This window comes from Microtus pennsylvanicus, chromosome 4 (genome assembly GCF_037038515.1).
Source record: "Microtus pennsylvanicus isolate mMicPen1 chromosome 4, mMicPen1.hap1, whole genome shotgun sequence".
In the NCBI taxonomy this organism is placed as follows: domain Eukaryota; kingdom Metazoa; phylum Chordata; class Mammalia; order Rodentia; family Cricetidae; genus Microtus; species Microtus pennsylvanicus.
In genome coordinates, this window is record NC_134582.1 from 122,308,877 (window position 1) to 122,589,716 (window position 280,840).

Here is a 280,840-nt window from a genome sequence, read left to right on the forward strand (position 1 = left end):
TGTGTTCACGCTGCTGGGATGGCATGCTCAGGTGTGTTCACACTGCTTGGATGGCATGCTCAGGTGTGTTCACACTCTGCTGGGATGACATGCTCAGGTGTGTTCACACTGTGCTGGGATGACATGCTCAGGTGTGTTCACACTGCTTGGATGGCATGCTCAGGTGTGTTCACACTCTGCTGGGATGACATGCTCAGGTGTGTTCACACTGTGCTGGGATGACATGCTCAGGTGTGTTCACACTGTGCTGGGATGACATGCTCAGGTGTGTTCACGCTGTGCTGGGATGGCATGCTCAGGTGTGTTCACACTGCTGGAATGACATGCTCAGGTGTGTTCACACTGTGCTGGGATGGCATGCTCAGGTGTGTTCACACTGTGCTGGGATGACATGCTCAGGTGTGTTCACACTGTGCTGGGATGGCATGCTCAGGTGTGTTCACACTGTGCTGGGATGACATGCTCAGGTGTGTTCACACTGTGCTGGGATGGCATGCTCAGGTGTGTTCACACTGCTTGGATGGCATGCTCAGGTGTGTTCACACTCTGCTGGGATGACATGCTCAGGTGTGTTCACACTGTGCTGGGATGACATGCTCAGGTGTGTTCACACTGGGCTGGGATGGCATGCTCAGGTGTGTTCACACTGTGCTGGGATGGAATGCTCAGGTGTGTTCACACTGCTGGCATGGCATGCTCAGGTGTGTTCACACTGCTGGGATGGCATGCTCAGGTGTGTTCACACTGTGCTGGGATGACATGCTCAGGTGTGTTCACGCTGTGCTGGGATGGCATGCTCAGGTGTGTTCACACTGCTGGGATGACATGCTCAGGTGTGTTCACACTGTGCTGGGATGGCATGCTCAGGTGTGTTCACACTGTGCTGGGATGACATGCTCAGGTGTGTTCACACTGTGCTGGGATGGCATGCTCAGGTGTGTTCACACTGCTGGGATGACATGCTCAGGTGTGTTCACACTGTGCTGGGATGACATGCTCAGGTGTGTTCACGCTGTGCTGGGATGACATGCTCAGGTGTGTTCACACTGTGCTGGGATGACATGCTCAGGTGTGTTCACGCTGTGCTGGGATGACATGCTCAGGTGTGTTCACACTGTGCTGGGATGGCATGCTCAGGTGTGTTCACACTGCTGGGATGACATGCTCAGGTGTGTTCACGCTGTGCTGGGATGGCATGCTCAGGTGTGTTCACTTTGTGCTGGGATGACATGCTCAGGTGTGTTCACACTGTGCTGGGATGGCATGCTCAGGTGTGTTCACTTTGTGCTGGGATGGCATGCTCAGGTGTGTTCACACTGCTGGGATGGCATGCTCAGGTGTGTTCACACTGCTGGGATGTCATGCTCAGGTGTGTTCACGCTGTGCTGGGATGGCATGCTCAGGTGTGTTCACACTGCTGGGATGACATGCTCAGGTGTGTTCACGCTGTGCTGGGATGGCATGCTCAGGTGTGTTCACACTCTGCTGGGATGGCATGCTCAGGTGTGTTCACACTGTGCTGGGATGACATGCTCAGGTGTGTTCACACTGTGCTGGGATGGCATGCTCAGGTGTGTTCACACTGTGCTGGGATGGCATGCTCAGGTGTGTTCACACTGCTGGGATGACATGCTCAGGTGTGTTCGCACTGCTGGGATGACATGCTCAGGTGTGTTCACACTGTGCTGGGATGGCATGCTCAGGTGTGTTCACACTGCTGGGATGACATGCTCATGTGTGTTCACACTGTGCTGGGATGACATGCTCAGGTGTGTTCACACTGCTGGGATGGCATGCTCAGGTGTGTTCACACTGTGCTGGGATGGCATGCTCAGGTGTGTTCACACTGCTGGGATGACATGCTCAGGTGTGTTCACGCTGTGCTGGGATGGCATGCTCAGGTGTGTTCACACTGTGCTGGGATGACATGCTCAGGTGTGTTCACGCTGTGCTGGGATGGCATGCTCAGGTGTGTTCACACTGCTGGGATGACATGCTCAGGTGTGTTCACACTGTGCTGGGATGGCATGCTCAGGTGTGTTCACACTGCTGGGATGGCATGCTCAGGTGTGTTCACACTGTGCTGGGATGGCATGCTCAGGTGTGTTCACACTGTGCTGGGATGGCATGCTCAGGTGTGTTCACACTGCTGGGATGACATGCTCAGGTGTGTTCACACTGTGCTGGGATGGCATGCTCAGGTGTGTTCAAACTGCTGGGATGGCATGCTCAGGTGTGTTCACACTGCTTGGAAGGCATGCTCAGGTGTGTTCACACTCTGCTGGGATGACATGCTCAGGTGTGTTCACACTGTGCTGGGATGACATGCTCAGGTGTGTTCACACTGTGCTGGGATGGCATGCTCAGGTGTGTTCACACTGTGCTGGGATGGCATGCTCAGGTGTGTTCACACTGCTGGGATGGCATGCTCAGGTGTGTTCACACTGCTGGGATGGCATGCTCAGGTGTGTTCACACTGTGCTGGGATGACATGCTCAGGTGTGTTCACACTGGGCTGGGATGGCATGCTCAGGTGTGTTCACACTCTGGGATGACATGCTCAGGTGTGTTCACGCTGTGCTGGGATGGCATGCTCAGGTGTGTTCACACTGCTGGGATGACATGCTCAGTTGTGTTCACACTGTGCTGGGATGGCATGCTCAGGTGTGTTCACACTGTGCTGGGATGGCATGCTCAGGTGTGTTCACAATGTGCTGGGATGGCATGCTCAGGTGTGTTCACACTGTGCTGGGATGACATGCTCAGGTGTGTTCACACTGTGCTGGGATGGCATGCTCAGGTGTGTTCACACTGCTTGGATGGCATGCTCAGGTGTGTTCACACTCTGCTGGGATGACATGCTCAGGTGTGTTCACACTGTGCTGGGATGACATGCTCAGGTGTGTTCACACTGTGCTGGGATGGCATGCTCAGGTGTGTTCACACTGTGCTGGGATGGCATGCACAGGTGTGTTCACACTGCTGGGATGGCATGCTCAGGTGTGTTCACACTGCTGGGATGGCATGCTCAGGTGTGTTCACACTGTGCTGGGATGACATGCTCAGGTGTGTTCACGCTGTGCTGGGATGGCATGCTCAGGTGTGTTCACACTGCTGGGATGACATGCTCAGGTGTGTTCACACTGTGCTGGGATGGCATGCTCAGGTGTGTTCACACTGTGCTGGGATGACATACTCAGGTGTGTTCACACTGTGCTGGGATGGCATGCTCAGGTGTGTTCACACTGCTGGGATGACATGCTCAGGTGTGTTCACACTGTGCTGGGATGACATGCTCAGGTGTGTTCACGCTGTGCTGGGATGACATGCTCAGGTGTGTTCACACTGTGCTGGGATGACATGCTCAGGTGTGTTCACGCTGTGCTGGGATGACATGCTCAGGTGTGTTCACACTGTGCTGGGATGGCATGCTCAGGTGTGTTCACACTGCTGGGAATACATGCTCAGGTGTGTTCACGCTGTGCTGGGATGGCATGCTCAGGTGTGTTCACTTTGTGCTGGGATGGCATGCTCAGGTGTGTTCACACTGCTGGGATGGCATGCTCAGGTGTGTTCACACTGCTGGGATGTCATGCTCAGGTGTGTTCACGCTGTGCTGGGATGGCATGCTCAGGTGTGTTCACACTGCTGGGATGACATGCTCAGGTGTGTTCACGCTGTGCTGGGATGGCATGCTCAGGTGTGTTCACACTCTGCCTGGATGGCATGCTCAGGTGTGTTCACACAGTGCTGGGATGACATGCTCAGGTGTGTTCACACTGTGCTGGGATGGCATGCTCAGGTGTGTTCACACTGTGCTGGGATGGCATGCTCAGGTGTGTTCACACTGCTGGGATGACATGCTCAGGTGTGTTCACACTGCTGGGATGACATGCTCAGGTGTGTTCAGACTGTGCTGGGATGGCATGCTCAGGTGTGTTCACACTGCTGGGATGACATGCTCATGTGTGTTCACACTGTGCTGGGATGACATGCTCAGGTGTGTTCACACTGCTGGGATGGCATGCTCAGGTGTGTTCACACTGTGCTGGGATGGCATGCTCAGGTGTGTTCACACTGCTGGGATGACATGCTCAGGTGTGTTCACGCTGTGCTGGGATGGCATGCTCAGGTGTGTTCACACTCTGCTGGGATGGCATGCTCAGGTGTGTTCACACTGCTGGGATGACATGCTCAGGTGTGTTCACACTGTGCTGGGATGGCATGCTCAGGTGTGTTCACACTGCTGGGATGGCATGCTCAGGTGTGTTCACACTGTGCTGGGATGACATGCTCAGGTGTGTTCACACTGTGCTGGGATGGCATGCTCAGGTGTGTTCACACTGTGCTGGGATGACATGCTCAGGTGTGTTCACACTGTGCTGGGATGGCATGCTCAGGTGTTTTCACACTGCTGGAATGACATGCTCAGGTGTGTTCACACTGTGCTGGGATGACATGCTCAGATGTGTTCACGCTGTGCTGGGATGACATGCTCAGGTGTGTTCACACTGTGCTGGGATGACATGCTCAGGTGTGTTCACCCTGTGCTGGGATGACATGCTCAGGTGTGTTCACACTGTGCTGGGATGGCATGCTCAGGTGTGTTCACACTGCTGGGATGACATGCTCAGGTGTGTTCACGCTGTGCAGGGATGGCATGCTCTGGTGTGTTCACTTTGTGCTGGGATGGCATGCTCAGGTGTGTTCACACTGCTGGGATGGCATGCTCAGGTGTGTTCACACTGCTGGGATGGCATGCTCAGGTGTGTTCACGCTGTGCTGGGATGGCATGCTCAGGTGTGTTCACACTGCTGGGATGGCATGCTCAGGTGTGTTCACACTGCTGGGATGGCATGCTCAGGTGTGTTCACGCTGTGCTGGGATGGCATGCTCAGGTGTGTTCACACTCTGCTGGGATGGCATGCTCAGGTGTGTTCACACTGTGCTGGGATGACATGCTCAGGTGTGTTCACACTGTGCTGGGATGGCATGCTCAGGTGTGTTCACACTGTGCTGGGATGGCATGCTCAGGTGTGTTCACACTGCTGGGATGACATGCTCAGGTGTGTTCACACTGCTGGAATAACATGCTCAGGTGTGTTCACACTGTGCTGGGATGGCATGCTCAGGTGTGTTCACACTCTGCTGGGATGGCATGCTCAGGCGTGTTCACACTGTGCTGGGATGACATGCTCAGGTGTGTTCACGCTGTGCTGGGATGGCATGCTCAGGTGTGTTCACACTGCTGGGATGGCATGCTCAGGTGTGTTCACGCTGTGCTGGGATGGCATGCTCAGGTGTGTTCACACTCTGCTGGGATGGCATGCTCAGGTGTGTTCACACTGTGCTGGGATGACATGCTCAGGTGTGTTCACGCTGTGCTGGGATGGCATGCTCAGGTGTGTTCACACTGTGCTGGGATGGCATGCTCAGGTGTGTTCACACTGCTGGGATGACATGCTCAGGTGTGTTCACACTGTGCTGGGATGACATGCTCAGGTGTGTTCACGCTGTGCTGGGATGGCATGATCAGGTGTGTTCACACTGCTGGGATGACATGCTCAGGTGTGTTCACGCTGTGCTGGGATGGCATGCTCAGGTGTGTTCACACTGCTGGGATGACATGCTCAGGTGTGTTCACGCTGTGCTGGGATGGCATGCTCAGGTGTGTTCACACTCTGCTGGGATGGCATGCTCAGGTGTGTTCACACTGTGCTGGGATGACATGCTCAGGTGTGTTCACGCTGTCCTGGGATGGCATGCTCAGGTGTGTTCACACTGTGCTGGGATGGCATGCTCAGGTGTGTTCACACTGCTGGGATGACATGCTCAGGTGTGTTCACACTGTGCTGGGATGGCATGCTCAGGTGTGTTCACACTGTGCTGGGATGACATGCTCAGGTGTGTTCACACTGTGCTGGGATGGCATGCTCAGGTGTGTTCACACTGCTGGGATGGCATGCTCAGGTGTGTTCACACTGCTGGGATGGCATGCTCAGGTGTGTTCACACTGTGCTGGGATGGCATGCTCAGGTGTGTTCACACTGCTGGGATGGCACGGTCAGGTGTGTTCACACTGCTGGGATGACATGCTCAGGTGTGTTCACACTGCTGGGATGGCATGCTCAGGTGTGTTCACACTGGGCTGGGATGGCATGCTCAGGTGTGTTCACACTGTGCTTGGATGGCATGCTCAGGTGTGTTCACACAGTGTTGGGATGGCATGCTCAGGTGTGTTCACACTGCTGGGATGGCATGCTCAGGTGTGTTCACACTGTGCTGGGATGGCATGCTCAGGTGTGTTCACACTGCTGGGATGACATGCTCAGGTGTGTTCACACTGTGCTGGGATGGCATGCTCAGGTGTGTTCACACTGCTGGGATGGCATGCTCAGGTGTGTTCACACTGCTTGGATGGCATGCTCAGGTGTGTTCACACTGTGCTGGGATGACATGCTCAGGTGTGTTCACACTGTGCTGGGATGACATGCTCAGGTGTGTTCACACTGTGCTGGGATGGCATGCTCAGGTGTGTTCACACTGTGCTGGGATGGTATGCTCAGGTGTGTTCACACTGCTGGGATGGCATGCTCAGGTGTGTTCACACTGCTGGGATGGCATGCTCAGGTGTGTTCACACTGTGCTGGGATGACATGCTCAGGTGTGTTCACGCTGTGCTGGGATGGCATGCTCAGGTGTGTTCACACTGCTGGGATGACATGCTCAGGTGTGTTCACACTGTGCTGGGATGGCATGCTCAGGTGTGTTCACACTGTGCTGGGATGACATGCTCAGGTGTGTTCACACTGTGCTGGGATGGCATGCTCAGGTGTGTTCACACTGTGCTGGGATGACATGCTCAGGTGTGTTCACACTGTGCTGGGATGGCATGCTCAGGTGTGTTCACACTGCTTGGATGGCATGCTCAGGTGTGTTCACACTCTGCTGGGATGACATGCTCAGGTGTGTTCACACTGTGCTGGGATGACATGCTCAGGTGTGTTCACACTGTGCTGGGATGGCATGCTCAGGTGTGTTCACACTGTGCTGGGATGGCATGCTCAGGTGTGTTCTTACTGCTGGGATGGCATGCTCAGGTGTGTTCACACTGCTGGGATGGCATGCTCAGGTGTGTTCACACTGTGCTGGGATGACATGCTCAGGTGTGTTCACGCTGTGCTGGGATGGCATGCTCAGGTGTGTTCACACTGCTGGGATGACATGCTCAGGAGTGTTCACACTGTGCTGGGATGGCATGCTCAGGTGTGTTCACACTGTGCTGGGATGACATGCTCAGGTGTGTTCACACTGTGCTGGGATGGCATGCTCAGGTGTGTTCACACTGTGCTGGGATGACATGCTCAGGTGTGTTCACACTGTGCTGGGATGGCATGCTCAGGTGTGTTCACACTGCTGGGATGACATGCTCAGGTGTGTTCACACTGTGCTGGGATGACATGCTCAGGTGTGTTCACGCTGTGCTGGGATGACATGCTCAGGTGTGTTCACACTGTGCTGGGATGACATGCTCAGGTGTGTTCACGCTGTGCTGGGATGACATGCTCAGGTGTGTTCACACTGTGCTGGGATGGCATGCTCAGGTGTGTTCACACTGCTGGGATGACATGCACAGGTGTGTTCACGCTGTGCTGGGATGGCATGCTCAGGTGTGTTCACTTTGTGCTGGGATGGCATGCTCAGGTGTGTTCACACTGCTGGGATGGCATGCTCAGGTGTGTTCACACTGTGCTGGGATGGCATGCTCAGGTGTGTTCACACTGTGCTGGGATGACATGCTCAGGTGTGTTCACACTGTGCTGGGATGGCATGCTCAGGTGTGTTCACACTGCTGGGATGACATGCTCAGGTATGTTCACACTGTGCTGGGATGACATGCTCAGGTGTGTTCACACTGTGCTGGGATGGCATGCTCAGGTGTGTTCACACTGTGCTGGGATGGCATGCTCAGGTGTGTTCACACTGCTGGGATGACATGCTCAGGTGTGTTCACACTACTGGGATGGCATGCTCAGGTGTGTTCACACTGCTGGGATGGCATGCTCAGGTGTGTTCACACTGTGCTGGGATGGCATGCTCAGGTGTGTTCACACTGCTGGGATGGCACGGTCAGGTGTGTTCACACTGCTGGGATGGCATGCTCAGGTGTGTTCACACTGCTGGGATGACATGCTCAGGTGTGTTCACACTGCTGGGATGGCATGCTCAGGTGTGTTCACGCTGTGCTGGGATGGCATGCTCAGGTGTGTTCACACTGTGCTTGGATGGCATGCTCAGGTGTGTTCACACTGTGTTGGGATGGCATGCTCAGGTGTGTTCACACTGTGCTGGGATGGCATGCTCAGGTGTGTTCACACTGTGCTGGGATGGCATGCTCTGGTGTGTTCACACTGCTGGGATGACATGCTCAGGTGTGTTCACACTGTGCTGGGATGGCATGCTCAGGTGTGTTCACACTGCTGGGATGGCATGCTCAGGTGTGTTCACACTGCTGGGATGGCATGCACAGGTGTGTTCACACTGTGCTGGGATGGCATGCTCAGGTGTGTTCACACTGCTGGGATGACATGCTCAGGTGTGTTCACACTGTGCTGGGATGGCATGCTCAGGTGTGTTCACACTGCTGGGATGGCATGCTCAGGTGTGTTCACACTGCTTGGATGGCATGCTCAGGTGTGTTCACACTCTGCTGGGATGACATGCTCAGGTGTGTTCACACTGTGCTGGGATGACATACTCAGGTCTGTTCACACTGTGCTGGGATGGCATGCTCAGGTGTGTTCACACTGTGCTGGGATGGCATGCTCAGGTGTGTTCACATGCTGGGATGGCATGCTCAGGTGTGTTCACACTGCTGGGATGGCATGCTCAGGTGTGTTCACACTGTGCTGGGATGACATGCTCAGGTGTGTTCACGCTGTGCTGGGATGGCATGCTCAGGTGTGTTCACACTGCTGGGATGACATGCTCAGGTGTGTTCACACTGTGCTGGGATGGCATGCTCAGGTGTGTTCACACTGTGCTGGGATGACATGCTCAGGTGTGTTCACACTGTGCTGGGATGGCATGCTCAGGTGTGTTCACACTGTGCTGGGATGACATGCTCAGGTGTGTTCACACTGTGCTGGGATGGCATGCTCAGGTGTGTTCACACTGCTTGGATGGCATGCTCAGGTGTGTTCACACTCTGCTGGGATGACATGCTCAGGTGTGTTCACACTGTGCTGGGATGACATGCTCAGGTGTGTTCACACTGTGCTGGGATGGCATGCTCAGGTGTGTTCACACTGTGCTGGGATGGCATGCTCAGGTGTGTTCACACTGCTGGGATGGCATGCTCAGGTGTGTTCACACTGCTGGGATGGCATGCTCAGGTGTGTTCACACTGTGCTGGGATGACATGCTCAGGTGTGTTCACGCTGTGCTGGGATGGCATGCTCAGGTGTGTTCACACTGCTGGGATGACATGCTCAGGTGTGTTCACACTGCTGGGATGGCATGCTCAGGTGTGTTCACACTGTGCTGGGACGACATGCTCAGGTGTGTTCACGCTGTGCTGGGATGGCATGCTCAGGTGTGTTCACACTGCTGGGATGACATGCTCAGGTGTGTTCACACTGTGCTGGGATGGCATGCTCAGGTGTGTTCACACTGTGCTGGGATGACATGCTCAGGTGTGTTCACGCTGTGCTGGGATGACATGCTCAGGTGTGTTCACACTGTGCTGGGATGACATGCTCAGGTGTGTTCACACTGTGCTGGGATGGCATGCTCAGGTGTGTTCACACTGCTTGGATGGCATGCTCAGGTGTGTTCACACTCTGCTGGGATGACATGCTCAGGTGTGTTCACACTGTGCTGGGATGACATGCTCAGGTGTGTTCACACTGTGCTGGGATGGCATGCTCAGGTGTGTTCACACTGTGCTGGGATGGCATGCTCAGGTGTGTTCACACTGCTGGGATGGCATGCTCAGGTGTGTTCACACTGCTGGGATGGCATGCTCAGGTGTGTTCACACTGTGCTGGGATGACATGCTCAGGTGTGTTCACGCTGTGCTGGGATGGCATGCTCAGGTGTGTTCACACTGCTGGGATGACATGCTCAGGTGTGTTCACACTGTGCTGGGATGACATGCTCAGGTGTGTTCACACTGTGCTGGGATGGCATGCTCAGGTGTGTTCACACTGCTGGGATGACATGCTCAGGTGTGTTCACGCTGTGCTGGGATGGCATGCTCAGGTGTGTTCACACTGTGCTGGGATGGCATGCTCAGGTGTGTTCACACTGTGCTGGGATGACATGCTCAGGTGTGTTCACACTGTGCTGGGATGGCATGCTCAGGTGTGTTCACAATGCTGGGATGACATGCTCAGGCGTGTTCACACTCTGCTGGGATGACATGCTCAGGTGTGTTCACGCTGTGCTGGGATGACATGATCAGGTGTGTTCACACTGTGCTGGGATGGCATGCTCAGGTGTGTTCACACTGTGCTGGGATGACATGCTCAGGTGTGTTCACACTGTGCTGGGATGGCATGCTCAGGTGTGTTCACACTGTGCTGGGATGACATGCTCAGGTGTGTTCACGCTGTGCTGGGATGACATGATCAGGTGTGTTCACACTGTGCTGGGATGACATGCTCAGGTCTGTTCACGCTGTGCTGGGATGACATGCTCAGGTGTGTTCACGCTGTGCTGGGATGGCATGCTCAGGTGTGTTCACTTTGTGCTGGGATGGCATGCTCAGGTGTGTTCACACTGCTGGGATGGCATGCTCAGGTGTGTTCACACTGCTGGGATGTCATGCTCAGGTGTGTTCACGCTGTGCTGGGATGGCATGCTCAGGTGTGTTCACACTGCTGGGATGACATGCTCAGGTGTGTTCACGCTGTGCTGGGATGGCATGCTCAGGTGTGTTCACACTCTGCTGGGATGGCACGGTCAGGTGTGTTCACACTGCTGGGATGACATGCTCAGGTGTGTTCACACTGCTGGGATGGCATGCTCAGGTGTGTTCACGCTGTGCTGGGATGGCATGCTCAGGTGTGTTCACACTGTGCTTGGATGGCGTGCTCAGGTGTGTTCACACTGTGTTGGGATGGCATGCTCAGGTGTGTTCACACTGTGCTGGGATGGCATGCTCAGGTGTGTTCACACTGCTGGGATGACATGGTCAGGTGTGTTCACGCTGTGCTGGGATGGCATTCTCAGGTGTGTTCACACTGTGCTGGGATGGCATGCTCAGGTGTGTTCACACTCTGCTGGGATGACATGCTCAGGTGTGTTCACACTGCTGGGATGGCATGCTCAGGTGTGTTCACACTGTGCTGGGATGGCATGCACAGGTGTGTTCACACTGCTGGGATGGCACGGTCAGGTGTGTTCACACTGCTGGGATGGCATGCTCAGGTGTGTTCACACTGCTGGGATGGCATGCTCAGGTGTGTTCACACTGTGCTGGGATGGCATGCTCAGGTGTGTTCACACTGCTGGGATGGCATGCTCAGGTGTGTTCACACTGCTGGGATGGCATGCACAGGTGTGTTCACACTGTGCTGGGATGGCATGCTCAGGTGTATTCACACTGCTGGGATGGCATGCTCAGGCGTGTTCACACTGCTGGGATGACATGCTCAGGTGTGTTCACACTGCTGGGATGGCATGATCAGGTGTGTTCACACTGTGCTGGGATGGCATGCTCACCTGTGTTCACACTGTGCTGGGATGGTATGCTCAGGTGTGTTCACACACTGCTGGGATGGCATGCTCAGGTGTGTTCACACTGCTGGGATGGCATGCACAGGTGTGTTCACACTCTGCTGGGATGACATGCTCAGGTGTGTTCACACTCTGCTGGGATGACATGCTCAGGTGTGTTCACACTGTGCTGGGATGACATGCTCAGGTGTGTTCACACTGCTGGGATGACATGCTCAGGTGTGTTCACACTGCTGGGATGGCATGCTCACCTGTGTTCACACTGCTAGGATGACATGCTCAGGTGTGTTCACACTGTGCTGGGATGGCATGCTCAGGTGTGTTCACACTGTGCTGGGATGACATGCTCAGGTGTGTTCACACTGCTGGGATGGCATGCTCAGGTGTGTTCACACTGCTGGGATGGCATGCTCAGGTGTGTTCACACTGTGCTGGGATGGCATGCTCAGGTGTGTTCACACTGTGCTGGGATGGCATGCTCAGGTGTGTTCACACTGTGCTGGGATGGCATGCTCAGGTGTGTTCACACTGCTGGGATGGCATGCTCAGGTGTGTTCACACTGCTGGGATGGCATGCTCAGGTGTGTTCACACTGTGCTGGGATGACATGCTCAGGTGTGTTCACGCTGTGCTTGGATGGCATGCTCAGGTGTGTTCACACTGCTGGGATGACATGCTCAGGTGTGTTCACGCTGTGCTGGGATGACATGCTCAGGTGTGTTCACACTGTGCTGGGATGGCATGCTCAGGTGTGTTCACACTGTGCTGGGATGGCATGCTCAGGTGTGTTCACACTGCTGGGATGGCATGCTCAGGTGTGTTCACACTGCTGGGATGGCATGCTCAGGTGTGTTCACACTGTGCTGGGATGACATGCTCAGGTGTGTTCACGCTGTGCTGGGATGGCATGCTCAGGTGTGTTCACACTGCTGGGATGACATGCTCAGGTATGTTCACACGGTGCTGGGATGGCATGCTCAGGTGTGTTCACACTGTGCTGGGATGGCATGCTCAGGTGTGTTCACACTGCTGGGATGACATGCTCAGGTGTGTTCACGCTGTGCTGGGATGGCATGCTCAGGTGTGTTCACACTGTGCTGGGATGGCATCTCAGGTGTGTTCACACTGTGCTGGGATGACATGCTCAGGTGTGTTCACACTGTGCTGGGATGACATGCTCAGGTGTGTTCACGCTGTGCTGGGATGACATGCTCAGGTGTGTTCACACTGTGCTGGGATGGCATGCTCAGGTGTGTTCACACTCTGCTGGGATGACATGCTCAGGTGTGTTCACACTGTGCTGGGATGACATGCTCAGGTGTGTTCACACTGTGCTGGGATGGCATGCTCAGGTGTGTTCACACTGTGCTGGGATGGCATGCTCAGGTGTGTTCACACTGCTGGGATGGCATGCTCAGGTGTGTTCACACTGCTGGGATGGCATGCTCAGGTGTGTTCACACTGTGCTGGGATGACATGCTCAGGTGTGTTCACGCTGTGCTGGCATGGCATGCTCAGGTGTGTTCACACTGCTGGGATGACATGCTCAGGTGTGTTCACACTGTGCTGGGATGGCATGCTCAGGTGTGTTCACACTGTGCTGGGATGGCATGCTCAGGTGTGTTCACACTGCTGGGATGACATGCTCAGGTGTGTTCACGCTGTGCTGGGATGGCATGCTCAGGTGTGTTCACACTGTGCTGGGATGGCATGCTCAGGTGTGTTCACACTGTGCTGGGATGACATGCTCAGGTGTGTTCACACTGTGCTGGGATGGCATGCTCAGGTGTGTTCACAATGCTGGGATGACATGCTCAGGCGTGTTCACACTCTGCTGGGATGACATGCTCAGGTGTGTTCACGCTGTGCTGGGATGACATGATCAGGTGTGTTCACACTGTGCTGGGATGTCATGCTCAGGTGTGTTCACACTGTGCTGGGATGACATGCTCAGGTGTGTTCACACTGTGCTGGGATGGCATGCTCAGGTGTGTTCACACTGTGCTGGGATGACATGCTCAGGTGTGTTCACGCTGTGCTGGGATGACATGATCAGGTGTGTTCACACTGTGCTGGGATGACATGCTCAGGTGTGTTCACGCTGTGCTGGGATGACATGCTCAGGTGTGTTCACGCTGTGCTGGGATGGCATGCTCAGGTGTGTTCACTTTGTGCTGGGATGGCATGCTCAGGTGTGTTCACACTGCTGGGATGGCATGCTCAGGTGTGTTCACACTGCTGGGATGTCATGCTCAGGTGTGTTCACGCTGTGCTGGGATGGCATGCTCAGGTGTGTTCACACTGCTGGGATGACATGCTCAGGTGTGTTCACGCTGTGCTGGGATGGCATGCTCAGGTGTGTTCACACTCTGCTGGGATGGCACGGTCAGGTGTGTTCACACTGCTGGGATGACATGCTCAGGTGTGTTCACACTGCTGGGATGGCATGCTCAGGTGTGTTCACGCTGTGCTGGGATGGCATGCTCAGGTGTGTTCACACTGTGCTTGGATGGCGTGCTCAGGTGTGTTCACACTGTGTTGGGATGGCATGCTCAGGTGTGTTCACACTGTGCTGGGATGGCATGCTCAGGTGTGTTCACACTGCTGGGATGACATGGTCAGGTGTGTTCACGCTGTGCTGGGATGGCATTCTCAGGTGTGTTCACACTGTGCTGGGATGGCATGCTCAGGTGTGTTCACACTCTGCTGGGATGACATGCTCAGGTGTGTTCACACTGCTGGGATGGCATGCTCAGGTGTGTTCACACTGTGCTGGGATGGCATGCACAGGTGTGTTCACACTGCTGGGATGGCACGGTCAGGTGTGTTCACACTGCTGGGATGGCATGCTCAGGTGTGTTCACACTGCTGGGATGGCATGCTCAGGTGTGTTCACACTGTGCTGGGATGGCATGCTCAGGTGTGTTCACACTGCTGGGATGGCATGCTCAGGTGTGTTCACACTGCTGGGATGGCATGCACAGGTGTGTTCACACTGTGCTGGGATGGCATGCTCAGGTGTGTTCACACTGCTGGGATGGCATGCTCAGGCGTGTTCACACTGCTGGGATGACATGCTCAGGTGTGTTCACACTGCTGGGATGGCATGATCAGGTGTGTTCACACTGTGCTGGGATGACATGCTCAGGTGTGTTCACACTCTGCTGGGATGGTATGCTCAGGTGTGTTCACACACTGCTGGGATGGCATGCTCAGGTGTGTTCACACTGCTGGGATGGCATGCACAGGTGTGTTCACACCTTGCTGGGATGACATGCTCAGGTGTGTTCACACTCTGCTGGGATGACATGCTCAGGTGTGTTCACACTGTGCTGGGTTGACATGCTCAGGTGTGTTCACACTGCTGGGATGACATGCTCAGGTGTGTTCACACTGCTGGGATGGCATGCTCACCTGTGTTCACACGGCTAGGATGACATGCTCAGGTGTGTTCACACTGTGCTGGGATGGCATGCTCAGGTGTGTTCACACTGTGCTGGGATGACATGCTCAGGTGTGTTCACACTGCTGGGATGGCATGCTCAGGTGTGTTCACACTGTGCTGGGATGGCATGCTCAGGTGTGTTCACACTGTGCTGGGATGGCATGCTCAGGTGTGTTCACACTGTGCTGGGATGGCATGCTCAGGTGTGTTCACACTGTGCTGGGATGGCATGCTCAGGTGTGTTCACACTGCTGGGATGGCATGCTCAGGTGTGTTCACACTGCTGGGATGGCATGCTCAGGTGTGTTCACACTGTGCTGGGATGACATGCTCAGGTGTGTTCACGCTGTGCTTGGATGGCATGCTCAGGTGTGTTCACACTGCTGGGATGACATGCTCAGGTGTGTTCACGCTGTGCTGGGATGACATGCTCAGGTGTGTTCACACTGCTGGGATGGCATGCTCAGGTGTGTTCACACTGTGCTGGGATGACATGCTCAGGTGTGTTCACGCTGTGCTGGGATGGCATGCTCAGGTGTGTTCACACTGCTGGGATGACATGCTCAGGTGTGTTCACGCTGTGCTGGGATGACATGTTCAGGTGTGTTCACACTGTGCTGGGATGGCATGCTCAGGTGTGTTCACACTGTGCTGGGATGACATGCTCAGGTGTGTTCACACTGTGCTGGGATGGCATGCTCAGGTGTGTTCACACTGCTGGGATGACATGCTCAGGTATGTTCACACTGTGCTGGGATGACATGCTCAGTTGTGTTCACGCTGTGCTGGGATGACATGCTCAGGTGTGTTCACACTGTGCTGGGATGACATGCTGAGGTGTGTTCACGCTGTGCTGGGATGACATGCTCAGGTGTGTTCACACTGTGCTGGGATGACATGCTCTGGTGTGTTCACACTGCTGGGATGACATGCTCAGGTGTGTTCACACTGCTGGGATGACATGCTCAGGTGTGTTCACTTTGTGCTGGGATGGCATGCTCAGGTGTGTTCACACTGTGCTGGGATGGCATGCTCAGGTGTGTTCACACTGCTGGGATGACATGCTCAGGTGTGTTCACGCTGTGCTGGGATGGCATGCTCAGGTGTGTTCACACTGCTGGGATGACATGCTCAGGTGTGTTCACGCTGTGCTGGGATGGCATGCTCAGGTGTGTTCACACTCTCCTGGGATGGCATGCTCAGGTGTGTTCACACTGTGCTGGGATGACATGCTGAGGTGTGTTCACGCTGTGCTGGGATGACATGCTCAGGTGTGTTCACACTGTGCTGGGATGGCATGCTCTGGTGTGTTCACACTGCTGGGATGACATGCTCAGGTGTGTTCACACTGCTGGGATGACATGCTCAGGTGTGTTCACTTTGTGCTGGGATGGCATGCTCAGGTGTGTTCACACTGCTGGGATGACATGCTCAGGTGTGTTCACGCTGTGCTGGGATGGCATGCTCAGGTGTGTTCACACTCTGCTGGGATGGCATGCTCAGGTGTGTTCACACTGTGCTGGGATGACATGCTCAGGTGTGTTCACACTGTGCTGGGATGGCATGCTCAGGTGTGTTCACACTGTGCTGGGATGGCATGCTCAGGTGTGTTCACACTGCTGGGATGACATGCTCAGGTGTGTTCACACTGCTGGGATGACATGCTCAGGTTTGTTCACACACTGCTGGGATGGCATGCTCAGGTGTGTTCACTTTGTGCTGGGATGGCATGCTTAGGTGTGTTCACACTGTTCTGGGATGGCATGCTCAGGTGTGTTCACACTGCTGGGATGACATGCTCAGGTGTGTTCACGCTGTGCTGGGATGGCATGCTCAGGTGTGTTCACACTGCCGGGATGACATGCTCAGGTGTGTTCACGCTGTGCTGGGATGGCATGCTCAGGTGTGTTCACACTCTGCTGGGATGGCATGCTCAGGTGTGTTCACACTGTACTGGGATGACATGCTCAGGTGTGTTCACACTGTGCTGGGATGGCATGCTCAAGTGTGTTCACACTGTGCTGGGATGGCATGCTCAGGTGTGTTCACACTGCTGGGATGACATGCTCAAGTGTGTTCACACTGTGCTGGGATGGCATGCTCAGGTGTGTTCACACTGTGCTGGGATGACATGCTCAGGTGTGTTCACACTGTGCTGGGATGGCATGCTCAGGTGTGTTCACACTGTGCTGGGATGGCATGCTCAGGTGTGTTCACACTGCTGGGATGGCATGCTCAGGTGTGTTCACACTGTGCTGGGATGGCATGCTCAGGTGTGTTCACACTGCTGGGATGACATGCTCACCTGTGTTCACACTGTGTTGGGATGGCATGCTCAGGTGTGTTCACACTGTGCTGGGATGACATTCTCAGGTGTGTTCACACTGTGCTGGGATGACATGCTCACCTGTGTTCACACTGTGCTGGGATGGCATGCTCAGGTGTGTTCACACTGCTGGGATGACATGCTCACCTGTGTTCACACTGTGCTGGGATGGCATGCTCAGGTGTGTTCACACTGCTGGGATGGCATGCTCAGGTGTGTTCACACTGTGTTGGGATGGCATGCTCAGGTGTGTTCACACTGCTGGGATGACATGCTCAGGTGTGTTCACACTGTGCTGGGATGGCATGCTCAGGTGTGTTCACACTGTGCTGGGATGGCATGCTCACCTGTGTTCACACTGTGCTGGGATGGCATGCTCAGGTGTGTTCACACTGCTGGGATGGCACGGTCAGGTGTGTTCACACTGCTGGGATGGCACGGTCAGGTGTGTTCACACTGCTGGGATAACATGCTCAGGTGTGTTCACACTGTGCTTTGATGGCATGCTCAGGTGTGTTCACACTGTGCTGGGATGGCATGCTCAGGTGTGTTCACACTGTGCTGGGATGGCATGCTCAGGTGTGTTCACAATGCTGGGATGGCATGCTCACCTGTGTTCACACTGTGCTGGGATGACATGCTCAGGTGTGTTCACACTGCTGGGATGACATGCTCAGGCGTGTTCACACTTTGCTGGGATGGCATGCTCAGGTGTGTTCACACTGTGCTGGGATGGCATGCTCAGGTGTGTTCACACTCTGCTGGGATGGCATGCTCAGGTGTGTTCACACTGTGCTGGGATGGCATGCTCAGGTTTGTTCACACTGCTGGGATGGCATGCTCAGGTGTGTTCACACTGCTTGGATGACATGCTCAGGTGTGTTCACACTGTGCTGGGATGGCATGCTCAGGTGTGTTACACTGTGCTGGGATGGCATGCTCAGGTGTGTTCACGCTGTGCTGGGATGGCATGCTCAGGTGTGTTCACACTGTGCTGGGATGGCATGCTCAGGTGTGTTCACACTGCTGGGATGGCATGCTCAGGTGTGTTCACGCTGTGCTGGGATGGCATGCTCAGGTGTGTACACACTGTGCTGGGATGGCATGCTCAGGTGTGTTCACACTGCTGGGATGGCATGCTCAGGTGTGTTCACACTGTGCTGGGATGACATGCTCAGGTGTGTTCACGCTGTGCTGGGATGGCATGCTCAGGTGTGTTCACACTGCTGGGATGACATGCTCAGGTGTGTTCACGCTGTGCTGGGATGACATGCTCAGGTGTGTTCACACTGTGCTGGGATGGCATGCTCAGGTGTGTTCACACTGTGCTGGGATGACATGCTCAGGTGTGTTCACACTGTGCTGGGATGGCATGCTCAGGTGTGTTCACACTGCTGGGATGACATGCTAAGGTGTGTTCACACTGTGCTGGGATGACATGCTCAGGTGTGTTCACGCTGTGCTGGGATGACATGCTCAGGTGTGTTCACACTGTGCTGGGATGACATGCTCAGGTGTGTTCACACTGTGCTGGGATGGCATGCTCTGGTGTGTTCACACTGCTGGGATGACATGCTCAGGTGTGTTCACACTGTGCTGGGATGGCATGCTCAGGTGTGTTCACTTTGTGCTGGGATGGCATGCTCAGGTGTGTTCACACTGTGCTGGGATGGCATGCTCAGGTGTGTTCACACTGCAGGGATGAGATGGTCAGGTGTGTTCACGCTGTGCTGGGATGGCATGCTCAGGTGTGTTCACACTGCTGGGATGACATGCTCAGGTGTGTTCACTTTGTGCTGGGATGGCATGCTCAGGTGTGTTCACACTCTGCTGGGATGGCATGCTCAGGTGTGTTCACACTGTGCTGGGATGACATGCTCAGGTGTGTTCACACTGTGCTGGGATGACATGCTCAGGTGTGTTCACACTGTGCTGGGATGGCATGCTCAGGTGTGTTCACACTGTGCTGGGATGACATGCTCAGGTGTGTTCACACTGTGCTGGGATGGCATGCTCAGGTGTGTTCACACTGTGCTGGGATGGCATGCTCAGGTGTGTTCACACTGCTGGGATGACATGCTCAGGTGTGTTCACACTGCTGGGATGACATGCTCAGGTGTGTTCACACACTGCTGGGATGGCATGCTCAGGTGTGTTCACTTTGTGCTGGGATGGCATGCTCAGGTGTGTTCACACTGTGCTGGGATGGCATGCTCAGGTGTGTTCACACTGCTGGGATGACATGCTCAGGTGTATTCACGCTGTGCTGGGATGGCATGCTCAGGTGTGTTCACACTGCTGGGATGACATGCTCAGGTGTGTTCACGCTGTGCTGGGATGGCATGCTCAGGTGTGTTCACACTCTGCTGGGATGGCATGCTCAGGTGTGTTCACACTGTGCTGGGATGACATGCTCAGGTGTGTTCACACTGTGCTGGGATGGCATGCTCAGGTGTGTTCACACTGCTGGGATGGCATGCTCAGGTGTGTTCACACTGTGCTGGGATGGCATGCTCAGGTGTGTTCACACTGCTGGGATGACATGCTCACCTGTGTTCACACTGTGTTGGGATGGCATGCTCAGGTGTGTTCACACTGTGCTGGGATGACATGCTCAGGTGTGTTCACACTGCTGGGATGACATGCTCACCTGTCTTCACACTGTGCTGGGATGGCATGCTCAGGTGTGTTCACACTGCTGGGATGACATGCTCACCTGTGTTCACACTGTGCTGGGATGGCATGCTCAGGTGTGTTCACACTGCTGGGATGGCATGCTCACCTGTGTTCACACTGTGTTGGGATGGCATGCTCAGGTGTGTTCACACTGCTGGGATGACATGCTCAGGTGTGTTCACACTGTGCTGGGATGGCATGCTCAGGTGTGTTCACACTGTGCTGGGATGGCATGCTCACCTGTGTTCACACTGTGCTGGGATGGCATGCTCAGGTGTGTTCACACTGCTGGGATGGCACGGTCAGGTGTGTTCACACTGCTGGGATGGCACGGTCAGGTGTGTTCACACTGCTGGGATAACATGCTCAGGTGTGTTCACAATGTGCTTTGATGGCATGCTCAGGTGTGTTCACACTGTGCTGGGATGGCATGCTCAGGTGTGTTCACACTGTGCTGGGATGGCATGCTCAGGTGTGTTCACAATGCTGGGATGGCATGCTCACCTGTGTTCACACTGTGCTGGGATGGCATGCTCAGGTGTGTTCACACTGCTGGGATGACATGCTCAGGCGTGTTCACACTTTGCTGGGATGGCATGCTCAGGTGTGTTCACACTGTGCTGGGATGGCATGCTCAGGTGTGTTCACACTGTGCTGGGATGGCATGCTCAGGTGTGTTCACACTGTGCTGGGATGGCATGCTCAGGTGTGTTCACACTGTGCTGGGATGGCATGCTCAGGTGTGTTCACGCTGTGCTGGGATGGCATGCTCAGGTGTGTTCACACTGTGCTGGGATGGCATGCTCAGGTGTGTTCACACTGCTGGGATGGCATGTTCAGGTGTGTTCACACTGGGTTGTGATGGCTTGCGCAGGCAAAGTGAATATATGTGGTGTACTGGTATAAAGGCTGCAGAAAGCTTTGCAGTGCAATGCTGGTTGTGCCCTGTCTGGAGGTGTGCCACCATGGCCTTGAACTGCCAGGACATTCCAATTTTGTGTCTTGAAATCCGAGGCATGGATGGGTTTAAAGTTAGGCCTCATGTTTTCCTTCCTCATGGAGGGTTCTGCCCATTCTCTGAGCTGGGCTGTGGCTTCACAGATGCCCCATTCCCACATTGTCTTCTTACTTGACCCAGTGATGATCCTCTCAGCTTATGCCTGACCACTAACATGCGTCTCCTGTGGCTTCTCAGAGCCTGATGTCATTTCATCCACTGTGGGTCAGTGATGAAGAACCTAAAAAAAATTGTGTGTGAGGCTTCTGGAAATTTGTATAATTGGAAAGAATATTATTCCCAGCAGACAGTTTATCCTTAAGCCTGGGATGTTGGGCCATTCATTGCATGAGCTCTTTCCTCACAGAATGGGAATTTGTTCCTTAAATACACAGCCCAGACTGGGAAAGTCTGGGAACGAAGTAAGACTTTTCAAAATTGCCTGGTGCTTGCTTTTCACCCTGTTTCTTTGGCCCACAGTCTGGCTTTTTGTTTTTTGAGACCACACTTTTTTTCTGTTTTGATGTATTTATTTTGCATGCATGTATGTGTGTGCGTATGTCTTGACATGTGCGTGGGAATAGGGGGGCAACAGTTAGGAGTCAGGTCTCTCGTTCTACCGTATGGGCTCCCCATATGGGACTCAGATTACCAAGCCTGACACAGGCTTTGCCTGCTAAACCATCTTGCCAGCCCCAAGACTCATTTTCTCATATTCTAAAATAGTACCTAGAATAATGTTAGACACTTAGTAAATACCAAGTGTTTTAAATGTTTAATGTTTGATACTAAGCTTTTCATTTTACTAAATGAAAAACATTCTTGGCAGGAAGATCTTTTATTAGATATCTAGATATTTTTAATCCCCACAAGAGTCGATTTTGATTGATTACTAGCTTGGTAAGATTCAGAATCACCATGGAAACACACATCTAGGCATGACCACGAGAGAAGGTCTGTTGGGTTCATTGTGGTGAGAAGATGCATTCCCTATGTGGATGGTACCATTCCATGGGCTAGTGTCCTGGGCTTATTGAAAAGGAGAAAGCACATCGAGCACCAACATCCATCTCTCTCTGCATGCTGTCTGTGGTGTAGTTTGACCAGTCAGCTTCTCACTCTTGCCCTTGTGCCGTTCCTGCCTCCACGGGCTGTCTCCTCTTGAACTCTAAGCCAGAATAAACCCTTTCTTCCTGAAATTGTCTCTCATCGGCCATTTTGTTATAGCAACAAGAAAAATAACTATCACCTGCCCCATAGATATTCTAGATGCTGAGGAATCAAGTCCATAATGAACAAAGTGAAAGACAGCTCAATGCTCTGGAGATGCTGGATAAACAACATCTCTTGTATTCTTGCTTTCTCTCTGGCACATTCTATACAGTTTCTGTTTGTATCAGTTAGGCTGGTTTTCTTATCTTCAAGAAATAAGGACATTCCTATTCAGGCCAGTAAACATGGTAAGAGTCCATAGTCTATAAAACCCATTACTTTGTGTGCCAACTTAAAAATATTTTTAAATAAGTCTGTCTTTCAGAGACGTGTTGGGTTAATGGTGAATGAGACAGAACTTTAGTTTCTGGGACATTTATAGCTTGTAGAATGTGGTAGGAGTTGGGTCAGCAAGAGGCAGGCAGGAAAAATAGTCTAAGTACCTTTTCTGATGAGGGAAGGTAAATTCTCAGGAACAGAGGTGGTTTTAAGAAGGTGTGTTTGCTGGTTCTTCTCTAGAATTTCTGGTCTATCACCTCCCACAGCAGCTGCCACCTTATTAGTTACCAAATTGCTGTCTCTCCAATCCATGACATTTTCTATAGTCCAGTTATTACTAACGCTAGCTCCTTTTCTCATCATTTTTTTTTCTCTCCCAATATAATACCCTTTGCCTCCAGTGTGGCCCAACCTCAGCCTATCACTGTTGGTGGTATAATGTTTCTAAAGTAGGTCTTCCCTGGACACTTCTCGGCTCAAAACGCTTCAGTGGCTCACCACTTCCTTCATAATGAAACTCAGTTTCTCAGTACAGCAGAAAGATCCTGCATGATGGGACCTTACCCTTCCTTCAAGTGCTTTAATCTATTATTTAATTGCTTGATATCTAAGAAAGGAACTCACGGCCGGGCGGTGGTGGCGCACGCCTTTAATCCCAGCACTTGGGAGGCAGAGGCAGGCGGATCTCTGTGAGTTCGAGACCAGCCTGGTCTACAAGAGCTAGTTCCAGGACAGGCTCCAAAGCCACAGAGAAACCCTGTCTCGAAAAACCAAAAAAAAAAAAAAACCAAAAAAAAAAAAAAAAGAAAGGAACTCACTAAGCTTTAGCCTCAAGCCTGGGGTTGATGGTTTGCAACCCTCTGAGGTTGTGTCAACATTATTCTTACTTCATGTCCCCTTGAGTAAAGAGAAGCTGGTTCCTGAGTCACCCATGATGTCTCAACACAACTAGACACCATCAGAATTAATCCCATCCTGCCTCAAATTCAAGTGTCCTTAAAACTCAGAGGTTAGTCTGACATTCAGAGTACAGACACACTGGACCAAGGATGTATCTCAATGGGTGGAGTACTTTCTCAGCATCCTTGAAGCTCTTGGTTTCCATCTCAGCATTGTACGAACTGGTTGTGGGTGGCGCACACTTGTAATTCTATCACTCAGGAGGCAGAGCAGGGGGGTCAAGAATTCAAGGTCATCCTTGCCTTTGTAGAAAGTTTGAGGGAGAGCCTGGACTATATTAGACCTACTTAAAAAGAGAAATAAAGAGAAACACAAAAGCAGCTTTATCTGTCTTGTTCACCCTGCTATGTATTGAAGTATGGCCAACTCTTGCTATAGTTATGGAATGGCTGCTTGTAGCTACGGGAGCCACAGATCTCACCTTTTTTTTCATGTAGGAGAGAGAGACTGGATTTCTGTAGTCTTTAGAGTCAGGAAACAGATTGCCAGAGGGCTCCAGAAAAATCTCTGTGCCTATCTGAATGGCCTGCGTTGGGTCCATGTCTGAGCAATCACTATTTATGGGGATGAGATACTGTTAAACAAATCCGATCACTGCTGTTGATTCCAGTTCCCCAAGTCAAGAGACAAGAGTCAAGGAGACAGAAGGAAATCATTCTGTAACTCCAGATCTAAATCGGACTTGTTCACCTTTCTAAATGAACCCATTATCAGTGTGATTATTTGCTTGTTAGTTGTTAGTTGATGGTCCTTACAACTGGGTTCTAAACACCTTAGGTACAGACCAGGTCAGTCATGTGTATTGCTAGCTTCCCTGGACCTAAGAGTCTAACAGATAGTAGATACTCACTAGACACCTATCAAGAAAAACACACGAGCGAACATAAATACTCTGCCTGGAGCTCACATGGAGATCTCTTAGTTCTTTGAAGCCTGGTACGAACTTTTCTTTGGCCTTTCTGTTCCTTCTTCATGCTCATGGATTAATCAGGATTCTCCAGAGAGACATAACCAGCCCCCCAATACATACAAATAAACAATCAATGTACACACACATCAGTGGTTACTGCTAGTATGTAGATATGAGGGCTGACGAGATGGCTCAGTAGATAGAGGCAACATGAACTTCTAAGGAGAGAACCAACTCATGAATGTTGTCCTCTGACCCCTCATCTTGAGCTGTGGAAGGTGTGTACCTCCCCAAAGACATAAAAATGTAAAATATGACCAAATTTGCATAGTTCCTTCCCTGAGCCTTAGTTATTCACCACAGACACAATGACCATGTCTTTGTCCTGAAGTCCAGTGGTGGCTAAATGATACCACACCCAACATGCTGGTTTTCTATTCATTATGACATGGTGAACTAATTTACTGGTTTGGCTTTTCATGGGATACTGTTATCTCCAGACCGCCGAGAAGGCTTACATATGGTATAATAAAGACTGGACATTGTCTACATCAAACATAGACACTAAACAGTAGACATGGGACTATGGCTGTAATCTACGGCAGTCTTCTAGATAGGGAGATGCTTAAAAAGAGAACCTCCTTCTCCCTTTTTCTTCTCATGCCTGCATCACCCCAAGGAAGTCTGGCTGAGAGGCAGGACGGCAAATGTCAGCAATGAAAGGGTATCTATGAAGGGGTTGCTTTACCGTGTGTGTGCTTCCGTCCAGAGTTCAATCTCAGGTGTCTTCTTCACTCATTTTCATTTTTGAGGTAGGAACTCTTACTCTTACCTGACACTTGCCCATCCAGCCAGCCTGGCCAACCAGCAAGTCCCAGGACCTGCCTGTCTCTGCCTTCCTAGCAGACTGTAAGAGTTCACCATTATAACTGGATTGCTTGCTTGCTTGCTTCCTTCCTTCCTTCCATCTTTCTTTTTTCTTCCTTCCTTCCTCCCTTTCTTTTTTAATGCATTTTGATGATAAAACTCAGGTCATTGTTTTTGCAAGACAAGCATTTTATCAGCTGAATCATCTCCCCAGCCCTGCTTTTACCATGCTTGGATATTTGAGAATTATCCATTCTTTACACAGATACTAGGATTAGCTAAAATGCCAATATGGAACAATGACCAGGGACTTTGCATTTTGTCTAGCTACCTATGGGAATAAAGCCTTTCTCCCTGAATCCTAATATCTTAAGATTTCAAGTTTACAATCCCATTATCTATAAATAATCATTTGAATGCATTAACATCATCATCATCATCAACAACAACAACAAATAAAAACTCAAATAAGGATGCATTATTTTGCATTCTCTGCTCTTTCTACTACATGTCCTTTGAGAGAGGTCCCAGAATGTAGCCCAGATTGTTCTCAAACTTACATTCCTCCTGTCCTAGCTCCTCAAGTGCTGGGATCATATGTGCTCTGATTATTTATTTATTTATTTATTTATTTATTTATTAAAGATTTCTGTCTCCTCCCTGCCACCGCCTCCCATTTCCCTCCTCCCCCAATCAAGTCTCCCTCCCTTGTCAGCCCGAAGAGCAATCAGGGTTCTCTGCCCTGTGGGAAGTCCAAGGACCACCCACCTCCATCCAGGTCTAGTAAGGTGAGCATCCAAACTGCCTAGGCTCCCACGAAGCCAGTACGTGCAGTAGGATCAAAACCCAGTGCCATTGTTCCTGAGTTCTCAGTATTCCTCATTGTCTGCTATGTTCAGCGAGTTCGGTTTTATTCCACGCTTTTTCAGACCCAGGCCAGCTGGCCTTGGTGAGTTCCTGAGAGAACATCCCCATTGTCTCAGTGTGTGGGTGCACCCCTCGTGGTCCTGAGTTCCTTGCTCGTGCTCTCTCTCCTTCTGCTCCTGATTTGGACCTTGAGATTTCAGTCCAGTGCTCCAATGTGGGTCTCTGTCTCTGTCTCTTTTCATCGCCTGATGAAGGTTAATATCCAGGAGGATGCCTATATGTTTTTCTTTGGGTTCACCTTCTTATTTAGCTTCTCTAGGATCATGAATTATAGGCTCAATGTCCTTGGTTTATGGCTAAAAACCAAATATGAGTGAGTACATCCCATGTTCCTCTTTTTGGGTCTGGCTTACCTCACTCAGGATAGTGTTTTCTATTTCCATCCATTTGCATGCCAAGTTCAAGAAGTCCTTGTTTTTTACTGCTGAGTAGTACTCTAATATGTATATATTCCATACTTTCTTCATCCATTCTTCCATTGAAGGGCATCTAGGTTGTTTCCAGGTCCTGGCTATTACAAACAATGCTGCTATGAACATAGTTGAGCATATACTTTTGTTGTATGATAGGGCATCTCTTGGGTATATTCCCAAGAGTGGTATTGCTGGGTCCAGGGGTAGGTTGATCCCGATTTCCTGAGAAACCGCCACACTGCTTTCCAAAGTGGTTGCACAAGTTTGTGCTCTGATTTTTAACTTACATTATGCACATGTAATTACCTGGAAGGGCCAGATTTCTCAGCCAGGAACTGTATACCCAATGCTCAGTTACTATACACCCAGAAGCATTGCCTTTTTAGCATCTAGATGGGCTTGGTTCTATAAACTAAGATCTTGTCTACCCATTCTATGCAGAGAAAAGTGGGGAAAGGAGCAGACCTATGAGCTATGGATTAATCTTGGCTCACTATGATCATATTGACACAAAATCTTGACCTCCAAGTGGAGCACAAATGCACCATATCCTGTAGCACAGTTTCTAGCTGGTCTTAATAATAAAAACCCAGAGTCAGATATTAGGGGTGAAAGCTGGGAGATCAGAGAAGCACAGCAGCCAGCCACTAGTTCTTACCTCTACAAAATTCTCAGACCGAATGGGATATCCTGTCTCTACAAATCCTCCGACTGAATGCCTTGAGATCCTGTCTTCTCCCGCCTTATATTCCTTTCTCCACCCAGTCATATTTCTTCCTGTCTCCACCTCCACTAGTGTTGAGATTAAAGGCATGTGACTCACAAGTACTGGAATTAAAGGTGTGAGATGGGATCAATCTAGTGTAGCCCAGGGTGGCTTTGAACTCACAGATACACAGAGATCCGACTGCCTCTGCCTCCTGAATGCTGGGATTAAAGTGTGCCTCCACTGTCTGGCCTCTATGGCTAACAAGTGGCTCTCTATACACTCTGATCCTCAGGTGAGCTTTATTTGTTACAGTACAAAGAAAATATCACCACAATGTCCTGCCTAAAGGGACAGCAAGGCTTCTCCATCTTCAAAGGGCAAGATTTCATCTAAATTTGAACAAAAAGATACTTAAAAAGTATGTTGTCTTACTGCATCTGTTTTTCCTTTCCTTTCCTTTCCTTTCCTTTCCTTTCCTTTCCTTTCCTTTCCTTTCCTTTCCTTTCCTTTCCTTTCTCTCTCTCTCCCTTCCTTCCTCTCTCTGTCCTTCCTTCCTCCTTCCCCTTCTTCTTTTAAACAAGGTCTCACTATGTGACCTTTGCTGGCTCAGAACTTGCTGTGTGGAGTAGGCTGGCCTCAAACTCACAGAGATCTGCCTTTCTCTGCTTCCAGAGTTCTGGGATAAAAGGAGTGTGCCACAAGACTTGGCACTACACGATTTTAACATAGATCAGACATTTCCAAATAGCAAGAAAGAGTAAGTATCCCAAATATTAAGAAATAAAAAATGTACTGGCTACCTTCTACTCTATCTGTATTAGTGAAGAATACAATATACACACAGAACAATGATTGTTAAATAAGATGTCTTCTAACTATGACCAAGCCAGTGTTAAAACACAGCTCTCTGAAAATGGCCAAAATTCAGCTTCGGTGTTAGTTGGGGTGCTGGCTGATCCCAAGAGCTTATTCAGGGGCCTGGTGGAGTTTCAGGAATTCCAGGTCAAGAGCATCTGTGCTCATGTTTTTGGTGTGTCTTTTCTAGGTCTTACAGTTGCTTCCCTAAGGAGAAAGAGGCTTTCCTTTGAAATTGAATATTTTTCTTGGTGTGCCCCCAGTGGAGAAAAGCATTTCCGGTCATTGCGCTGTCGTTTTGCCCTGGGTCTCTCCCAGGGGAGAAAAGTGTATGACTCGCAAGGTTCCTGGCAGCATTGAAAGCTCTCCTCTGGCAAGTCACCGGACCCTTTCTTTCCTCCCTTCCTTTCCCATGGAATCCAGTCCTTCCATTTGTCTTTCAAACTTGCCCTTAGACACAGCAATTCAAGCTTGATTTTCTCCTTGAATGCACTCTCTCTGTGAAAGGGGCTTTTCACCAAGAATGTGCTGCCTGCACTCCCTCATGCCAGCGAGCCACACAAAGACCTCCGTGCTGGGCAGAAGTTTTACAGACATTCCCACATGCCTGTTCTCGGTTACATTTGGCTAAAACCAACCACAGATGCATGAAAAAAGGAAAAGGGTGCCGGGGAGGGGGAGCATTCCTAGGAAAAATACTAAAATACTTCCAAATCAATAGAGAGGTAACTGTGGAAAAATTGGATAATTTTTTTGCATCTATTTTTGTGAGTGCATTAATTCAGATTCAAGCAAAGCAGGCTTTGCAACTACATAGTATGGAAAATGTAAGTTAATGCATGCGTGCATGTTGTTAAACACTATTAAATTAAAAAGTTAAAAAAGTTTAGCTAATAATTTGTATGTGCTTAGACCCCCTGCGGATATAATATAATAATTAGTTTTTCTTGTTCTGGAGTGAAATATAAGAAACTAGGAAAATTCTGCTTCACTTCCAACTTTTCTGTAAAGGCATTATGGCAGATAAATGTCTTTTTTTGGGTTTCCCAAATGTTATAAAAAGTCACCAGGAAAAGAAGCTCTCACAAGACAAGCATTTAAATATGCAGGTGCCAGCTCACCTGTAATTATTCAGCCACAGATAAGGCTGCGCTTTGGGTTCTGAAGGTGAGCACGTGCAGATGGGCCCTCGGGCATGGAGATGCTTGAATGTTAAAGGGCCCCTGTGTGACCCACGCACGCGCATGTGTGGTTACATCCACGTATGACTCAGCTAAACCCTTGCGCGCATGTGTGAACCTGTCATCTGCCTATGATGTAGTCACGCCAACCCCCTGTGCGCCTGCGCCAGGCAGCTTTTAAAAGCTGGATGTGCCATCTTTTTCTCTCTTTCTCTTCTGCACACCGATCCCCAGGCCTGTATGCACCCCCTCTAATAAACTTTTAAGTGGGTTTGTTGCGTGTTCCTTGTTTCCTTCTCACTGGCGCACAGGTAATTTCATCACCTGGATATTCCCCAAGGCTAGCTCTTTGCAGGGCAGGGCTTCTTAAGCTTCAGGTAGACCTTATGCCCTTGTGCTGGCTCCACGTGCTAGTCACTGGCTCACAGCAAGCATAAAAGCCAGGGGACGAAACCTCCTGTTTTCTTCTACGTTTGTTTCCTCTATTTCTGCCCCCTTTCTTGCTCTCTGATCTCTAGAGTTCAATGCAGCTGTGCACCCAGGTAGAGAAACTGACAATTTGCGAGGCTTCAAAGATCTGAAAAGTTACCACCAAGCCCACGTTTCCTTTTGCTCGTATGATGGACGTCTCTCAGAGGTTGTTTTCAGCGAGACTTACAAATGGAGTTGTTAACACTCATTAAAAGGCACTGAAACCTGGGCTAGAGCTATAGCTCAGTTGGTAGAATGCTTGCCTAGTGGGCAAGACAGCCTGAGTTCAATGCCCCAGTACTGCCCAAGTTAGGTGTGGTGGTGCACATCTATAGGCCCAGCTTTTAGGAGAAGAGGCAAAAGGATTAGGAGTTCAAGGCCAACCTGGGATACATGAAAGTGAGACCCTGCCTCAAAATAACAATAAAACTCTTGTGAATAGGTGATTTTGCAATATATTTATGTGTATGCACTTACATGAGTCTATACACTTCATGTGTGCACACGTACCCAAGGAGGCCAGAGGGCAGTAGATTCTTGGAAGTTGAAATTGTGAGTTTCCTGAAGGGCATTTAACCATTGAGCCATCTCTCCAAACTGATTTTGATCTTGAATCCTATTCTGAGGCAATATTTGCAGTAATGGCATGAGGATGAAAAAGGATACTGAGGGCCAGGCACAGTAACTTATTCATTCAAGATGGTAGACCACAGTGCCAGGCATGTTGGTCCCTACTTAGCCACAAGATAGCTGCACAGGTATAGAGAGCAGAAACGACCACAAAGTATACAGCTCACCTTTGCTTACATTCAGTACCCTTCACACAGCAGGAAGTTATGTCAATGTTCAGACAAAGGCACAGAACAGAAACTTTTCCTTGACCTCATTTTATTCTTCGGTCTTATATCAGGTTACAAGGTTACAGAGTGGAAAGTTTGGTCCCATGTACCAAGTAGAAAGTAAAGGTCCCTTTATTTAGATCTGTTTTTCATTTCTCTTTTAATTATGGTCAAGAGTATTTTAGCCGGAGTCGACAGAGTTGATCCTCTGACCTTGTCCTTAAATATCCTTCCCAGGAACCTGACTATCTGAGAGTGCAGTGGTTCATGAGATTTGCAGCCTGTTGAAAAGCTGAACTGCTTCTCCCGGGATCTAGTGTAAGACAGATGTGTGCTGGATCACTACAGCCAGGTAAATTAGCAGCCATGGGAGAAAAAGCACAATGTGTCCAGGCTGCCTCATATGCAACAGAACAACAGTCACTGCCCATCACTTAGCAGAGTTCTGTAGCCTCTCTACCATGTGCGGGGGAGAGTGAGAGGGTCTCTCCAGAAGGGTTCCAGTCCTAGGAACATAGAGCTACTTCAAGACATCTAAGTTAGAAGGGGGTAGAGTTAGGTCAAGCTTTCTGGGATGTGATATTTTAGCCAGACATGTAAGAGAGTAGAAAGTAGTAGAAAGGGAATTCTCAGCTATAGGCAATGCCTATAATGTGTGACGGTGTTGAAGCAAGAAGGAATGATGAGTCTTGTTGCTAGGAAGGAGATTGATAAGGCTGGAAGGAGCTGAGAAAGTAAGGGGGATGCAGAAAAGTGGGGAAGATCAGTCAGAACCTACCACCCTCTTATCTGCTGACCAAGGGGCTTGGAAGACAAGTTAGTTATGGTCTCTCAAAATCTTATATGATCTCAAAAACTGCTATATGATCCAGGGTATACACACTAAGAATATACCTCAAAGGATGAAAAGTAGGGGCTCAAACTGATATTTCTGTATTGACAGTTCATAGCAGCAACAGACAAAATGTCTATTCCTAGGAGTTCATCAGCAGATTAACAAACTAAGGACATCGTGCTAAGTCAAACTAGCCCAACAGGAAAGGACAGGCATTCTGTAACTTTACTGTATGAGGTAGTTTCTGGGAAGAGGGGAGGAGAATGAGGAGCTACTGTTTAACAGGTATAGAAATTCAGATTTGTAAGATGAGAAAGTTCTGAAGATGTTGGGTGATGGTGATGGCTACACAACATGACTGTCTTCAGGACCACTCAGCTACGTACTTAAAAATGGTGACTGTAAAAGCCTTGTGTGTTGGCCCATGCTTGGAATCCCCAGGCTAGGCAATGCAGATGGCAGATCCCTGAGGCTCATACTTGGTGAGTCTAGACCAGAGAGAAAGCCTGAAGATGTACTGAGCTGGTTTAAAAAAAAACCAAGGTGTTATGAACACCTCACTTTTGACAAAGAAGCAAAAAATATATATCAAATGGAAAAAGGAAAGCATGTTTAACAAATGGTGCTGGCATAACTGGATATCAACATGTAGAAGAATGAAAATAGATCCATATTTATCGTCATGCATAAAACACAAGTCCAAATGGATAAAAGACCTTAACATAAAACCAACCACACTGAACCTCACAGAAGAGAAAGTAGGAAGTACACTTGAACGCATTGGCACAGGAGACCACTTCCTAAATATAACCCTAGTAGCACAGACACTGAGAGAAACAATTAATAAATGGAACATCCTGAAACTGAAAAGGTTCTGTAAAGCAAAGGACATGATCAACAAGAGAAAACAACAGACTACAGAATGGGAAAAGATCTTTCTTCACATCAGACAGAGGTCTAATCTCCAAAATATACAAAGAATTCAAAAAATTGGTTATGAAAAGAACAAATAATCCAATAAAAATGGGTTACAGACCTGAACAGAGAACACTCATCAGATGAATCTAAAATGTCTGGAAGACACTTAAGGAAATGCTCAACATCCTTAGCCATAGAGAAATGAAAATCAAAACAACTCTTGAGATTTTTATCTTACATCTGTCAGAATGACCAAGATCAAAAACACTGATGACAGCTTATGCTGGAGAGGATGTGGGGTAAAGGGAACACTTCTGCATTGCTGATGGGAATGCAAACTTGTACAACTCTTTGGATGTCAGTGTGGCAATTTCTAAGAAAATTAGAAAACAACTTACCTCAAGACCCAGCAATACCACTTTTGGGTATATATCCAAAGGATGTTCCATTGTGCCACAAGGACATGTGCTCAACTGTGTTCATAGCAGCATTGTTTGTCATAGCCAGAACATGGAAACAACCTAAATGCCATTTGACTGAAGAATTGACAAGGAAAATATGATACATTTACATAATGGAGTACTAGTCAGCAGAAAAAATAATGACATCTTGAAATTTGTGGGCAAATGAATGGATCTAGAAAATATCATATTGAGTGAGGTAATCCAGACCCAGAAAGACAAATATCATATGTACTTACTCATAAGTGGTTTTTAGACATAAAGCAAAGAAAAGCCAGCCTACAATTCACAATCCCAAAGAACCTAAGAGAGCCATAGATGGATCTAATCTACATGAGAAGTAGAAAAAGACAAGATCTCTTGAGTAAATTGGGAGCATGGTCACCATGGGAGAGGGTTGAAGGGGAGAAAAAAACAGCCGAGGTGTATTGCACCTGAGGAATGACACCTAAGGTTGATCTTTGACATGCATATGCAGACAAAATTCTCTCTCTCTCTCTCTCTCTCTCTCTCTCTCTCTCTCTCTCTCTCTCTCGTAAGTGAATATTACACAATGTATATTTTGCCACAATAAAACAAACAGTATATTGGGGTAGAGAACGGGGGAGAGTGGAATTGGAAGCTAAGTGAGGGGGAGACCAGCTCTCTGGTTTTCCTCATAGCCCTAGGAATACTCTAGGCTTGCTTAGAGTAGAAAGCACAGAAGTGAGCAGAAGCGAAAATGTCCTCCATTTTTGTTAGGTGGCTTGATGATGGGCCAGAAGAGGGGACAAGAAAGGAAGAGTTGAAGGTTGGGCTCTGTGAGCACAAAGAGAAATGGAGCTATCACTGATCGGACTAGGCTGTAGCCCTGATGGTATAGCACTTACCTAACATGGAGGAGGTCTAGAGTTTGATCCCCAAGTACCATATATACTGGGTGTGCATACCTGTAATCTCAGTGCTAGGGAGGTAGCAGCAGGAGGACCAGGAGTTTAGGGTCACTATGTGTTTGAGTTATGTGTATGTGTGTGTGTGTGTGCGTGTGCATGTATTTATGTGTAAACACACACACACATAAAAATAAAATTGCACTAATTGCAGTGGCAAGTGCTGGGAGTTAGGGGAAGTAAGCATCAGAGTTGAAACACTCAAGCTGAGACACAGCACCTTTGAGATGACTGTGAGAGATTCAAGGAGAGATGTCAAATGGGAGGCTGTAGAAACAAGTCTGGAGTTCAGAAGGACATTCCAGGGAGGGGATGGAGATGACAGAATGGCTTTATTGAAACCACAGGAACACGTGAGATTAGTCAAGTGGAGGGTGTACACCAGACAAGAAAAACAACAACAAAAGTACAGTCCAAGAAATAAGACAAGCCCACACCAGATCTGGCAGGTCAGCCTTCAATTCCAGCAAATTAGCTTGTTTTTCCTCTTTAACCAGAGTTGTGGGCACTTTGAATAATGTTGGTGCCTATCTATAAAAATCTTCTGGCGCCTAAATATAAATGTCTTCTGGAGACCAAGAGCACAGGACAGTCATTGAAGACCAGCGTTCTGGTAGTCACGTGGACTTTTGCCCGTCTCTTCCAGTTGCAGAATGCAGACGGTCAGTGGTTTGGAGCACAGGAAACCTTTACTCTTCAAGGCTTGAGTTCATGTAGGCTCTTACTAAATTCTTACTAAATTAGAGTGCTGAACAGGAGGGAGAAAAAAGACTAATGGTGATGCGCATCGGCCCACAGCACACCTTAAACTGTGAAGGCTTTCTGTATTCCTGTCTGCTTCCGTTTATCTAGGAATCTCCATTTTCCTTCAGCCAGTCTGATGGTAGCAAGTGACAGAGTGAACTAAAATCCCTTGAGGAGAGATGGGCATGGGAGACTTCCATCCTCTGGTGTCTTCAATTTCTTCAGTGTGTTCAAGTCTTCAGTATACCCTTGGTTAGATTTATTTCTGTCTGTCTGTCTGTCTGTCTGTCTTAGGGTTTTCTATTACTGTGATGAAACACCACAACCAAAAAGCAAGTTGGGGAGAAAGGGTTTATTTGGCTTATACTTCAGTATTGCTGTTCATTACTGAAGGAAGTCAGAGCAAGAACTCAAACAGGGCAGGATCCTGGATGCAGGAGCTGATGCAGAGGTCATGGAAGAGAGTTGCTTACTGGTTTGCTTCCCTTGGCTTGCTCAGCCTGATTTATTTTAGAACTCAGGACCACCAGCCCAAGGATGGCATCACTCACATGGGCTGACCCCTCCCCCATTGATCTAGTGAGAAAATGCCTTATAACTGGATCTCAAGGAGGCATTTCCTCAACTGAGGCTCCTTCCTCTGATGACTTTATGGCTTGTGTCAAGTTCTCACACAAAACCACCCAGTGCAAGGCTGGTATGAAGAGAACTGTTTGGTGTTGGTTTATAGGAAGGCTGCTGATTTTTATGTGTTTTAGTTTTGTAGTCTATTCTACTGCTTTGCTGATTGTTTACTTGCTGTAGGGGTTTTCTGATGGAGTCATTAGTGCTTCTTATGTATAAAATCATACCATCTACAAATAAAAATACTCTGACTTCTTCCTTTCCTATTTGTGTCCCCTTTATTACCTTTACCTGTTTTATTGCTTTAGCTAAGGCTTCAGCTTCATATTGAACAGGGTTAGAGGGGAGAGTAGGCATTCTTTTCTTTTTTAAAATTTTTTATTGATTTTATTGAGCTCTACATTTTTTTCTTTGCTCCTCTCTCTGCCTCTCCCCTCCCCCTCAGCCCTCTCCCATGATCCCCATGTTCCCAATTTACTCAGTAGATCTTGTCTTTTGTTACTTCTCATGTAGATTAGATCTATGTATGTCTCTCTTAGGGTCCTCATTGTTGTCTAGCTTCTCTGGAATTGTGATTTAAAGGCCGGTTATTCTTTGCTTTATGTCTATAAGACACTTATGAGTGAGTAATATGATGATTGTCTTTCTGGGTCTGGGTTACCTCACTCAGGCATTCTTTTCTTGTTCATGATTTGAATGGAAATGTTTGAGTTTTTCTCCTTTTAGAATGATATTGGCTGTGGTCTTGATGCAGATCGCCTTTACTATGTTGAGATATGCCCCCTGTATTCCTCGATTTTCCAGAAGTTCTAGAAATGGATAATGAAGTTCATGAATAGATAATGGATTTTGTTAAAGGCACCCTCTGCATCTAGCGAGATGATCAGCTAGCCTCTGCTCAAGAGTCTAAGTAGTGGATTACATTTATTGATGTATATATGTTGAATCAACCCTGCACCTCTAGATAAAGTCACCTTGATCATGGTGGAGAATCTTTTTGATGTGTTCTTGAATTCAGTTTACAAGTATTTTGCTGAAAATCTTTTGTGATCATTAGAGAAATTGTTCTATAATTTGGGAGAGACTAGTCGTAGGGTTGGGGGAGGAATTGGAACAGAGGGAGTGGGAGGTGGCCTTGCTCGAAACACATTGCTGGCATGTACAAAATTATCACATTATTCACTCATAAGTGGTTTTAAAACATAAAGCAAAGAAAACCAGCCCACAAATCACAATCCCAGAGAACTTAGACAACAATGAGGACTCTAAGGGAGACATACATAGATCTAATCTACAAAGGAAGTAGAAAAAGACAAGATCTCCTGAGTAAATTGGAAGCATGAAGACCTTGGGGGAGGATTGGAGGGGAGGGGAAAGGCAGGGAGGGGAGCAGAGAAAAACATGTAGAGCTCAATAAAAATCAATTAAAAAAGAAAATTTTTTCAAGCAATAAAAAGGGAGATGAATTGTCAGCATAATATTCTAGTGGTAAAAACGGGCTAGCTACCATGCATGTATATATACATGCCAAATCGGATTCATTCTCTTCCTTCCTCCCTCTCTCACCTCTTCTTCGCCCTCTTCCTCTCTGTTTTACTCTCCCTGTCCTTATTCATCTCCCCTCTCTCCCTCTTTGTCTTTCTTGCAACACACTTGGAGGCTATAGCGAGCTTTTATTTCCTGGACACGCTCTAGTTGATGCAGACATGGAAAGAGATGAGGAATTAGTTTGAGAATAAACAGTCAAGGTTTTTATGACCAAGTAAGAACTTCCTACATGCTTAGCAAATCCTCCTAGAAATTGGCATTTGGGTGGGGAAGAATTAACCACCCACAGTCTTGGACTAGGATGGGGTTGCTATGATTTCTGTTGACATAAAGCCAAGGATCTGAGGTCTGCTGAGACACATGTGCGCTCTACTGCCTGAGCTATCTCTCCAGCACACAGTCACTTATTTAGTGGGCATGTTCCTCTGGATGCGTGTAGGCACACCTGTGTATGTTGGAGGCCAAGGGACAATATCAGGTGCTGTCCTCAGGAAGGCAATCCCTTTCTTTGAGACAGGGTTTCTCATAGGCTTGGAGCTTACTAACTAGACTAGATTGGCTGGCCAGGAAGCTCCAAGGCTACAGGGAGGGCGTAGGAGAGGACAGGCTTGAACAAGCCAGGCAGCGCTGAAGGTTAACTGATAACAGTCATGTTGTAAAACAGACAACTTGCATTTGAAGGAGCTGATAGCCTTGCCCAAGATGACCTAATTTATCTCTACCACTGTCCCAATGAGTTAGTCAAATATTACTTATCATTATTAAATGAGTTTGGGTCAATCTGGTGACACGGTGAAGCTGGGCAGCAAATGGAGAAATAAAATTTAGTGTGTTCTCCAAATATTTCCTGAAAGAATACTGAATTGTAGGCAGGACAAGCTATGGTGAAGAACAAGAAGACAAAATGATGAATGGGTTTCTTACTTATTAAAATATATATAATCAAGTTGGATCTGGTGGTCCATATGATTTATAGTGAGACTTGGTTATTGTTAAAAGTATTCTTAAAATTGTGTGTCTCTGTGTGTGTGATCTGTGTGAGTGAATGCCCACATGGGAGTGGGTATGCATTGGGCCTAGAAAAGAGCATCAGATCCCTAGGATCTAGAATTATAGGTAGTTGTTAGCTGCCCAGAGTGGAGTGCTGGAAGTGGGACTTGGGTCCTCTGAGAAGCAGCAAGTGCCCTTAACAACTTAGCCATCTCTCTAGCCTTGAGACCTGGTTATTTGATCTTTTAGATAACTAGATAATTTGCTCCATAGAAGAGTTTCTAATAAATAAACCCACATTTTCTCCTAGAATATCTGAGTATCTAAGTTTCTGTGTATTTATTTACATGTATAAACATATCATCTGTCAATCATCCACCTATCTTTCCTATCCTTCTGTCTTATTTATCCATCCATTCACGTGTGCATTCATTCATATTTTTCTTTTTATCTCTTTCTATCTACTTGCAGACAGGAGTTTCATCATGATATTTCAGCCAATGATAGACTGCATAAACAAAATAGTTCTTCCATAATACAGAACTGTAAAATTCCTATTGAGCAGGAGCACTGGAATATTATAGCAGAAGAACATATTCATTCATGGTGATATTTGTGTGACAAACTCGCTGTGCTTCACAACATGTGCAATTATGTATAGCACTAGTGCTTGAAAATAAATGACTATAATATTGATTGTATTATGCAGAATTCTCTAGAGGAGCAAAGCTACTAGATGTTGTGTATGTTTGTGTGTGATATATAATATAAAATATATATATACATATATAAGTATAATAAAGGGGGTTTGTTAGATTGACTTAAAACTGCTCTGAGTTGGAAAGTCAAACAGTGCTCATCTTCATGCCAGAGAGTCGGATTCTACAAAGCTTCATTGTCATGCTGGTGATGAGGACCTGGGAGACTCCTGTAAAATCTCTGGTATCTAAACCACATTGAAAGACTGGAGAAGCAAAATTCTCAGCAAAGGGCTACAGCGTCATCATCAGGATAGATGCACTTAGAGGCAGGAAGAGAAAGCATGCAAGTGGGCAAGACTGCTTAGTCCTCAGACCTCCTTATAGTTCGCCTACTGTGGGAAGGCACAGCCCATTCTTTGGGAGTATCTTTTCCCTTCAGTTAACTCCTTCCTATAAATGCCGTTACAGGCCTACCTAGAGGACTGTAGCTTACTTGATTCTAGAACCAATGAGGTTGAAAATAAAGATCAATCATCATAATTGTTTATATATTTATCTTCTTTTACCTCTCCATCCTCTTCCTCCCCTTCCTCCTCTTCTTCCGCCTATTGCTCCTGTTTCTTTTCTTCCCCCTTTAAAAATATTTATTTATATTTTATGTATGAGTGCTATGCTTATATGCCTGCATGCCAGAAGAGGGATCAGACAGAAGAGGAAATCAGATCCTACTATAGATGGTAGTGAGCCGCCATGTGGTTGTTGAGAATCGAACTCAGGACCTCTGGAAGAGCAACCAGTGCTCTTAATCATGGAGCCATCTCTCCAGCCCCTCTTCCCTTTCCTCTTCTTGCTCCTGCTTAATGTGGGATTCTCCTCTGTATGCTATGGGTATGTTTTATTACCTTTGGTTGATAAAGAAGCTGCTTTAGCCAATGTCTTAGTAGAGTAAAGCCAGGTAGGAAATCAGAGAAAGTAGGCAGAGTCAAAGAGGCACCATGTAGCTGCTGAAGGAGACAGATGCTGGACCCTTACCAGTAAGCCACAGCCTTGCAGCGATACACAGATTAATAGAAATGGGTTAATTTAAGATGTAAGAGTTAGTTAATAAGAAGCGTGAGCTAACAGGACAAGCAGTATTGTAATTAATATAGTTTCTGTGTGATTATTTGGGTCTGGGTGGCTGGGAACAATTGAGCAGTCTCTGGTTACCCCTCCTCCTCTTGTTCTTCCTCCTCCTCTGATGTGGTTTTCCTAAGTCGCTCCAGATCACTGGATTCCAGGCAGGATTCTTGTCTCCACTTTCTAAGAGCTGGAATATACCCAACTTTCTCTGTATTTTAGTCATTATTTTAGAGTGTACTCATTGTACTTACAGAAGTTTCCTGTAAACATCAGCCTCATATACTTCAGGTTTATTATGTATTTATACATACACAATCTAGATTTGTTTAAGTATACTCTATATTTTTTACATAGTGGCAAAATGGTCCAAGATGTGTCCACATTGGTAAGAGATATCTATCTATTTGTCTGTCTATCTTTCCTGCCAATCTTCTTCTATCTCTCCAGCTCCTCCTATTTCCCTTCCTATTATTCTTCAATTAAAAAAGATAAAATATTTATCTTTAAATATGCAAGCAGTTTGGTATAGGATAAAATATTAATGGTATTAGGAAAAAATAATTACATTGTTGGATGGGGATAGTTTATAGGAATCATGAGTCTATGGACATACGACTGTGGGCAGAACTGGGAATCTATACATTTTCCACCTCCCACCTCTATCCGTTTTTAAAGGCACTGTAGTTTAAACAGGCAATCTTCATAACAATTCTCAAATATTGTTTATGTCATTTCATAAATTAAGAAATGATATCAAGGGACTGGAGAGATGGTTAGCATTTGAGGGCACCAGCTGCTCTTTTACAGGAGCTGGTTTCAGCTATCAGCACCTACATGATGACTCAAAACTGTTCATAAATCCAGTTTCATGGGATCGGATGCCCTTTCCTGGCCTCCATGGGCACTAGGCACAAAAGTGGTACGAACAAATATGCAGGCCAAAACACCCATACGTGAAAGAATAAAAAAGAGGAGGAGGAAGGAAGGAAGGAGAGAATGAAAAAAATTAGGAAATTTACCTAAAGTCCCAGAGGTAAGTGAGGAAGATGATTTGGATGTGCCTACATGGCTCCAAAGCGACCTGTATGTCAATCTGCTTCACTGGGATGGCTTTGTGAAGGCTTTTCTGTCTCCTGACAAACAAATTCAGAATTCACCCCAGCAAGTGCATCTCAATTACCTACACACAAGACAGATTTTGTGAAAATGCTCATTTGACGGCCTTCTTTAATGTAAAGGGCTATGGTACAGCCTGTTGGGATTTACTCCTAGCCTCCAAACTCTGTTTTGGAAACCCAGAAAAAGAACATGGAGTAAATCTCCATGGTCACGAGAACCCTTGCTAGAGGCGCATTCTAATTGCTCAAGTACATATTCTTCACCAATCGCATCTTCCCTGCTTTATATAGCTACATAAAGGCCAGGCGAGCAGTGTCTTCTAGACAGCTGAATTATAAACACATTCTTCTACTATATTAGTTGCCTTTTTGCGTGGCAGAGCGAGTCGGGTGGTGGTGGCGCACGCCTTTAGTCTCAGCACTAGGGAGGCAGAGGCAGGCGGATCTCTGTGAGTTTGAGGCCAGCCTGGTCCACAGAGTGAGTTTCAGGACTGGCTTCATAGCTACTGAGAAATCCTGTCTCAAAAAAACAAAACAAAACAAAAACCAAAAAAACAACACCATCAAAATGTTTGGCAGAGCAATTTAAGGACGGGCTGGTTCCCTTAGACTCACCAAGGATGCAGTCCACCCTGGCAGGGGAGGCATGGCGGCAGGAGCAGAAGACAGGTAAATGTTGGTTTTCACCTCACTTCCTTCTTTTTTTTTTTTTTCACCCTAGCCCATGGGTCAGCGATGTTACTCACATTCAGGAGAGGTTTCTTAGCTCAGCTCAACTTCTCTGGAACTGACCTCAGAAACACTCTGAAAGGTCTGTTTCCTAGGTCAGTAGTTCTCAACCTTTGGGCTTTGATCCTTTTGGGGGTCAAATGACCCTTTCACAGGGGTCACATATCAGCTATCCTCCATATCAGATATTTTCATTATGATACATGACTGTAGCAAAATTACAGTTATGAAGTGGCAATAAAAATAATTTTATGGTTGGGGGTCACCACACCATGAGGAACTGTGTTAAAGGGTAGTAGAAAGAGGAAGGTTGGGAACCACTGTCCTATGTTATTCTAAATTTGGTTAAGTTGACTATGAAGATGAACCAACACACACACACACACACACACACACACACACACACACACACACTGAACCATCACAGCTGTCTAACTGAGCAGGTGCTCTTGGTTCTTTAATGGAAGCAGTATCTTGATACTGACCTTCAAATACACCCCTACATTTCATAACGTGTAGCCATTTAATTTTGCACAGGTACAACTTCAAACTACATGCCATGTCCTTCTGTGTTCGCTCTGTCCAAGTGACACATTTCAAATGAGATATTTAGCTCACAGGTAGATGGTGAGGGTTATGGAGCTATAGAGTTTCAGAGATCATGGGTGTTGAAGTGTTTATCCTTTCAAAAACAGGTAAGCAGTTTGGTATGGGAGACAATAGTCATGAAATTAGAAAAATACAATTACATTGCGCAGATATGGATATTCATAAGAAACACGAGTCTATGGTCACATGGCTATGGGAAGACCTGAGAATCTATGAAAGCATTATCCAGTCCTTTAGAGTTCTCTTCACATTTGGGGAGAGACAGTTTCCCAGTGCCCAGGATCCATTGCACCTGGATATGGGGAAGCAAATGAGGCTGGTTGTAAAAGTGATGAATGAGCCTCATAAAAGTGAAGTGGATATGCACATCGGAACGCCACCACATACTTCATTGCTGCTGTAACTGCCCAGTAGATTCTGTTTCTCGGAATAAGGCTGAATGTAAATATTCCTTGTTAGGTACACGTGCTGCCCCTCTTGAAGCGCTTTTTTGGTTTCATCTGGGACAGGTGACATGAATCTTGGCCAGAAGCCACTAGCTGAAACAGTCTCCTTTGCTGCCTCTCTGCTACCAAGAGTAGAGCAAAGTCGCCCATCCCTTCTGTCTGGACATATATGGGATCTCAGATGCCAGGCAGCAAGCTGCAGTCTGCTTAGCTGGCGGGACCAAGGCAGCTGTCAGAGAAAGGGACCTCAAACCTGGCAGCAATAACCGGAGCAATTGGAGTCCCGTCTGAATACCAATGGGGAGGGAACACTAATTCCACAGGAAGAGGTACGCTCTGCTTGGGGTAGGCTCAGACTCACCTAGCACAGGAATGACAACAGGAGGTCAGGCCACTCTAGGTAGAAGGACAAAGAAACAAAGTAACAGGGTTTGGTTTTGTGCCAGGCGACTGCAAGGTTCCTGTGCCCACCCTGCCACCAGTTCGCCTGTGTGGAAAAGTGTTCTGGGAGTACTGCCTGCCTCTGTTAGCCTTAGCAACCATCTTCTCCCAACCTGACCTCTAACTCCTTTCCAATTGGATGATTCTAGAGTCTCTAGATAAGGGGGCAGAAGACAGGGTCTTTGGCTTGTCTTCTATCCCTTTCTAAACTTTCGTGCTCTGTTTGAAAAGTAAACTTAGGTTTTCTCACAAAACGAATGACAAGAAAGGAAGGGAAAGAAGTCGCTCAGGGCAGAGTGGCAGTGACTTCTTGTAGCCAACTTCCTGCTTCTGCCAAGCCAGACAGAGACTGTGTCCTCAGCTCACCCTGGCTCTGCAAGCCGAGGCTGAGCCGTATGCAAACAAGCGGTTTCAGGGCCTTCCCATAAGAGACTCACAAAGCAAACAGGAATGAAACAAAAACAAAAAACAAAACCACCGTCGCCACCAACTACAGAAAACACTCCACCACGACCAATTAATTCCAAGAGATGCCTGCAGAGCAGAGGTGGGGACGGGCTCGGGTGGGGTGTGGGTGTGGTGTCGAGGCTCCACTCCGGCCCTTTAAGCTGTAAGCTCCCAATTTGCTTTGATGAGAAAACAGAACCAGCAATCAAGAGTCTTCGACCAACTTGCTGGACTTATTTCACAAGTAGCCTTGAGGATAACCTTTCTCTTTTATTTATTTTAAAAATTATTTATTAACTTATTTTAGCGAGAGGGTCGAGTCTCACTAGATAGCTCAGAACCGGTTCTGAATTTGGAATCTTTCTGCCTTCACCTCGGAACTGCTGGGACTGTAGGCATGAACTATCACAGGCTGAAGGTTGTGTTGCTGTAGACATTTTGGATACACGTTGCTTAACATCCCCACTATCAAAATGAACCAACTCTTTTAAGAAACAAATCGAGGTAGTCTCACTGAGTTGCCCAGACTGGCCTTGAACTCATTCTGTTGCTCAGGTAGACTTTGAACTACCTCTGCCTTAACCTCTTGAGTATCCGACTGTCTCAAAAAGAAAAAAAAAAAGTAAAAAAAATGTCTGGAGTAGTTTCTAACAGGAGAGAGCAGGGAGGGGTAGGAAGATTGGAGCATCAGCAGGAAGGCTGTGCAGTTATCCAGGGAAGCTACTCTTTGCAAAGACGAGAGCTCAACTAAAGGAGAGGAGTAGGGACTGGGAGGCACTGGGCATTTGGAATGAGCAACATTGTATCTGGTGTAGCCCAGGATCCTATCCCAGGAGACACAAGTTCACCATGGTGGGTGTGCTAGCCTGTGCTACAAGGGCTCCCGTGACTTCTCAGTGAGTTGGCCCTTCTCTCCCACTCATCCCCGAGCTGTTTGGGTGGTGGAAGGTCATCTCCTAGTGTCCCATGCAGTCCAAGTGGCTGTCAACCCTCTGCTCTACTTTGCAGAACTTCCCCTTGCTTTTAGACGGTGGTGCCTCTACTGTCCCTGCCTGGAAAATGCTGACCTTTCTATTGCCTTCTGCCCCATCTGGGAAACTTCTTCCCTTTAATGGTCAGTTTTCCCAAAAAGGAGTCTCAGCTGAATGAGCTCTTAGTCTCCGGCTTCTTTGTCTAGGAATGGAGTTAAGAGTACCAGCAGGCCCAGTCTCAAACTTGAGGAAACTATTGTCTCTGCCAGTTTCTCCGTTGCTCCACTCAGCCAGGCAGAGCTTCTTCACAGGGTCATCCAAATGGTTGTGGTGGGGCAACTATTTCAGAGTTCTCAAGAGTTTCAGAGATGCGGGAAAACCCAGCATCACACCGTCCTGGTGGAAGGATTGTCCAGCCAGATAAAATGCACAGAAGACTTTTTCATGATGGTGTGGCTAGATTCCAGATGTTTCTAACAGTCTGTCTGTCATTTGATGCCAAGTTCTAGCACCCACAGAGGGTAAAGACTGGGTTCTTGGGAGAGATGATGAAGTTTTGTTTAAAACATTGAACTTAGGATGTGTCCGGTGTGTGTAAGATGATGGTACCTAGAATCTGTTAAATGTGCAGTTCTGTTGTACAGGAAGCAAACAGTAGTCAGGAGTTTGTCTTTTTCTTTCCTTTCTATGTGTGTGTTTGTGTGTCTCTGTTTTGCATAGATGTTACACATAGTGCATGTGACATTGGTGGCCTCCTATCATTCTCTGCCTTATTTATTTGAGATAAGATTTGTTAGTGAACCCAGCTTTAGGCCAGTCATTACAAACCTTGATGACCTTGTTTCCCACAATTCTGGGGTTACACATGTGTATACATGGTCACGCTTGTCTTTCTGCAGAGGAGAAAGGAAGGTTTCAGCAACAAGTCTTGAAAATCACCAGTTTCCCTTGCCATCTTCTTTTTCAACAACGTTAATCTGTGTGGGTGCACATACTGAATTACACTTGAATACAAGAGGAATTTAAAATTGCCAAAGCAAGGGAAAATGTTACATGACACATAATTTTAACTGTTTTTCTTTTTCCCCTCTCTGGTAAATTCACACTTCTCGGAAGCTATGAAGAGAAGCTATGGAAGATCTGCAGCTAAATTTTACAGTTGTTGCTGGTGGTCATTAAGGGAGATAGGCACTGTAATTGCCCACAGCCTTGAGTCCTATGTATAAACTGGTCCCCGCCATAGAAAGTGAATGCTCATGAAGCATCGGGACTGGGCTGGTGATCTAGTTTAATTTCTGTTTCTGTGACAACATACCCTGGCCAAAAGCAAGCTGGGGAAGAAAGAGTCTCCTTGGCATACAGTTCCAGAATATAGTTCATCATTGGAGGAATGTCAAAGCAGCTAGCCATACTACAGTCACAGTCAAGAGCAAAGAGAAATAAACACATCCTTGTGGCTTGCTTCTCAGCCAGTTTCTCCCACTGTTACACAGTTCAAGGACCCCTGCCTAGGGAATGGTGCTGCCCACAGTGGGCTGGGTAGTTCCATCAATTAGCAGTCAAGACCAAGCCCACAGACAACTTGAGTTAGATAATTCTCACCGAGATTCTTTCTTCCCAGGCTATATAAAACAATGCACCCCATTCTTTATCAACTACACACACACACACACTCACACACACACTACTTTCAAATCACAAATTTCTATGCCTTGTCTCTAACATCTCTTGCTAATCTTGTAGTGTAAAACATAGCCTAATTTAAAAAAATACCCACAGTCTTTAATTCCATGTCTTTCAGGGGTCAGCTTTGAGAACTAAAATAAATCATGACATTTCTCTGACTGACCAAGTCATCATCTCCAGAAAGTCAGACATGTCAAACTTCATGTGGGGAATAAAAAGTAAAATTCAGAAAATCTCTCCAGAGAGGGTCTTCGTAAAGGCATGGCCAGTCTCGGCTGTGGGCACTTCCAGGTTGTGAGAATAACCAGTGTGAGCCTGAGCAAGTCACTTATTTCTTAAGCCTCCATTTCCACATCAGCCAAACAGCTGGAAAGCCAGGTGTGGTGATGCGTGCCTGAGAAACTGAGGCATGAGAGTCAGGAATCTGTGATTGTCCCCAGCTTTACAGTGAGGTCAAGGCCAGCTTAGGGTATTTGGGACCCCGTTTAGAAGACCCAGTGAAGCAAGCCAACAAAACACGGAGCTAAGAAAGAACTGCTTCGCAGGGCCATTGTGAGCGCTGTAAATGTGTAGTTCGGTCACTTGCTCACCGCTCTCTCTCTCATTAACTCACTCCTCACTCCTCACTCACTCACTCACTCACTCACTCACTCACTCACTCACTCACTCAAGATGATGTCTTGAGTATAGGAAACCCACAGACGCAGGAGACCTCATTTCTACCGTTTAGCTTATATGGAGAAGATCTACAAACAAGCAACACAGTAAAATGTGGTCAGTTGGCTTCTTGTTTTCCTGAAAAAAACAAAAAAACAAAAACAAACCAACACTATGAAGAGCAGGTAAGGTCTAGGTAGGCTGGTCCTTTAAGGGTGTGTGTCAAGTGGATTAGGGGAAGGAAAACCCAGGTGTAAACTTATAGTGTAAAACACAGCCTACCTTTAAAAAATACCCACAGTATTTTATATGCATATGCTTGAGAAAGTTTGCTGCAGATCCCTCTCCTCCCATTCCTCTCACCCAACCCCTCCTCCTCTTCTTTCCCCTCTGTATCATTTTCATCCTTATCCTGGAGGGATGATGGAAACATTGAATAAATTCTCTGTCAGGAGAGTTGCCTGTCAAGCAAGCATGAGGATCTGAGTCTCATCCCCAGCATCCACTTAAGAAAGTCAGGCATGCCTGTCATTCCAGGGCTAGGGAGGCAGAGACACAGGAGCCCTGAGATTCACTGGCCAGGCCGTAGAGTTGATCTTCAGGTTCAATGAGAGACTTTCTCTCAAAAACCAAGGTGAGGAATGATTGAGGGAGACACCTGCTCCTGATGTCTGGCCTCTGCTTGCTCATACTTGTACATGCATATACACACATGAACACATGCACATACATGTTCCTGAATTTACTGGTTGTTAAGACTAAGCCACATAGTTGGGGTTGGGAAGACGAGGGTGGGTGCAGGAAAAGTCCATATTTAAGGGATGGAGAGGGGTTACTATTGTTCTGGTTAGTTTTTTATTGTCAGCTTGACACACTTGCAAGTAGGGAACCTCAGTTAGGAGTTGCCTCCATCAGACTGGCTGGTGGGCATGTCTGGTGTGTGTGTGTGTACTTTCTTTATTTTTAATTGATGTAGGAGGGACCAGCACATTGTAGATGGTTTGCCTACGCCTGAGGAGGATCCTGGGTTATACAGTAAAAGCCAGCTGAGCAGAAGCAGAGATAGCAAGCATTTCAGCATTTCTCCATGCTTTCTGCTTCTCTTCCTGCTTGAAGTCCCCCCCACTTCCCTCAGCGATGGACTGTGACCTAGAAGTCTGTCTTTGTTAGTGTTGCTGTTGCTGTGATAAACACCGTGACTAAAGCAAGTTGGGGGAGGGGGAAGGGTTTATTTTGCTTACAATTTTACATCATCGTTGAAGGAAGTCAGAGCAGGAACTCAGACAGGGGAGGATCCTGGAGGTGGGAGCTGATGCAGAGGCCATGGAGGGGAGCAGCTGACTGACTGGGCCCGCTTGGCTTGTTCAGTCTGCTTTCGTATAGAACCCAGGACCACCAGCCTGGGGCAGCCCTATCTTCGATGGGCTGGGCCTTGTCTTATCAATCACTAATGAAGAAAATGCCTTACAGGTCTGCCTACAGCCTCATCTTAAGGAAGACAGTTTTTCAATTGAGGTTTTCTTGTCTCAGATGACTTTAGCTTATGTCAAGTTGACCTGAAACTAGTCAGTACAAAACATAAGTAAGCCAAATGAACCCTTTCATTCCAAAGTTGCTTTTGGCCAGAGTGATTTTTCTCAGCAAGAAGGAAGTGACTAGGACATTGTCACAGAGCTGTGCTTGCTGGAACTGAGACCTGAGCTGGCAGAGAGATGTACAAAGACGTTTGTATCATGTTGAGCTGAGATATGTCACTTGCAGGTGGTGTGACTTTCACCAAATGACTTCACTTCTCTCAGTCTTACATTCTCTACCTCTAAGATTAGGTCATGACTAACCCCTCATTGGGCTGTAGTAAGGGTTAAGTCAGATACTGCCTGTAAAGATGGTAGTATAAATTATCATTTTCTTAACTGATTGTGTTGGTTAATCTTCATTGTCAATTTTATTGGACCTGGATTCACCATGGAAACAGGCTGTTGGTTGTTTTTGCTCTTTGCTGTTTGGGGGGCCTGCCATCCAGCTCCCAAATAAACACACACTGAGTCTCTTATTCATTACTTATAAATGCCCGATTCTCTCACTTTCTCTCTCTCTCTCTCTCTCTCTCTCTCTCTCTCTCTCTCTCTCTCTCTCTCTCTCTCTCTGTTTTTCAAGACAGGGTATCTCTGTGTTTCTCTGGCTGTCCTGGAACTCATTCTGTAGACAAATCACAGAGATTTGCCTGCCTCTGCCTCCCTAAGTGCTGGGATAAAGACCTAGCCAGCTTTTCTTAATTTAAATTATCCCATCTATGTTTTTTTTTTTGCCTCTGGGCTTTTGACTTTTCTATTTCTGTGTATCTTTCTTTTTAACTCCATGGCTGGCTGGGTAGCTGACCCCTAGCATCCTCCTCTTCTTGTTCTCTTGTTCCTTTTCTCCTTCTCTGTATTCTCTCTGCCTGCCAGTCCCACCCATCCTTTCTCCTGACTTGTGATTGGCTGTTCAGCTCTTTATGAGACCAGTCAGGCATTTTAGATAGGCAGAGTAACACAGCGTCACAGAGTTAAACAAATGCAACCTAAAAGAACACAACACATCTTTGCATCATTAAACAAATATTCCACAACATAAACAAATGTAACACATCTTAAAATAATGTATCACAACAGAAACACCTTTAGGTATGTCTGTGAGAGTGTTTCCAGTAACGTTGAACTGAAGAGAGGACACTCATACTGACCTGCAGGCTGTACCACAGTGGGGCGGGGTCCCAGGCTGAATGAACAGGAGAGAAGGCGATAAGCATGCAGTTTGTCTCTGTTTCCTGATTGAGGGCACTTATGACCAGCTGCCTAGCGTTCCAGCTCCAATGTTGTCTTAACAAGATGATTGCATCCTAAAGCTGTGACGATGATAAATTCTGCTTTCTTTTTTTTAAATTTATTTATTTATTAAGGATTTCTGCCTCCTCCCCACCACGGCCTCCCATTTCCCTCCCCCATCAAGTCCCACTCCCTCATCAGCTCGAAGAGCAATCAGGGTTTCCTGACCTGTGGGAAGTCCAAGGACCGCCCACCTCCATCCAGGTCTAGTAAGTTGAACATCCAAACTGCCTAGGCTCCCCCAAAGCCAGTATGTGCAGTAGGATCAAAAACCCATTGCCATTGTTCTTGAGTTCTCAGTAGTCCTCATTTTCCGCTATGTTCAGCGAGTCCGGTTTTATCCCATGCTTTTTCACACCCAGACCAGCTGGCCTTGGTGAGTTCCCGATAGAACATCCGCATTGTCTCAGTGTGTGGGTGTACCCCTCGTGGTCCTGAGTTCCTTGCTCGTGCTCCCTCTCCTTCTGCTCCTGATTTGGACCTTGAGATTTCAGTCTGGTGCTCCAATGTGGGTCTCTGTCTCTGTTTCCTTTTATCGCCTGATGAAGGTTAATATTCAGGAGGATGCCTATATGTTTGTCGTTGGATTCACCTTCTTATTTAGAAGAGAAAGTGGGAAGTACTTTACAACACATGGGCACAGGAGACCACTTCCTATGTATAACCCCAGCAGCACAGACATTAAGGGCCTCATTGAATAAATGGGACCTCCTGAGACTGAGAAGCTTCTGTAAAGCAAAGGACACTGTCACTAAGACAAAAAGGCAACCCACTTTCTGGGTAAAGATCTTCACCAACCCCGCAACTGACAAAGGTCTGATCTCCAAAATATATAAAGAACTCAAGAAACTAGACCACAAAAGGCTAATCAACCCAATTATAAAATGGGGCACTGAGCTGAACAGAGAATTCTCAACAGAAGAACTTCAAATGGCCAAAAGACACTTAAGGTCATGCTCAACTTCCTTAGCGATCAGAGAAATGCAAATCAAGACAACTTTAAGATACCATCTTACACCTGTCAGAATGGCTAAAATAAATTCTGCTTTCTTAACGTGCTTTTATTAGGTATTTTGCCACAGGAATGAGTAAAGTGAATAATACATTCATTTTAACCACTTTTTTCCCCAATGAGTGTAGATTACAGAATATCAGAGTCAGAAGATCCGAGGGCCTGGTCTCAGGCAAAAGTCTAACCTAGAGCATGGAGTCGAAGTCAATTTTCAGACTTTGTTCTGAGCTGGAACTTAATTGACTGGTCTTGTTTTAGTTCCTGGATCCTTTCATGACTGTGAATGGAGACATTTCTAATGCAAGTTTTCAGGAAGGATCATGACATCATAGTCCAAAGGAAACCAGATCCAATTGCTTCAGGGCAGACAGATCAGCACTCTCCTGTAAGGCTAGTCTGCATGCTTACAAGAGAGTCCTGGTGTTGCTGCCTTTCTGGGTTTTTCCAGAGAACTTTTCCTTCTAACAACTTTCTGGAAGTTAACACCCAGGAGCAGATAGGTCAACTCCGATAAAATCTAAGCTGGGCTTTACTCCACTTGGCTTCATCTTCCTGACTAGGCTTATCCAGATTTAGTTTATATACACATCTGAGATCTCAGGGACAGCCAGTCTCAGGATGGGAGGGATGAACAGAAAAGTCTCAGACAAGGCGCAAAGCCTACTATAGGAGATAAATATTGGGCAGGCCCAGGGAAAAGAATCAGACAAATTAGAAATGGAGAAAAAGGACACAGAACACTGAAGCCTCAGCTGTTAAATTTTAGCCTCTCTTAATGATTGGTTTAACCTCTTTCCACCACATGACTTTTATATTTACTTATGACATTAGCTTTCGTTTTCAACTTGACACAACCTTGAATCACCCCGAAAGAAAGTCTCAGTGAGAGAGTGTCTACATTGTATTGGCCTGTGGGCATGTCTGCCAGGGGTTGTCTTGGTTAATTGATGTAGGGATATGCAGCCCACTGTGGGTGGCGCCATTACCTAGGAAGAGGGTTCTGAACTGCATAAAGATGGAGAAATCAAGCTGAGAACAAGCGAGTATGCCTTCATTTCTCTCTCGTCTTGACTGTGGATGTCACGGTGGATTATTTGAAGTTCCAGCTTTGACTTTTCCACAACCTGGAATTATAAATTGAAATAAACCCCTTTCTTTCCTAAGTTGCTTTTTGTAAGGATAGATGATCACAACAATAGAAACGAAACTAGACCATTTATAACTATTTATGTATCAATTTTCCTCACCAAAGTCTAAGCCCCGCACAGGCGAGACCCACATGATCAGTTTTCAGGGGGTAGTGGGACTTCTCGCAGTCAACTAACAGACTCGAAAGGTGTAGCCTGGAAGTAAACCTGCTTAGATTTGTGTCAGATAAATACTGTTGACTCTTCTGAGTCATAGAAAAGAGCTTAGAGCTTGAATTCTGCTAGAAACATCTCAGAAGATTTTCCTAGAATTGGAAGAATTAAACCTTTCTCAGCACATTTGACCAGCACAGTTTAACTGACTTCAATTTAATAGTCCGGTTATGGGCAAGAACAGCTGGCACAGGTGCAAACTATCAAGTTCGCTAGAAGATGTTTGAGTTCTAGGGTTTTGGTACACGGTCTCTTATATTTGCATGGAAACAAAGACAGCATCTACATCTGGCCACAGAACCAACCCCAAGAGGGTCTGCCACCCCATCCATTGCTCTCCTTTGTGTTTTCAATTTACTTGGAACTTAAATGGTCTAGAATTTTCTTAGTTCAAGCCCTGCACTCACTTTCTGCTCAGAGCAACACTCTGTATGCTTGCTCTGTGTAGCAGTCAGCTAGCCTTCATTTGCCCCTGTTAAAATGATGCATGCCTAGAAGAAGCTACAGAGTTGCCCACTCCTCAAAACACTTCCACAGCTGCCAATTTTACTTGCAAAATGTCTGCTAGGCCTTTTCTCACATTTCCTCTTTTTTTTTTTTTTTGCCACTATGTATCAGAATATTGTCACCTTTCAGCCCAGGATCTTGCTCAAACCACCCTAGCTTGGGCATCCCTTCTTTCAGTCCAGGGGCTGTACTTAACGCCAGTGCTAGGAAGGCCTGTGAGACACAAGGATTTAGTCCAACTCTCTTAGCATGATTTTCAGGGCCCAGAGCAATCAGGGACCAGTGTACCTTTCTGACATTCTCTCCTCAGGCATCTACCAAGCCCGTGTCCCTGTCACAGTTGATATCCTACCAATTCGCTAACTTAGCATGTACATTCACGCTTCCGTGACCCTGTTCCACCGCCTTCTTCTACCCAGGTTGGTACTTCCCTCTTCTTCTGGGTGGAAACTTACTTCCCCATTAAGGCCCATCCAGGTGGAATGGAATCTGTGCAGCCTCCCTTATCTACCCTCACTGACGTCAGTGATTGGCTGAACAATCAAAGAGGCAGTACGAGAAGGAAATATAAGAATGAAGCCAAGGCACTATACCATCCTCCTTTAAGACATCAGGAGCAGCCAGGTTTGAGTCTTCAGCGTCAGGCTTTCAAAGACTTTCAGAGACACATTTAGTTAGTGTCTGCGTGAGCTTGTGGTGCACAGGCCACGGCTCCTGTGTGACGGTCAGAGAGCAGCTGCAGGAGTCAGTGCTCCCCCACCACGTGAGAGCTGGGGACTGAACTCAGGTCAGCTGGCTTGACAGCGCGTGTCTTTCTCTTCTGAGCCATGTTGCTGGCCCGATGAACGGCATTCTGAGGAGAGCTTCACTGATGAAAATTTTTCCATTGACTTTTCTCCACTGATAAAAATTCTTCATGTGATTCTTCATAAAACAGTGATAATGTTTTTATTTTCTGGTTTGGATTTGATATAACAGAAGGAGAATACAAAAGAGCCAAGGGGATGGGGAGATGGCTCCGTAGGTAAAGTACTCGCCTTGTAGACCAGAGGGACACGAGTCTAGATCTCCAAAACCCATAGAAAAAGCCAGATAATTATAATCCCAGAAACGGTGAGATGGAAGCTTGCTAGCTATTTAGTAGTTTAGCCCGGGAGTCTGGAGCACACAGTAGGGCAGAAACAAGAGAGGTGGGCTCCACAAGGAGGAAGGGTCCTGGGTCCTAAAAGTTGTCCTCTGATCTCTGCATGCCACATGCATGTGCCTGTACACGTGTACATATCACACACACATACACACACACACACACACACACACACACACACACACACACACACACACACACCGGGATAGAATAAAGGATTAAAAATCCCAAATTATTTTTTTTTTGGTAAAATAACTAATCTAACTGAAACTTCATAAAACATTCAGCTTAATTTTCACATAAGCACATCTCTTTTGTGCTTGTATTTCTTTACTTCATGCAATATTTTGCTAAAAAAAAAAAGCAGGACCCACCTGAAGAAAGGGCTGTAGTTGATGGGGAAGTATATGCTACCCTGGGTGTGCCGTGAAAAAAAGCATCCTGTCTGATATCCATCCCACCCTCACCCTGCCTCCCACCCCACCTCCCACCTTTGACCTTTCACCCCTCCATAATCTGGGCATGAGCAGGTCCAGTTTATGTTGCTACTCTTTAAGGGAGTGGAGTTGAAGCCTGTCAGGTCCTTCTGCTCTGATGCGTCTGTTGCCCTGAGCGGAGTGCCTGATACACTCATCCGTGGCTTCACTTTGGAGTGTGATACACAACCTCTTGCTAGTTTTCAGACACTGAAATTTGAGGAAATTCTGACTTGGGTATTTAAAACTGTTTTAGGCATTTGCTGTGTTGATGCTAGAGACATACACTTACTATCTCAGGAGCTTGGGGAGACAATCCTCTGTTTCACAGTTGTGATCAGAATGTCAATCATGAGCCTGAACAAAGCCAGATGGGTGCTCTAGAGGTCCTTAGATAAGTCGCCCCTCAAGAGATGGAAAGAAGCATCTCTTTAGATCCGGCGCTGTTCTCCTCGAAACAGTTTTGGATGTTTTCCAAGACTACCCCTCCATCTCTCTGCAATGGACAAATCGGTATCATGGAGCTGTTGCTGCTCTGGGATTGCCCATCCCTTGCTACTCTTCTAGGTTTAAAGTTTGGGGGTCGTGATAAAACTGACAAATTAACAAGAGGAAAGGAAAGTTTTGATTTTGTACACATACAAAAGACTTCTTTTAAAAATGTGACTCAAAATGTGGCCTATAAACCATCTTAGGCTAAACAGAGGGAAGGGTCTGTGGCCTCTTGGGTGGGACAGTCAAGTTCTGACACATCCAGGAGTTGCTGTGTGACAAAGGGCTGCCATGTCTGCAGTGAACAGTTGGAGTTATCTGAGGTTTCAGTTCTCCTCCTCCCACAGAAGCATCTTTAAAAGTGGAAATTTCCACCGTAATTATAGCATTAAAAATGCCTTTACAAGGAGGAAATTCTTACTCTAGTTTCAGGAAGTAAGGGGGTGACATTTCTGGCACTCTCTCAGTCTCTTAGTAAAGATTTTCTGTATGTGATGCCATCACGAAGGCCCTTCTCAGTAAATAAAAAGTTAAATAGAAAGGGAGGAAGAGAGAATGTTTTTGCTCACCTGCCTAAGAATAACACATTGCTTTTCATAGTGTGGCTAAATGCTACTTCCTGGGGGGAGGGGAGTCACTGGTTGGAATTCACACCAAGGTATAAATATGTTTCACACTCATTCTCTTCTGATCAGTAGCTGAATGGAAGAACGAGCTGTAAGAATACTCAAAGACTGAAAGCAGCAACTTGTAAAGTGGAATTTGGTATGAAGGTGCCTCCTTTGGGTATATGCACAAGAGTGGTAATACTGGGTCTAACTGCTTCCAGATTTTCTGAGAAACCACCATAGTGATGTCCAAAGTGTCTGGACAAGTTTGCACTCCCACTAGCAATGGAGGAGTGTCCCCCTTACTCCTCATTCTCTCCAGCAAAAGCTGTCTGTTGAAATAAGAGCGGCAGGCTGTGTCCCTGGCACCCGGCCGCCCGCACGGCTAGCTTTACCCGAAATAATTACACCGAAACTGTATTCTTTTAAACACCGCTTGGCCCATTTTTATCTAGCCTCTTTTAGGCTAGCTCTCGCACCTGGACTAGCCCATTTCTAATAATCTGCTGTAGCCCAAGAGCTGGCTTACCAGGAATGATCTTAACCTGCGTCTGCCTGGAGTGGGAGAATCATGGCGACTCCTTGACTCAGCTTCTTTCTCCCAGCATTCTGTTCTGTTTACTCCACCCACCTATGTTTTAACCTATGAGGGCCAAGCAGTTTCTTTATTGCTTAACCAATGAAATCAACAGATAGAAAGATGACCCTCCTCCATCAGCTGTCATCTGTGCTTTTGATCTTAGCCATTCTGACAGGTTTAGATGGTATCTCAGAGTCATTTTGATTTGCATTTCCCAGATGGCTAAGGATGTTGAACAATTCCTTAAGTGTCTTTCGGTCATTTGAGATTCTTCAGTTGATCTCTGTTTAGATCTGTACCCAGAGGATGGAGTCTGTGCTCCAGTGGTTCCTGGCACTGACTTAGTTCAATAAAGACCAGTTGTATCAACCATGTACTTTTAAAAGATAATCATGACTTCTATTTCTTGCTACCAGCAGATACAGTTGTAACAAGAATAGCTTCCTGACTGCTGTTACAGGGGACCTGAGGTCAGTTTCCAGTACCTGTCTATGACAGGTGGAGCTGGAGTTACAGACGTGGGTGCTGGGAACTAAACCCCAGTCCCCTGCAAGAGCAACAGGTGCTCTTAACCACTGAGCCATATGTTCAGCCCAAGACCATTTTAACTTAGAGGAAATACCTACCCAATAAGCAGACTTTTCAAATCACATCTGCCCTCAGTCATGCTAAGTTTCCCCCTTGCTGACATCCTGCCTTGCACAGCTATGTGTACTGCAATCAATAAACACACATTGATACATTTTCACCTGGAGGCCATGCTTTCCATCAGGATTTATCTTGGTGTTGGACAGTCTATGGGTTTAGACGTTAGCATAATGACACATCTCTACCAATGTAGTATCTTATACAATAGTGTCGCTGCCTTAAAAGTCCTTAGTGCTATGTGTACCCATGCTCCTCCCAAACCCCTGAAAGCCACTGATCTTACTCTCATCAGTGTGTGTGCCTTTCCCAGAATATAAGCTAACTGGAATTGTGCAGTGTGTAAATGCTTTAGATGGACTTATTTCATTTAGCAATATTCATTTGTGCTCTGGACACATCTTCTCATGGTTCGGTAGGTAGCACACTCATTTTTAGTGCCAAATCCTATCCCATTGTCTGCAAATATGTTCTGCAGTTTATTTATGTGCACCGACAGAACGTGTTGGCTGTTTCCACATTTTGATAGTAATGAGTCAAGATGCTGTAAGAATCTGGGTAGAATAGGAAGTTAGAGGGACATATGTTTTCAATGCAATTGAGTAAACACCAAAGAACAAAGGGATAGAACATATGTGGAGAGTATGCTAGCCTCCTAGCGGTAAGACGTTGGAGTGGCTCTGGAGTTTTGTATACCACCCTTAGAAGGGTTGGTCCTTTTGGCTTACTGCTCTGGTTTGTGTTTTGTATCGCCATTACCCTTGGTTTTACCTATCTAAGTAGGTGTGCAGTGGTCATTGTATCAATTTTTTTTAGTGTGTGGTGTATGCACCTGTATGTGTTCATGTGTGTGTGCCAATATATGTGAGGGTCCATGTGCATGTGAAGGCCAAAGGTCAACACTGGTGTCTTCCTTGTTTGCTCTCCACATTATTTTTTTTCAGGCAGGATCTCTCACTGAACCTGGAACTTGCTGTTTCTTCGAGACTAGCTGACCAGCAAGGCTTAGTGGCCCCCTTGTCTTCACCTGCACCACACCAAGCACTGGGCCATTCATGGTTCAGTGTCTCACTCTACAGGCAGAACCTATCATGGAGTCTCTTGGGTTGGAAAAGAGAGGAGAATTTGTCAGGCCTGTTTCCTGGGTCTATGTGAAGCCGGACACCCTGGCACATAACTGTTCATTCAAACGACAATGGATGCTCTGCCCATGCACAGCCCTGCACCCCCCAATCCAGCTGCCAAAAACCCATTTATTTTTATACTTCAGTTAGCCTTCCCTGGGCAGCACAGCAGCTTATACTGGTTTCCTTCTCTGTTCCTTGGCTGGTAATGCTACTCAGCATGCTATGTGCATTCAACATTATCAACTCTTATGTAAAGCCTTACCCTCAGTCCCTAAAAACAAGATATATATATATATATATCTGTTACAGCATGTCGTTGTGATTCTATCCCTGCAAGCAATGGTGCTAGGATACCATTGGGAAGGAAAGAAAGAAGAAAGGAGATGGGAAAGAAAAAAGGAAGGAAGAGAAAGAAAAAGCCAACAAAATTGAAATCACTCCCTGATTTGTGGTGTCTGCCAGTTTTTCTACTGTATATTCCTCAGATCTGGAAAAAGATGCTTAATGTCAGTTCCCAAGAGCAAGTCCAGTTGACACATCACTGGGATTTGTGGTCTGGTCTTATTATGGTGTAGTTTTCTTTTTTTTTTTTTTTTTTTGGTTTTTCGAGACAGGGTTTCTCTGTAGCTTTGGAGCCTGTCCTGGAACTAGCTCTTGTAGACCAGGCTGGCCTCGAACTCCCAGAGATCCGCCTGCCTCTGCCTCCCGAGTGCTGGGATTAAAGGCGTACGCCACCACCGCCCGGCTATGGTGTAGTTTTCATGCAGACTGTGCAAGCATTCAGGAAAGGGAGTTGGGGAGCCTGTCTTGCTCCCCAACTGGTGATTGGTACCTATTCCTGTGTTTGTCATTAGCCAAGATATTTTCCCTAGCATCTTTAGTGTTGGTTTTTGGGAGATTTCTCATCTCTCTCGGGATCAGCTTAATAGGCCTTTTGGAGGTGGATAACTGAAAATGTCCTTTAGTAATCATAAAACACAGAGCCCCTGGCCCCAGGAGAAGCCAGACTACCTGCTTAGATCACAGGGACAGGGACCCAAGGGCTTCCATGTCAACCCCTCTCCACTCTTCTACTCTTTTGCTTCTCAGGGTGTGTGATGGTTTTGTCAACTTGATTGGATCTGGAATCAGCTAAGAGACATCACCTGTGGGTGGGTCTGTGATGGTATTTCCAGGAAGGATTAACTGGGGGAGTCATATTTCCAGTGATATCTCATTAAAAAAAGGTCGGATGGACAAGTGGATGCTTCTGCATGTCTGCCTTCACTCCTTGTTCACGAGTGCATCTAGTCTATTGCTGCTGACATCAGAACCCAATTTTTTCCATCTTCTCATGCACACTAAAACCCAGCAGCTCACTAGAAACCCTCTTAGCCTTCAGTGTCACATAGGACTGCTGAGGAATCTAGCCACATGATGTGAGTAGGCAGCCATTGTTGGGCATAATTCATCTCATGTGAGCCAGTCTAATGAATCCTTTTCATTATATATTAACTCTATCTGTTCTTCATTTATAGAGTCTTGACTAATAAACATGTAAGATTAGTCATCACATAAAGTGCAGCTGTAATGGAGAATGTGTCTCAGGAGGTGTCATTGGAGATAGGTTTTTAGAGGACAGGCCCTGGCCACTTACTGCAATCATCTTGTGCCTAAAACCATCACAGGCCAGAGTTAAATTGTGGCTCTTGGCATATTTTATGACACATGACCGTGGAGAGTAGCTAAAAGTAGTGTGGGTTGGATGTGAGGGCCCTTGGGGATGATACACACATACTGGGTCAGTGCTTGTGGGCAGGGGAAGAAAATAACCCAGACATGGGTCTTCTGGAGGGCAACCAAGCAGCTGATGTTCACACCATCCTGCTCTGCTTTTTGTTGCTTTCAATTCCTGTTTGGCTCCGACACGATGTTTTGGGTCTAGACCATCAAGCTGCATGACTGTCCCCAGCTTTCTAGACTTCAAAGTAAGTTTGCAGGTGGCTTTACCGAAGGCCTTCTAAAGAAGAGATGTTGTCATCAGATAGTCATTTGTTTCTTTCGCTTCTGAGGCACATATGGGAGAGGACTTGGTAAAGTGTGTCGCTCCTGACAATGGGCTGGTTTGGATACATGGTTCCAAAAGGGTGACCCTAGATATTCTAAGAAGTGAGGTAGACGCAAAAGACGTTGGTTCTCACAATTAGTCATCTTGTAACATGGACTTGAAGGTCTGTTAAGTAGCTTTCCCCCTAGTTGAGCCCGGAAGCGTTTCTATGAACAAATTTTTGTCCTCTTGTTCTACCTCGCCTTATTTCCAGAGACCAGTTTGCTCAAGATGGCCTCCTCAAGCTTCCTTCCTATACAAGCTTCTCTGCATATTGCACCGGTCATCATGGCGGTTAATATTTGACCATCAACTCAATGGGGTCTAGAATCACCCTCAAGGTGTGAGCCCAAGCAGCACACCCTTCCTTTCTTAAGTTGCTCTTGTTAGGTATTTTATCACAACAGTGAGAAAAGTAACTAATACAGTCACTTGAGTGTTATTATAAACTAATGGTACTGTCATCTATGACGCTGCACTTAAAGTAACCGAGCAGAGAAACTCTTCCAGAAGCCACAGAATAAAACCCAGTTAGGTTCAGTTTGTTTCATTGATCTCAATACAGACACAGGCTCAAGGAGGAGGCATTTCAAGACAATTGCATGGAACTCTTCCTTTACACAGAATAAGGATATGCTGTTCTCTCACTCCTGTTTGTAGTTCCAATACACCGGCATCCCATCTTCTGAAAATGCGAGAGTGTAGAACTGGAAAGCTAAAATTTCAGCGCAGAAAGAGCCTCTGCAACTTAAACCAAGTTTCTAAAAATGTGCCATGTTATATAATTCAGGGAGGCATGGAAAAGTACCGGTTGGCGTGGAGCTGGAGGCTGTCCTGCTTCTGACTCACGGAGGCAAAAGCCCTTGAATGAAGACGCTTCTCGGAAAAGTCAGATGAAGCCCATTAAGCCTCCAGGATCTCACGCCTGGGAACAGTGGTCAGATTTCCAAGTTTCTTCTTGCTCCTCTTGAGACCAGCGTCGAGGGCTCCTCCAGTCCCTCCAGCCAGCCAGTGCTGTCCTTGTTTCTACACCACCACAGCAGTGGGGGAAAGATGGTCTTCAACAGCCCCACTAGTTTCTGTGCTGTGGCCTCAGAGCCTGTTCTGGATTGCCAAGTATTATTGTAGATGGAAAAGTTACGTAGAACTGTGCTATTTTGTCAGCTAACCAGATAACATGCTGTTATGTGTAGCTCCTGTATGTGCAGCTGCACATGTGTCAGAGTGCATGTGGAAACCAGGGTTCAACCTCAGGTGTCATGCCTCAGGAACCATCTGCTTTATGTTCTGTTTCGAGCCCAAGTCTCTCACTGGCTTGGGGTTCACTGATAGGCGAGGCTGGGGCCAGTGACTCTTGGGGTCCAACAGTCTCTGCCCCCCCCCCCAGTTAGAATTATAAGCACACTCCACTACGACTAACTTTTTATTCTTTTTTGTTTTTAATTATGTGTAGATTTGTGTGTGTGTGTGTGTGTGTGTGTGTGTGTGTGTGTGTGTGTGTGTGCAGGTGAGAGCAGGTGCCTGTAGAGACCAGAAGAGGGCATCAAATCTATTGAAGCTGGAATTACAGGTGGTGGTGAACTGACTGATGGAACTGAATTCAGGTATGTGCTCTTAAACACTAAGCCATTCTGTTTAGTGCCCCCCACCCTTCTTAAAGTGTGAGTTATGGGTCTGTATGTGTGCAAGGCAAGCATCAAACTGACTGATTTATCTCCCCACCCTCCTCCACCCTGCAAACAGGACATCTTTAAAAAGGTAGTACCATAGTACCATAATTTAAAAAACAGTTTATAGCTGTGTACGGAGTGAGAAAATTGTCACATGAGCCCAGGCTAGGAAGGGTGATGCTTTGGAGCAGTGGAGCTTTAAGCTTCAGATTCCTTATGGCTTGAGGTAGCTGTCTGCTTTCCTTAAATAACTATTTTGGAACTCATCAGATACTTCTGCACATATTTTCCCTTTAGTTAAGCCCCCTCACTGCTCCAGGGTCAGAGAAAATCTGCTTGTGAACATGTGTGTCTTCGAAGCAACACATTCCTCATTTTTAAACTTCTATAAAAGGAGGAGCTAAGGCATAGCTGCAGCACCGAGGAGCTCTGGGCTGTTAGAAGCCTTAGGATGGACGGGGTGGCTGGAATTCCTGGAGAGTGGGTGGGGTATGGTGTGTGGATGTTCACGGATGCTGCCCAGGAATGTCCTATCTGGTGGCATGGCAATGCAGGTAAGGGACGTGTGCGTGTGAGTGAATTGCATGTGTGTGTACGTGTGTGTGTACGTGTGTGTGTACATGTGTGTGTACGTGTGTGTACATGTGTGTGCGTGTGCGTGTGTGTACGTGTGTGTGTACATGTGTGTGTACGTGTGTGTACATGTGTGTACATGTGTGTACGTGTGTGTACGTGTGTGTACGTGTGTGTGTACATGTGTGTGTACGTGTGTGTACGTGTGTGTACGTGTGTGTACATGTGTGTACATGTGTGTGTACGTGTGTGTGTACGTGTGTGTGTACATGTGTGTGTACGTGTGTGTACATGTGTGTACGTGTGTGTGTACGTGTGTGTGTACATGTGTGTGTACGTGTGTGTGTACGTGTGTTTGCTGGTGAACTCGGGTTTGTGCTCACACTGGTTTTGTTCCTTACATACAATATATCCACCTGGTTTCTTTGACAGAGTGTCATACTGACTTGGAACTTTCCAAGTAGGGTGGACTGGCCCGTTAGTGAGCCCTACAGATGTGTCTGCTTGCCTCTGCCTCCCCAGCACTCGGATTACAAACTCGAAAGACTGTGCCTGGGGTCCTGCCTCCAGGACTCCCTTCTCCACACAGGAAATGATCAAACAGACACAGCGTCTTTCCCCTGTGTGTTTAAGTTACTCTTCCTGCTCTTGTGTTCAAACACTTGGCCTAAAGGAACTCAAGAGGAGCAGGGCTCATTGAGGGCGACAGCCCATTATAGCTGGGAAGGCCTGGCTGCAGGAGCCCGAGATGATCCCCAAATGTGTGTATTACAGGCGGGAGCGGTTATGCTGCTTAATGGATGTCAGTTTATGTTCAAGAAGGGTACATAGTTTGGGAATGCTTTTTCTCTTTAAATGTTTGACTCAAGGTTTTGCTGCATAACCCAAGCTGGCCTTGAGCTTGCTGTGTTGCTCAGGTTGGCCTTATCTTCTTAGTGGTCTTCCTACGCAGCACCCTGAGTGCTGGGATTAGAACCGAGATTCTAGAATTCCAGAGCTGAAAAGGAACCCAGAATACAGGGTCTGTTGGGAACTGTGAACCCTCAGATCCTGAATTTCTTGTAAACAACTTGTTTTCCCCTGATCTGAGTGCCCACAGCTGCTCTGAACACGAGACCCTCAGGAGTTCCTGATGGCAGGAGAGTGGTTTCTAGTGTGTTTGGCCGGGGTGTGGCTATCCCTATATAAGCTGCCCCTGGACACAATAAAGGGGTCATTCTTGCATCAAGGAGGACCTGTGTCTCCATCTGTGAGTCTTTTTGGGTGTTTCAATCTCTAGCCCCTTGCCTGGTTCACGAACTGTATGGCGGTGCATAGAGTGCAGACGGGCGTGGTGTGCTGCAAGGGTCTCGTGACTTATTTTAAGGGCAAAAAAACAGGCAGAGGGAAGAGGGCAATATAAGACTAGCCAGGACTCCTGACTTCTAAACCAGTGATGCTTTCATTATGTCAAATATCACTCCACATTTCAATTGTCAATCTTCACGGCTTAATCCATTTCATACATGAAGCCATTTTGGTGTCTGGCCAATCCCTGAGTGATCTCTGGCCCCAGTGAAACTGGAAGTTAGTTACTTACTTATCCTTATTGTATTTTCACTGGTAATTAAAAAGCCATGAGTCAGAGACTCAGGAAAAATTTCCCCACCCCAGGGTCTTACCTATGACGAATAAAATAAAAGGAAGTGTTTAGAGTATGCCTACAGTTGAGCAATCACCCAGCTACCTGATGGATCTTTTATTTTTTTCAAAATTAAGTTTTTACTGATTCTTTGTGGATTTCACATCATGCGTCCTGATCCCATTCATCTCTCCGTCCCCTCGCTTCCGCACCCCTGCCCTTGAAACAAAACTTAAAAGTAAAACAAAAACCTCAAAAAACAAAATAACAAATAAACAAAAAAATCTCAGCATGCAAACTATAGTGTGGCCCAGTGAGTCACACAGTATAGCCTTCAGTCCACATAAATCTTTTCTTGTAAGTGTTCATTGCAATGAGTCATCGGTCTGGTTTAAGGCCTCTGGCTTCTGTTACACTCTCAATACTGGGCCCTCACTGGGACTCCTCTTGGTAATTCTATTGTTACCTTGTGTCATGGAGACCCTGTATCTTTGGATCTATAGGTCCCTAGATGAGGTGGGTGTTGCAGTGGGCTACCCTGTAGTCCTGATTCTGGGTCTGGGCGGTAGCTGGGTTGGTCAGCCTGCCAGTTTTCCCTCATCATCACCACCTAGGCGAGCTATTTAGCTCTACTCCGGCCAGCTCACTAATGTAGCAGACAGCAAGGAGCAGGGCCAGCTCTGCTCTCATCCTCTCTGGTCTAGTTCACCCTCAGACCACTAGGGCCAGGGCCAACTTTACTGTTTTGACCAGGTGAGTTGTATGCCTACTTCCTGGATTGGTGCACTTGGTGGGGTGCAGGGCCAGCTCTTCTGTTTTTATGTGCCCAGGGTCAAGGCTGGCTCCCGTGCCTGTTGTAGGTGGCATGGGGTGGGGTGGGAGCATATTTCCCTTACCCTTGCCATGTCTCTTTTAAAAAATAAATGCCTGTGTGTGTATGTGTGTTCATGCATGTTTACATGTCTGTGCATGTTTGCATGTGTATGTGCACATATGTGTATACGGGTATATGTGCATGTGCAGGTATGCTTGGGAGACCTGGAGTTAGTGTTGGGTGTCTTCCTCCACCTCTTTCCACTTTATTTTACTTTTCTGAGACAGAGTTTCTCTCTTGACCTTGGCACTCACCAATTCGCCTAGGCTGGCTGCCCAGCTAATTCCAGGGTGTGCTGGGATTACAGGTGGGTGCCACCGTAACTGGCTTTTCCCATGTGGGTTCTGGGGACCCAGACTGAGGTCCTCATGCTTGTGCAGTGGGTGCTTCACTGTCTCCCCGAACCCCTGAAGAGGCTTTAACAGAACAAACGGGCCGTAGTAAGAAGAGTAAAAGAACACCCAAGTTACTTTCTTCTACTCTTTATTTGGAGGTAATCGTGTGTGCCTGTATGTTCACATGTGCAGGTGAATGTGAGGGGCCCTTGGAGGTACCTGTGTGGGCATGCTTGTGGCGGCCTGAGTCTGGTGTCTGACAGCCAACCCCACATGATCTCTGGCCCCAATGAAACTGGAGTTAGCTTCTGCTTCTGATCGCATTTGTACCAGTAATGAAAAGGCTATGAATGGGGGACTCTGGAAATATCCCGCACCCCAGGACCTCCTGGAGCTGAAGTTAACAGGCTACCGTGAGCCACTGTACATGGGTGCTGATAACCCAAACCCATCTTGGGTCACCTGCAAGAGCAGTACATGCTCAGTATCTCTGATCCCATTGATCGGCAGTTTCTAAAGAGATCCCAGCTCTTGTCATGATACTGTCAGTTTATAACAGGAATTTTCTGATTTTAGTCTGCTATAGAGACATCTGATGAGTGTTCTTTTGTTTTAAATACCTATAGAGAATAGAGAGAAATTCATTCAGAGCTTCCTGTTAGGAAATAGTAAGTGCCATTTAAGGTAGGTGTCTCTTTTATTCAAGTTTGGGTGAGTCATTCATAGCTAATACTATATTTAGTATTTGCCCCAGTATTACACGGAAGCAAATAACACTGTAGTCAGCCCACCTCCCACACTGGATGTCCCAGATGGGTTTCAGGAGGCCTTGATGGGTTTGCACATCTCAGGTTTAGTTTTCTAACCCTCCCCAGCAGCTCCTGCCCCAAGGAGATAGGGTAGTCTTCTTACCCATGTACACGTCACATCCTCCCACACGGTTCTGGAGTCTGCTGGCCCTTTTTGAGATCCAATTTAAAAATGCCCTACAGGCTTGTCTACAGCAGTCTTATGGAAGCATTTTCTCACTTGAGGTTCCCTCCTCTTAGATGACTCTAGCTTGCGTCAAATTGGCATAAAGACTAGCCAGCCTAATAATACTCTAAATATCCGCCGTGTTGTGGCAAATGACAAAATTCATGCATAAAAATAAACCAACCAGAAATAGAACGCCGACATCAGGGAATAAAATCAGCATGTCAAAAGGACGCCTGCCCCTAGTTTATTACAATATGTCCCACTGTGCTTTTCTGTCACTGCGATAGACACCATGACCAAAAGCAACTTGGAGAAAGAAAGGGTGTATCTCATCTTACAGCTTATAGACTACGATGAAGGGAAGCCAAGGCAGAAACCGGGAAGTCAGAACTGAAGCAGAGGCCCCAGAGGAGGCATGGCTTGTCAGTCATGCCTTGCTCAGCCTAATTTTTCATGCAATCCAGGACCACTTGTAATGGACTGAACCCTCCCAGAAATATGCACTAATATTATAGGCTAATCTGATGAACGCATTTTCTCAGTTGGAGCTCCCTCTTTCTAGAAGACTCTAGCTTGTGTCAAAGAAACAAAAAAATTAACCAGCACACAGTACTATTCCCAAGAACCAATATCATCCTATGGAGAAATACATAAAGAAAACACTCTCCATAGGTACAGTGTATGTGCCGTTTGGGGACTAAGTGGTGAAGTCCCCCTGAAGGGTTCCAAGAGGTACCACCCAGCTTGTTTATTGACAGCCTGATTCCTGGAGGGAGGCCACTGGGGCATCACCCAGGTGGTCAGATTTCCAACTACTTATCACATGGCTTCATGAGTCAATGAATTACAAGAAACTGGTAAGCTTGTTATGGTTGTGATGAGTAAGCCATCTGTGGTCTACTCTCCATCAGCAAATGATGTGGGATTCCCCTCTGTATGCTGTGAATATCATTGGTTAATAAAGGAACTGCTAGGCGGGGAAAACTAAACAGAATGCTGGGAGAAAGGAGGAGGAGTCAGAGAGAAGTCATGGAGCCCTGCTGGAAGCCAGACAGAACTTTAGCCGGTAAGCCACAGCCACATGGCGATACACGGATTAATAGAAATGGGTTAAATTAATATATAAGAGTCAGCCAATAAGAAGCTAGAGCTAATGGACCAAGCAGTGATTTAATTAATATGGTTTCTGTGTGATTATTTTGGTTCTGGGGAATGGGGACAAACAAGCAACCCCCTCCTCCAACAAACAAAAAGATATGGCAACATCACACACACACACACACACACACACACACACACACACACACACACACCATTAGTGTGTCTACACTTCCTCGAGATATTAACATTTTCTTATGAGATCTCAAGTCTTGCCATGGCTCCTCTGCACTCCTATGTATACTTAGGGTTCTCAGTTTTGAATCCCAAGAACTCAAAATTTCTGAAAGATGGATTAACAATCTTTGAAAGTTGAGAGCTTTCTTCTGCCTACTCATGGTGAAATAGACTTGCAGTCCGCAGGCATTACAGGGATCCAGCCCTCATTTTATGGGAGTTACTAAGATCTCTTAGAGGTCGGCTACTGCCCTTGATATAACGGATAGCTATTGCCCAAGCAGGCTCCGGAAGCCAGTTTTACCAGATTATCCATCATACACCACTTCACTTAATCCAAATCCTCATGCGTCCTCATATCAGAAAGCACAACGAACTCACGTCCTGATCTATGAACACTAAAATACTGCAAGAAGAAGCATAATGAAGTTTTGTCAACATGCCCATGTTACTCGGCCTTCTGTTGATGTAACGAGTCAGGAGACTGCCAGCTGACAAAGAGAAACGCTTTGCTTTACAGTTCTGAAAGTTTCAGTCCATGGTGGGTTGGCCCTGTTGCTCTCAGTGTGATGGAGAAAGTACCACATCATGGTGTGAGTGTCTGTGGTGGAGGAAAACTTCACCTGCCTCACAGCCAAAGTGAAAGGGGGGTGAGGGAGAGAGAAGGAGAGAAGAAGAAGAAGAAGAAGAAGAAGAAGAAGAGAGAGAGAGAGAGAGAGAGAGAGAGAGAAAATGTTCTGCAATCCCTTCAAGAGTGTTCTGTCAGACCCACATTGGAGCACCAGACTGAAATCTCAAGGTCCAAATCAGGAGCAGAAGGAGAGAGAGCACGAGCAAGGAACTCAGGACCACGAGGGGTGCACCCACACACTGAGACAATGCGGATGTTCTATCGGGAACTCACCAAGGCCAGCTGGCCTGGGTCTGAAAAAGCATGGGATAAAACTGGACTTGCTGAACATAGCCGACAATGAGGACTACTGAGAACTCAAGAACAATGGCAATGGGTTTTTGATCCTACTGCACGTACTGGCTTTGTGGGAGCCTAGGCAGTTTGGATGCTCACCTTACTAGACCTGGATGGAGGTGGGTGGTCCTTGGACTTTTCCCACAGGGCAGGGAACCCTCATTGCTCTTCGGGCTGATGAGGGAGGGGGACTTGATTGGGGGAAGGGGAGGGAAATGGGAGGCGGTGGCGGGGAGGAGGCAGAAATCTTTAATAAATAAATAAATAAATAATTTAAAAAAAAGAGTGCTCTGTCAATGACTTAAAACCTCTCAGCAGGCTCCATATGGTAGAGCAGACTCTACCTCCTATGGTGTCTACTGTAGGAGGAGTCATAAGCCAGAGAGTAAGTCCCTTCCAGATTCCATTTCTAGCATTTCCCTAGCGGAATGTAAGACTTTGGTACAAGCCTAGGAATCACCTGCCTCAGACATGCACTGGGCCTATGAAGATAGGGAGCACAATTTAATGTTATTGAGCACACGACCCGAGAGCCCACTGCCTCTGAATGGAATACACAGCATCTGGATATGGAAATGTGGGCTGAGTGATGCACACATGGCTGATGGGGGATGCTGTAGTGAGACAACAGGAGGGATGTAGCTGCCATGGGAACTGACTCTGGGAGTGACTTTATCTGGCACTGAAAGTCGAGGTGAGACGGGAGTGAGGAGAACTCAGCATGAATCACGAGTTGGCTTTATTTTCCTTTGAGACTGGGAAAAGAGATATTTATTACTACAAGTGCAAGTTTAGTCCTCGCATTGAAACTATGTCTATTTCATTAAGCTTAAAAATCAATCACCTTTACACATACACTTAACTAGAGAGTGGCATATTGACTGTGTGTGATGCCATTCATCTGCAAGCCCAGCACTCTAGGGGCTGAGACAGGAGTATCATGAGTTCCAACAGAGACTTCCTAGCGAGACCCTGTCTAAATAACAACCAACCAACCAACCAACCAACCAACCAACCAACCAACCACCACCACCACCAACAACAACAAAACAGGGCGTATTGGCCACATCAGACCTGTGCTCCCCACCGTTACTTGGTTCCGTCTACTTGGCATCCTCTTTGTGGCTGGGACCCATAGCGACTCTGTTGCCTAATTCCTTTCTCTGCTCAATCACACCTTGAGAGCTTTGGCTGCTCTGCCCACTGCGGTGCTTCCAGGAAAGGCTAATCTCCCCACAATCCCGCTTTAAGCAGTTCCTGGAGCTCCCACCCAACAGCGCAAAGATGGAGAGTCCCAGGAAGCTCGCTGGAGGAGGGCTTTGTACAATTGTGCTGAATTCAAAGGGAGAGAAAGCTTCATATACTGCTAGTAAGTGTGGTTCCCCGTGCTGCAGAGACTCCAGACCCCAGAGCTGTTCCCATAACCAGTTTGTTTCTATTGTTCAGATGGAGCTTTTTTCCAAAGCCTTCCCTTGAAGAAAAGGCTGCAAGATGAGAAAACAGATTCAGAGGGGGGAAAGATGGGACCACGAGTCCCAGATGATAGACATGATAGGAATCTAGGTTCTAGGTGGTTTAAGCAGCCCCACTGCCTACCTTCTCTTGTTTTGCCTCAGCTCCCCTCCTACCAAGTCTTCAAACATGGAACACTCTGTCTACAGGGAAAAGAATGCCAAGGTCAATATAGAGCATGTTTTTAATAAACAGTTTACTGTTGGTGCTGAAGCCTGTGACCTTTCTGATAGGTGTCCAACGGCATAATGGCACAATTACCGGTTCCCTGGATAGGCCGCCATGAGTGAGTCTCAGAGACCAGTCTCGCAAACGTTATCAGAGTTTAAAAGGTTAACTATGTATTTGGAAATCCATTCATTTATCTCTCCACCCACCCATTCATCTGTTACTCATCCATCAATCCATTTATTCACCCATCCAGCCATCTAGCCATCATTCATACATCCACCCATACATCAAAGTAACCATCCATTCGTCCATCCAACTACCTATCTTTCCACCCACCATGTACCACTTTCTATCATCTCACCATCTGGCACACACCTGCTGGGCTTCTTCTGTGTAGTCTGTAGAAAAGGTGATACCCTGAGGTGACAACAGTGAACAGGACAGGGTACTTGAAGTTTGAATGTAATTGGCCCCCACAATCTCATAGAGAATGGTCCTATTAGGAGGTGTGGCTTTGTTGGAGGGAGTGTGGCCTTGTTGGAGGAAGTGTGTCACTGTGGAGGTGGGCGTTGAGGTTTCCTATGCTGAGGATACCACCCAGTGTCTCAGGGGACTTCCTGTCTGTCACCTGCAATTTGTGGACCTTTCAGTTACCTCTCCTGCACCATGTCTACCAACATACCACCATTCTCTTCACCATGATGATAATTGGACTGTCAGAGAGCTCCCTCAATTAAAGGTTTTCATTTAGAAGAGTTACCATGGTCATGGTGTCTTTTCATATAAAACCCCTAACTAGAAGGCTCTTAGATTTGTATCGGCAGAGCCACCAGTTACTGATAAGTATGGAACACTTGATTCATGGGAGGTCCTTCCTGTGGGAAACTTAAAGTATAAAAGAGACACTAGGCTTCACAGGCTTACTATACATATACAATCACGTATAATATTTCATTGATTATTTGTAATATCAACTATGTTTTGAACTCATAATGTTTTGAATGTATTGGGGGTAACATGTCCTTTGTGACTCTCTCAACTTAAATATTTCTTTTTTTTGTCTGGTGTTTGTAACTGTCAAAGAGACTCATCAGTTCCTGGCACCCAAGGGCCCAGAGCAGCAGGAATTTGCTGGTCAGGCTATGGAGAATGTTCCTGTCTGCCTGGCTTTGGTCCACAACGCCACCGCCTGAAGCAGAAGTCACTCTGGGGTCCTGGCCTCCCACCTTCTCCTCACTGCCCTCCTCTCCTCTTCGCCCTCGTCCCCTCACTGCCCTTCTCCCCTCACCGCCCTCCTCCCCTCACACTGGTTTTGTGGCTACCGTGTGCCACTTTCTGCCCATTGAGCTTCCACTAAGCTTGCCTGTGCTGAACTGGATTTCTCTTGGCTCTGGTCCTGGCCTCTTCTCTGAACTTTCTGGCTATCAGCCTGGAGCTGACCGGTGCTAGTCTCAGAGGGTTTGATGCATCCCCCCCAGAATAGCTGAAATGAGCTTCTTGACTAGGCCTACTCCTCCCTGCCTTCTCTTTCACCCTCACCTCCTGTGGCACAGTCAGGGCCTCTGCAATGGAAGGTCTGCCCAACCTTAGGGTCCACTCATTTACTCGGTATCAAATAAGTGGCATCTGTGTGCCTGACATTAACTAGAGGTTGAGACCGCAGTCACAACCATAGAACACCCTACTTTATTAGGGAGAAAAGTGGCAAGGACAGTCCACACCAGACAGCCTCCCCGTATCTGTTGAGACAATTGAAAGGGAGGAAAGACTGATTTTAGCTCATGGTTTTAGAAGTTTCAGTCCTTAGCTGCTTGGCCTGTTGCCTCTGTGGTGGGGTCCAGACATCGTGATATGCTAGATCCACCATCCTTACCTAAACTTTGCTAATAATATTAAGTAATCCATATTTTTCTTCCAACATAAAACACAACATTTCTCATCCACTAAATTCTTACATACACTGGGCGATAGTTTGCAATTCTTTGTCTAGTAGTCTAACTCAATCAAGGTCATGTTTGTTGTATTATAACACCTTTTTCAAAGCCATTTTTATTTATCTTAAAACATCCTTTTTGAGACTTGTAAAATACCTCACCCTTCTCACTTTAAATATTTCTATGTAAATTATTCTTAAAAGTATATTTTTCATAAAACTGTCAAGTGATACTAGAAACTAAAAATCAAATAGCAGCCAATCTAATTAAACAACAACAAAAAAGTCCTAAGGTTCCTTGACTCCCTTGAAATGCTCACTGGAGACAGGGACTTTGTATTAGTAAATGGAGAATTGGTGTGTATTTATGCCAATATCTTTTTATCATTCACTGTGCTTCCAAATACTTAAGACACATTAGTTGATTCAATCAGGTTTTATAGTTTTATTTTCCTGAAACCTTTGCTGTTACATCTTTTGAAAGTTTTTTTTTGTGATTGGGTGGAGTTTTTGGTGTTGTTTGTATTTTGAGACCGGATCCTTGGATAGAAAGATGGTTCAGCTGTTAAAGGCTAGGCTCACAACCACAAGTATAAGAGACAGGATCTTATTATGTAGCCCTGGCTAGCCTGGAACCAGCTAAGCAGACCAGGCTGTCTAACTCAGAGACATGCCTCCCAAAGGCCACCACACCTTGCCTAATTTCTATTCTTTGTCTAGATTTTGACACTGTTTTTCTGTAATGGGCTTTATTGCCAAGATTTTCACCTTTGTGGGCATACACTTTACTGAACTCTGGTGCTGTAGTGCAAATTCAGCCATGGACAAAACCTGCATGAATGAAAGTGGCCGTGTTTCAGCCAAACTTTATTTATAAAAACAACTAGAGGACTGGGTTGGTGTACCTGGGCAGCAATTTGTTGATTCATAGAAAAAGCAATCTATGGGAGAGTGATATGGCTCAGTGGGAAAGGCACCTGCAGAGAAGCCTGTCGACTTGGGTCCAGTTCCTGGGATCCATGTGGTGGAGGAGGATGCTGATTTCTGAAGTTGTCTCTGACCTGCGCAGTCGCACTATGTCAGGTCTGTACACACAGAACACACATGCATACACACACACACACACACACACACACACACACACACACACAATACCTGTACACATACACAGATACACACACATACACATACAGGGACACACATGTTGACACACAGACATACACACAGAAACACATATGCACACACAAAGACACACGGATACAGACTAAATAAATGTAATAATTCTTAAAAAGTAAAACAATCCATTAATATAAAAATGAAGGAGGGAGTGCAGGTCTTCAGTCTGTTGCCACAGGGAAGCATCCCAGAAAGAGCCTAGGAGCTGTCTTCCCTCAGGACTTTATGCAGCACATTCAACTTGCGTCAGGCATCCGATCCCACCCTATCCACTTGTGTTCAAATCTCTCCCTTACATTGTAGAACTTGTGAAGAGCCTATGCTTTGCCTGTCCCTGAAACCTTCTCAGCACACTCGTGTAATGCAGACAATCAGTATACGTCATGTAATGAGTACATGAAGTTGTGGGGAGAGACTTTTTTAAGGACACACACGAGGAGAAACCTGTTCTGGTTCCTCAGCTGTAGCTGCTGAGTTCTGATTAGTGTGTTGATGGCCTAGCCCTTATCTTTGCTGATAAGTGAGGTTTAGCCCGAGTCTCCACTTTTACTCTGGGGTGCTCTGAGCTTTCCTCGTCTGCAGCGTGGTCTGTGCTTGTGAGGTTGGACTGTGTTTCTGTGGTTTGCATGCTGACTTGCTGATTCACGGCTCATGCATTGCACCATGAATGAGTCCTTGACTTGGGTCAGTCATTTTTCTACTCTTCCATTTCTCTCCTAAAATAAAGGAGAAGGTTTAAAATACTTTTTTTAAAAAAAAATGTGGGACAGTCTCCTTACCTTTTAATTATCAGATTTTTCATTGTCAGCTTCAGCCAGCAGCACCTTGCTTCCTTGTGAGTGTGAACACAACATGGGGACTAGCAGTGCTATGGGCCATGGGAATCTGTTTGCCCATATACATACTGTGAATATGGGTACCCACCTGCTGGGCCAGGAATACCCACAGAGCCATCTGCAGAACTGGATAAACACAGGAACACGTGGAAGAGAAGTTACAGTTGCAAAACTAGGGAGCCGCAATTGAAACTGTCTGAGCCACCAGAAAGCAGGGCGGTTTTAAAAGCTATTTGCTCAAAACCAAGTGCTGACTGTGTTGGAATAAGTGTGGTCGAGAGGCACAGAGTTGTGCTCTTTGTTCCAAATGCTCGTCTGCTCTTTCTCCTTCCTTTTTCCAGTGGAATGTTCTTCCCCCAGAAGCCACCAACTGTCAAGAGCTCCTCAGATAGAGGTGGGAGCCCATGAGCGCCTCCCCACTCTATATCAGAATGTTGGTTGGCTGGATCTTGTGGAGACCATCACAGGGGCCGTGAATTCCTGGATGCCACAGCTCTGTCATGTCCAGAAGACACTGTCTAGCTCTGGTCCTCCCCAGTCTGTGGCTCTTATAATCTTTCCACCTCTTCTTCCACGATGGCCCCTGGACTCGGGGGTGATGGTTTATGTGATATGAATGTTTCACTTGTAGCTGAACACTCCCCCACTGTGCTTGTCCTCTATACTTTGACCAGTTGTGATTTTTTTGCCCACTGGCCACTGATTCTAATTCTTTCCAGGAATACTTCCTGAAGATCTCCCACATGTTAAGATAGTGCAGCTCTTGCTAATATTCACCTCATGGAGACCCTTTCTCAATGCATTAGGCTCTCCCTGCTTTCAGAACTATCCCTGTGGCATCCCCTGCTCCCATGCTTTAAGCTGCCACAATTGGTCTAGCAGAACTCCTTAGTGGTTTTCCAATTTTCTTTATCAACAAGATACAGGTCGACACAATGTAACCTTAAATGCTAAGAACGCCTAGCCCAAGGGAAACAATTATCAGATATTAGAACACCTCAGGGATCTTAAATCCAGCCAGAAAGCAATTGATTACTCCCATGACCGCCTTGCCGCTACTGTGCGAGTGTGTACCACATGGTGCTCACAGCCAAGTAAGAGTGTTAGTGACAGCTCTCTCTCAGATGGCTGCTCAGCGCCTTTAGATACATAAAAACCAGTCAATAGGGAGCAAAGCTATCTGCCAGTCTCAGCCTATTTCTCTGAGTCCTAAATGAAATCAAAGCGCAGGGCTCAGCAATGGCGCATTGCTACCCATTCAGCAGCAGCAGCAGCAGCAGCAACAACAGCAGGAACAGCAGCAGCATGCTGCATTGTTCGGAGACCTCAGGAACCTCCTTGGCCAGCAAAGAGCTGATAGGCTTTTATAAACAAGTTTTATTGAGCTATAATCCTCATAAAAACAATCATTTTAAAGTACATAATTTGCTGTTCTCCATGTTTTCAGAGTTGTGTAGCTATCATGATAATCTGATTTCAGAACGTTCTCATCAGCCACCCTCCCCCCCCAAAGTGTCTCTGCTCATTTTCTCATGCCCAGAGCTAGCAAATGCTAATACATGTCTTGTCTCATGTGGTACTGGGGATTCCATGGAAATGGAATTCTAGACTGTGTACTCTTCCGTGCTTTTCTTCTCCTACATAGGTTAGTGTATCTGAGGATTTTAAATATTACATCATGAATTAGCCCTTCATCCCTTTTAGTGATGAACTGTTCTGTTGTACAGGCATACCATATCTGCCTTTCAGTTGATGACCATTGATGTTTCCTTTTTGGCTCTAATGAATAAAGTTGCAATGAAACTTTGTGTATACCTTTTTGTGCAGACATGTTTTCATATAGTTATTTGAGTAAATTACTATAAGAATACTGGTAGCTCACATGCTAAGTGTATTTTTAATATTTAACCGCCAGGCTATTTTTTTTTAAAACACATTGAGTAATTTTACAAAATTATCTGCTGTGTAATGACTTATGATATTGAACATCTTTTTCATTTTGTTACCAGACATCTGCACATATTTTTAGGAAAATATCTATTCAATTACTCTATCTTTAGTTTGGGCTTTTGTTATTTTCTTGCTGAGTCATAAGAGTCATTATGTATTCTACAGTGTCCACACAAGTGAAGGGCTGTGAATACAGTGTCCTGCACATAGTAGTTCCCCAACAAATATCTATTTATTAGATGGTGTGACCGTGAGTAGCTGGAACTTTTGGCTATGTATGTACAGAATCATAATATTAACAATAAACTCAATCTTTTTTCTCAAGATATTCTTTGAATTTAAGTGTTAGTTTGTGCTGACTGCCTCCAGCAGTCTTGGGCTGCATCATCTTGGCTTAGCCCAGCAGCCAGGAGCCTGCCCAGAGTCCTTTCATTATCTTTCTTTTACTTTGGCACAGAGTGCGTCTTGCGACAGGTTGAATAGGCAGCCTTAAGTTTTGCCAGAGTCATGAGATGAGGAAGCACAAGCAAGAGAAAGAGCAGCTGGGGAGGCTGGGCAGTAGAGGAGGTCTAGAGGAAGCTCACCATCATGTGGTTTAGATGCTTCAAAAAGGCTTAAATGCCAGAATTAGTTCAAGCCCTTTAGACTTTCGGGAAGCCTGGCCCTTCCCCCAGTCATTAGTTTAGTACAGTCTGGCAGGCTTGTTTAGTCACTTCCCCAAAACTCAGGAGCAAAGAGTTGTCTAGCTAGAACAGGAATGTGGTCATTAAGGAGACAAGCGATGCTATGGGACCGGCACCTGACGTGAACTTAAACTCTAGCTCCAATCAAATTGTCACTGTGAAGAATGCCTGGCACCGAGGGGACCGTACTGAGTAGAGCTCATGGGAAAAGTGCCAGATTTTTTTTGTGCCACTAGCAGGGAGGAAATAAATTTGAATGCATACCTAGTTAGGTTCACATGGGGACTGAAAGAGAAAGAAAGCAGCGTTGAAGTTACCAGGTCAACAGTAGGAACTAAGGCTAGATTGCTGGGTTAGAGTTGAGGCTGTATTAGGGAACACATGGAGATGCTGACAGTGTCTACCTAAGTTTTCTCATTTGACACTCGAATCCTGCATGCCTTGGCTTTCCTTTATTTACGACACTATTGCCTTTTAGTGTACGGTGCAATTACCTTATTTATTATGTTTACTGTCTATGTTTCTCAGCCCCTGGTCTTAGGGGGAAGACACCATCATTGTGTGTTGGTTGGTTCTAGATGCCCTGAGATACTCAGCAGGTGGCTGCTAAGGAATTGGGGGTGGTGATAAATATTACAGGGTCACCCTCAGGGAATTGTCAGGAACTGGAAACGATGTGGGGTTGTAGACAGCTTGCGTTACAACACAGGAGGGTGACGATAACCTCAGGTGAATGACAATGTCTTAGGTGGACAATGCCCTCCTCACCTGCTCCTGGAAAATGGTGAGAGCGGAGCTCATTTCAGTTGGTGAGTTTATGGGTCTCCCCCCATGAGAGTGTTTCTCTTCTTCATTTAAGAAACTCAGCAAGCGTTATTTCCTGGTTGCCAAACATCTTTGACACCAAAGGCAATGACCTACCATTTGCGGGCTCTTATTGGGGAACTGTAAGAAGAGAAGGAGGCAGACAAGCTTGTGACCCAAATGCACAGTCGCCACAGTACTTGCATTGTCATCTGCAGGGCCATCTGCTTGCCTGGGGGAGGTTTGCACTGGTCAGTTTATGTGACCTGAGTGTTTACCCAATGAACAGAATCAACACAATCCTTTCACTGATGAAGAGACGGGGCTCAGGAGGACAGATACCTCTGCAAAAATGCCTGTCTACTGAGAGTCCTCAATCACGTGACCTGAGATGCTTCCTGACTTGAGCTCAAAGTCCTGCATTACTTTATGACAAGCAGGCTTTTTCATTAGTTCCTACAATACACTCAATGCATTAATATACACTAATTGTACAAAATAACAACAGACTTCATTGTGACATTCTTTTTACTTGCATCATTCCATACTTTGATCATATTCCTCTTCCTCATTATTCTTGCTGATCCCCCTCTTTCTTTCCTTGAAGGATACCCACTGTGAAGGAAGGAAGGAAGGCTGAAGAATTGCATCCCGTTCTAATTTTGTCTGGTGCAGTATCATTTCTTGTCATGTTCCTTTGCTTCCCTCTAGTGGTGATCTAGCCTCAGACCACCTGTGGTGTGTGTGTGTGTGTGTGTGGTGTATATAGTATGTATAGTGTGTGGTGTGTGTGTTGAGTATGGTGTTTGCATAAGTGTGGTATGTACAGCGGGTGTATGGGATGTGTGTGTGTGTGAGCATGTGCGTGTGATTGCTAGTCTTATTGTCAACCTGAGATTATTTAGAATCAGAATGGAAACACATCCCTGGGCTTATCTAGACTATATTAACTGAGGTAGGACACATACTAAATGTAGATGGTACCATAGCCTGGGCTGGCATCCCAGATTGAACAGAGGAGAAAAGGAGCTGAGCAGCAGCATCCATCACATCCTGAATGCAGATGCCGTGGGACCAGCTGCCTCACTTGCTTGTTGCTGTGTTTTGCCACCGTAGTGGAATGTGTCCCTTGGAATTGTGTGCCCCAAACAACCCTTCCTTTTCTAAGATTCTTTTCTCAGGTATCTTCTCGGCAGCGCCACAAGTAACTAATCCAATCTGTATACACATGCATGTAAGTAAATGTTCATAACGTGTCATAAAGCACGTGTGCTGTACTGCTGCTGCTAATTGCGAAAAGAACCCAGAAGCTACAAAGAAGCCGAGCTTTATTGACTCTCTCCCTCCCTCCTTCCTTCCCTCCCTCCCTCCCTCCCTCCCTCCCTCCCTCCCTCCCTCCCTCCTTCCTTCCTTCCTTCCTTCCTTCCTTCCTTCCTTCCTTCCTTCCTTTCCTCCCTTCCTTCCCTCTCTGACACCTAATGTGTGGACAACACTGTATTCAATATCAAGGACGTGTAGATAAGAATTTGAGCTTGTGTTTCCTCATCCAGAATGTTTTGACTTTTTTTCTGAATCAAAAGAAGCAGCAAGGAGGGCTGATGAGAGGCAGCAGCTATTCTTGGGATAGTTGTCTCTTTAGTGCCAGGTTAAATAAACTCTGTGATCCTGAGCCACCAATCCAGGAAATCCACCGCTTTTAACACAACCTTAGTCCCCGCCCCCTCTCTCCTTCTGTTCCTCTATCAATCCTCTTTCACTTTATATTTTATTCCTCTGTTCCCCACTATGCTGGGTAAGGATGCCAAGCACAGACTAGACAGCTCCCCATCTGTCCTGTGGCTTGTCCTTGTCTCCCAGTCTCTCCCATGCCTGGAGAGAGTGTTCCCCTCTGAGCCACAGCATTTAACTTCTAGCACATAGTAAACACTCAGAGGTGGGGTGGAGGGGGAGTCACACTTCTCATGACCCTAAGGGATTTATGAAGAGCATCCTAGTCCAGACAAGGCCAGGCTCAGTGTAGATGGACCACTGTTTGGAATCAGAGCAGAGGGAAGGGAGGGCTCTGCCTGTTCTCATGCCAAGGCCCTCGTGGCTCCTTTTGAACTTCAGATAACTCTGGAGCATAGCTCAGGGTCCAGGGCCTTATCACTGCCATTCTGATCTGGAATCTCCTGCTCACTCCCAGGTTACTGCTGGCCTTGTTGGCTATCACAGGAGATTACTGATAACCACAGAAATGACGCTGAGTACTGTGATAGCAGCCTGGAGGTCCTAGGGTGTCTGACACTGTCTCAGATGGCGCTAATCTAGGCAAACCTTAGTCTTTTACCTGAGTGAAAGTCTCTGCTTCTCCTGCTAGAGTGGAAATAGCTAAGGGCTGCTACTTGATTTTTCTTTTCCCAATATCTGGAACACAATTGGGGACCAATAATTTCTCATTTCATAAACAAAGAAAAGAAGGAATGACTTTGGCATGGTAGTATAGACCTATAATCCCAGCCCTCTGGAGGCTGAGGCAGGAAGACTGAAGGTTTCAAAGTGAGCTCAAGTCAGGGCTATATAGCCAGCCCCTCCACCCCCTGCCCAAAGTAGGCACAAATAATGACCTCAGCAATACTTTCTTCTCTCACACAATTATTTCCTCCTAAGTAGAGTTGCTAGGTCAACAGGTGTGTGCAGTGTGAGTATTTGACGCCACGCCTCTGTAACCTGATAAATCTCCATGACAAGGTTTATAAGAGAACATTTGAAGAAGAGGCAAAAGATACCAGACTGCGAAAACCAAAAAGGGCAGGAGACTGATTGATTAAAAAAAAAAGTGCCCATAGATTCTGATGAATGAGAAACAGTTTTCAGATCTAATTTTACCAATAGGAATAAAAAAATTTTCTAAATTTCACATCAAGCTAGAAGGGAAACACATTGTGGATGTGGGGTGTTGGAAGGAGAGAATTGTGGTAGAAATAAGACACATCATACATATTTATGCAATTTTCAAAGAATATATATATATATTTTAAATACTGACCTCAACCCCTTTGAGATACACACACACACACACACACACACACACACACACACACACACACACTAACCAAACCCTTTTGATTGCCACACTCAATTAAAAGCAGAAGTCTAATGGAATTAAAGAGAGAAATATTCAGGAAAGAAGAGCATATGCACACAGTTTTTGTCAAAAGCAGCTTAAGGGGTTATTTATTTCGATCCCATTTTAAGAAGGGAAGAAGCCCATCACAGTGGGAAGGGAGTGGAAGGCTCTGTATGAGGTGACTTGCTACATCATGTCATGCTAGGAAGCAGGGCAAGGCTGTGGAACCGCAAGGCCCACCTGAGGTGCCCCGCTTTCTTTAGAGAGGCTACGTTCTGAAGGGTCCACAACCTTCTCAGACAGTGCCGCCAGCTGCCGCACTGCCATCTTAGATGGCAGCTCGGTCATCCATACTTAACCTTGCCAGCAACCAACTATGCTTTTATTTCTAGAAGTGGAGAAAAGGAGCAACGTTTTTGAGAGAGAACTTCCTCTGAAACGTCCCGAGGTTTGCTCGTGAACGGCATCCAAACCATCACGTAGGTTGAACATGCACAGTGGGGCTTCGGAGAGATGGCTTAGTGGTTCAGAGACTGGTGGCTCTGGCAGAGGCCCTGGGTTTGACTCCCAGCACCCACATGGAGGTTCACAACTGTCTGTCCCTCCAGGCTCAGTGACTCTGAGTCCTCTTGTTGACCCCAAGGGCACCAGGCATACATACACATGGAGTATAGACATACATACTGGCAAAACACTCATACACATTAACATTTTTTAAAGTAATAAAACCAACATAAAATGTATAGTATTTTAGAAAAATCTTTGGCTTGGAATTAATTTGTCCAAATTAGAAGTAGCTTCCCATGTCTATATCAAACTACCCTAACTAAAATTAATTTTTTAAATTCATAAATACGTTCTAAAGTAGTTTGTTAGCAATAAACCAAACCACTAAAACCAACTTTTTTTTTCTATCTCTGAAAGGATGAATTTACACGCTGTGTGCATGTGTGTTTTACTCTGAGACAATCTCACTCTGCAGCCCTCAGTGGCCCTGACTTCCGACTTCTCTCCTACCTCAGGCTCCCAACTATGGGGACCCATATTTTGACTTGTAGTTACAGAATTTGGCAGTCAAATAATGCTAAGTTGACCCCTGGGAGGGGGGAACCACTCTAAAATTAAACTTGCATATTTATTCCCTGGAAGCAGTTGCCTTGGTTGTAATGAAAACCTGGCAATGACATTTTTAAATGAAATAAGGCAAAGAACAGCAATTGCCACACTAGAGCCCAGGAAGTGGGAAGGTGGTTCGTTAGGCTTCCTGCTCTTTCTGTTTTCTCAGTGTAGAAAGAAACTGGTGGTTACTTTTTATTGCAGACTTGTCACACTCCGCAATCACCTAGAAGGGATCAGCTGGTGCTTAGCTTCCTCTCTCCTAATCATTCACATCAGGTCCTGGCTCTTGAAATGGTTCTGCCTTATTCGGGTATTCAGGGCAGAACTTAACACCTCAGTTAACCCAAGTAAGAAAATCCCTCACAGGAAAGTCCCCAGCCCAGCCTCATCTAGGACACTCCTCATTGCGATTACCTTCCGGGTGTTTCAGTTAGGGCTTCTCTTGCTGTGAAGAGACACTGTGACCACAGCAACTCTTATAAAGGAGAACATTTAATTGGGGTGCCTCGCTTACAGTTTCAGAGGTTCAGTCTATTATCATCTTGAAGGGACCATGGCGGCATGCAGTAAGATGTGGTACTGGAGCTGAGAGTCCTACATCTTACAGGCAACAGGAAGTCCACTGAGACATTGGGTGTATCCTGAGCATAGGAAACCTCAAAGCCCCGCCCCCCCATGACACACTTCCTCCAACAAGGCCATACCCATTCCAACAAAGTCAGACCTCCTAATAGTGGCACTGTCTATGAAATTATGGGGGCCAATTACATTCAAACTACCATACCAAGGGGTTCAATATTGTATCAAATTGTCAGTCCAAATTAACCAGCTTAGTTAGGGCCTGGACATGGATCAACACTTAAGATTGGGTTCTGGGGGCTGGAGAGATGGCTCAGCGGTTAAGAGCATTGCCTGCTCTTCCAAAGGTCCTGAGTTCAATTCCCAGCAACCACATGGTGACTCACAACCATCTGTAATTAGGTCTGGTGCCCTCTTCTGGCCTTCAGACATACACGCAGATAGAATATTGTATACATAATAAAAAAAAAAAACATTGGGTTCTGATCTTGCAGAGAATCCCACTTTCCATCACCCAGGCACAGCTCACGATCACATATAACTCCAGTTTCAGGGATCTGACACCCGCTTCTGGCCTCTGAGGGCAACTCACATACACACTCTTGCCCCCAGCATATATTTAGAAATAAACTTAAAATATAACCATCACACTATGCATAATAAGTTTTCAGTGGTCAGACATTATATTCTGGCTGGTCTGTCCTCCCTTTAGAGCTTATTTAATTATTTATATTCTTTAACACGTTCACATACATATAAATTGTATGTTGGCCACACCTCCATTACCCTCTCACCTCCCTACCCCTTCCGTCTGTTAAATCCCTTCTTATCCTAATGAACCCTCTTCCTGGTTTATTATGTTTCTTCAACCCACTGATTTTAATTAATATAGCTTGCATGAACAGGGGTTGTTTATAGCACGATGGCAAATTTCTTAAAAACGACACCTTTTGTCCTATAGAAAATTTGCATTTTGATAGCTCAGTCCATGAAACATGAGAACCCGAGTTTGATTTCTGGATCTAAGGTAAGAAGAAGCTGGCAATGGTAGTGCTTGTAATCCTAGTGCTTCAGAGGAAGAGAGGGCCAGGTCTCTCTGGTGCTGGCCAGTCAGCCAAATAGTGAGCTCTGGGCCAATGAATAATTCTGTCTCAATAAACAAGGTGAACGCTTCTGCAGAATGACACATGGGATGGACTTCTGGTCCCATAGTACAGGCGCACACTAGCATCCGCATGACATGCACCCTCAACACACACGCACAAACACACACACCAAAAAGGAAATCTGCATTTTATTGCAGTCAGTTGTGTTTTTCAGATTAAGTGTGTGTGCACATGTGTGTGTGTGATATTGCACGAGATATTGTGTGTGTGTGTGTGTGTGTGTGTGTGTGTGTGTTGGGAGGGGGAGAGTATGAGTAGGGTGGGCTGTGGAGTGGCAGAGTGTGTTTGAATGTGGACGTGAACAGGTGAGTGTGTAAAAGTATGAGTGTCCTAACGCCACATACCTACACATGCCAGAATTTAGGCTACCTGAGGTCCACATGACAAGAAAATACTGAATGGAAAATTCCAGAAATAAAATAATCTAGGTTTTACATTGTATCCCATTCAAAGAGGCAAGACGAAACCTTTCTTTTCCTTCCTGGGACTTGGGTTATTTTTACCAGTGTATATGTAGTGTATACGCTACCTTCCCGTTAGTTACTCAGCAGACATCAGCTATCATTTGAGTTACACTCTGCAAGTGCTGATGTTACAGTAACTCTATCTTAACTAATAAAGATCCTCAAGCTCAAACACAATGATGATGGTAACTTAAGCTAACCCTACACCCTAACCTTAACCCTAACCCTGCACACTAACCCTATGCCTTTACCCTAACCCTAGCCCCTATTGTTAACCCTAAACCCCAACCCTAACTCCTAAACCCCTAATTCTAACCAAAGGATATGCCAAAGAATCTGCAAGGTATTCCCTTTAAGCAGAAAGGTTGAAGTTCTCAATGAGGAAAGGAAAGATAGTATGTTGAAGTCACTAAGATCTATAGCTTTTTAATCTCTTACCGTGCCTAATTGTGTGTGCACACTTGTGTGCATGTGCACGCCTGCATGTGTGCAAGGGCGTGGAGGCCAGATCAGGATGTTTTTCTATATCTTCTCTGCCTTACTGCCTCTAGACAGGTCCGTCACTGAATTAGGAGCTCACCATTTAGATTAGTCTGGCTGTCCAGTAAGTTCTTGGGATCCACCCGTCTCCATCTCTGCTATAGGGGTTACAGGTATGCATCACTGAACTTGCCTTCTGGGGGGTGCTGTTTGCTTGGTTTTTACCTTTTTAAAACATGTTTTCTGGGGACTCAAACTTGTGTCCTTACGCTTGCAGAGCAAGCACTTTTACCCATCGAGCCATCTCTTCAGTCCCTATATTGATAATTTTTAAATAAGAAATATATAACGTATTTGTGTGTACAAGAAAAGCAGTCTGCAGAGGTCAGAACAACTGGCTAGTCAGTCACTGGGGGATGGAAATGAACTCCTTGCAGACGAAGTTGATGATTGTAAGGGTTACTGAAGACGGACACTTAAATCCCACACTAGCTCAGAATTGAGTATAATAAAGGGTTATTTATTTAGGGGTAGACTCACAGGTCACAGTCCTCTGCTCGAACAGGGAATAGCAACTGAATCCTGCAGCTGGAGAGAGAGAACACGCACTTTACATGAGCATTTATAGTATAAGAGGCCACACCCGAGTGGGTGGGTAACTTAAAGGCTACTGGCTGTAGGATTTCCTATAGCAGATTACAATCCATAAAATAGTATAAGAATCCAAAAGGCCCATAAAGGGATACATTTATTAGCTGATAAATATCCATATAACTATAACCAAGAAATATTTGTAGTAGAGAAACCTGGCATATTTCCAATTTGACAAGGGGTCAAAGATCATGGTCAAAATATATCATATGCTGACAGTTGTCTTCTACTCAAGTTTGGTAGAACCTGCTTGGAAAGTAAAGGGACTGCCTAAACAAATCACTGGGTGGTGGTGGGGGATTGCAATTGTGTTTAGTCTCTTTTGTGAACACACACACACACACACACACACACACACACACACTGTTTCTTAGTTTAGAGCTGTAAAAATGTCCTTGGCTGTCATTTCTAGTTTCAATTTGTTGCTGTGACAAAACCCTCTGACAGAGTGTCTTAAGCGAAGGAAAGGTTTTATTTTGGCTTACACTCCCAGGTCATGGTCCATCATTAAGGGATATCAAGGTAGGGACTCAAGGCTGGAACTTGAAGGTAGGCCTGCATGCTACTCTACACATTATTGACTTGAATTAAGGAACCCATGTCATAGCTAGAGAAAGACAGCAGGAGCCCTGGAGAATGCTGCTTGCTTGCTGGCTCACGGGTTGGCTTGTACTCAATTTTCTTATATAGTTGTCAGCTGCCTAGAGATGTGCTACCCACAGTGGGATGGGCCCTTCAACATCAATTAACAATCAAGACAATCCCTCACAGACGTGACCCAGGCCAGCTTGGTCTAGGCAATTTCTCAGTGGAGGCCATTCTCTCAGATGACTTTAGGTTCCAAGTTGACAGTTAAATCTAATCAGACAATATCAACAAAGTCAAGTCAAACAGAACCCTTCTCAGAGTTGGAATTCCCAGTCCTTGGACAAGCAGTTGAAGATATATCATCTTATATATTTTTCCCATACACATACAATTCTAAAAAGGTATGCAAACAAATTACAATTTTTCTAAATTCAAATGGATACCTATTGTTTCTGAGGCAGGAAAACATAGGGAATAACTTAGTACCTGGGACTCCACCTGTCTTAGGCTATGTACACATTACTTTCTAACAATGCACCTGACAGCCTGAGATTCTTACCTAAATATACTATCCACACCCCTCTTTCTAAACAACGCCCTGGGCAACTTAGCAGCGTAGAACCACCCAGGCTGTAAGCACAGCCCTCTCTGAATGGTGAAATATGTTTCTGCTTCCCTTAATGGCAATAAAAAAACCAGGTTCTGTTTAATTATACTTTCCTTATGTCTGGTTGTAAGGGTAGGCGGGACAATCTTGTTTCAGCTGGTTTAGGTTACATGTAAATTAAGGCAAACCGTGTCTGCAACATGTATTTTTAAGGAGAAACCCCTATTTGCCTTCTCATGCATGTAGGCATACATATGATTAATCCAATGCATTATAGGACAAGACATCCACAGAGAAATGGTTATATAGCTGGAAAACTATCAACCAAAGTGGAGATGCATCCAAATTATACTCCCAGTAGCAAACTCCTCCTTTTCTTAAACTCCGTAAGAGACTCTCCAAACAATAATCTGAACTTTTGAGTACCCTCACTCACGGGCTGCTGTCAAACTTCTATTTTTAAATTGCATTTATTTATTCATTTGTTTGTTTATTTTCATTGCGTGTCTCTGTGTGTGAAGGTCATGTCCTGACCCCCAGCAGCTGCTTTTCTCCTTCCACCATGTGGGTGGAACATGGATCCAGTGCAGACAACCGATCTCAGAGGCAAGCACCCTTATCTGCCGAGCCCCTGCCTGGGCCCTGCTGCGAACCTTGACAGCACATCTCTTTATTCTTTTCTTTATTCATTTTGAGACAGTTTCACTATACAGCCCTGGCTGTCCTGACACTCGCTATGTAGAGCAGCCTGGCTTTGAACTCACAGAGTTTGTCCTACCTCTGCCTGCTGAGTGCTGGGATTGGGTGGGAGCCCCCAGGCCTGCTAACAGCGCATTTCACATATGCATTATCACTCTGCTTTGAAGAAAGTAGTCATACTACTTTTCAAGCTGAGTTTCACTTCTGTTTAGTTCTTGAACAAGATGCCAAGAACCTAGATACATCCGACCCAGACTCCCAACACCGACAACAATTACAAACAATAATTAATAATAATGACATTTTAGTATAAAATTGAACTTTATTTGCAAAAGATTACATAAACTACAAACTTCTGAAACAAATAAAATAAAACAGAACACATAATATGAGCCAACAGAAAATGGAATAAATGACATTAATGGGAAAATATCATAGAAGACCAAATCCAAAAGGGTAAGAAAAGCAAGAAAATGTCGTAGCTTACAAGCAATTAGGGAAATGCAAACTGTCAAACCAAGGGAGCCCTAAGCATCGTGTGTGTGTGTGTGTGTGTGTGTGTGTGTGTGTGTGTGTGTGTATGTGCGCGCATGCACGCGTATAGGCAGAGGTCAGTGCTGAATGAGTGTCTTCCTCAGTTACTCTACACTTTTCATTTTGAGACAGTATCTCAGTGAACCTGCAGCTCACAGATGTTTGGTGTGGGAAGTCCTTTGTCTGTATGTTGCTTTTATTGGTTAATGAATAATGAAGCTGCCTTGGCCTGTGATAGGGCAGAATAGAGGTAGGCAGGGAAAACGAAACCGGATGCTGTTTATTATGGGACCGGGTGGGACAGAACCTGCCAACTCAGGTTCTCCCCATCAGACTGGCAAAGATGAAAAGCAACAGACTGCTTGCGGGAACACTCTCTTCATCTCCGTTGTTTGTGTCACAGAGTGCTTTCCTGGCAAGCAGCTGGCCGTGCAGCCAGCCCAGACCTTCCTCTCCAGAGTGCCCGACTCGTGCAAATCAAAGCAAATATATGAGGCTTTTTATTACTGCATTGTTAGCAGCGGGCAGGAGTGGGAGAAGAGCTGAATGCCCATTAGTGAGGGAATGGCTGCACAACCGTAATTATTTACTGTAGGCTAGCCAGCCATGAAAATAAACAAATTAAGACATTTACCAGATGACTTGGAGAGATTTCCATGAGGAACTGAGAAATGCATCATGCATGAGCAGAGCAATTTCATGACTGTCAAACAAAGGGAGCCCTAAGCATCGTGTGTGTGTGTGTGTGTGTGTGTGTGTGTGTGTGTGTGCGTGCATGCATGCGTATAGGCAGAGGTCAGTGCTGAATGAGTGTCTTCCTCAGTTACTCTACACTTTTCATTTTGAGACAGAGTATCTCAGTGAACCTGGAGCTCACAGATTCAACTAGACTGTCTGACCTTGAGTCCCAGGAATTATCCTGTCTTTACCTTCTGCCCTCCTCCCCGCTCAGTTCCAGGACTACAGATGTGTGTCTCTCTTTCTCTGTGTTTTTTTTTTAAATGTAGATCCTAGTGATTGAACTGAGGTCATTTTGCTCACGTGCCAATCACTTTACCACTTGAGCAATCTCTGCCTCCTAGAATCCTATTGTCAAACAGTTTCTTTCTATGGAACCTAAGCTGGCCTGATATTTCAAGCATTTTTGAAGCTTTGGTCCATTCACATTTTATTCTCCCATATCCTTGTTCACTCTTTGACAGAGTCCAGTTTGGCTTCCATCTCCATCCTCAGAAAAACTTCTGTGGTCAGTCACCAATAATCTCAGAGTCGCCAGAGAGACTCGCCACTTTTCAGTGTTTAGCCCAAAAGCTCTCTAAGCAGTGAAGAAGTCTCTGTCTCTCACTATGCTGATACCCCATGCACCTCCTGGATTTCCTTGACTCTTCAGTTGTTCACTCTTGTGTGAGTGTCTGCAAACAGGCGTGCGTGAGCACATGAGTGTGTGTGTGCGCGCGCGGGCGTGCTCACGTGTGCATGTGTGTGGAGGCCCAAGGTATTGTTCCTTTGGTACCATCTATCTTTAATTCTTTGAGACCGGGTTTCTCAGTAGTCTAGAACTCACCAAATAGACTATGCTGATTGGCCAGTGAGCCCCAGAGATTGATCTGTCTCTGCCCCTCAGGGCTTGGATTTCATATACACACTATCACACCCAGATGAAATTTTTTTTAAACTTGTGTGGATGTTTTGCCTGCATGTGTCGTGTGTGTTGTGTGCTCTGAGGGGACAAAAGAGGGAACAGGATGCTCTGATGCTGATGTTGTAGACAGCTGCGAGATGCCATGTGGTCCTTTGGAAGAGGAGCGAGGGTTTTGAGATGAACCATTTCTCTCTACCTTGCCCCATCCTTCTAAACATGCTTTCTCTGGAAGCACACACAAGAACCTGGGGGTCAAACACCCATCCTTGTGTATGCACAGGAAAAGGTTTACCAGCTGAGTTATCCACCTAGCCTTTTGTTAATGTCTTGACTTCCAAACTAAATAATCTTGTGCTCAGTCTTGTGTCTCCTTAGGTCTTATTTTTTTCTGTTAAGAAACGTACTTCCTTAATACTTTGAACAGCATGCAATTCTTTCTTGGAGGAAATACAACTTGCGGACACTAGAGGTCGCTACTGTATCATAAAACACATGGCCTGCCATCATCTTCCATGATAACAATGGAAGGTGTCTTATTCTGAGGAGTAGGAAGGGAGTGGGCTATGGAGAAAAACTACAGTTTGAGGAGAAAGGTGAGCCGTTTCTGGTTTCTGAGGGTGGCTGTCACCTGCGGGTGTTTTGAAATATCGACTTGAAATCTAAGTAAATACCCGGGGACTTAGAGTTTCCACTTGGTTTTCAGATTTTTATCTTTGGTTGAGCATCCAAACCTTCTCACAGCCTGAAGCCCTGGAAACACAACAAAACAAAATTCAACAAAGACAGAATATGTGGCGGCTGTTACACAAACTGCTGAGAAATTATTGTCCCTCTGGATTTCATTTTGGTAGTCCAGGATTAAACTTGAGGTAACAGAGTAACTGATCTCATATTTAGAATGTATAGAATTTAAGATGATTCTGGGACTGGGGAGCTGGCTCCATTGATGAAGCAGTAGGACCTGAGTGTGATCTCCAGAACCCATGTTCAAAGCCAGACATGGTGACAGGTACTTGTCATCCCAGTGATGGTGAGGCAGGAGGTGGGCAGATTAGATCTGGGAACTCCTTGCCCAGCTAGCCTAGGCTGTTTAGTGACATTCCAGGCCAGCGAGAGACTCCGTGTCAAACAAAAGCTGGCAAATGCCTGGGAAACAGCACCCCACATGTGCACCCCCTCCCCCACGCCATGATTCTAAGGGCATGAATAGATGCTCAGTCTCTTGATCCACCCATGCTGGTCTGGACCTTCTTCTCTGGTGTTGGTTAAGACCTTGAATTTCCCGGTCACCTCAGCTGGACAATCAAGCAGTCAGATGAGTGGTCAGGTGGGCAATCAGCAGTCTTGGTGGGGGAAGAGTGTGATGATTTCTGTCACCTGAAGTCCTTCCTGTTTTCACCCTACTCCACCCTCCAGCCCCTACCCTTGCTCACATCATGGAACTTGAAGGCCCTTTGTATTATCACTTATGTGCCTGACTTCTTGACGTGGACTGCTTCCTCGCAAGGGTTTCAGGCCTTTCACTGTCTCCCGATAGCTGTTTCTGTGTCTATGAGCCACCACGATTCTCACAAACGGGTTTGTTCTGAAAGTCTGTGAGGCAGCCGCTTTTAGACTGTCATTTTCCAAAGAACAAGGTTCTTTCTTTTTAAATTAATTATGTGCTATTTGCATTTAAAACACGAGAGAAGCTCTGGTTTCAACTAACAATCAAGACGTGCCCACAAGCCAGTCTGAACTGGACAATCCTTCAGTTGATACTGCTTTCTCAGATGACCCAAGGCTGTGCGAAGCTTACAGTTCAAGCTGAATAGGACTCTTAAGACACTGTGGAACCCATTCTCCTCAGTGCCCCAGGACAGCCTGTGGTGTCTCTTGCTCTTCACAGGAGGCGGGAGGCAGAGCCTAGTCTGATTCCTTCTTTGTTTCCATCCTCTCCTTTCTTCTTTCCATCCCTGTCAGCAACTCTCACTGCCAGCCACAGTTTATACAACTCTATCTGCCCTACCCAGCTCCTGGCGTGCAGTTCAGGAAGCCCAGGACTTTCCAGATGTACTCTCAAGGCTTCTTACAGAATCACAGAGGTGAGAGGGACAATTGAGAATGAAATAAGTTAATGAATGTATTTGAAAAACTCTCTAACTGCCTCTGATAAAGGAGTTATATTTTTGTGTTTGTTTAGATCCAAGAAATTTTTAGCTTTCCAAGGAGTTGCTTACGTGTAACTTATCTGTCATCTGTTATATATGTATGAAAAATGCATACATATTTTTATATCTACTGTCTATCATCTATCAATAAATCTATCTATCTGTCTGACTGTCTATCATCTATCTATCTATCTATCTATCTATCTATCTATCTATCTATCTATCTATCTACTATCTATCTATCTATCAATCATCTATCTATCTATCATTACCCATATATCTTTATCAGCTATTCACCATTCTACTCATTGATCTATAAAAGAATCTTTCTATATTCTATTTTATTTTTCACTATTTCTTTTTCTGCCTGCATGTCTTGTCTTTACATAAGTATGTGTATGAATCTATACGTTATATATGTTTGAAGTCATGAATGCACATAATTTAAAAGCTCCCCAACCCGCAAGATGGGGAAGGCAAAGTCAAGAAAGAAGAAATGATTTCCTGGATTTGAACTCTTGTGAACGGATCCTGGCATTTCTGGGTCTGGTAGGTGATTCAAACTGGTGCTTACTCACCATGGGGTCCTGGATAGGTCCATCTGAGAATGAGAGATATTTTAGCGTTCTTCTTGCTGTGCACAGAGCATCTCTCCTGCGACGGCTGACAGTTCGGAGTTCTTCCTCTTGCTAGCTGAAAGATGAGTACACCATGGGCAGTGCTCTCTCAATAGTCCACAAATTGTCCACAGGGAGTATCCGTGCCCCTTTGTCTGGATGTGCAGAAGTAGCACAGGCTCAGTGAGGACAGCCACATGCTTGTTCCTTTTTGGCTGTGTCAAGATGAAACTGAGCATCTCCTTACCAGCCACGGCTGTCAGAAACGCAATGAAGTGAAGGGTGAACCCAAACTTTGCACTTTATCAGAAGCGCACGACCACAGAAGTAGCTGCTGATGCTCTGGATGAAGAACGGAAGAGTTATGTGGTCCGAATCAGTGACGGGAACAACAAACAAATTTCTATGTGAAGTAAACTGTCTTGGCCCACTGCAGAGTGGGCCTGCTGTTGCAAGAGGGCTATTCTTTTATAGACCAAGGGGGACCAGAGAGAGGAAGTGCAAGTTTGTCCAGGATCTATTGTGGGTGTCAATCTGAGTGTTCTAATGTGATTATTTAAAGAAAAAAAAGGGGGGCTGGGCAGTGGGGGCAGAAGCAGGTGGATCTCTGTGAGTTTGAGGCCTGCCTGGCCTACAAGCACTAGTTACAGGACAGGCTCCAAAGCTACACAAAGAAATCATGTCTTGAAAAAGAAACAAAAATCAAATAATCAAAAAAATAAAAAGGAAAAAAGAAAAAAGGATGTTTCTAGACTGACAGGTACTACTCTGTACTCCTTGGGACCCCAAAGAGCTAGAAAAATCTGGAAGCTTTTCAAGTCTCTCTAAAGAAGATGCTGTCTGTCAACATGTTATCAGAAAGTCCTTAAACAAAGAAGATAGAGAGATTTTCAAGACTAAAGCACCCACCTTGTTTCTCTGCCTGTATTGCTACACAAATGCCCACACATTGCTCTGAAGAAACAACACACCAAGAAAAATGAGGAGGCTGCAGAATGTGCTAGGCTTTTGGCCAAGGGAATGAAGGAAGCCAAAGAAAAAAATCTTTATCCCTTCAAAAGAAGTAAGCATATTTCTATTCCAAAGACCCTTGGCTGGGGTCCAAGGAACAGTCCTCATCTCTGTGGTCAAGATGGAGTCTGGGTGTAAGCATAAGATGGACAGGGACTTGGAGGTGTACTAAAAGCTCTTCCAAGTGTGTGTCAGACTACGATCCTGACTCGGTTTCCCTAGATGTGGAACCACCTATGACCTAAAGCTGAAAGAGCCCCTGTAAAACTCTCAGTCAACCATAGTCAGTGGTCACTGATGGAAAGATGCATCCGGAAGCCTGTGTATCATAGTGGACTAGAACCTCACGTCCAGAGGTTTGGGTTCAAGTTTCCAGTGTCAACTTTCTGGTATGATCTGAGATTAGTGGCTGTCATCCGCCAGCACAGTTCTTCTGCTTTTCAAGTAGATATATTAATAAAATGATTCCAGAGGTTTCTGTGAGAATAAGAGGACATATGTAAAAACACTTTACAGGCTAAAATATGAAACAAATATTAACATTGTTAATTGTCCAACAAACCATACAGGAAATATCTGTTACAAAACACGAGGAAATGAGGCACTGTTTTCAGTAAAGTAGAGAGGGAATAAAAGGGGGTAGTTATTATTCCCAAGGGCCAACAGTCTTCATACACTTGTCTTTCTCTTGGGGGGACTGGGGGTTTTCTGTGTGGCAGCAGGAGGCTGGGCAGGGGTTGTGAGGGAGAAGAGAGCTGAAAGGAACTGAGAGTGCTGGGGTTAGCCCCACATCTGGAGAGTGGTCTCAGTGGGCACCCATGTGTGGAAAGAATTGCTCACTGACATTTTAGCTCCGTAGGATTTTGATTCACATGAAAACCAGAAAACCTTCCAGTCAGAAGAAACCTCAGATGTGTCTGCACTGACCCTCTTAGCTATGGTGACAAAATGACTCTCTCGAGATTGCACAGCAAACTCAAGAACAAAGGCCATTCCTCCCCACAGGCTACCCACTCCAGGATATGGATTCTCTTTCTCTCCCGTGTGGGTGGATTTGGTCAACATCCGTGAACATTTTCATCTGGAGCAAGGGAAGCGCAAGCGCTTGTTTTCGATCATAGCCAGAGATTCAGTGTTCTAGTTAACCTTGACTGTCAACTTGACACAGCCGGAAGTCCTTCGAGAGAAGTCTCAACTGAGGAACTGGAGAGATCAAATGGGCCTATGGGCTTGTTTGTAGGGAACTGTCTTGAATGGCAGGGAATAGAGAATAGAGATTTGATTGGCAAAAGTGAATAGAAATACAGTGAGAAGTAGGGAGGGATGTGTACACCTGGAGACAAGCACGGAGTAAGAGTGAAAGCAAAAAATAGGTTCCTTCTTTGTACTCAGCGTGCGTGTGTGTGTCTGTGTATATATGTGTATGTGTGTGTGTGTGTATATACGTGTATGTGTGTGTGTGTATGCACGTGAGTGCATGTGCATGTATGTGTGTGTATGTGGGTCAGTGTGCCAGTGCATGTGCATGTATATGTGTGTATGCAGTGTGAGTGCGTGTGTGTGTGTGTGTCTGTGTATATACATGTATGTGTGTGTGTATGCACGTGAGTGCATGTGCATGTATGTGTGTGTATGTGGGTCAGTGTGCCAGTGCATGTGCATGTATGTGTGTGTATGCAGTGTGAGTGCGTGTGTGTGTGTGTGTGTGGTGTGTGGTGTGTGTGTGCTGTGGAGGTCAGAGGTAGATGTCAGCTGTCCCATTGCTTTCCACCATATTGTTTGAACCATGGTCCCTCATTGAATCTGGAGCTCACTGACTGGAGAGTCCCAGGGAATTTATGTCTCCTCTCCCCACCACAGTGTCCATTTTTACATGGATCCTGAGGGTTCAAACTCAGGTCTTAGCTTACACAGGAAACTCTTTAGTCCCTGAGCTATTTCTCTATTCTTCAACTCTATTCTTTTAATCAGTCATTTAGCAGTATGAATTAAAGAAAATAGTTACATCCAAAACTAGTATTCAAAGATATGTGATGGAGTAATGTGAACCACTCTACTGCAGCCTAAGGATGAATGCTCTAGCAGGTTCTTGGTTCAGTGTTGTCTTAGGCACTGTTCTATTGCTGTGAAGAGACACTGTGATCATGGCAACTCTTATAAAAGAAAGCATTTAACTGGGACTGGCTTACGGTTTCAAGGTTTAGTCCATTATCACCATGGAGAAAGCATGGCAGCACACAGACAGACATGGTGCTGGAGAAGCAGCAGAGAGGTCTACATCTGGATCTGCAGAAAGAGAGAGACGCTGGGCCTGGAGAAGCAGCAGAGAGGTCTACATCTGGATCTGCAGAAAGAGAGAGACGCTGGGCCTGGAGAAGCAGCAGAGAGGTCTACATCTGGATCTGCAGAAAGAGAGAGACGCTGGGCCTGGAGAAGCAGCAGAGAGGTCTACATCTGGATCTGCAGAAAGAGAGAGACGCTGGGCCTGGAGAAGCAGCAGAGAGGTCTACATCTGGATCTCAGAAAGAGAGAGACGCTGGGCCTGGATTGGACTTTTGAAACCTCAAACCCCACTTCCAGTGACAAACTTCTTCCAACAAGACCATAGCTGCTCTGACAAGGCCACACCTATGCCAACAAGGTCAAACTTACTTCAACAAGGCTACACCTCCTAATCCTCCTCAAGTAGTGCCACTTCCTGATGACTAAGCTTTTAAATACATGAGCCTATGGAGGACACTCTTGTTCCAAGCGCTGCAAGTGTACTATCTTTCCGATGTGGGTGTCTTATGTGAGGAGGGTGTCTGGATTGGGGTGGGGGGACTCTTTGAGTTGCATAGGGCACTGGTGTTGGAAGAGATCGACAGAGCAGATGTGAGACACACAGAGTTTCTTCCTTGAAGATCTACTGTTCTATTTTGTTTTTGAATAATGTTCCAGAATGAGTATTGCTGGGAACTCAAGGGCAAGTTGCTCCCTGAGGAGTGTCACAACTGATCATTCTAGATGGAGAAAGGCAGGTAACCTGTCCTTATCTGATTCATCCAAAAGAGGACCAAAGCTCCTACTATGTACCAAGAAACTGTCCTTATACAGTTTGCTGGAATATCGATATTAATGTTAGAAGAAAGGAAACTAAGAACTGTATAATTACTCTACATTATTAACCTGCATTCAGGATTGATATTTATATTCCCAACATACCCTCATAGTCACTAGCCAACAGAATTGTCACCAGTTCATAAACAATGTAGACAGACATACTGTGTGTACCCACTGAATCAGACCCACATGGTGATCTTCCCACTGTCACAGACATGCTTGACCCAAAAACACTCAAGAAAAAGGAGAATGGAGATGGGCTGGGTAGACCCAGGGGTTGTCCAAAGCCATCTGTGGGAATACAAATACCATAGCTGTAAATAAACACAGCTAACCTAGCCTTAGAGGACATGGTAGGAGGAATATTGATGAGTCCTGCCCCTGGAGGGTTTTACTCCTACAGCTCATTACCTCATTGATATTCTTGGTGCCTTAACACAAGACAGAGCCACCCACAGCTTGTTAAATATTTGCAGCAAAATGGTACAGAATATAACAAGGGCATTAGCCAGGTTTCCTGTGAATGTCACAGGAGAACAGTTGGAGTGTGTGTGTGTGAGCTGTGGACAACATGGCTTCCTTGCACTTCCCTTCCTGACATCTGAGAGGGAAGTCAGAAGGTGAACCCCACCTCTGGACACAGACGAAGGCATCCATGGGGCCAGGACCACACCTGCCAATGTCGTTTCCTGTAAGACTCCAGGCCCCCACAGTCCCCTGATATGTCTGGTCACCTGGGACCACTTGTTTAGATTCCAAGTAGCGCAGGGGGAAAAGTCCCCTGGCGACTCTCTTGTCAAACCTGTGGAGTAAATGTCAATAAGTCGGTCCCCCCCACCCCCACCCCGTTAAGTCCCTTTTAACTGAGAACTTTGAAAGGGATTAGCTGACACAGTGAAAGGAGTTGAAACTCGGCAAAAAGTATTAGAGCTATGAAATAAATCAGCCTCTGGACTCAGGTTGGACTTGGGACGAAAGGAAACTGAGTGGTTCAGAAATGGATGCCTTTTTCCTTGTAACCCCAGAGAATAGCTAAGCTCATTTCTCACCGCATGGTTAATGGGACGGTGGTGTGTCTGGATTAATCGCAGCGGTTGGAGGTGTTAGTCACCATCTGCACCCAGGCAGAGACCATGCAAATGAGCATGGACTTGCATGCAAACTCTTTGTTTTAATAGAAAATGTAATCATAATAAATATTTTTTAAAATGTTGACAAAGGAATGTTTCTTTGAAATTTATCTTAAAAACACACATTATAGCCAGGCCTAGTTATCGCTGCATTGCCAGATTACTGTAAATGGAATAAATTTCTTAATTTTTCAAATTGTTCATTTTTAGTATATAGAAATGCTGCTAAGGCTTTGAATGCATTTTGGGGGTGAGAATGGGGTTCATAGATGCCTGTAGTGAGCAGAGGCCAGCCTTGGGTATCATTTCTCCAGGACTACCCAGCCCATGCTTTAGAAAGAGGGTCTCTCCCTAACATGGGGTTTGCTGGACAGGCAGTCTAACTAAATCTCTGAGCTTCAGGCTCAGCACGAGACCCTATCTAAAATAAAATAAAGATGGAGACCAACTCATATCAGCTGCTGGACTCCATATGCATGCTCACATGTGTGCGCACACCCTTGTACACTTGTGTACACACACATGGATATGCACATACAAACACAAAACCCATGTGATGAATCAAATCTTAGAAATTCATATTTTCTTTTTTCCTAGGAAACTGTTCATTTTACCTCAGTTTTAGAATATATTGACACGAAATCATAGGTATTTATTCTTCATAATGCATCACTTCCATTTTGTTCCTGTAATTAAGACAATAAATTTTTGATTATTTTTATGACAAGTAGGTAAGGAGTAGTTTTTCACTGAGAACGTCAAAGCTTGGGTTTATTGGTGAACACTGCTACATGTTTTCTCAGTATTTGTCCTTAAAACTTTCTGTTTCCCAATTTATACGGTTTCTATATAAGACCTTTTGTGATTTCTTACAAGGTTTGTTCATTTAAAAATATTTTTAATGTAGAAATTTTCCTATTTGCAGAAGATGTGAACCAAGGCATAAACTACCCGTCTCAAACATCTCGGATAATGCTTCTGCTAGATGTCTTATTTTTTATTCTCCAAATTTTCCATCCTTTTTTTGAGAAACCGAAACACTGACTCCACAGTGGTTGCACAAGATTGCATTCCCACCAGCAATGGATGAGGGTACCCCTTCCTCCACAGCCTCTCCAGCAAAGGCTATCCTTGTTGTTTTTGACTTTAGCCATTCTGACAGGTGTAAGATGGTATCTCAAAGTTGTTTTGATTTGCATTTCCCTGATTGCTAAGGAAATTGAGCACGACCTTAAGTATCTTTTGGCCATTTGAGGTGCCCAAGCTGAGGTCCCCAGTTAGTTCCTTGGGCAGCTGAGGATAGGGAACCTGAAATGACCCCATCCTAGCGCAATACTGACGAATATCTTGCATATCATCTTAGAACTTTCATCTGGCGAGGGATGGAGATAGAGACAGAGACCCACACTGGAGCACTGGACTGAGCTCCCAAGGTCCCAATGAGGAGCAGAAGGAGGGAGAACATGAGCAAAGAAGTCGGGACCACGAGGGGTGCACCCACCCACTGAGACAGTGGAGCTGATCTACTGGGAGCTCACCAAGGCCAGCTGGACTATTACCAAAAAAAGCATGGGATAAAACTGAACTCTCTGATCATGACGAACAATGAGGGCTGATGAGACGCCAAGGACAATGGCACGCAGTTTTGATCCTACGCAATCTGCTGGCTTGGTGGGAGCCTAGCCAGTTTGGATGTTCACATTCCTAGATATGGACGGAGGGGGGAGGACCTAGGACTTACCACAGGGCAGGGAACCCTGACTGCTCTTTGGACTGGAGAGAGAGGGGGAGAGGAGTGGGGGGAAGGGGAGAGGGGTGGGAGGAGGGGGAGAAGAGTGGGAGGAGGGGGAGAAGAGTGGGAGGAGGGGGAGGGAAAGGGGAGGCTGGGAGGAGGTGGAAATTTGTTTTTTTTTCTTTATTCTTCTTTTATCAATAAAAAAATGTTAAAAAAAAAAAAAGACAAGACTTTTTGTTTTCCAGACAAGTTCTCTCTCTGAAGTCCTGGTTACTTTCTTTTTTATTTATTTATTTATTTATTTATTTATTTATTTATTTATTTATTATGTATACAATATTCTGTCTGTATGCATGTCTGCAGACCAGAAGAGGGCACCATACCTCTTTACAGATGGTTGTGAGCCACCATGTGGTTGCCGGGAATTGAACTCAGGACCTTCCTGATTACTTTCTATGCCTTCCTTCCTTCCTTCCTTCCTTCCTTCCTTCCTTCCTTCCTTCCTTCCTTCCTTCCTTCCTTCCTTCCTTCCTCCTTTCCTCTCTTCTTCTCACCCTCCTTTGTAGTATTATGAGTGGCAGAGCTGCGTCCCCAGCACCCCGGCCGCCTGGCTAGCTTATGCCCTGAAATAACAACACACAAATTGTATTCTTTTAAACACTGCTTGGCCCATTATATCTAGCCTCTTCTCGGCTAACTCTCGCACCTGGACTAGCCCATTTCTAATAATCTGTGTAGCCCACGAGGTAGCTTACCAGGGAGATTCTAGCCTATGTCCATCCTGGGTCGGAGCTTCATCACGTGTGCCCAGGAGAGGGGAGCATGGCATCTGCTCCAGAGAGCAGAGCTGTCGAGTCTGAGCTCACTTCCTCTTCCTCCCAGCATTCTGTTCTGTTTACTCCACCCACCTATGTTTTAACCTATGAGAGCCAAGCAGTTTCTTTATTATAATTAACCAATGACCTTCCTCCATCACTCCTTCTTTCTTTCTGTAAGTGTATGTACACTTACAGGGTGAGAAGAAGGCATTGGGTCCTCTGGAGCTGGAGTTACAAGTGGTTGTTAACTGCCCAGTGTGGGTGCTGGGAGCCCAACTCCAGTCCTTTGAAAGAGCAGCGAACATTCTTAATCACTGAGTCATCTCTCCAGCCTCTACTTCCTCATTTTGACCTTGAAGATTTAGAATCCCTTAGAACACCTTGGGATGTGTCTGTGATTGTTTCCCCGAGAGGATTACCTGGAGCCCAGCCCTTCTAGCTTGTACTAGCGTTAGGATTCTGGTTTTCCAATTCCCATTGTAACAGCCACGAAACTCTGCTTTCTCCAGTCAGAAGGGCCACTCTCTTCATATTCCTCTTCAAAACCAGTTCCAAAGTCACAAGCCACATAGTCAGGCCATCCCAGCAGCCCCCCTTCTCAACACCAGCATTTTTTTGTATTAATTAGTTTTGTTGTTGTTGCTGTGACACGAGCTTTAAAATAGCAATACAAGGAAAGAAAGGTTTATTTGTCTCACTTCTGAAGAGTACCGTAATTACTATCCTATTTCTGTGAAGAGACGCCATGACCAAGGCAAACTATAAAAGAAAACATTTAATTGGGGACTTGCTTACAGTTTCAGAGGTTAAGTCCCTAGTTGCTGTGCACCCAACCCCCTGTGTCTGCGCTCTGTGTGCTGGCACCCAGTTCGCGAGCTTCGGGCAAGGGGGCTGGAGGTTAAAATACACAGACACACACAGACAGAGACAGCGACACGGGTCATCCTTGAATTCCCCAAGAATGTCCCCTTTATTGTGTTCAGGGACAGATTATATAGATAGCCACGCCTCAGCCAAACCCACCAGAAACCATTCCTGCCATCAGGAACTCCTGAAGGTCTTGTGCTCAGAGCAGCTGTAGGCACTCAGATCAGGGGAAAACAAGTTGTTTACAAAAAATTCAGGATCGGGGGGTCTCACTGCTCCCAACACCTAGCCATTATGATGGGGAACGTGGTAAAAGGAAGCAGGCATGGCCTTGGAGCAATAGCTGAGAGCTTACCTCTGATTCATCAGCAGGAGGAAGAGAGAGAGAGAGAGAGAGAGAGAGAGAGAGAGAGAGAGAGGATCAGGAATGGGTTTTTGAAACCTCAAAGCTCCCAGTGACACAGCTCCTCTCATGAGGTTACACCTTCTAATTCTTCTACCTACTCGTGAACCAAATGTTCGCATATACGAGCCTATGGGTAGTGTGAAAGTTCCTTCTCTATGCTGTAATTACCATTAATTAATAAAGAAACTGCCTTGACCTGTTGATAGGTCAGAACTTAGGTAGGTGGGGAAGACAGAACTGAACGCTGGGAGAAAGAAGGGCAGAGCCAGAGAGACACCATGGATTTGTCTGAGACAGACACTGGGAATTTTACCCGGTAAGCCACTGCCATATGGCAATAAACAGATTAATAGATATTGGTTAAATTAATATAAGAGTTAGCCAATAAGGAGCTAGAGCTAACAGGCCAAGCAGTGATTTAATTAATACAATTTCTGTGTGATTATTTCAGTTCTGGATGGCCAGGATGAACAAGCTAGCCTACTCCTACATATGGGGGCCAGTCTCATCCAAGTCACCCCTGAGCTGCTGTGGCTCTAACATGGTAGAGCAGGAATGGAGGTAGGAGTGGCCTTAGTCAGGACTTTCCACTGCTGTGATAATGCACCAGGACCGAAAGTGATGTGGGGAGAAAAGGGTGTATTTCAGTTTACAGTTCCATATCACAGTCCATCATCAAAGGAAGGCAGGGCAGAAACTGAAGCAAGTGGCCTGCTGAGCCTGCTGTTTTATACGATCAGGGACCAGGGCTAGCACCACCCCCAGTAACCATGAAACAAGGAAACAGCCTGCAGACTTGCCCACAGGCAATCTGATGGATCCATTTTCTCAATTGTGGTTCATCTTCCCAGACAACCCTATCTTGTATCAACAGGCCAGGCAGCTGGTCACATGGCATCGGCAGTCAGGAAGCAGACAGAAATGAATGCTGGTGCTTAGCTTGCTTACCCTACCCCTTTTCTTTCATTCAGTTAGGATTGCGACACCCCTATTCAGCCACATTCAGGGTATGTCTTCCTTGCTCAATGAAACTCCCTTCATAGATACAACAATGCCTCCTAGGTGAAGACCAACCATTTCAGCCATCTATGCCATTCTATTGTTAATCATTTATAAATAGTGTGTGAATTATGTTTTATTTGCTCTCTAATGCAGCGAGCTGCATTTACGAGTGAGCTTTCACCTTGCCAGTCCCCCTGTTGTTACTTTTTTCTTGTCAGTAGCTGAAGTCTTTTAACTTATGGCTTGTTGAAGGTGTGTTGGTGGTTTTGTTTAGATTTTGAAAATAACAGTGTTCCCCACACTTTCCTCTCTTTACCATGTACCAGACTTATTTTCCATATTTTAACTCAGTAAGCTTTATTAAATCCTGTGAGATCAGATACTTTCTTACTCAGGGTATATATAGTATATATATATATATATATATATATATATATATATATATATATAGCATTTTCAGACTTGAATTTTCTATTAGTTTATGCTTATTAAACTTTTTAGGTTGCCAATATTCTTTTCTGACTAATGTTTTGATTTTTGAGGAGGTATTATTATTATTTTATTACTTTAAAAAATATCAATCCAAATTCCCACTTCCTCCCCTCCTCCCACTTCCCTCCCACTCCCTCCACACCCTCTTCCCCCACCCCCTCCAATCTTAAGAGAGGGCAAGGCACCCTGCCCTATGGGAAGTCCAAGGCCCTCCCCACTACATCCAGGTCAAGCAAGATATATATATTCAAAGAGAATAGGATCCCAAAAAGTCAGTACAGGCAGTAGAGACAAATCCCAGTGCCACTGTCATTGGTTCCTCAGTCTGCCCCAACTGTCAACCACATTCAGAGGGACTACTCTGATCCCATGCTCGTTCATTCCCAGTCCAGTTGGAGTTGGTGAGCTCCCATTTGCTCAGGCACACTGTCTCAGTGGGTGAACCCTTGAGGAGGTATTTTAATGCCTCTCTCTATGATGATAAATTTACCTGTCTTTAAATCAGTTTAATTTATTATACTTTCAAAAGACTACATTTTTATGTATTCTGGATATTTCTATTCAAATTGCAATGTTTGTTTTTTATTTTAACTACATTCTGCCTGGCATTAATATTACTGAAACTGTTATTTTTCTTTTTATTTCTTCCCTGTGTCTTGATGCAGACTCTCCCCTTGGCCAAACTCTTGTCAGGGGAGTTTGGTCTCAAAATTCTCTTCCCAGCTAGTTTAAAAGATTTGGATTTCCATGTTCATTTTTGCACTGTAACTAATACATCGGGGCGAGTTTAGGCAGAATCTGCCACTGTTGGTATCTGATCAGATCTCTCATTTCTTGCCGTCCCTCAGTGAGTGACTCAAGGTTCGGGTTTGGCTCTCGGCTAACCCGTCATCATCACTCAGTGATTCTCCACTCACTGATCTCACTTTGCTCCTTGGCCACAGATTCCAGCTCAGCCATGTGTGCAGCTGATCCAGACTCACTCTGTGATCTCCGTCCTTGTTTTTGCTGTTTTCCTGGCAGGCTCTGTTTTTTTGTTTGTTTGTTTTAGTTTTTTTTTTTGACAGGCACACTAATTCTTTACCCCTCTCCCCCATTTCCTTGTTTCCTTTATCTTTCTTTTCTTCTACTTTCAGCTACAAAATCTTTCTTAGCCATTTCTTGTCAGAAGTTCTTGTCACCTGATTTGTGTCTGCTGCGGAACAGCACAAAATTAAAAACCTCAACGGGAGACTGTTTTTTTTTTTTTTTATCAGAGATTTAACTCACTGACATCCTGATTTATGACATGATTAAAAGTGTGCCTGCTTGTGATTGCTTTTTACATTTTTTTCCTTTGTTCTATTTGTTCCTCTAATTGTTTGGAAGCAAACTGACCTTTTCCTAATATCTTCATGCTTATGTTTACATTAAAGGAGAATTAGTCTATTGAATTTTCTGGATCTGACTTTCTATAAATGTAGCCAAATGATTGCTGCTTTATAGTTTTCTTATTGCTATCTACTCTCGGGCCACTTCATCTTTATTTCTGTTACAACCAATTTCCCCTGAAGTGATGACTAATGCGCCAATTGCAAAGGCTGCTCTATTGCTTTCATGAAGGCTAATTGCTCCCACGAGTGAACGAGTCTTCGGATTCATGGAGTCTATTGGCATTTCCAGTACGTTACAAATCTCAGAATGGAGATTTTTGACTTGGTTAATATTTTACCATGTTGACTGACATCTTTAATCAAGTCAGTGGGCCTTTGTTCATTCAGAAAAAAATATAGTAGAATGAAAGACAGCTTTCCTGACTCCCGAATCCACGGCTTGCCTTTTCTTCTTCTAGGGGTCTTCTCTATCACAATCTGCAGGGTGGCTCCAGAGACTCAGTCTAGACAGCACTAGCCATATGCTCCAGGAAAAATGGTTGACAGGGAAAAAGATCAAAGCAAATGGTTGAAAGGGAAATTTATTTTTATTATAATTGTTAATTCACACCATTTATCCATAGCAGTAGGCTCACTGTCGCAGTTCTATACATGCAAGTAGTGTTTTAATTGCATCCATTTCCCAGCTACCCTCTGTCATTGTTTCCCCTTGACTCTGGTTTCCTTTTTGGTTGCTAGTTAAACCTGCTCCTACTTTCAAGTCGAAGATACTTGAGCACGTGTGTTGTGCATACTAACTTTGTGTGATATATACCTAGAAGTAGTCTACCTAGTTCATTCTAATTTTAGTTTTTGAGGAATCACTATGACTAATTTTCATCCTTATTAACAATATATAAAGTTCCTTTACCCTCTATCCTTTTAGCATTTTTCTTCTTCCTTTTCTTCTCCTCCCCTTCCTTCCTTCCTCCCTTCCTCCTCCTCCTCCTCCTCTCCTGTCTGGGATGAGAGGACTTTAAGTTTAAAAGGGAATTTTTAATCATATGAGCTTTGTGGAGAAGTGTTTGCTTAGTGTGCTGGCTACTTTCCTCCCATCCTTTCTTCTTTCCTTCCTTCCTTCCTCCCTTCCTTCCTTCCTTCCTTCCTTCCTTCCTTCCTTCCTTCCTTCCTCCTTCCCTTCCTCCCTCTCTTCCTCCGTCCTTCCTTCCTTCTTTCCTCCCTTCCTTTCTTCCTTCCTCCCTTTCTCTCTTTCTCTCTCTCCCTCCCGCTCTCTTTCCTTCCCTCCCTCCTTCTTTTTTCCTTCCTCTTTCTCTTCCTTCCTTTAAAAATTCTTTTAACTTTTATTGATTGAATTTTGCATCATGTATTCCAATCCCACTCATCTCCCAGTCTCCTCAAATTCTCCCTCCTCCCTTGCAAACTCCCCTAAAACAAAACAAGATTTAAAAAAAAAACCAAAGATCAAACAAACAAACAAACCAAAAAGGAAGAAGAATTTTTGTCATGAAAGCTGTCGCATGGCCTGCTGAGTCCCACAGTTTACCCTTTAGTCCATTCATCTTTACTTGCAAGTGTTCATTGCTGTGAGACATTGGGGTCATTGGTCTGGGTCAAGGCTTATAGCACTGATAATGGGCTCTGATTGGGTCTCCTCTTCGATATCCTGCTGTCCTATGTCATGGCAAGCCTGCTGGTTTGGATTTACAGATCTGGCCCCTTCTTGTGCTCCAGTAGTTCATAAATGAGGTGGCTGTTGTGTGGGCTAACTCCTAGCCCTGGTTCTGGGCCTGCCAGCTTTCCCTTATTGCCACTCCCTGGGCAAGCTCAGCAGTGCCTTGGCTAGCTCACCCAATACTGCCCGCAGCAAGGAGCAGGGCTAGTTCTCCTGCGCTCAGGTCCTAATATCCTGCCCAGCCACACTTACACCACCAGGGCCAGCTCCACTGCCTTGCACAGGCAAGGTGCAGGGCTCTCTTTTTTTGATTGCTGTCGGGTACATATGAGGGGGAGGTGGGGTCAGCTCTCCTGCTCTCGTGCTCTTAGGGCTGGCTCCCCTGTGCCCCCAGCAACAGGATCAGCTCTACTCTGTTACCCAGGCAGGGTGTGCTGCAGTTGATAAGGAGCAGGGCCAGCTCTCTCACCTGCCACAGGTAGCGAGGGGCAGAACGGGGAAGGGCATTTTCCCCAACTCATGCTGCATGGCAGACAGACTTGGGGGGTTAGCTCACCTGTGTTCCTGACAACAGGGTCAGTCCTCGTGTGTTGCCCAGGTGAGGTGTATGCCTGTGGCGAGAGATGGGCTATTTTTCCCTAGTGCAGGTGCCAGCTCTTCCCTGAGGGGTGGCTCCAATTCTCTTATCATCCGCAAGAGGCAGAGCCAGAGAAGCATGGGGCTGGCTCAACACAGCATGGTTCTAATGACCCCTGTGTTAACACAGACCATGCCCGTCATCACAGATCCCAGCTGCAGCGGGACCATAGACCCAGACATGGCCCTCGGTGGCAGCTAGGGCCCGACATCACCATGGTGTAGGGCATTTTCTTAATTAGGGATTGATGTGGGAGGACCCAGCCCCTTGTGAGAATTCCAGTGTTTGAAAATTAGGAAGCGAGTGGACAAAGGGTGGAAAATGAAGCCAGAGAGGGAAGGCAGGTCGTGGACGTGGAGGGCGCTGCTTCCTTTGCAACTGGAGCTTTAGTCCTGTAGGAAGTGAGAGGCTACAATATAGCCAAATGAGTTGATAGACAGTAGAGATATTTGAACACCCATGGTTATTGCGGCAGTCACAGTAGGCGAGTATGGAGTAAGCCTGGGTGCCTATCACCTAGGAATGAAGGGTAAGGGGAAATGTGGTGCACATATACACCAGAGCCATAAAACCTGTTTGCTTATTCATCCCTTCACCCGGCAGCTCTTTAAGCACTAATGGAAAAGGAGCTATGGAACATGCACAGATAAATTGGACAGAGATCTTTTCCACTGGGGTTTTACAGCTCACCAGAAAAATGATGAATGTACCAAAGGAAGCAGGAGATGATGGGAGAGCTTAGAGAGCTAAGGCAGAGGATGCGACGTGGTGGGCCAGCCATTTGATCTCCGTCCGAGAGACAAGGGGGATTTGGATAAGCGGGAATGGGGCATAGGAGGCAAATAAAATAGTACCAGGGAGACAGAGCGGTGAGAACTCATTCACATGTCTGCACCGTGCTGAGAAACTCGGATGCTGCAATGGGGCTCAAGGTAAAGAGGAAGTCCAGGAACTTTGTCCATGGGGGCTCAGTCAGGGAGCGTTATATAGATTTTCAACATGTGTGCTTTGCCATCTCATGTTAATTTTCATTTGGGAAAAGAAACCAGATGTTTGTTTCTGATTTCTCTCCTTTTCAGAGAGTCCAAGAGCCCAACCTAGTGAATGCTGTGCGTTCCCACATGATTTCGCCAAATCAAGAAAACCTGAACTGTAGAAACTCTCAGAGGTACGTGGAGGTTTGTTTCCATGGCGATGCTAAACCCATCAAGTTGACAACGCTAACCATCACACTATACAAAGGATTGTGAAGATAGGATTTGGTCTGAAAGTAAAAATCAAGGGAGTTAGAAGGCGAGAAGGGATTGCTAATGATAATTCCAATTCTGGGTCCAGCTAATAGAGGCTATGGTGTGGGGAGCATCCGTAGAAATAGGAAATACAAGGCAGAACTATTTCCTAATCATGGAACGAATGTGTTCTGGGCATGTTGGGTTATTGCAGTCTGCTAGCAGAGGGGCTTTAGCTAGAGATTAGATTTTTTTTTTTTTGATTTTTTGAGACAGGGTTTCTCCGTAGCTCTTTTTGGTTCCTGTCCTGGAACTAGCTCTTGTAGACCAGGCTGCCCTCTGTCTGCGTGGAGTGGTGGCAGGAGGGAAAGGAGATTACAAGGGGGCGATCAAGGCAAGGGTGGGGAGGGGTGTTCCGAGGGATTTAGCGTGGGAGGAAGGACAAGAAGTCAACAGAGGGGCAAGCAAGAGAGAATGCAGGAAAATGTCCTCAGAAAATTCCAGAAGGCAGGCTGGACCGGAGCATTGTTCTTATACAAAATGCCGCACAAAGGAGAACGAGGAAGGAGAGCACTCCACCAGGGATAGAAGAAGGTACCGCAGGGGGAAGTGAGGCCCGGCAGGGTTCTGAAGGCAACCTGTGTGGCTCCCTCCATTAGGGAATCTTTCAGGGAGAGGACAGAGGAGCGTATTGCAATGATGGTTTATTTTCTTGAATGTCTCACCCCTCTGAGCACCTCATTTTCTCAGTTCCTCAGTTTTAAAGCAAACCCGACCCTGGCTGCATTCTGATGGTCACCATGGTGGAAGAATGTCTTTGAGGGACATTGTAGAGAATCAAACCATTAAGAGGCATCTTTTTCTTTCTTCTTCTTTTATTCCATTTTACACAACCACTTCTTTGTTATTGTCACAACATCTCATCAAAATATACAAACAGCACAAATACTTTCAGTGTATAGTTAGTACTCTAATCCAGCAGGACGGACTGCTGCTAATAGCATGCACTGGTCGTTTATCTCGCGGGACACCTAGAGAGGGACTTCTTTGTCATCAGATCACCGGGAACAGCACGATAAGGGATTGGTTTTTTTTTTATCTCAGAAGAATCATGCATTTATTTCTTGTCTGATGGGGAGATGGGAATGAATGACTGTGCTGATAAAGAGATCAGCTGAGAACAGTTTTGGATGGGCGGCAGCCAATGATCCCTTCTTTGTCGCTTGCATTTACGTCTGTGCGGACAAGATGCTCCACACAGGCGACATACCCTTCCCCGAAGCTGGTGACATGAGCTCTGCTCAATGCCACGGACTCTCCTCTGTTTTGTGAATGTCAGGGTTAGCCAGAATGAACAGATTTGTAAATCTCAAGTTCCAAGCTATGTTTATTGGAGAGAATCCCATCACAACCCGCTCAGGGCTTCCCCTTTCCTTCCCCTCTGCCATTTACATTTCTGCAGACGTGCACAGAGCAATGTGGGTAAGTGGCTCCTTCTCTGTGGTCGAGTGGGATCCACTTCTATAAGGGTCGATCTGCTGTTCCAGTCTTGAGAAACGGGTTCCATTTGCACCTTGGTTCATCACCAACCAGCAATTGCTGTTTAGGGCAAGGCAGAATTAGGTTTTGATTCTTTCACATTATCAGGAACCATCTTTCCAGTAAACGGCAAGAGTTAACAGCGATCTAACTTCAAGGGCTGCTGGGAAAGATGCCAGGAGCTATAACAGGTGATGTCACTAGTGAAGTAGACTTGGTTTCTGCTACAGGTAATGATCGACGGTCTCCCCGCCTTTGTTGTTGAGTGTTTCTTTTCTTTTCCAACTTGAAAAAGAGACCCCCAGAAGTGTTATTCAAACCAGTTCCCAGAGAGAAGGCAAATCCCTTCTGGTCTGGGGAGGGGTGAGGTTCAGGAGCAAATGAAAGTCTCCATCCCTGGGTTAATGAAGGAAAAGTTTCTGAACATGTTCTGGTCCATGCTGTTGATGAGAGCTCTGTCGGCAAATGACAGCCGGGGTTTCTCACTTAGGAATTCCTTGTCGAAATTGCTACAGTCGTATGGTGATTTCTTGGTCGCAGTTTAAAGAGGAGAGAACAAAAAAGGGGGGAAGAAAATTAGTCAAGTTCATTATCTTAACTTTGCTTATGTAGGCTGTAGTGTGTGAACCACCCAGTGGGTCTCGAGTCATCCGTTCTTTTATTAGAATAATTAATTTCACACGAAAGAATTACATTGTACAGGTTTCAGTCACCAGGACTATGATCATTAAGAATATAAGGGCTTCATGTAAAGCCCCATCTCCTGACCGTCCCTGTCAGCAACAGATGCTCAACTTGGGAATGTTCTGCAGTTTATTCCTCCCCTAGGTGAATTCCGATGACACGGTTTAAAAATGATAGGCAATGGGCCCCCGCCTCCAACCTCTGATCTAGTCAAATGGTGTGGATTGAAGAAGCATGTCCCATGTCCATCCCGAGGGTAGGGTTGGGGCAGGTGACAGCCTGTGACAAAAGGAGATGGGCGGAAGCCACACCGTCCAGTGGGAGAGTCCTTACCACTTTTGGCCTGAAGGGAGGGTCAATCTTCTTCCTTTCAAGTTCTTCCCAGTTGATATCTCGGAATAAAGGATGCTGGCGGATGTCTCCTCGCACGCCCAGCCTCTTTTCAGGTTCCCTCACGAAAAGCTGCAAGGGAGCAGAGAGGGAGTAGGTTCACTTCTGCGAGGAGGCACTGGGTCAGGGGCGTGTTCACTCACTGGGGTAGGAGCAGCTGGCTTTTTTTTCACTGACCTCCGTGGAGACAGAGTAGGTTCACACTAACTTGACACCCTCTCTGAACCCTCCACGGTCTGGTTTCTGAGCTCCTTACTCTTTGCCCAGGCAGGCTGTACTGTGACTTCTATAGGCCTGGCATGGAATCAACTTTGCTTTGTTACTGACTCTATGTCAGTTTTAATAACCTGGGACGTTTGCTGTGCTGGTCACCTGGGAAGGGAACCCTTAAGTGGAGAACTGCCTCACTCACCCTGGCCTATGCCCGTGTCTGTGAGGGACCGATGACTGATGTGGGTGGTACCATCCTTGGGCAAATAGTCCTGGGCTATGTAAGAAAGGCAGTTAAGCATGAGTCAGGGAGCAAGCCAGTAAGCAGCATCCCTCCACGGCTTCTGCTTCAGTTCTGTGTGGGTCTCTGCCCCAATTTCCCTCAATAGTGGACTGTAACCTTTAAGCTGAAATAAATTTTTTCCTTCCCAAGTTGCTTTTGGTCATACTGTTTATCAGAGCAACAGAAAATAAACTAGAACATATATCAAGTGTCTGTCTCACAGGGATATCCTTAGGGTTAAATTAAACAGAATCTACACATACACACATACACAAGCTTACACATGTATATATACATATACACCTTTACATAGAGAGGCATGTAAACATGCATACAATCACATACACACATGCATGTCTATGGACATGGCTAAGCATATGCGTATGTGTGCATAAGCAAATATACACATACTGCAAAACCCCTCCACACATATTTGTCCTTGGTAAAGTCTGCTCTGTATTCCCAGCAGCTTAAGCCAGACACAATGGTGTGTGTCTGGAAACCCATCACTCAAGAGGCCAGGGAAGGAGGATAATGAGTTTGAGGCCAGTCTGGTCCAGTCTGGATGATGTCAGCCTAGGCTTTACAGTGAGGTGCTGTTTGAAAAAGTCCCAAAGGGGGGAAAAAGAACCCTCAGCAAGACAGAATGAGTGACTAACTTATTTGTCTGACTTAGCTGCCCCTCCAAGTGTGACATTTCTTATGAAGATGCCCTATCTTAGGAGTCCAGTGCTGTGGGGCTTGCGTGTAATGTCAGCTAGTCCTTGGCAGTCGGCTGAGGTCTCTGCAAGGCCTCTGGGTACAGAAAGTCACCATCTCCTCCGCAGACCTCTGGCAAATGCTATTATTCAAACCATGCTCGTTCCTCCAGCCTTTCAGCCTGTGTTGTGACTTTTCCCTTTCCACCGTCCTCTCTCCTGTCACTTCACCTAACAGTCACAGTGGATACTGGAAAGACAGCAGAGCAACCGGAAGCTTTTTAAACTTTAACCTGTCTGGGACCATGGAGCAGGAGAGTCTAGACATTAACTCAGGAAGTAATAGGCTCCCCAGGTGTCTCAAGCAGTTACTTCTTATTTCTGCACCAGTACGACGTTTGCCTATAATGTCACAGCTCGGGTGTTTTAAGGAGATTATGGCCCTTTAAGATGGAAAATGTGGCAAAATGTAGGGATTTTTCCAAGTGTCTCCCACAAGGGTTTCAGCCCCATTTCTTGCTTTCACTGTTTCTAAGAACAGCCAGGATATGGCTTCTAAAAATGTTTTTAAATGATGTTATCTTGTAACTTGAAAACCTACAGAGCCTCAGCTCTCAGCTCTTCCCTAAATCATAAAGGTCTGCTGAAGAAAACTGCAAAAAAATCTTGAGATTTTTTTTATTAATCAATTAATTAGCTAACTAAATAAGAGAGTCTTAAAGTTCCAGGTGCAGTCAGGTATGGTGGCACACACCTGCAATCCCAATACCTGTGAGGTGGAGGCAGGAGGATCTGAAGGAAAGGGCTAGCCTTGGCTATAGAGTAAGTTGGAGGCCAGATTGAGATACTTGAGGTCCTGTCTTAAAAACAAGGGCCACATAAGAGCCACTTATGAAACATTGCACACCCACCGATGAGTCCTCAGCATGGTCCTGAGGCTGCTCTCATCAGCCATGGAGGACTCTTACTGAGATCCTGAGGGTCCAAAGTGCTTTATAGAAGTACTACCCAGGGGAAGTAACCCAAGGTTATCATGTATGAAATTGACCACATTTGCATCATAGAATGGGTGACTAATCTGTTTGTCTGACTTAGAGCTCTTGTAGCCTCGGGTTAACTTTCTGAATCTTTACTTCCTATTTCACCATTTTTCCATTACTGTAACAAAATACCCGAGATAATCGATTTTAAAAATAGGAAAGTTTTATCTTGGCACATGGTTTCAGAAGTTTTGCCCTATGGTCAGTTGGCTTCATGCCTTTTGGGCCTGAGATGAATCTGAACATCCAGGTAGGATGTGGGCAACAAAGAGAGAAGGGGTGGGGGCCAGGATCTAACAGTCTCCCCAAACTAACTTCCTTGCCCTATGATCCACTGCCTCACGGTTCCATTACCTCTTGAGCCTCTATCACGTGGGCCGTTGTGGGGTATTTCAGACCCAAACTATAGCAGTTCTGTCTGTAGAATGGAAGGTAAGTTCAGGTGACCTCCAGGACCCAGAGAGTCCTGATGTCCCTGTACTCCTACTAACATTCAAGACTCTATTCTGGTGCCAGCACTCCTGTCCCTTCTTCCGGGACAAATTTGCTCATTGAACAGACCACTTGTCCCTCTCAGCTTCATAATGATAATTCATCTTCTCGGAGGTGGCTCAACCACTCTCCCAGTCCTGAGTCTTTAAATTCTGCTCCAGTTCTCTCTTCCTTGACTAACCCCCCTATAACAGAGCTCACCCTCCTTTTCGAGGTCACCTGATTGGCTACCCCGTTCATCCTGACCAGTGCTCTCTGAGAGTCACACTCAGTGCTGGCTGTCTCAGACAGGTCCACATGATTTGTTTTGATTATTCCAATGGTATATATTTACGGGGTACAGCAGGATATGTTGATTTATGTGGAATGATAATGAAGGTAATGAGCATCCATCACCTCACTTTTTTAGGAGGAGAATGAGAACATTTAAAATCTGCTCTGCACTTTTCAATCTGCAACCAGCATGCTGGACAGCATGTTGATTGCAGGCCACACGCTGTGCAGTGTGTTGACTTCGGCCCACATGCTGGATGCCAGCATCTTGATTGCAGACCCCATGCTGGACGGCATGTTGACTGTGGCCCACACGCTGGATGGCATGTTTACTGCAGCCTACACGCTGGACGGCATGCTGATTGCAGGCCACACGCTGTACAGTGTGTTGACTTCGGCCCACACGCTGGACAGCGTGTTGACTGTGGCCCATATGCTAGACTGCATCTTGATTGCAGGCCACATAGTGAACGGCATGTTGACTGTGGCCCATATGCTAGACTGCATCTTGATTGCAGGCCACATAGTGAACGGCATGTTGACTGCAGCCTACATGCTGGACAACAGATCTGCAGAACTCAAACCTTGCATTTAAGTTGTGTGATGTAACTTCATCCTAATTTTCAAAATACTTTTAAAAACAAGTACTTGGACTAGTGAGTTGGCTCAGCAGGTAAAAACTTCCCATGAGAGCCTGAAGACTTGAGTTTATCCTGGAAACAACAATAGAAGGAGAGAACTGGTTCCCAAAGTTGTCCGCAGAAATACATGCCTGTGTGTTAGCACACACAAATGCACTCAGGTATATGCATTGTGAACACACACAATAGTCATAAACAAAGTAAAATTTTAAAGAAAAATAGAAACTATCTGTCTTACTTGTTGGTTGAGGAAACTGAGGCTCAGAGTAGCTTTGTCACTTTCTCAAGGTCATGAACCAGCCAGCAGCAGGGTGCCATGGTCAGTGTCTCCCTCCCATTCTCTGCTGGGCCTCACAGAACATTTCCCAGCTGTTTTTGTCTGCTGTCTGTCTTTCAAGTCTGTCTGTCCTGTTCTGTGGACTGTAAGCTCTGGGGACAGGCACCACTTGTATTTCCACTACCCACAGAGTCTAGCACCATTCCCAGTTCTAAGAAGCTGCTAAGCCAATGCCGGATGACTGAAGATGCTGTCTTCCCAGGTTATCTGCAGATCACACACCCTCTGTCCTAGAGAAAAGTCACCAAGTTTGCAGTAAGATGATTTTCTCTGTGGACTCAACAACCAGAGAGTAGACAGATGGAAAAACACATTTATATTTATTTTATTTTTATGTATGTGTGTATGTGTGTGTCTGCCTGCCTGCCTGTCTGCCTGTCTGTGTGTGCGTCTCTGTGTGGATATACATGTGAGTGTAGGTACTTGTGGAGGCCAGTAGAGGGCATCAGACCTTCTCAAGATGGAGTTACTGAAGCTTGTGAGCTGCCCAACATGGGTACTGGGAGCTGAACTCTGGTTTTCTAGAAGCAAGTGCTCTTAAATCCTGGGCCAACTCTCCAGCCCTGATTAAATTATTATTATTATCATCATCATCATCATCATCATCATCATCATCATCATCATCATTATCAATATTATTTTGAAACAGAGGAAATAAGCAGCCTGCCCACTTTTTCTTCCCTCCCCAGATGATCATAATAAACAATTGACCTCTGCCTCTCAAGAATTGATGTGGGAGTGTCATATATCAATCTGTTGATTTCATTGTTTAAGCAATAAAGAAACTGCTAGGCCCATTTGATAGGCCCACCCTTAGGTGGGTGGAGTAAACAGAAGGGAAGGCTGGGAGGAAGAGGAAGTGAGATGAGACTCGACAGCTCTCCTCTCCAGAGCAGACGCCTTCAGAGAGACGCCATGCTACCTGCTCCAGGGAAGACGCACGCCATGCCCCAGCTCCGACCCAGGATGGACTTAGGCTAGAATCTTCCCGGTAAGCGCACCTAGGGGCGCTACACAGATGATAAGAAATGGGCCAGAGCAGTGTTTAAAAGAATACAGTGTCCGTGTAATTATTTGGGGCATAAACTAGCCGGGCAGGGCAGGCGGCTGGGGTTTTGGGGACGCAGCCGCCGCCGCCCCTTATTACTACAGAATGGCGCCCAACGTGGGGCTAACTGAGTCCACAGAAAGCCTGAGAAAGCTTGGAAAAGAATAGAGTAAAGCATGTGTTTTGTGGCAATTTCTCGGGTCTAATCTGCTTGCTAGAGGCAAGCAAGCGCCTCATCTAAAAGAGGCTTCCTGACTCAGCTTTAGCTGCAAAACCCTGCGGCTCATTAAGAGGTCCTGCCACAAAACACTTAAACAGTGTTGATGAAAAGCTGAACACATGCTTTTCGGTTTTCAGCCGTAGCAGGAAAAAAGCTGTGCCATTTAAAAATGCCGGCTTTCTGGGCCATCCTGCCAGGGCAAACTCTGACTGTTTGAGGCAGGAGGGCCGGCTACAGAGAGAGGACTTGAGTGTTGTCTGTTGTAGCTCTCTGGCTGGCAGGGACTTGAAACGCCGGTTGTGGCTATAAACAGGGCTGCAGCCTGTATATCCGTCACGAGGCTGGAAAGCTAAGGAATGGACTGGATCTAGGTGGCAAAGCCACGCCTTTAGTCCTACTGATATTGCTCAGTAATTTAAAGACTCATGTGGTCAGAAAAAGAGAGATATGCAGTTAAAGAGAGATTCAAAGACAGAGAAAATTTCTGAATGGTTTAAAGTGTGTTAAAATATATGCAAGCTGAAAGTTGAAGTTCTTAAAGAAAAAAAAAAAGGAAGAGAGTTGTTGTGTGTACACACCTTTAATCCCAACACTTGGGAGGCAGAGGGAGATAGACCTCTGTGACTTCAAGGTGTGTTAGTACACGCCTTTAATCCCAGTGCCTAAAAGGCAGAGACGAACAGATCTCTGTGAGTTCAAGGTGTAGTAGCAAACACCTTTAATCCCAATGCCTGGAAGGCAGAGACAGGCGGATCTCTGAGAGTTCAAAGACAGCCTGGTCTACAGATGTACGCTCAAAAAGCAAAAAGTTAACGTAGGAATGTCACAGCTTAGATTCTTAAGTGCCTAGTGATTTAAAGGCGCAAATCAAAAGTGCTCCTGGATAGTAAAAAATTGCAGATTCACAATAGGACAGATTCAGACCACTGAATGAGTCACACTGTTGGATGAATGTACGTTGGCTTGGGAGAGAGAAGAAAAAGAATATAGAGAATAAAGTTAATGGTTTAAAAAGAAAAAAATAAAAGTAAAGTCTTTAAAGAGACAGAGTACAGATAGTTATAGATATAAATAAAAATAAGCCGCGTAAAGATGGAAAATTCACAGAGAGTCTGGATTATGTACATTGTGTTTTCTTTAAAATTTTTGACTGTGAAGGAGCTAAGAACAGAGAGACATTTCATTATATGGGCTGCCAATTGGAACCAGAATGGATATCATGAGGGTACGATTTCAGAATTTGGATCTAAGGACATGATGCTTTGGAAAGGAGTTTCTTGTTTTGTTTTCACAGAGGAATGAGACCCTGTTCATTTCTTCAATCCCGATTTGGTATGATGGACCACGTCCTCCTGAAGGGTTGCTGTGAACATCTTCAGAAAATTGCCTTGCTCAACTGCCAACTGAGATAAACCTGGCACACAGGTTACACCCTAAAATCATTAACGACGCCCCCATTCAGCAGGAAGCAGTTTGGAGAGAAATAACTGCGCCCATATTCCCAAAAATTGTTTGTAAATGTTCTTTTACATTTAAAGGGGGATATGATATAAACATGAATAATTTGCATTAGTATAGATTTTTGCTTTATTCATAGAGATTTACGTCAATTTTGTTATATGTATAAATGTTTCTGATGTAACTTTTACTTGATAACTGTTTTGTTATATGTAATTTTGCTATGTTAAGGTTAAAGCCTTCCTTTTTTTTGTTTAAACAGAAAAAGGGGAAGTGATGTGGGAGTGTCATATATCAATCTGTTGATTTCATTGTTTAAGCAATAAAGAAACTGCTAGGCCCATTTGATAGGCCCACCCTTAGGTGGGTGGAGTAAACAGAAGGGAAGGCTGGGAGGAAGAGGAAGTGAGATGAGACTCGACAGCTCTCCTCTCCAGAGCAGACGCCTTCAGAGAGACGCCATGCTACCTGCTCCAGGGAAGACGCACGCCATGCCCCAGCTCCGACCCAGGATGGACTTAGGCTAGAATCTTCCCGGTAAGCGCACCTAGGGGCGCTACACAGATGATAAGAAATGGGCCAGAGCAGTGTTTAAAAGAATACAGTGTCCGTGTAATTATTTGGGGCATAAGCTAGCCGGGCAGGGCAGGCGGCTTGGGGTGTGGGAGATGCAGCCCTGCCGCCCCTAATACTACAAAGAATATTTTTATGAGACAAGATGAGATGGAAATCGTAAGTGTCTTGAGAATGGACCCAAATCTAGCTGATGCTGGTATAATGAAATGTTTTAGAGAATTAAATTAGAAGTCACTGCCTTGGGCCAACTGTGAACCACACTTGGTTTTCCATTAGATTTTCTTAGCAAACCTGTTACATTTGAACCAAGAAAATCCTAACAAAGAGCCCTCTGAGCTTGGCTTAGGCACCTGTGAAATAAAATAATGCTTTTTTAAAAAGCAAAATGGAAAATAAGAAGATAATCTGGTCTCCAGCCCCCAAGTTCAATATTCTTTCCGTCCTTATCTTTTCTCCCAGGAGCAAACAGACTCACTAATGTCCCCAGGGTGAGACAGGTCCTAAGGACACCAAGGTCAAGCGGCAGGAACGACACCCCAAGGGTGCAAGGACACTACTGCCTTTGCCAGTAGAAGCTTCCTATATTTACAGGAAACAGACACTCTTACGTAAAAGGCTGGGATATAGCTGGAGTTTGTTTAAATTTATTTGACAGCCTGGGTAGGAAGCAGTTCATAGCCACCAGCGGCTGTGCTGGGTTGTACCTGGATCCCATCCTCCTTCCTGAGTCCCTCCTCAGGAAAATGATACGGGGGGGAAAAGGGAGATGGATTTCTGTTTAAGATCATTACTTTCCCATCATTTTCAAACAAGCGACCGGACATCCTGGATAAATGAACGGGGGAGAAAGGGTGCTTGCTTTTGACTTTGTCACTGGGCAGCTGCACAGCAACAACACCCCAGCTGTAACTCTTGGTGGAGCACAGCTGTGGCCTCTCCCAAAATCGAATTGTTTGGTGGGCTACATGTGCCCGGGTCCGATGAGAGCTCAAGGGGACAGTCTGGTCCCACCACTCTCAGGGGTGCCACACAGCACTGCCTTATTCAGCCTTCGTGAAGAAGCCCAGACTTCTTGGTTTTATCTCATGGGAAAGTCCCCGCAGAGAATTTCTGAGAAATAGTGTTTTCTTTGGATTTTTGCAGCTGAGGGAGCCCAAGGCTGTGAAGGCGGCTGGATTAGGCTTTAAAGTGATCCAGAAGGGAAGATAAACTTCAAATCAGCCGCATTAGCAGCAAATTGTGTAGTGGAAATTAATTTTTATCAGCCTAATTGCTGCAGCGTGAGCAAGAGGAAGGACAGACATTTTTTTGTTTGTTTGTTAAAATCCATGTCAGGAATTACAAAGACTTCCAAGTGGCTTTAAAGTCTCTTTTGCTTGTAGCCTTTCTCTGTTTTCATCCTTAGTTGTCTTAAGTTTTGGTCTGTTCAATACGTTTTTGCCTATTTTCATGACACACTTTTCTTCTTCTGCTGATAATCTGCAGAAATGTATATCATATGTTTTGGTATTTACATGGCATTTGGTCTTATTTTTTTTTAAAAAATTTATTACCTCTATCTATTTGTGTGTGTGAGTCGATTCTCTCCTCCCACCATGTGACTCCCTGATGATCAGTCTCAGGTCATCAGGCTATGGGGTGTGTGCCTCTGCCTGCTGAGTCACTTTACCCCTGCTTCTGCTTTTAATTTTTCTGAGCGTGGGTGAGCAGGTAGGTGTGCGCACCTCTGTGGAGACCAGTGGCTAGCCTTGGGTGTTCTTCAGGTGTCTCCTCCTGGCTTTATTTCTCTTAGAAAACATTTTTATCATTAATTTTTATTTAGTATATTTGGGGTTTGATCTGCAAGTCTGTCTGTGTGTCACGTGTGTGCTTGGTGCCTGTGGAGGTCAGAAGAGGGGGTCAGGTCGCTAGAACTGGAGCTAAGGACAGTTGTGGGTTGCCATGTGGGTGCTAGAAACTGAACCCCAGGTCCTGTGCAAGAGCAGCAGGTCCTCTTAACCCCTGAGCATCTCTCTAGCCTGTTTACCTTCGTTTTTGAGACTTGACCTGGTGCTCATGGGTCCAGCCAGGCTGGCTGGCCAGGAAACCCCAGGTTACCTGGCTGTTTTTAAGTATTTTATTGTTTGAAATGATGGTGAGTTCTGTCCCGCCTGCTATCTTATATAGCCACAGCCACATGCCCGCCCCATACCTGCTCCTTCCCCTGACTGAACAACATGATTCCATCACTTTAAGGACATTGCATTGATTAACTTTCTGCCTTTGGGATCCACGCAGCTTGCATGAGGTATCAATAGTGTGCTCTTTTCGAGGAGATGTGAGTATGGTTATACAGGCTCTACTTCCTTTCCCAACTAAGTAATGGTTTCCTCTTATCTTGGCAACTAGCTCTCCCCACTTTCCTCTCAAGGTTACTTCTGGTTTTGCTGGCCTGTCCCTACTTCACCTATCCTAGTGGCCTGAAGATGTCCTGATGCTGAGTGGGAACTCGGCATTTGGAAGGTACAATGGGAAGGCTGGCTATGGAGCACACACATGTGTTGGGGGATCGCAACTAATTCTGGGGTCTCATCTGACCGGCAGGCTCTATTTGAAGGTGACTGAATCTCTGATGATGGGAAAAACAAGGCTTTTCCTCATTTTTCTTTTTTCCAGAAAGTTCTGTTGGTCCTGATGCTTCCGTATAGCTGTTATGTTAAAGATTAAGTGACAGACGCCTCAAAACTCATCCAGTGAAGTCCTGACTCCAGTGTGACTGTGGAGAGGAACTTTATGGAAGTGATGAAGGTTAAATGAGGTCACAGGGATGGAGCCCAAATCTCATAGGATTATTGTCCTTAAAAATAAGAGATACAGAGTATTTTTCTGACCCACCTCTTCTCTCAGATACAGCAAGGTGACTATATACCTCCTATGAAAAAAGCCAGCACCAAGACTGACCCCGATGACCCTTGATCTTGGATGTCTAACTTGGTAAGAAATTAATGTCTGCTATGTGAAACGCATCCATATTTCAGTGTGCAATAAGTAGGGCTTGCTGGGGCAGGGGAGGGGTAAGGACTAATCTGTGTGTATTTAAATACTGCCTCTGACACTATGTCAAGCAGTTAAGAAACAATGTGAGGGAAATGTCACCCGATCAGTCTGGGTACATTGTGTTACGGCAGCCGGGGCTGACGTGTTCGATTCACATTGAGCGCTTCATACAGCCACATGTAAAATGAATGTCTTGGTTGTCATGAAAGCTGAACTTGCCTTCCGTAAGTGGGACTTTGCATTGGAATCCCACTAGCTTCTTTTTACTGCTCTCCTTTTTTTTTTTTAAAAAAAAAACTTAGCTAATTTTTAAATTAGCTTTCATTATTCATGTGTTTTGTTTGCTCATTAAAAATGAATTTAATTGGCCATTCAGGGAGTTTTCTAAGCTTGGCGCTTGTTTGGCTCTGAGTCAGAAGGTGCAAGCTGCACGGAACAGGCTCTGGTTTTAAATACCTATTCCATTAACCCCAGGCCGAGTTTCCTATGGGGCTTTGTCAACACCTCTCAGATTCACGATCCCGATTTCCCGAGAGAGCTCTGGAGTCGTCTCAAAATTTCTAATACCTCAGACAAGCTGTCACTTGCCTTAGGGACATGGAAGTATAAAGCCCTTTAGATTTAATCCTAAATAGTTTTTAAGAGAAAAATGCTGACTAGAGAAAGATGAGCCTGGAAATCCCTTATTCTCCGTTTCTCTCTCCCTCCCTGCCTTCTCTATTTTTTCCTTCCTTACTCCATGTTCTCCTTCCTCCCTCTCTTCCTTCCATTCTTCTCTTTCCTCTCTCTCTCTCTCTCTCTCTCTCTCTCTCTCTCTCTCTCTCTCTCTCTCTCTCTTCTTTTTGGTATTGGGAAGGAAACCTAGAACTTCTGTAAGCGTAGAAGCTGTACCCTGTCCATGGAAATGCTTCCAAACTTTTGGTTGAAAACTCATTAATAGGGGTTGGAGAAATGACTTTTGGTTAATAATGCATAATGGACTCATCAGGCTGCACACACACACACACACACACACACACACACACTCCAGAGGTGTATGTATAACCATAATAATTAAAGAGAGGAAGAGTCTTGAATTCAGGCTCAGTTGGAAACCTTGCCACAAAAAAAATAAGATAAATCTCTTATTTAATTATTATAAATCTACCATATCTAAATGATTATAATAGAGAATTAATATTTAAATATCCTATCATAGCATATTATCTCTACCTACCCATATCTATATCATCTGTATCTATATCTATCACTATAGGCCTAAGAAGACTCAAGGGTTGGAAAGGAAGAGAACAAGGATGCAGGCAACCTCAGCATGGCTGCGGTCCCATCTCCAAGGGCCAGAAGCTCACCATGATCTCTGAGCAGAGGTGGGTGGTAGTCTTGCATTAACGTTAAGACTGATGCTGACTGGGGCCTAGGGTTGCCTGCTTTCGTTTCTCAATGGAGATGGTGTCTGGGACTTTAGAGGTTTGCCTTTCAGCAGCGTGAGTGGGGAAGTCTGCATCCTGCTAGGGATGAGTGGAGAAGTCTGCATCCTGCTAGGGATGGGTGGATTGCTGGCCCATAGGGCATTACATACAAGAGACAAAGATTGCTGTAAGTCACATACTGTGACTGCTTAAAGAACCAACTATACCTCCACCCAGATCCTCCAAGGCTTCCTCCACCCAGATCCTCCAAGGCTTCCTCCACCCAGATGCTCCAAGGCTTCCTTCACCCAGATCCACCAAAGTTTTTTTGGGGGAATTTCTTTTATAAATGGTGAAAAGAGGGTTTATTTTACTTCCTCCTTCTTTCTCTTCTTTCCCCTCATCCACCCTCCACCTCTTTTTTGAATCAAGGTCTCATGTAGTCATATAGCCTGGTTGGCCCCCATGAACTCCTGATCCGCCTACCTTGTAAGCCACCATGTTTGCCTATAAATATTATTTTTTTGTTGGTTTGTTTTGCTTTTTGATCATGGCCGTTTCAATTTTCAAAGCTAAATTTTCTTATTATTTTAATTAGTATAGAAAATAATGGAATCATTGTGACATTTTCAGACATATGTAACATCATGCTTAGTTCATATGTGTGCCCCTAATATCCTTCTTTTCTCACTCTTCCGTCTCTGGTTGGTTTCTTTTCTCCCTTCCAATAGTTTTCCTTTTATTTTTAAACACACACACACACACACACACACACATTAACACGCACACACACAATCTAGAATCTGCCTATGAGAAACAACATGAGTCTTTCCCCCCCTCCTTCGTACCCCTGTCTTGATCCGCTGACTTTGATACCAGAGCTCATAGCATCAGTGCTTCAGCTGAAACACAGACAGCAACATCCCATTAAACCCTTCACTGCATGCTGTGGTGTTTGGTCACGTCTGAGTCAGGACCTGGAGCAAATGGGACTACTGAGCAGAATCTAGTACCAATTTTATGAATCCTCTCTTAGCGCCATTTTCTTGTTTCTTTTCCTTTTTTGCTTTTTCAAACTGAGGAGTCAAACTCAGGGTCTTGCCCACTTGAGGCAAGCATCCTCTCAGGGCACTACCCCAGGCTTTGGCTTTAATTTCTTACCTTCACTAAAAGATCCTTGGCCTCCCTTTCCAGCCATCGCGGGTAAAAGGGATTGTCCATACGAATGGAGTGGAAAAGCTCCTCTTCATCCTGGCCGTGGAAAGGCGACTGGCCAATCAGCATCTCGTAAAGGAGGACCCCGAAGGACCACCAGTCAACGGAATGGTTGTATTTCTGACCCAGCAAGATCTGCACGACCAACAGGAAGAAGCGTCATTAATATTTGAGTCTGATGACTGATAACACTTCCGAGTCTAGCGGTGAATGACTGGCTGTGAGAGCCTGTAGTCTGGACTGAGAGTGGTATCTTCTGGCCTGCTGACGACTGGTAAGAGATGGCTACATCGTGCCCAAGCTTCTGGTGGAAGTAGAGACTCACTTACACTCATTTTTATTCTGTATTTTTCTCTTCTGGCTTTGATGTAATGACTGAACCAAGTCTGTAGCTTTCATTTTTCCATCTGTGTTGTGAGGTTCTTGGGGGCCAGGGACTGTATCTTACAGAGCTGGCTTGAGCCTAAATTCTCCATTACCTTTGATGCGGTCAGCTAAATGAAACCTATGTATTTTACTGGCTTCTGTTCTTCCAACTCTGCATAAAACCACCAACGTAATGGAGTACACAAAATCCATTCCATCTGGCGACATCTTTAAAACAGCCAGTCATAACAGTTCATGTCAAGAGTCACGTGACTGGCCCGCTGGGTTGCAGAATCAAGTCATGTGACTATCATGAGAGAGGTCAGCAACACTCTCAAGACTCTTCCAACCCAGAAGTCAGATCAGAGACTCCTCACACCTACAGCTAAGGATAGATTCTGAGAACAGATTTGGTCTGTCTTCCAGGGCGGAGGATGTAAAAGGAGAAATTCTACCTAACTTAAAACACTAAATCTATCCTTTTATCAGTTTATATTTTGTGGCAATAAATGATGTTGTCCCTTGACTTCCAGCAGCTCCTTCTGCTGCCGGAATGCCAAGGATGTGCAAGTCACCGTGTCACCACACAGCATCCTAACGCCGGCAAGCACTGCAAAGACAGTGCACAGTGGGATCCATGACAGCATGAATGACTGAAAAGGATGCGGCGGTGGATGTATTAACAAAATCAATGAAGCCAGTGAGATTAAGAGACACGGGCACTCTGTTTAATATAGCACGGTTTATGGTGACTAAGAGAGAGAGCACCAGCCAAAGATCCCATCCATGAGATGAATGCGCAAAGAAACTGTGATACTTAGACACAGCAGGATGCTATCCAACCATGCAAAGCCCCACATGCTCCATGGGCTGGATCCCTCATTGCACAGCTCGAGGAAGCCCCCTTACTCCTCCAGAACCTCCCTTGTTAGAAAGGGTGTTCATGCTTGGCTACCTACTAAGGCTATAGCAGGGTGATTCCAGGGTCCTATGAACAGTAGGGCCTGGAAATTGCTGTAAGTGCCTTGCTGAACAGCTGCTTGGATAAACTTTATCCCTGTGCATGAAAGCAAAGATCATTTAGCAAACAGAATTTTGCAATCTGCCACCATTTATAAATTGCTACTTGATAGCTGTAATTCAATATGGAAATATAAAAGCTCACATTAAACTTGACAAACAAAAGAGTCAACTACATTTGTCTTAATGACCCAGAGAGAGTGACGAGGAAGAAAAGATGCACCATTAATTTGTACAATCAGTTGGTTCAGCCCTACATAGACACAAAGGGTATTAGGCACCAGGCTTACACGCAATTCCCAAGATGAGCCACAAGGTGGTGACAAAGCAACTAGAACTGTCCCCGAACGACAAACGTCTCCGTAAACAACTTCATCTTGGAGCAACAAATGAAAAGGAATTTGGAGGCCAGGAGACAGCTGTCACAGAAATTAGAGCATTAAGGCTAGGTGGTGTTAGTTAAAGTAAACACAGTCTTACATTAGGAGGGAGGAGCAAACTGCAAATCCACAAAGGGAACAGGCGCTTCGAGAAGGAACGCTAACAGCCACCAGGTGTTTTCTTCTTCTTCTTTTTTTTTTTCTACATTATGTCTTCGTTTCTAAGAATTCCCTGAACCTCTGCTGTTATCCCTCGAGGGTGACGACTGGACTTAGGGGGCTGTGGTCCTTATTTAAGGTCTCATAGTGAGTTGAGAGCTGGTTCTGAAGTCCAGTCTCTGAGTATTTCAGTCACAGTTAATACTGTCTTCTGGTATTTATCACTTCCCGCATGCCTCTTTGCACACTGTTCTGTGATGGACAGGGCAGTGGAGCTGTGCCAGGTTGAGGGTCTGTCCCCTTTCCTAGCTCTGCCTTACTCCAAGAACTGAGACTCAACAATTTCAAAGTGGAGAAACTAGCCAAGTAATAATGATAATAATAACGGCTTTGTCACTGTCTGACACAGTCCCTCTTTGTCCCTTGTAATGGGTGACAGTAACAGCTCCTTGGAGCAAGCGTGTTAAGGAGTGTACACTCCTCAGATGATGATGAATAGCTTCTGATAACACGTAGCCCAATAGTGAACACAAGGATCTATAGCACACAGGCCATTTGGGCTTAAGTAAATGACAAGACTATACATGGGCGGTAGAGACGGTGGTGGCACCGTCCCTTTCAGACAGCTTGTGTGTGAAGCTAAACCAATGGCTTCATTAACTGTGCTTTGGGCCAAAAAGAAGCTTGCTTTTAAAAAAAAATCTTAAAAACAGTGCTTTGGACAATGGACTTGCATCTGCTATCATCAGCAATAGTCCTTGCTAACTCTTGATTATATATTGTTTCGTTTTGTATTTGCTAGGAGTCTTTACCAGTCGCCACAATACTATGAGAACCAAGAATTTGAAGGAAATTGAAGACCTTTCAATGCCCAGAGACCTAGAGTATTAAACCAAGATTTTTTTAAAAAAATTAAAAAAATTACAGTTATTTAGTGTGTGTGTGTGTGGGGGGGGGACATGTGTTTGCCATGGCACACGTGTGCACGTCAGAGAGCAACTTTCTAGGAGTCTGTTCCTTCCATCACGTGGGGCCTAGGGATGGCTCTCAGGTTGTGAGCCTTGGTAACAAATGCCTTGACCTGCTGAGTCATCTCATGGATCCTTAAACCAAGACTGTTTTTTAAAAATTTATCTCCTAAGTATAGTCTTCACCATCAACAAGGAAATTTCTCTTTGTGGCAGATGGAGAGACAATTACAGAAAAACAATCAAACCCGGAGTGTGGAGCCCAGACCCAGCTGAGGCTTCTGTAACTTGACTCCCACACCTAAGGCTCAGGGATCAGGGCCAAGGAGAAGGAGGACCGGAGGAGCCAGAAGAGCGGGGAGTTTGCTGCAACACTGTCTCTCCTCGAAGTGTCAGAAGCTACACCCGTGAAGTTTCGCTAACGTGACTGTCTAAACACAAGCTGGACAACGGCCAAACCAATCGCCATGCTAAAGTGGACAGGGGGAAGCTCATGAGGCCTCAACCTAGGCAACTGAGGAATGCAGAGGGCAGGAGAAAGCGTTTGACCCAGGGAAGAGCCACCAACTGGTTAGCTGATACCAAATGGTTAACCCTGAAAACCTAAACACAAGGGATAGTATAAAGACTGAACAGGTTGTACTTATGTATTTAGGAACACACACACACACACACACACACACACACACACACACACACGCATGCACACCACCAGCAGCAGCAGCATCAAATACAACAATTAATGGAAAAAGAAAGCAAGGAGGAATATAGGGAAGGTTGGAGGAAAAAGGGAAGGGGATTATGTATATTATATTAAATCTCAAAAAGAAAAGAAATAATTTTAATAAGGTATTTGGTCTCCTAATTTTCATGACATATACTTACTTTTTACTATTAAGACAGAGGAATTAAGCTACTCAGCACCCGTTTTTGTCTCATTCTTAGTTCACTTTGCTCTTACACATTTTAGACCTATTTTTAACACTTAGACCATATTAGTTGGTAGCAATGCATGACATTCACATGTAATGTAGACACACACATATCTTCAGAGTGCTTGTTTAACTGCTCAAGAAAGAACAAAACCTTTTTTTTTTCAGACAGGGATGGACAAGAACAGACACAAAGATATTTAGACATCCTAAGATGGAGGTAAAAGAATTGGAGGCGTCTCATGTGGTGAGGGTGGGGGTTGGATGGAGTCAGGGGTGGGCATGGGTGTGGAGGAGGTTGGTGGGGGGCAAGAGGAAGACACAGGAGACCTTTGCTGAGACTAACACGGCATATCTGAGCGGAGTCCACACAGTTTGGGATAATCACCCGAGGGGCTCAGTGCTGAACAGGCTCCGCTTTGAGGTCTCCTACGCTCGTGCCATGATTAGCTTTGGCTTCCCCTCAAGCTAAAGCTGCTTTATTGCACCCCCACACAGACAGTATCTGTGCTCACACGCAGGTTCTATATCAGAAAGGGATCACAGCCGTAAACTGGACAGCTAAAATACCCAAATTTCTCGAAGAACAGCTACCATCTGAACCTTTCAATGAGGTTAAATAAAAATGAAAACCATGGTAGTGCAGCGAAAGCAGCTTGGTTCTTAGCCCCAGCTGCCATGGTTGATTGTGGGACTATGGGATCTGCTGCTGACATTGCTTTACCAGGGAAATCAGAGATCTGTCCGTACTAGACAATCATCCTCCATTTATAAGTTCATTCATTCATTCCTTCATTAATTTATTCCTTCATTAATTTATTCATTCATTCACTTTAAAAGGCTAATTTGGCTCATCTTACTGTGTCAGTCTCCTCACTGAGTAAAAGGGAAGATCACCCAAATCTATCCATGAGGGGAACTGGCGAGATATCTCTCAGAGTCTCAAGCATTTGAATGCTTTGGAGGCACTGTTTGGTGAGGCTTAGGTGTGGCTTTGCTGAGGAAGTGTGTCCCTGAGGGAGGACTTTGAAGTTTCAAAGGTTTTCACCACTCCCTGGGCTTCCTGCTTGTTGTTTAAAATGTGATCTCTCAGTTGCTGCTCCGCTGCTGTACTTCCCCTCTGGGATGGTGATGGACTCTTCTCCCTCTGGAACTGCAAGCCCAAATAAACCCTTCCTTCTACTAGTTGCCTTGGGCATGGTGTTTTATCAGAGCAGTAGAAAAGGAACTAATATAATATATATAGTGGGGGGCTGCTCACACAGGAAGATTCTTGCCCATTGTGCCTTCTCTCCAGATCTTGAACAATTTGAGTTATAACAATGGAGGAAGCTGGGTGGCGGGTGCAGGTGTTTCTGCGCTACTTTTGGAACTTCTTACAAACATATCATTATTTCAGAATTTAAAAAATGTCTTAAAAGCGAGCAACAGTACCAGACTGCAGAGCAAACAAGCAGCTGCGCAGGGAACTGAAAGATAAAAATAAAATACATGCAACGGCGCCAGATATTCCATGCTATGACAAGGACCACACAGTACGGCGGTCTCTAATCTCTCTGGGGTGGCAGCAGGAGGAGAATCCCCCAAAGTGGGAAAGTGAGTTTAACTGAAAGAGCAGATGCCTCCTGAGAAAACGCTGGTCATAAGATCACCAGGAACTCGTACTATTTTATGGGATTAGAACCAGACATAGTTTTTAGAAGCTCCACTATCCTTTAAAGCTTTTTAAAGCAATGAATAATCATATAGAGTAATAGATTTCATTATGAAATTGTCAGACATGTAGATGCTCCCTCCTTTAACAGCTTCAATAACACCATGAGTCAGAGTTATCCTCGCTGTAGAGAAGCACCCACACTCAGTTAGAAACGGGGGTGAGAGGCGCCGACAGCCCTTTCGCGTTTCCCTTCTATCCAGGTGTTCTGACCCCACCTTTAAACTTGATTTAGGTGGAGCGCTGCTTCTTCCTGGCTCTTTGCTAGGTGTCCCTTCAGGTGGGTCTGAAGAGATAATTTTTAAGGCTGGGGTGGTTCAGAATCCTAACGCAAAGGGAGTCTAGATCTCTGGCCCATGGAGGGATGTCATTAGTAAGGGTAGCATTTTCTATAAAACTCAAAAGACCCATATGCATATCTACATCTGGAAAACACTCCGCAGACCAAACCACACTGAATCTTAGGGGAGGAATCCCGTGGCCTCAGCACAGAGGCCGGGAGAGGACCGCTCAGGCAGTGTGTCCCTACCTCTGGCGCAATGTAGTCAGGAGTCCCACAGAAAGTATTTGTCTTCGCATCTCCTAGCATGTTCTCCTTGCACATCCCAAAATCTGCTATTTTGATATGTCCATCTCTGTCTAGCAGGATATTATCTAGCTTCAGGTCCCTGGAAAACAAAAGCGAAGTGCAATCTCACTTGAATAAACACAGTTTTGTTAAAATGAAATTCTAGTGGGGGTATGGTAGCTTGTGCTATCATAGCTCATGGGAGAGCTTGAGGAAAGGCTTTGCTGCCACCAAATTCTCTGGACCAGACATGGATCTTCTAAGTGGCTCATTGCCTGCTGTCAAATGTTCTGCCTCCCCATTATCAGTGGCTCATGTTCAGGGCTTCTCTTGAGGCCCTTGCTGCCCTGTCCATCTGGTTTGGGACAGATACCACAACAGATCACCATATCTTCCACGCCTTCTGAATACTTGTTGCACCTTAGGGGCTCGATCCATATTTCCTGTGTGGATATGTCAGCAGGAGAGTGAGAACATCAATGTCCCATGTGGCTGTCCCAGCTGGAGAGTGGTTATATTAGCGTCCTGAGCCATTGCTCCTGTGGCAGTTCTGACAACACATGACGCACTCACTGGTATTTATGGAATCACTTCACCATCAACCAATGGTTAATAGCTGTGAAGCACACTTGAGTAACTGTTTTAACTGCTAGCTCCACTTCCTGTGAGAGCAAGCGGATGAGAGAAGCAGAGTGGAACCCAGCTATGCTGCTGCAGCTGAGACTTAGCCGATGTCCCCCGAGTTGACATCCATTTGGTCCAGTTTAGTCATCTCTACAACCCACATGATAGCAGTAGTTTCTGTGTGATTGGGAATCCCTAGACATGTCTCAGATTCATGACAGCACCTGCTTCTCTCTGTCCCTGCCACACTTTCACGGTCAGGACAGAAGATGCCTGCTGTGTCTGAGCCTTCTCATTGGACAGTGCTGGTCTTCTGTCTCCTGATGTGTCACTGAAGCTAAATACATGACTTACCAGCTTTATCCGTTCAGTCCAATTACAGGCTGATCTAAATTCACACACGAACAATTCAGGCTTATTAGTTAGTCCGTATGCCATGCCATATTGGTGTCATTTTAAGTTTGTCATTTATAGATACGTTTGTATAGTTCTAAAATTTGGCTGAAGTTGATGCCGTCATCTCCAGAGAGCTAGATCCAGCTGTGATGCTTTAGAAGAGACCGGAACAATGGCCACAGTATCTAATACTTTGCTGGGCTCTTTTGCTTGTACACACACTTATTTCATCATTTGTGTCTCACAGTAGTCCTTTGATATCAAGTTATTATTACTAGTGTTACAGTATGAGTATATGTGAAGTGTGTAGTGTGGAATACAGGTGCCTGTGTGGGTGGATGCTCACACGTGGATGTGTATGTGGAGGAGAGGGAAAGACGGTGGTATCCTGTTCGGTCATTCTCCATCCTTCCCCCCCTCCCCCCGAGACAGTGTTTCTTACTGGACCTGGAGCTAGGCTGGCACCCAGCAATCTCCATAGAGCCTCCTGCCTCCTCTCCCTCCATCACCGGCATGACAAATGCATGTGGTCATACTTGGATTTTTTTGTGGGATTGTGTTGGGATTTGAACTCAGGTCTCTAAGCTTGAACAGTAATCACTCCTTCCTACCCACTGAGACATCTTGTCAACCTCATCAAGTTACTACTGATGTAGTTTCTTTCTTTCTTTTTTTTTTACCCTAGGTAAGATAAAAGTTTCTCATGCATGATGTTATTTATCCAGACCACATAGCTAGTCAGTGGCCTGGGATGCAAACCTAGTCTATCTCTCTTACATTCTTACATTACACCTGGTCTTTCTCATCAAACTGGTCTTATGAAACTATACACGGATGTATTTTAACTGATTCTAAAAATAAATGTTCTCTGTGCCTCTGGCTAGGAAAAATAAGCTTCATGTCCAATTCCCAGTCCATTTTTTAAAGCAGTACAGATGTCTTTGGGATGATGGGAAAGAAGGTCTGAGAGACCTAAGGGATGGAAAGGCCCTAAAAGACTTCTTTTTCTCAAAGCTACACCTGGAAGCAGAAGAGTAGCCAGGTTCTTTGGAGTCAACTAGAAATACTGTAGAAGCCAAAGATCCAGAACATTCCAGGGCAGTCATTTAACTTAATCTTCACTCTAGGACATGCAAGGGAAGCATTTGAGAGTCCAAAGCCACTCTTTGTCACCGTGGCACTTGTGTGTCAATCATAATGAAAAATTCAGTGGAATGCTTTGGCGTGTGGTCAGTTCTAGAGAAGATCTTCTATTCAGAAGCCAAGTTACAGTTGTTTCACGGTGGACCTTGCTGAGCCTCTTGTTACTAAGCAATAAACAAGGCCCATGATGCCTCTTGCTTATCTCCTGTGGCATCTACTGATACAGGCTACGTAAAAGCGTTTGGAAATGGCCTCAGATATGGAAGTGAGGTCTAGTTCCTCATTCAGAAGTACAGCCACTCTTTGTCTCTGACATTCTCAGAATTGAGATTCTGAATTTTCCTGCCACGTCTGTATATTTTCTGAGTCCTTGGTTTTAAATTACATCCAAATTAGGCATCTCTTAAGATGCCGCTGTTTCCATGAGAAGGCTCTACTGGATGGTGTTGAAAGATGAACAATATCCCCATCTCATCTCTTCAGTTCTGTGCTGCCCAACCACAGGCTCTGAACCTGTGAATTTAGTTTTGTTCTACAGGAGGCAGTGAGCAGCTCTAAGAGCTAACTAGCCTGTCCCTTTCTGCCTGACTTCCTCCATGTGTGTGGAGTGTGGGTGAGGAAGGGTGGCTTCTCTTTAGTCATTTTCTCTATCTGAAAATTCTTTTCCCCTTAAATACAAAACAAAACAAAACATTACCAAGATATGAAGTGTTTGCTTTTGGACTGCTAGCCGTCTCACAAGGTCTTCTCTTCTCTCTCTCTTTAAAACTGGAATCCTATTTACTTGAACTTTTTAGTATGCACTGTCTCTATTTTTTTTCATGTAATTCTACCCTCCAAGAAAATCTAGAGAGTGCCTTTATTTTGTTATCTTACAGTTTGGAATTCCACATATTTTCTGTCCATCATGGTCTTTAACCATGGACAATGCGTTAGTGGACATTTATCAATTCATGACACAGAGCAGTGAATGGTGCCTACCTCATGCATATATATTCATACACACACGTAAGCGCGCGCACACACACACACACACACACACACACCCATGCAGCACATGCATGCATGCATGCAGGAACTCTCTTGTAGTTTAAACTGTCCTTGAGTTTTAATCCTCTTGCCTCCAGCCTGTTGACTGCCAGAATCACAGGCATGTACCACCATGCCTGACTTGGCATGTGCATTTTTAAAATAATAAAACAGAATATAATCCACATTGTACTTTCTATAATGCTGTGAATGTAACCCATTTAAGAAAAGGAGTATTTACTGATATAGTTAAGTTAAAGGTGTCAAGATGAACTCATCCTGAATTGCATGTGTGGTGAAGGCAGACTAAATTTATCATGCCTTACTCTCATCTCACACGTAAGAGAGACACACAGGGAGAGAAGGTCCCGGTGGAGACAGAGATTGGAGTGATGTAGCTACAAATGCCTGCAGGCTCTCTGGCTGGGTATGCTGGAGAAGGGTCTTCTCCTAGAACCTTTGATGAAAGGTTCTGCTATACTTTGATTTAAGCCTTCTAGTCTCTAGGACTATGACAGAATGATGTTTTGTTTTTAATGTGCTGCCAGGGTTATGTTAATTTTTTGGGTGGCCTTTCAGAGTTACGAGTTGGAGTTTGTAAACAGACCAGTGCAACCCTGTCCCACAGGAGGGAATGAATAGGCTGACTCTGCCATTTCAGCCACCTACCGGTCAAGTTACACCTGAGCACTCGAAATGTTGTTTAAAACAGGCCAACTTCAGTGTCATCAGCAGCTGAAGTTTGGGGTCCAGCATCCCCAACAACAGCTTGCTGTCTTCACCAAGCAGCGTGGGGACAGGACTGATGGCCTCGTCTTGATTTTAATTATCTTAGGATGCCTCTCAAAGATCTATAATGACCTCACTCAATGAGTCAAATATTCTTCCCTGATTGGTGCATAAGACTTAAAACCATGACTCACACGTGTGGATAAAGCCCTAAGATGAGCGTATGCTCTTTGTCATAGGAAGACATTTATTGGTCATTTTGTCCTGCACGTCCATCAGCATGCCAAGATGGAAGCCTCATGCTGAGTTGGAAGAGAAGCACTGGGGAATATGGATTTCAGTTTATAGGTCTTAGCAACTCTGCAATATCCAATTCTTTCTCTTTCCAAAATTCCTGACTTCACCCCTTTCACATCCATCTAGTCCACTCATCAATCTATTCATTTGTTGATCCGTTCACTCATCCACTTATCAAGATATTCATTCACCCCATTCATCCTCTTATCAATCTGTCCACATATCCACATACAAACTGTGCAATATTAAGTGCAAGTGGGATTTACACATTACAGGCATTATATTAAAACTAAAAAAATGAAAGTTATTATCCTTAACCTACCACCTTTTAGATAGCTAGAAAAAAAAATTCTGAAGAGATAATTCAGTGGCTTATAGTGTTTGCTGCTTATCCAGAGGACCTGCATTCAATTCCTGGCATCCATGCTGAGCATAACGCAACCACTTATAACTCCAGCTCCAAAGAATCTGACACTTTCTTCTGGCCTCCATAGTTACTGCATATATATAGCACACACACATACACACCATACATACACACACATCATACAAACACACACCACACACATACATACACACTGCACACATACCCCACACTACGCACCCACACACCACACAAGAACACACACACCTCCCATATACACACACTGCACACACACACATCACACATACACTACAGAGGCACACACCACACTCACACCACACACATACACATACCAATCCCATCCATACACCACACACATACACACACACACCATATAAACACACCATGCACACAATACACAGGCCATGCACACACATACACATACCACACACACTACACCCCCACACCACACACATACACACCACACACATACACACCACACATATACCACACACATATATATATACAACACACCCATGCACACACCACACACTACACACAAACCACATATGCAAAAATATACCTTATACACACATTGCACACCCCACACAATACACACACCACACATGCACACACATACACCTTATACACACACACCACACCCATGCACACACCACACAATACACACACCATAATGCATTCACACACCTTATACACATACCACACACACACTACACACCCACACATCACATATACACACACACCACACATACACACACACATACATACACACACAAAAGACTTAAAAGAAGTTTAAGCTTATACTCTAGAGTGTGCATCTCAATAACTTGAGTTTTGCGATGCTGTAGAAAGTACCCTCACCAGGACATATCTGGAAATGGAGTGTTCTTATTATATGATTTTTTTCTGATAGCAGAACCATATTCTGCAAATACCAAAGCCTCAGTGTTGACCAAGGCTCTATTCAGCCTGCTGTCTGCAAAAAGCCAAGTGTAGGACAATGGAACTTTTAATGGTGACTCCAGGTCATGGCTATTCCAGACCAGGCCCCTGTGTTGGTTACTAGCAGTTCAGCCAACTCCTTCCAGTTCCTTTTCCTCACACCCTCCCCCCCTTCCTCTACAGTGAGTCTGGAAACTGGACATCTGAAAACTAACATTGAAGATTTTATGTTAAAATGCGTCAACTGTTTTGAGTGTAGTATAGTATTCATCTAAGAGCTCTGGCAGCAGAGAATGAATTAAAACCATGCAAAAGAGAAATTTTGAATTTTATCGTAGAGGGCAGTGGAGGTGGTCTGTGTGCTTCTGTAGGGTGTAGTCATGAGTTTTCATAGATGTTGAAAGAGCTTCCTTCTCCCACACAAAAGGAAACATTGCATAAACATTTCCAGGTGACCTAAAACAGAAGGAAGAGGTACAGAAGACACAAAGGATAGAGAAAGCAGAAATAAAGCGTCAGAGTTGAAGCAATGGCAGGAAGAGAAGAGGGAAAGCCCACGCAAGGGCCAGAAGAAAGAAGGATGAAATAAAACAGAACCTCTGGCTTCTAGGATTAGAATCCCAGAGGCAAGGATTCTGGGTGGAGGCTGTCCTCCCAGGACACTTTTACATCAATCAACTGCAGTGCTGAAATGAACGGGGCTGTGGAATCAACCCAGAGAATGGCTTACCTGTAGACAATTCCTTTGGAATGAAGAAACTGTAGACCAAGGATGATTTCAGCAGCATAAAACCTGTCAGAAAGACAGTCAGGGCACAGCATGAGCATAGGAGGAGCAGGGCAAGAGCTCCAAGCATTGTGATAGTTTATGTATATTCAACTAAATGGCACACATGCGCTTTTGCTGAACTCCAGACAGGAAGATGTCACCCACTCTGCAGGTAACACAAAGGTTCCAGCTCACCTGGGGTCTGCCCAGAAAGCATCATTTAGGAGCTGGTGAATCTGCTGTTTGCTCTTATCTCCTAAACTGCGATGCCCACACTATCTTAAAACCTATGCAAACGTGAACTATAATAAATAGTACAGTGCAGTAGGAAAAATAGTTTCCTCCTTTACATTCTGCCTAGAGCCCACAGAGCCCGGTGCCAGGCCGTCTCCAACATATCTTGCTAGAATATTTTCATATTGATGTTGTTAAGCTTGGGCCAGAGCTATAGACTGAGAGGGAGTAAGAGGATATGAGAAGACAGATGGTGATAAGCTGCTCCTCCTCATCGGTGGTGGCAGGCTTAAAGGAAATGAGGTTATGTCTCTCTAGTGGGAATAAGTCAGACATAAGGGAGAGCTTCTTGGAAGGGAAATTTGCTGGGTCCTAGGAAGAACGCATTTAGGGGACAATAGGGGCAGCAGGTGTTCTAGTTAGCTTCATTCAAGCTCTATAGAACCCTGGGGGACAGAATGACCAGCCCCTCTTTTCATGCAAGTGTGCAATGCCCAGGGACTTCTGCTCAACGCTGCAGAAACCTGATAAAATAATCACAGGTTTTTGGCTGAAGGTGCCTGAAGACTCTGGGAGTGGCCAGTGCTCCCTTCTAGAGTTGATAAAACAGCCACGGTGCTGTTTTTTTTTTTTTTTTTTTGCAGAAGTTGGTGGACCCAGTCCATCTTTCAACCCAATTCTGCCTAAACCACTTTAAGTGGTCATGAAGAGGTATATGATAGATTGCCAAGCATCAAGGGAAAAAAGCCAGTATGTAGTTATTTATTGTGTATCATGGTGCATGTGTGCAGATTAGAAGACAACCTACGCAAGTTTGGGATGGGACCAGGTCGTGAGGTGCCCTTACCTACTGAGCCATCTTGCCAGCCCTAGTTATCATTTGTAAATGATGCTAATTCCACTGCTTATGTTTGCTTGTATGTTGCTGTGGGTTTATCAGGAGGGAAGCAGGACCAAGGCTAAGGGAAAAACAACACCTGCAGGTGAGCTGCGGGACCCAGCTGGTAGGATCCGCCCTCCTACCAGGAAACAGCTGGCTCCACTAGCATCCCCAGCTGTTTGATGCCAGAGAAGGGGAGGGTTATTTTCAAACACAGGAAAGGCTGAATGCTTTGTAACTTCCCACCAAGTTTCCCGATGACAGGCTGCAGCTCAGTGCCACCCCCAGGGTCACCTGAGACATCTGGGTTCCATTTCACTGCTCTTTCCAAAGGATACATATTTGCATCTGTGCTCAATGAGTTAGGAACTTGATGGACTGGAGAGCGTTCCTATGAAATGAATGAACTGTTTGATTCATGTTGATCTATTTCATGAAATAAGACAGGAGTGAATCTCAGTTTTATAAAAATGGGAAATTGTTGGCTTGTTTGACATGATTCCCAAGTATTTACCTTGTTCTGGGATTTAGGCATGCCAACCAATAAAGTAAGAAAAATAATCTATGAGGGGGTTGGAGAGATGGCTCAGTGGTTAACAGTATTTGCTACTCTTTCAGAGGACCCGTGTTCGAATCCCAGCACCCACAGCAGGTGGCTCACAACTGCCTGGAACTCCAGTTCCAGGGCATCAGACACCTTCCTTTGGACTCCAAGGGCACTGCATGCACATGTGCACAGGCACAAATCCAAGCACACACATAATCACAAAAACTAATGTAAAAGACCACATGAGAAAAGCAATCCGTGGGTGGGTGCTGGGTGCACAGAAACACCACAAATACAAGAACGTCCCAAATACCAAGTGAGGCTCTTACGTGGCTCTGGAAAGATCAAATTTGTGGCAACTTTGGATGTGGTACATTAAATCTCCCCCATTGAGGTATTCCATCACGAAAAAGAGGTTTTCCTAGGGGAAAAAACAATCAAACACCAAGTTTTAGCATTGAAAGAAAGAAAAGAAAGTTGACTTTCCAAAGAAATAGGCAATTTTAGAGAAATCAATTCTAGCATGAAATTTCTCTCAGCTGAACTATATTGTTGAACCCCAGGACATGTGTGGAATACCGCTGGGAGAATGGTAACACACTGAGTGACAGTGCGCTGTGACCCATCTGACAGGATGGGATCTGTCTGCTGAACTACGGGCAGCATGGAGCACTTAGTGGATGTGGATCACACACTTGCTACAAGAGACAATGTGGAGGATGGTGTCTGGGTCTCCGATGCCAGGAACAGGGTGGGGACCTCCATGTTATATGGTGCTCAGCCAACACTCAGTGAGCATGCCCTGTGGGTGATATTCCAGGTCTTCCATCAAAGAGTCCTCAGTCTTGCCATCAAGTTAGTGTATTATGCTCACGTCCACGTCACTCGTGGCAGAGGTAGCCACAGTTTTTGAGCATGTAGCTCCTAGCATAGGATGAGGGCCCTGCCTGGCATTAGAAATCCAGTGCTCATAGGCTGTGATCAACAGAAAGCCTGGGAAATCCTCAGGTGACAGCTATCGGAGGTTCCCGATACCAACCAGATCATGTTTCACCAATACCGTGAGACACCATTTCTTCCAGAAAAACAATCACAGCTCTTTGAACACCTGGATGCGTAAGAGTTTTTAAGAGCCACGGCGTCACCAACCCATGAAGTGTGGAGACTGTGTTTGTGCACGAATTTGCACTTAACCTCAACTGAGTGACTTTTTAAAGAAGCCAGAGTTAACATTATGTCGGGAACTGAAACTAATTGGGTGTTAAGGCAGACAGGTAACGGTTCAAAGTGTTCTCGCCTCATGCTAACATTCATTGCCTGTCATCTGTATGGAAGCCACATTTCCCCAGAACGATAATATCATGGCAATTATCTTGATAATTCAAGTAATGTATCCATCCTCTTCTTTCAAAGTTGACTAAGATAAAATTTTTAGATTCCACTACTGGAACTGCAACACACAAATATATACTCACATACACACACACACACACTCTCTCTCTCTCTCTCATTCTCTCTCTCTCTCTCTTTCTCTCTCTCTCTCTCTTTCTCTCTCTCTCTCTCTCTCTCTCTCTCTCTCTCTCTCTCTCTCTCTCTCTCACACACACACACACACACACTTTTTTTTTTGTTCTGCTGCGCACAAGCCAGAATTGCCAATTCAATCACTGTAATTTAGCCCTGACATTTCAAGCAAGTGTGGTCATTTCCCTCATCTGGAGGAACCTGCATTTCCTTGGCATACCTTTTCCCCACTGTGATTAATATTTAAACCACCTCCAGCCTTTACCATTTTCACTCAGAACTTTACTGGCCTTGAACAAGCCATGGCACTGGCATCTTTCTCTCATATGTATGATTAAACTCACATGCCAGGAGCTTGGGGAGACAGCTCAGTGGCTAAAGTCCTTACATTGCATGCAAGCACACAAACCTCAGTTCCAATGCCAGCACCCACGTAAAACAGACAGACTTGGGGGTATGGATTTGTGATACCAGTGCCACAGAAGTGGAGACGTGCGGATTGCTGGGCTTCCCTGGCCAGTCAGTCTAACTCTGGTAAGCCCCAGGACCTAGAGAGAGAGACCCTGTCTCAAAAACCAAGGTGGGCAGATCCCGAGGAGTGACACATCTGGTTTACTTCTAGCCTCCACAGGTTGTGCACACTTATGTCCCCATTCACACCTGCGTACACATTCACCCTTACACACCCACCCACACGTAAAACCAGTTGGTAAGATCATCTGAAAAGGCAAAGGCGGTCGGTCATTACTTTTTAGTGGCAGGATATGAACGGGGCCCTGCAATGTTTGTTTGGATATCACAGTTTCTACCCCGTCAGTTTAGATTTGGAAAAAGTGGATAAAGGAGACTGGTGGGGAAAAATGTAACTCTACCCCTCATATTTCACACATTCTTCCTGTGACAACGGCTTTGTGAAGGTTGGGGTCTTAAGAGAGGACCTGGTCATTGTCCTCTGGGTTCACTCTTCTTAGCTCAGGAAGAATCTTTCCACTTGGCAGGGCTTCTCATAGCAACTCAGAAGGGGTGCAGGTCAGCTAGACCTGACTGGTCCTGAGCAAAGTTCTGTTTTATTTACGCTGCTGTGTCCCTGAGTCCTTTCTTCTTTAGCTTTGCCACGTGGTATAGGACGGCCTTGACAGCCTGCTACAAGCAATCACGAGTTTCCCCAGCACCCCCAGATCTCAGGAATGATCAACCAAACTAGTTTGGTCAAGAACCGGCTTCGGTCTTTCTCCAGTAAGATCCTAAAGCTCCCATCAATTCTCTGATGACAGAACTTTGAATCCCAGTGTGGTGGCACAGACCTGTAATTCCAGCAATCAGGAGGCTGAGGCAGGGGATCACTATAGAAACAACCTGGGTTACAGAGTGAGTTCAAAGCCAGTGAGCTACCTAGTACTATGTAAGATTTGGAGTTTGGGGATTCCGTTTATGAGCATTGATAGCCCCTTTAAAACTTGAAACCATTGTTGAAACATTGGCACAAACAACTTTCATCAGTGGCCAGGGAAGGAGGGCACAGAAAATGACTTTTGTCTGAACCGAACCCCTTCAGAGTTGCTGTCAAAAGCTCTGCCAACTGGAAAAGTCCAGACTCAGCAAGTTAACCAAGTGTTAACCAAGAGTGGGAGATTCAGTGTAACCAATAAACCATGGCTTTTGTCTCTTCTTAGAGCTGATTTCAAGTCACCTTTATTTTCAGGCTAAGTTCATTAACCTCTCCGAGGCTTCCTTTCGTTTTTGAAATCAGGAAGTTAATGTTTGGACTTCATAGGATTGTTCTGAGTATGAGATGAGAGGATCCTTGTAGAAAGTGAACTTGGAGTTAGCGCCTTGCATGCATTGAGTAATTGGTAGCCGCAGTCATAAGATAACAAATGGCCGGGTGGAGGTGGCATATGGCTTTAATCCCATCACTCGGGAGGCAGAGGCAGGCAGAACTGAGTTTGAGGTCAGCCTTGTCTACAGAGTGAGCTCCATAGCCAGGGATACATAGAAAAACCCTGTCTCAAAACAAAACAACCCAAAAAACAAAGAAACAAAACAAAACAAGAAAATGAATGAAATTAGTTAATACTAACAACCAAACATAACCAGATGCTTTTCAGAGAAAGACTGAACAGTCCTATGAGAGAAAGAAGAACACAGAATTGGATGTCCTCTCCTAGGCTGGTCTTGTGCTTCTGCTCCCCAGCTGAGAGACACATAAAGGAGCACGGTGAGAGGGACCTGGGTTGGGCTGGTTTTATGTCTGTGGAGACCCTAACTGGGACATAGGATCTTCCCAGGTGTGCAGTAGCTGAGCGTTAACGGGATGAGGAATGGAACACTACAGCTCTGCCCCGTTTAGAACTCGTGAGCTCCGGGTGCAGCATCCATCAAGTGGAAGTTGTAGCATCTGAGCACAGCCCAGCCTGCTGCCAACCAGCCGAGCGATGGAGCCCTGCCAACCCCGAGCTTCGGTGAGAACCATTTGCCAGAACCTTAACTAACCACCACATATTTCTATATTTTCCCCTTTTCTTGGGGGAAAAGATGAAACTAACAGGTAGTGCCTTTTCAGCACATTGTACTAAGATCTACGCAACACTTCTGGGTAGTAACTATTAGAGGATGCCCAGGAGAGATGGATGCCCAGACATAGTACATATTTGATGTATAATTAAGAAAAAGTGAATAGTTTTCTTTTTTGGACGTCCCTCAAGTGCGATGGGACACACAGCTGGCTTCCTTAAAGACTACCACGTTCTCCCAAGGAAGAAGGAGCAAAGGGCAGGGCTTCCTCTGCTTAGGCCACATTCTTGGGTCTACTTACAGAGCTTGGCTCTTAGAGGAATGCAGGTGACTGTATCTATTACAGATATGTAGGATATCCAGGGCCCTGGATGAATTATTAAGTTATTGAAGTTAGTTCTTCCATGGGCAAAGGATGGAAAGGCAAAAATAGGTCCAAAAGAAATGTGTCTTGTGATGTTTAGAATAAATAACGGAAGTGGTAGGACAAGGCCATTTTGACTGGTCATTTTACATGGTTTTTAAAATGTGCATCTCTTTGAGAAAAACCATATGAGGTGCTCACTCAGAGGACAGGACTGTGATCCATGGAACTCTGGCCTCAATTAAGCATTCAGGATCTCTTAAAGTAACAAAACATAACACTTAGAAAGAGTGACCTCTATATTAGAAAGCTATCTTTGAGTTGATGGATTCAGCCAGTCCAGGTACTTGCTGCCGAGAGTGAAGACCCGAACTGGATCCCAGATCCCGTACTGACTCTGAGCTGTCCAGGGAGCTCCACACATATGCTGTGGCACCCTGATGGCACCCGATACACACACACACACACACACACACACACACACACACACACATACACACACACACACATACACACACACACATACACACACACACATACACACACACACATACATACACACATACACACACACATACACACACACACATACACACACACACATACACACACACACACATACACACACACATACACACACACATACACACACACATACACACACACATACACACATACACACACACATACATACACACACATACACACACACACATACACACACACACACACATACACACACACATACACACACACATACACACACACATACACACACACATACACACACACATACACACACACACACATACACACACACACACACACACACACACACACACACACACACCGAACACACATGTAGAAAAATCTCTTTGCTCAATTTGCTCCCTACAAGAGGAAAGACACTACAGTTCTCAGCATCACTGTTAGTATTAAACACTGGCTTGCAAAGGGAGCACTCCTCCAGGGCTTTCTCCTAACGCCACACTCTTCAGATTGCAACCTCTAAATGCCCTTCCACTGTCCGCTGACTTTATTAACAGAACAGGACAATACCGTGTTGTTCCCAGTTTGTGGTTAGCAAGAGTCAACCCATTTGAGAGTGAAGGTGTCTCAGAAGCAGCAATTCATTGACTAATGCTGAGGGGTCCTGGCTAACATGAGACAAAGAAGTCAAAGTATCATCATTATTCACAGGTGATATGATAATATACATAACTGACTCAAAATATACTATCAGGGAACTTATGCAGCTGATAAACACGTTCAATAATGTGGCTGGATACAAGATGAACTCCAAAATATCAGTAGCCCTCCTATATACAGAGAATCAACACCTTTTACAACAGCCACAAATAATATAAAGTATCTTGATATAACTCTAACCAAGCAAGTGAAAGACCTATATGACAGAAAATTCAAATCTTTGAAGAAAGAAATTGAAGAAGATATCATAAGATGGAAAGATCACTCATGTTTATGGATCGATAGAATTAACATAGTAAAAATGGCCATCTTACCAAAAGCAATACAATACCCATTAAAATTCCAACACAATAATATTCAACTTTATATGGAAAAACAAAAACCCAGGATAGCTAAAACAATCCTTTACAAAATACAAAATGTGGAGGTATCACTATCCCTGATTTCAAGCACTACTACAAAGCTTTAGTAATAAAAACTGCCTGGTATTGGCATAAAAAAGATAGGTGGATCAATGGAATCTAATTGAAGACCCAGATGTAAATCCATACACCTATGAATACCTGATTTTTGACAAAGAACTCAAAAGTATACAATGCTAAAAAGAAAGCAATCTTCAACAAATGGTGCTGGCCTAACTGGATGTTAGCATGTAGAAGAATGCAAATAGATTTATATCTATCACCCTGCACAAAATTCAAGTACAAGTGGATCAAAGATCTCAACATAAATCCAGATACACCAAACCTGATGGAAGAGCAAGTGGGGAATAATCTTGAACACATTGCCACAGGAGACAATTTCCTGAACAGAATAACAATAACATAGGCACTAAGAATGACAATTAATAAATGGGACCTCCTGAAATTGAAAAGTTTCTATAAGGCAAAGGACACCATCAATAGGACAAACCAACAGCCTAAAGAATGGGGAAAGATATTTATCAACCCCACATTTGACAGAGGCTTGGCTGATCTCCTAAATATATAAAGAACTCAAGAAACTAGATATCAAAAAACCAAAAAAATCCAATTTAAAAATGGGGTATAGAGCTAAACAGGGAATTCTGAACAGAAGAATCTCAAATGGCCCAGAAACACTTAAGGAGATCCTCACCATCTTTAGCCATCAAGCTAATGAAAATGACTCTGAGATTCCATCTTACATCATAAGAATGGCTAAGATCAAAATCCCAAGTGACAGCTCATGCTGGAAAGGATGTGGAGCAAGGACAACACTCCTCCATTGTTGGTGGGAGTTCAAACTCGTACAGCCGCTTTAGATGTTAGTGTGGAAGTTTCTCAGATAACTGGGAGTCAATACCACAAGACCCAGCTATACCACTCTTGGATATATATCCAAAGACACTCCATCCTACCACAAGCACACTTACTCAACTATGTTTATAGCAACTTCATTAGTAATAGCTAGAGACAACTTAGAAGTCCCCCAACCGAGGAATGGATAAAGAAAATGTGGTACATCTACACAATGGAGTATTACTCAGATGTTGAAAACAAGGACACTAGGAAATATGAAGACAAATGGATGGAACTAGAAAGAATCATCCCAGAGTGAGGTAACCCAGTCTGAGAAAGACAAACATGGTATGTGCTCACTCATAAGAATATATTAACTGTAAGATAAATGATAACTATGCTACAACCCACCCACCCAGAGAGACTAGGAGGCTTCGTGGAAGGATGCCCAGGTCTCCCTGGAAAGGGGACATAGAAGAGATTTTATGAGTGGACTGAGGGAAGGTGGGGGTGGGAACATGAGCAATCAGGTTGGGGAGAGGGCAGAGGGGGGAAAGTACTGAAAGGGACTACTGGAAAGTGGCAGGGGGGCATTTCTAGGTCAGGTAAAAGAACTTGGTACAAGAGAATCTCCTAGGAATCTACAAAGATGACCCCAGCTAAGATGCCTAGCAATATTGGATACATGGCCTGAACTGGTCATCTCCTGTGACCAGATTGTCATGAGAGAGGCTTTATCCAGCAAATGAAGGAGACAGAGGCAGATCCACAACCCAACATTGGATGGAGTTCAGGGACTCCTACAGAATAAGGGGAAAGAGGATTGTAGGAGGCAGAGGACACAAGAAAACTCACAGAATCAACTCACTTTGACTCATAGGGGCTCACAGAGACTGACCTGACAACCAGGGAGCCTGCATGGGGCTGACCTAGGCCCTCTGTATATATGTGACAGTTGTGTAGCTTGGTCTTCTTGTGGGATTCTTTTTTTTTTGATTTTTCGAGACAGGGTTTCTCCGTAGCTTTTGGTTCCTGTCCTGGAACTAGCTCTTGTAGACCAGGCTGGCCTCGAACTCACAGAGATCTGCCTGCCTCTGCCTCCCGAGTGCTGGGATTAAAGGTGTGCGCCACCACCGCCCGGCTCTTCTTTTGGGATTCTTAACAGTGGGAACAGGGGCTACCTCTGATTATTTTACTACTTCTCATACTGGGTCACTTTGCCCAGCCTTAATACATGGGGAGGTACCCAGTCTCACTGAACTTGATATGCCATGTTTTATTGATAATCATGGGAGACCTGCCCTTTCCTAAATGGAAATGGAGGGAAAATGGATTAGGGTGGGGTAGGGGGAGAAGCTGGAAGGAGAGGAGGGAGGGAAAACTACTTCTGGGATATAAAATAAATAACTAAGTTTATTCTGGAAAAGGTAATATTATAAAGATTTGATGCGTTATGAAAATTCTTCTTTTTGCTAAATATTGTGCTGATGGACTTGGGAGACAGATTCAAAAGCATAAGAGCCTGAGTGTGGATCCCCAGGATGTATATAAAATGAGAAGCAGCAATTTTCAATCTCAGTGGAGATGGAGAATTCCTCGAGGCTCACAGGGCAGCTAGCCTGGAGTATGCAGCCACGAAATGGGGGCCAACATTGGAGATTATCTCCTGACCTCCATTCTGCAGACATGCCACATATATGTTCACTATACTCTTACAAAATTACTTCAGTATACAGTTTGAGTATTCTGAAAAAAAACTGAAAAACAGCCTGGTGGCTTTGCCAAGACCCGCAGGGGTTTGTGTGTGAAGGATCACGTTACCCACAGCTTCTACAGTTGTCTTCATACTTCTCTGGAGAAAACATATGTTATCATGGGATAATCTAAATTTTTTTGGGTTAATTTTCTTTGTTACATACAGCTAAAACTTTACCTGTGAAAACTCTTTTTTAGGTAATGATGAAAAGGGGCTAAAATACAGATTTATAAATCAAATACAAGAATACAGATTTATAAATCAAAGAACTGAAAAAGTATTTTTTATAAAAAAGTTTTAATAATTTCAGTAGCTTTCCTTTTTGTTCTCTGTCTCCTCAGAGTGGGGATGACAAATGTACGCTACAATGCTGGGTTTTTAAAAAAGTGGGTTCTCGGGGTTGAACTCAGGTCTTCAAGGAAGGTAAACCTCTATTCTGAGCTGATTCTAACTCATTATCTTCAGTATCTTCTTTTGTGACTTCCACTCTTTTTTATTATTTTTCTTATATCTCTCTTTTTTTTGTTTTTAAAATTACATTGTCAGTACAGTAAGGCTCCATTGGTGTTAGAAGAGCCAAAGATTCTATTCAGCTGTGGACCAACACAGCCAAGGCTCAATTAAGCCTACTTACTAAATGGGACTCTATCACCTTGTAGAGAAAGGTGTGGAGTGAGGAACTGCCTTTCCCACATCCGTACCTCCATGGAGAAAAAAGAGAGGAGCTTCCTGTGTATCTCACTATAGAGCAAGGGCTGCTCAAACACACGCTGGAGGGGACCTGATGTTGAGTGGGAAGAGGTGGCAGGGTGAGACTTTGGTCTCTCTTTAACATACTCCATGCTGTCTTTGGAGGTTCACTCCAAAATTTCTACTGTGCTTCTAAACCCAGTATTGGTGTTGATAAATCGGAATTTAGACGTTGTGGTATTGTAGGGAATTGGAGCAATTTTGAATGTATTAATATTCTCTTTGAAACAGGTCTTGCTATGTGGTCCAGACTGGCTCCTCACCCGCAATCTTCTTGTCACAGCTTCCCTCCCAAGTGCTGGAATTACAGGGCTGTGTCACCTCACCAGGCTCTTTCTTTCATTTTAATTTACTCAAGTACAAATTGAGATGTTCTAAGAAACAAAGCTTATTTCCTTTTCATAAATATATAACACAAAGGATCCAACAAAAAATCCTTTGTACAACTAGATATATAAAGGTGCAGTTTGTGTGTGTGTGGGGGGGTGTGCATACGCATGCACGAATGTACGTATTCAAGGGAGGCAGAGATAGGAAAGAGATAAACGGCTCTCTACAAACTAGCAAGCTCATTTATTCTGGCCGGTTTATATTTCTACTGTAAATTTTAATTAGTAAAATTCACTACCTTTGTAGATTCATTAGTGTGAGTCAGAAATATCTGGCCTGAATTTCAAGACATCGGTACCTTGCAGCAGGGACTTGGGCTCAGTTGTATTTACTGGCTTAATTGTTCCGTGGGGTCTTCTTGCATTAACTAACCAATTATTTTCCTTTGCAATCAAAGTGCAGCTAAAACTCCCTTTCATGAATTTTAAAGCGCTCTCCTTGGTGTGTTTAGTCTCTGAGGAGAGGCGGTGAAGCAACATCCTGGCTCCCTCGCTTCACAGCGATCTGACTTTCAATGGGCTCCTTGTCCCTCCGGGCACCTCCATTCCCTTGTCTATAAAACATGGACATTAATAATGTCTACTTCATAGACTGTTATGAAGAGTAAAGGAGCTCAAATATGTAATGTGCCCAGAACACAGAGTGACACATAGTAACGCTCTATAACTGTCAGGTGTTTTCATATTTATAACTGTAGTTATTAACTATAATCCTCACACATTGAGAACGAATGTCCCAGAAATAGTCTGGGTTTTAACATAAGAGGTGAATTGTCTGAAACAGGGGTTTGATGTGAAAAATGTCCCTTTTTTGTTGACCATTTAAAGTTATTAAGTTACCACAGGTAGGAAATTACAAAAGCATTGGGTGTGGCACACACCTTACCCTTGGCACTCAGGAGGCTAAGGAAGAAGAACTATGTGACTTCAAGGCCTTACACACCAATCAGTGTCAAGGTCAATAAAGAAGGTTTAGCTGAAGTTGATTCATTGATCAATTCTTGTAACTACTGCCGGTTCTAGAGCTGACAAAGAAACAGACCTGGTGTTTGAAGCCATTGAGATCCTAGTCCCAAAACTCATCTGCGTCAATGATCTTATTACCTTGAAGATGCACAAAAGAAAATGTGGACAGGTACAAAGTAGTAGAGTGATCTGCTGGATGTCAAAAAACATATCTGTAGGACATTTGGAGGGCTGGGGATGAGGTTGAGTGTTTGCCTCTTGTTCACGAAGCCCTGGGTTCAAGACAAGCAAGGAATAACCCAGATGTGTGCTGATAAATGTATAATCACAGCACTTTGGAGATGGAGGCAGGAGAACCAGAAGTGTAAAGTCACCCTAAGTTACCCAGAGTGTTTGAGACCAGCCTGGGCTATAGGTGACTGCCACATACATAGAACTTGGGGTTTATAAAGGCTTAAAAATTGTTTGAATCAAAGTAAGACAAATATAATAGTTTTTCCCAAAAAGAATACAACCCAAAAGTTCTAAAAGGATAAACACCATTAAAATGCAAATCTAAATTTACGGTATAAAGAAGAGATGATTAAAGAGCAACTGAGGTGATCAATCTAACAAAATCAATTGCATAAATATCATAGGACCATGCTGCTTTGATACACATTACTAGAGAAGGTACAGGGTCTAGAACTATGGGGATATATCAGTATTTAAAACACATACTCATTCTTAGAGGAGGCAGAAGGCAGTCTGTGAGCTTTCTATCATTAGCCAATGGGAGATTGTAAAAGTACGCACTAAAGCTATTTGATGATCTCTGGCTTGTATACCGTATTCTCGCTGCAATGATCACATTTTCAAAGTAAAAAGAGAATGGAAAATGTAGCCAGAGGAACAGTTGTCAAACGTTTGGGATAAATGAGAATTTCACAGCATCAAAGAAATTAGCTAGTGATTTTTTCAAAGCAGGAACAATTAACTTTGAAAATGCATGGGAATTTGACAAATGTCACACAAATGACATCAGAGCACTAACCTTTTTACCAGATAAGCAAAGTGGGAACAAAAGCAAAGAATAAGTATAGTTATTTTTTCCTAGGTATCATTTTTTTTCAAACACTAGGGAACTCAAATAACAGGGTTTTTTTGGGAGGGTGTCTTTTTAGAAAACTTTATTTACTCTTTGATAATTAAAATTTATAGGAAGAGGACATAAACTGGTGGAGATGTGATGGGGAGTCCTGCTGAGAGCTGGAGGTGGAAATGAGAGGTGAGTTCAACTGAGATGCATGAGATTTTCAAAGAATAATGTAACAAATTTATGTATAATTTTTTCAGTATCTGAAGAAGAAATCAGGACCAGTACTTCCTAAAACAAGATATAAGTAGACATAATTCTTTTCAGGGTATCATGAGTTAAACATGGGTGACAATGTTCTAATTTCAAGATTATAGAAGAAGAAGATGGGTATTGGAGAACAGAAGGCATGTATACATTGGGAGATAGCCTATGACAGCCGGTGGATAGAGTTGGAAATTCCACTCAGAAAACAGGGAAGTTACAGTTCCCACTCAAACCCTAAATGAAACAGGCTTGGATGTCATTCAGTTAACAGGATGCTTGCAGAGTATGTAGTAAGTCCTGGATTCCATCTCCAGCATCATATAAACCAGGCACAGGAATCTAAGCTTTAGGAAGGTGGAGGCAGGAGGACCAGAAGTTCCTTGGCTAATGTCAAGATCAAGACTGAGACCAGAGCCTGGGCTACTAAGACCCTATCTAAAAAACAAACCAAAATAAAACCAAACCAAACTATACAAATAACAAAGAAAGAATCCACAGACAATTCTTTGACTTGGCCCGTAGAATGATGGAGGAAGGTCATTGGTTAAATAAAAAGAAACTGCTTGGCTCTCATTGGTTAGGAGATAGGTGGGAGGAGTAAACAGAACAAAACGCTGGGAGGAAGAGGAAGTGAGGTCAGACTCGACAGCTCTCCTCTCGGGAGCAGACGCCTCAGAGAGACACCATGCCCCGCTCCCGGGCAGACACACGTGATGAAGCTCCAACCTAGAATCTTCCCGGTAAGACCGGTGCTCACAGATTATTAGAGATGGGTTGATCAGGATATCAGAATTAGCCAGTAAGGGCTAGAGCTAAGGGCCAAGCAGTGATTAAAAGAATACAGTGTCCGTGTAATTATTTTGGGTAAAGCTAGCCGTGGGGGCGGCCGGGTGCCGGGGACGCAGCCCCGCCGCCCTTATTACTACAATAGAACATGCATATTCATTTTTAATATTGCTGTATTATGCACTGAGCTCTGAAGAAATATGACAGTCATATGGAAGTGAGGAAACACCTGTGGGTTTAGAGATGCAGGGAGCTTATGACATTTCTACTACACTTTTTTTATGTGCCAAAGAATTCCTATATATCTGTTCATTATTTCCCCCTATTATCCTGTGATATTGGACAAAACACTTTAAGCAAACTTTCCAAGCATATTAGATTACCATAAATTAACTTTAAAGCTACCAAATTTGATCGCCAGGTGATAGTAGAGCACACCTTTAATCCCAGCACTCAGGAGGTAGAGGCAGGTAGATCTCTGTGAGTTTGAGGCCAGACTGGCCTAGAAGAGCTTGTTCCAGAACAGGCTCCAAAGCTACTGAGAAACCCTGTCTCGAAAAATAAAAAAAAAATAGGTACCAAATTTGATAAACTATGAATCTACATCCAAAATCACTGTTTTGTGACATCGGGCATAAGGGTGGTGGAGGGTTGTTTGATGAATATCCAAGTGAGTCACCATTTCTGAAATAATCTACCCAAACACTTAAGGAAAAGAGGCTCATTGGTCAGGTTCAACCAGGCAGTGACCTGTTGACAGAGACAACTGGCTGCCTGACCAATCACCCAAAGTCTCATTTGCAATGTAGAATCAATCAATGTTGGCTAAGGCCTAGAGTATCTGACAGACCACTTTCAGAGGCAGGAAATTTTTCAAAACTGTTTTACCCTGTCTTGACAAGATTTGGCAGCCTTTTTTCTTGTATCTTGCTTGTCCAGTCCAGACATCACGCACTTTGACAATGGTCGAGGCATGGGCAGTTTCTTGCTCAAAGGCCAGTTTTACCAAGAAGAAGACAAACTCCAAGTGGAGTGTCTTTGGTGCTCAACATTCTCTCTGGAATAGATCAGGGCTGCCAGGAGCAATCGTGTCTTACGTCAACAGAATGGTTGGGGTGCCATTCTGTTGCTGGGGGTTTCTGTCCTGCCCAGTCCTGCAGCTGTTTAGTCCCAAAGAAACACACGGAGGTCTACATTAGTTATATACTGATTGGCCTAGTATCTCAGGCTTCTTATTAACTCTTATAACTTATATTAGCCCATAATTCTTGTCTGTGTTAGACACATGGCTTGGTACATTTTCAGCAAGGCAGTCACATCTTGTTTGCTCTGTGTCTGGCTTCCTCTGTGTCTAGATGGAACTTCTAGACAGACTGCAGACTGGAACTTCCCTCTTCCCAGAATTCTCACTGCCCTGCCTCTACTTCCTGCCTGGTTGCCCCACCTATACTTCCAGTCTGGCTACTGACCAATCAGTGTTTATTTAAAATACAAGTGACAGGATACAGGAACATTGTCCCACAGCAGTGGCCAGCATTCATTCAGGATCAGGGTAGGAACAAATCTCTTCCATGATGTGGTTTATATACAATCATCTATTATTCTAGTCTTTACAATAAAATTGTGACAGCCACCAGGGCTCCAAACTCAACCAGTGGGTATCTAGATTGAAGTGTTCTCAACATCTTCAGATGAGGCAGCTCCTGAATAAGAATCTGGGGATTTAACACCCGACAATGTTCCAGCTTGCTTTGAAATCATTGACGTGCCAGGATGACACATTTTGAAAAAAAAATAAATAAAAAGTTTTCCTCTTATTTCACATAATAATCTTGCAGATCATATGGTATTTTTCTCACAAAAGATTCAAACATCTCCACAAAGTTCTCTCTTTTAGCTTTGTGCCTTTGGAGGCAAGGAGGAAAGCCAAGGCTACCAAACCATGCTAGAAGCTTTCTCAAAAGATGGTGTCTTCTGCCTAGAAGCTGTAACCAGAAGCACAGCTGTGTGTTCTAAAGAAGAAATCAAAACGCAACCTTTTTTTTTCTATTTTACTCTAATTTTATGATTATGATTTCTTATGGAAGAGAAATTTCAAAGGAATTGTGCTGATAGTGTTAAAGTTGCTCAGATAAGGGGTGAGTGTATAGTTTTGGACACCAGCATTCATCATGTGGTAGTGGTGATGATGTATCTTCATGGAGACCTCTAACACTCACAGCGGCTGTCCTTCAAATACGCTAGCAAGGACCCAGAGCTGTGCTTATAGGATTGAAAGCCTCTTCAAGGCCTGTGGTTGTTAACCTCTCTTTAATTTGTATGGATGAATTGCCTGCAGCCACACGGACCCCATGAGTGCAGTACCTGTGGAGGTCAGAAGAGGGCGCTAGATTGATTGAACCTGGCATTACAAACAGCCTCCATGTAGGCACTGGGATTTGAACCTGTGTCCACTGGAAAAAAAGTAACTGATGCTCTTAACCATAAAGCCATCTCTCCAGTCCTGTTAATACATCTTAAAGTACAATTGCAGATTTGAATATTGACAGACCTTTCATTAATTAATGTTCCTTTAATTCATAGGAGACTCAAATGAAGCCAGATCATGAGTCACTTTCATGTCTAATGAAAAACAATAAAAAGGCAGACAAAGACCTCATTGTATTAGGTGCATCTTTTCAAACTAGTTTTTAGCTACCTCAGCCTGTTTGACATGGTTTTATGGGAGATAGAGTAGGGAAACTTGGGCTTCTCAGCTCATGGTTGTTATCATTATTATCATCTGTTGCAATAGGTATGGAACCTTGGGCTTCTTGTGTGCTGGACAAGCACTCTACCACTAAGCCACACTGTCAGCCCTTTTCTTATTTTTCTGTTGAGGCAGGATCTCACCAAGTTGTCGAGACTGGCCTTGAACTCATGCTGTAACCCAGGTTGGCGTTCAACTTGGTGAGGCTCCTGCTTCAGCTTCCTGAGTGCGAGTGCTGAGATGAAAGGGGGTGTGGTACCATACCTGCATGAATGATATCTTAAATTCAAGGAACTTAGGTCTGGAGGGTGGCTCAGCAGAGAAAGCATTCCAGGCCTAAGCCTTATGGCTGAGTTAAAGTCTAGAACCTACAAAAAGCTGGAGGCAATAACTTGGAATCCCAGGGTTCCTGGTGAGTTGGGAGGCAGAGACAGGAGAGGTGCTGGGAGGTCGCGGCAGAAATGGAGGAGAGACCCTACCTCAGCAAGGAAAAGGCAGGGGCTCACTCTGAACATTGTCCTCTCTCCCTGCCATGCTCACCCTGGCATGAATGCGCCCCCAGAAAAGAAAATGAAATAAAATTTAAACAAGACTTCAATCTAAAAATGAAAGTCAAGGAAGCGGAATATTTTTCTTCCAAATTAGGTAGATCTTTTTATTTTCCTTTCTTACTAATTAAAAAAAGGTAAAAATAGGCAAAACTTTATAGTTTATAAAGCATTGAGTTTTGTTTCTTTTGCAGAGAAACACAGAACTCACAGATAGTGGTTCCCTGAGAAGCATTTGTGATTTAATTTAATAGGGACATTTGAGAGAAATTTGTGAGATGGAGTCTTAAAGTTCATATTTAATTTATTCCAGTTGTTTTTAATTCACTTGTGGGTCTCAAAGTGTTCTGTGTTTTCCAGTTATTTTTAATTCATTCATGGGTGAATTCAGCTGAAAGATTCATGGCCATTGTTCTTGTAGATGGTTTTTCTTATATATTTCTAATGTATTTTTTTTTAAAAAAGATTAATTTATGAAAATAAATTGTGTTGAGGGGTCCAGAACCTCACCCCCTCCCTGGCAGCCATGACAGGCTACAGAAAAGACCCAGCAAGATGTAGCCCCTGACTTAGCAGGATGTGCTGAGCCTCCTAGCTTATCTGACCTTGCCCTAATGACAGGGAAGAAACTGCCAGGTATTCTCCATGTGGTCAGGAACCAATCAGAAGTTAGCTGGTGGGCTCTGGATGTGCCTTACCGAGTGCAGAACTGCCCCCAAGATTCCCTCCAGTTTCTACAGCAGCAGCTGATCAACCAGCTCAGGACAGATTCCCCCAACCCAGAGGTGTTCCCCCAACCCAGCGGTGGACCTCTCCTGAGACTGTTACTATGCAACTAGCAGAACCCCAGATGCCCCCCTTGCTCTGCCCCCAATATATGCTCTGCCCCACTGGAGCTCAGGGTCTCTCCTCTTCCACCTGTTGTGTTGGACGGATGGAGGACCCAAGTTAACTTGTAATTGGAAAGACTCTGCTTTTGCATTGGATCTGGTCTCTTGGTGTTTTTTTGGGGGGAGGGGACACACTCTGGGTACAACAGTGTGTGCATTGGTGTTTTGCTTGCATGCATGTCTGTGTACCATGTGTGTGCTATTACCAGCAGAGGCCAGAGGAGGGTGATGGACCCCCTGGAACTGGAGAGCAGGTGGTAATGAATATCATGTGGGTGCTGGGACTCGAACGCCAATCCTGGAAGAGCATCTAGTGCTCTTACCTGCTGAGCCAGCTCTCCAGCCCCCATCTTGTACACTGTAAAAATTAATAATGGAAAGTAGGTATTGATCCTCCTTCTTCTCCTAGTTTCCTCCTTCCTCATTCTTTCCCTCCTTTCTCCTCTCCTTCCCTTCCTTCTTCCTTTATCTTTCCCTCCATTCTTCCCTCCTTCTAGTTCTCCTTTGCATCTTCCTTTATTTTTACTTTTCCCTTTCTGCTAAAGAGAGAACCCAGGGCCTTGTGTATGTCAGGCAAGCGCTCTAACATTAACCCACTCAGCTCCACACAGGGTTAAGATCAGAGTCACACGCTTGCACACATTAAACAACATACTGAGGAGGGAGTGTGTCTTGTGGACTTCCATATTAGGCACGGGAAATACCAATATTAAGGAATAATACAGAAATGTAAACAAAAGGTAAATCAGATAATTTAAAAGCCATTCTTTTCTTTACCTCTGTCAGTCACAACCCTCAACGCTACTGTACTGTGGGGCCAATGGCTTATGTCAGAGGTTGACGGGAATATGAAGTCATCTTGATCAAGGGTCAAGAAAATTAATCTGGAAGATTCTTTTGTGCTTCTTCCAGGGTCAGGTTTGGATTCAATGGAATGCTTTGTGCCTCCTTGGCCTCAGCAGGGCACTTTCCTGTAGGGTACCAGTTTCTACCCAGCAGCCACTGATGTTTCCTTTTTATTCAGAACATGGAGGCAAGAAAACATCAGGACTGAGGCTAAACTTCAGCATCCAAGCCCACAGCTCTTATCCTTTTCTCAGAGGCCTCTCTTTCTTTCTTCTCATATTTTCACCCACCTAGTCTCATAAAATTGTGTGTGTGCACGTGTACACAAACATGGGAGAGAGAGAAAAAAAGGAGAGAGAGAGAGAGAGAGAGAGACAGAGAGAGAGAGAGGGAGGAGAGAGAGAGAGAGACAGAGAGAGAGAGAGAGAGAGGAGAGAGAGGAGAGAGGAGACAGGAGAGAGGAGAGAGGAGACAGGAGACAGGAGACAGGAAAGAGGAGAGGGGAGAGGGGAGACAGGAGAAAGGAGAGAGGAGAGAGAGGAGGGAGAGGAGTGAGGGGAGAGGGGAGAGGGGAGAGGGGAGAGGGGAGAGGGGAGAGAGAGAGCAACAAGAGCCCAAGCACAGGGGCATGGTGGAGGTCAGAGGTCAACCTTGGGTGTGGCTCCTCAGGGCACTGCTCTTCTTGTTCTATTGAAATAGCTCTTACTGGTCTGTTTCATTTGGCTAGAATGACTGGCTGGGATGCACCAGGGACCTCCTTGTCTCCACCTCCCCTGTACTGAGATGAGAAGCACACATTCCACACCTGCCTTCTGTCATGCCTGTGTGGTGAGCACACAATGTACTGAGCCATCTCCCTCGCCTGACACTAAAAATCTTTAAAGATCTGATCCACATGTGCCTGGAAAGCACTAGCTGGAACTCAACACCTGTCACCCGCTCTGATGTCCAACAGGAGCACTCCTTGGAAGTAGTGTGAGAGCCAAAGTCACATGTTATGTTTTAGTTACTGTGCCTTAGAGATCCATGAAACAAAAATGTATCTGATCTGCAAGCCCAAGGACAGACAGTTCTCAAAATATGGGAGGCTGTTGTTTATGGAAGACAACAAGCCACGTGTTTTCGCTCCCCTAAGCAAGTTTGTATAACCCATCTGCACTGATGGGCTTGACTACATGTGGGCAGGAGGTTCACAGGCTGGAGGTCTGCCAGGATGTATGCTTGCCCCTGATTGACCTGATAGGAAATGCAGGGAATTATGGGTTTTTCTTCTTAGGCCCTTGCCATACTTGTTTCTGGGCCATTTCCCAGGAGCCTGGCCAGAGCCCACCCACCTGGCTAGTATTTAATTAAAACTTGCTTTAAATTTGACTTGAAATTGGGGATAGGGGTCTTATTCTCTATTGGTGGGATAAATAGTAGGAGGCAGCCAAATACCTTTCTGGGGGGAAAAAATCCCAATTCCTTAGGAAAGCAGCAGTAGATTCATATTATGTTCTGTTTTGATGGAGTTCATCTGGATCTAGTACCTGCCAGGCAAACCTCTTTCACCAAGCCTCGCAGTCAGGCAGCCGTTTCACAATTTGCCCAGGTTGATCTTGAACTCATGCTATAGCCCAGGTTGGCTTTAAGCTTGGTGATCCTCCTACTTCAACCTCCTGGGTGCTGGGATTATAGGGGTGCACTTCTGTGCCTGCATTAATGGTGTGTGAAACCCAAAGACCCTGGACTGGGGAACTGGGTCAGGAAATGAGTCCTGCGGCGCAAGCCTGAGGCCTGGGGCTGAAGGGTGATTTCTACTGCTTCCCCTTGACGCGGGGCACTTAGTCAGTTACTCTGTTTGACGGGGCAAGGTCTAAAAAATAAACCAGGACATCTCAAAAGCTCAGGGCCCTGCGGCTTTCAGTGTCATGACAGCTTTTCTTCTTTTCTTTCTTTTATCTTTTTCTTAAAGGACTCAAGTCCTTAAAATCCAAGTGAACCAGGCACATTTACATTTGATGTGCAAATTCTTGGCCACCGTTTCCATATTTTTTTTTTTCGGCCAGGGAGATGCTGGTACAATCACTTTTCTCTGGTCTTGTTAATGTGTAGTGATATTTCATTTTGTATTTTAATAAACAAAGTTTGTCTGAAGATCAGAGAGTAAAACAGCTGCACTGATCAGCTGTACAGACCAGGCAGTGGTGACGCACACCTTTATCCCAGTAACCACACTAGTTTGCCATAGAAACCAGGCAGTAGTGGTGAGTGCCTTTGATTTCAGCACCGTGACAGGTTTCAGGCTCAGTCTCATTCTGAGGGCTCTTGGAAGCAGGATCACCATTTTTGGACAAGGTAGTGTTAAGAGCCAGTGGATGGCTGCTTTGCTTTTCTGGTCTTCAGGTTGAACCCCAATATCTGTCTCTGGGATTTTATTAATCATGCTACGTTAAAGTATCAAAACTGCATGGAATCTGAAAAATATTGACTTGTAGCTCTGATAGACAAACTGAGTAGTGTCCTTGTGAAAAGGCCAACATTCACACAGGGAATATACATGCATTCCCACAGGAGACTTGATGCATGTGATATATATGCATATAAAAGATGCTAAATTAATCTTGAAGCTCAAGCATCCCTGGAAGGCTGTTTGGAGGGTAACGGGCAGTTTGCCACAGGAAGTATGTGGCACAAATTTTATACCCCCATCCTTTATAAAAGGGAGGCCTCAATTTTTATTTCACTCATTTACTACAAATATACTCTTAGAGATAAAAATAAAATCAAGGGGCTGAGGAAAGAGCTCAGCGGATAAGAAGGCTTGTTGCAAAGTCTGAGGACCTGAGTTCAAATCCCCGGCACGTATGTAAAAGTCAATCCTGTTCTGAGGACTGGTGGGGCAGAGACCAGAGGATTGCAGAGACAAACTAGCTCCAGATTCAGTGAGAGACCCTGTTCTGAGGAAATAGGGCAGAGGGTGAAAGAACAGTATACCAAACAGCCTCCTCTGTCCTCCACACGTACCCAGGAGCATTGGCATCTGCACACACCTACACATACATGTACATAAGCCACACACATGTGCATATGATACACACACGTGCGCGCGCGCACACACACACGCATGCGCGCGCGCACACACACACACACACACACACACGCATGCGCGCACACACGCACTTTTCAGAAGAAAAACGCAAGAGGAAAAGTGTGATGACAACACTCCCAGGGTAGACAGCAGTCTGGGGCTTCCCCTGGGAGAGAGGGCCAGAGTCTGTGGCTCTGATTTCGGGTAACATACCTACATCACCCAGACAAACAGGAAGATGCTGTTAGGAAATTTCTACCACTCACTATCAGGAATCTCACCCTCCTTCTTGCTGCATCAAGCAAAGTTACTTTCCCTTAGATCATAAGTCCTTATTCTCTTTGGGGGCCAAATGACCTTGCACAGGGGCCGCGTATTAGAAATCCCGCATATCAGGTATTTACATTATGTTTCATAAAGGGAGCAAAATTACAGTTGTGAAGTAGCCGCGAAAATAATTTTAAGGTTCGAGGTCACCACAACACGAGGAACTGTGTTAGAGGTCACCCGGCATTAGGAAGGTTGAGAACCACTGCTTTAGAGCCTTATCATTTCCCCTTCAAACTTTCCGCACCCCCATAGCTGCCAGGCCCAACTTCCTGTCCTTTCTGTAGTTCAGGTTCTAATATCCGGTTTCTTCCGGATCTGCCACTTCAGATCTGTATTCTGATTTAGTATTACAAGCTTGGAGCTGCAGTCAGGTAGCTAGGCTGCGTTATCAGCTTTGAGGCATTGAGGATGCCTGCAGCATGCTTGACTTTGGACTCCACCTCCTGCCTCCCCGGTGCTAGAAAGTAAGGCACCTTCTTAGGATTTAGATCATCATATGAAAAGGTGGAGGCCTGCAGGCTTTATTGGGGTTCACTAAGGGAAAGCTCTTTCCTCCTGGTCAGAGGACTGGAATCTAGGTCCTACCTCTGGGCCTGGGTGGAGAACTGACCTTCTGACTACCCAAAGCATCATATAATATTGTTTTATTTTTGAGAGTTAATCTGACTGTCTCTGTTATTGATCACCTGATCAGGAGGGAGACCTACACCCCCAGAAGTCTGATTCACCAAGAAGCTAATCTGGGGAGTGGGCAGGGCCGATGACTGCCTTTTCCTTTCAGAGGGGCCCTTCTGGAACAGCCTGCAGGCCTTCTGGCTCCTGTCACTGCTGAGCCTGATCCCTTTCCTTAGTCTTAACTCAGAAAAACATTGTTTCCCTTCTTCCTTCTCTTATTCTTTCAGACCCTGTCATAATGATTTCCCTGGGCATTTCTCACTCATTCCCTGAGGCCTGGCCCCTCCTACCATGTGTCTGCTTGCTGACCTTCATAGCTAAATTACTAACAAACAAAACAACAAAAAAACTTCAGTGGCTATGAAGAGTTTGGCGTGTTGCTGATCTGACAGCCTAATTAAAACATCTTTGGAACTGTCTCTAGCTTCCTAAGAACCCTTGCTTCCCCACCTGTGTATCAGACCTAACATTCTACAAATAGATATAAGCCTTTGCAAATGCATTAACTTCACAAAACCCTGTTCTCCACCAATGGGAGGGCAGAGGATGCTGTCTGATAGCATTTGAGGCCTATAGGAGACATTCCACACCCCCTTCCATTTTGCTGTAATTACCTCTCTATTGTTTCAATCAATGTATTTTAAAAGAAATGTCTTGATGATTTTCTTTGTTCTGCTACTATAAAGCTCCATGAATTTGCTTCTTTGTTGGGAATATTAACCTGGCTCTTTGTTTCCTGGGCCACAGTCACTCAAATTTGGTTTTAGAATAAACTATCTCTTATTCCTGCATGATTTCCTCTCTTCTTCTCCATCTCCCTTCTACAGGCAACTGCTAAAATTTACAGCTTGCCTGCCTTGTTGTTCTTCTTCCAAAGACGATTAAACTGGTCCTTGGGCTGTTTTCTGAGTTCTTTTAAAATTCTTTTATTAATGAGACTAAGAACTCCAAAAGGAAGGCCCAATTTCCCTGGTAACAGTATCAGCACTGTCTTATAAAGTAGGGGATGCTTTGGGGCCAGTAGGCCCCACAGTGCTTCAGACGTAGGTCTGTTCAGTAAGTCTTCATTTTAGTCTGGATATGTTGAACAATATTCACATATCCGAGGAAATGAATACAACAAGATGTTAAAAATGGAGGTTATAGACTGGTGGGTATTTACAGTGGATTGTTACTTCTCTGAAGGAGCTCATGGGGGTGAGGAAAAGTCTAGAATGATAGGCTTTAGAGTGTTAATGGTGAGTCTATCCAGGGTAGGATTATAAATCTTTGAGAGCCTTCCAAATTCTCTAGAATGCTATGAGTCCGAAAAACACAACTGAGGTTTGGTCCATAAGAGAAAAGGTGATGGGGGCAGAGTTTCCTAGGAATGGGAGCAACTTCTGAGAAAGCCAGCATAAGGGAGGGGCCAGTGTCCACCTTGTTCCACCTCTCTCACCCACAAACTCATACTAACACCCCACCTTTTCTGATAGTCTTTGTGAGATCTGGTGCCCTCTTGAGGAAGAGACCTGGTCGGTTGTCCTCATCAACTTAGATCATGAAACCCAATATGGACAAGTTCAACAGACCCGCCATATAAGGGCTGCTCATGCATGCTTCAGCATTGCCAGGGTGTAAATCTCCTTACTTCATTCAATAGTGATTATTAGTTTTTATCTGTTTTCCCTTCTTTTTGCACCTTTAAATACATGTACAGTAGATTAAAGAGTGGAACATCATGTAGGAGCCTTGTTCTTATAACAGATTAAATCAAAACAAATGATGTGCATAGAGACAGACCTGGCAGCAGGTGTCTCTCCCCACACACAACCTTTATAATTCAAGTCATGCTTCCATGGTGCTTAGAAGCAATGAAACTTTCTGAGACGGACATAAGGAGGCCAGACTGAAAGGTGAGAACAATGTGAAGACACTGCCCCATTTCTCTGCATGTGGGAGCCACCCGAGGGGCAGCACTTGGCAAACAAAGGGAGAGAAAGTGAGTCTAAGCAGAAAGTGGAGTTATACAGATGCCCTGGTAGGCAGACAGCCAGGGAGAGGAGCCACTGCTAGGTACTAAAGGTCGTGACCTTCCAAGATGGCTGGCCTCTTCCTCAACTTCCTGACCTGAGACAAAAGCCCAGAAGTTTAAAGCAAAGGTCTTGTGGGCTTTTTCTCCCGCTTGCCGGTACCCTGCTGATGGACTGACTCACCAAGTTCAAGGCTCCATCAAGACGTGTTTGCATAACAGTTTATACAATAAACAAACTAACCCTAAATCAGGGGAGGAAAACCCTTTGGAGACTTAAAAATCTCCAGGCCCTGAAAAGAGTCTGGATTTTCAAGTTCCCAGTCCGCTTCTGCTTTGCGGAGGGTCTTTTTCTCTGTGTGTCTGTGGCATGTCTGTGTTTGATCAACCTCAGGGAAAGCCGTTGTTCAACTGATGATTCTGCCTACTGGGTTTGAGATTCCTCTGCTGCTTCCTGTTGATCTCTGGACTTTCCACACATTTTAATTCTTTAATTGGCAGAGAAAAGGAACCCGATAGAACCCTTACAGCATAAGAAAAGCATACCTTGGTCTGGAATGTGCAGAACATGTGTGTGAGAAACGGATGCTCCCAAGCCAAGGACAGAACTCTCTTCTCCACCATGGTACACTCGACATCATCATCCATCAACACCACATCCTTCTTTAGGGCTTTAATTGCGAAAAATTGATTGGTTCTCTTGAACTCTGCTAGGAAGACCTAGAATGAAGCGAGACAGCAACTTGGTTTCAGAATATGGATTTCCACATATTAAAAAAGACAAACCAGGGTTTAGGAGAGATCTGTGCCAGGTGGGAAAAAGAAAGGCCTCTGGTCTCTGTCCTGGATAGTGTCTAACTGTTTAGGATAGCACTGCAGAGTTTCAGATCATCTTACCTTTGCAAGGATTTCACAAACTGTTCATGTATTTGGAAGGTTCTTATTAATGCATACTCAGTTCCTGTCCTGGATAGTGTCTAACTGTTTAGGGCGTCACTTAAAAGTTTCAGATCATCCTACCTTTCCAAAGGTTTCACAAAACTGCTATGCATTTGGCGGTGATTATTTTTATTATTATTTTGTTTTTTTTGAGACAGCGTTTCTCTTTACGTAGCCTTGACTGTCCTGGAACTAGCTCTGTAAACTAGCCTGGCCTCGAACACCTAGATCCACCTGTCTCTGCCTTCTAAGTGCTGGGATTAAAAGCATGTACCACCACAGTTCAGCTTGGAAGGTTATTCTAACGCATGAGAATCGTGAAGCTGGATTGTAGCTCGACCAGTAGAGTGCTTGCCTAGCATGCAAGAAGCACTTCAGAGACCAAATATGGTGTGTGTCTTTAATCTTAGCATTTGGGGGGTGAAGGAAGGGTGGGGAAATCAGAAGTTAAAGGTCATCTTTGGCTACATGGTGAGTCCTGAGCTACACAATAGGACTCAGAACAACTCCTAGTTCTGAACACTGCAGGATAGGTATTAATGATATTGATACTAAAGATAATGTAATTGATAAGTATAACTTGATCAAATTCATGGAATTACTTTGGGGACGATCTAACCCCAGAGTTTATTTTCCCATTTCATTTCCTGTCTCAGATGTTACCAGACACCAGATGCCATATAACGGAGAGTGTAAACCATTTTAGACTTGTGAAGCAGACAGGAGAGGACTCTTGGCAGTTGAAAGGACACGCCATTTATATAGCTCTGAGCATGTAAGAAAGCCATTGACCTCTTTGGGCTTTTGTTTCCCAGCTTTAAAGGTGTGTAGGGTTGGGTGTGGGGCTTCCTTATTCACTGATTCCCAGGACTACGGTAACCCCAAGTGAGCCATGACAGAGTGGAGTGATTCAGCAGCTGTAAAATGCTTTCCAAATAAAAGTCATAAAAGCTTTTGTATTATTTTAAAACTGTGATGTCACATGAACTTGAACTCCTAATCTTTCTGCTTCCACCTCTGCAATGCTGAGATTACAAGGTTGCAGGCCATGCCTGTTTTTTTGCAGTGCTGAGGATCGAACCCAGGATTTTCTGCATGCTAAGTAAGCAATCATGTTACCAACTGGTCTACATTCCCAGCACTGCACGCATAGTATCATTTTATTAAACCTGGACCCTTGCATATTCAGTGGCACCATTGCATTTTTGTTTGTTAATGTGTGGTGTGGATGAGTGTGTGTGTGTGTGTGTGTGTGTGTGTGTTGCAAGTGCCCAAGGAGCCCAGAAGAGGCCTCCAGAGGCTCTGGGCCTGGAATTACAGGCAGTAGTGAGTGCCAGACATAGGTGCCAGGAACTGAATGCCAGTCATTTGTATGAGCAATACCTATTCTTAAACACTGCGCCATCTCCCAAGCCCTGGGAGCTACAAAAACTCTTAACATTTTATTTCTTTTACTGACTTTTAGAAAATGTCAAAATCAATGGTGCCGAACTGAAAATGCAATGGTGCTGAACTGAAAACGCAATGGAGCTGAACTGAAAATGCAATGGTGCCGAACTGGATGCAATGGTGCTGAACTGAAAATGCAATGGAGCCACTGAAAATGCAATGGAGCCACTGAAAATGCAATGGTGCCGAACTGAAAATGCAATGGAGCTGAACTGAAAATGCAATGGAGCCGAACTGAAAATGCAATGGTGCCACTGAAAATGCAATGGAGCCGAACTGAAAATGCAAGGGTCTAGGTTTAATAAAATGATACTATGCGTGCAGTGCTGGGAATGTAGACCAGTTGGTAACATGATTGCTTACTTAGCATGCAGAGAGCCCTGGGTTCGACCCTCAGCACTGCAAAAAACCAGGCATGGCCTGCAATTTTGTAATCTCAGCATTGCAGAGGTGGAAGCAGAAAGATTAGGAGTTCAAGGTCATTCTTCTGCTGTGCGGTGAATTTGAGATCAGCCTGGACAGCATGAAACCTTGGGGGTTTTTTGTTTGTTTTGTTTTAAAAAAGAGATGCACAGTTGTCTCTGACCGATCACTTGGTAGAGTGATTGGAGCTTGGATGAGAACTCAGACTCATACATGGTGTTGATATCGCCAGAAAATATGTAATTGGTTAGCACTAGCTTAAAAGCAGATTGGAAACCATAGCAGACTACCGTTTTGGTTAGAAGCCATGTTTTCCACAGAGAGTCAGAAAAATAATGAAATGCGAGCTCTTGAGAACTCTTAGTATTCTAAGAGAGATGGGTCAGCTGGGGTTCTGCCTTCTCAGTGTGCAGGGTCTGGCATCTCAGGGCAAAGCGGCACCATGCATTCTGCAGAGTAGGGAGGTACCTAGAGAGAGCCCAGGATGTCCCCAGGGATACTTGCCAAGACATGTATGTTTAGCTTATTAACTTTGTTCAAATGTAGAGATCCACAAGGGAACAAAAAGAGATAAACATTTCATTAACAAAAGTCCTCTGTTGGTAATTGTTTCTTTTAGCACCCCGTCCTAAAACCAGCCATAAACTAAGAGCCAAGAAGGCAATTGCCTTCTACATAATGGCCTTTCAATTTTTGTATCAGGTTATAATTGTGCATTAATTGCTGCTAAATGATAATAAAGATAGGCTGTAAAATTGCCTATTGCACTCATATTAACACTGAAAGAACCCTTGTGGTCTGCATTATTGTGGAACTGAAAAGAGTTCATGGATCCCAGCTACTGCTTTCAGGGTAGAGTAGGTTTTGTGAGAAGAAAACACATTAGCGTTCAAATGCAAACATGCCGGAACACAGTATGACTCAGCCATGGTGGAGACTCCAGTACACTTGAACCTGTTTACTGTTAAATACACTGGGGAGACGCTGCTGCCAAAATCTGGTCAGCAGGTGCTTAGCTGGCTTTGGATTCCCGCAGTCATGGGAGAGTGGTCCTTGGTTAAAATTTTCCTAGGAGTTCTGTTTAATGCTTTAAAAATAGCTAGGAACCGTAGTAATAAATTACATATCCGTAATGTCGAAGATACCCAAATGCCTACATTTTATCATGTCCCCCTTTATAGTCATTAAGTTGGAAATTTTCTGTTGTCACCAATGACTGAATTTTCTTTGTGTCCACAAGTTTGCATGCACTGCGGAGCGTGACAGGGGAGTCTAGAGGTCAGCCTCACATGCTGTTCCTCAGGAGCTGTCTGTCTCCTGTTGTTGAGACAGGGTCTCTTGTTTCCCTGGGGCAGACTAAACTGGCAAGGCTGGCTGGCCAGCAAGCCCAAGGGATCTTCTGGTCTCTCTGCTTCCAGTGCTTGGATGACAAGCACCTGACGCCAAACCTGATGTTTGCATGTGGGTTCTGGAAACTGAACGCGGGCCCCTCAGCTTGCAACTCAAGTGCTTCACCAACTATCTCTCAGGCCTGAGGATGGCTGCTTTTTCTTCATCTCCTTTCTCTCATTTTTCCTTTCCTCAGTCTGTACTTGCTCTCTATGACTGACAGAGGCAAGTTATTTCCCCTATCCCTGCCCTGTGAGTGGCAAGAAGGGTGGGGAACAGGGACTTTCCCCAAGGTACATTTCTAAGACTTCCCCTAACTACAGTGTTAGTGCCCGAGCTGTGTCTTCTCCCTTCTCCTCTTTATGAGCCAAGGTGAAATCTTGGCCCTAGGACTTCTGTGTGAAAACGTTTGGAGATGGGCCTTTAAATGGGTATTAAGGTCATCTGAAGCTACTGGGCAATACTCTAGGCACTGGGAATAAGCAATAAAAACAACAACAACAGAACCAGCATGAACATGGCCACTTTCTAGATTCTTTGGTGCTCAAAGATGTCAAACTCAAGAGCATGTGATGTATGTGGACTTAAAGCAAATGGCGTTGGGGCCAAATAGCCAGAAAACAGAGGCTGCTATTAACACAGAATCACTCAGCTTCCCAGTTAATGCTGTGTGCTCTCTGTTTGTTCCCAACACATTGGGGGTGCACTCTTGGCATGCACCCACACCGTCTGGTCCTAGGAATTTAGCATCACCTACTAGGAGATTTAGTCTGGAGTCCTTGAGAGCATACCTTGCCAAAACTCCCTTTCCCCAACATTTTGTGCAGGACAAAGTCATCAATCTTCAGTTTCAGCTGCAGAGAAGCTCTTGGCATGTTCACTTCAGGTTCAGGAGGATGGTCCGGAGGGTGGTCTGTTTTATCCATTCCATCCAAAGGGGACTCCCAGGAAATTCCCTGGGGTTCTGTAAATGGCAAATAGTTGTTAAACAGGAATGGCTACGTTTACTGTAGTCACTTAGGATACCCATACATTTTTTTTTTTTATTCTCATGTCTCATTCTGAGATTCAGTCTAATTCAGTTTAACTCTTCTCCAGCTGTCTGTAAATCTGCCATTTTGGGTATGGATTATACCTCTGTTTCTAGTCAATGGCCTGAGAAATGGTCTAACTTGAGAAAGGCTAGACTCAATCAAAGGCTATGTATGAAGAGAGAGAGAGAGAGAGAGAGAGAGAGAGAGAGAGAGAGAGATATAACTTATTTAATATTTTCTAAGTCCAAAGAACATATTTTATAATGTTTGCTGATAGTACTCAGTTCCCAGAATCACACAGGTGTGTTTTCCCTTGCAGTTCTTTTAAGTAGTAGGCACAAGGCAAAGGTTAAGGCTGAGGGCCTGACTCTTTTCCTTCCTGTCTTGAAACTTCATAGAAGAGTCTCGAAGGTGTAGAACAACACTGATGCCCCCCTCCTCATCTTGCTTTACAGAAGATTAATGTCTGCAAAACCATTTAACATGGGTAGGAAGTGACATTCTAGACACACCCTCCCCCACCAGCAACCCCCTCACAATGAACTCTGAGTTCGGAGCATTTTGGTTTTACTCTTAAAAAGAGGAGTAGAAGGAGGAGAAACTGCAATCAGGATGTATTGTATGAGAAATGAATGTATTTTCAGCTGAGAAAAAAAAATAGGGACTTCAAAGTTTGTATTGGATCTGTAATCTTAAAATAGAGGAAAAGGACGCTTATCATGAAAAACTCAAATCCAGAGAACACAGGGTCAGGTTGATCAGAACAAGTGATTGGCACTGACTGACAGTCAACCACGGTGATAGCTACCTCTTTTCCCAGGTGTGGGTATGCACGGTGGCCTGGTTTCATTTTTGATGGAGCATGGGAGACCGATTTCAACTGGGCCTTCTCGGAAGATGTGTTCTGAGTCTCTTAAGGAGCGAGCCTGCACCATAAAAACAGGGTCAGCGAGCCCAACCACCTGTAGTTGCCACCATCTCCCCCTCACAGAAAGTGTGCTGTGCTTGTCCACAGGACAAAGGACATTTAAGACTTTTAAATGAGCTGGACAGCCAAAGCTTTTCTTCCCTTAGGATTCTTTGCCTTGCAAGCATCTATAGCATTTAATGCATCAGCCGTAGGAACTTAGTTTCTTTTCACCCTTCAAGGGGACTAGCTGGACTCTTCCATACAAGTGAACTCATTCCATAACAAGTAAGGGCAGGAAAGAAGGTCAATGATGAAGAAGCTTCTATAGAAGGTAATTCTAAGCCTCAACGAGAACTGGTTCTAAGATGTGGGAATTTAACCTCTGACAAGGTGTAAATGGCCAGGCAGAAGTGTCCTGGGAGAATTCTGAAGATAATTCCAGGAAGCAGATCCTTTTCCTCCAGCTTTGTAGGTAGTTCTAATATTTAGATATATGGCTGGCAGTAAATCCTCGATAATTTTAATGAATTCTAGGAAGAGTTTAAGATACTGTAAATAGACCCACAGATGCATGAAGGCAGTAAGCCTCTCAAAGGTGGCAATATGGGCAGGAAGATGAAAAGAGAGAGGCAAGTGTTCAGAAGGACACCCTGGGACATCCTGTACTTGAGTGGGCCCTTGTTGAGTGGACACAGGGAGAATCTCAACAGCCCCTTGTCTGCTTCACCTGTTGGGTGCTTTCAATCATTGCTAGTGCTTCAGCCATTAGCTTCTGGTTTATACCACAGAGGTTGGCAACCTTTGTCTGGCATCGGTGGTGGACGTTCATACCACATGCTGAAAGGAAGAACGCAGCCGGTGAGGAGGAAGAAAAGAAGGCCCCGGGGGCTATACAGTGACATCTTGAGGGAGCATTACAGTTTCATTTCTAGGCAAGAAAGTCTGTGGTTGGCATTGCATCTGAGATGGACTGTGGATAGAAGCCCTAAGCTGACATTGGTTCTGTTGAACCATCTATGGATGGGTCTATTGACTAGAAAATATTAGGAGAGAAGAGGGTGCCCTTCCACTCCAGTCTGGAGACTAAGTATCCCCTTTCCCAGCTGCACTGGTGGAGTTTCTCTGCTCTTTGGGGTGATGATTAAGTTTCAGCCTCAGCTTGAAGAAGGGGAATGGATAGGGATGAGGTGGTACTTGTGTAAGTGAGGGGATAGGAGTGGGCAGGAGGAAAGAGGCCAGAAGATCATGGCCTCTTTGTTAATAAACTTCCTGACTAGTGATGATGGGGCCAAGCAATGAGGGCGTAGGTCTGAGCCCTGGCTACTGGGGGGGGGCATCCAGGATGGCTGAGTCTCCTGTGAACAGAACTCAGAGTCTGAATGGCATTTTAGAAGGGCAACTGTGGACCCAGGAGTGAAGGAAGCAATTTGGTGGATTGCGATGCCAGGAGAAGTTATAGTAGTGACTCTAGAGAGACTGGACCTAAGCACTGACCTCAGATTTGATGAAATCAGACCATATTCCACAGAAGCCATCGGAAGGAAGTCACAGACTTCATCACTGGGGTTTTAGATGGTGATGCCAATGTCAGCCTGGCAGTTGGATGGAGGTTGTGCCTCAGTTTTCAGGCCCCCAAGAAATGCACCCCCAGATATTGTGCAATTACAGGAAGGGCAGAGGACCTCTACGGTTATTGGAATTGTGCTTCAGTTAATATCGAGGTCATGAAGAAAAGGGTATTTCTTACATACGAGTTGAAGTCTTAACTTTACATCTGCGGCATAGTTAACAGAAAGAGGCTCAGAGAACAGAGCACACCTTCAACTTTGTACATCTTATAAGATGTAGTTTTTAATTTTTCCACAGAAAAAGAATGACAAGTGGTTAATACATGAGTGGGGAGGACAGTGTTTCCTGGTCACAGCTGACCTTGCATGAGCTTGAACAAAAATCCCCAAGGGTTTCTGAGTAGAATCTCTGGTACTATATACAATCTCCCCCCTCCCTCCCTCCCTCTCTCTGTGTGTCCCTCTCTTTCTGATGGCTCTCTCTACAGGGCTAATGATGTCTACATAGACTACTAGCTCTTACACCCTACAAGCACCCTGCTTCACAAGTCCTGATAACACCATCCCAGGACCTTGCGGCCCTTCTTTTGTCCTTGTGTGTCCTCGCGAGCCCATGTAAAGACCACTTTTGGAAAAATTTCCTTTTGAAAGATCACCATTATACTTTACACTAGAAAAACTGGCATACAGATTCTAAGCTCCAGCAGACGAAAAGAACACTAACCTCAGGTGTTACTTGCTTCTACCAAAGTACTTAAAGCATTGCACTAGTAGAATTAGGCAGTTAAGACCCCAAACTTAGTCTCCACTGCTTATTAACAAGTCACGTGCACAGAGTTTCACACAGTGACTGCAGTTCAGCAAGCACAACTTCTCTTTCATCATTATAATGTATTACATCATCATATACTAAAACATCTAGGTGGGACTGGAAGGTGGCTCACTGACTAAGAGCACTTACTGCTCTTGTAAAGGGTCTAGTTTAGTTCCCAGCTCCTATGTCATACAGTTCATAACCTCCTATGACTCCAGCTCCAGGGAATCCAATACCCTCTTCTGACCTCCAAGGACACTTGGACTCACATGCACTGACATACATACACACAGACACATATACACAATTTCAGATAAAACTAAATTTTAAAAGAACAAGATGAAATTGTGGCAGCCTTCACCTTTTAGATAGTCCATATTCTTCTAGATAGTTCATCATAAAATAAATAAAACATTATCTATGCAAATAAATTCCATTTGCTATAAAAATTCATTTAAAGTAAAATCTTTTAGGCATATTTAAAAACTTTAATATTGGCAGTAAAAACTCTGCCTTGTTGATATAACTACATTGGATTTGTTCGGGGGGTTTTAAAGCTTCTATTTTGTTGCTGTTGAGACAGTGTCTTGCAATGCAGGCCAGGCTGGCTTTAAACTAGACATTCTCCTGTCTCAGCTTCCCACATGATGGGAGTATAGAAATGTAAGAAAGACACCAGTTGAGAATTAGGTACATTGGGATTTTTGTTTTACTCTGCTCCTTAAAACGGTAGCCAGGTCTAAGCTTGATTCTGATGCTCAGGAAGAGACCTTCCTTCCCTTTATAACACCATGGGTCTTTGTTACTAACCTATCAGGTGGAAACTTGACCTCGGTGATCGCAAACAGTCCCTTCGGATGACTATTTTCATGGGAATTATGACGGAGAAGGAAAGAAGACAGCTTAGAGGCTGGGGAGGCAGGGCACTCAAGGAGACGACTATGAGGCAAGGAGAGGGTAAGGCAAAGAGAGAGGACTAAAGATAACTCAAGGAAGGATAACTTAGAACAGTCAAGAAGAAAGGGTGAGTCCTGGTGGGGAAAACAGGAATATGACAAACAAAAATGGACCTTGACATGGGAAAGGGGAGGGAGGGAGGGAAAATGGGGGAAGGAGAGGGAATAAAAGAGAAGAGGGAAGGGGGGGTATATGAAATACAGATCTCAGGAGAGGGGGAGGGGATGGAATGGGAAGGAAAGAATGTTAGAGCAAAGCAAAGCATGTCAGTGTGAAACAATGCCAAGGAACCTTCATGGAGGTTCTAAGCTTTGCGATCATGCTGTCAAGATCAATTCTGTCTTAACGAGTAGGCACCGGGGTTCCCGGGAAGTGAGACCTGACTGCGAGATGGTCATTTGCCTTTCTGTTTCTACTGCTAGGATATTTGGACATTATTGTTACCTAAGAATTAATAATATATTCCATAAGCCTACATGTCAAAGTTTTCTTTATAAACAGTCATATGAAGGAAATGACACAAACAGGACTTTGGGGCTCTTCAAGGGATTCTTAAGGTGAGTTCTGACTGGCCAGTCACTACTGTGTTAATAATCGGTAAACCTAACTCCTCTCCTTGTCTCCGTTAAGATGCCATACTTAGGGCCCCCAGGTACATGGACAGTACTGAGGCAAGAAAAGGGAGGCAGAAGAGGATGATCTACTTTTTAAAGGCCATCTCCAGCTCTTCAAAGAGAAGAGAAATAAGAAATGCTGCAAAGTAAAATAAAAGGCTAATATATTTAATAGTTCACCATCAGAAAGGTCTTTTTATGTGCTAAGAAACTGTCCCGCCTCCTCCTTCTCTCTCACAGGTAAGGCAGGTGCTTTGCTGATCTTTATTAGACACTTTTGCCCTCGTGACCCCCTAGTTGTAGCATTTCGGTTTTTTAAATGTGAGAGTTTTAGATCAAGAATGCCTTGGTTCTCTTTTCAGTGTAGGCCTGAGTACCTCCACATTCAGAGAATGGTAGCAGCATGTATATAAATACAATAAAAAGATAACCTATACTCATTATATCTTAGTTCTGCTCTAATCCAAACCCCAGAGGAAGGCCTAGGGTGGTGACCCTGTCTCATCTGGGCCCTTGGTGTTCACAGACATAGTTGATGATGTACTCTGTAGCTAAAGTCCCAGAGCTCCTATCACCGGAGCCATTCACTGCACAAAGAGACACACGTGCTTACTTCTTAATGAGGCAGCAGAAATAATTCACTAACCAATGCTAAAGAGGAGAGCAGGGGCTTCACACGAGTCAATCTACTAGAATTAAGATGGAGGTAGCACAGAATCTAAGATTGGGGCAGAGTGGAGAGTCCTTTGCAGAGTCAAAAGAGAAAGGCTGTCATTTCACTCCAGGACTACTGAATATAACATTGAAATATGGGGTCATGATCTTTGACCTTGACTCTGAGCTATTGAGCTTTGACCTTGACCTGTTGAACCCTGATTTTGACCCTAAGCTACTGAGCCTAAACTTTAAATTTGAGCAGTTATGAACTCCCCATGGATGTGAAGTCATGGCAGGATGAAGGTGGAGACATGGCAGGGCAGGAGGATGGTAAAAAAATCTACTGTCTCATGGAGGCGGCATCCATCTTGGTGAGCACACAAAGATGGGGACAGAGGTCATCACTCTCGAGCCTCTCGTTTTCCCTCCATGATGCACGGGCGGCATCAGGCTATGCGCAGGACCCACACCCACCCCTCGGCACTCACCATCACACTTGAGACCTTGCCTCGCCAGCCCCCACAGCAGGGTCCCGCAATGCTCGCAGAAGGTCGGGCTCTTGTAGTTGTAGACTTTGAATCTGTGCGGCATGTCGATCTTGAATCGCTCCTTGTGGAACTGAAAGAATGATGGAGACCTGACTGCACGTGTGTCCCTAGGTCTCAACTTCCCATAATCTCCTAGATGTACGGCTCACAGCGATGGTAATGAAAACGTGTGGCAAGGGGCATTTAGCCATCAGACTGCCTACCACCTTCCTGAGGTACCTGAAGGAACCTGCAGCTCTTCCAGGTGAGGGCACATGTGGCATCATGTGTCAAAGCAGGTACCAAGCACCAGGAGGCTCATAGCTGATGTCTGAGGCGGCTATCTTGACAGATGGGGCGACCATGTCAGGAAGAGGGGATATGGACCCTTTTTTCAAATAGGAGCTAAGGAAACATGCATTTGGTACTGCACGATGCTGTTAAAGAACATTAGGTCAAAATGGAGGAACACCTGAATGTTGAGAGGTGACCCAATGGCCTCAGATATGACAACTGGAGACTCCTTATCTGATTTTTGGGTAGGAGAACCAAGTAACCACACAGGGTTAATGAACACCTGTAGGGTGAAGAGCTAGAATTGAGAACCATGAGCAAACTGCACAGTAGGATTTGAGGACTTGGTCAGGACAAGTAGTGAAAAATATTTTATATTGATTACATATTGAAATAGTAATAGACTTGGCTCAATTAAATATATGATTAAAATGATTTTACTTGTCTATCCTTTAGATGACTTTGTTGATTCTTGTGGCACTGAAGCAAGGGCTTCCTCTCACATGCTAGGCAAGTACGCTACCACTAAGCCATATTGCCAGCCTGTTTTGGACTTTTTATTTCTATACAGAGTCCCATTGAGTCACACAGGCTGACCTTGACCTCAATTTGTTCCTTAGACAGGCCTTGAACTTGTAATCCTCCTGCTTCAGTGTCCTGAACTGGTCCTATGGCACCATACCGTACTGTCTGTTTCTTCTTTACCATGGCCACTTGGAAGGTTAAAATTTCACACATGACTCTCATTTGACATCTATGGGACAGTACTATTACAGGGCTAGGGGAATAACAGAACACCAATGATAACATCCTCTTGAAGGTGCAAAAAGTAAAGATAACCCGGAGAACAAACTATTACGGTCTAAAACACATATCCATTTAACTCAGTTTCTTGACAGCTTATTTTCCCCAGAGGCTCTGGTAACTATTGAGGTTGAGAGTGAGGCGGGCCATCTGACTTTCTGGAAAAGGTGGAGAGAGTAAGGAAATGGAATCTAACTACGCCAGTACCATGGTTTCTCGGCTGTTGATAGCTGAGCCTGTGCACTTGGCAATCACTTTGTCGATGCACTTTTTGTGAATTGCTGCATTACATTCTGAAAAGAGACAATTGCCACTTGTGATTTCTGGAGGAACAATCCAATGCAAAGAGTACTGAGGATACAGCGGAAATGCCTTGTACTTACGTCGGCACTGGTAGCCCTGCTTGTTCAGCCCCCTGTAACAAAGCAATGTGGGATTTAAATGCATGTTCACATAGACAGTCGCAGCAGAAATGTTCTATAGGTAAATGAGATCTTGACATTCCTAAGACCACAGAGGATTTCCTCGGTGTCCACATGCATCACTTGCTAAGAAGGTAGTTTAAGTTTATGTTGTTTTACTTAAATTTTTAAAATCAATTGAATGAGATTAATTTTCTTATCATCTTTGCACTGTCAAGCAAACGGTTTACAACTCCAGACCAAATGTATCCCAAGATCCTAGCAATAAATTTCTATGCTCCTCACTAAAAAAAGTCAATGCCTCGTTTAATTATGAGTGAGTCACTCCCTCACTCATTCTTGGCTTATACACAGATGAGCGCACTTATCTGTAAAGTATCTATTTCCTCATTCTGAGAGTCTAAGAATATCTGCTATCTAGAAAGCAGCACTGTTGATTAGAAGCAAAGAAAACAAAGGAGGACTGAGTGATTAGAGGAAAAACAATTAATGAAAGTTCATCCTAATCTGCTGGCTTGAGGAGACCCCACGAAGTCTCTTGTGCACTAATGATTCTGCAGGAGCCCGAGGGGACCAGCATCTCTTAGCGGGCACAGATGTTGAGAGCAGAAACAGGCATCATTTCGCTCCCCTCTACCGTAGCTTTTGCTGTGTGGTTACACTGATCTCCAAGATGAAGACACCCAAGAGCTTCATTCCAGCCATTTGTTACTGTGGGAGAGTGCTGTGCGGTGCAGAGTGCAGCAAGGCAGCGGTGGAGCTATTGCAATGATGAAGGTGTTGACTATAAAATCTCACAGCTCTGCTTGCAATAACAATACACCCTCATCTGCTCCTTCCCTCATATACCAGCAGTCTCTCATTTAGTCAGAAACAAAACTCCACTGGGCCTTCTTTTGGTTTGGGTGGGAAATGTCCCAAAGCCATGTGCTAATGTTTTGGAACCAGGAACTGAACCATAAAGAGATGGGATCTGGCAGAAGGAAGTGAGGTCACTGGAGTGTGCCCTTGGAAGGAATGCTGGGACCCTGGTACTTTCTCTCTCCTTTCTTGCTTCTTTGATGCTTTAAGGTGTCATGGGTAGCCCTGTCCTGCCTCAATGTCTTGCCTTGTCTTAGACCTAAAATAAAAGGGGCAGGCAAACTTTATTGAAACTGTCAGCCCAAATGAGCCTTCGCTTCCTAAAAGTGATAGATAGTCTTGGGTGTTTTGTCATAGTCAAGGAAAGCTAGCTCATGGAAGACTCTCTCTGGAGTGGGTTCCCCTCTTCAAGAGTCACGTTATAAAAACCTTGTGTTGAATCAGGCTCTTTAGACCTTTTCAGTGCTGGTGAGCCCATTGACACCATTCGCCAGTACTCAGCCCTTCACCCTCCCTCACGGTAGAGCTCGTAGTGCTTAGCAGTGACAGAATGCATATCTTGAAGCTCGAGAGGAAAACATCAAGTATTGTACCAGACAAACTCATGGCAGACAGAGCAAAATGTGGGCTGAGGAAAAAACGTGGCTGTGAACTCATGGCACTTCACGTGGTGGACTTTGGCCTGCTTGATGGCTCCTCGGCGATGATGCAAGGCGAAGAATCCTTCGTTCTCAAAGTCGCTCATGTCCTTTGTGTCTGTGGAGAGAGAGAGGGGATGCAGTGAGGCAACGTGATGGTCACAGCGGGGTAGAGAGGGTGGGCACTTGAGGAGAAGCAGAACAGTAAGTGCTGAGCGCACAGTGGCCTTTCAAGGGCTTGTGGGGATGGGAATGGCCCTAGGCTTCTGTTACTAATTTGGCAGTATGGAATCGCTGCAGGAAGCATTACTAAAGGTTTGGATTCGTCCATTGTTTGCTTCTCTAGTTCAGATAGCTCTCTTTAGTTTTTTAAACCAGAATCCTGACATTTCAAGTCTGTACTTCCACAGAGTATCGTGACTGACAATGATGTGAGGAGGATAGAGAACTGTGGTGCCAGGACGCTTTGCATAGCGTTGGGTTTAGACAGGGTACCAAAGATGGAAAGGCGTTACCTAGCCCTTTGCAAGGGCAAAGAACTTTGGGGAGAAGTTTAATATTCTGGTTCTTGTTGGGTATAGTGATCAGATATACGAGCTACAGCATCTGTTGTAGAAAGTGCCAGAAAATTAATAGTTTAAGTTTTACATGCCTAGCTCATCTTGTGTCATTTACTTCACACTGTCAAGTCAGAATGTTTTTTTCAGTTAGCCCTGGGCTTGTGGGTCTCATTATCCATAGCATCCTATGCTCAGATGAAATTTTCCCAAAGGGTTGAAGGAATCTCAGATGATAGAACCCTGAGAATACCTATAATGCCTAGGCTAATGCTCAAGATGCACAAGGAACACAAAATGGTAGGTCACTAGGTCATGGAATAAACACTTCTGCAAAGGGAGAAGAATCAACATGGTAAATAATAAAGAAACAATGAGAACTGTAACCTATCACTACAGCAAGGATAATAATGATTATAGTGCTTAGAATCATAATTTGTAATAGTTTGGAGATTGTTGGATCACTTGCTGTTTCTTTTTATCTGCAAAAATGGAAATTTAGAATTAGCACTCATTATATTTCAAATACATAAAGAATCAACAATATGGAACTAAATTGCTTCTATCATGGCTCAGTGGTGAGAGGTCTAACCACACGCTTGAGGTGGGTGTATCTACCAAAGTTCCTTACTTTCCATTGTCAATAGTGGCTGGTTGGGAATGCAAGAGCTAGACACATGAGATTTTGGTTTGGCAGAGGCCTTTTCCTAGGAACCCATCTGAATCTAGTTTAGGACTCACGTTTCCTTGGCAGCCATTCCTGGGTCTGTTTTATGGAAATCGCAAGCGCCTATGTGCAGGGAATTCCCCATACTTTCCTCATAGTTCCTCAGCTGGGCCACAATGCTCTGCCCACTACTTTCAGGATAGACTTCAGGTGACATTATTTGGAGTTAAAAGGGAAATAAACTGGGCTTGGTAAGTGTGAGTGAGAGACTGTCACTAGGTTAATAATTTTCTCCCTCAATTTATGAAATCACTATACAGATAAAGCTATAAATTATGATCTGTATATGGCAATTTTTAATAAAATCAGACATCTCTGTTTTAGTTCAGATGTACTGAAATGGAATGAAGAAAGGTATAAGACATGTGTAATTTGTAGAATAAATGAACATTCTAGAGCCCTAGCTCTATTATAATACACCTCTATTATCTCAATCTATACCTGTATCATTTATATCTATGTATGTATGTATGTAAATAACCTTCTATACATTAGACTATAGTAAACTTAAAAACATTTGAATACTCCAGAAACTAATTTTTCCTTACTCCTTCTAGGGGCTCCCTTTCATCTCTAATCTTTACAGTCACTATAAGGGAATGCCTGCGTATAATATAGACTTTCTCTAAATCTCTTGGTATTGGCAGTGTTTATCTCTGAGATGACGTGCTTGGCCATTTCTTCTGCACAAACAGCTCCAGATCTTTTGCTTAATTGGCTCGTTTGCCGTCAATCAAACCCTGATAGATCCTGAGCATCTAAATTTCTGAGCTGAGCATTCTGCAGAGTTCTGAGGTTTTATTCCTAACCATTGAGCATCTACAGCTAAGCCAGGGAGACATGAAGAACACACAGACAACAGCGCTAATTATAAGAGGCAGCATGTGATGGTGTAAAATAGATCCAGATGGTTGGGGGTCTAGGAAAATAAATTACTAAAGAAACCAAGTAGAGAAAGCTGAGAATTTAAGGGAAAATATTGAAAACTTACAGATCAGGGGTAAAAAAAAGACTCTTTTGGCATTGACAATTGTCTAAGAAGTTGAAAAAATAGGAACTTGTTCAGAAGGTTCAGTGTCTCAGAGAAAGCTATGTTAGCAGATTGGTCAAGATATATGCCAGATTTTTAGGGTTTAAGAATCAAAGGAACTGGATATATGCTCCCATCTCTAGCCCAGAAGCAATCTCGGCTTGCTAATCACTTCCAAATGAACATTTAGTTTCTTCCACAGGCGTCTTACCAAGAAACAAGCTGCTCCTGGGGTCCACGGCATGCCTAGCACTAGAGGGTCAGCAGAAAGCTCAGCGGCATCTTTGCAGGTTCCTTGTCTCATAATGTCATATCAGGGCCCTTCCTTTTTTATTATCTTGTTATTTTTTTACTTTTATTTTTAATATATATTTTTCTTCTCTGTTTTTACTCTGTAAGTCCTTTGCATACAGTGTGGCTTCCAGTTTAGTATAATTGTGGGATTCTGAGTGTGTAAATGAGTGGATCTCTGTTTCATGTGCCTTCTCCTGTGCTCTTTTCCTTCTGTTTTTCCAACTCTGATGTGTTGGTTTTTGTTTCAGATTGTATTATATTTTATTTTGCTTTGCTTTATTGCCATCCCATAGAAGCCTGTTTGTTTTCTAATGAGATATAAAAGGGGTGGAGCTGGATAGGAGGGTAGGTGGGGAAGACCAAGGAGGAGTAGAGGGAGGGGAAGCCATAATCAGTATATATTATCTGAGAAAAATAATCTATTTTCAATAAAAGAAAAAAATGGGGAAAAACCCAAAGGAGCAATGAAGAAAGAATGACTAACATATATGAACTGTATCTTCAAGAGCTGCCAGTGAGGGCTGGGGATATATCTCAGTAGGTAAGAGTGCTTGTCTCTCAAGCCCAAAGATCTAGCTTATATTCTCACTGTACATAATACCAGTAGAGTGATGCATGCCTCTGGTCCTATCCTAGCACTCGGGAGGTGGAGGCAGGAAGATGAGGAGTTGAAGGTCATCTTCAAGTATATATCAAGTCAGTCACGCCATCTGACATCGTGTCTTAAGAAAAGAAAAAAAAATGAATAGAACAGAAATGTCACAGCAGGGAAAGAGAAAAGAAATACCCAGAAAGGCAAAAGGTTAATATATGTATTTTTCAAGCTAGGAAAAGAACGCTTAATATAGGACCTCTCAGCAATGAGGAGGAAACCACAGAGAAAAGGGAAAGTTGACATTAGAGAGGAAGTGTATTGATGGCGCAAAGCTGCCAGGGATGAAGCGTGAGGTCAACAAAGGGAGGGACTGTCTCTGAGACAGAGGAACAGGAAGGAAAACAGCTGCATCCTAAAGCACACATGCAGAGGCAGGGTTGCCACCAGTTACCCTGGGCCAAGGCCAACCTTCAGGGTGAAAACAAGGGTAAGATACCCCAAGAAAACAAGAGCTACGAGCTTGTTAGAAGGTAAATAGGCCTTTGAAAGAGCTATTATCTAGGAACCAAAAGAAACTGAAAGCTACTAAATGGGAAGCCCAACCAAACCATTTAATTATCATGTATTTCTGCTTATATTGCCTAACTTATAATCTAGTCATAAAGTTGAATACGTAAGAGGTGGTTCAACAAATGCTGCCCCGGGGCTCGTACTGGAATAATGGAAAGACACACACCTCTGCCCCTGCCCAGCTAGACCCCATTAGCTTGTGAAAAATCTAAACTCACTTGAAAGGAGAGAACATGCACAGAGAATGCTGATGAAGGGGTTCCCCATTGGAAAACAACTGCCTCGGCAAGTGTCTTATCAGTTTGGGTTGCAAAAGGTGCGCAGAGACCATAAAAGCTGGAGTAGAAGGAGCCAGATCACATTTCAAACGATAATATTTGTCAGTATCATTGACGTGATGCTGCGTTTGTAGGCACGCAAGAACTATGGGATCATGGAAGATTACTCCAAGGTTCCAGAAAGACCCCAAGGCCTGACAATCAGTGACAAGGTTGGATTCCCTGCAAGGAAGCCCCGAGAGCTCATTTATGAAGCATTGATGATGAATCCTAAGTTGAAACAGAGACTCCAGGATGTTGGAAATACCAGGATTGTGGGATGTCCGCTAAGGAATGCAACAGGCACAGAATGGAATCAGACCAAGACAGAGCACATGTGCAGGCAACAGAATTAATGGGAAGGGCCATTTGAGCCCAGATGCTGCTACTTAAAGCCTTAGATGTCAAATATGGAGCTACATGGAAAAATAATTTGTTATTTCTCTTGCTGAGTTTAAGTTTTGTTATTTCTTTGCTATGCCGCTAAATCTCTTTTAGGAAGAGAATGTAATTGTAAATATTGTAAGTATATAAGTTGCCTTTTGATTTTACAGGGGTTCATAATTAAGAGATTGCTTTGATTCTCAGGAGAGATTTTGGACTTTGGGATTTTTGAACTGCCTTAGAACTATTAAGACTGAGGGGTTCTTGGAGATGAAATAAGTGCATTAAGAGATGGCTATGGGCATTTGGGAAGTCAGGAGCAATGTTCTGGATTAAAGGGATGTTTAGGGTCTTAAGTGGATGGGGGTGAACTTATTCTAGTTAGTCTTCCCTGGCAAAGTGGCTAGATTTGGAGTCATCTAAGAGGCACACCTCTGAGAATGCCCGTGAAGGTGTTTCTGGAGAGCTTTTGCTGAGGAGGGAAGATGGACCATACCATCTCATAGCCTGGGCTCCCAGATGAATGAAAAGAGAAAAAAAAATAAGTAGCAAGATGAGCACCAGCATCAAATGGGACACTTGCATTCATCTCTCTGCTTCCTGACCCAAGGCACGGAGTGATCACCGGCCTGTGTGACAACGCCACACTCTGAAAATACCTCTTACTTTGTAAGAGAATGGAACTTCTGCTGGCCCTCACAGCCAGAGTTAACACACCATGAGGTCACTGAAGACTGCTGTCCTACTGTGCACACAGCCTCTTTGTTTAAACTGCCTTTCAAAGAATAAGCAACAATCAAACTTACCTGCCTCGGATTTCCCACACTATCAACTTTTAGAACCTAATCTAAAGCATAGTTACAATTAAAAGTTACATACTCTTCTTGCCCCAGAACAATATATGTGTATCAGCACATTGGCTGAAAGCAGCAAATAAAGAAGTGGAAAGCAAATTCCTAAAATCCACCATAAAAGTTGAAAACAACTATCAATGGATACTGGTTGATAAATAATGATGTTTGCCATCTGCGCTAGCTGGGATCAGTTGCAGTCAGTGATTTAATCTTCTCTAAAACTGTTGAAGATTTCTGTAAAGTATCCCATTCCTTCCCCATGTGATGATTTCTATGCTGCTCATGAAAGACAGAAAGAGGCTCATTGTTAGAGACAGACAGCACACCACCCAGGCAGGTACCATTCATACATACAGACATGTAAGGCATGTACAGACACAAACACAATGCATACCGCACACATGGTCACAGACAGACACACATGGACAGACACAGGGACATATCCACAAGACAGCCTTCAGGTAGACACAGATTAAGATGGAAGGCACAGGAAGTATGAAGTATAAAATTCAAATCTTGACCTGCTCTTAATGAAACAACTCCAAGGGGGAAGTGCTTTATCTCTTTCCTTAATGGGACACTGATCTGTTACTGGTGACTTGGACTGAGTTACCAATGAGCTAGAATCTGCACAGCGTTGTGGTTTTGCTGCCATGATCCCCCTCCCCCATGGTTGACTGTATCTCTTCAATTTTGAGCCCAAACAAATTCTTCCTTAATTTTTTCATAACAATGATAAAAATAAAGCACATGGCTATAATCTCATTAGTAGACCTAAAAAGTCTAATAATCATGCCTCAAGATTTCCAAACACCTGGTAAGTGTGTAAGTTTTCCCTTTTTGTCTCATAATGCTACTTGAGTCTGGGCATATTAGGACTTTTATATGTTAAATAAAGCAGTGTAAATATCTAAACTAAAACTCATTTTGCGTTGCTATAATTTGAGCATCCTGAATCCGAAAGTCCAAAATCCAAAATGCTAAATATATTTTGAGCACAGATAAGATCCACAACTAGAAATTTCTTTGCCATAAAGCATTGCCTCAGGCACAAAATGATTTGAAATAGTGTATAACATTATCTTCAGGTTGGTGTGTAACACTTACATGAAATATAAAAGAATATTCTGTTCAGACTTGGATTTAAATCCCCAAATAACAAATACCCCCAATTCCCTAAATAATTCAAAATCTGAAATCTTTCTGGTCTTAAGCATTTTTGGATAAGTGATACTGAACCTGAAGTAAGAATAATTTACTAAACATAGTTTGTTGTTATTCAGCTCACATGCTTATTGCGTGGCCTAGGATTTTATCAAGAGTAGCACTTAACTCACAGAGACAGCACTGCCTGACTGTCCCGGCGCCCAGTGTATCCACAGTGCTTCTAAGCTAACCTTCTGCCATTCGGGTTTATGTGAGACACGGAACTGAAACTCTTTGGCCGTGCATTTTTTTTCCTTCCTTATTCCTAAGAGGATGTGAGGTGACTAACTTTAGGCTTTTGCATTTGATACTAGCTTTACAGAAGATATTTTCAGTTTCTTATTTCATATTCTAGGCCAGTGGAATGCTGGGTATAGAACACCATTTATAAATAGGCAATGTGTTTACACACAGCAATGCAGGAGCAGTGTTTTGTATTCAGAGTAAATTCGCAAACTAAAATAGAGAGACTGTGAAAGCACCAGGCTCGTGAATTTACACCATTTATAGACCAGCTCCGCAAATGTTTTATGTTTACATTTATACTACGCCCATGTGTTTATGTTTGCTCTACGTTTGTCTGGTCTGGGCAGTTGTTTTCAATTCCTGCCCGAGCACCATTGAGAATTTTAATAGAATGTTTTGCATTTCTCTTTTCTAGGATATTGCAGAAGCAAAACGAGCCTTTGTTGAACAGGCTATACCCTCCTCACCCCCAAACAGGAAGAAGAAATGTCACTTGCCGCTCATTTCCAGAAAGTATCTTGCATTCATTAGCATTCGGCCTTGAGGTTTCAGCTCTAACTGGGAGAGAGAAGGAGAAAAAACATCGTCAGAATGGGAAGCCAGCCCTGGCTCGAGGACCTCTTAACCAGCTGCATGACTGATGGCAGGTTTCCACTAGAGAGGAGATCTTGGCTCTTCTCCATGCAAGTTCATCATCGCCGTGCCCGTTATTATCAGAACTGTGCAGCACCTGGGACAGTGGCTGGCCTTTTATGGAATGTCTTGGCAATTTATTCATTTTACTTGAGGTTCAAAATTGACAGAAGAAAGGAGATTCAAAAATGGAATCTGTTTTCCTGCAGGGTGTTTACTGAAGAGCATAAGAGCTTATCCCCAGATATTAATCACGACAGAAGTATCCTGGATGCCAAGCCTTGCTCACTTGGGAAGAAGTAGGTCCTAGGGAGTAAAGATAAGTCCTGCTCTGAGGGGCTTTCTTTTGCTTACTTTGTGGGCTACAAATCTAGGTAGATCAGGGTATACTCCATGGAGAATTCTTTTTCTATTACAAGCATTTGTAAAATGACTAAAGGAAAATTTAATTAGGTGAGTCTTGAAAGGTTTATGTATGTTATATATATTAAATATGCATATGTGAATAGTTTTGAAATTACTAAATTATCGACATATATTTTAGAAAAAGTACATGCATGGCACTTATATATTCTATATATAATTATAATTATTTGAGTACTATATGTATATATACAACTTATAGACAGTATCATACAGAAGACAGAAGAGCAAAGTGCCATTTTAAGACTTATTCAGAATACCGTGTAATGTAGCATACACAGGAGGGAAATAGATACATCTTTATCTATGTAAATATTTATATACATATGTGTTTGAATATATGTATGCATGATACACCTATACATATATGATACATGTAAAACCATCATACGATGCCGTTAGTGGAATAAATAGATTAAGACATGACTTTAAAGTGACTCATTATTGATCATCATAGCAGCGGTTGCCTGTACTAAAGGAGAGACAGCAGGAACTGTTCTGTTGAACCCAGAGTTAAATTTCAAAGCATTGAGGGACCATTTCTCAGCTGCGTGGCCTTGTGCAAATCACCAAGTCTTCAATGAACTCTGAAAGACCGACAATTGGCAGTAGCCCTGCCATCAGAGTTGTGTGGTGTAATAAAGCTATGTTTTTGGAATAGCTATAAACGCTCATGCAAAATTAAACTGATTAATGTAAAGACAAGTGCTTTAGACCATAAGAATTAACACCATCATTTTCTAATCTCTGGGATAGTAAAAATGGAGGCAAAAACAGAACAAGGAGGGGGGAATTTGAGACCCATTTTCAAAGGAAACTGTGAAATTTGGTTACCACGGAATTATCAACATTCAGAAAGCACTGGTCATGGAGGAAATTAAGTCAGCAAGCCATTGGAAAGTCATGTTTTATAAAGCCCTGGGGAGTGACTGGGAAAAACCTTGCAGATACTCACAACCATGGGAAACACAAAGGAAGCACCAATGTGTCATTTATAGCCAAGATGGGAATGAATGACAATTTTGAGAAAATCTTTTATGCTGTTGTTGTTAAATTAAAAAAAATCAGTTTTAAAACAGCTGATAACCTCAGAAGAAAGATAAAACATAAATTCAAAATAGTCTGGGAGCTCTTGAAATGAAAGTAAACCAAGAAATAACCCAAAAAAATAAGGCTTATACAGAAAGCACGCGACTTGGCTATATGAGGATGTGAATGCTGCTATGTACTGACATCCAACGGTCCTAGGCTGCAGATGAAGTCTTACAAGTGCACACTTGTGTCTAGTGCATGCCTGCAGTCCTGACACTTGGGAGACTGAGGCAGGAGGACTGCTGGTAGTTCAAGGCTAGCCTGGACTACATAACATGATTCTGTTTGAACAAAACAAAATGGAAGAGGAGGAAGAGGAGAGAAATTGCCAAAACTCAGGGTGTAAAATTAAAGGCAACTTGAAAAAGATAGAAATAGAAAGGGAAACTATTAGTGAATGAAGTCTGTACTTTATTACAGAAGGACAAAAAAATCTGATTATCTGTTCCTTCATTGAGAAGAAATCATAGTAAGTTATCATAAAAATTAGAGAGAGGTCTAATTTCAACAAAATAAATTAGGTGGAAAGTAGAAAATCATGGAAACAGGCAGGCACGGGAAAGGGGGGGGGTTCTATAACTTATCTCTTCTGTCTCCTGTGTTTCAGACCCAGCCAGAGCCCCACATCTCCATTAGCTTGAACTGTATAAACTCCTTCACACCAAACCCAACATCTGCAACACCTGCCAGTTCTTTAACCTTTCCTGTTTGTCTAAGCAGCCAGTCTACAGGAGTTGGGATTGCCACAATCTTCTCCCCAAGTGGAGTGAAAGGGCGTACTGTTGAATGACATTGCCTAAACATATGTCAACTTGGGCACCTTAAAAAAATCTTGGCATGTCGTTGTCCTTAAATATTAACTTAGTGACAGAAGGATGAGTTATGTATCTTTCTTAAGAAGACAAAATCAATGTGCGGTCATAAGAACATAAGAATGCCATTTCTAGGTTTCCATCATTTCCATGTGAAAGTTGTAACTTGAAAGCGTTTAGAAGTCTTGCTAAAATCTGAATTATTAGAGCAGGTAGAGAGGTAAGGAGTTTTACTACTTTGGCATACATGACATAAACATATGGAAATATTTTTCTGGCTTTCAATCTATACAGAAGATTTTTCCGTACAAGGGAGCAACTGCCGGGGAGAAGGCCCAAGTCAGAGACCTCTGTGGGAGTGGGTCCAAGCCAGGGACATCAGCCAGAACAGGCCTGAGCCAGTGACCTCCACTGGAGTAGGCCCAAAGCAGAGACCTCAGCCACAGCAGGTACAAGGGAGTGACTGCCCAGGGAGCCAATGACCTCTACCTGAGCAGGCCTGAGCCAGCGACCTCTACCTGAGCAGGCCCAAGCAAGCAACCTCCATAGGAGTAGGCCCGAACAACTTCCGGGATTGCAGAGTGACACTCATGAGTGCCAAGCAACCTCTGGGAACACTGAGTGACCTCCGGGTGACTGCAACCATGGCCCTGACTGCACTGTGAGGAGCAACCAGCTGAGCCTTGGATCCACTGGCAACTGGAAGATTGATCGCCAGAGACACAGCCCTAACTACACCAATCAGAGGAAAAGATGGGTAGACAAGATAAGAACACACTCAACACTACAAAGAGCAACACAACATCAACAAAAACTAGTGGCCCTACAACAGCAAGACTTGAACATCCAAATATAGATGATGCAGAGGAAAATGACCTAAAAAAATAACTTTAGGAGAATGTTTGAGGCACTTAAAGAGAAAATGAAAAATTCCCTCAAAGAAATGGAGGAAAAGACAAATGAAATATTGGAAGAAATCAAAAAATCTCTTAAAGAAAATCAAGAAAAAGCAATCAAACAGATGAAAGAAATTATTCAAGACTTGAAAACAAAATAGAGACAATAAAGAAAACAAAATCCAAGGAAGTTCTAGAAACGGAAATTATGAGAAAATGATCAGGAACCACAAATGCAAGCATAAACAGCAGAATAAAAGAGATGGAAGAGAGAATCTCAAGCACTGAAGATACAATAGAGGAAATAGACTCATTGGTCAAAGAAAACATTAAATCTAACAAAAGCTTAACATAAAATATCCAGGAAATATAGGATAACATGAAAAGACCAAACTTAAGAATAATAGGGATAGAAGAAGTCCAACTCAAAACACAGAAAATATATTCAACAAAATCATATAAGAAAACTTTCCCAACCTAAAGAAAGATATACATATGAAGATACAAGAAGCTTACAGAATATCAGACTTGATAAAAAAAAGTCCCCTCATCACATAATAATCAAAACACTAAACATACAGAATAAAGAAAGAATATTAAGAGCTGCAAAAAAAAAAAGGTCAAATAACATATTAAAGCAGATTTGTCAGAATTACACCTAACTTCTCAATGGAAACAATGAAAGCCAGAAGGTCCTGGTCATGAGTCATGCAGACACTAAGAAAGACCATGGATGCCAGCCCAAACTACTATAACCAGCAAAACTTTCAGTCACCATAGATGGACAAAACAAGATATTCCATGACAGAACCAGATTTAACCAATACCTAGCCACAAACCCAGTCCTACACAAAGTATTAGAAGAGAAGAAAAACTCCAACCCAAGGACCTTAGCTACATCCACAAAAACACAGACAATAGATGATCTCACAGCAGCAAATCCCAAGGAAGGGAAAGAATCAAACAGTAACATCACTATCAATGAAAACTAAAAAAACTAGAACTAGTAATCACTGGTCATTAATATCCCTTAATATAAATGGACTCAACTCACCTATAAAAAGACATAGGCTAACAGATTGGGTATAAAAACAGAATCCATCTTTCTTCTGCATCCAAGAAACACACCTCGACCTCAAAGACAGACATTGCCTCAGAATAAAGGGTTGGGAAAAAATTTTCCAATCAAATTGATCTAAGAAACAAGCTGGTGTAGCTATCCTAATATCTAACAAAATAGACTTCAAACTAAATTCAATCAAAAGAGACAAAGAAAGATATTTCATGTTAGTCACAGGAAAAATCCATCAAGAGGAAATCTTAATACTGAATGTCTATGTCCCAAATACAAGGGCAAAAGAAACACTACTAAAGCTTAAATTATACCCTGGGGCAGTGGTGGTGCTCACCTTTAATTCCAGCACTCGGGAGGCAGAGGCAGGGGAATCTCTGTGAGTTCAATGCCATCCTTGTCTACAAGAGCTAGGACAGGCTCCAAAACTACAGAGAAACCCTATCTCAACCCCCACCCAAAAAAGCTTAAGTTATACATTAAACCCCACACACTAATAGTGGGAGACTTCAACACTCCCCTCTCACCCCTGGATAAGTCTGGTGGTTCCAGGAGTACCTTAAGAGTAACAGACAAAAACTGTTATTTATAACCTGAGATCCCCCTCTCCATACAAAGAGATCTGAGGTTTTCAATACACCCTTCAGTTCATGAGTACTCATTGTAATTATCAAATTACAAGGAGTATATGATAGGCTGTCTGCTTCTCCATGACTCGTGTCCTCTTGCCTTAAGGACGACAGGGTCATTTCAAGCTACTCAACAGCCAGCATCATAGTGCATACTATCTGTGTGTGGTGGCACACCCCGCTAAACCCAGCACTTGAGAGGTGGATGGAGAAGGGTCAAACGTTCAAGGTTTGGGTGGGTTCACAGCTCTGATATTTACCCATATTTCCGTCCTTCCGTTGTTCTTCCGGCATCTCTCGGCCAAGGAGTAGAGCTCCACGGTTGTCTCTGATATGAGGTCCACATTTTTGCCCTTCACGATGATCTGCATCACCCTTCCCTTGTTAATGTGGGCATCAAAGGTGCTGTCCCAGGGTGGGTACATGGTCGGTTTTTTCTGGATGTACATCTGCCCATTTTCTATGGAGAGAAAAATACTGTCTCTTGAATTACTCTGCTACAAACTCCAGAGAATAATTCAATTCCATTTAATAGGGGCCGCCATTTCTATTGCTGTCATAAACATAATTCTGAGACAGTCTAGGGCAGAATAAGACAGGTACATGGTTAGATGCAAAGTATCACATTGCATTTTATAAGTCCAATATGGACAGTTTAATTAGCAACCCTCTTAGAATTACTTAAACTGGAAATTTTCCTTCCCAGTCAATGGTTTTTTCTCTTTTCACGTTGAGAGTGAACATCTGAGAAAATAACCTTTAAAACAGTCCCTTGCTACTAGGCACAGTGGTGAACACCTATAACGCCAACACATGGGAGGCTGAGATAGGAGGATGGAGGGTTCACAGCCAATTTGTGCTTTGTTGCAAGACCACGTCTCAGAAAACCACACACACACAAAGCCAAAAAATATAACCACACTCACATAGCTCCTCTCAACACACCAACCAAGAAAAGAAATCCCCAACCTACGCCTTTTAAAACCTTCCTTTCTTATAATAGCTTGGTTCTATTAATTCCCCATAAAGCTGCTGTATTTATAAGAAAGGCTCAATGACATAATTTGAACTTATAAGGAATGATCTCTTAATATTTTTTTAAAATAATTTTTATTTGCCCCAAACACAAGGAAACAACAGCCTTTGAAACAAATGAGTCCTTACTTCGTTCTTCTCGCCCCCATTTCTTTTAGATAGTGTGTCACTAGACAGCCCAGGTTGGTCTCAAATTCACTGTGTAGCCCATGTTGGCCTTGAGTTCTCTATCTTCCCACATTAGCCTCTCAAGTGCTGTGATCACAAGCACATGCCTCTTCTCTAATTTTGAAGATATAGCTTACAGTACCGATGCTTCCTAAGCAAAGGCTGGCAAGGGCTGAAAAGGGACCAGCAAAGCCAACAGCAGACTCTCATGTGAAGACGGGCAGGAAAGTGAAGGACCTGGTCACAGGAACAAGAGCTATGACTGGGTTGAGTTCTTTACAAGAATCTTTCCCAGAAGCTCCTTGGCAGGGGCAAGAGTTTACAAATGGAATTAAGTCATTTTGTTGCATCTACCCACAAGAGATCTTCTCTGATTTATAGTCTTCGATCATTTCAATAGCAGAGGACTGCAGAAGTATTTGACTGCTTCTTCTGAGAATAAGCCTAGTAAATGTCACATTTAGCAATTCAGAGACATTGGTTGTGCAAAAGAAAAATCTGCTTGGAGTAGGAATGTGAAGTCATTTTGACATTCTTTTACAACACAGGAGGCTGAATAGAGTGGGCGTTTAGCAGTAATTTCAAGCTTTAGGGAAACGTGGCCAGTAGAGGTATAAACTGTGACACTGTGAAGGATTGAATAGGAAGGAGGTGATTAAAATGTTAATATACATTTTCATTAAGTCTTTGAGACATTCATACAAAAATACAATGTATTATGATACGATAGTTTCCACCTTTGTAATTCCTCCCAGATTCACCTCTGATCCACCCTCCACACCCCATTTCCTCCCAACATAGTTTCCTCAACACTGACTCTCTTTCTTTTCCTCCTCCTTCTCCTCTTCTTTTTCCTTCCTCTTCCTCCTTCTTCTCTTTCTCCTCCTCCTCCTCCTCCTTTATCCTCCAGCAAGTTCAATTTTCTGTATTCTCCATATACATTGGTGTAGAGACAACTAATGGGGCCTAGTCAACATACCAGGAGTTACACCTTTAAAGAAACCTGACTCACTCTACCTCAGAAACCACCAACTGGCAATAGCTCTCCAGTTTGGGGTTGGGAACTCATGAGTTTCCGTAAAAGGAGGGGGAGATTTTTATGGTTAGGTTAAAAAAAAAAATGATAGATTGGGTTCTTTGAAAATCAACAATGATATTATTTATCATATCCTCTAAGCTTCCCTATTAAATTATTCCTTTTCACTATATCCATTCTTCATGCTCAGAGAAGGGCAGGCATCCAGGAGTCAGGCACTAGGTTAAGAATGACCCAAAACAGACCAGAACTCAGAATCTTGTTGTCGTTTCATCTCTGTTGCTGTGATAAAACACCCTGACAGAAAGCAACTTAGGGAAGAAAGGTCTTATTTGGGTTAAATCCCAGGCTACAGTCTATCACTAAGAGGGAACTCAAGCAGCTAGTCGTAGCACAATGATCAAGAGCAAGAGAAATACATTCTTGCAAGCCTACTTGTTTGATCGCCTGTTTCTGACTAGCTTTCTCCTGTTCGTGGACCTCTGCCTAGGGAATGGTGCCCCTCAAATGGACTGGGTGTTCCTATATCAATTAACAGTCAAGATAATTCCTCAAAGACTGCACACAGGTCAACATAATCTAGGTAATTCCTCACTAAGGTGCTCTTCCCAGGTGATTCTAGACTGTCAAATTGACAGGTAAAATTAACTAGCATGCCTGTCTATGTGTGTCCAGCAAGGGCTGATGTTTCCAAAGGGTCCCAGGCTGACAGCACTGTTTCCTGTGTACTCCCGTTCCCCTGACTCATCGTGAAAAATGCAACCTTACACCCTGAATATGGCAAGCTGTTTAAATTCTGGGAAAGGAATCTTAGTTAGGTAATATCTAGAGCGATTTCTTTTCAGAACGTAACCTGAACAAAACTAAAAAATAAATATCCAAATCCCACTGACTAATCTGTTGGAAAAACAGTTTTGTTTCATTTTTTTTTTCTGACAGGGTCTCTTGGTCCATATGGCTGAGATCAAGTTCAAAAGCAGGCCCAAAGAATAGGAAAGGGAAAAAAAGAAAAGACAAGAAAAAAAAAAAAGAAAGATTGGCAGGAGGCAAATGTCAGTGAGACCTGAGGCTGGAAAGAGGGCCAGATCCACAAGAGCCATTAAGTCAAAAGCAGCTTTGAAAAGACTCAGCCATTTTACACTTCAAAGATGTCTGTGACATTTGCAAGAGTTTAGGTGGAAGCAAGCGGCATTTTCAGTTTTAAGACAGTGGAGGAGTCTGGGTGGAAGAGAAATGAAGAGCACCCAGACAGTCTCCTAGGCTTTGATGCACTAGTGGGAGGAAGGGAGCATGAAGGGAGGTGGGGGTGGGGGACACACCATGATAAAATTTGGAATCCCAGAACTCGGCATTTTCAGCCTCTAGTGAGAGGCTCTCAATGCATGCCTCAGTTTCTTCTCGTATCCACAGATGTTCCCAGCCTCTGGAAGAGACCATTTTAGGGCCACTCCATTGAGAATAATGTTTGCTTCTCTGCCCCTTTCCCCTCTTGCCTTGCTTTATCTTCTCAGTCCCCATTGCTAGTCATCACACCTTAACTGCTGATCACCTGCCTTCCTCTGTGAGATTGCAAATTCTGAAGGAAGGGTCCTCTTTGTAGACACTGTGTGTTTTTCTGTCTGCTCTATCCCCGGTGTTCTCACAGTGACTCTCCATCAGTGTGTGTGTGTGTGTGTGTGTGTGTGTGTGTGTGTGTGTGTGTGTGTAACTGAATTGAGATACATCCTATACAACTATCCTTCTGCATGCAGGAATACAAAACAAGGCAGGAAGGCTGGGAAGGTTTGGGGATAAATAGCTTCCTTCCTTTCCTTTGGAAGAGACTTAAGAATACTGAAATGAAGAGGTTTGGATCAAGTGGGAACCAGAGGGCATAATCACCAAAAGATTCTTTACCCAATGGGATTGTTTTGACAGAGCTGTCTAAACTCACAAAATCAATCTTAGGGACATGACTCCAATTTCCTCCTCCTCATGTATTGCCTGTATATAGTCACAGTTAATAAAACAGAAATATTCTTTTATTCATGTAGAATTCTAGCTGACTCCTTCCTAACTTTCTCAGAGACGGCACTGACACAACAGTCTTTAGAGTTAATCCCAAGATCTAGGATTAGACAGGCTTTATCTGTCGTCATTGAAAACAAGGAGTTGTTAGCACAGGCAATACATAATCTACTCCACTTTACTAGATTTTTTTTCTCTACTAGCCCCTTGTCTAATTTCCCCAACTTGATACTTTCCTTATCTCTATTTATGTGGGAAAAATGATACAGCAAAATAGATCTGGTCAGAATCCATCACTAAACCTGGGTCCTTAAGAAAGTCTTTAGTCTTTGCTGGGTACCAGTATCCTAAACTGTGAAAGTCAGTTCCATCAGATGTCCTGGAAGGACAAGGAAGGTCTTGTCTCCCACAGGCTTGTCTAGCCTAGCCACCACATCCTCTTCTCCCTCCCCCACCCTGACCCCAATTAACTTACCTGATTCCACATACTCTTTGACAAGCACAGCGCAGTAGGGGTTCACGGCCTCGCCCTGACAAGACTGACAGGTACCACAGTCAAAGTTGGATAAACCAATTCGAAGAAATGGTGACATGGTTGTTCCCTAGAAAAGTGACAGAAGACAAAGGCTGTATTTACAGGTCCCTGAGACGAATTATTCTTAGTATTCCATCCCCACTTAGTGTTTTATCGCGGATAGCCAGCACTCCCAATGGGCCTGCTATCCATCTGAACAAATGCGTTTATTATTTCCTCCTCTGAGAAGCACATTGCTGGGTCTTTAACTGCAAAGGCTTTGGAGGTCTTTGGAAAGCCTGTGGCTAACCTCAATAGTGAGAAATAAGGGTTCATTCTGCTCAGTCACGGTTGATAGCTGCACAGCAAGGCAAACATTTTCCAACTTTTTCTTTCTTCAAATAGGTGCCCAAAGCACAGAAAGCAGAAAATGAGCTTGTGAAGACCGAGCCTATTTTAGTCACGCCAGTAAATACGACACCACAACATTCTTACGTAGTCTATTTCTGTGTGTCATGGAATTGGCTCTCAGCAGTTAGCAGCTGATCCGTATTTACTCTGGATATTTTCAATATGGTTTGCTCTTGTCAGAGACAAACACATGCTCATACAGACACAAGCAATTAAACTACTAAATGTTACGAACCACTTTAAAAACCTCCAAGCCATTGATCATTTTCTAGTTGTGCCTCACCCTAAAGGCAAAGGACCTCATAAAGGCCAGGGTTCCTAATATGTTTCCTCAGAGCTTTACATGGAAATCACCACAGTGTTGGCTATAGGTTTTAAGAGTTGGTGTAATTCTTTTTTTCAAATTTTATTTTAAAAGATGTATGGTTTTATTTACTTGTGCATCTGTGTGTATGTATGAACGCATGCACATAGCCAAGGAAGCCAGAAGTCATTCCCGACCACCCGGAGTTGGAGATACAGGCAGCTATGAGCCATCCCGTGTGATGCTGGGAGCCATCCTGTGTGATGCTGGGAACCCACCTCTGGTCCTCTGCAAGAGCAGCGTATGCTCTTTACGGCTGCGCCATTTCATTGACACCCTAAGCCTGCATCTTCACCTGCAGCTAGCTCCATTTCGGCTTGCTCTGCCACTTTCCTCAACTAAATACCTTTTCCTTTATGTTTCCCTGCATGTATATATGTGTGTGAGCAATGAGCATATATGTGTGTGTGTGTGGGTACATGTTCTTGTGTGAGTGTGTGCATGTGGCGGCCTAGAGTTGACATGGGGTGTCTTTCTTGATCACTGGCCACTTTATTTGTTGATGGAGGGTCTCTGGTTCAACCCCGAGCTCGTGAATTCCTACAGTTCTAGCTAACTGGCTTGTCCCAGGATCCCTGCCCCTGCATCTTGAGTGTTAGGATTGCAGGCTATTGCCACGCTTGCCTAGCATCCATGCAGGTGCTGGCGATTTGAGCTCCTGTCTTTGCACTTGTCAGGCAAGTGCTTGATCTATTGAGCCTGTCTCCCCAGCTCTCCCTTTTCTTTTCCCACCTGCTTCTTAAATTCCCGTAGGTCTGAAGCGATCATATAGTATCAGTAACAAAGCAGCATCCTTGCTTCCACACTTCGTGCTCTTGCTCATAGTAAAGGTAAGAAAGTAATTTTGACTTGAGTCTGGAGGGATCCTTGACTCCTCGAGCCCAAGTTACTACCACGCCGACCTTTGGTGATTTGTCATGGGCTATTTCTAGGTTAGGCTCATAACTGGGCAGCAGCAGCTTAACCTGAATCTGTCTTAGGAATAGATGAGAATCTCTAGGTTTTCCAGGGCTCATGTTACCTGGTGGAGGGAAACTCAGTGAAACTTTCTTCTCCTGGAGGTCTAATATAAGTGATGCAGATTTAGGTGTGTTTCCCCGGATTTATTTATTCTACATCCTTACCCAGAGCATTTTGACAGTTTACTCAATGCTAGTGTCTGTTTTCCAAACTAGTGAAGGGTTCCCTTTCCAAAGGTCTGGCCACAGTGACATGACAAGACATACATGTTGACATCTAGAAAATATTGAACAGGCATCGCATGGACATTTATGTCAAGAATAAAGATCTATGATCAACACTGAAGGGATGACATTAACATAGAGAAGTTCTGTGAGCTCATTTTAGGGGCTCAGAACTCATGGAGAGAAGAGGAGAAATTTCCTTGGGTATTAAGCTAGAAAGGGGAGTGTCTTGTGTACAAACAAATGTCTATGTGGCACACGTTGTCTGAGAACTGGGGTTGCCACGTTTTGTTTGGTGAATTGTAAACAATCAATTTCGCCTTTCCTCACCACCTACAACAGTCCTACACGTCACAACACGTGTGTGTGGAAGATGACAGATGCTTACTATATAGCCCCAACTGACCTGGAACTCCCTCTGCAAACCTGGTTGGCCTAGAACCTAGAGAACGTCCTGCCTCTGCCCCCAAATACTGGGGTTAAAAGCCTGTCCACTGCCCCCCATCTCATCTATAGTGAATATTCAATGCATTTTTGCCAAAGAAGTTACTTCTTAAAAGTAACAGTGCACATTGTTTCTTCTTGTGCATTTCTGGTACCTGCAAAGACATCTGACGTTCAAACTGAGCTGAGCCCAGACAGCTGTGGAGGAAGTGCACCCCAAGAAAACTTCCCAGCACCTGTCCCAGGCAGAAGACGGATGCTCTCTGGAGCTCGGCTGCTGGCGTTAGATCACCTCTCTAAGCCTGCTTGCTCCTTTGAAAGCACTGCTGTTACCATTAGCACTCTCAAAGGGCTGTGAGAATTAAATGGGCAGACACATGAAAGGTGCTTAGAATGGGATTGGCACCCAGTAAACTCTCAGTCAGTGTTAGTCATTAGTATTAAAACCCTGATACGTTTTCTAATGGTCTGTTTCCTCTTTATTGATTCGTACCAAGTAGGGCAGGAGGAGCAGATAAACAGTCTTCTAGGGGCACATATTGGTTGAATTATGTGACCAGTGTCTGCGTTTTGCTAGCATGTCCTCATAAAACCCTACATATATCTCTCTTACACTACTTACTACCCTCTGATACAATAATCTTGTTTTAACACTTATCATGATAGATAGCAGTCCACCCAGGCAATCTTCCATGCTTTTGCTATCGACGGTGAAAAATACTATCATTACATATACTCGAAATTTCTGAAGGATCTTCACTCTTCTAAGCTCATGCTGGGTGGGAACAAATTTATCTTTGACTAATAGATTTGATGCTGTACAGATCAGATATAATTGGCAGTAGATGTGAGTCTAGGCCACAGAAAATGAAAATCCTGGTGCTTAGTTCATGAAGTTCTCTTACCTGTAAAGACATATAGTGTTCAAATGGGGTGGCAGAGTTGTAGAGAAAGTCGACAGTAAAGGAAGCTTCCCAGCATTTATCATAGCTCAATGACTGGAATGACATCATCCCCATCACTACCCCCCAGTGTGTGTATGTGTGTGTGTGTGTAAGAAATTGATGTTGGTTGTTTTTTTCAATTACTCGTTCCCCTATTTTTTGAGATAAGATCTCTCATTAAACTGTGAGCTCAGAGAGCTCACCAATTTTGCTAATTTGGCTTGTTGAACAAGCCTCTAGAATCTTCTTCCTTAGTGTGTCTCCCCAGCACTGGAATTGCAAACACAGACATGACGCTTGGACTTGCTATGTAGGTGCTTGGGGTCTGAACTCAGGTCCTCATATGTGCATAACAAACACTTTACTGAATGAGCCAACTCCCTAGCTCTTAGCTTATTTTTTAACTAAAAAAATAGACAATATTTCATTGCTACACTTTGCTAAAAAAGAGTGAGAAAAATTAAAAAAAGAAACAACAACAATAACAACAAAAACTGTAGCCTAGTTAGACATGGTTGCACTTGTTGTTATTCCCAGGACTCAGAAGGCTGAGGCAGGATCCTATGTTTGAGACCAACCTGGGCTATTTAATAATGAGACCTGTTTCAAAACAACCAGACCAGCCAAATCGCCAACCAACCAACCAAACAAACAAACAAACAAACAAACAAACAAACAAACAAAACATAACAGCTTTCATTTGGCTCAAAATGTTCAACGTGCAGAAGAGAAGAGGCACTGTAATTAGAATTAAACTCGAGAATGAAGAAACCAAAGAATTTGACTTCCAAGTATAATTGCTTAGCAAAGTATAATTGTTACAATTGACTTTGCAGTGTCTCCCACAGGCTTTTATGTTGTGCTTAGACTGTGGCATTATTCTGAAGGTCACAGAGTGTTCTGAAGGTAGGGTCTGGGTGACGGAAGTTGGCCACTAGGATGGCCCTTAAGGTTATATGCATCCCAGGTTCTGAGCTGTGTTCTGTTTCCTGACACACTAAGATGTGTGTCAATAAGTCCTACTTTCATGGATGGAGCCACGAAAGCAACATTCTGATTAAATTACCCCAATGACTAAGAAAGAACTGTGAATCTTTATTGAGTAAATCATAATTCTTAGGCTAACATTTCAAAGCCTTTATGTTTTGGGCTTAATTAATGCTTTTCTCCCACAGAGAAGCAACCTGGAACTCTCTGTTTGCTGAGCACAGCCTAAATCCATCTTTAGGGCACTGTTTCCACTGTTCCTGTTTCCACATGGCCATCCTTCCCTGTTCATGCACAATGGCCATCTTTCTAGTCTTCCACCCATTAAGGGCCCATTTATGTCTCAGTTCATTAAGACTTCTTTCCCTGTCTCACCTTCATTTCCTCACTCCTACAATCTTACTCATGATAAAAACTTCATGGTATGCTTGGTTCTTTTTTCTTTGCTAGCACTAGAGATTGAACTTAAAGATTCCTTAATGACTTAATCTTGTGATCTCCTCTGAGTATCTGACATTACAGGTCTACAGCATTCTTTCCTGAGAGACTTAATGTATTTAATAAAATAAGGATTTGTGAATTTATATTCTGCCTTTAGATCTCATGAAGATACAACTGTGCTTGCCCATTTTTCCTGCTGCTTGAGGTTTTTTTTTTTAATCGTAAAACAAATGACCTTGGGACTTAAATACCAGCCGTTTATTTATTGCTCACAATTAATTGCCATCAATTAGAGATGTGCTCAGTTGGACAGCTCACATCTTATGGCATGTGGGATGGCTCAGTGGGGACAGCTAGGCCAGCTTGGCTTCTCTCTCTATGAGGTCCCTCATCCTGCTGGAAGCATCCTGGGCTTGTCTGTATGGCAGTGGCCCTAGAAGAGGGTCAGAAGGAAGCACACTGCTGAGCCTTTCAAGGCTGGATACAGAACTCAGTCAACATAGTTCTGCATTTGACCACATATAAACTGGTCAAAGAAATTTCCAGGGCAGCTTTGACGCGAGGGCTGGGAATAAGTTTTCCCAATTGGAAGATTCTTAAAGAATCTTTGGATCAGTTAAATACCTCTCTATGCCTATCTTCCAAAGTACTGAGCACTAAGTACTACAAACATTATTATTTTATAGGCAAAAACTAACACTGTCAATTAGACTAGGACCCAATGTTTTCTTAGTACCCAGAATTTTTATTTTATGTTTATTCGAAGTTTTAATGTATATGCCTTGTGAGTGTTTGTACATAGGTGGTGTATGTCTGTGTGGTTTATAAGCATGTGAATATATGGGAACATGTGACTGTACACTTATTCAGAGGCCAAAAGAGGACGTCCAGTGTCCTGCTTTATCCCTCTCTTGCCTTTTCCCTTGAGACAGGGTCTCTCCCTGAAGCCTGGGCCATGCTGGCAGCCAGTAATCCTGAATGTGAAAAGGCAAGCGTGAAGATGTCTTGTACAGGAGCAGATGTAATTTAAGGTTCTGCTCCGTGTGTCAAGTTGACCCTGAAAGGATGATCTCTATGATGCTATTGTGTCAGCAGCCCCGAAGCTGTCTCTGTGGCTATGGCTTTGCAGTCTTCCTGATTCACGGAGTGACTTCTCCTAGTTCTTCCTGCTAAGCTGTTGCTCAGTGAGGAAAATTGCACCACGTAGAACAGGGAAGCAAAAGCTGGGCCTGGACCCGAGACAAAGGGCACCTTAGTGAGAAGTTGAGGCTGAAGTCCCAGGGCACAGGGTTTCACTGTCACTTAACATTTGCTAAGATACACAGGGGCACAGGGACCCTGGGATGAGTGAAACATAAAGGTTTGCAAATGTCATGTCACCGCCAACATATAAAGTCAACTCTATCGTATTCCAACTCTATATCCCAAGCAAATGTCTGAAGCTCCATGACTTTGTTCTCATATGTGCAATACTATGCATAGAGTAGACTTGTTTCCTTCCTAGGAAGGATTCTCTGAGGGATTGAGTCTGTCCATGTTCTGAAGAGTCAAAGATTTAATCCATAGAAAGTGCTTATGAGGGGCCAGTGGCAAAGTCAGCTATGATCCCGTAAGATTTTCCCAGATGTCCTTTGAAATGCTTCCTACTAAAAATATAACTCATACCATGGATCACTTCATAAGCTTAGAAAAAGCCTAAACTACTGACCAAGCAGATGAGGTGGCCCAAACATTTATTCAAAAAACATTGGCTAAATGACCCATGGGGTTGTAAGGTGCTGTGCCAGATACAAGGGTATGATAGGGACTTAACTCTAAATAAGCCTTGATACATGAGTGTTGGCTTCTCCTCTTAGAGCGGATCAGGAAACGAAGCACTGAGAGCCTGGCCTTCACTTTCTTGCCTTCTTACCCCCTGATCAGCAGAGAGCTGTGACGTGGTCTCACAGACAGGAGAAAGAGCAGACTGAGCTGTCACCGCAGGGTACACCAATGGCAAACACTCCTGTGTTTACTGCCGACTTAACACCACACCCCACTTCCTCCTGAGGGTGGGTGACACTTTTCAGAGAAAATACAATGTTCACTGCTATCACCACAGAGAGCGGAAATAGCTGTCCTTAGATGAACTGACGGGGTTCCACAGAATAGTACTGGGTGAAGTCTCCTCTTTGCACTAGCGTGGACAGATAATGCTGATGTGGGCCGTCTCTGTCACATAAGGATGCTGCCGGTACAGAGACATGCTGGCCCAGGGAAGGGGATCAGAAGGGAAAGAAATGTGGACAGATGTGTGTGCTTGGGTCCAAGTGAATTGCCCATGTCTTATTATACTGAAATGTTCCCAATTACAAATGCACAGATTGTAAAAACTCGGTGTTAATGTTTGAAGCTTCAACTCCATGTACACTATAAAATTAGGCAGCATCCACATTTCTGGGTTAGCCTGTTCACTACTACTGACTTGGCAATTTAGGAGGAGGCCAAGATTAATATACCATACAAACCCATTGCTTAACTGTGACTGCTCCAACTTAGAGGAATCTCTACTTGTTTTTCCTCTGACATCTTACGAATTGTGGGTTGATTAATCAGTTCATCGAGGCCTAATTTCTTCTTAAACATTTTTTAGAATGACATTTAAGTTTTCTATTTGTGAATATGAGCACTACAGTATGCGTGTGGAGGTCAGAAGATCGCTTGCAGGAGATGGTTTTCTTCTTATACCATGTAGCTCATTGGACCAAATTCAAGTAGTCAGGCTTGGCAGCTCCTTTACTCACTGAGCCATCTCAGTGGCCCCCGAGGCCTAATTTAAAACATACGGAATGTGAATGGGTGTGACTGAAAGAATTAGTTTACAGTATTAACTTTAAACAGTATTAGTTTTGAGCCACAAGTATAGCAGATACCACATCCATAAAGGATGTAGCCAGAAACTAGGTAACACCTAAGATAGGTCCCTGGGGGATCCTCCAATATCAACATCACCTGACAAATATCCAGCAAGCAAACCTTCTAGCCCTCTGGACCTGCCATGTTAAAACTGTGGGCTGAAGCAAGCTGAGCTTCAGCAAAGACTCCAGATGCCTGATGCCTACTCTGGATACAGAATCTGCACTAGAGGAAACCACACGGGAGAGGCCTGCATCTTCCCATTGCTTCATTTTGCACAGCATCTAGCACAGTGCTTGTGTCTTAGGAGGTTCTAAGTCTGTGCTCCTCAACCAGCTTGTTGCTACTCCCAGTGGACATTCGCTCCAGTTTAGAAGCAGTAGACTTGGCTGTCGTAAACAGAGGGAACAGATGCTACTGGCTATAGGCAGAGGGTGTGCCTATTACTACACAACCAACCATGCTCGGGGTGGTGCTACATGTTAAATACGCCAGCATAGCTGAGGACGAGAAGCCTCCTAAATCAGTATATTCAAGCGGCAGTGGTGAGGCCATCTCCCCGGTCCATGCTCCTCATCACCGTGTCAAGTTCAGTGACTTCTGGACTCACCGTGGAGGAAGGAAACACAGGGGATTAGGATAATCTGTCTTTCTCTGTTTCCCTCATTCCCATCTCATTTGTGTGCATGGAGAACATCGAGATGGACTTATAATATGTTCATAATGAACAAGACAAAGGGTGAATCAAGTATAAGGCCAGCAACTACCCTCATTATTTTTGTTTCTCTGAGGTCATGATACTTGACAAAAGCAAGAGCTGAGTGATTCATGTTGGCTTACAGTTCCACAGTTTTAACCCATCATGGCAGGGAAGGGAGGACAGAGCAGCTCAGTGCGTGTCAGGGAAGGCATGTGACAGAGGCCACTTACATCCTGGCAGGCCAGGTACAACAGGAACCAGGGATGGGGTTTACCTTCCAACAGCTGCTCTTAAGGACCTTCTGTCAGCAACTTGCCCACGACCTACAGGCTCCACAGCCTCCCAAGTTGCATTACCAGCTGCTCCAGTTTCATTCTGTTGCTGTGACAAATACCACAAGCTAAAGCAACTTGGGGAGGAGGAGGGTTTATCTGGCTTTCACTTCCAGGTCATAGTCCCTCATTGGGGGAAGTCAAGGGAGAAAGAAACTCAAGCAGGAGTTTGAAGTAGCCATTATGGAGGGATGCTGCTTCCTGACTTGCTCACAGACTCATGCTTTCTTAGATAGCCAAAGATCACCAGCTCAGGGATTGTGCCATCTACAGGGTGCTGGGGCCTCCTGGTAGGCATCCATCAAAACTGTTCTCCCCATACCCACAGGCAAACTGATCTGGACTGTCCTTCGGATGAAATTCTCTTCTCAGTTGATTCTAGGCTGCGTCAAGTTGGGACACCAACTGAGGACCCTGAAACTGGGGGACATTTCAGATTCAAACTATATGAACAGTGAATAAATCAGAATAGAGATTCCCTAATCTCTCTCCTATTTTGAAAATTAAAAGGTCCTTGGTAGCCATTTGGTCTAGATTCTCATATAACAGATAATAGAATTGGAACTCAGAGAAACCAGCACAGGATATCCATGCTATCTGTCTGCTCTGTGACAGAAGTGGGTCAGGAGCCCAGAGTCCAACACCTTCCCACTGCCTGAATCCTATTGCTCTGACATCACTTGCCCATGAAGACGATTTAATGATAGGTTTTGCTCCTGCACGGAAGATTAGAGCTGCTTGCCCTGAAAGCCAGCCCAGTGAAAGCCTAGTTCCTTCCGTGTCTTTTCACTGCCTCTGGGCTGTCCTGATGGAAACTGTTCAACTTTGTCCCTCTCAGCTTTGATGGGCTGAAATCTCCAGAGCCATGGGTTAAAGTAAGACCTTCCTCCTTTAAGTTGCTTACACCAGGTATTCTGCCACAGTGGAAAATGTAACTAACCCAAGTGTCACAAATAGATTTCCTAAGAAAAACAAAGGCACCTAAGCTCTCATAGAAAATGGGATTTTTAAACTTTGGTCCTTCACCTCTGAATTTGATAAATACCATTCTATAATAACAAAGTATTTGAATCATAATTCTTGCTAAAGCACAATCTAGCCTATGCTCTATTTGCCTTTTTATATTCCTCACAGGAATAAAGCCACGATTTCAGGAGCATTGCCTAGATTTGTTTCATTTAATCTATCTTTATCTTATGGAGCAAGTTTACACCCGAATGGAGCAGAGAAGTGCAGAGGGTTCCCACAAGCCCCGTTCCAGTCACACACAGTTTCCCCCACCACCCATATCCCTACTAGAGTGATACATTGTCTCAATTATCATCACCACATAGAAGATACAGTTTTCAATAAAGTTCATTCTTGGTGCTGTATGTCTTATGGGTTTGGAAAGACAAATAAGGCCATGTTCCTACAACAACAGTATCCATATGGAACATTGCTACTGTCCTAAAAATCCTTTGTGTTCCACTTAATCATTTCCTCCTTTCCACCAGTCCTTATAGACAGAGAAAATTCTATGGAATTAGTGTTAAAAGAGGTCAGATAAACAGAATAAAATAGAAGATCTGAAGCAGATTAAGATGTATTCATATGTGTAGGCAGGTTTTGTATATAATTAAAATGACACTTTAAGCCAATAGGAAAGGGAAGGTTTGTTGGTAAATGGGACTGTGTCTTCTGATTGAAGGCTGTATCAAGGTCAACATCAAATTAAAAGTTGGGTGGATAGAAGATATGAAGAAATGAAACCAGTCAACCAGGAAAAGTTCTAGATAATGTAGATTAGTGATTAGAATCTTTTGGAACTAGGGAGAACTTTCCAGATATGACACGACAGAGAAACTCCATAAAGAAGAACCTGTCAGCAGTATTTTATGTAAAAGCTAGTTGTGATGAACACTAATGAAGCATTTTCAATGACAGACACATCTTTGTAAACCATGTGGCTATACTCTTGACTCATCTGTGTGACCATCAGTAAACATCATAAAAAAAAGTATAGAACAAGCCCCAACAAGGCAACATATGAAAAATGGTATGAATAGCTAGCTAATAGAACACAAAGAGTTCAACTTTGCTGGAAATCAAAAATATGTAAATTAGACAAGTGCAGAATCCCATCTCTATAATTCCAAAACTTATAAAGCTCTGAAAATAGAAAAAGATTTATCTTGTGAAGCAAATTAAATTTGTAACAAGATTATACATGAGACAAATGATTAATATGACCCCGTGTGTAGTTTATTGGCAATATATAATATATAACTTTATCATCCTTATAACATATGGGTCCTGAAGCAGATCTGGCCATAAGGGATGTGTACAATCTCTGTAAGAGAAGATATGGGGACTTGTGTGTGACTCATCTATTAGCCTATACACTGCTCTTACAGAAGGCCTGAGCTCAGTTCCTAGCACCTACAAGGGGTGATTCACAAATGCCTGTTCCTCCAGCTCCAGGGAATCTGATATCCTCTTCTGGCCTCGGTGGGCACCCACACAACACATACAAACAAACACACATACACTCAGTATAATCTTCTAAAAAGGAGAGGAAATATGTATTAAATAATTTAAATACTATAGTTAAATAATAAACAATAAGGTATATTTGTGGGGATATATTTGTTGCTGAATTATTTCATAATAATAACACTGGCATGAGCTTAATGTAAAAAACACAGCATCGCTTAATCAAATAGCCTGTACTACAGTGGTTTATTTTACAATGGACTAATTATAACTCATTGAAGTAAAAATATTTACACAATATGGTTATATCATAGACATAGTAACCATAGTATTTATAATAAGAGCTTATTTTTAAATATACATGCATTAATTTTAGTGAGAGAACGTTTGGACCAAAATGTTATCTTAGATGGATTTGATTTTCGGTGATTTTAAATGATTATTTTTAGAGTCCACAGTTCTAATTCTTAAAAATTATTAGAATAAATATGTAGTGAATGAAAGTTGAAATGGATATGACACACAAGGAAGAAATCTAAAGGGGGGAGGAGGGGAAACAAAGGGTAATGGAATTCATGTGGCATGAAAGCAAAGGGCCCTGCAAACTCTGGGAGAAAAGAGGCAAGGAGGATGGGGGATGGGAGGGACAAATGAAAGAAAAAAAAACAATTTAGTTTATATGTGAAAACGCATTCACGAAACCTATCACTCTGTATGCTATCTTAAAAATCATTAGAAAAATCTGTTATTGCTGGGTACAGGCAGGTGGATCTCTGTGAGTTTGAGGCCAGCCTGGTCTACAAGAGCTAGTTCCAGGACAGGCACCAAAGCTACAGAGAAACCCTGTCTCAAAATAAACAAACAAACAAACAAAACCAAAAAGAAAAGAAAAAGTGATTATTGTTACAACCAAACCATATTTATAACAAAGAGGAAAATTCTTTCCATAAGAATTTTTTATTACGTCATCGTACCACTTTTGTCAAGTAGAACGGACCATTCCCATTAGAAAACAGAAAGAAATGAAGTGCTCAGGAGACTTCTCAAGGGACAGCTTCTGCTCCTGTGGAAGTGGCATGGCCCAAGTCCTCCAATTCCAGTTCTAGCCTGTTTTCCCTGTGAGACCAGCTTATCCAGTGCCAGCTCACATGCTGCACCCATTAAGATCTCCAGCTTTGATAAGAGTTGGCTTGACAAGTCACGGCTGCAGTGAAGGCCGGTCCATCATGAGCTTTCTGTGGAAAGTTATTCAGGCAGCACCCGGATGTCAGAACCATAGAAGAGTCCTCCAGGCCTCCCAGTAGGAAATCCTCAGTTCAGAGAACTGAAGTCATCCTCAACTTCAAACTACCCAGATCAGCAAATATGTTTCCCTATAGTAATGTCATCCTCTGTGCTGGGTTCACATATGATCAGTTTTTAAAGCATTACATGGAGAAAGGGTTTATTTGGCTCCGAGTTCAAGATTGCAGCCTGTCATTGTGGGAAAGACACAGCAAGGGACGTGTGAGAACCGGTCATGTTACATCCACAGACGAGAGTAGAGAGCTATGGATTGATGCATACCAGTGCCTGGTCAACTTTTTCCTTAATCCAGGGCTGGGAGTTCAGAAACTGATGCTAATGCAGCCCAGCCCAGGCAGGTCCTCCAACATAAATCAGCATAATAAAGACAATCTCTCACAGACATCACGGACCTTTGCTAACCCTTCTTTCTAAAGTTCATCTTTTTCTAACGAAGAAGGAATTTTTATTAATCTCTACCCCAGCTTGCCTTTTAGAAAAAAAAATGTGGTAATAGGGGCTAAAACTTCTGCTATGTAGTCAAAGTAATTTTCCTAGTCTCCCGTTTTAGTGCCTCCGTGCCTCGGAGGGGCTGCTCTTGCCTCTGTCTTACAGATGGAGACCTTGACTCAGAAAGATGAAGCTGTCTGCCCGCTTCTGCACAGTGTCACAGACAAGTGAGAAGTGAGACCCAAGTGCCACAGAAACTCCCCCAGGCACGATGGAGCAAATGTTCTTCCCTCCCTCGGGGTCTATTCTGGAAGCTTACAGTTATTTGATCTTCAGTAAGCTAAGTGCTATTCTATAACTAATTATTTTTAATTACATCCCACTGAGGGAGCTGGGTTGAGATCTTTGCCTGGGCTCTTTGGGCTCCCACTGTGTGCTCCGCAGCTGTTCCTTCTAGCGGAGGCCTGGTGATTAAAAGATGATTGTTGTCTTCCGCGGTGATTATTCACCTCACAGGCTTCCCTAGCCTTCTCCAAAGAAACTGTCACCCCAGCTGCTCCCAATGACGGTGCCACACCCTGTCTCCAGGTATTCGCACCAGATATCCAGGAAGTACAGGGCAGATCACACTGTTTTCTCTGGTTCAGCTTCTGCCCTTCCCCATACTTCTTCCCCCAAAGGCTTTTGCAGCTGAGAGCTCCCTCACAGGGGATGTGGCAATAAAAGGCAAGCGATATAAATGGGAAGTCTAGCTTTTAGGCAAAATGGCAGGGGGGGGAGGGGCGGGGGAGGTTGGAAAGCAAATTCTCTGTAGAAGTAATTTGCTCAATGCCTCCAGGAGCCACTTTCCCAGGCTTCCAGTCTTCAGCACCTGGCTGAAGGACCTCTTTCCCCGATTCCTGCTGTTGCTCCAGGGTGGAGGAACACTTCAGACTGGCTCTGTGCTTGAGTCTGGAGGCAGCAGAGTTAGAAGGAACGGGACTGCTAGACTAACCTGTTCATTCCAGCATTCAGTTATTTCCTTGCTGGGAGTCTGGTGGTGAGCTCGGGAAGCCAGGCTGCGTGCAGACTGGGGCCGAACAATCTACTTTGGAGCAACCTTTTAGGAGAGAGGAACATTTAGCCTTTTAGGAGAAACATTTCTGCTGTGAAGTGTGAAGCCTAAATCCTTCATTCCTATTTGGTAGCACTGCTCAGTTGGAAGGACAATGGGAACGGCTTAAGAGCAGGACTTATTTGCACTAGTTTGTGCCCTCAGAATATCCAATCATCATTTAAAAATGGAGAATTTGCTTTGTGGTTCCATACCCTTAATGCTATCAAGGTCCTCTGGCTCTCTAATCATGGCTCTATGGAAGGTCAGAGGGTTTTGAAATGCTTATCGTTTTCCCCGTATATCACCTTTTCTACTAATATTGGCGTTGTCACCACGCTATGTTGAAAAGGTGTCTAAGGGCAGTGGCTTTGCCACTGTGGATCCCTCAATTCAACAAGGGCTCTCATGCTGTTCCACCAATGTCTCTTCATAATAAACACGCCCAGCCCCTCTAGTCAGCTTTTCTTTCTCCACCTTTCTGAACTCAATGATTGCGGTCACCTTCGCACAGGTACAAGAGCTGCACAAAGTTCTCTGTGCAGTCGCTACTGTCAGGGTAGTGAATTTAGGCTTCATAGGTTTTATGTTGGTGACATACACTGAACATAAACTTTACCATGCTACTCTTTGAAGTTCACAATTCAATGACCCTAGCGTGTTCATATCCCGGCCCAATTACCGCTGCCATCAGTTTCCAGAACATCCTTATTATTCGAAGCCCTAACTCTGTCCTATTGAACACTAATACCCACACCCCGCATAAGCCCTCCACACTGCCATTCTGCTTCCTGACCTGATGGAACTGGCCTCTCTAGGTTCATCATGTATGTTGGAATTTTTTTTACCTTCACATATGTATTTGGGGTTCATCTGTTTTGCAATGTGTGTGTGTGTGTCTTCCACGTGTGTGGAAGCCAAAGGTAAACCTTGAGCTGTTCCTCAGGGTATTGCCCACCTTGTCTTTTGAGATCGGATCTCTCATTGGTCTGGAACTCACCAATTCAGGTAGGCAGGCCAGTCAGCAAGCCTAAGGGATTCACCTGTCATTTCCATCTCCCAGCTATGGCACTGAATGCGCACCACTAAGCTTGGCCTTTTCACACAGAGATCCTCCTTGCATAGCCATCATCTTACTGACTGAGCTGCCCCCCAAGCCTCTGCTCCTCTCAAAGGGTGAGTAATATCACACTGTGGATAGGCCAATTGACTTGTCTGTTCTCCTCTTGATGAGCTCTCCTACTGTGTGGATGCACTGTGTGTGTGATGGTGACGTGAAGACTGGGGAGCAAGCACCCGAGTCCCCGTCTCAGTTCTTTGGGGTGCACTGAAGAACGAAATGGCTGGATCAGGAGGTATTCTGTTTAGCTGTGCAAGGAACCGCTGTGCTGTTTTTGGCAGTGAATGTGCCCTTTATGTTTCCATCAGCAAGGCATAGGTTTCTGTTTTGTACAGCATCCACCCTTATCTACTTCCTTCTTGGTAACACAGTTGCTGCGATAGTCAGGATGCATAACTCGTTCTGATTTATATTCTCTAAAGGCTCAGTGAAGGCAGACATTTTTCTTTGTGTCCACGTGCTTATAAAACATAACCAGAATAATCAATGTTCTTCAGATATTGTTTGAACAGAAGGAGTAGAATCCACTAGAGGTTCATCAATGCAGGCAAAGAACAAATGGATTTTTGGGAAGATTGTATCCAACAGTTAACTCTTCTGGATATAGGAGCTGACTAAATTCCTGTGTCCTGTCCACCATAATATTCTAAAGTCTTAGTACCCCGGCATGCTCATTTTTTGGTAAAGATCTATTTTATTTTTATTTATGTATGTGGTGTATGTTGGTGCGTGGATATGTGCATGCGTGTCAACAGAGTCCAGAAGGGGGGATCTGCTTCCCTGGAGCTAGAGTGGCAGGTAGCTCCAGACATGGGTCCTGCTTTGCTCCTGACATTTTGGAGAGCTGAATCTGGATAAAGTCTTGCACTAAAGCGAGACCTCACTTTGGCCTTCATCTAGTTTACCAGTGGCCTGTGTCACCATCTGGCTCTAGCGTCCGGCTGACCCATTTTGTTTCGTGTAGTCGGCTGTAAATTTGGCCTGATTTCTTGTCCTCACTCCAGACTTAGACGCCTACAAACGCTAGTGGCTGAAGCAGAAACAAGGACTGCGGGGTGGATGTTGATTTCCAGCTCAACGAGATTTAGAGTCAGGATGGGAACAACCCTTTGGTCAGGTCGGTGAGGGATTTTCTAGATTAGGATAATCGAGGTGGAAGGAGCCACCCTAAATGTGGCAGGTAGCGTTTTATGGGCCGAGGTCCAGGCGGAATCTAAAGGAGAGATCAGGTCACCCGCAGCATTCATCCTGGCTGCTTCTGACTGTGGACCCATGTTGAGCTGGCAGTCAAGGAGCCTCAAGCTCGCGCTGCCGTGGCTTCCTTGCCATGATGGGCTGTACCCTCACGCCATGCCTGCCGAGGAAACCTTTCTGCCTTGAGCTGCTTTCCTCAGGTATTTTTCACAGCAACAGGACAAGTGATTACAGCAAGTCTTGAATCGGACTTACCTCGGAAGACCTCCAATTTCCTAGATTTGGAATTGGAGCTTTGCTTCCTAAGTACTAGCTACAAAGTCTCACGTTCCTGCCGGGAGCTAGTAAATATTGCTGTGAGATGGAAGCAGACTTTCATTACTTAAGAGCTCGCTCATCCAGTGATTCTACAAAAATGGAAATCTGGTGAGGCTGAGGTGAATGCTAGCATATCTAGGTTGAGTCTTTTTCATTATTACCGTTTATGCATTTCTTAAAAAATAAATAAACGAAAATTCTCCTGTATGCTCCAAGCTGTTACTCTTTTGGGTGAAGTTCTAGACATTGTTATTCAGTATTCCCGTCTTATTTATTCTCAGGTTTGTGTTGCATATTAAAACAACCTCCAAGCCTTCCTTCTTCAAATGAGGTAATATCTACTCTTTGCACATTCTCCAAAATATATTCATATTTAACTTGCAAATGATTTTTCCTATTCTCTAGGTCATATCTCATTGCTATATGAATTTATTAAAATGCTGAGCTCAAAGCAATTCTGCTCCATTAGGTTTAAAATCACTGGCTGGGAAGATGGCTCAGTCAGTAGTGTTTTCTGGGCAAGCATGAGGACTCCGGTTCTGTTGCACGGTTCTAATTCCAGCACTGAAGATATAGAGAAAGGTAGACTTCTGGCAAGTTCCGGGTTCAGTGAGACACTGTGTCTCAAAAAACGATGTGGATAGCCACTAAGAAAGACATCTAAAATTGACCTCTAGCCTTCACATATATACACACACGCATGCACATACACACACACACATGTAGATACACATACATGTACACACATACATGCATGCATGCACGCACGCACACACACAATAAATAAATTTAAAGAAATTAAGACAAACAGATAAACACAACAGCTCCAAGACAAACCATGAGGATTTGAAGCCTAGAATCCACAAAATCAGATTGCCGACCTTTCCTGAAATAAGAGTGAGCATGATTTAAATTTAATTTAGGATTATTAGTTACACTTTTACACTACAGCTTGGAGAGGCAACAGGGATGTGACAAGGTCATTTTCTTGCTTCTTTTCCTTTGAAATCTAAGCTCAAAAGGCTGTCTATGCTGTGCCTTCCATAGGTATTTGCAGGAATACAAGAGGGATGCAGAGACTCTATGAACATGGACAATACAAATTCCAAGGTAACAGAAGGTTTATGTCAAACAGACAAGAAATCCCTAGCAGGTCAGAAGGCACAGGGCTATAACCTTGGCTACTGTAGGGGCAGAGGGTGCTGAGGCAGGAGGATCACAAGTTTGGGGCTGTCCTGGTTTGTTTTCTTTTGCTATATTGCTATAACAGAACACTGACTGAAAGCCATTTGGGGAGCACAGGCTTTCTTTGGCTTACACGTCCCCATCGTGGTCCCTGAGAGAAGTTAACACAGGAACTCAAGCAGAGCAGGAACCTGGAGGCAGAAGCTGAAGTAGTGACCATGGAGGAGGGATGCTGCTTACTGCTTTATCCATCATGCTTTGCTTTTTGAGCAATCCAGGACCAGAGGAAGGAGGAAGCACCACTTACAGTGGGCTGGACCCCCACATCAGTCATTAATCAAAAAATATGTCCCCCTGATAGACAGGCCAGTTTCTCAGTTGAGGTTCCCTCTTCCCAGGAAACTCTCATTTGTGTTAAGTTGACAAAAAAAAAAAATAGCACAAGGCTCTATGAGGGATGTAGAGCAAGACCTTATCTTAAACTAAAAAGGAAAAAAATGTAAAATCAAAGCTGTGGCTGCAGCTCAGTGGTAGAGTTCTTGCCTACTATGCCAGAGTCCCTGGGTTCAGTCCCTCAGCAACACACACACACACACACACACACACACACACACACACACACACACACACAGCTTCCCAAAGCTAGAAGGAAACTTTGTCACCTAAGTGTCCTTTACCAGCATGCAATTCCTTCTTAAGCCTCTGAGAAAATTCACAGGTTGGGAGGTGAGCTTCTCTGGAGCCCCACTTATGGGTCCTCTGGAGAGAGTGTAGCTCTCAGAGTAGGCAGGAAGCAGGGCACCTCTCCACCACCTTTGAAGTACGGTTCTCAGTTAGCCCCACAGTTCCTGTGTTTCTGTGTGCTGTGTAACTGGTGAGCTCACATCCTGCTTTGTGTACTTTTGAAAAGAAAGAAAGAAAAAATGTCCCGCTGGTGGAGCCGAGGGGTGTTGAAAATACCCAGCTGCGGCAAAGTCATACTCAATTATCTGTCCTTGTCTGTGAGTTCCAGCCAGGCTTCTGTATCCAGGTGGAAGAAAAAATAAACAACACAATCTGTGGAAAGGTGGAGAGGCAAACACGAGAAACCTGTCATGGCTATAAGGACCTCTCTCTGCCCTCCCCAGACTCTCCAGTCCCTCTTATTTCCATCAAATGAGTTCAGAGGACACATAGAACCCAGCACAGAAGATAAATAGAACTCTTAGAACAATATGGAGAACTCTTGAGGGTGAGAGTAGACAATGGCCAAGAGACCACAGTAAAGAAAAGCACTGCCACCCTAAGAGCCCACAGTGGTCAGAGACCATTGCTCTTGCCTCCATTTTTAGGTGAGCTTTATATATTATTTCTAAAGCCCCTAGAGTGGTGGATTTCCCAAGGGCTAGTTTCCTGCCCAAGTGAGAGGCCCACTTGCGTGAATTCTTAAGGAAAGGGACAATGGATCTTTGTTCTTTAGCAGAAAGCCCTCCCGCTTGATAACAATCATGTGATCTTTTGCACAGTCTAGGACATTTCCACTTAGGGCCAGAGACTGCACCCAGACCACAGTCTTCGGATCTGTGACCAGAGCCATGCAATTTCAGTTCCTGGGTTGATAAACTGCTGATTGTACGGGAAGGGGTACAACCTTTAAGGCAGCTCATACCTGACTAGCTACCACCATCATCATGACTAAATCACCAGGTATCTTCTCAAAAGAAGAGTTCACGAGCATTTTAAAGTCGGCATCAGCTCCTGTCACTCTTATCTCTAAGAGAGAAACTAACCGCTACTCTGTGGTTACGTGAGTAAAGCGAACACATGCCTCCAGACTCCCAACACACCGTCATCCAATGAACTTCCTCCTAACAAAGCAGGCTTGCTGACAAGGCTTCCCATGGAGCTGTTCTTCAGAGCTACAAACTCAACAGGGCTGAGGTGCTGTGTGGGAAGAAACAGCATGATGGAACAGAAACACAAGTCATGCTGTTCAATTAGGTCACACCACTGTACTGAGTACTGAGTTTCTTTTTTGTTTTTCCCTGTAGACAGGTCTTACAACAAGCTTAGGCTGGCCTCAAACTTGTGGCCTCCTACTTCAGTCGCTCCCACCCCCACCCAGGAATGGACCATCACACAAAACCCTGTTTGATTGTTTGATTTTTCTGAGACAACGTCCTGCCATGTAGCCCAGGCTGGTTTTGAAGTCAATGTTGTGTCCTAGCTTGGACTCAGACTTGAAGCACTATTGTTTGTCTCTTCAGTGCTTGGATGACAAGCATTCGTCACCAAATCGGGCTTTGTCACCCATTACCAACTACATTCCTCTTAGTTGAAGTGACAGTGGCTTTGCTTTGCTTGTGTTCTGTGAAGGCTCTCATCAAGACTGAAAAGAACAGCAAAGCCAGGCAGTGCTGGCCTTTAATCCCAGCACTTGAGAGGCAAGGCAGGCAGATGTCTGGGTTCAAGGACAGTCAGGGAAACTCTGTCTCAAAACAACAACAACAACAACAAAACAAAGCAAAAGAGTTTCTACACAGAGAAACTCTATCTCCAAACAACAACAACAACAAAACAAAGCAAAACCAAAACCAAACTCAAAAACAAATAGAATAGCAGCTATATACTCCCAGCTGTAGGACGTATTTAGGTTGTCTCATAGCACTAAATGGTATACTTTATTTAGTGTGCACACAGCTTCAAAGCCAGTAACAATGTCTTCCCCTTCCCCCAGGTAAGACAAACTGATAACATCATTGAGTTTATGACAGCAGATTACCATTTTTGGGGAATTCTGGAGATTGGGAGAAACTATGCCTTAAAGAATTATTAAAAAAAAAATCAAGACAGGGAGGTGGCTCCGTCAGTGAGTGAAGTGCTTATAGCACAACCATGGGGAGCAGAGTGGGATTCCCAGCAACCCCATAAAAAGTGCTTGGTTTGTCTATCATTCCAGAGCTGGGGAGGCTGAGACAAAAGGCTCTTCTGGGCTCCAATGACAGTTTAGCCACACTTGCAAGACCAGGTTCAATGATAGACTCTGTGTCAAAAAATAAGGTAAGAACAACTGAAATAAAGACACCCGAATTTGAGCTCTGGCCTCCACATGAATGTGTACAAATGTGTTTCTGTACACGCACACATACACACACACACAAATCAAAATACATTTTTCACGGAGTTGAATCAGTGGAAACATTCAGTCAGAAACAAGGTGAACTGTTTGTCTCAGAGTCACCACTTTGAGTTTAATTCCTGTCATTTGGTTGGCATTAGCTGTGGAAAGTGGCTTTGTTTTTCCATCCAGATTAGCATCACTCAGGGTTCCTCACCAGGCAGGCTTGCTTGCCTTTGTGAAAGATCAGTCACCCTGTCCGTTGAGATACTGATTTGTCCATTCTGCAGTGATGGCAGAATACGCTGTTAGCCTCATGTTCTGCTGTACGATAATCAACTCCACAGTGATTAACTCTAATTAACTTAGGCCGAGGACAACAGATTAAGATAATGAAAGACTGGGTCCTCACATGTTGATCTGATTCATTTAGCCTGGTATCAGTATCTTAATGTAGCCCAAGACGGGTCAGCCTTCTCTCTTCCCTAAGCTACCAGGTAAGAGCGCAACCCACAATGCATCTGTACACTCTGATGTTTTGAGTGGCGGGCTTGCTCTAATTTTCCTTGTTACTAATCTAAATGGGTAGGGATAGAGGGAAAGTATGGGAAGGCTGAACAATTTTATAATGCTAGTGCCCTGGGAGCTGGGTTCCAATTTACTAAACAACAAAGATCTCCCACTCTTTCAGCTAAGTGCAACAGAAATTCTAGAGTCTTCACTGAAGGGTGGCATCAGGAACTAGGGAAGTGAGAAGGGTGTACACTTGCCCTTGCTGCTCATGAAACCCATGGTTTTTCTAAAAAAGAAAGGAAGGACAGCTGGAATGATAGTTTAGTCAGTAAAATAACTGCCTTGCAAGCATGTGGACCCTATTTCACTTTCTATAAAAATGTGAAAACAGCAAAAAGCTAGGCATGACAGTGTGCTTGTAGTCCCAGCTCTGGGGAAGTGGAGATGGGCACATCCCTGGGGCTTTCTGCAAAGTCAGCCTCGCCTACCTGCTGAGCTACAGGCCAAGGAGAGACCTTGCCTCTAAAGCCAAGATTGATGTGGTCTAGAAATGACAGTCAAGGTGTCATCTGGTCTTCATATGCATATGTGAACATACATGACGGGGGTTATGGGAAGAGAAGGGAAGAGAATAGAATTCACATCCAATATGTGAGCCTGTGCCTTACTTTGTGTATATGTATCTTTCTCTGTATGTTGTTATTAACTCTAAACAGTGGCTTTTGAAAAAAAAAATGACCTATATCTAGTTCTACAGGAGATGTAATTGAGGCTGAAAAGGGCAGACTTATGTCAGTATGATGTAGGTGGGTCATCTGTCTATGTGTTACTTTCATTGGTTAATAAAAAGACTGCCTTGGTCTTTTAATAGGGAAGAATTTAGATAGGCAAAGTAGACAGAACAGAATGCTGGGAGGAAGAAGGCAGTGAGTCAGACACCATGGAACTAGCCACCAGGTCAGACATGCTGAATCTTTTCCAATAAGCCACCACCTCGTGGTGCTACACAGATTATTAGGAATGGGTTAATCAAGATGTGAGAGTTAGCCAAGAAGAGGCTAGATATAATGGGCCAGGCAGTGTAATACAGTTTCTGTGTTATTATTTCAGGGCATAAGCTAGCCAGGCAGCCAGGAGCCGGGCCTCAGGAACACAACCCGCTGTTCCTTCTAAAAGCAGGCCTGCTCGCCTCATTGCTATATCAGTAATACATGTGTGTATATATGTGTGTATATACTGTCACAAATGTGTGTCTTTGCATGCACAGGCATGTGGAAAACAGGGGTTGACCTAGGATTCCCTTATTTATTGAGGTAGGATCTCTCAATCAACCTTGAATTGTTTTGATTCAACTGGTCTAGCTAGCCAGCTTGCCCAGGGGAATCTGCCCTCACCTATAATTATAAGGAGGTCTCAGCTACTGCCTGGGTGCTGGGGAACCAAACCTCAGCACCAGTAATATTCAGACCTAAAGAAGGAGGCTTTGACACACACTACAACACAGACGGGCCTTAACACTGTGCTAAGTGAACTAAGTCACAGTGACAAAGGGTACGTACATTTTCATAAGAGAACTAGGCTCGTCAGATGCTGAGGACAGAGAGAATGCCAAGGCCAAGGGGAGGAAATGGGATTACTTCCTAACAGGTACAGAGCTGTTGTTTGTGAAGATGAAACACTTGTGGCAATGGATAGTGGTCAGAGATGCAGAGCAAGGTCAGTGTCTTTAGGGAACCAATTCACACACTTACACATGTTAAACTTTAACATGGTGTGGCTCAGCTAGTAAAGCCCTCGTCTCAGAAGCCTAAGTTCGATGCACACAAAAAGCTGAGCAAATGTTCAGTCCCATAGACGTGAAGAATCACTAGTGGGGCTATCCAAGTAATGCAATCCAGTTCTATACAGTGTCCAAGGTTTACAAGGTAAGAGCAATCCAACATGCCTAAGCGGGCTCCTGACTACCAAAAAGAAAGCAGTATGTTAGTGAGACTCCTAGAATGGCATTTATGAATAGCTTTCATTGCATGTGTACATGTCTGCAGTATACATTCCCATGTGTACCTAGGGTCAGGAGTGTGCTCTTGTGCATGCATGTGTGCACATGTGCATGTGGATCCGAAGGTTGACCTTAAGTGCCTTGCTCAGTCACTTTCACTTCCCACTTTATTATTGAAGCAGGGTCTCTCCCTCAATCTGGAGTTCTCCCTTTTGATTTGATTCATTTCGTTAAGCTAGCCAGCTGGCTCACAGAAGAAATCTGTCTCCACCACCTAAAAGTTCTGGGGTCACAAGGAGGCCTCAGCTTTTATGTGGGTGCCGGGGATCCAAACCTTAGCCCTCATGCTTCCGTGGCAAGCCCTTTATCCTCCAAGGCATCTCCATAGCCCCTCAGCAGTGTTCGCTGCAGCAGGATTTATGCGGGTGAAGAAAAAGTGGGGAATATTCTATAAGAATGGAGTGCTTAGTATAAAATCACATCAAGGACTGGACTAATGGGTAGAATCTGGGCAAGATATTTAATTAGATAACTAACTTATTTTTATGGTAGTTATGTAACTGAAGGGAATCTGGAAATCTCTAGGTCACACAAAATCTTGTTATAGTTAATACAAATTCCCTTTTAATTGTGGGGAAACTCCACATAACACAATTCACTATCAAGATCATTTGCATTTTGCAGTGAAGTAGTAGTATATGCATCCTTATTATCATAGACCTATTTCCAAACTTTTTCATCTGGAAAATTTGAAAACTGCACCTAGGAAACCTCAACTGCTTTCCCAGGCCTGACAACTAATATTCTACTTTGTGTTCCAATGACATTTACAATTTCATGTGTGATGCTCACAACTCCCCTTCCTCAGGGTCCAACCATTGGGCTTTCTGGCAGAACCCACCACACCTGGGAGTTTAACTAACAAAACATAAGGGTCTCAAGGTTTTCTGCTGGAGCATGAGAAGTATTCCTCCCTTTTCCAGAGTCAGTAATAGCCCCTTGTGTGTGCGTACTTAGTTTTACTGAGCCACTCATCTGCTAAGGACTTTGCGACTGTCTCCACCTCTTGGCTGCTGCAAATAAAGCCGATGATGAGCATGGATACACAAGTATCTCTCCGGGCTTTGGATTCCTCTGCGTATGTTCTGATTAGAAGGGCTGGGGTTTTATTCGATTTTTCCTTTTTGTGTGTGTGGTGCTGATTGCATGGGATTGAACCTCATGCATGCTGGGAAAGTACCCTGCCTCTGAGCTAGATTCCAGGATTCTGTTTTGAATGTTTTGAGGAACCACCTAACAGCTTTGCATACCAGCTATAGTATTTTACATTCCTGAAAACGAGGCACACAACCACCAGGTCTCCATTTCTTACTTTCTACTGTGTTTCTAATAGTCATGGTAATGGGTGTGATCATGGTGGTTGCAATTCGCATGTTTCTAATGATCAGTGAAGCTGAGAATCTTTTCATGTGTTTGTTGGCTATTTACACATCTTCTCTGAAGAAATATTTATTCAAGACTTTTGCCCACTTTTTAAAATCAGCTTGCATTTCCGCTTTTGAGTTATATACAGGTATTAGTTTTACATTATACGACAGATAAATCCAATCAGTTTATAAAAACCATTAAAAAATCTTCATGAACAATTATGCCTTTAATTACAACTCAAAAAGAAAACATAATTGAAACATTTGATGCTTCTAATGTCTTTGAGTTTGTATCCTCAACTATTCTCTATGAACATTAATTACTAGGCTAAATTTGGAGTTCATTACCTTCCATGCTTTAGACATGATATATATTGTGTGATCCTTAAAATATGTATTCCACATACAGCACATTTTCCGAGCTTTGAAATCAAACCAAGGGGCCGTCCGCACTCCTCTGCATCTCTACCCACTGTGCGCCAGGGATGCTCTAGCACACGCGTCTCCTCTCGCTCATCTCTGCTCTGCAGAAGGTCATCCTCACATTTTGTCTTAACATTTCTTCCTCCCATCCTTCCTCCCTCCCTTTCTTTGGAGGCAGGGTTTCATGTAGCCCAGGCTGGCCTTGAACTGTCTATGCAGTCAGAGATGATTTTGGGCGCTCCTACTTCCCAGGTAGTGGAATTATAGCTGTGCACACCCCCCCAGTCTATGAGACACTGGGGATTGAACCCAGCCCTGCTTGTATACTGGGCACACATTCTACCAGCTGAGCTACATTCCAGCTCACTCTATAAGGAGAGCTCAATTACGTGCATTGGGATATTTTTCATACTAGAAAATATAACAAAAATTACACTATTTATTTCTCAATGAAATATAATATAAATCAACTATGTGATGTCAATATAAATAATGTGTTTCACGATACAACATCGTATTTCTAAAGCAAAAATATTGTTGAAAAAAGTGTTCTTATTTTAACAATTTGTTTGATGTTCTCTCTCTCTCTTTTTCTCTCCCTCCCTCTCCCTCTGCCTCCCCCCTCTCTGGCAGTACTAAGGACTGAACCAAGGGCTCTGGCCATGTTAAGCAAGTAACCTATATCACTAGACCCTTTGCAAATCTTCTAAATTTCTGGTTTTATATGGGTTTCTGTGCTCTGTCTAGAACTTAAGGGAGAAGAGTTCAAGGCAGCAGGGACTCGGGCAGCTGGTGACATGATATTCAAAGTCAATGAGCAGACAACAGAAGCCAAAGAGATGGCTCAGAAGGTAAAGACCCCAACTACCAAACCTGACTACTTGAATATGGTCTCTGGAACAACACATGATGAGAACCAACTCTTACAAGTTCTACTCTGATCTCTACAGAGGACCATGATACTTAGACACATGCACACACACATACACACGTAAGTGAAGAAGGAGCAGGGAGGAGGAAGGGGAAATGGGCAATAAATGCATATTTCTGCTCATTTCTTCTCTACTTACACAGTTCAGGATCCCATCCAGGATATAATGCCACCCACAGACGGCAGGCATTCCCCATTTCCATGAATGAAATCAAGATAATCTCATAACTGTTTTTGACTAGCATTGGATTAGGGCAGCTAAGTTTGGGGAAGTGAGAAGTTAGAAAAGTAGTTCCTCTTTTTGGTAGGTTGGATCAGCAATATTTAGAGGATAGTGGTGAGTTCTGGTGTCTAGCTGACACTGTGGTTGCCAGCAGTTGTATCTGCAGCTATCAATGTAAAGGCCTGTCTATAGTGCAGGCCCACAAGAAGAGGCCTTGTCATTCGTTCCAAATTCAGGAATTTCCCTATCTCTTGTTCAGGCTCTACACACACACAAATGAAAACGTGATTCTACACAGATGACCAAAACACCAGACATTTCCTCCACTGAAGTTTCTTATTATAACCTGCTTTCACAGAGCAGGAAAACATTTCCATTAAATATAGCTGATACCCCTTTTAGAGTTCTGTTCCCATCACCCACATATGACAAAGAGCAGAGGGTGCTTGTTTGCATAATGGCTCATTTTTCTAGATGATGCATAAACAGCTGTTTTTTTTAAAAGGAACTTCTGTGTTAGTAACACATACTCAAATGAATCAAATGGTTTTCTGAAATAGACTGCTGAATAGGAAAGATTCACCAGTGTATAATCTGTGTTATCGTTGGGATGGGGGAAAGGTATTCACTGTTGTGGGCACATAGATGAAAAATGAAAGACTCAGTGCATGTAAAGTAATCAGAGGGGCCAAAGGATGCTGCTATTCTGGATACACTGCATGTTCAAATTCCTTGATGCACAATTATAGAAGTAAGTTCTAATCTACACTGCATGGCAGAGGAAGTGAAGAGAGTGTCATTACTTTGTGCACGTAACCACAACCGCTGTGGGTTCGTGATTGCAACAGCCTTGTCACTGCCAGAAAGCATGAAGAGGGAGGAGCTTACAAGGCTCCACCTCTAACTGAGGGGCTGCTGGGGGAGGAGAATCATTCTTCTTTGGGCTGTGGCCACTGGTATGTGCATGGCCCCAACACCCATGTATATATGGGCAGCCCTAGTTAAATGTAGTAGACTGTTATTTAAAAGGAAGAAAAGAAAGAAGGAAGGGGGCAAGAAAATGAGAGGGGGATTTGGGAAAGTTCCAAGGAATGGGTGGGTATGATCATATTCCATTATATACGTGTGTGAAATTCTCAAAGAATTAATTAAAATTACAAATGGAGTCTTCAGTCAAAGGACAGTTCTGTAAAAATGATGAGCCTTCTATCACTTCTATTTTCTTCTTTTATGAATCATAGTTCAAAAGCAAAGCAATATCAGCTATCTGTAACACGCATATTCCCAGGAAGACAATGCAGAGTGGAACCGTCAGAGGCAGAGCGCATGGAGAAGGGGAGCTAATAGCTAAGGGTGCAAAGCTTCCATTTGGGCGATGAGACAATTATGAAAACAGTTGGCAGTGAAGCAGGGTGAAAATCTTGAATATAGCAAATGCTATTGAACTGTACACTTAAAAATAGTTAAGTGAGCTTGGGGTGGTGGCACATGCCTGTAATTCCAGCACTCAGGAGGTAGAGGCAGAAGGATCAAGAGTTCAAGAACAGCCTTGACTACTTAGAAAGTTCAGGACCAGCCTGCCTGAAACAAACAAAAACCAACAGAAAGTTAAGGAACAAATGTTTTATCTCTTTCTACCAAAATTACAAAAGCAAATATATAATCTATGAATCTGATTTTTTTTAAACGGGATTTGCCTGTAAGCTTTTCTGCTTTTAAATCCTATCTTGGTCTGTTTCCTTTTGGATTGTTTCACCGTTGTTTTTCTTTTAGTTTCCAAAGCCATCACTCTTCCTTCTCCACCCTAGGTAGATCAGCGTGTCTATTTTGAAGAGAAAACGAAAGCCACAAGACACACATTTGCTCAGTTTCCTACTCTCTTCTTCATTTCTCTCTACCTACCTTGTCACTGAGGAGCATTCCACACACGGACTCCCTGCCCTGGGGTACCCAATGTCATTTTTTCACTGGGTCCCTTGTCATTCTTGTGACCTCAGTCTCCTCTACTCCCAATGACAAGCACAATGCAAGTTTTCCACTTTCAAACACCTAACTTCTGACATCATTTCTGCCACAGGGTGGCCTACCCCTTTCCTTTCCCGGTAAGCTTCCCAGGCCATCTCTTTATCTCTCAGTCACTCCTCCACCCTCTGCCAGTTGGGTCACCCTGCCCACACTTGCTCTCTGAAAGGACCAACTGCTAACGGCAAATGTGCTGTCTTTTCCTTGTTTCTTTCCTCCGGTGTCAATCACACTTGCCAGTGCTGGCTGACTCATCTGCTGGCTTTGCAACCAACTCTTGCTTCTGTTTGTAGTTAGTCCGTCTCCTCAAGGAAGTATTATGGGACACATCTGGCCTCTTAATTTACTCCACTCTAATTTCTTTCATTCTCAAAATTTCAATGATGGATCATCAGACTTGTTCAAGTGGCTCAACAATCTCACAAGCATAGCCAAACCAAATAGGATTTCTAGTTTTTCCTTGGATACCCATGTCTCTCTTCTATCTCTTGACTTGAACAATAGAATTGTTGTCTACTAAGTCTTTCAAGCTAGAACTATTAGAACCATCTATGAATCCCACTTTGTCCCCATCTCTCACATGTAGTTATGTTACAAATTTCAAACATTTTTATCTTGCTACTTCTGTTGCATTCAACAATTACTGGTTTCAATCTGTGAGCTTGAGAATATATTTTCCCTACATCATAGGGATAGCCCTTAAGCAAACTGCCTTTTCATGTGACCTGTTTCGTTTCTACATTGGCTATGTGACTTGTAGTCCTTAAATTTTTCTTTTTTTGGGCTAGAGAGATGGCTCAGTGGGTAAAAGCACCTGCCACACAAGCCTGATGCGTTTGGATCCCTGACACCCATGTGAAAAACCCTATGCAGTTGCACAGCTGCAATCCCCGAGCTCTTTAAGGTGAGATGAGACAGGAGATGGAGATGGGAGATGGAGGCAGGAGGTGGAGACAGGAGGTGGGGACAGGAGAAGGAGACAGGTGGTGGAGACAGGAGGTGGTACAGGAGATGGAGACAGGACGTGGGGACAGGAGGTAGAGACAGGAGGTAGGGACAGGACATAGAGACAGGAGAATAAGCCATCTGGCCTTGACTGTGCAGTACAACATTAAGAAAGGCCTTGTCAGACTTTGTCTCAGAACAAAGGGCAAAGGCATGAAGTTGACCTTTGACTTGTACAGGAGCGCTGTGGCACGCATGTACCTACACTCTCACACAGATCGTTTACACACACATACACATCCACACAAAGTTTAAGAAGGTAAAAGTCTAAAATTTGAAAATAAAGTTAACAATTAGTTCCTTGTTTAGAAAAAGAAACAGATCTTCTTTGACCAAAATATAAAGTCTAGACTCACAGACTACATGATCTCTTCCACACATACTTAAACTTTAAAGGGGACTCGATTGTTACTAAAGGTACACTTTCACCAGAGTGTTTATTTCTGATTCTTAAGAGCATGTCCTTCTAAGCAGCCTCAAATTGGTTTAAAAGAACCCTGAGCCAAACAAATCTTTCCTCGCACAACTGTCAAGATGAAAACAGACGTACCATGATACCATGTTTTTAAGATAAAAAAGCTTAGTAAACACAGGGAGGAGGAGGACATATGCAGAAACCCACAACGGATTTAATTTGCAAAACCACACAGCCTTAGCTCAACTAGAGTGAAGATGACTTAGATAAAATACAACCAGAGAGCTGAGATAGAAGATACAGGGTAAATAAGGACAGCTATGGTGTAGCAGTAAACTTTGCTATGGGGCAGTGCGAAGATCTGAGAAACTGATTTGCTTCAAGCCGCTGGAGGTAAACATTGCTGATCGGAAGAATGCCCCAACTTGTATCTATGGGAGAATTCTCACCTTGATACAGGAAGAAAAACAATACTTCTTAAGGTGACACAGTAGAGCCTAATTCTATATCCTGCGGCCTTTATCTTTGCATGTGAAGACTTGAGGAATTTCTCAGAGATGGATTCTCTCTTTAGGGTTTAAGAGAAGAGGCCAGAAGTGAATGAGGGTGGTTCCCTTCCCAGGTAGTGTTTGGAGACAGGAGTATGCTTGGATGATCATAGCCACAAAGCGGGGTGAAACACCCCCAGAGGTGACACAGGCAGAAGGTCGGAGGAGAGCAGGAAGTGAAAGCTTTTTGGTCTGAGCTTCATGAGTGGGAATTAATTAAACCATTTTGGGGTTTCTTCTGCTCATTTTTTTTAGTTGCAAAAAAAAAATCAGCCATAGGCAATGAAAGATTAGGGATTGAAAATGAAAGGGAGAGATAAACCTTACGCATGAGGACTACAGCTGTCATGTTAGATATGACAATATTCACCTAGGAGCCAGCATTTGCTGCCCACTACTAACAGTCGGACCCTGCGCAGTAACAAAAGAATGGAGGTAGAAAAAGAGAGCCACCTGAGGCTCTAACCCCCCTGGAGGACAGAAGACTCGCGTCCATCCGAAGATGTGTGGGTCCGGCAGACGGAAGGCATGTTGTTTCTGTATCACCTAATGATTCATGGGCACCTTCTTGTTTTTTTCTTTTGTTTTGTTTTGTTTTTTTCTTAACCATGATTTGTGGCAATGAACATGCATGAGAGTTTTTTTTTCTGAGTCATACATTAGATTTTAGCAATCTAAAAACAGACCAGGTTGCAAAAATTCCCCTGAGCTCTCCACCCTCTGTCTGCATTTTCTGGCGCTGGCCATTACTCAGCTTTCTCTCACTGAGCTGGTGTTCACTTCATTAGTCTTCCTTTCCTGAAAGAAAGTGGGTTCCCTGAGGGCTAGCATTTTCTCTTTTTATCCCTGTATCTTTGGTATCCAAATGATGCCCAGTGTGCTTAGGTGCCTGATCAACACGTATTTAACTCGTTAGACAGATATAAAATTTAAATGAAAAAAATTCCCACTTTTCCCTGATTGGCTAAACCAGTCTAAGGTGCAGAAGAAATGTCAGCAGCATTGAATTTTTAAGAAGACCCACGGCCTTCAAAATCCTAAATTGGCAAAATTTCAGGCATTGGAAAAGTATGGGTGAAAATTATCCAAAATATTTTATTGGGAGCAATGTTCTAAAGGTTTTCTCCCCAATAGGTTAGTTCATTTATACTTATTTTATACTTTTGTAAACAATAGTTTCCTTTTATCATCTATGATTGAATATAAACATCATCTAAAAGCACTGGTTGGGACCTGGGGAGATGGCTCATTAGGGGAAGGGAAGTGCAAGCACGAAGACTTAAGTTCCCTGATTCCCAGCACCCACTGGCTTGGACCACGCACTTGGTCCATAACTCCAGCACTGTGGGGGGGTCAGAGCCTGGAGGATCAGTAGGCCAGGTAGCTCCAGGTTCAGTGAGAGACGCTGTCTAGGGCAATAAGGCAGAGATAATAGAGCAGGGTACCTAGTGTGCTCCTCTGGCTTCTGCATGGGCTTGCACCCTCACAGGTGTGCAGATACATAGGACCACATACGTCGGAGGAGAGTATATATGCCTCCCCACATACACCAAAACAGAACATGCTAGCAGTGGTGAGCCTGAATATAACATAATGATAAAGCTAAAAGGGGGGCGGGGAGCCTTAGTGACTGCCAGATACCTGGTCTCTGCTCTCTGGAAAGAGGGCCATAAACGTTCTCTACTTAGGCAGTTGTTTATTCTAATTCATTTCCAGGACTAATATTTTTGCATATCTATCTATCTATCTATCTATCTATCTATCTATCTATCTATCTATCTATCATCTATCTATCTATCTATCTATCTATCTATCTATCTATCTATCTATCTATGTACCTACATATATACTTACTTTTGAGACAAAGTCTTATATAGCCCAGGCTTGCCTGAACTCCTGGCATAACCAAAAATGACCTTGAACTTCTGAGCCTCTTTGTTCTGTCTACCAACTACAGGTGTGTGTTACCATGCTCAGAGCATTGCTGGTGACTGATACTAGGCCTTTGTACATGCTCCTAAAACACTCTACCAAACAGGTACTTCTCTGGCCCATGGCTAACAGTTACATTCAGCTAATTGTTTGGCTTCTGAAACTTGCTCATTTTCTCAAATGTAAATACTCCATTGCAATTCTGATTATGTTTTATAACCAATCAAAAACAAAACATAACATCATTTAGATTTTGTTTTTGGCAATACATTTGTTTTTAATTAATTAATCACTTTCAATATGGTTTAACTAAAATTTTTTCATACAATATCTTTTATTCTTGTTCTCTCCCTCTCAACTCCCCCCAGATCTTTCCCACCTCCTTAACTATCCAGCTTTATATTCTCTCCCCGTTCCCCTAACAAAACAAGAAACAAAAATCAGCAAGAAACAGCCCCCCATAAAACGACAAAAATGAGAATCAAAAAAAAACCAGACAAAAGACAAATAAGATTAAAAAATGCTAAAACAAAGTAAATAAAACAAAAAATTCACAAAAATGTTATCGAGTTTATTTTGTCAATGATTACTGGGCATTGAGGCCTGCCCTGGAGTGTTGTTCATATACTCTGTGACCCTCCATTAGAGAAAAGATTTTTTTTAAATGATGTTTTAAAATATCTGTCTGTCTACCTGTCTGCCTGTCCGTCTATCATGTTTATGGTATGTCGCCCGAGTGTTTGTCTGAGCACCACTTGCACAGGTGCTGCCTGTAGAGGCAAGAAGAGGGGGTCAGATCCCATGGCATGAGATCCACGGAATACGGCCATGGTTGTGAGCCATCATATGGGTGCTGAGGACTGAACCTGAGGCTTTATGAATGCTAGGCCAGCACGCCACCAACTACGCCGCATCTCTAATCTCTAAAAGATACTTTTGAAGTTAAAGACAAAAGAAATACTTCTTCGAACAAGGGTGTCTTTTTTAGTGTTTTGAATCCATGTGCTTCAGGAATCTGTTAAATCAGAAGCAACAATCACAGGCAGCATCAAAAGCTGACACAAATTCACTGATTTATGTACATATGAAAATCTCCTGACTCAAAGGCAAATTAAAAAGCGTTCTTAGCATGAGCTAAAATAATTCTAAGATGTCCCATAGTACATTATTTTTTCAAATTCCCAAAATATTTTCATAAAGTTCAAACTTCATGGCTATTGCTCAAGAATGTTAATCAGGCTGCATTTTCAATTATTTTAACTAAAACATTAATAGTTCTCTGCAAGGCACAGTAATCAGTATCACACTCCTTCTGTGTGTGTCAGTGTGTGTGCATAAAGGGGGGGGAGAATGAGAATTGTCTTTGCACGCTTGCGTGTGGCACTAGATATTAAACACACGATCAACACCTGCCCAGTCACATACCCCTAGACAGAATGCAGCATTTAAAATTTGTTCAGGGCATTTTTAAAGTATTGTACTCAAAATACGTAAGAGTGAATGAAAGGGGAAGGAGGAAGGGAAAGTTCAGTGAGAGCCTGGCGAGAGTTTGAGAACGGGATGAGTAAGTCCAGAAGAATGGAAAAAGATTCTAGAATATAGTTCATTTTATTTAGAGATTGACTTAGAGAATCTTTATGTGCAAAATCAGAAGTTTGGAATACAGTTGGAAGGAACGAAGTATACAGAGAACTGAATCAGGTTTCTGGCTGTACTGGAAAGGAAGCTATGTAGGGCACGAAGGTCGGGACTGAAGCAGATCTCGGCCATTAAGGAAGCAGAGAAGAGGAGCACCCTTAGCTGCTCAAAGCCACTGCTTCGAAAATAGTTTACTGTTTCATTTATGATGATTTATGTGTATTTATGAGTGTGTGAGTGTGTGCGTGCATGTGTGTGTGTGTAAGGGTGCTTATGGAGGCCAGAGGAGATAGTCAAATCTTTGAGAGGCAGAGCTCCAGGTGGCTGTCAGCCACTTGATATGGGTGCTGGAAATGAAGCCTGGTCTACTGCTCTTTCAGGATATAATTAATGCCTCTGGGGGTTTCCATGGGAACACATACAGCTGTGGCATTCACTCACAAAGTCTCTCTCTTCTTTCTCTCTCTGCATCTCTCTCTCTCCCTTTCTCACACACTCTCTCTGTGTCTCTCTCTCTCTTTCTCTCTCTCTTTCTTACTCTCTCTCTGCATCTCTCTCTCTCTCTCTCTCTCTCTCTCTCACACACACACACACACACACACACACACACACACACACACACACGAGTGAGCAGAAATAAATTCTAGTACCTGGGAGGATGAGGCAGGAGGATTTCAAGTTTTAAATCTGTTTCAATGACAATAATAATAACAAGAAAAACTCATGGATTTTAAAGAAAAAGTATGGAGCTAGAAATTATATTAAGCAAAATAAGCCAGACTTAGAAAGACAAGCATTTCATATTTTCTCTCTTGATTTTTTTCTCTAGTGTAAAATTTAGAGAGGAGAGAAAAAAAAGGAGAGGTAAAAGCAAAACAGAAACTATTGTGAAGAGGGAGGGAATCAGTGAAGTGGAGGAGAAAAGGGAGAGAATAAAATGTGCGTGTATGACATCACAATGAAACTAGTATTCTGTATAATTACTATATACCAGTAATAACTGCAAGAACAAAAAAATATAGATTACAACATCAGACCACCTGGGTCCAACTTCCAGCTCATGACTTCGAGCAAGCTATTTAATCCCTTTCCCTGCCTGTAAACTCAGGATACAATAGGACCCACCTCAAAAGTGGTTACCAGGGCTAGATGAGTCAACAGCTGTGAAGAGATAACAGCAGAACCTGGTGGGCAGGAAAAGCTGGTTACCTGCGAGTTATACCAGTTCCGATTCAGAGTCAAATGGGCAACCCTCCGTTTTTGAGGTATTTAGTAGAAACTCTTTTTCTCGTGTCAAATTAGATTGCTTTCTTTATAGTCTGTTCCCCCATCCCCCAAATAAGACTAAGAGTTCTTTCCAGGTAGATCTTTCATGGTTGACTCTTTACTGCCACATCGCCTCTTCTCAGTTCCCCAATAATACGACATGTCAACTAGAGTGTAGGATCCAAGTGTGTAGTCGCTGGTGTGCAAGTGCGCAGTTCACTTTAAAGTTATTCAGGCAGTTTGGCCCAGTGACGATATTTGGTCAAGTGGAATACATTGACAGCTTGGTTTGTGGAGTGTTCTACCTTTTGGTTCCAAGTTAGGGTGCTCTCCTGGGTGCTTCTTGCTTTATTCCCATGGGTATTGATGCTAAGTCACCTCTTTCCATTGCTAGCTTTCCATTAGTTCTTTCTTAACCTTTACCATGATTGGCATCTCTCCTGTTGAATCACACATTCTGTTCTACTGTCCTTGTTTTGTGTCCTTCATTGCTCTGTATCATCCTCTTCATCGCTCTCGTCACTTCCATCTCAGTTCTTTGGTTCTATCTACTACTGTGAGCCCTCTCCAACCCCAGCTCTCTTTAGCACAACCACCTTCTTCCTGTTTAGGCTTTTCTGGTCTCTCTCCCAGTTACTCCGCTGCTTGGTCACGTGCCTGCAATAACTTGACTGTACAAGTTTCCTGACCTCTTGTTGTATCTATGTAGGGCTCTTTGTTAAAGGAGGTCTATACTGGGGATACCTAGAGATCCTGCTCTCCCACCCAGTGGGGACGGAGCTAAGGACTGCTATGTCCGCTCAGATACCCATGTGTACAAGATACCATGGCACACAGAGAAGGAACATGACCTGTGTGAAGTGTCAGAGGCGGCAAAAATCTCAAGGGTTAGCAAACGGCCCAATGGAGGAAGGTAAATTCTAGGTTTAAAATTCATTATGGAGCTATATCAACGCAGGGAGTATCCTGGGAATACAATACATGGAAGGCCGTGGAACATGCCTGTGTCTGGCCCAGGAAAGACCTTGATTCACCACAGCCAGATTTTCACATGGGTTCTGGAAAACAAACTCAGGTCCTTGTACTTGCACAGCAAGCCCATCTTGAATGGCTTTGTTTTAGCAGAAGCCTGTTGTGAACGATATAATGGGTGAAACCAAAGGTTCAAACCAGAAGATACAAGAGGTCCTCTCTAGGAGATGGTGTGCTAACCGCCTCATGTTTGTGTCTGATGGTACTACAAAAAAAGCTGTCTCAGCCTGCCCCATCTCAGGGCTGATCTGTGATGCCACTCCACACTTCCTACTCCCACATCCTGCCTGCTTTGTGATCTGTTTCGGCCAATGGACATCTGTAGAAATGATACTGGGTAACTTCCTAGCTTGGACCTTACAAATCTGAGCCTTTGATTTTGGGTGTGTATAACCCTCATTTTTAGTATCCAATTGCTGTAGAAAGAAGCCTAAGGTAGGCACTTGGCAAGAATGGAGATGGGGAGCTGTGTGGTCTTACCCTCCTAGTTGTGCCCACTATGGGACCATGTGGTCAGATCAGGCTACCCCCAGGATTAGGACGAGTTATTACGTCACTATGCCAGAACCACCCCCGAATTCTTGACCTGTAAAACCACAAGCAAGTAAATTAGAGATGCTTTTAGCCACTGAGCTTGGGAAATTTGTCCCACAGAGATTGATATCCAAAGCAAGACTCAGGGTCAAGTAAATATTTGTCAAAGAAACAATAAACTGCATGCGGGACAATTCCAGAGTGATAACATGAGTTCACAGCCAACTTATATCACTCTGAACTTCATTCTTAATTACTCGACACCAAATCCCATTTCAAGCCTATGTCATACTTAACTGATTAAGACTTAAGCTTCTTAGAAATGGGTTCTTAGAAAATGCAATCCTTTGATTCTATCTAACAAAAGACTAAGAAAATGTGCATGGCACATGGATTAAAATTCCCTAGAATTTGGATTGACTTTTTCCTTCTGGCTGCTTTAAAACAAATGTTCCAACAAATTCATGTTTCACTTTTTGAACTTACAGAATGCTTGGTGATTTTTTTTGTTGGTATTTTCTCTTCTTAGCTTATGATTAAGAGAGCTGAGACGAACACATACTTGAATTAAAAGTGTGCAGTCTCTCCCTGGATCTGAGACAGTTAAATATAGGGGATCCAATTATTCTTCCACAAGAAGATATTCACAGCAGTTTTCCAGAAGAAAATCAGTTCTATGCTTCCATGGACAGACATTCTTTTTGTTCTAAACTCTCCAGCTTTTGCTCTAGGAAGAGCAAAAAAAAAAAAAAAAAAAAAAAAAAAAAGAGCTTTGCGTCTCCTCTTTCCTTTCTATTGAAATAATGAAGTTAAGAATAATGGACTGTGTTGACATTTCTCTTTGGCAGCTCTCACTGTAAGAGACTGTTAACGGGTGTGTTTTACTTCATTGATTTCTAAATGATGTGCTGATTTAAACTTGGTCAAACAAGTTGCATTTTCTTCGTCTTAGTAAGCAGGAAAGATGTCTTTTTCCTCCTTCAGATATTTTACATTCTTGGAGTGCTTTTCATCACAGACCTCAGGTGCACGACAAATATTAACAGATCCCCGTGCCCTGGAGCTAGGAGCGAGTCTCGGAGCTCTGATCCTGCTCTTACTGGAATGACGGGGGAAGGTCAGAGGACTCTGGACTGTGCCTTTGGCAAATACTTCAGCTGTCCCTGCTTAAGAACTTGGAACTCCATGACTTATTTTCATCCTCATTAAAATAATTCTTACACAATTGTGTATCAGTGTGTAGTTCTATTTAAGTGGAAGAGTCATTCAGTTTCTTCTTATGAAGGGTTATTAATGGCTGTTCTGAATATTGCTGTGAGCCGTGAGTCTTGAGTGATATGGATGCTTTTGTAGAAGGAAGGAATTCCCAGTCAATATTAATATTCTGCCTCTCTGTTCATCATCATCATTTATACACTCACTGAGGTACTCAAATAATTAACTTGTCTTTTTTTTTTTAAAAAAATTGGTTATTGTAACATCTTTTGTATTGCCATCACTACCAACATAGTAGAAGGCACTTCTTATCATGGTATTAAATATTTTAAATTTTGTGTGTACATGGGTGATGCGTGTATGTATGTGTGTGTTTATGTATGTGTTAAAACCTTCCAACCTGGAGGAATTCCAAAGACCTACTTTGATGGCTCATATTCATTATCTAGGTGACTGGGTTTGGAAACACTGCCGGGTGTGCCTATGATGGTTTTCAGATTTAGCTAAGGAGGGAAGACTCACTCTGAATGTGGCAGCACTGTCCCTTTGGCTGGGACAAGTGGAAAGTGAGCCCTGCACCAACACTCGTCCCTCTCTGCTTCCTCAGCATGAATTCATTGTGACCCGCTGCCTCATGCTCCTGTGACCGTGCCTTTAATGCCATCATTAAATGCCGATGGGCGGCACCTTCAAACCGTGAGCTCTGAGGAACCTGCCTTCTGGATGTTGTTTTTGTCGGGTATTTATTTATCATGGCAATGAGAAAGGTAACCGATGCACCACCTAACTGGGCTCATTAATGCTGTGATCAGTATACCATCATGGCCAAGGAGGATCAAGGCATATGAATACACAAGAGATGGTGGCCTCCCTTCAGTCTCTCTAAAGGGGATGCTCTAACTTCGGGTGACAGTATTTGAATGTTCCCAGTCAGTGGGAGGAAACTAAAGAGAAGTGAGTTGGAGAGAGTTTGGGAGGGGAGCAGTAGCTATCCCAACACATGGTGAACACCCCGTAGTCAGGGCCCTAAAAGCTTTCTTGGACTTGGCCTCCACTAGTTTCAGGCATATTCCTTAAAATTTAGCTTGAAAACATAGACAACATTTGGAGTGCTTACAGGTCTTAATATAGCTATGAAAATGTGCTATGTATTCACAGAAACCGTCATGTTTGTGACTGGAGGAAAATCAAATATATTTCTTAATTGCAGAGGCTTTGTGTTAGGTACTTTCTTGAGAGTACAGTCCCTCGTGGATGGGAAGGAAGGGTAGCAGGAGCTTGAGATAGGTGGTCACCCTACCCACAGTCCTTTTTATCAGTCCAAGGCTCCAGCCCACTGAATGGTGTCACCCACATTTAGGTTGGTCTTCCTACCTCGGTTGACCTAATCTAGAAAGTCCCTTATATACATGGCCAGTGATTGGTCTCCCAGGTGATCCTAGGTCCTGTCAGGTTGGCAGCCAGTGTTAGCCATCACAGACTTCATCAGCTTCCTCCCCTGAAATCACAGCCTCAGCTCCATAAGACCAGAGTTAAAGCGAGAAAGGAATAGACTTGCTACATGCCCTCAGGCAGCTTATGGAGGAAGCAGTAATGGAATGAAAACATACATCATCATGGAATTCTAGCAGTGAGCTGGGGAGAAGCCGTCAAGTCCCCAGGGATACATGAAGCAGAAGAGGGAAGATGATGAATTGTAGGTAACTCATGAAAGGCAATGCACAGGGGTGGTTAAGGCTTTTGAGTTAAGCACAGCAGAAAGGGATGGACTATCGTGAACAAAGTAGGGGATCCAACTGGCACTTAAGGGGACACCATATTTTCCGATGTCCCCAAAAGAAACCCTTTAGATTGAGATGGTTGAAATGAAAAAGAAGGCTGTGTTTTACACAGCCAGAAATGTCACCTTCCTTCTGTAGGCCAAAAGGAGGAGTCCTTTGTCTTGCCCTCACATGACCTTGTACAGACACTTCTCAGGAGAGAGCTGTCACCATGAGTGCACATCACCTGGGTGTACCACTGTGACCCAGCCTTTCATACCAGGAATAAAGACTGGCCCTGACATTGCTCCAGCTCTGCTTTGTGGGCACCAGGGATCTGGAATAGTGTATTCTTTCACTTCTCTCTCTCTCTGTCCCTCCCTCTCCCCACCTCCTAGAGAACTGCCTCCTTCCTTCCTGCCCTTCCCTTCCCCCTTCTTTCCCCTTCCTTCCTATCCCTTCCCACTCATTATTGCTAGGATTTATTTTTAATCTTCTTTGAAATACTTTTTCCTTTTTTCATTTCATGTTTGTGGTTATTCTACCTTTGAATCATCTAAACAGCATTTAAAAAAATCCGTGTGTGTGTGTGTGTGTGTGTGAGAGAGAGAGAGAGAGAGACAGAGACAGAGACAGAGAGACAGAGACAGAGAGACAGAGACAGAGACAGAGAGAGGAAAGAGAAAGTGGGGACTGAACCTATATGTGGAGGAGGTCAGGGAAATTCCACTGTGTTTTGGGGAGGGTCTTGCTTCTGCTGCTACTTCTTCACTTACTCCAAGCTAGCTGGGGATTTTTTGGAGGGTATGAGTGTGTGTGTGTGTGTGTGTGTTATTTCACTTATTTTTTCTTTGGTATATACCCCAAACACAAACTCTTAAATTTATTCCTTTACTTTTTCCTTTTCTTATTCTAAACTGCCAGGTAACTATGATTTCATTTTGAAGATCCTTAAGATCTTTTACATTTTAGATTAGAAAGTATTTCTTCCATTTAGTCCTTTTTTAGAAATTAACACAGCTTCTGCTTGTCAGGACGTCTGATTTTATGTTTTCCTTATTTCTTTGTCATTTGGCTTGTAGTGTATTTTCACATTTTAATGTTTCTTTTCCTTTCTCTACCCTCCCTACTGTCCTTGATTTTTTTTCTTTATTTTTTCAATGTCAGGGTTGAAGCCTTGACTAGACAAGTGCTCTGTCGCTAACCTACACCCCAGTCCCCAGGTTTCTGAGACAGGGTGTCCATGTGTAGCCCGAGGCCGGCCTTTAACTCACAGTTTTCCTGTCTCCTCCTCCTTCCTAAGACTGGGGTTCTAGGCAGAGACCACTGGGCCCAATTAGGGCCTTTATTTCTTGATCATCTTTAATATTTCCGTTTTCTTTTTTTATTAGCATTTTAATTGTCAGCAAAGACAGTACAACACATATAAGAGGAGACAAACCTTTTTCTTGTAGCTTGTTTATTCCTAGAATTTTTATCATAAGAGTCCCTAATAACAGAGTTGTGAAGGGTTCATACCATAAATGTTTCCTACACCTTGAGCTAGGAGTTTTAGTGGAATTTATCCAGAAGATTCCAGAAACTCACACACAAAAGTTTCCAGGAAAATAGTGCTTCTGTTTGTGCAAACATTTAGATCACATTTGACCTATTTCTTCTAACACAATGGATAGGCCCCAGGACATTGCAGATTGTAGACTTTATGGCCATTTATTTATCTCACGAGTCTTTCTTGATACTCTCATTTATTAGATACATGGGTATATATTAGAGATGGGATGAGTGACAAGAGACGATGTTGACTCAGTGTTTGTTCAGGCTGTAATACCAGGGGCAACTCAAGGCAAACAAATGTATCTATGCCCAGTGCTGTTACCGCTAACAAGTATAAACTGGTTGCTACAGGCTATCTACTCTGCTAAGTACCTTAGAGAGATGATCTGACAGATGCTTTGAATCCTCATAGAAGGAAAGCAAATTCTGGTCTACAGGATCACAAAAGGCCTGCAGGAAGAGATGATTATGTGAAGTATGAGGTGCACAGGAATTCGAGAAAAGAGAGGTCAGAGGCTAGCAGAGTGAGTGGACTACATGGCAAACTTGGGTCCACATAGGGTGGCTGAGGTATTCAATGAGGCTCCGACTTGGGAGGAATGTGATGTATATGACCAGAGAAGAAAGGCTTAGAACCTCTTGGGTCTGTTAAGGAGGTTAGGTTTCACCCCAAAAGCACTGGGAAAGCACTGGGTATCCATGGAAGAACTTAAAGCAGAAGGGTGGGATACTCAGACTTGGGTGTAGAAGGCTGCTTCCTGCTGCAGCATGGAGAACCACCAAGAGGAATGAAGACCAGTGAGGTATTTCAGGGTGGAGGCAGCAGAAGTGAGAAAGGGTGGAGCAAGGAAGCAGATGTCCCAGTGGGTGAACTAACAAACCCTGACTCTAGCTGAGCCCTGGACATGGAGGAAGGAGAGAGAGGTGAACACTCAGATTCCAGGACCACCACAGTGGTCCAAGCCAGCTTCTGAAGCCAAGTCTAAAGTATTATGGTCTCAATCTTTTACCACATGGTCTCTGTAGTCAGTGTGAAAAACAGGGATGGCTTCCTATTCTGCAGGATCAAGATAATACTCTGAGCTCATGTCCTAACACAAAGCTAAAATTGGACCCTTGCACTCACATTGCAAGTCGTTGAGTCTATGTTCTCATGAAAAATGGAGAACCTGGCCCAAAACCCATTTACCATTATAAACAAAATCTTAGAGTTTAAGGAAGCTTTGTTGGTTAAGCAGTCAGGCATTTCTGACAGTTCAGCTTATGTGACAATGCAGATTGCCCTCACAATACTTTCTTGGCTTCCCTTTCTCCTTAAAGCAGTGATTCTCAACCTTCCTAATTCTGTGACTCTTTAATTCAGTTCCTCAGGCTGCGGCGACCTCTCTAGTCATACAATTATTTTCATTGCTACTTTATAACTGTAGTTTTGCTATTGTTATGAACCATAATGTCAATATCTGATATGTAGAATATCTAATATGCAACCCCTGTGAAAGGGTCATTTGAACCCCCAAACGGGTCACGATCCATAGATTGAGAATCACTGGTCTGTGTACCTTGGTGACAGGGGTGAATCGTAGTCGGTGGAAAGCGGGCACTAGATGCACACATGCATTAAGAAGAAGTCTCTCTGGTGTACATTTCAGGTTCTCCAGGCTGAGTTTCTAGAGTCAGAACCATTGCCCTTTCCATGACATGTGAAAAGACAGCTTGCTTTCCTTTCACTGGCTAAAGCAAGTGCACAGAGCACTAAGTCTCCCTGCAAATGCACACAATGCTAAGTCTCCCTGCAAGTGCACAGAACACTAAGTCTCTCCACAAGTGCACAGATTGCTAAGCCTCTCTGCAAGTGCTCACAACACTAAGTCTCTCCACAAGTGCACAGATTGCTAAGCCTCTCCGCAAGTGCTCACAACACTAAGGCTGTCTGCAAGGCAAGGACTACCTGACTAGAACTGACAGCCACAGGTAGAGAAACTGAGCTCTTCTTGTGCTTAGAATGCAACCAAGAGCTCTGTGTGCCTTAAAAGGAGGGTTGCTCTAGGGTCTAAGGAGTTGGGAAAGGGTTTGCACTGCGAGCATGAGGATCTGAGTTTGGTTTCTTAGAATCCACGTAAGAAATCTTGATGTTGGCAGCATGTGTCTATAATCCCAGCACTGGAGAGGCGGGGCCAACAGGAGCCTTGGAGCTGGCTGGCTAGCTAGGCTAATGGACTCAATGAGCTTGGGGGTTCAGTGAGACGTTTTGTCCAAATAAACAGGGAAGAAGACACCCAGTGTTGACTTCTGACTTCCAGAAACACAAATGTTGGGCACATGCACACATCCACACAAACAATGTTCTCTCTTTCCACATGTATCCATACTCATGTACCACACACACACACATGGATATAAACACAAATGCATTCATGCACACCAATTCTTTCTCCAAAGTAAATTACTCTACTGATCAGGGTTCCCAGGAAAGCTGGATTTATAGCTGTCATACTAGTTTAGTTATTAATAATGTCCCCTTGCATTCTCAGAAGTGCTCCAGGCTGGACACTTAAGACAGTTAACCTTTCCAGCTCTACCCATGAGTAATACACTCACCTGACCTGGGAAGCATTTGCCAGTTTTTACAGTGTCACGGCCACTGACTCATTCAAGTAGGGAGAACGAGACTCCTAAAAGTTAATTAATTAAGGTTCATTGACAAACTGGTAAGGGATGCAGGTTCGCCCTGCTAACACCCCCTCATGTGCTAGACTCCCATCCTGCTGTGCTAGGACACCTGTGGGCTGCAGGCTCACTCAACAAATGCTGTTCCTATCTTCTGTAAGACTCACCTGGGTCACTCACCCTTTAGGTGTCAGCGGAGCTAACACTGATAGCTCTGGGATATGCAGACACCCCAAGTGTTGGCGCTCTTATAGGACTGTCCTCTATATAACATAGACATTGGCATTCTATGCCCATCTATTAGGAACCTGTGCCATCTGCTGTAGTGACCGGGACTAAACTACAGTCTTTGTAGAGAGGTCAGAAGGGAAATAGGCGGATAAGATAGTTGCATCCTCACAAAGATGCTCAGCCCCATAAGTACTTTTCTATACTCTCTCCACTCAGAATTACTGAGAACTGGTACCATGGGCTTTCATTCTTCATGGCATTCACTTCTGCATTAGAAGGTCCTGCATGAAGATTGGGACAAAAGCCTTCAGTTTGCTTTTTAGGGTCTTCTCCTGGTCATGGTTTCCTGGTCTGTCAGGGCTTCATGAATAGGAGTCATAGTGAATTTGAACTAGCACAAGGCATGTAAATACAAGATGAGATAGGAGAAGTAACAGAGTGAGGGATAGCCCTGCCTCACAGATCCCTGGAACTCGGCAGCTAATGATCTGATTTAAAGTTAATTAGTTAGCACACCAGGCCTGTTTGGATGACTATAATCGAAAGCAGAAAATCGCAATGGTTGGCTAGGACAAAGAGTCATTAGAACAGCATATCATCGTTGGAGGGGATGCAAAGTGGTCCGACAATAATGAAAACATCTCAATGTTTCCTTATAATTCTTAAATGTGTACAGAATTGCTGGCAGATTCAGGAATTCCCAAAAGGAAGCAAAAGCAACATCTCCAACATGTTTACACATCTACTCGGAGAGTTAGCACTTGATTGTCAATCTGGTGGGATAAGAATCACCTAGAAGACAAATATCTGGCATTTCTAGAGATGTTTAACTGAGGAAGGAAGACGCACTCCTCTGAGCATGTGCAGCACCAGCCTATGGGTGGAGTCTCAGAATGAGCAGAAATATGAAAGGGAGTAAGGAGTCAGGCCCCATCACTCTCTGCTTCTTGACTGTGGATACAACCTGACCAGTCAGCCCGTGTTCTGCTGCAGACCCGTTCCTGACATAATGAACTATACCATCAAGCCATGAGCCAGAATAAATGCTTCCTTCTTTAAATTGTGTTTGAGAGTTACTTGGTCATAGCAACAAGAAAGGGTTAATACACCTGCCTTTTTGCAGCCCTATCTGCAACAATCAAAGGTGGAAGCAACTGCTCCAACCCTCAGCCGATTCATAGTTAGCAAGTATGGCACAGACACACACTGAAACATTCAATCTTTAAAAACAGGAAACGTTGAACATTTGCTGTAACATGGATAGAGAAGACTGAGTGAAAGAAGCTAAGTGAAAACGGTCAGTCAATAAAAGACACATTCTAATAAAAGACACGTTCTTTTACGAACATACTTATATAAGGTGCCTTGGCAAAGCTAGCAAGTGGAATTGTGCTTCCCAGGAGCTGCAAAGTGGGGAATGGGAAGTTAAGTGCTTTGTGTATGGTTTTGTAAGACGGCCAGCGCTCCATGGGGCTTGTTTTGAGAGATAAGTCAGTGGGTAAGAAGCTTCCTTTGCAAGTGTGAGGACCTGGGTTCCTATCCCCAGGACCCACATAAAAAGCCAGAACAACTCCATGCTCCTATAACCCCAGCACTGGGGGCCAAGGGTGGAGATAGGGAGACTCCCAGAACTCACTAGGTCAGCCAGACTCATCCAAAGACTGAGCTTTTTGCTCAGTCAAAGACCGTGCCTCAAGGCAGTAACATAGAGAATAATTGAGGAGAGCACCCGATATCTCACTCTGGCTTCTACGTGTATGAGAAAGGATGCATGGGCACACAGTGTGTGTACGCCACATGAGACACATCCCATACCCACAAAAGAAAAGGGCTTAATGGATGGATGTGATGATCACACAACGTCATTGACTTTGACACTTAAAAGTGGTTAAAACGGGGGCTGGCAAGATGACTTGGTGGTTAAGAGCACTTTCTACTCTTCCAGAGGATTCTACTTCAGTCCCAGATGATCCAATACCCACTCTGGCCTGCATGTGGTTTATAGACAAGTATGCAAACAAATCACTCATACACATAAAATAAAACAAATCCTTTTTAAGAGATTAAAATGGTCAGTTTTGTATGCACGTTTCAATTGGTAGATGACCTGACATGCAGTTTACAACAGGGCTTAGTTGTCAGTCATACTTGGCTCAACCTCTTGTAAGTTATCAAACCTGGGCACATGACTCAGCTCTCCTCATCCTCAGTTTCCTCTTCTGAGTGCTGGGATTACAGGCTCACAGTGCCACGGCTGGTTTATGTAGTGCTTAGGATGGAACCCAGGACTTCCTGTATGCCAGGTAGGAACAATACCAATTAAGACACATCCCCAACTTAAACCTTGCTGCTTTTTGTTTGTTCCGGTTATGATTCAAAAGCTATCACTTTCTAGCAACCTATAAGGGTTTTTTAATTTAATGACAACTTAACCCCAGAGCAGAAATCTAAGATTCTGGACTCAGTTGAGATAGCTGCAACTTCTGAGACCTTGAACTTTCAATCCCCACCCCTAAGGATACGTTGAGTTGACATAGTAGTCAGAATCTGACTGTGTACAAATGTCTGGCAGGTTAAGATGAAAGAAGGCTCTAACCTTGCCAAGAAACAGCTTTTAATTCACTTTTCTGGATTTACATCATGTGTTTCTGTAAATCTCTCACGACTTCTGTATTAGCTACTGGAATAGATTTGAACAGGTTAGGCTGGCTGCAAGGATGCTTAGAAATGAGATGTTTGAAGATAATGACTGGGGTGAAGAAGAGTGGGCTTCCGTCATAAATGGAATATCTGTATCACATATCCTCCCCACCAGGCTAGGAGTCATCATGGGACAGGGGACAGAAAGACTTCAGGATCCACAGGATATGACAAATCGGGCAAAAAAGCCAGTCTTTGAAACATAACAGAATGGCTACTCTAAAAATGTCACAGCAACGCTGGCTGCCAGGACAATCTCTGCACAAGGTGAAGTCAGTGCAGGACATCCCAGCAAGGAAGAAGAGGAGGTCACCAGCACCCTCCCCAGCTAAGGAGTTATTGGCAGTTAATGGTCCCAAGGAGAATGAGGATCAGTTTTCTTTAAAATTGTGGCCCTTAGTAGGCTATAAAAAATACAGATTGAACAGGTTATATTTAGGAATATATATGTGCAATAATAATTAATGAAAAAAGAGACCATGAATTTGAAGGAGAATGGGGGAGGGACATATGAAAGGGTGGGGGGGAAGAGAGGGAGAGATATTTTAATCATATTATAATCTCAAAAACAAAACAAGAAGAAGCACATGAAATTGAGGGAGTTCTGGAATTAGTCTGGGAGTTGCTGGGGAGGAGCGGAGGTGAATATGACCAGAATACATTGTAAGGATGTGAAATTCTCTAATAAAAATACTATATTAGAAGGCCTGGATGAACTTAATATGATCTTATGCTATCATAAGACTAACCTTATTACTTTTAATTAAAAATTTAATTTGGTGTGTGTGTGCGGGGGGTGAACTTCCCACAGCTGTGTCATAGACATTTTTCACTGTATCATAAAGATACCACCTAAGGTCCGGAGTTGTGGTGTTCACTTGAAATCCCAACACTTTGGAGGTAGAAGCAAGAGGATCAAGTGTTCCAGGTGAGTTTGAAGCCAACCTGAGCTACATGAGACCCTGTCTCAAACCAAAACCAAAACAATGTGTCATATTTAAACTGATTAAGAGGAAATTATTTTTGAAACGTAAATATTTAGTCCTATGATAAGGAAATCACCTAAAGCCAAATACACATTTATAGCAAGCTGTCATATTTGGTTAATACTCGAGCAAATTCATGGGGCAAACAGCATAATCAAAACTCTAAATCATTAAATACTTTAAAAAAATAGGGCTTCTAATTAATTAATTAATCCTGCTTCCTACTTTAAAGAAAGGCAAACACACCATAATTAATGCTGCATCAGAAGGAGGTGTACTCCTAGTCCCTGAAATGATAGACCAGAAGCCTACATTCCTAAAAGAAAATCCTGGGTCCTGACCCCGGGGACATCATTATACAGAACTCTGGTCTTTTCCACAGATGAGAGAAGGGATTATGTCATACTAGAATGAGAAATCTTTACAGAAATGAGCAAAGGCCAAAGCTCTCTATTTCAGAGAGCTTCCAAGGCCTGCTGTGAACGAGAGGAGTAGAAAAGGAGTGTCGAAAAAGATCTTTGAGGTTCTGTAAAAGCTAGGTTTGAAACGGTGACCGGCATCCCCAAAGCCCTTGGGAGAAAGGACAGAACAGTCAGAGGCTGCACTGTGGGCTGCACACACACAGTGTACTCAGAGGCTGCGCACACACAGTGTACACAGAGGCTGCACACACACAGTGTACACAGAGGCTGCACACACAGTGTACACAGAGGCTGCACACACACAGTGTACACAGAGGCTGCACACACACAGTGTATCCAGAGGCTGCACACACACAGTGTACACAGAGGCTGCACACACACAGTGTATCCAGAGGCTGCACACACACAGTGTACACAGAGGCTGCACACACACAGTGTACTCAGAGGCTGCGCACACACAGTGTACACAGAGGCTGCACACACACGGTGTACACAGAGGCTGCACACACACAGTGTACACAGAGGCTGCACACACACAGTGTACACAGAGGCTGCACACACACAGTGTACCCAGAGGCTGCACACACACAGTGTACACAGAAGCTGCCCTGTGGGCTGCACACACACAGTGTACTCAGAGGCTGCACACACACGGTGTACACAGAGGCTGCACACACACAGTGTACACAGAGGCTGCACTGTGGGCTGCACACACACAGTGTACTCAGAGGCTGCACACACACAGTGTACACAGAGGCTGCACACACAGTGAACACAGAGGCCCCGCTGTAGGAGGCAGTGCTGGTGGAAGAACAGGTGTTGGGAGTCTGCCCAGGGTGCAGTGCCATCCTTAGCCTCCACAGCATAAGGCCATGAAGAGTCAACCAAGCATAACATCAGGCTGCAGGGATCTTCCCAAGAAGTTTGCATTTTTACAGTGTAGACGACAGTCTTGGGACTCGGAATTAAAAACTACTGCTGCCAGTAAGGTTACCGCTGGGACAGGCAGTAAGAGCTGCTGAGGGGCAGGGTGGGGAAAGACAAAGCAGCAGAACCTAAAACAAAACCTCTTCATTTAGATCCAGTTGTTGAACTTGCAGGAACCTGTGCAGGTTTCAGATCTTCCTAGGCTACATCATCGACTATATGTTCATTCGATCAGCAGAAGAAACAGCCTAACGAGATCTTTCTGTGGTAGACACCTGCATCAAACAATGGCACTGATCTCTGAGGGATTTTAAACAGCTGTGCATAGACTTCAAAAGTAATTTGCAACCAAATTAGTAAATGTCACCGTTCTTCCCACAAGACACAGCTTTTTTTTTTTTTAAAGAGAGGAAGCATCCGCAGCAGGCCTACCATTTTACACATTATCAAAGATAAGTTGGGTGTGTGTGTGTGTGTGTGTGTGTGTGTGTGTGTGTGTGTGTGTGTGTGTGTGAAGATGGTGATTCACAAGGCTGGGGTGTGGAGTGGGGTGAGGCCCTCAAGGTGCTAGGAATAGGTATTCTCTGGAAACCAGAGGAAAGAGGCAGGGGTGAGCCTGGCTTCTTAGGGAAACAAAGGAAAAGAAAGGAGAGGAAAGGAAAAAGGAAAGGAAAGGAAAGGAAAGGAAAGGAAAGGAAAGGAAAGGAAAGGAAAGGAAAGGAAAGGAAAGAAAAGGAAAGGAAAGGAAAGGAAAGGAAAGGAAAGGAAAGGGTGTGGGGCCTTCTTGACGTCTGCCCGAGTCCTGAGACTTTAAATTCACTTTACTAAATGCAAGGGACAAATGGGTAGAAGCTGAGAAGGCAAAAACCAGACTCCCTCAATCTCGTCTGAGGTTCATCACACAATTCCAGTCTCGGTTCGCCTTCTCCAAAGGCACCTGCAGCTTGAAGGACTGGGCTTGGGTACAAACGGTCCATTTTTCCACTGACAGCCGGAGAATTCAGTCTTGCTCTCTCCACCCTCCCATCTCCACACACACACAGTTGTGCCAGCACTGAATAATCTTTTATTAGCACCATATCCAGCCCACAGAGTGGCAGGACAGCCCAGAGAACAGGACAGCCCAGTGACGCTCCCCTTACACAACACCCCAGAAGCACCAAGGTTCAGCCAGACATTAGACCTCTCTTCACCACCACAGGGAGCCATTGAAGCCACCCGTTGCACGTTGATAATTCTGGCTCTTCAAACTCCAGGGGAACAAAGAGATTACATGCAGCAAACTATGTTTTGTTAACAACAAGGCCCTCAAGGCTGGAAAACAATCTCTTTCTCAAAGTTATAGGAATGGCTGTCCCAACTTTAAAAACACAAACAAACAAAAACTTTAAACCCACCTCTGACCCCTGGGCGGGGGGAACCAAAAAACTAAAACAAAACTAATCTAGTGTGTCAACAAATTCCCAGAAAACGAGGTGTTCTCTTTGGATAGGTCACTAGCTCCAGAAAACACTTCTTACAAGAATAAAGATTTTTTTTTTTCTTCAGAGAACACGTAAAGTTACCACTGTTTTCCTTTTCCTTGCCTGCCTTTCCTCCGGTGCTAAGGAAAAGCAGAATGAAGAAGGAAGTGCCCCTCCATCCCTGACCCCAGCCTCCACCTGGTCAAGGTCGCCAGTAAGCAAGAAACTGGACGGGGGAGCCCCAAAGTTTGCTTTTTCGATTTCGTTCTCACCCTTGCTTATCCCGACAACCCTCTGCTCTTTCCTGGAACAGTTGCAAGGGACACCCTAGTGACCCTTCGGGCCCCAGTCCTTGGCACCTCAAGTCCGCTTTCTCCTCGGGGGTGACTTGGTCCTACCTGGTGTCGCGGTCGCGGTCCCAGCGCAGCGCCGCCGCTGTTGCTCCGATGGCGGGGGATTGGCGCGGGCCTGGTGACCCGAGGGTGCTCCCGGCGGGCGATACCGGCCAGAGGGCGCTCGCCACGCCGGCTCAGGGACGCGCGCCTGCTTGCGTTCTGCCAGCGCTCTCTGCCTTTCTCCTGCTGGTCCTGTCCCCACCCTCCATCCTCACGCCTCACTGGCCACTTGTCGCTCGGCCGCGACTGGGACCTGGAGGCTGCGGGAGGCCTGGATGGTACAGTCCCGGGCGGGGAGCGACGCCACAGCCGCAGGCAGCACCGAGCAGCTCTGTCGCTACAGCCTCAGCCACGGGAGTACCAGGAAGGGGGGCGCGAGAGCAGTGTCTTCTCACTGAACTCAAAAACCGTAAATGAGCCGCCAGTGGGAAGGGCCAAGGTCGCTGATAGAAAGAAGTGTTTTATTTAATCCTTTTTACATCACAAAGGATTGGCAAGCGTTGCTTTTTGTTTTGGTTTGCTTTTTAATTACCCACGGAGCGTGTTTGGGCACAGTTTTGTTGTGCGATAGAGGCTTCTTGATTGTGATTACGACTCCTCTGCGATTTTGATTTTCTGGACTACTGTGAACTCTCCAGTAGCAACTGTGTCATTACGTTGTACTTTTCTTTTCAGGAGTTTTTAAACCATGCTGCTAATTTTCATGATGATCCTAAAGAGTATCGATAATAAAGGGTGGTGGATTTTCCCCATATTCAATAGAATATTTTTATTGCTGTGGTAGAGGAAGACCAGATTAGTGTAAGAAATTAAATAATAATCTGTCCTTCTTCCCACCTTCTCTCTGTTCTCAATTAACAGACTTCTGATTACTGACGTACAGAACGCCATCTTTAAATGACCCTAAGGTAGGACAGTTTCAACTTCTAATCTACAAATGAAACAGAGACCTGGAAGAGCTTAGTGACTTTATTAAGTGATGCTGGGGCTGTGTTAAGAAGCCACATACGGCGACCCTTTCCTCTAATAAATATGAACCTGTCATAGCCAATGAACCCTTTTAAAAGGGTACAAAACACTTGGTCAAAATTAGCCTGGTTTGCTATTTGTTGATACTCAAGCACTGGATTGTCCCATAAGTCAGGATCTTAAAATACAGAGGCTGCGCTTCCAGCCCTGAGTTATAAAGGCACAGTCTCATCAGGACATCATCAGAGCCTGGCACATAGTAGGCCTTCGTTATAGTTTGGTGGTTACATTTGGCAGAAAAGTGTGTCATGCTTGGGAACAAGGTCACAGAGCTAGAAGAATGGTCCCCACTTCAGCCTGCATCTGTGTCTGTGACTACTGAACGAGGATTCCCTCGTTCAAAGACAGTTTGCCTGGCTTTTTCAGTAGGCCTTCAGTGGAACCTGTTGGGTTGGAGAAATGGCCGAGTGGTCACATAGCTGTGCCTAGAAGACAGAAAACATTTGATTCTCCATGACTATGTTTCTCACTGCGCCTTTTAGGAGACTAAATACATGCAGGGCCTCAGGGAAGTTCTTAGGCCCTCTTATTAATTTTGAAAACACTTAACACTGCTAAGGGTTAGACTTGGAGTCTTGCTGATGCCAGGCAAGCACCTACCACTCTGCTACATCCCCAACCTCACACTGTAATCTGAGATTAGCTGCTTTTAAAAGGCTACAAAGGGTGATGATGTTGGCAACATAGTAAATATTTATATATGGTAGATACTATGGAGGGAAGATTTAGGTACATTGTTAATTTTTTCTTCATATTCTAAAGAAATTTCAAACTTTACCACCACCATCATCTCCACTTAACACATGAAAATAGTGTTGTTTTGAAAAATTACATGGTATACTCAGTAGTACACTATTTAGAAGGGTCAGTATCGGGAATCGAACCTTGAGAGATCTTTAGCTTCCATCTTAAACACAGCGAAATACTACCTCCATCCCGACAGCACTGAGTTTAGGATTTGCCTTCCATCTCTGCAGACATCTGGGTTTGGCAGGCCTGTGATATTCTAATGCCCTATAACCGTAGAGTTCACCAACAGAAATTCATTACCCTGACCGCTGGATCTTCTGGGATAGTATTCTCTCATTTATTTCAGGGAAAAATGATTTTGTTTTGGTCTTGAAAGTATTTTAAAAACAAAATCATGAAACTGTCTTTTTGGCCTATGTGGGGAGGGAACCTGCAGACTGACCTCTGTGTGCTGCAGGAAGGACCACCTCTCTGTTTCCCCAGGCTGCAGAGCTTTTCTTGTCTCCCTCGATTGAGAACACATGACTGATGCTCAGAATTCTCCACACCTTTGTTTCCTGGAAGAGGAAATGGCATTTCCGGGAGAGGATGGTGTGTGGGTGGCTAGAATCTACCCATTGTGTTAAAAACACCCCAAACTTTCAGTTGTGTGCTTCTTTTCTCCTTCAGTGTCTGCCCTAGAGTTTCCCAGGATTGCTGAGTACAGGATGAAGACAGTTACTTCTTTCCGGCAGGGAAAGATGCATTGTGACTCTGGACCCTGAGAGCCAAGGAATGAGGGATTCCGGACTTCTTCCTGGACCTGTTGCAACTTGGCAAAGAAGCCAGGCATCACTTTGCTTTTCTCTCGGACTCAGTTGATGACTGAGGTTTCATCTCTTATGGCAACCACCTCTTGCACCTTCAGTGGGATTGGCCTTTCATAAGGGATTCAGGATAGAGAGCACAAAGAACATGTCCTATTTGAGCCTCAGTTTGGAGAACAATGGTATTTCGGAGAAGTAGGATGTGGCAAACACAGACAACTTGAGGACGGTGTCACGAGACAAGAACGTTTCTCTCTACCGAAAACCACTGTGTGGAGAACATCAATCCGGATGACTTTGTGAACTTTGGCACCCAGACATCCTCTTTTCAGAGTCTGGCAGAGACCGTTTGCACAGCGGCCTACCTTGGTCTCCCGAAGGATTTAGAGGACGATGAACTACTTTACCCAAAGGCTCAAGGAACATGGAAATTTATGCAGAACATGTGAAAGTTATGGATAGGTAAAAGTGTCAGAGGCATGTGCAAAATGGGGCATTTTTGTTGGGAGTAATTGAACTCCAGTTCCCGGGGTTTATTTGTTTGCTTAATTTTGTTTGGTTCTTTGGACAGGGTGTTATGAGGCCCTGGCTGGCAGCGACTCATTACACCTTGAGCCTCTGATCCTCCTGACTGCAAATTCCCAAGTGCTGAGTCTACAGGCATGGAACTCCAGGTGCTGGTGATGATGAGGTTGCTGTCAGCTTTGTAGACTGATTTGGAACAGTGAAAGATGAAGGCAACTCAATCTCTGATAATAAAAAAAAAAGTGGTTCTATTTTTTAAAGTTTCATTATTTGGATATTTATTCATTCTACGTGCTTAGTGAGGTTGAAGGACTTTATAATCATGGGCAAGGAAGGCATGTAGGTATTATTTCTTCATTTAAGAAGAAGACAGTGGTGGTGATGAGGAACTGTTAGCTGATGCTGACTTGCCTTTCCGGTGTGTGTCAGGGTATGGGGTCTTGTAAAAAGCCCCTGCCATGTGTAAAGTCCTCTTTATTTTCTGGATAATACAGTACATCCATGAAGTCTAAACAAATAATTTCCTAAATTCGTATAACCAACAGTTTATAAGATAGATCTGGTCAGCTTGACCCTCAAACTCACGATAAACTTCCCATCACATCACAGAAATAAGACAAGTATTGAGACTACATCCTGGCTCAAATCAGTAAAAAGAACCATGCTCCAATGAATTCATGTTCCAATGAATAGGATAGTGTGAAAGCAAAAGAATTCATGGATACATAGATGGAATTATTGTGTATAATTCTCTCAGTTAATGTTGCCCTAAAGAAAGAAACAGTACCATTGTCAATAGGGCAGAATGTCTAGAGGGGGTTGCTTTTTCCCCTCAACATCAGTTAGCATATACAAAAGAGGTTGAAACTGGACATGAAAAAGGGTTTTGTTTTTTTTTTAAATTGAGGAATTATAAAGCCATGATCCTGGCATTTCGTTTTAGTTGTAACATGACTGAGTTAGAGAGCCAGGGTACTGATGTAGCCAACCACATTGGCCTTATTCTATGCTGTGGATCAGTGGAAGATGCTCTGTTCCTGGCCACAGCTTGGTCCCCACTCTCAAAATGTTCTGGTTTTGCCCCAAATGGCAAACCTCATAACTGGTTATTGTTCCAACTTGAATTCACATGTAAAATTATTTTATTTCCTTGCTTTTGTCCCCTGCCTGTCATTGTACGGAGACTGCAGACAGAAGAGGGAATGCCCTAGGTCAACCTATGTTAATGTCATCCAAAGTGGAAAGGTTTTATCTCCATTCTACTCATTACAAAAAAGAGTAAGCCAGCCAAACATGGCGGCACATGCTCTTTGTCCCAGCACTTGGGTGGCAGAGGCAGGTGGATCTCTGTGAAACTGAGGTCTGTTCAGTGCATTCCAGGACAGCCAGGGAATCTCAAAAGCATGGTGATGATAATTCAAAAACCAGTTCTAAATTTCCCAGCGCACAAAACATTCTGTGACAATAGAGGGGAAATGGGAAATGTGTAAGCAATCATACCAGCAGCTCACATTTGTACACTTATGTAGCCTTCAGGACAATGAGAAGCAGATGAGCCGTCCTTTTATATGTCATGATAGCTCATGCAGATCTGATGCTTGAAGATCAAAGATATCTAAACCAAAAGAGAAGCTGATTTTCCTAAATAGAACTCAAATGCCACATATTAATGCACAAATTCCCTTTTTCACAGGATTGCTTTAAAATCATGGAAGGAGGGGTGTAAATATTGCACCAGAATTTCAGAAGGATGATGGAGCAGCCAGAAATCTCGAAAGCTGAAGATCACAACTTTCCTAATGTTGCTACCCTTTAATACAGTTCCTCATGGTGTAGTGACCACAACCACAAAATGATTTCCTTGCTACTTCATAACTGTAATAGCACTACTGTTAGGAATCATAATATACATAACTGTGTTTTCCGATGGTCTTAGGTGAAACCCCCGTGAAAGGTTTGTTCAGTTACCCAAAGGGATCTCGACCCACAGGTTGAGAGTTGAGAATTGATGATTTAACCGCTCCATCCCCATAGCTGTAACTTGTTTGAAGCAGTTGCCACTGCAGGGAAAAGAAAACCAGGGTCAAGTGCCACCACCTGGAAGAAAGGATATGGTTCCGGACCAAAGCAGTCAAGACTGACCCACCAGGTGAAGTAAGTTTGGGGATGGCAAATTTGGAAGGGCTGTGAAGATCGGGATCAAGCCTTATGCTAATAAAGTTTCTCTCAAACAGAAGTCAAGGTTTCTTGAGAATCTTTGCACCGTGTGACGTGACCTGACCAGGGGCTTAAACATTCTTAAAATTCTTCCTCTCAAAGGGGCTGCTGGTTAAACCGAGTAAGGTGCACCTAGCCAGGATCCCTGCAGCTGTGCTGCCAAGCTTACACTACCTCCTGCCCCCAGGAACAGTTGGAATTTGAGCCAAAAACAAACACGCACACACACACACACACACACACACACACACACACACACACACACACACACACACAGTGAACTGAGGCAAAACCTGAGCTAAAAGTCAACCAACCAACCAACCAACCATCCAACCAACCAATCAACCAAAACACACACGCAATGAACTGAAGCTAGTCTTGAGTTTCTGGCCTTTAGCATGCTCTGTAGAGTAGCAGCGTACTAACGGAATTTTAAGAAAATTATTATCCGTGTATTTGTTTCCACCAACCTCTCTGCCATCATTCCCTTTCACGGAAACACATTTCCTCTCTTCCCTGTCACTGCCTTTGGACAGAATGCAGGGCTCTTCCATGGTTCTACCCTTCAATTATCCCACGTATTTCTGCAGTATGAGAGAAAATTCCAGAAATTTCATGCTCTACTTTGCAGCCCCCCCCCCCCCCGGCACAGTTGGGTGTATTCTGCGTACTATGTGGACATGTGGAGGAAGTGGAATTCTCACGCAAATTAGTGAAACTTGCAAAGATGTTTTCACAATATTCACTAACGCAGAACGTGAGATTAGCTAGTGACCCGGGCATGTTGTGGGTACACAAAGCACGGAAGGGTGTCCACGTGCATTGTCGGGCTTGTGTGGTGTGTTCACTTCAGCACTGTTCAGAATCACCCCCAACTGGGAGCAGTGCAAGTCTCTCATAAAACTGCGGGATGCTGGTGAGCTGAAGCTGTAGCAGCTGACCTTAAGGAAGAACTTCTGTAGGCCTCAGCCTGAAAAAAAGCCTGCAAACATTAATGCAAGGCAAAGCCAACAAGGATGCATTCTGTGTGGGTTCATTTATTCAAAGTTCAAAAACAAGTTGGATAAAAACACACTGTGAGGTCAGAACAGTAGTTATCACATTTGAGGAGATGGGAGGTGGAGGACATAGGACATAAATTGCTTACTTATGGTGACTTTTTTCGTACTTGTCACAGAGGATGGTCACTTCGTAAAAGTTCATCTAGGTGTCTGTGATTTATGGACTTTTCTCTGTGTGCCTATTAATAAACAGACTTGCTGCTGCAATGGCTTAGTGGGTGAATTGCTTGCCGCATAAGCATGAAGCCTTTTGCACCTGGGTAGAGAATTGTATGTCGTCCCTTGCATCTGTAATCCCAGCCCTGAGAGCAGAGGGAGGTGTGCTGGAAACAGGAATACCCCAGGAGTTCACTGGCCAGGCAATCTAGCCCAAAGGTGACCTCTAGGTTCAGTGAAAACACCCTGACCCAAAAACAGTGATGGAGGACAACAGAAGGTACCACCTACCATTGTACCTTCGGCCTCCACATACACATATACATATGTGTACATTCTCCCACGTATATGAAGACGTACACATGCGTGCACCACACACAGACAGACAGACACACACACACACACACACAGATAGAGAGAGAAACATGTTAATTCTTTCTTTTCTCTTTTATTCACAATGCTAACAAATCGAGCTTAACCACAGTAGGATCTCAGGGAATCACTGAAAGGGGTCTGCATAGTTTTAATTAAGAGTTCTATGGGATGCTACCCACTCGCTGCTAAGGTATGAGACATTTAAACCTCTGCCAGCTCTATAAGGCTTTCCTAATCTATCTCCCTTTCTGTCTCCCTGTTTATTTTGGTGTTTTTCTTCTATCTTTTCCTTGGTCCTAGCACTGAGCTTTGCACAGAGCATATCATAAAGATGCAAAATTGTCCAATACCAAAGAAAGTTCAGGATATTTTGAAGTCCACATTAGAGTCAGTGGACAAATGCTGCAAAGAATTAAAAAGCAAAGCAAAATAAAACAGGGCGAGAACTTATTCCAACTTGAGCAAAAGGCTTCTAATGTCAATTTCTAATGGGAGCAAATCACATAAAATGCACAAAGAGCAGATGGGCTCAGTGGTCGCTCAGTGTCATCATTTGGTCCTTTCTGTGGCTATGACACAAAGAGCAAAGCAGAAAAGGCCTTTCAGGAAATTTTAATAATGAGCTGCGTAGAGAGGCTTTAGGAAAACGAGACCTGGAGACCAATAAAGTTATTTTAAAGAAGAATAAGATGACTAGGATTTGCCAGTTTGTGTCTGTGTCTAAAATCCTTCAGTTGCTCTTACTTGTATTTCTTTTTGTAAAATACAATACTTTTATTAACTTTGTCATTTCATACATGCATACAATGAATTTTGACTGTATTTATCCTAAATCCTCCCTGTAGCTTTTCTGGGATCTGCCTCACCCCCAACTTGCCCCCAACTTCATGTCTTTTTTGTTTTGTTTTTATTATAACCCAATGAGTCCAATTAGTACCGCCCATACAGCCATGGAATGGGGTATGGAGCTGCCAGAAGCCACACCCCTAAAGAAGACCATCACCCCAACGGCTATCATTTGTTCACAGCTTTGCAGCTAGGGTGAGATACTGTGCCCTGATGCTCCATGTGGGATGGCCACAGGTTCCATCACATTTCTTTTCGGAAGGAGTTGAAAGTGTTACAAAGCTGCATAGGGTTTTATTCCCTTAGCACAGTATAAATAACTTTTGCTTTTTGTCTTCTTATTTTTGTTTTATATTTTCTTTTCACCAAGAACCGTTTCATGAGCAGTTTAGTTACTTTTGTGACTAATGAGTGCCACCTATCTGGTGAGACAGGCCTTTTGGGGTAGACGATAGTCTACTCAGACAAAACCTAATTTCTCAAACTTCAGGATCTGTTGTTATAATAAAAATCTTCCAAGAAGTAGGTCTTAAGAGAAGGTTCCATCAATATAGTGAGTACCTGAGTTTGATCCATAGCATTCTCTTGAAAAAGCCAAGCATGATGTCATTCCCTTGTAATCCCAGTAGAAGCATCCCTGGGACTCACATAGACTAGTTTGACCAGCAGAATGGTGAGCCCTAGATCCCAGGGAGGGACTGAGTCTCAAAACACAAGGTAGTTATCTTCTGAGAAATGATGCTGCTGATCATACTTTGGCCCCAACATACATGTACACTTGTGAATATGCACATCCACACGTACACAAATATATGATACATGCTTGAATAGACACATGTATCCTCCATCTCACACACAAAAAGAATCTTTGTGTAGCAGCCCCCCAAGATGCTCCACTGTATGGTCAGATCTCATCCCATCACGTGGCTGCACCTTCAGCCACTCTTGCTTCACGTGTGAATTCTGAGATGCCCATGCTTTATCATAGTGAGCTGGCCCTCACTGTACACCAGGGTGCTGAGAAAACATGTGGGGTTGCTAAGGACGACAGAGACACGGAGGGAGTTTCCAGGTAGTGCTTTTAGAGAAAGACAAACAGAACTTGTTTCTCATCTCCGAGGAGCCACCATTACTTTCCTCATCGCCACCAAGGACCCTGCATCTGTACAAAGAAATGTCTCCAGCCACAAGCGTCTGTTGTGCTGAGAGGCACTCAGAGTGGTACAACTTTTGGCTGTTTCCATTGCCAACCCCCTGGGTGAGACTTTAAGCAAAACAGACAGACGTTCCTAAGTAAATCTCACCTCCTCTCCTCGCTCCTTTGTTGCTCTGTGCTCTACAAGAACAGAGCTAGTGGCTGAAGACCCGGCTCAGCTGGTAGAGTGCTTCCCGTGCATGCAGGAGGATCTAAGTTTGAGTCTCTAGCACCCAAGTCTGCCTTGGTGGTGCAGACTTTTTTGGTAATAAAGCAAAATTAGGAGAATCCTTGGGTATTTTGACTAGCCGACCTAGTTAAATAAGGGATCTCCAGGATCAGTAAGAAAATCTGTCTCAAAAAATAAAATAAATAAAGTGGAGAATGACTGGGTAAGATGTTCAGGGTATGATCTTCGGTCTCCATGTGTACACAAATGCATGTGTGCCTGCAAGCTCATGTGTACCAGCAAGCACAGGTACACACGCGCACGCGCGCACACACACACACACACACACACACACACACAGGAGAGAGAGAGAGAGAGAGAGAGAGAGAGAGAGAGAGAGAGAGAGAGAGATCCTTCAGATCCCAAACAATGAAACAACAACATGTATTTGTGCTTTTTTTTTTTCACACTGGATAATGAAATGTGATTTGCTCTCTGCTGGGACTGACTGGCTAAAAGCGCCATCTTCCCTCCGTCACCCTCGCAGCAGCAGAAAGGAAGGTGTTTCCACTTGCTGTGACAGTCTTCCATTTCATTCTTTGCTTTCATCTTTTCACTGAAATGCATGTGGTTTTCAGACACAGGAAAGAAAACATGCCCGCCTGTGGTTGAACTTTCCACTAGAGAACAGGCAAACTGCAGTTCAGAAGCAGTGCTGGTGGGGAGAGCCTTTCTGCTTAAACGCAAGAACCCACACGATAAAAATTCCTCTAGAGAAGAATGCTGTGTACATCTTCAGTTCTCAGAAGATTTTGGGAACGAGGCCATTTGGCATCTGGTCCTATGGTGGAAGATACTTGTGACTGGAGAACGGGTGTGACTTCAAGGTCCTTTCTGTTTTTTTTTTTTCTCTTCTAGTTTGAATTTTGGGGAATCAGAGAATGGCATCTTTCTTGCCGATATTCCCCACTTCCCATCTCCTCTAAATGTCTTACCAGCTCCCACTGGAAGCAAACTGGCCCATGAAAATGTCTCTTCCTCTGGAGCGCCTGACCTTCACAGCTGCTTTCAATTCCCGTTCGGGTTTGTTCCTCCGGGTCTGACCTGTGGAGTTCATTTTACAGGTGAAATGAATTGTTCAATAACTATTTACAGTCTGTCAGCTGAATTGAAAGTATGACAAGTTGGAATTTTATAGTCAACCAGAATTCTGGCATGGATGAACGAAAAACATCATTTAAGCTTTCTGCTTGAAATGTAATTATCAAATAACTCATGACACGGAGAGAGTTTTGTAGAAATTCTCTTTGTAAGTTAACTTTGGAAACATTTTTCACAGATAGCTGGTGTGTCTAACAGTACAGGGGTAAACAGCCTTGGCTAAGTCTCATGTGCTTTTCCAAGAGGTCATTCGCCTGGCCTGCAAGAGAAGAATGGGCCAATAGCATCGTAAACACACAGTGACTTGATTCTTTTTCTTCCACTGCCTTGTCGGCCACAGTAAGGTAAGATCATAGCGAGGGAAGCTCTGTAGGGTACGGAGAGGCATTGCTGCCAGTGATGTTCATATGGGAGTTCAGCACAGAGAGCTTTGCCTCCAGGGTATAGAGGAAGCTGGCGTGAGCCTGTCTGCCTCGGTTACTCTCTAATCTAGAGAGGCGTGTGATACACACATGTGCACAGTTGGGGTCTGTAAAATTCATTCCTACCAGCAGTGGATGGTAGGGGAGCATTCTCCTGACTCTTTCCCATTGAAGTCGGCCCTCAGAACAACAGCCAGAGCAACCCCTGCGAATGTCTATTCGGGTCACTACAGCTCCCCTTTCCCTAGGGTGCCCTAGCACCCACTCCCCAGATCTGTTCAAAAGACTCATCTTCCTCACTCTGCTTGAGTCTCACGAGCCACCTCACTCCTTAGGGTGCCTAACAAACCGTAACCTAAGGCATTGGTTAAAAGTATCCTTCTGGCCCTGACCTCCTCAATTTCTCAGTGACGACTTTACTGCTATTTCAGGACACAAGCTGCTACCTCAAACGCCTGATTGATTATATCTCTAGGAATTGAATCCAGGGCTCTGGGCATGGTGGGCAAACACTCAACCACTAATCTATATCGCAAGAAACTTAGTATAAGCCCAATACTATTTTAGAAATATATGATGACTTACTAGTTACCTAAAAATTGTAAGATTCTTTTAACATTAGCAATCAATTCATGCCAGGCAGTATCATAACTGGAAGAAAAAAAATTTACTAATTTCAAGAGACACAAAGTATCAGGACATTCATCTTGACAAAAAATATAGAAAGGTACTTCCTTAAACTTGATAATTAATATCTAAAAAACCAAGAGACATCCTTCTTAGTGAAGAAGTTTTGAAAAGATCACTAGTGGCATCAGGAACATGGTGAAAACACTTTTAATATAAGCTGTCAACTTTCTACTGGAAGTCTTTAGCCAGTAAGCAGGGCAGGGAAAGAAGGTCCGGTTAAGCCGGTACAATCTGGCCTGAGTTGTAGATGAGACATATGCATTTAAAGACTAAAAACAACCTGCAAATATATTATAAGACCAGAAGTTTCGGAAGGTTTTTTTTTAATCAAAATCAACATAAAAATCAACAGTGTTAATACAATGCCAATACTACTATTGTAGCTAAAAGGTTATCATTACAATAATGCTGTAGTTGGAAAAGAGACTGGAAAATTCTTTTAAAAACATTTTTTAACTTTCTTTTTATTTATTCTTTGTGTCTTTTACATCATGCATCTCGAGCACATTCTTTTCCAGTCCCTGCATATCTGCCCTCTGCTCTTGTAACCTCCCTGCCCCTCAAAAGAAAAGAAAATTTAATGGAAAAAAAAAAGAGAACAAAAAGGAAAAATCTCACCATGGAAGTTTTAGTGTGATACAGTGATTCACGCAGTAAACCCTTTTATCCAAATATTTTTACTTGCAAGTGTTCATTGCAAAGAGTCATTGATCTGGTCCGAGGCCTCTGGTTTCTGCTTTACTACCAATGCTGGGCCCTCACTAGGACTCTCTTGGATATCCTGTTGTGGCCCTGAGTCATGGAGATCCTCCAGCTTTGGATCTGCAGGACCCGCCCCTTCACGTGCTCCAGCAGATCATAGAGGTGGATGTTGGGCTGGGCCAACTCTTAACTCTGGTTCTAGGCCTGGGTAGTGGCAGGATTGGTCAGTCCGCCAGCTCTTCCGTCTTCACTGACAGGGTAAGCTCGGCAGCAAGGATGAGCGAGGGGTGGGTCTAGTTTCCCTGCTGTCACACCCCCAGGGGGCAGCTCTCCCACACCTCCACCTTCAGGGCCAACTCTACCTTGTTGCCCAGGCGAGGTGAAGGGACCTCTCTCCCAGGCGCTGCAGCTGGTAATGGGCAGGAACAACTCTCCAGCTTTTATGACCTCAGGTGTGGCGGGCTAGGGGGCATCTCTCCCCAGCCCGTGCCACGATGTGGTAGATAAGGAATGGGGCCGAGACTGGCAAATTCTAACCAGTCTTCTGCTCCTTCTAGGCGTTTAGTTGGACACAAACCACAAAGTCATTTAGGTTAGGTTTAGCCATATGTCTAAGCAAACAGAAGGAATCGGTACCAGGAGTTCAATTCAAAGCACAAGTTTGAACAAAACATGTAGGGCCTGGACTTAGGGAGACAATTCAGTTGCTAGGGTACTCATCTTGTGAGCATAGGGCCCTGAGTTTGATCCCCAGAACCCTCATGAAAGTGTTTAAAAGCCTGGTGTTTGGGACGTGAAGACAGGAGACCCTTGGGGCTCCCAGGCCAGCCTGCCTAGTATAATTGACAAACTTCAGACCAGTGAGAGACGCTGTCTCTAAATAAATGAATAAATTCTTCAGCATGTGATTGGTGGGGGAGGACCCAGCTCATTGTAGGTGGTGCCACCCCTGGACTGGTGGTTCTGGGTTCTATAAGAAAGCAGACTGAGCAAGCCGTGGGGAACTGGGGAACAAGCAAGTGACACAGATGAAAGTCATCTGGGAGGAGGGAGCCCCGATTAATAATATGCCTCCATAAGATTGGATTATAAAGTATTTTCTTAGTTAGTGGTTGGTGGTGGAAGTCCCAGTTCACTGTAGGTAGTACCATCCCTGAACTGGTGGTCCTGGATACTTTAGGAAAGCAGGCTGAGCAGCTCTCCATGGCCTCTGATGTGCTAGATACCAATGGAAATAATGGGTCATTAGAGTCTGACTCTCTCACGGTGCTAAGCATGCTGGGTTTCCTCCGCTTTGCTCTGGCCACTGTTCGTCTTTTCAGTTTTGACCCTAGAATGGTGTGGTCCTCAAGCTGACTTATTGTCCTCCTAGATTCTCGGCTCTTTGCCGTTCATCCTTGGTCTCCGAGGCTCATTGTTCTTCCCTGTGCATTTGCTGCACCGTATGCAGCCCTCAGCCCTCCAGCAGGATCAAATGGCCTTTGTTCTGTCTTTATTCTACCTGTGTGCTCTTGACTGAAATGACCAATACTTCAAAAACTATCATCTATACTTCCACGCCTTTGTTTGGCTGATGCCCTTCATCTCTCAGGAAGGCTCTTTCCCTCTGTATTCTTCAAAAGCGTTCTCCAATCTTTAGTATCCGGGTAAAGGGAAAGGAAGCGCATGAGCAAAATTGTCGATTTCTTATATTTGTTTTACTTACTTATTCATCTTTTAGCAAAAATATTTGTAAATGTATTCTTTGATTCTTTTGTGGATATGTTCATTACCCTCCCCCAACTTTTTCTAGATCTCCCTTCCTCCCAACTTCATGTCCTTCTTATTTTCTGCAGTTGTCTTTTTTTTAAAAATATTTATTTATTTATTTATTTAGTATACAATATTCTGTCTGTGTGCATGTCTGTAGGCCAGAAGAGGACACCAGATTTCCCTTCCAAAGGTCCTGAGTTCAATTCCCTGCGGTTTTCTTTTTATAACCCATTGAATCTCATTAGTGTTGCCAATATATGTATATGATTTTAGGACCATCCACTGGAGCATGGCTGACCTACCTAGAGCCACATCCCAACAGAAAGTTCCTTCTCCTCCTCAACAGCCACCAACTGTTGCTTGCTCCTCAGCGAGGGGTGGAACTTATGAACCTTTCCCCTTCCCTATTCGCCCCTTCCATGCTAGAGTACTGACTGGCTTTATCTTGACAAGAATGTGGTAGTCCTACCATGTTTAGGAGACACTGGTTCCTTCTTGACCTCCCTAGCAATTGGCTCTTATAACATTTCTACCACCTCATCTGTGGTGTTTCCTGAATTTGGGAGGTATGTAAGTGGGACATCTATAAAATGCATTTTGAATATGGTTCAAATTTCATCTTCTCTATAAAATGTATCCAAATATGCCTTCTCTCTAATAAAAACTAAAGCAATTTCTTCTTTGTATTTTTTATGTCATTGTTTATTATCAATATTACTGCAATGTGACACCTTTTGTTATTTACATCCCTGTCTTTCCAGTTACAAAGAAACCTTTATTTGGTATTGATGCAAAATGACAATATAGGGCTGTGATCCAGGTCGAGCACCTTTGGCTTTTACTATCAACAAAATCATTTTTTCAACAAAGCCAGATTTCAGAGCTCGCCTTATTACCGGCTGTGGTTTGAGTCTGAAATGTTTCCCCCTGGGCTCCTGTGCTGAATGCTGTTCTCTACTGGATGGGGCTGTTCGAAGAGGCAATGGAAAAGATAGGGGCTATCAAGTAGACACAGACGATTAGGGGAGGCCATTGAAGACAATAACCAGCTCTTGTTTAGTCTGTCTCTGCCTCTTCATCTGCCGCTGCGTGAACAGTCACAGCCTCATCCCCCTGCCATCACTGACAATAGCAATTCCACCTTGGCTTTTCCGGCCATGATGGACCAAACATGTCTGAAACTGTGAGCCAAAATACAACCTGTCAGCATTCAGTGGTTTCATCACGTATTCTGTCACAAAGGTACGGAAGAAAGTAATAAATTACTTAAGCAAAGAAGTTGATTTGAGGCAGAATGATGAATCCTTAACTTGGATACAGTCCTATTTGTTTTTCTCATTAGGCCCTGAGCACTATTCACATGGTGACTAAGGACTCAGAAAACAAAATATCAGTTTTATATACAAAATATATTACTTTTGGACAAGAAGAAATCATCCATGCACATAACACATACATACACACACACACACACACACACACACCACACCACACCACACACCACACACCACACATACATATATACATACACATATGTCAGCTGTGTTCTAATCAAGATACTCATTTGTGGCTTTTCCCACCATATTTTTATGATTCTTATAGGAAGCCATAACACCTAGCTCTATGACATGGGTATAATTAGTTCTCAGTAATTGGTGATATATTTTACATATAAGTCAAGATTTTGTCAATTCAGAATAATGATTACAAAAAAGAGCATATATTCTAAAATAGAGGACTTAGCATTTTTCTTAGGGTTTTCCTAATCTATCTAGAGAACTGGTATATCTTTTCCTCCGCCTTCCTCTTCCTCTTCTTCTGCTCCTGTTTCTTCTCCTTCATTACCTCCTCTTAATTTTTCAATTGAAAACTCAAACTTATAATTAGTTAAAAAGTATTAGACTCTTATTTTGTAACTGCAGTAGTACTTTTAACACTTGCACGGCTGTCTTAACTTTATTTCTCTGTTCTCCAGCTTCAGCTTTATTCACTCAATAAATAATTATTTGGCCCATATTGTGAGACTCTTGCATGCACGTATGCCCTTGATCTTAACTTACTCTTAAGAGGAAGAGAAAAATCCACCAGCTTGGGTTGCTGCAACAAAGTACCAGAGACTTAGTACTTTAAACAACAGAGACAGCTTTTCTCCATCAGGAAGGCCAAACTGTTTCAGAGTCTGTGCATCTGCAGTGGTGGTTCCTTCTGAAGCATTCTTCTTGGTTTGTAGATGGCTGTCTTCTTTCTATGTCTACATGCTGACTTCTCTCAAGGTACTGTTCCTAATCTTTTAATAAGAGTGTTTGCTGTGCAAGCATGAGGACATGAATTCGAATCCTCAGCACTCATAAAATACAGGCATGCCTACATGTGCCTGCAACCAATGCAGTGGATGTCCAGAGAAAGGAGGATTGCTGAGTCACACAGGCTGACTACATCTGGATTCAGTGAGTGACCCCAACTCAAGGAGAACATGATAGAGCAGGATACCTGAAAACCTTCTCTGGCTTCCAGGCAGGCACAGGTGGATGTATATGTATATACCACACACATACACAAACACACTAAATTATAAAAGACTCCAACATATGAAGGTTTGGGATTTGGGGCAGGAGAGACACAATTTAACTCGTAACAAAAGGTCAGTGACTACCAGTATACTGTTAAGTTCCTTGAGAGAAGCACAGTGTATACCTAGAAAAACATTCCAAGGGAAGGAAGAGCAAACAGGACCTGGAAGACTGAGTAGACTTTCTCCCAGGGGAGAGATAAGGAGCAAGCCATTTGAAGGAGAAATAACAGCAGGCACAAAGGCAAAGAGCTGAGACAGTTCCTAATGTGTGTGGAAAGTGTGGGGGCCATCTCTTCGAGTGGAGTAGCAGATGGTATGTGGGAGATATGGGGGTACAGTAGCAGTCACAGTAGTCAGCTGTGTATGCATTGCAAGAAAGCATGAACCCCGGGGAGATTTTCTGAATAACACTAGTGCGCTGCCTGCGTAGCCTGTTCCACCCGAAAGGGCTCTCTCTGGAGTCGTTTCCTTTGTTTATTTGTTTGTTAAATTACCACCTATTCCTGCTGATGGGTTTGCAGAGGGATTTGCACATGCTGCTGGTATTTCCAACCTGGCCATCTTGGTTTTGAACAGTGACTGGTTTTTGCTTTTTTATGAGGAAAATACTTGCTTACAGCAACCTTTGAAGGAAACATTGTAAGGTCAAAATACTTTTGTTGGCTGCCTCCTGCTATGGTTAGAAATCATACCTCACTACTTGGCCTTCTAACTGATGGAGACATGTTGACTATGGGGAAATATGGTAGATTTTTCTCTTTACACAACAATAACAGTTGAAACTAAAGTGGTTACATTTCTGTGTGTTTGCTTCCTTTGTTGTTATTCTTATCAGTATAAAAAGTGACATCTGGTAATGTCACATAACTCTTAAATATTTTCTTAACTTGTCTCAAAGGTTTTATTCAATAGAAGCATCACCATGGCACTATGAAGGTCAACTTGTTATTGGATATTACCAATTTGCTAACTTATGAAATTTGTATCTGTTATATTTTCTGCCTACAGAATCTAATTCGGTTTTAAAATATTTTTAAAGGTTTATTTTAATTTTAATTATGTGTGTGTGCGTGTGTGTCTGTGTGTGTGTGTGTGAATATGAGGGTACAAGAACCCACAGAGGCCAAAGGAGAGCAATAGATACATCGGAGCAATAGAGTACCGATAGCTGTCAGCATCTTGATATAGGTGCTGGGAATCAAACTCACGTGCAGTGCACCTTCTTTTTGAGTCAGGGTCTCTCAATGGTCTGGAACCCTTGAAGTAGGTTAGCATGCCTCAGGCATCTACTTGTCTCTGCCTCCTCAGTGCTTTTTATAAAATGTGGATTCTGGGTTTACTAATTTTCAAGCACTTTACCAACTGAGCTACCTCCTCCTCAGGTCCTGACATCTGCAAACTCCCACTTTAAGTCCACAGAGGTGAGACAATACAAGTATTTCTTACTGTGAGCTAAGGAAAAATCAAACAAAACAAAAACACCCATGTAGAGAGAGGGAGCAAATAGTTCCCGAGAGCAAGGGGATGAGGGGAAGACATCAAACAGTTCATGTTTGCCCCTGCTGTCACTAAGGAACGGCTTTCTTTTCTCTTTTTAAAATTCAGAGACAGCGCCCAGTTTTAAAATGCTCCAGAAAGTGGGATGAGGTAGCGAGGAGACAAGAGCAGGCTCAGTCAGGGGAGAGCGTGCCAACACAACTGCTTGGGGTTTCTCAGTGATCACTGCCCTTCTGTCAATCAAAGGCTCCAGATGCTTGCCAGGAACACTCTCGTCCCCTAACTCCATCACATATGTGCAGCCCAATTTAAATGTTTTATGATTTGATTTAAAATTAAATGATTTACCTTTCACAAGTTCTCTCAGGGATTACTTGTACAGTTCTAGAAGCTAAAGGTAGACATGAATGAAAGCACCATCTTCTAATTTGCAAATGCTAAATTAATTTTGCATAACTAAGCATTACCCTGTGAAGACTGATGGAAATTTTATAAACTCCCCATTTTTCATGCAGCTGTGATCAGTGAGTTTCCAGTAGTTGAGACAAACATAATTTGCATATGCAAACCCGGACAGCTCAAACAATGTCTTAATTGTTGTTATTTAAATGAGGAGTAAATAATTAGCATTTGTATAGCCAGCTAAGTTTTACTTTGTTAATTATATGTATACAAATTGCACAAGGAAAACAATACATACATGGCTTCCACTTGCCAACTTCAACATCAACCAGAGGCTTCTACAAATGAGAAGCCTGTAGAGAGAATTCTGTGGATGAAACAGTTCTTCCTTTCTAGTGCTTGCAAACCTTGGGTACAGGGTGGTCATCTTGTCCTTCTCATTCTCAGAGAAAATCTGAGAAGATGTAGAAATAAGGAAAGGTAAAGAGGAAGAATTTGAAGATTAAGTAAGTCTTTGAAAATACTTTGATGCTGGGTGTGAAACCTGGGGGGCTGTGTGCATGCACACTGAACACACACCTTTCCGCTGAGCTCCACATGCCCAGTCTTTAACTTGTTGATTCAAGTGATGTCTCTGCTGAGGCTGAATTGCCTCACTCACTGGCAAGATGGAGACCTGGCCCCAGGTCTTCTGTCACAGCAGGCAAGAATCCCAGTGTGCCCTGAGCTCACCAGTGCAAGTGTTTGCTCTGAGTACTCTCAGTGCCAATTTTCCAGATGGTTTCAGATGGTATTTCATACAGGAATCCTTGAGGGATCTGAGCCAAGCGTGTGGGTTGAGTTTCTGATGTAGAGGCTGGAATGTCAAAATTTCTGTCTCTGTGCTCTTGCAGTTAGGATCTTGGCTATGAGTTTAGACTCTGCTGAGAAGAGCCACTGACATGTCTGAGTCTGGGGAGAAAATGAGCTCCTACATGTGATGATAAGTCTTGGTGGAGGCGCTGGAACCAGCAGGTGTTACAGATAGCTTTTGTCCCCCACCAGAAGGGCACTGATGTCCGGTTGTAGTAGAAGATCACTGTTTTGACTGACAGTACAACTTTGAAGTTGTTCTTAGAAGTGCACACTGGAATTGGTTTTTTTGGTCTTCTTGCTGAGTCTAGAATTCACTTCGTCATCGTCTGCAATGAAAGCCAAAGGACTACCTGAACTCCTATGAAAGGATTCCCATCTCCCTGTGAACTGTTCCCTTAAAAGTAACTGTTTCATAAATTTTTTTTAAAAAGTGGGGGTTCAGGAACATACTTTTATGTGGTTGCATTTGGAAACAACATAGATATTTTACGTTCAAAATAAAACTTGCAGTTTGTAATTGTGCCAGAAAGCTTCATGCTAACAACAACAACAATAACTAAACATCGAATCCAATGAATTCAGAATTCAATTTTTCTTATTAAGAATCAATCAGAAGGTTTGAGGACATGGTCCAATGGGTGAAGTGCTTGCTGTAATCACTTGGAACACTGAATTTGGATTCTCTGTGCCTATGTAAAATCAAGTGTGATAGCACATACTTTAAACCCCAGTGAAGGGGTTCAGGGACAAGGGAATCTCCAGGGCTCACTGGTTGCCCTTTCGAGTCAAAATAGTGCACTCTAGTTTCAGTGAGAGACCTTATCTCAGAACATATATTGGGAAATGATGTGGTTAGAGGAAGACCTCCAAACTCAAACTTTGCCTCCATCTGCACATCTGCACATGAATGCATCTGCACACACATGCATCTACACACATAGATACAGCACATGTATGCAAAGACACATAGAAGAATATCCCTACATATACATATATACAAAAGAAACAATCAGAGGACCAGACATATCTGTGGATGCTCTTAAAAACAAAAAGGAAAACTAGGTCCTAGCCATATGGCTGACACAAATGAATTAGACACAGTTGGGCTGGTTGTTACTGAGATGAAGGTTGGAGTGTCATTAGAAATGGGACCGTTCTTGAGAAGAGATGATTGGATGAAGAAAGACAGTGTGGGGCAGATTCCTGGCCAATGGAGCTTCCCTGCTAGTGGAAGCCAACTCCTCCCCCTCCCCCCTGTGGCTCATGAATGGTCACTTACAGCTCTTCTCAGACAACAGTTCTCTGATTGCCTTCAGACACCTGCTTGCTCTATTCCAGGAAGCGGTAGAGGCATATCCCAACAGGTTTCAGTGGGGATGCAGAAAGTCTGACCCAAGAGTAAAAGGCTTTCAAGCAAATGGGTGGCAAATCTTGCCAGGGCACAAGAAGAGGTAAGAGAAGTATGGGGGTGAGTGGGCTCTGTAGATCTGAGACCAGAAAAAAAGGAGCACCGAAAGTCGTGAGCCCTCACCAGAGATCTCAGGATCTGGTGTGTTAGCTGGTCGTACAGAGAGTGGTTTCGAACCCTTGATCAGAGTATCATCTGGAACTTGGACTCTGGAAGCATCAGTTCACACAAAAGAGCTGGGAGAAGCCGGGAGTCTTAGTTTGAAGTAGAATAAGGGTGAAGAGAACTCAGGAGATTATAGCAACTCAGTAACAGTGGGGAGAAGTATAGAGAAACTGGCCTTGGCCCAGCTATGTCTAGATAAACTGGAAATGTGCCCTGACATTTCCCCCCTCTATTGTGAAAGGCAGGACAAAGTGATGTCACTGGGGCAGGCAGATGTCTCTGTCCTCTGACTGGTGCCAACAAAAGTGATCTTTGCAATTGAGTGATGCTCCTTCCCCCAATCGAGATCAAAGAGTCTGTTAGTCTTATACCTGTAGCCCAGGCCAGATTCCTGTGATGGAAACACAGGAATCCCTTTTCTTTGGAGAAAAATAGTAATTTCAGAACCAGAGGGAGTGCTAGTTTACTGCTGGGAGTTTTCAGACAGACTGGCTTGCAATTCAGCTCTGCTGCCAAAGAATATATAGAGAAGCAACTTACTCAATACCCCCCTCTTTTCCCCTACTTCTTCTTTCTCTTTGAGATCACTGTCTAGCATGGGATAGCCCGGAACTCTCAATATAGATGTAGTTGGTCCCAAACTCACTGAGATTGCATGCTTTGCCTCCTGAAGGCTGAGATTAAAGGCATTTGCTACCTCCTGGCACAATTTTCTTTTGTTCAGTCACATATTCATTCCTTTAAGAAGTAAATATTTATTGAGCAGGTAATTGGGGACTGCAAAAGCAGAGATTAATGCCACATAGCCTACTCTAAGGGTAAGAGCAGGGAAAAGAGGAGAGGTACTAGGTTATAGCACAGCACTGGACCAATAATAAGAGAGAGATGGTACTCAAGGAAGGGTCATTTGACGTAGAATGGGAGAAGGGCCTTTGGAGAACATTTTAGAAAGCATCACAAAAGTGAAGTCTCTTTATAATGCTTTTATTAGCATTAATTATGCACAGCAATGGGTTTGTTGTGATGTGCACACAACGTGCTTTCCTCATATTCACCCGCATTGCTCTTGTTTTGTCTCCTTCCTACTCCTCTGATCCCCTCTACAGAGGGTTAGTCTAAAGGATAAGTAGAAGTCCACCAGATAAAAATAGGACCAGATAAGTATTGATGGGCGAAAGACCAAAGGATGCTGAGAGAATGTAATCCGTTGTGGGAACTGCTGAAGACAGGTATGTCTTGCAGGGACAGTAGTGGGTTGGCAGGACTCTAATGAGGCTCATGCTTGTCTTGTTCCCCTGGGATAGCACACCAGCGACAGCGACAGAATCTCCCTGTTGTGGAGTATTTATTACATGCTAGAGAGTGTATATGGAGTTTTGCAATCTGGTGTTCGTTTCTGTAAAGCTTCATTTTACAGCGAAGGAAGCAGTCTAGACAAGGTCTGACCTTGGTTTGTCTGTCTCCTGTGGTCTTCCCTGGGTGCTGTCGCTGCATGGGATTTTGAAGCTGCCCTATTTCCCTCAGTCCTGTGGTGCTGATAAAATAGTGCTAGTTGTGTGTAAATACTTGAAGAATAAGCAAATTCTTCTAATAGAAAACGTTGGGGATTTCATTGTGAAGTTTTATGGAGAAAGCTAGAATCAATAATGATGACCCTTACTGTATCACTCTATTTACATGGAGATTCTGTAGTACTTAAACCCATAAAAAACAAAATAGGAGATTATTGGTTGTCTAAAAATGGAAGGAGGGCTGGGGGGACTATAGAAGGGAAAGGAGATATGGCTTACTTGAGAGTGATAAAAGTATCTAAAATTAATAGTCATGATGATTGCACAAAGCAGAACACACAGAAAATTGTTAAGTTGTACATATCAAACGAATTATTCTCATGATAAGTGCATTACATTTCAATAAGGTGGTTACAATTCAAAGTAAATATTCTTGCAACAAAATAATGAAAGACAGGGATGATGGAATTTATGTGATGTCATCAAGGGGTGACATTAGTTAGGATAGGTCACATATTTGATCATATGAAAGAGAGCAGTCCCTTTGAGAAGAGCCGGATCAAATGAGGCAAAGGGATGGGAGTCCTCTGTGCATGAAGGAGTGGGGGGTGCATTGGAGAGGGACATTATTTCAAGTGGTTATGATGAGTGAGGGTCAAAAGTATGGGTTAAACTGGATTGAGGTTCAGGTAGATGGGAATGTGAAGCTGCCTCATGGCATAGACTTGAGGTTCCTATCCTTCCTTGGAGCCAGATAGCTGGCTGACTTCTCTTATGCCTTACTGACTGCCTTGTCTTTGTGTCATCTCAGAGTTCCATGGAACCAGACAAAGCAACGGGTCAATTAAGCAAAACTAAGAGTTCTATATGTTAGCTAACAAGATGACCTAGATCTCATTCTGACATTTTCATATAGTTTATCAATTGCTGTTCTCTTGTTCATTTCACATTCTATACTTTAATTTATTAGAATTTACATTTGCAAGCATATATGAGGGTCCAACTGGTGACTTTTGAAAATAAGAAGTGAGAAGAGAAAGACCTGACGTCTAGACCTGTAGACATTTCAGGTAAATTGGTGACATGATGAGCGATTACAACCACGTGAGTCATTCCACTGTATCAGCACAACAAAGGGCTCACAAGAGAGAAATCTGGGTGCTCACAGTTACAGTGGAAACTGCTCATCAGTGGACTGCATGGGTCATCGAGGGTGGCTTACTCCATTTTGCATCCTCCCTTGAAAACAACTTATAGGTGCAGCAATGGCTCCTGAAAGATGGAAAAGGCACTTGTGCCTCAAAATTAGACAAATCAATGTGCTTATTGGTTGATATCACCATTTTTGGGCTCTAACTATAGCACAAAGCATTTGTAAGAAAGAATCTTTTTTAAAGAGAGATGTTTCTTGAAACAAGTTAGCATCTAGTAGTAAAACTTACAAGTCCCGAAGAAAGAAGTCACACAGAAAATTATTAAATATTCCATTCTCAAAGAGTATCTGTTGACATACTGAGGCTGTAATAAACTGATATAGGTTGCTTTCTCATCTAGCTTGACATACATTACGTCATTTGTAAGGGTGATTGATGATTAATATTGATTCCCAACTTGACAGGATCTAGAATCATCTAGGAGATAAGTCTCTGGGTGTGTCTGTGAGGGAGTTTCTGGGCTGAGTTAACCTAGGGGAGAAGATCAATCCTAAATGTGAGTGACACCATCCTATGGGATGACGTTCCTGTTGAACCAGGAGGACCCCTGCTGAGCAGTAGCTTGTTTCTCTCTATATATCCTGACCTACCACACTATGACAAACTGTATCTTTAACCCATCCAAAAATCTATATCTATTTTCGTAAGTATTTTTTTTTTGGTGTTCTGTTCCAGTAATAAGAGTGACAAATGCGTTCAGATAATTGTGATTAGAGAGAGAGAGAGAGAGAGAGAGAGAGAGAGAGAGAGAGAGAGAGCGAGCTGGGTAGTCGTGGTGTACGCCTTTAATCCCAGCATTTGAGAGCAAGAGAGAGGGAGAAGGATCTCTGCAAGTTCAAAGTCAGTCTTGTTTACAAAGTGAGCTCCAGGATAGGCAACATAGAAGAACCCTGTCTCGAAAAACAAAAACAAAACAAGACAAAAAAAAAAAACCTCTCAAGAAATACCTGTTCCTTCTTAGACTGTCAACTCAGAACATGATGATAAGACTTACTGCTGAAGACAGCATGCTTAGCCACAGGACCAGAGAAGTCAAGTTGGTACTTATCTGGAAACTCCTCTTGCTGGAGAGCTGTTGTAGTACTGGAAGGTGCTAGGCACACTGCTAGGGAAGAAAAGTCAGCATCAGCTTTGTTCAGATATAAACGTCGTGAGATACAAGAATAACTGGCCTGGAGAGACATGCCCTGGATGCTATAGTGGCATGAAGGTTTTGGTGGTAACCAACTTCTTTCTGACTATACTTAAGGCCTGTTCCACAAGAAGAAACTTACTCTTGTTGTTGAATATCTTGGCTAAAGGCCCAAGGCTCACAGACCCCAGGAGTGAATCTACTATAATTTGTTTGCTAAATGAACATAGTGCATCTGCCCCCTAAATCTCTGTTCCTATATGTCTTAATTAGGATTTCTCTTGCTGCAATCAAACATCATGACGGAAAAGTAAATGGGGAGGAAAGGGTTTCTTTGTCTTATACTTTAGCATTGCTGTTTATCACTGAAGGAAGTCAGGACAAGAACTCAAACAGGACAGGATCCCAGAGGCAGGAGCTGATGCAGAGGCTATGAAGGGGTGCTGCTTACTGGCTTGCTTCTCATAGCTCAGCCCACTTTCGTATGGAACCTAGGACCAGCAATCCAGGGATGGCACTACCCAGCATGGGCTGGGCCCTCCCCCTCTGATCACGAAATGCCAAAGTGCCGCATAGCTGGGTCTCACTGAGGCATTTCTTCAACTAAGCCTCCTTCCTCTGATGACTTTAGCTTGTATCAAGTTGACACAAAACCAGCAAGTACACCATAGAATATAGAGATTCACAAATGGTCAAATACAGAGAAAAAGTGACTATGGAGTACTCCTCCCTAATAGAGACATCTGTATCACCCCCTCTTTCTCCCTCTTTTCTCTACCACCCAGCCTCAGGGGACACCGTAGGATAGGAGGTCAGGCTATCCTAAGAAAAAGAAGATGGAGGGGATTGTGTGAGATAGAGTCTCTAGACACTTTGTTTCAGCTAACAGGATCTCTCCGTGGTCAGGAGCTCATCAAGTAGGCTAGGCTGGCTGTCCAAGCATGTACCATCATGCCTGTGGTTTTTGTGTTTTGTTTACTGGGCTTTGGGTATCAAGCTCAGGTCGTCACACATGCAAGATTAATACTTTATTGACAGAGCCAACTCAACCCCAAAGTCTTGTTCTTCTTATGGAAAAAGTTGCATAACAAAATCAAATTGTACTTTCTTTTTTTTTTTTAGACACCTGAGCAACAGCTGGAGTGTTTCTCTGAACTGGGTCTTCTTGGGAACCATCTGGAAGGATGGGGAAGAACTTTAACTGTAGCTGGATGGTTCTATCTGGATTGGATCTGAGGTTTCTCCAAGGACTAGCACCAAGTGCTAAGATTATAGATGAGCACCACTGCACCCATCTTATATATCCTGGGGATCCAGCTCAGGACTTTGTGCACGGTCGGTAGGTGCTGTGCTACTGAACCACATCCTCAGCTTATTAAGCCATTAAAAAAATATAAGTTCATTGTTTGTTTTATGCTTAAGTCTTTTTTAAAAATGAAAGCATGAGCTTATTTGAGAAATTAAACTCACTTGTCATTTTAACATTTTTCTCATGGATTGATCATTTAAAGACACGTTACCTGTGTTAAATTAAGATAAAGTCCCACTTAGGTGTACCATGTGATACATGCATTTACAGCATCATTGTTATTTACTTTTGAATTAGTTTTATACAGCACACATTGTTCTTGAACTCACTGTGAGACCAAGGCATTGCATCCTGATACTTTTTCTAAATCCTGGGATTACAGGTGTGTACCACCCACCAGGCTTGTTTATCCACAATCCCGAGAATCATTCAAAAGGTTCCTCTAGAATGGAAGGACTGAGAAAGTCCAGACTTAGGAACAATCATTTACCATGTTAGATGGTCAGCCTTCAGGAAGAGTCAGGTCAGCTGTCCTTCACAGTACCTCTCAAAAGAAATTTGACTCCTGTTAACGTGATCAACGCCAGACTTTTCCCTAATCTACGTAGATAAATGTTAAGGATGCATTTTCATTTATAAAATTAGAGGCTCATAAATTGACATGAGTGTTGGATTTGGGCTTTAGTAGTAAAATCTGAAATATTCAACATACTCGGGTGACCTGAAAATATTTTGTAGACTTTACTTTCATTTAGGAGCGCAAAGTATGTCCCTATATGGCCTGTGTCTAGACATAAGTCTGAGGCTTTCTGGTGGCCCAGTGGCAAGTGTTCTGGTAAGCGAATCTTGGTTTTGAAAGGCTGTATGTCCCTCCAGTGTCTCAGTCCAGATGTCACCAGACCGCTAAAAGGTCAGTGAGTTGAATCTCCACCAATCTTTCAGTTCACTACTGACCTACAAAGGTCTACAAGAGTGGCGACATTTGATCTGTGACTCGGTTTTACTATGACAAACTTATGGATGTCTTCTGAGAAGAAAGGGAACTCTCGTCTACTTCATACTTTCCATACCATGGTTCTCTATCCAAAATAACTACGAATTTTGCATGGTCAAGTTCAAGGTAACGAGACCTCCCGCCCACCACAGATGGGCCCATCTGTGGATGACATATGGCAATGTAAGGAGCATATAAGAAGAAAGGGACATGTGATTTGAAGTACTGGTGACGGGGGCGGTTGCACATCTAGAGAATATGATCTCAGTGGGGAGGGTTGTAAATCTCTGTAGGTAGAAATGCCGAGAAAGCACAGTGGAATTCAGCGGCTGATACAGAGAAAGGCTTACCACCACAGTCTCTTTAATGTTTTTCCTAGTCTCCTCTAGCAGTGTGCCCCAAATTAAATCAGAAAGTCAACCCAAATAAATGACAACTTCATGGCATCGTCCTTTATTACTCACGGTAGTGGCTTGCTTCTTGATTTTGCAAGCATGAATTCTCTGAAGAGAAATTTTAATGTAAGCCTCCATTTTGTTCTTCATGGTTCATTTTCTTGCATGATTAGATGGTAAATACTCAATGAACACAAAGCCTCACAGAACTTCCTACAACATAGCATTTGCAATAGAGGTTTGCTGCTGAAATCAGGCCCAGCCAGGTCTCTGTGGGGAGAGGTGCCTTTTGGGTGAGCCTCTACACTGAAGCTAGAATGCACTTGCCAGCGTCTCTTCACAGTCTCACGTCCTCATGGATGCAGTTTTGCTGTTCTGGGAACCTCTTGCATGGGAAACACAACCTTTGGGTTTTCAAATAACTTTATCGCTCATTTCAAGACGTGAAACAACAGGTTTCCATCAGGAAACAGCAAGTGGCTATTCATACCCTATTTGGACTCCTTATCTGGAAATGTTTGTGATGGCGAATCCACTAATCCTAGATCATTTCATCTTTACTCATTATTTACTCATTAAACACTCACATTTATGGACCTATCTTAGGGCTAGGCAGACAGCTCAACTGGTAAGGTGTTTGTCATACAAGCGTGAGGACTCGAGTTAAAGTCTCAGAGCCTACATAAAGAAACTGGGCATGGTGACACATAGTTGGAATCCCAGTGTTCGGGAGGTGGAGACAGGAGGACCCCTGAGGTTCACTGGCCAGGCAGCCTAGCCTAAATTGGTGAGTTCCAGGTCAATGAGAGACACTGTCTTAAGAGACAAGATAGATGGCTACTTAAGAAAGATGTCCAAAGTTGATCCCTGGCCACCACAAGCTTGCATAGCTGCATAACCACATGCACACCTGTATACACACACACACACACACACACACACACACACACACACAGAGAGAGAGAGAGAGAGAGAGAGAGAGAGAGAGAGAGAGACCTAATTTACCAGAAACCAGAATTAAAACCCCAGAAATATCCTGAACCCTTACTTTGAGATAGTGCAGTTAAAGAAAAGGCAGGGGGTAGGTGTAATTGTGTTCTGACTTAACTCCTTCACCATGGCCCAGGTGACCATACAAACAAAATGGAGCCACTCTGCCAATGTCACATAACTTTACAGAAGTGGGTAGATCCTCAAATAGGTAAGATTTCCTCAAACAGATTCTGTTTATAACAGTTATTAACAAAAGAGTCTCCTCACCTTCAACCCATACCACAAACCATAACTGATGCTCACCCATTAGCTTTTCCTATCTCATAGTTCCCATGTTACACAACTGTTGCCGGCGGAGCTTTCATTCTGTTTGATAGAACGGAGTCTGTTCTAATTCAGGAATCCCAAATAAAAGCCAGCGAGATCTTTAACTAAATTTGTTATAATTTTGCCTTCACAACAGTACTAAGGCTGCAGTAAGGATAATTGAAAGAATAAGCTTATTTACATTAGTGTTCATTTTTCTAACAGATTGCCATAATCCTTTTCACAAAACCATATGCTAACAGTTGTTGAGCATTTGTGTGCACTGGGCTGAGTGCTTCTGTTGGCAGTGAGTATTCATGAATTATGTTCCCGTTTCCATTTCATAGGGTGGGAAAATGAGTTTCGAAAAGGCCACAGAGGGCTAGGGAGGTGGCTCCGTGGGTGAAGTACTTGCTGCACAGATATGGGGACCTGAGTTTGAACCCTCAGAACCCTTACAGAATTGGACCTGGTGGCCTGCACCTATACCTGTAGCCCCATATGCCTGCTGTGATATGGGAATCAGAGGCAGAAAAATCACCAAAAGCTGTTGCACCAGCTGTCTGGGAGTATGTGGTGGCAACATTAAAGAGAGACGCTTTCTCAAGCAAGGTGTAGAAGGCAAGCACTGCTAACCCAAGGTTGTCCTCTGACTTTCGCGTGGATGCCCTTTCTGCACTCAGATCATTACATGGTTTCCCCACATACTCATTTACGCTTCACAAACTTTTCTCCCCCAGATTCCTCTGCTGCTTCTTACCTATACCATGTGTGTCTTGTGCCAGCATGAGGGACTCTAATGCTGCAAATGGGTCTTATGCCACCTTGGAAACTCAATTCCCAGGAGTCGTGAGTCATCTCTTCTCCTTTTAGAGCCCAGGACCAGGAGAAATGAGAACTACTCTCTTGTAAATCTCACATAAAGTAACTGGGTCTATCACTAAGGGCTGAACTGGCTTAACTTAAAGCAATTTACAAAGGAATCCGTGGACCAGTTCCCACTCATTGTTGAAGGCTGTATAATTAGTCACATTAATCTAGTGAATACTGGCAAAATGCTTGGTAATGATGTCTAACTGGGGCATTTCCAAAGACCCTTTGTTGTCTAATTAGGATAAAATGGAAGTGTGTGGAGAGGGCAGAGGGTTATAAAAGGCACTGTCTTGTCAGGGTGCTTACACCTAGCTTGGTACAATGACTTTCTAAGCCAACTATTCAAATAAATTGACATCATTATGGCATACGAATTTAAAAGGGGTCATTATTCACTAACTATTTTATCTTAGCACACACTTAGGGGCAAACAATTATTGCTAGGAACTATAAAAGGTACCCAGATGAAGAAATTTGCTGAATACAAAGATGATGTTTTATAATCCTGCCTAGGTCTTTGTCGGGAGCAGTGAGACCCCAGATCCTGAATTTCTTGTAATCCCCTGATCTGAGTGCCTACAGCTGCTCTGAGCACAAGACCTCAGGAGTTCCTGATGGCAGGAGAGTGGTTTCTGGTGGGTTTGGCTGGGGTGTGGCTATCTCTATATAATCTGTCCCTGAACACAATAAAGGAGGCATTCTTGGCGAATTCAAGAATGACCTGTATTGCTGTTTCTGTCCTGTGTGTCTGTGTATTTTAACCTCCAGCCCCCTCTCCCGAAGCTCGCAAACTGGGTGCCAGCGCACAGAGCGCAGACATGGTGCGGTGTGCGGCAATTGGAGGTCTCCATCGAGATATCGGCAGGTCTTCACTACCTACCATCTTTCCGTTGGGTCTTATATAGGAAAGACATTTCTTCTTTTAAGTAAATACAACAGCATTAAGGAAAACGACCCCATTTGATTATTTCTAATTGCAGTTCTTCTGATTGTGTTTGCCGGAGTTTCTTCTCCCCAAGATCATATTAAAACTTGCATTTCTGAGTCAGCAAAATGACTTAGCAGATAAAATTGCTTGCCGAAGCCTCGTGACCTAAGTTCCATACCCAAAACCCATGTGCAAAAGCTAGACACAATCTGTAATCATAGCACTCCTAAGGTAAGATAGCAGCTGGAGCTAGGAAAACTGCCTGGACTCTCGTGGGCCAGCCAGTTTGCAGTACACAGTACACAGAGACAAGAGACACTGTCTCAACAAAATGGAAGGTAAGAGCCAACTCTCAAAAGTTGTTCCCTGGTAGTCACATGCTTTCCATGTCTTGCATACTCCACAAATAAATAAGTAAGTAAGTAAGTAAGTAAACAGATACCACCGTTTAAGTTTGGATGCTTTTCATTGCCAGTAACAAGAAAGTCAATTCATTTTTTATTTAACTTTTTAAATTAAAAATTTTTGTTTCATTTTCATCCTGACTGCAGTTTCCCCCCTGTCTACTTCTTCCAACCCCCACTCCCCACATCCCCTCTACCCTAGATTCACTCCTTCTTTATTTTCCTTCAGAGAAGAGCAGGCCTTCCACAAATATCAACCAAACACAGCCTAACAAGTTACAAAAAAAAAAAAAAAAAAAAAAAAAAAAAAAAAAAAAAAAAAATTAGGCACAAACTCTCATCTCAAGGTTGGACAAGGCAACCCAGTGGAAGAAAAGGGTTCCAGGAATAGTCAAAATAGTCAGTCCATTTTCAGTAATAGTGGTCCCACAAAGCACCAAGCTAACAGCCATAACATATATGCAGAGGACTTAGTACATCTATGTGAGCTCCATGATTGCCTCTTCAGTCTCTGTGAGCTCCTATGAGCCCAGTTTAGTTGATTATATTTTTGGGCCATATTCTCCTGGTGTCTCTCATCCCTCTGGCTCCTACAATTCTTTTTCCACGCCTCTCTTCTGTGAGATTCCCCGAGTCCTAAGGGGAGGAACCCAGTGGAGAGCTCCAATTGGGTTCTCTTTCCACCTAATGTTTGGCTGTAGGTCTCTGCATCTGTTCCCATCCGCTGTCAGAGGAAACCTCTCTGATGACGATTTGGGCTCGGCACTGATCTATGAGTATAGTAGAATATCATTAGGAATCAGTTTATTGCATCTTTTTTTCTATCCTAGGTCTTGGGGCTATCCAGCCCCCTGGTGCCTGATCATTCAGGGAGTATCGGGCTTGAGCTCCCTCTTGTGGTGAGGGTCTCACATTAGACCAGTCATCAGTTGGCTACTCCCACAAACTCTGTGCCTACAATTTGCAGGCAGGATAGATTATAGGTCAAAGGTTTTGAGGCTGGGTTGAAGTCCCAGTTCCACCACTGGAAGCTTTGCCTAGTTACAGAGGATGGCCTAGTTCAGGCCCCATAGCCTCCATTACTAGTCCTTGCTAGGGTCTCCCTGGTAGATTCCACAGAGTTTCCACTGCACTAGGTTTCCATATCAACTCCCAGTGTCTCCAATTCCAGTCATCTCTCCCCACACTCTCTTCCAGAACAGCCACCCCCACTGTTCCTTCCTGTTCCCACCCACACCTACCCCTAATCCATTCACAAAATCTATTCAATTTTCACTTCCCAGGGAGATCCATATGCCCCTCCCCCCAGATCCCTCTTTGTAACTTAGCCTCTCTGGGTCTGTGGATTGCAGCATGATTATCATTTACTTAACAGCTAATATTCACTTATAAGTGAGTATATTCCATACTTGTCTTTCTGGGTCTGGGTTTTTTCTAGTTCCATCCATCTGCCTGCAAATTTCATGATGCCATCATCATCATCGTCGTCATCATTGTCGTCATCATCATCATCATCACCGCTATTATTATTATTTGAGACAGGGTTTCTCTGTAGCTTTGGAGCCTGTCCTGGAACTAGCTCTTATAGACCAGGCTGTCCTCAAACTCACAGAGATCCACTTGCTTCTGCCTCCTGAGTGCTGGGATTAAAGGCATGCACCACCATGCTCAACTAATGAGGCCATTTTTTAAATAGCTGAGTAGTAGTCCATTGTGTAAAGATACCACATTTCCTTTATCTAGTCTTTATTTGAGGGACATCTAGTTCTATCTATGTATCTGTCTGTCTTTCTGTCTATCTATCTATCCCTCAATCTATTTATCTATCAACTATCTCTCTATTATCATTATCTATCAGATGTTAGCTGGTTATGGATCAGAAGTGTAACAAATTTGTTTTGTATAAGCTTGACTTCATGGTCATGAATAGATGATATACATACATATGCATAACATAGCTGGTTTGATAACAAAAGTTACTCATAAAATCTTCACCTGCCTTGTCCTTGATGCATGGGTTTATTTTAGATGACCAAGTCTCATAAATCAGTCTCCTGAGAATTTCCTGGAGGTAGGAGGATCTGTCTCTTTAGAAGGACAAGCAATGAGATGATGATTCTCCCTTCTAACGAGTTTGGGAGTTAAACATCCAAAACACTCTAGGGATCCTTAGGCAGTTAATTCATGAAATACTCGTATTAATTAAATTATGTATTGTGTCAGTGGTTTTCAGCCAGAGGCCACTAAATACTCCCGCGGTTGGAAGGGACAAGCTAATTACTTATTGTAGTGTGGGAAAAGGCCCACTGTGAAGAAAGCGTGATGGCGTGGTCAGAGAGTCTAAAAAGGCCCAATAAAAAGACATGGAAAAATGTGTAAGGATGTAAATTTGTTCTAGATAAGTGGAGGCTGTGAAACCAGGAGAGCATCTGAGGGAAGGGAGGCCAGCAGACGTCACTGTGCCTGGTAAGGAGCAGCTGCCACTCATGTAGGCTGAGGAAAGGTGTTTAATATTTGTGGGTAACTCAGTGGCTTCATTTTTTTGCCTGTACTTAGATGAAATTAGGAAGTGGGCCCGCTTTGTGTCACTTCACAATGGTCTCAGAGTCGTCATCTCTGAGGCTGGTCTCCTCTGAGGCAGGCGATGACCAACAGAAGAACTAGCATGTTCTAGCTGAGATGCCAGGCCAACTTCTGAAGGCCAGGGACCGTGTTCTTTTCCTCATTCTCAACTCATTCTACCTGATGAAATATTCATTGTGGGCTGGGATATCAATACACATCAAAAGTGGTTCTTGTGTTCGAAGAATCTACAATTGAGTAGGATAAACAAATAAGAAAGAGACAAATGACAATGAGTCAGTCAACAAACATAGATTAGGTCCTTAAGAAGGCCAGGCTTAACTATGGACAGATTACTAAGAATATATCTAATATATCTTTATTTCATCCAAGGGGCAGACAATAAATAGTAAACAAAATAAAAAAAATAGAGGACTAGAGAGATGGTTTAACTAGCACAGTGCTTGCTGTGTAAGCATGAGGACCTGAGTGTGAAGCCCCTAACATTCATAAAAAGTCAAACACTGTTGTGGTATGTTTTTATAATCCTAGTGCTAGTGATACATAGACAAGAGGCTCACAGGACCTTGCTAGTGTCTAGTCTAATCAGTGAGCCCGAGGCCCTCATGAGAGACTCAAAAAATCAGGTGACTAGCACCCAAGGAATAACTCTGAGGTTGACCTCTGTGCACACACATGTGTGTGCACCCAAACATACACATCCTCTCTCTCATATACATCCACATATAGAAGTATACTATCATTTGTGTTTGAAGGCAATAGTGGGAAAAAGAAAAGGGAGACAGAGTTAAAGGTAGCGACCTGTGTGAGAGGCAGACTGTAGTATCATGCTCAGTGATGGAGCGTGCTACGAGCATGTGGAAGATACTGACCTTCACCATCAGGTGAGGGAGCTACTTGGCCATTCGGGCGAGAGTCTGTTCTCTTTTTCCTCTATGGAGCCAGGGAAAGGTAAGCGGGAAAGGTAAGTTGTAAATGTCACATTGCCTTTTCAGCCACAGATACCGGATTCCGTCACCGTCAGACCATCTCAGTCTCTGTAGCATTCACAACCTGGGCTTACGCAGCACTCCGCGACTCCCACTCCTGCAACTACTCCTAGATCTTGTCAGGCAGTGATGTGCTCTTTCTTTTGTGCTCCTTGGCTTTCTTTGGCCAACAGAGAGTCTTTATTTCTGTTAAGACTTTTCTGAGGCAAGGAATGAGCCAATGATTTTTTTTTTAAATTTCAATTTTCAGTTTTTGACAGGAGTGTTATGGGCCGTGGAAAGTCTGGGGCAGGTTTATATCTCAAAGTTGAAACCATGCCAGACAAACTTGGGAGATCTTCTGCAAGCTGGGAGGGGGATGGGGCTACTTGTCCTTTGATATCCCATCGGTATGATTCATATCCTTTGTTGAGTTCTCTTGAGGACAGCAACACAAGCTTTCTTTTTGCTGGTTGGTGACTCTTTATCCCCAAACTACCATCTGTTTTTCAGATTTCAACATAAAACATATAGTTTTGGTAGAAGAAACAGTATTTTTTTGAAAGCAGTCTTCTGTTTCTCCAGATGCTAGACCCTTCTCTTCTGAGTCAGAGACTGTTATCAAGGAGTTGGTTGTAACTGGAGGTTTCTCTCCTGCCCGCCAGTTCCCGAATAAACATTCAGAGGCTTAATATTAATTATAAACTGTTTGGATGATAGCTCAAGCTTCTTGTTAGCTAGCTCTTTGGACTTAAGTTAACTCATTTCTAATAATTTGTGTATTGCCATGTGCCCCGTGACTTACTGGCAGTGCTCTGGTCTCACACTCTTCCAGTGACTGTTGGTGTACCCAGACTCTGCCTTCTTTCCCCCTGTATCTTTGCTTGGGTTTCCCACCTGTCTCTATTCTGCCTGGCTATTGGCCAAATCAGCTTCTTTATTAACCAATGGTAATAAAACATATTCACAGCAGACAGAGTGATTATCCCACATTAGAGTGTTTTAACAAGCCTTTGGTCTACTGCTCTTAAGGATACCCAAGGCCGAAAATTAGTTATGAGATCTGTATGGAATGCCCACAATAGAGAAAAAAGTTAATGTTCCTCCCAGGGAGCCAATTTGCAGTTTGTTACATGTAGATCATGCGTATGTGTGTTTATATGTATGCACAAGTGTGTGTGCATATGCATAATTATGTAATGCATCTTTTTCCTTACTAATCGTGATTCTAGCACTTGAGGGCAATGAAGAAAAATGCTTCAAATTGGCACTAACATTCTGAACAGAGGAAAACTCTGTTATGTTTCATTATTCCTTTACCTACAATTTCAGTTTTCTCTCCTCTAGGCTGAGCACCACCTGGCTTTCATCTTCTTGTAGCTACCAAAATTGTCTTAGCCCACATGATGTTGCTTTCCCAAAGACTACGTAATTTACAATGAAGAGAAATTTACCAAGGTATCTCTTTTGGGAAGGTAGGAAGTAGAAAATCAAGATGCCAGCATCTGGTGAGGGCTTTGCTTCTGTATTATAACATGGCAAAGAGAGAGAGGAAGAAAGGACACAAGAAGAGTTGATCTCACCTCCTACCTCCTGTGTGCAGCTGTATTGTTTATGTATGCTCACGCATGTGCAAGTGTGAATGCCCATGTGTTAAGTCTAGTGCGTCTTCATCTACTGATCTCCACATTATTATTATTTATTATATTATTATTATTATTATTATTTGAGACAGAGTCTCTAACAGAACCTGGACTGGCTAGAAACTAACAGAAACTGGACAGGACTATACTGGCTTACCAGCAAGTCTTGAAGAACTTCATGTCTCTACCTTCCCAGTTCTGGGATTACAGGTACTCAGGGCTGCCATGGCCAGGGTTTTAGGGGGATGCTGGGACTGAATGCGGGTCTTTGTGCTCGTATCCACTGATTGTATGTGTGCATATGTGTGTGCAATGTGAGCTCATATTCTATCTACTAATTGTACTTATAGCACTTGATCCACAGAGTCCTCTTCCCATCCCCTTATGGCATTTTACAAAGACATGAACCCTTACGGCACAAACAGTTCTTTAAAGTCCCATGACTCTGTCTTTTGTGCAGTGCTGAGAATAAAACCCAGGGTCCCATGACTGACTGATAAATACTACTGCATTGAGCTACCATCTGAACCAAAGTCAATTCAATGACAGCATAAGTATTTTGGTGAAGATAAACATTCAAATCATAGCAAATGCATTCTTTGATGCTTCGTAAATTGAGCAATATGAAGATCCCTTAAATGAAAACACATCACACTATACAGGCCTTATTACTGACCTAAATTCATTTCTCAAATTATTTAATCATATTAAAATTTACATAAGATAAAAAGTCCTAATGTTGATAATTTCTAAACATAAAATTTAATCTTTGTAAATAAAGTGCTGAGAAGATGGACCAGCCAATAAAGCACTTGCTACGCAAGTATGAGGACCAAGTTTGAATTCCAGAACCCATACAAAGACTGGTCCAGTCATATGTGTCTGCAATCACAATACTTGTGAGACAGAGACAGGAGGATCCCTAGGGCTTGGTAATCAGCTGGTCTAGCAAAACTGTTGAGCTCGAGATTCGGTACGAGTCACTGTCTCAAAATTATAAGGTGGAGAGCGAATGAGAAATACACTGGATGTTCTCTTTCCTCCACACACGTTTGCACTCATACCTGCACCTGCATACCTTCTGAACATAGGTAAAATTTTAAATAAAGATTAAAATTAATGACATTAGGAATGTTAATATGACCCCCAACATTAAAATGAGCTTTATTGAAAATGGAATTGTTTTCAGTGTGAAGCTAACAGGACCAAGAGCCATGCATATGAGGGTGTGCAGGTGGAGAGATGGCTCAGCAGCTAAGAGCACGTATTGCTCTTATTTCAGAGGACCTGGGTTTGCTTGCCAGCATCCACATCAGCCGACTCAAGCTGTCTGTAACTCCAGTTCCATGGGATCAGATAATGGGCACCTGTATGCAGCTGGCGCACATACACTCACAAAGGTACTCACACATAAATTAAAAATAAACTTTTTTTATTTTTTTTTATTGAGAAAAGGAGAAAAAAAACAAGTTTCCACCTCCTCCCAGCCTCCCATCTCCCTCCCCCTCTCCCCACCCTTCTCCCCCTCCTCCCACCCTTTCCCCCTCCCCCCACTCCTTTCCCCCTCCCTCTCCAGTCCAAAGAACAGTCAGGGTTCCCTGCCCTGTGGTAAGTCCTAGGTCCTCCCCCCTCCGTCCATATCTAGGAAGGTGAACATCCAAACTGGCTAGGCTCCCACAAAACCAGCACATTAAGT

At 44.3% G+C, this 280,840-nt stretch overlaps 1 protein-coding gene and 1 long non-coding RNA gene across 6 annotated transcripts; one reads left to right on the forward strand and one right to left on the reverse strand.

The window, feature by feature from the left end:
* Positions 1-108,353: 108,353 nt before the first annotated feature.
* Prkcq (protein kinase C theta) lies at positions 108,354-243,442 on the reverse strand. 5 transcript variants are annotated; one of them, XM_075970341.1, is made up of 19 exons: positions 243,140-243,420; positions 205,896-206,000; positions 191,952-192,078; positions 187,491-187,690; positions 182,171-182,231; positions 174,849-175,011; positions 173,356-173,387; positions 173,180-173,265; positions 171,836-171,965; positions 167,465-167,574; positions 166,636-166,753; positions 165,585-165,757; positions 161,140-161,313; positions 136,945-137,036; positions 134,916-134,978; positions 128,602-128,740; positions 122,480-122,668; positions 109,541-109,669; positions 108,354-109,052 (listed from the first exon to the last, which is right to left on the reverse strand). In XM_075970341.1, the coding sequence occupies exons 3-19, from the start codon at positions 192,067-192,069 to the stop codon at positions 108,894-108,896; spliced, it is 2,136 nt and encodes a 711-aa protein (XP_075826456.1). In that variant the 5' UTR covers positions 192,070-192,078; positions 205,896-206,000; positions 243,140-243,420; the 3' UTR covers positions 108,354-108,893. The 5 variants fall into 5 exon arrangements, with proteins under 5 accessions (XP_075826456.1, XP_075826454.1, XP_075826453.1 ...); XM_075970339.1 differs by lacking the exon at positions 205,896-206,000 and having other exon boundaries at positions 243,140-243,442; XM_075970338.1 differs by lacking the exons at positions 205,896-206,000; positions 243,140-243,420 and adding an exon at positions 238,421-238,483.
* A 9,538-nt stretch (positions 243,443-252,980) lies between these two features.
* Positions 252,981-269,230, forward strand: LOC142848930 (uncharacterized). The gene is made up of 2 exons (XR_012910491.1): positions 252,981-253,389; positions 268,871-269,230. It is a non-coding gene; the product is annotated as an uncharacterized LOC142848930 (long non-coding RNA).
* Positions 269,231-280,840: the final 11,610 nt, after the last annotated feature.

Excerpts from the sequence above, each read along its gene's own strand:
- Prkcq (XM_075970337.1), bottom strand. The coding sequence starts at position 218,391 with ATGCCTGCCGTCTGTGGGTGGCATTATATCCTGGATGGGATCCTGAAC. Across the intron at positions 187,691-191,951 it reads CAAAGAGTATGTGGAATCAG|AAAATGGGCAGATGTACATC; the intron begins GTAAGTTAATTG and ends TTCTCTCCATAG. Across the intron at positions 166,754-167,464 it reads TGATTGAAAGCACCCAACAG|GCTCGCTCCTTAAGAGACTC; the intron begins GTGAAGCAGACA and ends TTTATGGTGCAG.